Here is a 223,841-nt window from a genome sequence, read left to right as displayed (position 1 = left end):
TCCTTATTTTTCCCTCAAAAATTTGGGCAAAAAAGGTGTGCATTATACAGGGCAAAATACGGTATATTTGGATGCCTGTTAGATTTCTAAGTGGAGACATCATGTTGATAATGGCTCCGGAAGTCTGGAGATCAGGGGTATTCCCATTACCTTTTGCCGCATAATAAACTACCCCAAAACTTAAGAGGCTTGAAACAGCGATGATGCGTTCTTTCTTACAATTCCGTGGCAATTCTGCTCAGCTTGGCAGTTCGGCTCTATGTGGCATCCCACTGGGGTCTCACCTGGCCGCACTCAGCTGATGGCTGGGCTGAGAAGGAAGGTGCAAGGTAGCTTCACTCACATGTCTGACATGGTGTTCCACATATGGCCACTCCGTGTGGTTAGCTTGGGCTTCCTCGCAGCAGGGGGTCATGGGGAGTCAGCTCCCCGTTGGCACACAGTTGCAGGGGCAAGAACCAACGGTATGCAGTGCGCTGTGCTGCCCAGCGAGTTTTGGATAACGTGGTCCGAGCGTAGCTGAGGTAAGCTAGGCTAGGGCATGATATCTGGCAGCTTAGCTGTATTAAATGCGTTTTCCCTGAAGAGTTTTCAATTTAACGATGGATTTATTGGGAGGTAACCCCACTGTAGGTGAAGGAGCATCTGTATACATACACTTCCCTTTACACAACTGGAGAGAAAGACACCCTTTTGGTAGTGTTCTCAGATGTGTGAGAACATACCTTTTCCAGAAACCCAGCAATCCTCTCCTGGAGTTTCACTTGGGTTGAATTTGGGTAACAAGTGCAATGCCGAACCAATTCCTGTGGTCCATGAAGTACCATAGGCTGACTGGCTGTGGCAAAAGGGAATAAATCCCGATCGGTCGGGACCATGTAAGGCTCTCCTGCTGCTGGGCAGTCATCTGCCCCTGAAGCACATCGCAGGTACTGGGGAAGGCGGGAAGGGGAAAGGAAGGAATTAATGCTGAGTAGATTACTAAGAATATCCACTTCTTACTGAGCTGTCATGAAGATCAAATGGGAACTGCGAGGATGCACTGCCTTTTCTTTTTAAAAAGTTTCTTGGAGGTAGAGATAGAGAAGAAAGCTGGGGAGAGAACGGTTGATAAGGGAGGGATATGAAGAAAGAGAGATTTGGAGGAAGAGTACCAGAGTTAAATGACGAAACAGCAGAGGAGGTTGGGACTGGAGTTGATGTATGCATGTAAACAGAACATACCTGCCTGAATTCTCAACAAGAATTAAGAGTAATCTTATTCTGCCCTGTCTGGTGTAGCTGAGAGGATTGAGTGTGGGCCTGCGAACCAAAAGGTCACTAGTTCGATTCTTGTTCAGGGCACATGCCTGAATTGCGGGCCAGGTCCCCAGTGTGGGGCATGTGAGAGGCAACCACATATTAATGGTTCTGTCTGTCTCTTCTTCCCTTCTCTGTAAAAATAAACTCTCTTTTAAAAAATAGAGAAAACACCTCCCCCTCCCCCAAAAGTCTTATTCTGGTGCCTTATAAGCTCCCCTTCCCCAAGAGCTGATGAGGACCTGACGGGTTCATCTCTCTACCTGCCTACACTCAAAAATGTTCAATAGCTCCCAGCTGAGTGCCTGGCTACAGCTATCTGCCTCACCCTGGAATTCACGACTCTTCAGAGCATGAGTTCAGCTTGCCTTTGGCTGCATTTCTAATGACTGTCCCACATAAATCTATCCGAATCTATCCCTACACGTCCAGCCAAATGGGACTTTCAGGCGCTGCACACTGGCCCCCACACCTACTCTCCTCCCTGCCATTGTGCAGGCTTTTCCTTTGCTTTGAACGTTGCTCTTTCCTGGCCGACCTCTTCTCATCTTGAAGGCCAAGTTCAAATGCTTGTTCTCTTTCACTGGTCCTTGCGGCTCAAGTACTCATCTTGTCCTAAGTTGCACCCAGCGTTAGTTATGTGCTTGTGTAGATAGTCAGATTCTTGCGGACAGTGAAGGTCTCCTCCTCTATCCATGTTCATTCTTTATTTGCTCATTAAAAAGATTCCCAGCATCTACTGTACACTAGTGCACACAGAAGTGTGTAAGAAAAGCACTCAGTAAATACTGGCTGAGCTTAATGCTGTTGAAACGGGACTTGTGCTAGCTGACGGGATTCGGCAGTGGGGGTGACCTGTCCTAATGAACTGACATTCTCTGTTGTTGTTCTGTTCTGTGTAACCATATTTCCAAAATCCTATCTCAGTAGGCCTTGAACTCATATAAAGGCTGAGTTCCAATTGCCAAAGCAAAGACTTGAGATAACTTAATGAGACAGCTTACATATTGTTCAGGAAAAAAATATCTGCTCTTGAAATTGTGTCATTTCAGTGTTTATTCCAGAATCATACAAAGCACTATCACCTGTATTATTTAGCAGTGGCTTTCAAAACTTTATTACCATGACTCACAGGGAAAAAACGCCTTTATATCACCACCCAGGTTATAGATACTCATTCCTTCCTTCCTTCAACAAGTAGGTGCTGACCATCTACTGAAACAGTAATAACCAAAAAGGAAGGAAGAGAGGGAGGGGAGGGAGCGAGAGAGGGAGGGAAACAAAAATCCCTGCCTTCAGAGATCGTACACAATATGCACACTGGTGGAAGACACAATAAACAAATAAGTAAAACACACAAACACACAAACAGATTCATGGAACGACACCTCCCATTACCACATGCTGTCTCTCCGATGAAGTAGGAGTGTTCTGTTCTTGTATTACAGATGGGATGGAGTGACACATAGAGAGCTTAACCAAGCGAGTGGGGCAAATTCACCCACAATCTGAGGGAAGCAATAATGAAACTTCATCTCAGGACTTCTGACTGAGCCCACTGCTGCCCTTTCTGGCATCCTCTGTAGTCCGCTCCAGTGTCTCAGTGCCTACTTCTCTTTGATTATGAAATCCTGAGCTCTGCCTGGAGGAGCTCTTCCCTCCCGTGCCAGGTGAAGCCACGCCGATACTTCTGGCCTGTCTAGACTGCCGCGTGCTCCAGAATGCCTCTCGCACACCCCCACTGCGTTCTGGCTTCCTTGGCCATTACTGCTGCACCACAGTTGGCTGCTCTCCACTGTGACCTCCTTAGGGAGCAGGTGTCACTTACCATTTCCCCCCAAAGCATAGTGTTTTACAGAGCAGCTGTTAACCAATACATACGAAACGGAAGTGAATTTGAAAGTGACTTGGGTGGGAGGGAGTGTGTACTAGCCAGAACTGCAGATTTAGGCAGCATCTATTGAAAAGGCTAAGACACTAGAAAAGATATCACTGGAAAAAAGATCTCTTTAACCTAAGTTGTGAAAGTCACACATTAGTTAGAGGCTTTGATAGTATAAAAACCACAACCCAAATTTTCTATCTCCCTAGCATCAGGTAGATAGATTTAGAACCACGGATTTAGGTCGTGTATCACAAAGAACAGAAACTTAGTCAAATTAATTCAAGAAAATGAGGCCCACTATAAGGAAGCTGGAGAGACCTGAGGCAGGACAGGAGCCAGAGCCCCTGGGGAGCTCCTCAGCGGCAGGAGTAAGGGCACCTTTGCTGCAGTGGTGACCATGACAATGGGGACAGCTGCCACCTCACCAAATGAAGAAAATCAGTTCAAATCCTCAAGAGAAAGAATCTAAATGGCACAGCCAAGTCTAGAATTGTCTGCTCCTGCCATAGTTTGGGTAAGATGGGGCTATGTGGTTGGTGCAAATGTCTAGGGAAGGAGGGAGAAGAAACTTATTGGAAAGGGAGATGAACTCTGAGTAAATATTAACCCAGACTGGAATTTTAAGTTTTATCCTACCACTACAGAGGATGGGGACTCAAGGCCAAGGTGAGGTCAGTTATAAGCAGTTATATAAAATTCTGTATCTGTGATATAGTATAAAATATAATTTGAATCCTATTAAAAGTAAAATAAAGGAGATTTTAGCTAAATGACCTCTAAGTTTCAGGGACCTGCACATTATGAATTTATAAACATACAGGACCCAGCAGAAGTAACACCTGAGTGTGGTTGGCGGGATAATAATATGGGTGTAATAATTTATAGTTTTAATTTGAACATTGCACCTAAAATGTCATATGGTAAGTGATATTGTTACGTTACAGAATCACATGCTTATGATTTTGTAATAAAAGAGTTTGTAATAAAAAAGGGGGCGCTATTTGCACCAGACCCTGTATATCATGAAAACTGAATCCTCTAACCCATGGGTTGCAGACTTTATTTTGAATCAAGAGATTCTGGCTCTGTAGGACGAGGGAAGGCCGCGGGGATATTCAAATAAGCACTCCAGATTCTGTTTAAGATGCATCACGTTGAGAAACTGCTTAACCCAACTCCTTCCCCTTACAGTAATTAAAAAGGGGCTCAACTGCCATGTGTTTTTTAAGTAGAATAAAAGTGGACAGGAAAACCACGCAGGCACACCATTCATGTAGTAACACAAAATAAGAGCATGCATAAAATTTAAAACCACCACATTTCATGTAGCTGTTTTTAATAGCATTTAGTCACCTAATTTATAGTGGCATATTGGTTTATAAACGATGTGTCAGACTGACTAGTACCTTAGTCTTGGGTTTTCTTTTTAAGTTGAGAACAAGGACACTAGTTATGAGTTAAAGAGTATTATTTCAGGATGATATGTTGACTACAACTCAAAAGGTACACTGATATCAATTCTATAAACAGCAGATATGAATGTAACTTATTTAAGCCTTTTGGTTCACATTTTTTAAAAGCACCCTCATTTCTTTAAAGCTAAGTACTATAAATGGTTCTTAAAAGTCTATTGTGGACATGATATACTCGGTCCAACTATTTGGGAGCTTGGAGGAGTGAGTTTATGTGACCACCTAATTCGGAGTCTGATTTAGCCCTAAAATCAAACTGCATTACAAATAAGTTACAGCCACGGGTAGCATAACCAGTCTTCAAATACAGCTTCCAAAGCTCTCATCATCCTGCTTACCTCTTTTTTCCTTTCATCTGCACATACCTTTCTTTTAAAGGAGCAAAATGTATACGTTCACCGAAATTCTGAAAGTCACAGCTTGTATAGCACTGAACAATAGTAGCTTTGGCATTTGATGTTACAAAGTCAGTTTCTTTACAAATAATTTCCTCATTCTGGGTCCAGGCGAGGTAAAACAGGAAGAATAAGGTTCCCAAATGCGGAGTCTTGAGTTATGAAGTATCCAGACGAATGTGCATGTGCATGCTGGGAAAGTTTAAAAAAAAACAGCAATTAAGCTATTAAGACTCATAATTCTTCAACGAAGGCATTAAAATCACTTATCCTTTCTGAGTACTTGAGACCAAATTTACTTTTAAATGAGTTCTTGTGCTAATTTTGTTTAAATACACAGGAGATGGACAATAATAAAGAATTCATATTAACAAGTGCACAGGTACTCCTGGTGCACTTTCTCCCCAGTGATTCTTTCCATCAAAACCACAAATTACGTACTTTGATCCTTGAAGTGGGGGGAACTAGCAAGAATGGTCCCAAAGTACTCTGCTTTTGATCAACAGATCAGGAGCTTGAGAAAGAAGGGCAGCAGTTGGAAGGAGAAGAAGAAAACGGCAGCTGGATGTTGGGATGTAAATAACAGAACACCACCAGCGACTTCCTCTGTCACTAAAGAAAGGGGGACTGTTTTTAAGGTTGTCTAAAATGAGATTATCTTTAGATATCTCTTCTAATTCTGAGATCCTCAGGTTTAAAAGCATAGATAACAAAGTCTCTGGGAATCTTAAATTATCCATGATCAGTGGAATACCAGAACTGTTTATTATCATGAAGAAAATGTTTTTTAAACTGATAGATTATCACATTCCTATGGAAAAAGTTAGTCTTCAAACATTTTCTGCACAACACCGTGCAGACCATTAAAGAACCCACACAGCAGTAAACCGGCAAGACTATTAAAGGATACAATGGCACGACAAATTTGAAAATACCTGAGTAAACAGACACACTCACACTGTTAAACCAGCCAGTTCAGCATTTAAGATCACGCTGTCCATCCAAATATGCTAAACTCCTAAGCACAAGCGATCCCTTGCCAGGTACAGCACAGAATCAATCATGATCGTGTCAACACCATAACGGATATTTTCATTACTGCTGTATTGGTCCTTCAAGTCCTCTGGGCACAACTGAACATCAGCAACCACTGCAATTATGTGTGGAACACTTTTATTGATATTGCTCCACTGAAATAAATATAAAATGGGAATTGTGCTGGCTTCCAATGAGAAGGGAATCTCCAGTGAGACAAGGATGTCAGTTACACTTTGCTCACCTGCAAAGCTGCCTTCTGCTGGGCTGCAATGTGCTGCTGCTCGGCGTGATCCCGGAAGTCCTTATTAAGGGCAGGCCTTGAAAGGGCAATGCTGAAATGGGAATCTTTAGTTACTTGGCTGTTGGGGGTACACACTTCCTTAATTCTGAATCACATTTGTCATTATATAATACATAGGGGTAAAAAAAGACCTTCCAGAATACATTTTGCCTTCTCCCACTGTCTACATTAATGTAGAAATGAAGAAAGCCTGTGTTATTTACTGGGGCTTCAAATTATCTCCTTTTTATTGATGATTTGTGGTCCCCCACTTTCAAACAGACTTGAGGTACTCCGGTCTATCGTAAAGCTACATTTATGATGAAAACTGAAGAGCTGAATGTTTCAAGCAAGCAAAAAGACCCAGGGCAGAGGAACCTGGTGTGTCTGAAGAACTTAGAGTTCGGTAGGACTAGAGGTCAGGGCTGGAGGGGTGGGGGGGAAGTGGGTTGGCAAAATATGAGGCTGGGGAGGAAGGCAGGTGCCAGGATATGAAGTAAGTTAAGAAATGCAGACCTATCCTAGCAGGAGAGGAAGGCTCTGAGGAAGGTTACAAGCAGAGGAGTGACAGACCAGAAGCATCACATGACGGCTCGGAAAGACCACAGCCATGGCAGGCAGTACCGGTCCACTCCTCAACAACTGTGTATCTCTCTTCTTCCTTGCTAATGGAAAACCCAAACTTAGTTCAGTCCTCAGCGGTCCCACGCTTCAGGGCAGGCCCGGCTCCTCCCTCGGGGGGAGGGGGGGCGGTGACCTTCGGTGTAAGAAATGCCATAATCCTTGCTGGTTTCTGGCTTAGGCAAGAAAAAGGTACCTGATTCTAAGCAACTAGGTTTGATGGGTAGTCTGTTGGAAGGCGTCCGAGAATAGTTTCCTCACTTTTAAAAAAGGAACGTAGGCTAGGAACCTGCCGGCTTTTGCCTCTGTGGGTGGTCAGTGTGGAGGGGAGGCCGAGGACATGCGGTCGTATTGTGACCATTAGGGAGCTGCTGACCCGTGCAGAAGGCAGAAAGGGAAGATGGAGGACGCTGGTCACTGCTGACAGGCTGTGCCACTGCATCGGGCTGCTCTGAACCACCCTATCTTCACCGTCCCGCTTAACGTGTGTCCTAACCTTTACGGCAGCCCTGTCGGTTTTCTGAGAGAGTACAGGGAAGTTCCGCGAGGAAGGAGGTGTGGTGACTGAGGGCAGAAATGCCAGGACCAGGGCAATGAAGGGAAACAGACGGATCTGAGACGTTTCAAAGTGTAAACATAAGAGAAGGGTTAAGTGCTTGGAGATGAAGTGAAAGCGAATGATAAACAATTTAAGTTCACATTTCTGACTTTGATAACTAGTAGATCTGTACCACTTGCTGAGACAAGAAGCCAAAGAATATTAAGTAACTAGTTAAAGAGAGAGGGAAGGGAAGATGAGTTCAGTTTGGGGAATACAGGGTTTGAAATGCTTGTAGCCCACCCAAGTGGGTGTGTCCAGGAGGCAGCCTGGTGCTGGGGAGACAGGAGTATGTTAAAGGGGCAAATGTGTAAAAGTTTTGTACACGTAACTAACAGGCTGTGAAAGTGGATGCGACTCTCCAGGGAAAAGATGTAAAACAGAACTCTGGGGAACGTCAACATTCAAGAGATGGACAGTGGAGAAATGTTTGCTAAAGAAGGCAAGGTAGCAGAGTAACAGTGAGTGGAAGCCAAGGAAAGAGCACGTTAAGGAGAGAGTGATCAGTGCTGACAAATGACAGTAAGGTCTCTAACCAGAAAAGGACTTTGGTCTACTAGTTTTAGCCACAAGGAGGTTGCAAGTGGACTAGGCTCAAGCCTATTCTAGATGGAGGGAGGGGGACACCTGGTTCTCAGACTGTAGTAGGCTAGGAGTAAGTATGTGAGAAAGTAGAGGTAGTATAAGGTGGTGGGTGGATGGGATAATGAATCTGAGGGAAGAGGTTTAAGATGATAGAAACTGAATACTATACAATAAAGATCATTAAGCTATGTAAATTTACCTACTTTGCAGAATGCTTAAAAATGGGACAGTGGAGTAATTTCAGTAATAAATCAAAGTCATACAAAACCCTTTTTATAAAAGTACGTTGTAGGGAAAGTAAAATATTCTAATTAGAATTAAACTGTATAAAATTTAATCAATTAAATTGCCTAACTTTTTTCAAATCTAACCAGGAAACAAAACAACATGAATTTCAATGATAAAGAAACAAACCATTGCCAACCAACTTCAATTATTTTGCCCAAGATATTTTTTATATCGCTGAACATAAAAACCACATTATTCTTTAGTACCTAGCTCCAGGATGATTTGTTGAAGATTGGTTCTGCATTAGTAGTTTTCTTTTCTCTTTGTCCAGTTCGGCCAAGATTGCAACTCTATTTTTGTTTTGAAAACCTAAAAAAGAAAGGAGGGTTGGGAGAGGAGAGAGAGAAATAAAAAACATTTCAGAGCTATTTTATAAACCTAGGCCATCTAGAACCCGGAGAGCAAAACCCTCTTAGCATGATCGTGAACTCGCTGGTAAGCAGTTTCTTCGGATGGTTACTGTATCCTGCGGCCTGCTGCCCTCAATTTTAACAGCGTAACACATGGTATGTGCAAAGTGTAACAAAGACTCAGTTCCAAATAATGTTAACCACCAAGGGATGGGTGACAGCATTTGTTTTTTTAACACAATCTCTGAGGTCCCAAATGCTGCAGGGACCAACCTGCCCTGCTCAGTCAATCTCTGGCAGTAGAGATTTTCTTAGCTCTCAGATTTAGACCCCTCTGTGAAGGCCTCTTTCAAGGAAGGAAAAAGCATTAGATATACTCAGATCAAAATGATATTTCTTTTTCTCAACTGCTTTCATTCAAAATGACGCAATCTCTCGAGGAACAAGTGAAAGAATTGCAACTGACTGAAAAGCAATTCTGAGACAGAAATGGAGCGTAACTGACAGGGTACAAGAGGATGTGTGCTTTACCAACACTTAATACTGGGCTTGGTTCTGAGCTCCAAACTTACTGAAGATCTAGAGAAGAAGCTGCAAAGTCTTGGCCTAGAAGTAGTATTCGAAATGATTGAAAAATCGGAATTAAATGCCAATGTGTAAATACTGAGAAACTACATACAAAACATATACCCTGAGGTTTGCAGCATTTTCAGCTAAGTCTCGTGCCATCCCACTCCATCCCGCCCAGGACGCGAATCATTCCTTTGTCCAGGGCTCATGCTGTACATGCAGTAAGATACTTTGACAGAGAGAACACATCCACACAACTTTTATTACAGTGTATTGTTATAGCTGTTCTATTATCAGTTATCATGTTAATTTCTTACTGTGCCTAATTTATAGGTTAAACTTTATCACGGGTAGTACGTATAGGAAAAACATGTCATATACATAGGACTCAGTACTATCTGAGATTTCAGGCACCCAGGGGGTCTTGGAACATGTCCCCCACAAGTAAGGGGGGACTACTGTATTTTACAACCCACAGCTTTAGGCCTTTACATCAACTAATACTGAAGCAACTGATAATTCCCTTCATTTCATCAAGGCAATCTGTCAGAGGGGTTTAAAAATCAGATGCTATACAAATAAAGGCAATAAAAAAATAGTTCCAATGATGAAATAATTTCTTACAAATCTAGACCTCTAATAAGGGGGACCATCACAAACCATAAATATCAACTCATCTTTATACAATTAGGAATATTATATAAACATAATAACCAGTGTCAGAGAACTTTTATGTATTAAAGTTAAATTTATTAAATTGCCTATATCTGACCATTTTCTGCCTACAAAAACAACAGTTGCATGTAATTCACCAACTTTTGTAAAATTTAAATCACATGCCCCTCTGGGCTTGGTTAAGAAGGAATGCTCCTTAAAAAACCCACTCACGCCCAACAATCAGAGCACAGGCAGCTACAGTCAGCTCCCTACCACCGTGAAAATTAAGTGTGAAAAGAAGTGACGATGGGCTCTAAATTAACATATGATTTCTAAATTAATACAGTTGCTTTGACTGCCAATGCTCTTAGTCCACTAAGGAAGGCTATGTTACTGTCAAGTTACTTACTACCCAGTGGTTGGCCTGTTATCCCAATAAACAAATAAACTACTATAAATGATCCGATAATATATTAGGTGGGAAATTTAGAATATGGGTATTACTGATTTTATACCCTAGAAGGTTCCCTAAAAGAGAAGTAATACAAATTAAGGAAAGATTCTTACAGAAGGATAGGTATGTACCGGAATGTATTATTTAAAGGAATCCAACAGTGAACTCTTTGTGAAGTAGAGAATGCTTTGCAAGGGAAGCTGGTACTCTCCCCTCTGTATATATGATGTTGCAAATATTTAAGGCAAATCACACCACTAGCTGCATTTTCAACTATAGGACAAGACTTTTTTTCCTTTTTTCAGAAGAGACTTATGCATTTTTAGAAGAGAATTATGTAATTACATCTTTTTAGAGATTTAGAGATACTATAAATATAAAATAGAAAATTCTTGAAAAGCAAATTAAAATATCTGAAAAAGTCTAAATTATATGAGCAAAAAAATCACCACATCGGAAAGGAATGAATTGCTGTTTACAGAAATATAAATTCCCTCAAGATTAATTTGTTCACAAGAAAATACTTTAGTCCTGGCCAGTATGGCTCACTTGTTTGGAGTGCCATCTGTAAACCAAAGGGTCACGGGTTCGATTCCAGGTCAGGGCACATACCTAGGATGGGGATTTGGTCCCCAGTTGGGGCCCCGTGCAAGAGGCAACTGATCAATGTTTCCCTCTCACATCCATGTTTCTTTCCCTCTCTCTCTCCCTCCCTTCCCCTCTCTCTGAAATCAATAAGCATGTCCTCAGGTGAGGATAAAAAAAAAAAAGAAAGAAAAGAAAATGTTTTATACTATCCTCCATTAAAAGGAGCCAGGGTTCTCAGAAAGTACTAGTTCCATGTCTTAGAGCAAAAACATAATCAAGATGGGCCTGGAATATCTTATCAGAAAGCAAGACTTTTTTTAAAGGCTCAGGATAGCACTCAAAGATCAAAGAAGCCAGTTTGAGATTAGCCAGGCTGTCACAAATAGAACATTAAAGAGAATAATAATTATAGCTAAATGGAACAGATTGAATCTATGATAAGCTATAAATTCATAGACACAAAAAGGAAAGTTAAAGTACATAAAAAGACAGTTGTAAAAAGGAGTGAAAATAATAGTTACTATGTTAATAATGAAGTAAACATTTAGGTGTCTTGTTTCCCCTAATAAGTATATGTCCATTTATAAAGTATAGCTGTGACCTTTCTTGTTTAGATGCAGGAGGAACGGGTAGATACAAGGAACTGTAGCTAAGCTAAAAAGTTCCAGAAAAGCAAGTTAGGCATCACTGCGACAGTCTTAATTCAGAGGCAGCATACCTTAGTACAAGCCTGAGGGGTAAATCTGCTTTCCTTCTGGACCACAGGTGGTTAAGGTAAGACTTCTGCTTGGGTCTGAGGTCAAACAAGACAAGCTCCCAGGAGCTCTGCCACCCACTTCCTATACAGCACCCTGAAACCACAACTAAGAGCACCCAGAGTGGCCCCAGATCCACGTTCCCACCACTTGATCTGCAGGGTTTATAGTTTTTCTACAAGCATTTTGAGATAATTATAAAATAATCAGAGAAGAATTTACTTGCTTTACTCAGAATTTTACCGGGTTTCTCTGTGTATCTGAAATCGGGTTAGACCAACCCAGCTGCCACCACGTGACCACAGGACTTCGATGTCATCAAGAATGAGAGACTCAACATAGTAATAGTACTTGGGACAAATTCCAGTTTGACAATCTACCTTTACATGTTACTTACTGAAAATGTTACTTCAGGCAAATAATGTTTCTATACTACGATGGACACTAAGAATATGAGACTTCAGTAACTTGTCTGCCAAGAGCTTATGCAACCCGGCAGGCCTGATTACTACTCCGCTGTAACAGAAGACTAGATCCAAAAGTGGGCTTAGAGAACACAATGGGATCCTGTCCTCTGCACCATAGACAGTAATATAATGCAGGGATCAAGATTTTTTCTGTCACTGTTCTTTCAGTTATCACTGTAAGACAGTTATGGCACCTGACATTCAATCTCCAAAATAAGTAGTCCCTGTATGCATAAACAGTACGGAGATAATTTGATGTAGAGAGTAAAATGCCAGACATACAAATAAAAATTCACAATTTTCATTGTGAGTATGGGAGTCTCTAGAATGTGATACTGACTCCCTCTGCTGGTGGCTAACTGCAGCAGCTCCCTGGCACCAACAAATTGACAAAAGAGTAATATAACAAAAGCCAAAGTGGCTTTGACTGTGTTTCCCAGTGGATCTGACTAGGGTTGAAAGGCAACACTGAAAATGACTGCATTTTATTGCAACTGCTAAAAAAGGAGTAACTAGCAAATCGTAAACTTCGTTTCTGTTAGAATGAAGAGATAATTTAAAATTTTATTTTCATTTGGTCTGCATTGTGATTTCTAGCAGCATATTTTCAAAATAGACTTCTCTTAGTTTTCATTTTTGTTTAAATTATTTTTGATCTGAGTCCTTACAACTTGGAAAAAAAAGAGGTCAAAGACCATAGGGGAATGTTAACCTGTGATTTAGAGAACAGAACACGGAGCCCAGCAATGAACAGCAGCCGGAAGCTGACATGAACGGGCAGATTCAGCTGCTGCCCGACACAAGGGAGGCAAGAGTCTGAGCTGAGTTGAGCCAAACCGACTGCTAGAAGAGCAATCACATTTCAGGGGAAAACAACAACATCCAGAGTCACTACGATGTGTTAGAATATCCAGTATCCAACAACAAATCACTGAGCATGGTAAGAAAAAGGCAAAGGTGATCCATACTAAAAAAAAAAAAAAAAATGCAGTCAACAGAAACCAGCTCCGAGATGAAGCAGATAATGCAATTACCAATGACAAAGAACCTGTATCTGGACTCTAAAAAGCCTTTAAAATAAACAGCCCAGTTTTTCAAAAATAAGTAAAAGATGTGAACAAACACTTCACAGCACAAGAGATTTACCATGACCAATGAGTACATCAAAAAGTTGCTCAACATCTGGCATCAGGGAAGTGTAAGTTTAATACTACAATGAGATGTCACTTCGCACCCCTGAGAATGGCTCCGAAAGACAGCCTGTGCTGTGTGTGGAGCAGCCAGAATTCCCACAGTTTGCTGGAGGGAATGGAGACGGTGCAACCACTTTGGGAAAAGGTTTGCCAGTTACTACACAGTGAGCTGCCCCATCCCTAGGCATTTATCCAAATGGCTACAAAAAGGGCGTACAGCAAATATTCAAAGCAGCTTTATTCGCAATGGCCCAAACTGCAACAACCCCAAAGCCTCCCCACAGGAGAATGAATAAATGAGTTGGGGTGAAGTCATACCACAGAACCCCCAACTCGAAAGAAAGGTACGACTGGTGCGCGTGGCACAACATGGGGGAGTGTCACAGACAGTGGAGGGAGTGCGAGAGGCCGGACACGACCGAGTGCACACTTCATGGTTCCACGGACATGGAGTTTAAGTTAAGGCAAAGCTGAGACTGTTTTAAAAATCAGAAAAGATCAGAACAGAGATGAGTAATAAAAAAAATATGGTGAGTTAAATAGGAGTTTGCTTCAAGTTTTCAGGTAGGAAACTACTTACAAAGTAGAATTTAATACTTTATAGATATAGACATTAGATTTTACCTTTTAAAACTTACTTTTTAGTAAAAACGTCTTTAGGATGTGTCTAACTTGATTTGTTTTAGAGAGCTAGCGCAACACAGGTGAAATGTGTATGAAAGTTTTCAGAGCAAATGAAGATAAGGTGTGCATGTAGCTTAGTGACATTATAACTTCTTTAAAAGTGTTCTGAAATCAAGTAAAAGAGCAAGTGAAAACAGATTTTAGAGGAGGACCTAAGGTTTATGATGAGAATAATCTTAACATATTAAAATACAGGATTAACAGCTCTTAAAGATGTTATATATCTGATACAGTGTCGGACCTGCTTCAAATATGGGGTTTTACTTTGCTGTCTGCTTTTTATTCTAGCTACAGTAACTGCCTAATGCCAAATTTTCTATTGAAATACATTTACGACATGAGGAAAAAGTTCCTACGAATGCAATCAGTCCCAGCATGCCATTACCTTGTCCTGAAGAGTTTGCTGCCATCTTCCCACCTCTGTCTTAACCGTTCGGTGGCAACTGCACGGCACTTTACAATCACCTGTAACAATGTGTACATCCATGAAAAAATGCACCATACTTGAATAACAATTTAAACGTTGTCAGGAACAGCTAGCCGTCCTACTAGGAAACGTTTGCACTTTCTTCATCTCTTCAGAAACATACTTCTGAAAAGAACACAGACCTAAATCACAAACAAACTCTGCAAGCTCCTCAAGTATTTAATTAGAGCACGAGGGGTAAATGTTTATTCTTGCTGATGTTGATGCAACATTTAGCATTACTGTCTTTAATACGACATTAGGCTGTTCAGCAAATACTACCACATGTATCAGCCGACAACATCAATACGATCACAGAGTTAGGAAGAAAAATCATTCATCTACGGTGCCTTTCGATTCACTTGGAAAATGTACCCAGTATATAAAGAACTCATCCGACTCAACACCAGGAAGACAAACAATCCAATTAAAAAATGGGCCAAGCGCCTGAACAGACACTTCTCCAAGGAAGACATACAGAGGGCCCAGAGACATATGAAAAGATGCTCAGCATCACTAGCCATCAGAGAAATGCAAATTAAAACCACAATGAGGTACCATCTCACACCAGTCAGAGTGGCCAACATAAACAAATCCACAAATGTTGGAGAGGATGCGGAGAAAAGGGAACCCTAGTGCACTGTTGGTGGGATTGCAGACTGGTGTAGCTACTGTGGAAAACAGTATGGAATTTCCTCCAGAAAACTAAAAATGGAATTGCCCTTTGACCCAGGAATTCTGCTGCTGGGATTATACCCTAAGAGCCCTGAAACACCAATCCAAAAGAACTTATTCACCCCAATGTTCATAGCAGCACAATTTACAATAGCCAAGTGCTAGAAGCAACATAAGTGCCCACGAGTAAATGAGTGTATCAAAAAAGCTGTGGTACATTTACAAATAGAATTCTATGCAGCAGAAAGAAAGAAGGAAGTCCTACCCTTCCTGACAGCGTGGATGGATCTCCAGAGCATTAGGCTAAGTGAAATAAGGCAGTTGTTGAAAGAGACCATGTGGTCTCACCTACAAGAGGAATCTAATGAACAAAATAGAACCACAAGCGCGGAAACATGGAACAGACTGACAGCGACCAGAGGGGAGGGGGGAGGGGGATAAAGGTGGAAAGAACAGGAAGGGACTAGACGAAGAGCATGTGTGAGTGACCCACAGGCACGGACAACAGTGTGGGGGTTGGCTGTGGGAGTGAGGGGTGAGCTGGGCAGAGGAGGGCAAAAGGGAAAAAACTGGGACAACTGAAATAAAATAACAATAAAAGTTTTTTAAAAATGGAAAAAGAAACGTACCCAGCAAAAACTGTGCACACTGAAAGCTAAAAAGGAAACGAAGGGAGATCCCAAATAAGTAACACCCTAGTCCTGCCCCCTGGGGACATATAATAGGAGGGAAAACACAGTCTCATTCAAGCAACCACACTAAAAAAGTTTAACAAACGCGCTCTTTAACAGGCGGAAACACAGCTCTGGAAGCACAGAGGAGCTGGTTCCTGACGTGATGAGGGAGGCCTTCGGGGGAGCCCGGGAAAGCTCGGGCACTCGCAAACTGACGTCGGTTTTGAGCAAACTATGGTCAGGCATCTCCTGCAGCTGAAGCAAGGGGCTAGCGAAGCCGGGTTGTGAGGGCGCATCGGGTGAAGGTCAACGTCAGTCAGGGACGTGAAAGGGCTGGACCTGCACCCCAGAAGGGTCCTCGCAGGTAGGCGTGGATGGCAGACGGGGCGGGGGCTGCGGCCGAGAGGAAAGGAGCGGTGAGAAACTTTGGGAAGCGAGGACAGCGGAGAGGCCAGTGCCCAGTGGCAACAGGGACAACGGCAGCAGGTCAGCCCTGGAGCCACACACCTCCGCCCCCCGGCGCCGCCAGGCGGCCCTACTTACCGGGTGTACGCGTGCGCGCCCGCGAGAGCCTCGCCGCCCGATCGCGCTCTCCAAGGGGGCGCGACCACTTAAAGACCGGCAAACCTCGCCCAACGTGCGGCTCTACAACCTTCCCGCCCCCGCGGCACTTCCGCCTTCTGATGACGTATCCGAGGCAGCGGAAGTCCCGCCTCCCACCCGAATCAAACAGCCGCAGCCCGAAACGATTCGTATTTTACTGCCGCCTCAGTGCCCAGGCCAGTTTCCTTCCGAAGAGTGACAGCCAAAGAGGCTCATGGGAGATGCAGGCTGCACTTGGGGGGCGGTGCCTGAGTGGGCGGGGCGCAATGACGTATCCTGCCGGCTCAGCAAGTTAGGGGCGGGGAAGAGACCGACTGGGTCCCTAGCACCTTCTGGTGACCCTTTCCCCGAGGTCACTGCCTGGAGAGAAGCCACCCCCAGGCTGGTTCAGCGACGGCCTGGATACTCTGACCGGCACTAAGTCGCAGCTGCTGCCGGAGCTCAGGGGGCGCGTCTCCACCGGGTGGGCTCCCTTTCAAACTATAACACCTCCCTCAGGTTGCAGGTCCACACGCACAAATCCCCGGAATATTTTTCTTTTCTATAGTTTGCATAATTATACACATAAGAAAAGCGCTAAACATGGAGAAGTTTTTAGTACTGTTTAATAACCTGGATTTAAGAAATGGATGTGCTATGAACCCTAAGCCTCTCCTAGAGGGGCCTCACCTGATACCTGATTCCAGCACACTTCATCTGTACATTTACACCAAAAGCTAACCTTATGTTGATGTGTGTCGCGTGTTCTGTGGTCGTTAATCTGTTACGCATCTTTTCTAGACTATGTTCCTAATAATCGATATTTCCTCAACAGCAGATGTTTAGGATGTGCTGTGTTCCAGGTTCCCTGACTAAAGCGGTGACACTCCCCGCATTCATGGAGCGCCTTCTGCGCTGCTAGGTGCTCCCCGTGTGTCACCTCCGGGCTCGTCGTCCCTGATTTGTGTGGGGCTAAGAAGTGTTGAGTTACTCACTGTATGACAAGTAGCCAACAGCGGTTCAAAGGACTGAAGGTCTGCCATGGACTAAGGCCCAGGTTCTTAAATCTCACGTGTCACCTCTGCTCCGAAGGAAGGAATTCCTCCGAGACCAGCTCTTGCTGACTAATCCTGATATAAAGCGTAACTCGTGTGTTTTGGTAGTTGTCGTGGATCCCTGTTCGGTTGAAGGTGTTTTGATTCCTAGAGTGACCAGAAAGATGACCAGATGTGTATGTCACTGATAGAACCTTAGAGATCATTTGGTGTTAGATTGCCTGACTAGACAATACAGAAACTAGGGCATTGAGAAAGCTCCAAACTAAGTGCCTAATGGCCATTCTGAACAAAGTTTATTTAAGGAGAAAGGGGGGAAAAAAGAGTTCTACCCTCCAGGACAACATTTGCAATTTCCTGGCAAGTTCAGTCGCCCAGGGTTGGGGGAACATTATCAAGAGAAAGACAAATTGCTGCTAATCATTTTGCCCTTTACTTGGTAGGAGTTAGCCCTTGACCCCCTCTATCTTCTTCTTGAGAGATTTTGGAACTTCTGCCTCACAAGAATTTCAACATATTGGTTAATAGTCAGTTTACTTGAGTTCAAATCCCAGCTCTCGACACTTAATGATTGTGAGCCCTTGTTTAACTTTTGGGTGCTTCAGTTCTGTCATCTATAAAAGGAAAATAAAGATAAATGACTTACTACCTTACACCCGTTAGATAGCTACTATTTTTTTAAAAACAGAAAGTAAAGTAAGTGTTGGTGAGGATGTGGAGAAAATGGAACTCTTGTGCACTCTTGGTAGGAATGTAAAATGGTATCGGTGCTGTGGAAAACAGTATGGTGGTCACTCCAAAAATTAAAAATAGAATTATCATATGATCCAGCAGTTCCTCTTCTGGGTATATATGTAACAGTGGAAAATTGTAACAGGGACTTGTAACCCATCCCGCCATTCATTCTGTTGCCGCTGTGTCTGTAAGTGCTGACTGACTACTATGTAGCTTGTAGATGAACAGCATGTTTGTATAAGAATCCTAGGAACTAACTTCAGAAGGCACAGACTCTGAACTTTAAGCATCCCAGCTCTGGGAGATTTGCTGACCTTCATAAATGGAGCCGGGATGACGTGAAGCCGGGATGACTAACCCGGGATGACACCCTCCGGACCTTCACTCGCCTCATCCTCCGAACGGACTGCGCTCTGTCTGCTCTGCGTGTAGAGCCCTTTTCAACCCCCAGCTTTGATCTCTGTTCTGTTCCCCTCCGTCCTTATAAACACCTCTGCCTCCACTGAGAGGTGGAGATGGGCTTGGAGAAGTGAGTGCCCTGTCTTCCCAGGAGACGGGCTTTGTGACATGAGTCCCCCATCTTCCGGGTGGCCGGCACCTGAAAATAAACATCAGCACCTGCCTCTCAAGTATTGGCTTTCATAGCAGCAAGCAGCCAGACCTGTGTTCAGTTACATATACTCAAAAGAACTGAAAGCAGGGCCTTGAAGAGATACGTATTTGTACACCCATGTTCATAGCAGCACTATTCACAGTGCCCAGGAAGTGGAAGCAAACAGTGTTTGTTGACAGAGGAATGGATAAACAAAATATGGCATATATATATGTATATATGTATATATATAATTAAATATTATTCAGCCTTAAAAAAAAGGACATTCTGATATATACTATAGCATGCATGAACCTTGAGGACATTATGCTAAGTGACATAAGCTAACCACAAAAAGACAAATACTGTGTGTGATACACTGCCTTATAAGAAACATGCATTTTTCATTTATATTGGTCTTCACCACAATTCTTGGCTCACAGCTCAGGAAATCCTTGGGATTTCCCAAGGCTTGAGAGTGATAAAGGTGTCTTTTGTTTTGTGAATGAGGTGGCTTTTGGAAAGCACCAAAGGATGAGGAGTGGTGGCCAGTGGAGCCAGCCAAGTGATTATAGGGTGGGAACATTCAGTCCCACCCCTGACCCCCTGGGATGGGAAGGAGATGGAGATTGAATTCAGTCACCAACAGCCAATGATTTAATCAGATGTGCTCTTGCAATGAAGCCTCCATAAGGACCCAAGAGGATGTTGGGAGAGCTTCCAAGTTGGGGAGCCAGAAGGCTTCCATGTGCTGCAGTGACGGGCCCCAAGCTCCAGCAGGACAGAAGCTCCTTTGTTCAGGACCTCGCCCTATGCGTCTCTCCATCTGGCTCCTTATTTGTATCCTTCAATATTCTTTGTAGTAAATCAGTAATCTAGTGAATAAACAGATTTTTCTTGAGTCCTGAGCCATTCTAGCAAATTATTTGAACCCAAGTAAGGGTCATTGGAACCTCCAATCTGTAGCCACTCGGTCAGAAGCACCGATAACCTGGGCTGTGTCTCGCACCTGAAGTGTGTGTGTTCCTTAATATGTGGAATCTGATGCTGTCTCTGCGTAAATAGTGGCAGAATTGAGTTGAATTCTTTGTTACCCTGCTAGTGTGTGAGAATAGCTTATCGGTATGTGGAACCCACCCCCACATCGGAATTGGGTCCAGGAACTCTATTTACTGTGTGCTTCCATTCATACAAAGTACTTAGAGTAGTCAAAATAATAGAGAAGGGGAGCAGATTGATGGTTGCCAGGGGCTGGAGACAGGGGAGGATGGAGAATTATTCAGTGGGTGTAGACTTTCAGTTTTACCAAATGAAGAGAGTTCTGGGGATAGATGGTGGTGACGGCAGCAGCTCTGAAAGGTCTGTGTTGTGCCGGGTATCTTGGTACTTGGTCAGTAGGTCATAGCTCCCACATATCCACTAGGGTAAAGTCCGGGATCAAAGAAATGCATATTATAGTCCTGTGGCTCTATTAAATGATAAGGAAGCTCAAGGTAGTAGTGCGTGAATTACTTCATCCTGAAGCCATATGACTATCATAGACCTTCAATATCAAAGTAGAGTTGAGAATAGTCCTTGTTTTCCAACTGAAGCCACCCTAATCCTCTTTTGCCATTCTGCAATAAAATTATTTATGGGAAATGCATTAGGCTAGACAGCCTTTAAAATCAAGGGTGTAGAAATTTGAGACAATTATGGATCAGCTACCTATTGCTTGTAACAAATTATCCCAAAACTTATTGGCTTAAAATAACGACTATGTATTCTCTTACAGTTTATGAGGGGCTGCAATCTAGGCAGCGTAGATGGCTTAGGGTCTTTTGCGAGGTTGCAGTCAAGATGCCTCCTGGGGCTGTATGGTCATGGGACTCTCAGCTAGGTGGAAGGATCCGCTTGCAAAACTCACTCAGGACGGCTAATGGCAGGAGGCTTCAGTCTCTCACCACCCAGGCCTTTCCACAGGGTTGCTCATGACGTGGCAACTCATAGCCAGAGCACGTGACACATGAATGAAAGAGAGTGAAGTCACAGCAGAAGTCACAGTGTCTTTTATAGCCTGAGCTTGGAAGTGACATCTCCATCGCCTCTGCCGTATACTGTTGATCCCACGGACCAACCTTGGTATTGTGTGGAAGGGGACTGCTATAACAGAATACCATAGACTGGGGGGCTTATATACAACGGAATTTTATTTCTTACAATTCCAGAGGCTAGGAAGTCCATCATCATCCTGGGATGATCAGACTCTGATGGGCCTGAAAGTTGGGTGGGGTGGAGCCTCTAGGAATCATGAGGGAGAGGCACACAGTGTGAGCCAGGCTGGTGGAGTCTCAGATGCAGTGCCTGCCTGCTGGTTCTGTTGGGAGTGGGCTAAGAAAAAGAAAAATGGCCTCTGCCAGCACTTCTGTCTGGGAGAAAGCTGCCTCCCAGCTCTCGCCCTGATGCCAGACACTTTAGTTTCTCCCTGTATGCCTCGGTGCCTTTAGAGATAAAGCTAAATTTTCCTCTAAATTTAAAGATCAAGTTGGCTTTATTCAATGATTCTTGAATCAGGCGGCATTCCATCTAGGGAACAGAAAGGAGCACCAAAGAGCTACACAAAACGAAAGGCTTTTAAAGACAGAGAGGTGGGAAGTCCTGAAGAAAAACATGGATTATTTCTAGCAAGGTCACCTCCCTTTGGGGGACAAAAAGGGTCTATTAGGTGGATCACTTCACTGGTGCTGACCAAGAAATTTCAGACTGACTGGTTAAGATTACTCTCCGAGGGAAGGTTGAAACTGCAGATAAGTTAGATGTTAAGTTTCGGTTTGATGATATGGGCTTAGCACAAGCGACTCCATCTGGGCCCTGTGGTTTCTAACACATGAGTGAAGATCATTTGCTGTAGGACTCTAGATACTGCTTTAAGGGATGGTGAAAATTGCATCATAAGTGATAATTTAGAATAAAATTAAAATGTAAACTAATATTCTGTGATAATGATTTATCCTATGTATCCCCATTTCAATGTCTTAATATGATATATAAAATGTGTGATTCATTTTTGAATCTAAGTGTTACTTTAATAATTTAACTGGCTATTTGAGTTGTTTCCGTACTAGAGGACATGTTTTACCCAAATTGAAATTAATAAAAAACTATCTAAGAACTATAATTACTTAAGAAAGTTTGTCCAATTGGACATGACTGTTGCTAAATTAATTACACCAGGAGGCCGTTCGACCGGGGTGGTTCTCCGCTGCCGCAGCCCGCGTCAGAGAAACAAAGTCTAAGCCTGTAAAAACCTCAAAGTTTACGAAACGGAAACCTAAGGACAACCAATCACAAACAGCCAACTAGGTGTTAAGCTGTAACCAATCAATAATTTCCTTCCTTTACTCCTGCCTTTTCTCTACGAAGTCTCCCCCGAGCTGCTGTCGGAGGAGCTCTCCTAACCACTTCGGTTCGGTGCTGCCCAATTGGAACTGATTTTTGCTCAGATAAACACGTAAAAATTTTAATATGTCTCAGTTTACCTTTTAACACTGTCATTGGAACACAATTTATGTGATACATCTTATAATCTTTCAATAATATAAATATTACTTTGCTGTTAGAAAGGCAAGGAAAAAATTTTATAAACCGTTTATGCATTGATTTTGTTACTCATATCAAATATCAACAGACCGCCTAGACATGAAAAATAATAGAGTCAGTTGTCTTTGATATTTAGCCAACATTCAGTCATTTCAAAGCCATAGCTTTACACGTATTTGTTAGCTGGTTTTATAACTCCCAACCATTTGGACGTATGGAATGTGAGCCTGCATCTGTGATCTTGCCCCAGGCCCCACAGATGCTCAGGTGGGCCCAGCCAGGCCTGACTAGGTGGACATTTACCTGTGTTATGCCTGCTGCATAAGAAAAGTTAAAGTCAAAAATTTTCTTCTTTTTGACCTGGAGAACATTATGCTAAGTGAAATAAGCCAGTCAGAGAAAGACAAATACCATATGATTCCACAAATTCCATCTGTGGAATCTAATGAACAAACTGAACTAATAAGCAAAACAGAGACAGATTCGTAAATGGAGAACAGATGACAGCTAGTGGGGGGCCGTCAGGGTGGAGGGATTGAGCAAAAAGGAAAAAGGACTCGTGAACATGGACAGCAGTGTGGCGGTTGCTGGGGACAGGAGAGTCTAAGGGGACTAAATAGTAATGGAAAAAATATAATACAATTTTTTTTTAAATTAGCGTTGAAATGTTTGATAGTGTTTTGATCTTCAATGTATATATGGGAATTGACATCTGTTTCATTAGTTGATGGAAGAGTGGTCATCCAGATGATTCAGCATATGCTGTGTTATATTTTATATTCAGAATGTACTCAGAATATTAAGAAAACTTTAAAGATCATCATCAAAATAAAGATTCTGAGAACATACCAGCTTCAGTTAAAAATACACATTATAGTCCTGGCTGGTGTGGCTCAGTGGATTGAGCACTGGCCTGTGAACCAAGAAGTTGCCAGTTCGATTCCCAGTCTGGGCACATTCCTGGGTTGCGGGCCAGGTCCCCAGTGGGGGGCACGTGAGAGGCAACCACATGTTAATGTGTCTCTCCCTTTCTTTCTCCCTCCCTTCCCCTCTCTCTAAAAGTAAACAAATAAAATCTTTTAAAAAATACACATTATATATAAAGTTAACAGCAAAAGACATAATTCTAAAGCATAAAAAATTCTAATAAGTAAAATTGAAATTTTTTCCTAAAATGTAAATACTTATGTACTGCACCTCAAATTCTGTGACACAAATTCAACCTTGCTTGTTAACACATGCCTCACATCTGATAAAAGTGAGGTGGGACACAGAGGAGTGTGTCCGTGAGGTGGAAGAGGGAGGCGACACAGCTGTAAGGCGGGGGAGTCCAGGACTGTGCCCGAGATGTCTGCTTGCTGATACTGAGTGGCATATAAATTTAATTAGAAACAAAGTGATGCCTGTTATAAGAGTTTTTTTTAATGCTATGCACTGTCCTTTGGGGTGTAAAGGGAATTTCTTAATGTTCTTTTTATAATTACATCAATTTAGGAGTGGAGAAAGGCAAGCAAGAGCTTGGCGGACACAGATAATAATGCTTAGCCCTTATTATTTGTGTCAGAAGTAGGAAAAGAAGTAGGGGGTATTGTAAATGTTTAACTCAGACATTTCATATGTTTTGATTTAAATTTTTTATTAGAAATTTTAAATTACAAAAGAAGGAAATGCTCAGTGTAATGTGTGAAAGTAAACAATATAAAGTTGTGGAAAGAAAATGTTAATTTGATCTGTCCCTACCTGCCCTGCTGTCCCCTCACCCCAGGTCAAACCCCTTAACAGTCGGGTCCGTATCCTAGCTTGTGGTTTCCTATTCTTGTGTAAACATATACACGTATACATCCATTCATTCGTATACAGTGATCCCACTGTCCATATTACTTCATTACTTGACGTTTTAATTAACTTATCATAGACCCCCGCAATGCATAAAGCTCTAATTCATTTTTTATTGCTGCATAAAATAGTGTGTATGTACTGTATTTGTTCAACCTTTTCCCTAGTGATGCATGTGTAGGTTGTTTCCACTCTCTTTGCCTCTACAAACAATACTGCAACAAACATCTCTGCACCTATACCCTTTGGCACCAGTGATTTTATTTTGAAAGCACCACAACTTTGTGCTGACACTTTGAAAGCACCCTGTTCCCTGTACCCTCACTAGCGGTGATGTGGAGGCAGATTTCATGTGAAGCCGATGAAGCTTATATTTCAACGACCTTTACCTGAACATCTATTCCTACCCTCCCAATCCCCCAGCCCCGCTCCCAAGGCCTGGAGAGAAGTCTTAGCAATGTAATCACAAGGGTCATTATTTTTGCAATATTTGAAAAAGTAAGTTTATCTTATCTGCAACCGGTTAAGACAACTGTGCCCTTCCACTCTGAATTGCCTGCTGTTCACACTTCCCCTTGGGTCGGACGGCCTTGGAGTGGTCGCAGGCATTTTTGAAAGTTGAGTTGGGATGTATCCATTTCACTTTAGTGGGATGTATGCAGCAGGTTCACTGTGGCTTCTATGCCTAGTGGGGTTATTGCTAGACATCCTAATGTAGAAATAGCTTCCATGTATACTCAGACACAGGAACAGAGGTCACGTCGTGAAGGGAACTTGTCTTACGACACCGGCCACCAGTTGTGTAGGGATCTAGAGGAGAAACAAAGTTTGAAATGTGTGAAGCCAGAAGCTTGTCTGTAGACAGTTCTTCCCATCATCAGAGTTACTGAATTATAAGCTAGTGACTCCATTCTCACTGATTAGTAGCCAAAACCAAAAGTTCTCTCCTATTAAGACTATCCTGGATAAAGCAGTACATACAATTATAAACTCCCCCAAAATGGTTTTTTTCTTTTTGGTGGAACTTAACTCAAAACAGAATAAGAATTTCTGGGTTTATAGGCTAAAAATCTGTAGCATTTGGACAGACAGCAGATATGTTTTGTGGCAGGCCGCATATTTTATGCCTCCCAACATGCCAGATTGGACTTGAAGCTGAAAGAAACTTTTCTAAACTATCAATAATAAAAAAAATTCAATCAACCATGGTAGAAGAAAGACTTCATTATCTTCCTATTCTCTCTATAGAAAATAGTATTATGAAACTGTTGTCTAATGAAGAGGTTCTTAAAGACTATGCTTCCAAAAACTATGAGAAATAGTATCACATAGGTGTGTCGGGCAGTTAGAAAGTTTTGTGATATTTGTGATGTTTATCAGTTTCATAAAAGGTATAATTGTGGTGATTTATTTTCTCATTCTAAATAAGTGTTCACCTTTGGACCAACTTTTATATTTAAAATGTTGGATTCTGCTTCTTGAAAATGGCTCCTAAATTGTTTAACTTTGAGGCCTCTTAAAGTGTGAATCCTCACCTGATTCTAATTTATTGGTCTCTCAAAGTTTGCCAGCAGGATAAACAAAAATTGTATCTGTCTGCTTTTGTTGACATTTCATGGATCAAACATTTTTTTTCACATATACAGGGTCTAACACAGACAAAAGAAATCCCGTGCCCTTTAGCTATCATCCTCAATTCCCCATCACAATTTGTCCTTTGATATGTGGTATTTTTAATAGCAAATTTCCTTAATTCTCCCATGGTCAAGTATCTCTATATTTCCCTTTTCAGCTTCTAGGTTTCCAGTTTCCAGTGTGGTTAAGGTCTCCTCTCTCTCTAAGATTATGTAAATATTCTGCCAATATTTTATTTTTACATTTACATGTTCAAATCATCTGTAATGTATTCTCAATTTTTTCCTAGCCTTTAGTCAAAGGCCCTCCCACTTCTTAACCAGATCTCAAGAGGAAATTATTATACTTAATGAGGGGGAAGTTTCTCTTTCCACAGAGTTGGGATCCGGGGTAGGGGTGGTAAACCCTGAGGGCCAGGTCCAAAGTGCAGGAGCAAGGACGAGGAGCGCCCCCAAAGGCAGAGTCCTGCTCAGCCCCGTGTGTGGTCTGCCGTTGCTGCAGGGCAAGCAGTGTGCGCTCACGTGATGCTTGAGACCTACCTCGACCACGTAACTTTTTTTTCAAATAGCGTTGAAAATGGGGTCCTAACAGCAATGGTCAGAAAGGAGCCAAACTGGGCTTAGCATTGTGCTTCCAGAGACTACAGTATGGGAAATGGGGCTGGTGGGGGGGGGAGCAGTAACTACAGTGAGGAAACCTGGCAAACACCACCTGGACCATGTAAGCGAGGCTACCAGCGTGATGGCTGATCATGCTGATAGTATGTGCGGTTGATACGATGGGATGAGAATGGCCCTTCACCTCTGTGGTCCAACCCTGAGAAGAGCACCAGACACACCCAGACTGAGGGGCGGCTGTGAATCGCCTGATCAAGCCTTCTCAAAATGGTCAAGGTCATCCTAAATGAGGAAAGTCTGAGAGAGGGCCACACACCAGAGGAGAAGAGGCATGCCTGCAAAACGTAATGAGGTGCCCTGGATGAGATTCTGGGACAGAGAAAGAACATCAGGGGAAAACTAGTGAAAGCCAATGAAGTGTATACAGTTTAATTCATAGTAATGTACCAGCGCTGGCTCCTTAGTTGTGACGAATGTATCATGATGATCTAGGATGTTAACAACAGGAGACGCTGGGGAGGAGTATGTGAGGACTCTGTCCTATCTGCACCATTTTTCTGTAAATCTAAAAGTAGTCGAAAATGAAAAGATCAAATTAAGAGGAAGGGGAAGATACTTTTGCTGGCCACGTTCTTCCTGGGGGAGCATAATGTAGGCCAAGAAAGCCACCTGCCTTCTGACAATAAGAGTTGGTGTCTCTACAACCTGGTGCTTAATTTGAACAAATCATGTGCATGGGTCAGAAAGGAATCTGGGGAAGGCATTTCCCCTGTCCAAATTCCCCCCACTAGCTCAGAGAAGCCTTCCAGGTCAGCTGGCTCTGGCTGTCCTGGCCACGCTATGCATCCCAGCCCGGAAACACAATGATTCACGGTGGAACCCCCCACCCCCTCCTACCGTAAGGTACTGCTCAGGATCGCCAGGAGGCTCCTTTTCTGGCCCTGGTGTTCTGGTTCTTGGACCCTGGCTCTGTTCTTTACCGTGGACACTTGCTTTGACCAGCCTCCCCTGGCTTTAGTGACCAATTCAGAGCCTTTTCCCTGTTTTTTTTTTGTTCTTTTTTTTTTTTTATCGTGGCTCCTCACTCAACTCTGCACAATCTCTTCACCTGAAGCTGCAGGTGAGAGAGATTCTTCCCACTGTCTCTCACTGCCCGACTGGCCCAAGGCCCCCTGGGTGTCATTTGGAAGGAGTGGACAGTGTGTAGCTTCTTTTATCCAAGTGATGGGACACCTTCAGCAGCAATATCTCTAGTCTAGGAAAAATACAGGAACGATCCAGATGAGAGCGGCTTTTAAAAAATACTATTCTCTTCTATTAGTAATTACACTAATATATCAAATCATGATTTTGTAGCCTATGTTCCACTTTGTAAAGGGAGCAGTGACATGATCTAGTTTCTGGTGTCCTCTCCCTTTTCCTGATCCCCAGGTGGCATTGGCCGTGTACCTACGTAGCAACACTCCAGGGGGTCCCGGGTAGTGCTGGGGCGGATGGATGGACCCAAGTTGGCAGAGGAGACCTTAATCTGAGGCTGTCCAGCAATCCCATGGTCAAGGTGGACCTAGAACTCTGCTCTCATTTCAGTGTGGAAAAAATTACTTGTATCATCAATAATCTCCTAAGATCCCACGCAGAGGAGCTGGGTGTGTGGCTTTTCCTTGGAAGAATTCAGGTCTGCCTTGCAATGACGACAAAAAGCAGCTGAATGAGACTGACGACCTCACAAGGGTGCTGATCTGGAGGAGCTGAGAAACACCATCGGCACTAGAAATCTGGAGCTGAACACACCTTCATTCTAGTGTAGGATGGCCAGGTTTAAGAAGTCTCATCAAGACAGGGTTTGATTTTATAGAAAATGAACATTCCAACAGATAAAACTTCTGGAAGTTTCTGTCTCTTGGCCTAAGCTCAAGGGCTAGTACTCTAGCAAGCAGAGAGAATCAGATTAATAGGTGCGTAGCGAGTGCGGCTTCCTGAATTTCCCGTTTTCTTCACGAGTGGTGGTGATGGTTGTGCTGCCTGCCATATTGTAGGAGGCTCCAGTGTGGAAAACCAAGTCCCCAGCTCTGCCAATCAGAGACTCCCGAGGTTTCAGCATAATTCATTACCTCATATAACCGGGGTTTGGGGGTGGGGTGGGGAAAGCCATGCCTTCAGCAAGTCATCTCGCCTGGATCTATAATCTGGGCACTGAGTCTAATTTTCTTGCTGTGGCCCTGGCACCCTTTGGCTACACTGCCCACAGGTTACACAGAAGGACAAGGCGGGGGCTGCAGCCTCACTGCTTCTGTGAGATGGGATGAGTCTGTGGGCCCACGCCGTCGTTTGTCACCGGGGTTACAACCCACAGGAGGGGCTGGGCAGAGCAGGCTTGGCTGGAGCCACACAGTGGCAGTGGCGGAAGCTGGGACAAGGATCTGGGAAGAGCTGGTGGCATTCAGGGCCTCTGGGAAGGCAGGAACTCTCTTCCTCTTCTGTCCTAGAGCTTTTCTTGCATCTTTAGAGAGCAGTTTCTCAACTTTTTTTTTTCTTATCACTGTTTCTATTGGGAAAAAGTTGATTAGCTTTAAGTTTTCCCTAATGAGAAACATTAAAAAATAAGACATAAGATTTTGTCGGGTAGCTTTGGAGGGCCGCAGGCCACTGTAGTATCTAAGACTTTCTTGCCCCATTCCATGAATCAGTTTCCTCTTTGGAGAATACACGTGACAGAGGAATGGTTCTGCTGCTGAGAAACCTTGCTACCCAGACAGGGAATCTCTCTTCTTAGATTCTCTTCTGCCCACTTGCTTTATCTCTTGTTTTCTAAATTTCTAAGGATGAGTTCAGCTGCATGTTTCAGGGATACTGATTAGATTGCCTGAGGCCAAATGGGTGTTTCTTGTTTACTGAAGAAGTCTGGAGTTAGGTGCAGGGGCTCAGTGATGCCATCAAAACACAGGTTCTCACCCCCTCAGCCATCCTCGGGTATCTTGTGGCCAAGATGCCTCCACTCTTGGCCACAAGGTGGCTGTAGCAGCTCCAGGCATCCGGGCCTCACGAATCTGCACTAGTAGGGAGGTGAGGGAGGAGAGAAGAAAACAGTGAAAAAGGACAAATGACTGGCAAGCAAACAATAGTTGCTCATCGATCAATCAATCTCTCTCCCCCCACTCCTTTACTTAACTAGTATTCCCCAAGCCCACGTGGGAGCCACTATACATCCAAATGGAAGGATACCCTAGCTATAGCACTAGCTGGTCAGCCCTGAGCAAATTACTGAACATCTCTGGGCCTCAGCTTCCTCGTTTATGAAGTTAGGGTCACACACCAGATGCCTTTTTATGTAACCTTAGGTAAAGAGTGCTGATGAGGAGATTCTTGAATCCATCTTTTGATGAATATACACATGCATTTCTGTTGTGGTCTGGGAGCGAAACTGCTGGGTCACATGATGTCCAAATGTTCCTCTTCTAGATAGACCGGAACACTGCCACGGAGCACACAGTCCGTAAATAGGTTTTTCCATCCCATCCAAACTCCTCTGTTAATAGACTTAGTGCCAGGGCTCCCAGTACCTGTCAGCTCAGTGTCTTCTCCAGCCCCACGTCTGTAATGGGCAGCCACCACGAAGAACACATACACACCTACCCACTCCAGAGGTGCCTGTGAAGAGAGCCAGGTAGCAGGTGTCCCTTGTGATGGCGGTGAATTGCACTTCTATGGCCAGATGAGGTCCCGTCCCTAGGAACCTGCATGACCAGCCTAAAGAAGGTCTGGAGCTCTGAGAAATATTCATTGTGAGGCACTTCACAGCCAGCACCACCGATGAATCTGTCAACAGATGATCGAGGCCATGTGAGCCCTTCCACACTTGCAGCACCTGGTAGATCCTCATAACAGTAACCGTAAAAGCCTATGGGTAAAGGACCCTGCAATAGCATTTTGTACGAGAAATTGGTGTTTTGAGCACTTTTCAGCAAACAGGAAATTTCTCCAAAGCAAGCACTTAAAATACTATTTACAAAAGGAGGTTTGGAATGTCAGTTTCTGGTTTAGAGAAAAGGGTGGAGCTCTCAAGGCAGTGTGTGTCAAAGTATGAGCGTCAGGTGGGAGGTCGTTAAAACACTTAGATTCCAGTCCCCACCCCAGAATCAGCATCTCTTAGAAATCTGCGTTTGAACTCACTCCCAGGTGGTACTTGGGCACCTGTCCACCACCTGCGCTGCATTGCCCGCTGCAGAGGGTCTCCATGCTTTGGGGGCCCGGCACTCTGATACGGAAAGGGAAAGGGTCCTATCATTTACCCACAAGCATCTCTGCTGGTTCTGGGGCAAGGTCCAATTTCCTGTTTGCAAAACTCTTCAGGTCCTGGCCTCAAGTGGACCTGCTGGCGTTTGCTTTTTCCTGGGACATTGTTGGCTAAATTAAATTGTCCACACAATTTTGCCTCTGTTGGCGATGGTGCCTTCTCAGTTGCCCCTCTTGCTTGAGACAGCCCTCTGTGGCTTTCTCCATGTCACTCTGGATGCTCTTTGAAAACCTCCTTTGTCCTCCTCAGCCAGCCACTTTAGAAGGGCTGGTGTTATTCTGAGGCAGGGTTTGCGACGCCATATAGAATAAAGCTATGATTGTATTCAAAACCAGAAGAGGGTGAGCAGCTAACACAAACATGAATGCAGCCTAAGCACATGCTGTACCAGGGGAGACAAAGAGAGAAGGCTCCGCTGTGACTGCTTTGTTCCTGAGGTCTGGGTGCTCATGTGAAGTCCTCACAGACTTGCTAGTGAGGCTTACAGGACTCTAGCAAACGTGGAATTCTGGGGCCCAGGGCCCCATCTTCTGGAAGGCGCCAGCGTGAAGGCCTAAGATTCCCTGTGGATGGGGAAGGCCCGGTGTTCTGTTCTTGGGTTGTGTGGTCTGTCCCCCAGGCCCCCATGCACATGTTATCTAGGGTGTTCTTCCTCAGAGCTCAGCCCAGGAAATCCACACTTCCCTCCACAAATTCCAGCAAACGCTAGAAACTTCTGTCCTGATATAAAAACTTCACGTTTCCACCTTATCACCATGTTGCTTTGAAAACTTTTAGTAAAAGCACAGTCACATACTCTGGGACACTTAAAGAGTTATTTCAGTGACAGTTTTCACCACAAGGAACGCTGAAATACAACAGGAAATGGTGAGTATGAATAGGCAGTCCTGGGCTAAAATTGAATGGTGGAAACTTTGTAGCAAAATGTTTTCCACAGAAGTTCACTTTCTTTAGTTTTGATGACTACCCTCTGGGTCATTGTGGCCACATGCCACTGACCAACCAGTGGAAATTGGAAAATAAATAAATAAACTGTTTCATATGGCCTTTCAGGAACTCTGGGTATTTTTTTCTTTTTGTTTTGTTTTTGGGGTTTTGGTGGGAGCATAGAAATAGGGTACTCTGACCCACGCTGAAAAAATTGGAGTGTAGCTTGTTTCACTGAGAAAACTGTACGATGCTCATTTAATAAGAATGGTAGAGCCCTGGCTGGTGTGGCTCAGTGGATTGAGCACCAGCCTGCAAACCGAGGGGTCACCAGTTTGATTCCCAGTCAGTGCACATGCCTGGGTTGCAGGCCGGGTCCCCGATGGGGGGCGCGCAAGAGGCGACCCACACATTGATGTTTCTCTCCCTCTCTTTCTCCCTCCCTTCCCCTCTCTCTAAAAATAAATTTTAAAAAAGAAAAGAAAAAAATAGTAGAGAAAACCTGTGAGGGAGGGAGAGGAAGGGGATTGACATTTAGGGGCATCTACTCCATGCCAGCATTTTTCTAGGAATGTTAGAGAATATGCTACTTCATCCTCACAACCACCGCCTTCGGTAAGTACTTTCACCTGCCCCCTGTGCTCCTTCCTTTTAGGTTAGAAAACAGGTTCATTAAGGTTAGGCAACTTGCTCGTGGTCACCCACTTGTGGTGACTGAGGAGGAACTCAAAGGTGGCTCACTTTTCACTCTTCCCTGGTGTCCCGAAGGGAAAGCTGTGCCGAGCCTTAATAAGATCTGTCAAGTTCAGGGAGCCTGGTTGTTAAAATACATAATGCCGTTCGATAAGAAACACCTATGCTATACATCTGTAGAAAACCCATTTCTAGTTATATTCATGCTCTTTATTTTAAAGCCAATCAGAAGAATGGTGAATAGGGTCTCAGTAGTTGTTAAACAGCTGTTGAATATAGATGTTAATTTTACCCACCTCCAAGAGAACCAGACACGGGCATTTCTGTGAGGGAGATTCGACATTTAAAATTGTTCCCTGTGTCCTCTGAGTCCTAGTCTCCCCACAAGGCAGACCTATGTGGGGGAGGTAAAAGGTGATTGAGGACTGAGGCCCGATGAATTACACCAGGGAAAATAAGGAAGATCTCCAAAGTTTGCCGAGCCTCTGAGCCTCTGACTCAGATTTTGGGTCAGCCTCAACTCTGTATTCTCCTCCTGCTGAAGCATCCCTTGTTTCTAGAGGAAAGTGGGCTGTAGACCACAGTGAATCCCAACTTCAGGATTTGTCTGGTGAAACGGGGCGATCCGATAGAGCTTGGGAACAGATAGGGAAAACGTGCTCCCTCACAATAAGCCACCCCACCTGTTACTTTGTTCGTATCAATCTGTTCTTGCCTGGATTGATAACCTCTACTGACAGGGCCCTAAGAACAAAAGTTGCAGAGACAAGTAAGGTGGGATAAGGAAGTGAACTTCCACCCCCAAAGAGCTGAAGCAATTAATGCCTTAACTATCTCCACTCTGCCAGCAAATAATGCCGAGAATCCAGCTAGGCCAAAGGCCCGGGAAGGAAGCACAAAAGCATGAAAAAAGAGCTTAAACCTTACGGTTCTTTCAAAAGGCAGTTCAGTCAAGGCGTGAGTTTGAAAGTCACGTATCGTTTGCAGCACTCCCTCCCTCTATTTACTGCCGCCCACCCACTCTCCTGCGGTGTCACCGAACAGAAACCGGCGTCGCTGCAGAAGCCAAGATGGCACGGGGATCTCAGCGCGCAGTGGAAGAAATCGCACGCAGTCTCCCTGCCTTGTTGTTCTCTATTTCCTTTGAACCTCGTAATAGCATTTTATGCCATTCTTACAACATGCCTCAAATCCCTCTATTTCGGGTTATTTTAAAGGCCGGACGATCTCAACCACCACATGCGTGTTCCAAAGCCCCCAGACCCAAGCGTGGCCGCCCGTGGGCGCCTCCGTAAACGCGGGCGGAATGGAACAACAGGATCCTCCAACGTCTCTTTCCACCGCTGGGTTCCGTTAAACACTCGCTCGGCGGACAGCGCGCAGTCTCCGCGGGCTGGTCTCTGCGCGGCGGGGTTGGACACTCGGAGGACGGCCGCCGAGGGCTCAGGGCGCACTTCCTGCGGGGCGGCGGGCGGGGACACAGCCGCCCGCCTCCCCGGCCCCCCTCCCGCCCCCCATCTCCCGCGTCTCCCTCCGCCTCCCCGGGCGGCCCAGGCGCCGCGGGGGCGGGGCCGCGCGAGGCCGGGCGGGGTGGCGGTGCTGGCTGGCCGCCCGCGGCCAAGGTGCGAGCGGACCGCGGCGGGCTCGGGCGCGGAGCGGGGGCGCGCGGCGCAGAGCGGCCCGGCCCAGCCCAGCCCGGCCCGGCGCGGGCAGACACTAGCCCGCGGGCGGCGGCGGCGGCTCCCAGCCCGGCGGGTGCAGGGCCTCCCACAGAGCTGCAGCGGAGCGGGGCCTCGGCCGGGGCGCTGGGGAGCCCGCCGCGGCGGGCAGCGGTAGGAAGCGGCGGCGGCGCGTCCCGGGCGGTGCACGCCATGTCGGGCGGGCTCCCCAAGGCCCTGCCGTCCACGGGGCCCCACTCCCTGCGCGACATGCCGCACCCGCTGGCCGGCTCCAGCAGCGAGGAGGCCGTGGGCGGCGACAGCACGCCCAGCCCGGACCTGCTCACGGCCCGCAGCTTCGCCGACAAGGTGGGGCGCGCTCGGCTGGGGACTGGGAGGTTCATTCCTCTCCCCAAAGAGATAATGGATCCCGAGCTCCCTTGGGCACCGGGCCGCGCCCACCCTGGCGCCCCTTCCCGGGGGCGGGCGCGCCCTCGCCCCCAGAGACTTTGGAAGAGGCGTTTCCTCTCTGTCGCCCCCGTGGGGTCGCGGCCGCAGGGGTAGCGGCCAAAAGGGACGGGCTTGCGGGGCTTGGGTCTCCAGCGCCGGTGACAGCTGGCGGGGAGGGGTCCTGCCTGCGGGCTGGGGCCGGAGGCATGAGTGCAGCGCGCGGCGCCTGTGTCCTGGGAGGTGGTCCCAAGTTCCTCCAGGTGCATCCCTGAAGGCTGGGCTGCAGAGTAACTTGTAGCTCCTCCAGTTTGCTGGGGCTGCCAAGAAGGAAGAGTTAATGGTTTTCTGAAGTCGGGCTGGGCAGCCTCGGTCTTACTGCCAGTCGTCTTCCTCCCCCGTCGGTCATGTGGAGAGGGACCTTTGTCTAGGTTTGTTTTGTTGTGTGCCCCGAAAAGTCACCTGACCCAGACCCCAGCCGGTGGCGGGAGGAGGCTCGGCTGCGGTTTTCTGTCTGGGACTTCCTTCACCTCTGACGGCCTCCCACACTGTTCAGGTTTGGCAGCCGCTGGTTTTGTGGTTGATGGAAAGAAACTCGCCCTTTGACCTTCTTTGTGCAGAGCGAGGCTCCTGATTTTCTTAGAGCAGCACAAGCCTCCTGCTGCTTTGAGAGACAGCAGAGTCCAGTGAGGGGGAAGCGGCCGTGTCCCCCTCCCTCGTCGCCATTTCAGCTGTGACCAGGACTTGAGCTGTGATTGTATTAGCGCTGCTGTTGACGCTTGTCACTAACTGCAGAAATCAGAATTGTTCTCAACACTTGTGATCGGTATTTTCTCCTCCCAGTGGAATATGAATTCCTTCTTGTCCTAACACTAAGTGAAATTAGGGGACCTAACTTTCTTCCCCCCTTAGATGGGAGGGTATGTAGTACAATAAAAATGACTGTGCCTGTAGTCAAAATAGCTAGGAAGGGGTTCTTGATGTGCCTTCTTGAGAGGGTTTGTAAAAGCAAAGTGGGGAATAGGGGTTCAAGCATTAGGAGCAAGAAGACTTAAAAAGCTAATAAACCAGTGGTTTGAGCGGCTTGAGGTGTGTGTGTGTTGGGGGGGCTCTTTGTGATTGTGTTTCTTTATTTTATAGATTATATACTATACGAAGGCTTATGTCTCTTGCAAATACCTTACCCATATTGGACACTCAATAAGTCATTGTTGAAATATCCGAAAATAATTTGTTGCTCTTTTATGGAAAGAGAAATTATCCCGCATGTATGTTGATTAGGAACTGAGGTTAAATCTTTTGATGTCCATCTCAGGTCTGTGTGGGATAGTGAATGAATGATCTATTGCTGTGTAACAAATTACCCCAAAATTTAGCATCTGAAAACAGCACCTGAGGGTCAAAAATCTGGGAGCTGTTTAGCTGGGGAGCTGTGACTCGGGTCTCTCACGAAGTGGCTGTTGACTAGGGTTGACGACGGTTTCCACCATCTGCAGTCTGGACTGGAGGAGGTGGGCCTCCAGGCTCACTCACTTGGCAATTGGCAGGTCATAGTTCCTCTCCATCAGGCTCCTTGCCATGGTAACTGGTTTCCTCCAGAGCAAGTGATCCCAGAAAGCGAGAGATCCCAAGATGCAAGCCACAGTCTTTTGTAATCTACCACTTGGAAGTGATAGGCCTCTACCATATTCTGTGGTCACAGAGACTAATGCCAGTGCAATGTGGGAAGAAGGTATGAGTTTATCAACAAGTCCTCAAATAACATCATTTTGTTATAACATCGATGAGATACTGTGGGAGCTTAATTCTTGTTTATGTAGTTAACATGATTTTATTATGTGTAGTGTCACTTAACGTCACAGGACTGATCTACAACACTGTTAGAGATCCCCAGGGCCGTCTTGGGGGCTGCCTACTACAGGTGGCTATTCTAAATGTTTGCTTAATGAGCCACTCTTCATAAGGATGCATACTTCTGAGTCAGGACGACACCTGACTCAGAAGTGTGGGCATTTTACTTGTAAGAACTGGGAGTTCAAATGCCCTGGACCACCAGCATCTTGTTGATGGGCAGGAAGTGAGACCCAACTCTAGTTCCTGCTGCCTGCCTTTACAGAGACACTTCTGTGAGAGAGACAGTCTTGAAGACCTCGTTATTAATTATTGAATATTTAATAAGTCTCCTATAGCTGTAAGGAACATCAAAATGACATCACTCCCAAGGGCCTGATTTATGGTAAGCCACTTTTCCTTAGAGGCTAAACAATATAATTTCTTTCTCTGACTAGGAGTAACATTTTCCTTGAATCTTGGCATGCACATATGTTTCATAACTGGAGAAATTTCTGTAGAGAGAAGGCAACAGAGGTGAATCAGCACCAGTGGAAGGAAGGCTTCCCTTTGCCCTGCTGTTCCTTGCCTCGGCAGTGCGGAGGGCAGGTAGGAACAGTGAGTGCTCTGGTCTGTCTTTAAAAAGAAGCCTGTTCTGTTGCTGTTTTGGATATTAGGGTTGTGATCCTGGGTGCCTGCTTCAGAGTCAGTTCTGGGCGTGGAGAGTGAAGATTTGATAGGTTGTTTAGAGAGCAGGGTTGTTATATTATGTGAGGGGAATTGCCTTCTGTGGGCCTGGGTCCGGCAGACACTTCTGAATGACCTCTGGGTGCTGGGAAGGAGGGAAAGACCTCCTGTGGGTGATGGCCTTTCCACCCAGAAAATCTAAAATCATTCAAACCATGGAGTGATGGAGGAATCCTTTCTATCTACCAATGGTTGCTAGGACTAATTCTTTTGACACTAGCTAAATTCACCAGGCCCATCACTACATCCTTCATCTCCACCTAAAATAGAAGCAAGCTACCCTGGTTGATGTGGCTCAGTGCATTGAGCACCAGCCTGCAAACTGAAAGCCCACGGGTTTGACTCCCATTCTTGGTCGATGTTATGTTTCTTTCCCTCTCTTTCTCCTTCCCTTCCCCCCTCTCTCAAAATAAATAACTAAAATATTTAAAATGTAAGTAAACCACTGGCCCATCTCTCTTTTTCACTTTTCGTCTGCAAACTTCTCTGGGCTGCTTCTCCCCTGACTCAGCTTCCAACTCCTGTGTGCCTCCCAAAACTTAACATCCAGCCCTCTCACTGAGGTTAACACCCTACCCACATCCTCAACCTCTTTACTGAACTCTTCCACCTACTTCCTGCCCCCTAGGCCACTGCCTCGCCTGAAGTCTTTGAAAAGGAGGTGTCTTTTCCTCCTGTTCACCACTCTTGTCAGGCTCAGGAGGTAGGGGTCAGTGTCCTCTCCCTCCACTGCTTCTCAGAACCAAGTTCTGTTCCTGGGAGGCTAGTGTCATTTTATTGTTCACTCAGCAAATACTTGAGGGCCTGCTAAGAGTCATGCACTGTTCTAGGAACTTGAGATGAATCAACCAGTTAAAGACCCCTGCCCTCATTGGGTACATTTAGTGAGAACATGCTGTATTATGTAATAAATTCTAAGGAAGGAAGAAGCAGAAGGGCAGGGAGGTGTTTGGGATCACCGGCCGTGGGGATGGGGGCTTGGCTAGGCCTTATTGAGAACTTGAAATTGGAGCAGAGACTTGCAGGAGATGAGGGGGTTTGCAGGTAGCTGTCTGGAGGAGAGGCCAGGTGGAGGGAATAGCCACAGCAGAGGCCCGAAGGCACATTGTGGCGGGGGAGGGGGGAGGAGGGGGGGGCAGGGAATAGCTGAGAGGCCATTGTGGCTAGGGTGAGTGAGCAATGGGAAAGTCACAGTTGGAGGGCGTGGTGGCGGGGGCCTGGTAGGTCACCCTGAGAACATCAGCCTTTGCTTGGCAAGCCATGGCAGGGTCTTGAGCAGGAGGAGGGCATGCTTTGGTTTGTGTGTGGAAAAGGATCGCACGGGCTGTTGCAGTGAGAATCCTTCATGTGACTGGTCCACTGAATTAGGCTTCTTTTTAGTTCAAAGGATATTAACGAAAAGCCCCAGGTATTTGGCTTCTGGGGTAGCCGGAACTAAGGATTCAAATGATGTCAGGAATCTGTCCCTTTCCTCTTGGCCCTGCTTTCTTCTGTGTTAGCTTTCTTCTCAGGCTAGCGAAGGGGTAGGTGTACAAACAAGCTTCACAATGCTAGCAGAAAGAGAGCACCTCTTCCCTGATAGTTCCAGCCAAAGCTCGGGCTGGCGTCTCATGGGCCTAAACTGGGTCAGGCACCGAAACCAGTCTCTGTAATTCTGATTGCCCAGACCTGACACGGGTCCCTGTGTTTAGAGCATGGGGAGGGGAAGTTTCTCTATGTGTGTTGTTTGTTTTAACTGTGAAGTATATATACAAAGTATATAAAATAGATCTATATGATCTAAGGAATAAAATGTATCTATATGGTTGAGTAAATTGAACAAATAATAACATGAACACTCATGTTCCTATCCCCCAGATTAAACTATAGAATATTACTAATAATTTTGGAAGTCCCCTCAGTGCCTGGGGAGGCAAGAGGTGGCTTCCAAGGCAAAATCAACATGCTGTGATTGGAAGAAGTAGGAACCAATGACTTTTGGACAAGCAGAAATAACAAACGCCCGTTACAGGCCTTCCTCTACCTTCTTCTTCCCCGTCATTTCCTCACTTCCCTTCTCCTCACCCCTACTCATCAAAATCTTTAGGCTCCCCTCCCCCCACCTCACTGTCTTCTCACATCATGCCCTCATCTCATGGGACTCTGTCCAAATCTGCAGAACTCTCAGTCTTTTGCCCCTATTTCCAGTCCCCTTCACCTCGTTTTTCAGAATTCAGCTCCCCCAAGGCCACACCTTTGTATTGTAACACCTAGAACTATTCCTGCCCAGAGGTGGTGCCAGAGATACCGCCTTGCCTTGCTGCCTTACTGCCTTACTACACCGGTGCTGTGACTTCCTGCGTACACCTGCCTCCGTTAGATTCCATGGCTCATCTTGTTCATTGCTGTCCTCCGTGTACGCCCAAGCTGGATCATCCCATTTTTTCGTGTCTTTTGCCTAGACCTAGAGTGTCTGAAGGCACCTTGAGAACTCCTGCCATCATGAATAACCACAGATTCCAACCCCAGTTGGGGCCTCAGTGGTGCTGGGCACCCCTGCTTTGCACAGTAGGGCCCCATTCTGCACTGTGGCTAATCTACAGCTTTTCTCTGCTCCTCACACCCTCCACTCTTCTACTCCACCCTTCCTTCTGCCAACGGCCTCATTTTCTAGCTTAGGGAAGACAGTAGTCACAGTAAAAGAACTTCTTTTCACCAATCTATAAACTGATCTGAACCTGTAGCTGTCCTTGCTTTCTTACCCGCTGTTGCAGCAGAAGAGATTCTAAGTGGATCGGGGACTTAGAATTTCTCCCTGGTTAGATTGTGATCGTTGTTTCCTTCCAGGAAGGGGGAAGTCAGGTCAGGGGGAAGTGGAAGCCTGCTTTGAATGCTGTGATGTGGAGTGGCTTGTATTCTTCAGGCAATAGCCAGCCCTAGAGGGATTTGGAGCAGGGGAGTGTGTGATCAGTGCTTGGGATGATGAGAGCCTGGCAGTGAATGAGGGAGGTTAGGGAGGTGTTAGTCTGGTTTAGGTTGGAGTTGTTGCCTGGAAGACGAAAGGTTAGCACAAGTAAAGAGGGCTAGTTCTGGTAAGGGGAGGATGACTGGTTTTCTAGACTAGGAGGCCGATGCTCCCTGGTGCAGGAGGGAGAGACTGGGAAGCAAGCGTGAGCCAGAGGTATAAAGATGACGCTGCCATCTGAAGTCAGGAGTTTTGGACAGAGGGCATCTGAACCCTGCTGTTGAAAGCCCACCCAAACTTGAGGGCTCAGCACCAGTGGTGCCTCTGGCAAGCCTTCTTTATTGTATAGAGGTGGACCTCCAGTGGATCTAAATAGAGATGGGAGCAGAAGATGCAGAGGTTGAGGTCAGAATTCAGACCAAGTAGATACTGAGAGTCACATGGAGGGCAGGAGGTCACAGCAGTTTGGTATAAGAAGGGTGGTCGCTTAGGGGCAAACAACAAGGGTGAGGAAGGCCTTCAGGATGAGGGAGAATTGAGCGTTAGTAGAGGTTATGGGGAAGAAGACATGTTCCATGATAAATGAGGGTCTCTCGAATTAAAATAAGTACGTAAGTGACAGCTTGACAAAAATGCTGTGATTCATGTATGAGCAGTGGAGTTTGTTTACTTGATATTAAGGGGTCATAACGCTGGCTCACATCTGCCTTGCCTCAGATGTGAGAATTCCTCATTTTGACGGCAGGGATCGGGAATTCTTGCCTCATGTTGGGGGTGGGGGGTGGGTAGAGAGTAGACAAGGGCAAGAGGGATGCCCAGAAAAGGTGTTTCAGGGCTGCTGTATGAGAAAAGGCACAGAGGAAGGAAAAGCACACGGCATGTTTGGGTAGCAGAGTGCAGGCACTTTTCAAAATCCCTATCTCTTGAGCATCTGCTGTGTGCCTGGCTGCGTGCTAGGTGAAAGATTAAATAAAGGTCTCTCCCTTGAGAGGGTTGCGGCCCGATGAAGACGAAAGACACGCACACAGATGGTTGCAATAGACCATCAAAGACGCTGAATGTATTCACCAGCTCTGCCGACGTGGGCGAGTTTCTTAACCTCGGACAGCAGTCCTCCCTCCTTATCCGAGGGTTTTCTTTTCGTGGTTCCAGTTACCCACGGCCACCGCAGTCTGAAAACATCAGATTTCCCCAACCATCAACATCTGGTACTCCTCACATCTAGCTATTGACATTGTCGTGGCTCCCTGATCGAGGGTCACCCCGAGCAGCTGGTGCTCCTCCTGCCATTCGGTCAGAAGGCCAGCAGTGGCCTGATGCTGTCTCCCAATGCCTGCATCGCTCACCTCACTGTGTCTCGTCACGTAGGCATTTTGTCTTGGCATCCCAAGAAGGATACTGAGATACTTCGAGAGAGAGAAAGATTATATTCTTACAATTTTTATTACCATATATTACTGTCATTGTTCTGTCTTATTAGTTACTGCTGCTCTCTTACTGTGTCTGATTTATGAATTAAACTTCATTGTGAGTAAGTATAGGAAGCAACATAGTATATGTAGGGCTTGGTGCTAATTGTGGTTTCAGGCATCCCCTGGGGATCTTACAAAGTATCTCCTGCGGATGAGGGCGGGGCTACTATAACGCCTCAGTATCCTCCTATCTAAATTTTGCATCCTTTTACAGGGGTGCTCTGAAGATTAAATAAGTGTTTAGAAGAGTGTCTGGCACACACTAAATCCTATAGAAATACTGGGTGTTATTACCGTAGAACCAGGCCTGGGAAAGGTTTAACTGCCAGTAGTGTGAGAGATGGAGGAGTCAGACAGGGAAGGGGAGGCAACCAGTAAAAGGCGTGTTCCAGAGCTGGATCTCACCGAGCACAGCTGGAGCTTTACTGTCCCGGGGAGCCCTGGGAGCCTGTATAGAACATGCACCTCGGTTATCCCTACTGCAGGCCAGGGAACTGGGGTCCTCAAACAGCAGCCCTGCCCGTCATTGGTTAAGCATGGCTTGGGTGGGGGTGTTGGGCATGAATCCCTAAGCATTTTCCAGCCTGCCCGTGGCTGAGAAAAGCAGGGTCCACAGCCAGTGGACGCAGTCAGGCTGAGAAACGTGGGTGCTGGCAGCTGCAGGTCAGGGCTGTGGGTGCTGAGCTGGGCCTGCTGAGGGGATGTGGGCAGGCACTGACATCATCTACTGCGTTGGGAGAATAATACACAGGGAAAGAGGTAAGGAGCGACCATTCTTAGGAGGACGGTGGCTTTTCCAAAGGAGACGATGTCTGACGGGTTGAAGGAGATTGACGGGTTGCTGTCTTACAAGTGGACAAAGGAAGAAAGGGTAACTTGACCAGACAAACCAGCATGTGCCAAGCCCGGCAGTGTCAGGTTGCATGAACGTGCATGAGGGTTGGTGAGCGATGCGGCTGGGAAGGCAGGTAGTGGACACACTGCGGTCTGTAAGGAGGGCTTTATCCTGAGTGACGGGGAGGCCAATTGTGTTTTAAGCAGGCGTGGTGCAGCCCCATATTTGTGGTTAGACAGGTCGGTGTGACTGAGCCCCTGGCCGGGATTGGCTGGGTGGGACCAACAGGCCGCGAATCCAGGGAGAAGGCTGTTTGTTGCCGCAGACGGTTGGGGGAGGCAGCTCCACTGGGCTTTGCCTTACTGGACTCAGGGAGTGTAGTGGTCAGGAGTTTGGTTTGCAAATGATAGAAATCCAGAGGGCACTGCAGTGTCCTCAAAGCTCATCCACGTTGTGGCATGTGACAAAATTTTCTTCTTTTTAAAGACTGAATAGTACTCCATTACATGTACGTACATTTTCTTTACCCATTCATCCGTGGGTTGGCCACAGTGAGTAACACTGCAGCGAACATGAGTGAGCACCCCTGCAAGGTGCTCTTTTCAGTTCTTCCGGCCGTACACCCAGAAGGGGGATTGCTGGATCGTGCGGTAATTCTATTTTTAATTTTTTTAGGAACTTACTTCCTGTTTTTCATCATGGCTGCACCATTTTACAATCCCACCAACTGTGCACCACGGTTCCCCTTGTCTCTGTATCCTCACCCACACGTGCTCTTTTCTGTTCTTCTGATAGTTGCATTTTAATGGGTGTGATGCTACGTCTTGTTGTGGTTGCGATTTGCATTTGTCTGATGATTAGTGATGCATCTAATTAGGATAAGCATCTTTCCATATGCTTGTATCTCATCTTTGGAGAAATGTCTGTTCAAGTTCTTTTCTCATTTTTAAAACCAAGTTATTTGACTTTTGTTGTGGTGGTGGTTGAATTGTAGTTCTTTTTGTTGTAGATATTAACCCCTTACCAGATATATGATTTGCAAATATCTTCTTCCATTCTGTAGGTTACCTTTTAATTCTGTTATGTCCTTTGCAAAAAACTTCAACGTTTGATGTAGTCCCATTTCTCTCTTTTTGCTTCTGTTTCCTGTGTTTTGGGTGTCATATCCAAGAAATCATTGCCAACTCCAATGTCATGAAGCTTTTTTCCTGTTTCCTTCCAGGAGCTTTATAGTTTTGGGTTATAGGTTTAGGTCTTAATCCATTTTGAGTTAGTTTTTGTACATAATGTAAGATGAAGGTCCAAATTCATTCTTTTCTATGCAGATATCCAGTTTTCCCATTTCCACTTGCTGAAAAGACTGTCCTTTCCCCTTTGAGGGTGTATATACTTCTAAAACTCATTTCTCGCCAATATTAATAAACCATACTATGTCCGCACTTGAAGTGCTAAGGTGCATTCATGCTGTAAGTGTATAAGGAGCTTCTCTGTACTGTGCACTGTGGGAGGCATCACTAATGTTCCTTGGGAGTTAAGACGTCCGAATTCCGGAATTGACATCAGCCTGGCACAGGTCAGGTCTTAGACGTCCGATGAATGATATCTTACTGTCATTAGAAGTAAAATGGTTATGGGATCGTTGTTTTACTGAAAACATGGAAGCCAAGCCTGCACTTAGGACGATTTAATTAGGGCAGAGGGATGTTCTAAGGAACTGGGCTTGTCATCCTGCTGGCATCAGCACCTACGCTGCAGAAATGCGGCACAGCAGCCATTCTCCTCCCTGTCCGGGCAAGAAAAGCTTGTTTACTTCATGACTTACATCAGCAGCTGTGAAGGACGCTTGGACTGTTTGTTCGTTGCTCCAAGATTCACGGGGGCCTATCGTGTACCATGCCTGAAGGATGCATTGATGAACAAGACGACCTGACCTTCTAGGCACCCGTGGTCCAGGAAGGGAGACAGAGCAGGCACAAATTAGGAATTGCAATTTAACACGATAAGGGTATATTGTACAGAATTCTATGATGGTAACCAGAGTGATTTCTTTGCATTAAAGAAATTCTCAAGTGCAGCATATTTGGAGGAGAACTTGAGTTCTCTATTGCAGGTAGTAATTACATTTTGTCTTTTAAATTAATGGTCAGTGTTGGAATTTCAGTGAGAATTTGGACAATTGTTTTCTGGCCTGATGAAACTGGGAAATTCTTTACTATTCAGCCCTTAGATTTTATTATGGATATGTTAATCTAATGAATATTCCTTTCCAGTGTATCCAAAATTGGCTACACCATTTGTAGGACCCATTGCAAAATTAAAATGCTTGTCCCGTTGTTAAAAAATTATTAAGAATTTTGCCCTGACCAATGTGGCTCAGTTGCCTGGATGGTGTCCCACAAAGCAAAAGGTTGTAGATTCGATTCCCAGTCAGGGCACGTGCCTGGGTTGTGGGTTCAGCCCCTGGTCGGGGCATGTGCAAGAGGCAACCCATCGATGTTTCTCTCCCTCTCTTACTCCGTTCCCCTCTCTTTAAAAGTAAATAAATAAAATCTTTTTAAAAATATTAAGAATTTCAAGATGATGACAGTAGCCCATGTGATCATACAAACTGACACCCATGAAGCTGGCCCCGAGAGTACCCTTTGGAGGTGCTGGTTTTCAGGCCCTAGTAAAGTCACCCCTTATCCGTCTCTCGGGGTTCTGTTTCAGGACTGTTGTCATTCTCTGGGTGGGCTTGTGATCAACTGGGGGCCCCAGGGGTTGTGTCTCCAGTCTGGATGACTGTGGAGTTTGCCTAGAATACCCATCCTTGGTCAACACTCTAGCATTCCCTGTTTCTAGAAAAACCTGCTGTGTGGTCTCCTCTATGCCCAGGTTGTCATGTTTAACATAGGCTTGGGACTGCTTTTCATTTTCCTAATTGTTGCTTCTTCTCTTTTCCTTTGTTCTGGTCTCTTCCACTTTAAGGGCGCTCAGCACACACTCCCTGAGTTATCCCCACCTTCACCCAAGAGATGACAGTAACGTGTGTTTGTAATCATCGCTAACATTTACAGAACATGTATCACCTCAGGGCACTCCTTTGATGCAGGTCCTGTCTCATTCCCCTTTGACAGCTGAGGAAAAGAAGGCTTGGAGAGGTGAAGTAACTTGTGCTAGTTCTCAGAGCTAGAGGAGAGTGAGGCTGGGATTTGAACTTGGGTCTTTCCAACTTCAAAGCCCACTCTCTTAAGCACCACCACTACAGAACTGTTATTCTTTCCTGGACCTCTACCTCCTTTTTTTTTTTTTTTTTTTTTGAGCACTTAAATGCATTAGGCACTGTATGTTGTGTTTCTTATGCAAAGCACAATCTTCAGCAGGCATGGAACCCGCCTCTACTGTGTCTTACCCCGTGTCTCTTCCCTTACCTCAGTTACTAGCTTTTTCAGCTGCTTCTCATTGTACCGGTCTCCCTCGTTAGAGAAGTTTCCTAACGCTCACTGCCTTCTGCCCGCTCACTCTTCCCATCACTGCCAGGCTTCTCGGGTGAGAGGTCTTTCTGCGCTGCTTCCATCTGCCTCGCCATCTGCCACCTCTTGCCTGTGCATCAGGCAAGCCCCCCCCCCCCCACCCCCCGGTCCAGGTTCTGCCCCTACTGCTCATTGCTCACAGGTCCTCAGTGGCCGTTTTTCTGCTGTAGAATTCCAGGCCCTTAGAGCTGCAGAGGCCTCGAAATGCCTTCCAACCATCTATGGAAATGATCCTCTGTTTTTTTCTGCACTAACCTTTTAATATAATTAATTGATTTCTTAATATTGAACCATGCTTATATACTTAGGATAAGTCCTACTTTGTCTTGGTTCACTTTGCTAATGTTTGACATGGAATTTTAGACTTATTCTATATTTTCTGTTTATTATGCTTCTTTTCTCCCTTTTCTCCCTTCCCTGACTTTGGCTGCACTGATGAGGTGAGTTTTGTTCGGTTTTATTTTCCTCCAAGTTCTGTTTCCTGTTTCTATTTGACTAATGTTTATAATTATATTTTTCTACATAGGCAGGATTTAATTAGTGTTTAAATACAAGAACAAGAAGAGACGTTGGGCTTGCATTTACTTCCCCTTCTTTCAAATCATCTAGGATTTGAGTTCCTGATTGTGATCGGTCTTTTTTTTTTTTTTTTAATTAATGCCCCTTCTGTTACATAAATTCTTTTCTTAATAGTTGCATCAAACTTCACAGTGACGTCAGCTCTCCACTAAACTAATGTCTTCTTGAGCAGAGCTTTATTCTGATTTATTTTTCCATGTGCTGCCTTCTGTCTGTGAATAACATAAGGGAAATAAAAATAAAAGCTCTGGATGGTGTACATTATATAACAACGTTGAGTGGTGTGCATTACTCTTTTACATCCAAATGGTAATTCAGCTGAGATTTTGCCCTTAAGACGTGTATAGAGACTACTTCGTTGTCTTCTTTTTTACTTTGAAAATATTAAAGAAGGATAGAGCATTTTTGAAACTCAACTTTTCGGGGTATAATTTATATAAAATAACTGTTTCAAATAACTGGTTCAATGACTTTTGGCGGTTGCATACACCTGGGAAACCACCATCACCATCAAGGCCCAGCACATCACCTGCAGGGCTTCCTCATGCCTCTTTGCAGCCCGTGCCTTCCTCCGCCCTTGGCCCTAGGCACCCACTGACCTACTTGCTCTCACTGTATTCCTTTGTTTTTCTAAAATTTTGTGTATTTGGAATCATAAAATATCTATGCTTTTGTGTCTGATGTCTTTCACTCAACATAACGACCTTTACCCCTATTGTTGCTATAGCTGTAGTTCTTTTTTTTTTTTTTATTACGGAAGGGTGTTCTATCAAATGGATATGCCACCATTTATCCATTCACTCATTAAGGAACAAGGCAGTTATTTCCAGTTTGGCACTGAATTAAGCCACTATGCTGAAAAAAAGAAGAGCGAATTAAACCTAAGGCAAGCAGAAGGAAGGAAATAAAGATAAGAGTGGAAATGAATGGGCTAGAGCAGCAATTTTCTACCTTTTCATCTCATGGCTCACATAAACTAGTTACTAAAATCTGTGACACACCCCAAAATATCTATTTTTGCCAATCTGACAAACACTAAGTATAATTTTGATTCATTCACAGCAGACGGCTATTGTTGTGTTGGCTGTTGTCATTTTTTATTTGGCAATCCAAGGGAAAAGAGGGCAGTGCCCCTGACTACATAAACAGTCAGGTATGGCATGTTTTAAAAATTCTTGTGGCACATGGGTTGAAAATCACTGGACTAGAGAATAGAACAAAACAATAGAGAAAATTAATGAAATCAACATTTCATTCTTTGAAAGAAAAATCAACAAAATGGACAGATATATAGCTGGATTGACCAAGAAAAAGAGAAGAATGAAGTTACTAAAGTCAGAAATGAAAGAGTGGGCATTAGTACTGACCTAGCAGGAATAAAAAGGATTACAAAGGAATACTGTGAACAATTCTATGCCCATAAATCCTATAACGTAGACGGAATGGGCAGATTCTCAGACAGGCGCAAATAAGGCTGCCGTAAACACTTGTGTACAAGTCTTTGGCTGACACGTTTTCACTGCTTTTGGGCAGCTGCCCGGTGGTGGAGCTGCAGTGTCTGAGAGTGCCAGCAGCTCCGCCCCTTCGCCAGGACTTGGCATTGTCAGCCCTCTCAGCGTTAGTTTGACCGATTCTAGTGGATGTGTATCAGTATCTCCTTGTGGTTTTAATTCGCATTTACCTGACTACTAGTGATGCCGGGCCTCTTTCACATGCTTATTGGCCATTTGTATATCTAGCCTGTTTTTGTTACACTGTTTTTCTTAATTGAGTTTTTTCTGTCTATATATTGGATTATTTACATATTATTTATATACGCTTTACAAATCACTTTATTGAAGTATGACTGATATACAACAAGTTGTACGTGTTTAATTTATACAACTTGATAAGTCTGGAGATAAGTGTACACCTGGGAAACCACCACCGCAACTCATGCCAGGGGTGTCACACTCATTTTCACTGGGGGCCACATCAGCCTGATAGTTGCCTTCAAAGGGCCGAGTGTAATTTTAGGACTGTATAAATGCAACTACTCCTTCACAGTTAAGCGAGAGCTCAGTGCTGCTGCTGGGTAGAAACAAGGTGCCGGGCCAGATAAAACCAGGTGGAGGGCCGGATTCAGCCTGCGGGCCTTGTGTTTGCCACCTGTGATTTATGCCATAAACATATCTGTAACCTACAAAAGCTTCTTCCCTCCCTCTTCTTTGTTATCATTATCGATAAGAACACTGAACATAAGATCTGCCCTCTTAGCAGACTTTTAAGCGCACGATACTGTTGCTAGCTGTAGGTACTGTGCTGTACATTAGGTCTTTAGGACTTACTCATCTTGCAGAACTGAAACTTTGTACCCTTTCACTAACACCTCCCCATTCTGCCGTCCTCCAGCCCCTGTCAACCACCATGCCCCTCTCTGCTTCTGTGACAGTGACTAGCTCAGATTCCTTGTGTAAGCAGTGCCATGTCACATTTGTCCTTCTGTGCCTGGCTTATGTCCTTCGGTGTAATGTCCTCCGGGTTCATTCGTGTTGCTGCAAGTGGCAGGATTTCCTTTTTGAGGCTGAATAATATTGTATGTATACAACACACGTACTTTATTTTTTGAAAGAAGTGGGATGAAAATGTTTTAACTGTGAAACACATTGGTAAGTTGAGTGATTTACACATTGTAGTACTATATGGATACACATGGCCATTATCAAATTAAGAACTTCCCTAGCATCCCACTAACCCTCAGTCACGAGTTCTTAAAAATATGTAAAATTAACATGAGATACCGTGATCACACAGAGGTAGAAGGGGGAGACTCAACGGCTAGAAGTATTTGTAGTTACGTAAACCTTTGGGTAAAGAAAATAGGACGTTAGTAAAAATGTGCATATGGCATGTAAATCTCAGTGGTTTTAAAATATTGCAATGTAATACATTGTTGCTAATAAAGGAAATGCTCTGACATTTAAATCAAGCTGAAAACCAAAAAGAAAAAAAGGGAGATAACAGTAAGAATCAATTTAACAAATTTACAGCTAAAAATTAATGTGAAGTCGAAATAGTGATAGGCAACTATATTACTTTAAATAATCCATCATAGTGCTTTATTATTTTAACTTATAAATAGAATGAGGACTTTGTTAAGTAAAAGCTATCAAAAGGTATCAGTGAAATGACGTGGGTTTCATGCACAGTGTTGAATGGCTGGGACGAAATGCTGCCAGAGCAGCGCAGGCCGACCAGGCAGGGACAGCTCGCGAGCTTGTCTTAGGCAGGGGGACCACAGACAGTTCCGTTGCCCAGTGTATCGTCTAACCGGTTTCTTTCTGGTACCACAGCATCAACACGTACTGGTGTCTTTAACTGTTGCAGACTGAAGAATTGGGCACAGGGTGTGTGCAGCAGCTGGTTAGAATTGCGGTGGAAAAGTCTACACACATTACAAGGACCCACGGAGCGACATTCCTTCCAAATCTTGAGCAGTGTCTTGATCATTGAGTGGTATTGTTTTCTTCTGATTCTTTCATAGTCTTTGTTTGATTGGATACAGTATCTACAGCTTCAGATGGCACACCATCATCTACCCCTCCATAGTTTCTACGTTTGTGAACTTCGTTACAATTCTTCTCTTACAGCTTCAGTTACTCTTGCAGGGCCTCTGCATGTGCGCTGCTGGCCTGCTGGCCCCGCAGCCCATCCAGCCGCTGCCCGCTGGCCGGCCGGGGAAGCTGTGTGGGAGCTGGTGGCTGGCTGCCTGCCAGGGGCCGCAGGCGGGGGGCGAGTTTGGGAGTTCCAGGCACAGCCTGCCCCCTCTGATTGGGTGCAGGCCAAGGGTGGAAACGGCCCACGTACACACGGTATATTCTTACTAAGAATTCTTGATATATTCTGGGTACAAGGCCTTGTCAGATAGATGCATTTTCTCCCATTCTGTCTTGTAGTTTTTTGGTTACATTTGTGTGTGTGAGAGGGAGGGAGGGAGAGATATTGAGGGGGTTTTTTGTTTGATTTTTGTTTTTTGGTGTAGGCAGTGAATTCACATGGCACAAAATTCAGAAGGTCCAAAAACTCATCTGCTGCCCTGGCCAGCTAGCTCAGTGGGTTAGAGTGTCATCCCAACGTGATGATGTTGCAGGAATCCACCAATGAATGCATAAATGACAGGAACAAACTGATGTCTCTGTCTCTGTCTGTCTGTCTGTCTCTCCCTCCCTCCCTTCCTCTCTCTCTAAAATCAATAAATTAAAAAAAAATTTTTTTAAACCTCATCTGGTGAAGTCTCCTTTTTACTCAGGGCTTATCATCCCCCTTCCTCTAGCAGCAGGTCCCTCCCACGAGGCAACCAAGGCTACCAGTTTCTGGAGACATGTTCTAGAGAGACATGTTATACATAAATATGAAAAATGCACAAATGTTATCTCTAAAACAATGGAAATGGTCCCTTACACAGTGTTCAGTATCTCGCTCTACACAGCCCTACTAGCGCTTGGAATTACTGCGTGCTGGTCCCGAGAGAGCCTCCCCCTCCCTCCCCCCCTTCCTTTGTACTGATTGCATAGTATTTCCCTGTTTCAGTTACTTCAGCACTTACAGTCCCAGATGAGAAGTCTGTATGGTGATTTTTTTCTTCATGTACTCTTCCACATATCCCTTGATTCTTCTTCTTAAATTTAGAAATTTCACCAACCTGCTAGTATTTAGATGTATGTTTTTCTTAGGTGTTTTCACTTGAAACCCTTTCCATTTTACTGCTTTGTCTCCATCCTTTTCATTCTGCATTCCCTTTTTCTGGAGAACGGACTTACGGATATTTGGGTTTTAGTCTCTCCTTTTCTTGGCTTCAGTTCTTTCTGGGCTCATTTTATTGCATCATATTTTCACTCTGCATATAGGGAGAATTCCTTGATTTGATCTTCTGAATGGTGGATTTATTTTTCATTTCATCCCATTCCAGTATTTCTACTTTTCTATTTAACTGAAATTTAACGTCACCCATGATTGTTTTCCCGGTCATGTTTTTGGACCAGCTCTCAGGATGTGATGTCCAAGACGATGACCTTGACTTAGGGCAGGAATAGACCACCTGCCCTAGTGACCACCGGGACAGGAGAGGACCGCGTTTCTGGTCTGCACATGTGGCCTCCTCTACCTTCTGGGGAGGCACATGCTCTTGCTCCAAGCAGTGAGACTTGTTCCTGTGTTTATGTGGCCGTGTATGCATAAACATGTACAAATGTGTGCTCTAAGACTGTGGTCAGTTGACCTTTGTCCTCACTGTAGTTTGGACTGAGTTGGGCTGGGGGCAAGCCCAATCATAGTCCCAAACCCCTTTGGTTAAAAAAAAGAAGATTGTGCCCTGGCTGGTGTGGCTCTGTTGGTTGGAGCAGCTCAGTTGGTTGGAGCATCATCCTGTAGACCGAGAGGCTGCAAGTTCAATGCTTGGTCAAGGTACTTACCCAGGCTGCAGTTTGATCCCTGGTCAGGACACTTAGGAGAAGGCAACCAATCGCTGTTTCTCTCACATCAATGTTTCTTTCTCTCTCCAGCCCCCTACCCCCCGCCCCAATCTTCCTTTCTCTTTAAAAGTAATGAGAAAATGTCCTCAGGGGGAGATTAAAAAAAAATGGTTGTGAAAGGAGTTCCAGAGATGGGTCACACTCAGTGTGAATGCACCTAACACTCCTGCATTGTACACTGGTTAAGATGGTAAATTTCATGTGTATTTTACCACAGTTTCAAAAAAAGAGAAAGTTGTAAACCCTGCTTGGCGCAGCCTAAGGAAATCATTCTCCAGTCCTGAAGAAACTCCAAGTGTAGGTTTCCAGGGGGCAGCCGGCAGTGAGTCCCCCAGGCCGTGGGGTGAGGACAGGAGGAGGTGGGGAGGGTCGGAGGCTAGATCCTTGGGATGGCGCTTGGGCAGGGCCTGTGGCTGGATGGGCTCTTCTCAGCTGAGGAAGTGGGAAGAGTTTTCTCTGCAGATGGGCAGTTTTACAGCTGATCCAAAATTACTCTTCCTCTTTTCTTTACTCACGTTGCAGACAAAACTCAGTGTTTGCTTCTGTTCTCAGTCACTGTTACTCCTGAATTTGGGATTTTCCCAGACCCTTCCCATATTCAGCATTTCCCTCTGTTCCTTAACTCTGGCTAAACTTGATCTTTCTGTAAATTTGATCCTGTCTGCTGTATCTCTTTCAGAAACTCTTCAAATTTTATTTTAATGATAGCATACATTGTGTTTTCTGCCTTTTTTCTGGATTATTCTTTATTTTTTAAAAAATATTTAATTATTTAATTTATTTATTTTAGAGAGGGGAAAGGAGGGAGAAAGAGGGGAAGAGAAACATCTATGTGTGGTTGCCTCTTGTGTGCTCCCTACTGGGGGCCTGGCCCACAACCCAGGCATGTGCCCTAGACTGGGAATCGAACCAGCGACCCTTTGGTTCACAGGCTGCTGCTCAGCCCACTGAGGCACACCAGCCAGGGCATTTCTGGATTATTCTTAGGTTGATATTTCTTTTGTCATTTCCTTGGCATTTGGAGTGACATGAGAATCAAACGCAGGGCTCAGCTCATCCGCCTGTGGACTTGGAGTCCCTCCTACTTTTCACTGGCAGGACCATGACAGCCTCTTCAGCCAATCTCTCTCCACATTTGTTCCCCTTCCACATCATTTCAGTAATAGCAGCAGCTGTTAAATTGAGTGTTTGCTATGTGTCATATGTCATGTCAGAGCCGAACGAGCCGCTCTCTCGTTTTGTACCCGCTGTGTGCCGGGCAGACATTGCTGTGTTTATGCATTGCTGCTTAGCCAGCCACCCCCAAACGAAGTAGGTTAAAACACCAATTTACCCGTATCTCTTGTGGCTCCACGAGTTGCCTCAGCTTTGTGCTTCTTGTGCAGAGTCTTCGTATAATCAGAAGAAGGCTCAACCCAACTGGATGCCCAAGATGACTCACTTGTGGCTGGCAGTTGACTTGAGTGGCATCTCCATGTGGCTTGGGTTGCCCAAAGCATGGAGGATGGGTTCCTAGAGGGCATGTCCCAAGAACGGGCATTCCAAGAGATAAGAAGTGAGAGCTGCTGGGCCACTTGAGGGCTATGCCCAGAATTGACACAGCATCACTTCTGCCTTATTCTTGTAGTCAAAGCATCCATAGGGCCTGCCCAGATTCACCTGGGTGGATTCATGGACTCCGTCTCTTGATGGGCAGCAGCCAGGCCATACTGATGGCGTGTCCAATAGGAGATACTGTGAATGCTGTCCTTTAAAAGTTACAGGCTGATGCAGACACTGTGGTGGAGATAGGAAGATAACCAATACCAGATCCCTAAGGCCTCACACCTTAAGTTTCAGTGGCAGAGGCAGGTAGATAAACATCAGTGATAGTACGAATGATAAGCATTAGGAAAGTGCTAGGCACTCAGCCTGATAAGAGCACTGTGGGGAACAAGTGCTAGGGGCTGGGGAGGGAGAGGTCTGTTGCAAAGGAAGGCACCTTATTGGGGATATTTGGAGCTGAGTCTGGAAGCGCACATGGCCATTAGCTTGGTGAACAAGAAGGAAGAAGGCCTCCCAGGGAGAGGAAACATCCCATACAGAGACATGTTGGGGGGTGTGAGAGTTCGTGGTCCTTTGGGGGAATTTCTGGGAGACCGAGGATTGGTGAGTAATTAGGTGCTGCTGGCACATGAGACAAGAGGTGGAATCTGGCAAAGGTATGGTCCACTTTGACTCTATGATTCCCTGGCCAGGCCTGTGAGGGCCCTCCACTGTTTCTGCATTGAGTGTGTTCGTGGGGAGCTCCAGCGTCTCCTTAGGAGTGATGATGGGCTGCTTGAGGGGATGGTAGCAAGGTGAGCCTCATCAACTCCATTTCTGGGATCCTTTCCTGGATCCTGTGTGTTCTCCATCATTCATTTTCCCTTCTGCTTTACTTTTCCTAGTCTTCATTTCTCCATTTGTGGCACAGTCGAGCTTGTAGAAAAGGATTGTGCTCAGGGTTGAGGGATAAGAACAAACAAGGGAAGCGAGGGAAAGGAATGAAAGTTGCAGAACCTACTCTTTGGGAGGGCGTAACTGATCATTTCACAGATTTTCTGTCATTTACTACTCACTGAGGCAGGCAGTTAATAAAATATTACCCTTATTTTACAGATGAGGAAATGGAAGCCCTGAGAGGGCACCTGGACTCTCTCAGCTAGCTAGGAGCAGACCTGGGGCGGGGTCATTTGTCACCGTGTGTGTGCATCCCCCATGCCTTCAGACACATGCTTGTCTCCAGGATGCATATCCAAGGTGACAGTCTGGGTTTAGGACAGGAACTAAATCAGTCCAGAGTCCCAGAAAAACTCAATGTGTGGTTTTGCTGATGGAAGCTGGAAGGAGATCTCTAAGCTTTTTTTTTTTTTTGAATCCTCACCCAAGGATATATTCATTGATTTTTAGAGAGAGATTGAGAGAGAGAAAAAGGGGGGCATCAATCAGTTGCCTCCCATACATGCAACCTTTTGGTGTACGGGGATGACGCTCCAACCAACTGAGCCACCCTGCCGGGGCATCTCTAAGCTTTTTTACTCGCACTTTTGGAAGCTGTTATCTCGCACCAAAACCCAAGAAGAATGGGTTTCCTGCCTTTTCTGTGTGGACTCCTCCCTTGTTGTGGTAATACCATTGTACACAGAATTAAAAGTGTTTCTGACACCAAGTTTTGGCACAGCGTTTGGCTGTCCGCCATCTGTGACCTTAGCTTCCTCGGATGAGTTTGAGGACTGTCTGCTTTCCTTGGGCTTGAATTTCAGAGTAAGATGAAATTCACCCGGTATAAATATCGCCATCTGCCACAGTCACAACTGGCAGAGAGGAAAAGCGCTTGGGTCACTGAAGGCGAACGGTAACATCTCCCGCATTTTGTCCTCGGTGTAGGCGTGAACGACACTTAGGCATGGCTGGAGAGTGAAGGAGGGACACCCACTCCACTGGTGCCCTTTTCTCCCTAGCCACAGTTGTTCAACCAGGTGCAGTGTCACTGTGCTGCCCACAGTCTCCCTCGTTTGCAGGGTCCCTCCTTGTTCTTTTGACGCCGCGCAGAGCTTTGAAAAAGCCATTTTATTTTTTTGTTTTCCTAACTACTTTTTGGATGGCACAGTAGCAACAGAGTGGCTTTTTAGAACCGGGGTAATCTTTTTAATCTTTGCCAATTTCATGGGAGAAGTGACATTTTGTTTTCATTTTCACTTGTTGGTTACTGTTGCTGTTGAGCAGTTACTGTTCATTGGCCATATTGACACCATCTGTCCATTTGGGCGTCAGGCCTTTTTTTTTTATGTTGATTTTCGAAACCTTTGCTATAGTAAAGCAAAGAACCTGTAGTCATACGTGTTCAAATCCTTTTCCCAGTTTGCCCTTGTCTTTTTGTTTAAAAATTGTTAAATCTGGCAGTCTTTTCCTATATGGATTGTGAATTCTGTTTAGGGTTCAGAAAGCTGCTCCCAAACGCAGGATTTTATAGACTATTCATGTAAATCCCGGAATCATCAAGCAAAGGTCAAGAGGTTAAATTTAGCCAGCCACTAGGTTTGTACAGTCTGCGAATTAATAATTTTTTTAAAATGTTCATTTTGAAGTAATTATAGATTCATAGGAAGTTACCAAAAATGCGGATAAGGAGGTCCCACGGGTCCATCAGCCTTTTCCTCCAATGGCAATACTTTGTATAACAATACCAGGAAGGCGGTACTGGTACAGCCCACGGAACCCATTCAGACTGTGTTTGGGGGCATGAGTGGGCTCAGTCTGTTGCAGTTCTCTCATGTGTGTGGGTGTCTGTACCCCGCCGTCACGGCGCAGACTGTCCCCACTCACAGCGCTCCCCGTGCCTGCCCTTTGTAGCCACGCTCCTTCTGTCCCTGAGCCCTGACACCAGCAGTCTTCAGAGTGCTTTTCCTATTTTTAAATGGCTGGAAAAAACATTTATATTTTGTGATAGGTGGAAATTGGTGTAATTCACATTTCAGTGTCCACAGGTAAAGTTTTATTGGGACGTAGCCACACTCCTTTGTCTGCCTATTGTCTGTGCTTCTTTGGCACCATTACAGTCCACTTGGGACCTTGCAACAAAGAGACGTAGGGCCCACAGAGCTGCATATATTGGCTCTCTGGTCCTTACAAGAAAATGTTTGCTAACCCCTGATATAAATCATCATCTAATATTCTTTTTACATCTTGCATTTAATCCTTTTCATGATCTGCTCTTTATTTTTGTATTTGGAGTTAGAGAAGGATATAACTTAATTGTTTTCTAGATGGTTAACCAAATTCCCCATCAGCATTTATTGAATATTTTTCCCACACTATTTGAAGCTCCATAGTTACCATATATTGAAACATCAGATCTGCTCCATAAATTACGGAATCACAGGGCGAATCATCGAGCTATTTGGGCAGGATGTACGTTACCCACAGGTTCTTTGGGGATGAGAAGCCCTTACCCCCTGCGTTATCACTGGCTGTTCACGCCAGATGTGCCCGTGCAGAGTGGTATCTGACCTCTCAGCTTTAGTGCAGACACTGTGGTGGGGGTCCATGGGGGGTTGCTGACAGCCAGATGGAGCTGTTCGTTAATGGTTTCTGCTCCTTTATGTGGATTTTCCCTGGAGCTGGCTGGCTCTTAAAATCCCGCGAGAGAAGTGGCTTGATTCATTTCTCTGACACTGGCGCGTCAGGAATTGTTTGAAGGGACACATTAAGGGTTGCTCATGACCAGGTGCTGGTGCAGATGCAGAGATGAATGTGGTGGTGGGGGGTGTTGTCCGTCCAGTAGGGGCCGGTTGAATGGAATCTCCCGTGACAAGGAGGCAGGTGGTGGAGGGCCACTGGCCTCTGCTCTGGACTCTTGGGGTGAGCCTCTGCTTGCTACTGGCTGAGTGACCTTGGGCCCACGCTCTAACCTCCCTAGGCCTGTTCTCTTATAGGAAAACAGGGATATAAAGGTTACTACCCTCTCTGTCCCCTACCCTCGAGTTATTTTAAGGATTAAATGAGACATAATGTGTAAAGACAGGGGTTGGAGACTGGGTGGGTGTCCAACCTTCTGGCATCTCTGCACCACACTGGAAGAAGAGGAGTTGTCTTGGGCTACACATTAAATACATTGCAAAATCATGGAAAAAAAATCTCATAATGTTTTAAGTAAATTTATGATTTTGTGTTGGGCCGCATTCACAGCCACCCTGGGCTGCATGCAGCCTGCGGGCTTCAGGTTGGACACCTCTGGCTGGTCAAGCCTTGCCCAGTACCTGGCATAGAGTGTGAGCTTAAAACCATTTCTTTTATCTTCCTGGACTTCCAGGTATATTTGTAGATTTCTGTGAAAAGTATGCATTTTGTCTACAAGTCCTTTAGTATTTCTTAGCCCCAAGATTTGCTTTCTCTGTTGGGGCTGCACTGTGGTTTTGAGTCAACTCACAGTCCAGGCTCCTGGAGCGCTCAGCTGGCCACCTTTGGCTCTCTGCTCTTTGGGTCATTTGTTCAGATGACCCAAGGAGCACCCCCTGACCATGTCAGACTCAGGCAGCGATGACAGCCTGTGGGCTGTTTGGTTGTCTGGCCTCCTTCAACGGACTGCAGTGCAAAATTCCCCACGCAAGTTCCCACAGAGAGGGCTGCTGGCTCCTGGCGGTGGAAGAATGACCTGAATCAGGTATCACTGAAGCAGATGACTGAATCCACTCTGGGAGGCAGTTCTCACCTGGGTAAGCGTATCACGTAGGCTTTACAGGGCTTCCCTCTTGCCCTAGGGATGGGCCCTTCGGATTTAAGGACAAACACATACGGCTGTCGAACTTGGGTTGACTTGATTTTGCTAGAACGGTAGCATTTCTAATCCTCCGTAATTTACCTGTGTTTGAAACAGGATTCCTTGGTATAACAGACTGTTTTTTCTATGTAGGAAACATTCCTCCAGGTATCTCAAGCCATCTGACCTTACTGTTGATGACACTTCTCATCTGTCCTTTCCTCCTCATGGTACCTACCAGGCAGTTCAGGTCCCATGCAGGGAGGGGAGAGGGTGCCTGGACCGTCACAGTAGCTCCCTAACTGATCCCTTTCTCTCTCTCTCTCTTTTTTTCTCTGTGTGCTTTTGCTAAACCCTTTTATTAAGTTTATGTATAATTGCCACTTTCTTGCTTAAAAGCTGAGCCATTGCCTATGGGGTGCACCTCAAATTTTTAAGATCCCTCAGAGTCTGGAGCCGGTCACCTTATTTCCTGTTGCATCCCCTGGGTGGCTCACGTTCTGTCGGTGATGACATTCTCCAGCTGCGGCTGCTGCACTCCACCCGGCGACAACTTTGCTGATGCAGCATGCGTGCCAGGAACGCCTTTCTCTCCCATGTGGTGTTCATGGCTGTTTTGTGGGCTTCACTCACACGCTCCCGAGGCTCCATGCAGCCTACCTACCCCCTGGTGCTCTCGCCATTTGTCAGCATACGCTGGTGACGTTAGGTGGTTTTCTTATGGCTGCATAGCCAGTAGGAGCGCTGGAATTGAGACCCAGGTCTCTGCCATCCTACAAAGCTGGCAGACTGCTCTCTCTGAAGCCCTCCTCCCAGGCAGAGTTGCTCTGGTTTTCTCCAGGCTCTGGCACAGCTGGTTTCTCCTTATGCAGGTATTCAGCACTTCATGTCATGTTGCTCTTTGTGCTGGGTTTATGCCACGCTCCTGATATCACCTTGCATCCCCTGCATCTAGAACAGTGCCTGGCCCTCAGTGGGAACTCGGTAAGTGTTTGGATGAATATGTGAGTGAATAGATTTTTTCCATATCCTCCAGTTCATGGCCTGGGGAGCAGAGCATCCTGGTAATTAGGTTACGTAAATCTCCCAAGTGCTGGAAAACATCTCTTTTGGTCTGTAGAATAAATAGAAAGTGGAGATTATTTTATCCCGTTCCCTCTGCCGTCACATGGAGACATAATCAAGTTTTTCATTACTTGGAAAAAGGTGCTTAAAACATTTAATTATATCTATTATAGACATGTATCTAGAAGATTCCCGTATATTTCTGAAATGAATGTGTGTTAGTCCCTTAGCTAAATTGTGTCAGACAGCAGCCATACCTAGCAGTGGCTTTGAGGGGTGTTAGCTCTCTCTCTTCATCTACCAACAGCTCCTCCCACTGCAACAGCCTTAACTGAAAAATAATAATATCCTTCACTCTGGACACTTGACGTTTTCCTCTCCTATGCGAAGTGTAAATGAAAGCATCTTGAGAAGTACTTGCTGTTTTCTGTTCTCTCATGTACTGGCTTCAAAACCAGCCTCCACGCCTCCCCATGCAGATGGGCCCCCAGAGCCGCTGCAGTGCGGCCGACAGGTGGGAGCTGCCTCCTTTCTGACTTTGTTTTAACCTCACTCACTTCCTTCATCTGTTTCTGCCCCTCTGCTGTCATACCTGGTCTGAAATCCTTCCACTCGCCCTGTTCGCAGGGCTCCTTTCTGCCTCGGAGCTCACGTGAGAGGGCCAGACTGACCAGTGCTAAGTTTAAGGCCTTTTTCTCCCCTGTCCTTGCTGCCTCTTTTTTCTACTTTCCTTATCTGGTTACTTAGTTGTGAAACCCTTTTGAGCAGTTCTACTGTAGAATGCACTGTTCCTGCTTTTTCTTTTACCCTTTAGTGTTTAGACTGTGATCAGATTCTTGCTTATTGATTGCCTACGCCCCCCACCACCCCACAATGAATCCGTTTACCATGGAAATAGCAAGGAATCCCCAACATCCAGTCCGAGTCATGTCAGTAGGAATGTGGGAGCAGCCAGGTAGCCAGGGGGGTCTTGAACCTGGAAGTCCATCTGCCCTTCTGGGTGGCAGTCAGGGACAAGTCAGACTTCTAAAAAGGATGCCATGGGGGAGAGAGTGCCTCAGGCTGTGCGGAGTTCCATAGACAAACATCTTTGTGGAAAGGTGCAGATTCCCGAATCAATACAACAATGTTTCATGTCGCAAAACTAGTATTGGGAGAACCCTGTGCATCCTGTAAAAGCAAAAAATGAAGTGAAAAAAAATTTCAAGGAAGTGTGACCTGTTGGAATATAGGCATATATTTCCTTCTAATTTAACAAATTCTCAGCTCAGGTTAGTTTTAGGTTTGGGTTGAGGGTTTAAGGGCATCCCCACCCCCAGAGGTAGGGTATGTGTGTCAGAAGTCGTTGAGTGTGAGCGTATTCTAGAGGGCAGTTTGAATTTGGGTAGCTCGTGGAAGTTGAAATGCACTTGTTTCCTCTTTTTACTTTAGAGAGACCGTTGAGAATCTGCAGCGCCTAACTTTCCCCCCACGGGTGTTTTTAGGGCTCTGAAAACGACCGGTTCTCTCTGAAGGGAGATCCAGACTTGCCTGTGCACATGCAGAATTTGCACGTAATTTCGGCGTGAGCTGCCCCTGGCTTCCAGCGAGAGGGTCGCCGTGGTGAAGGACGCTTTTAGTCTTGCTACATGTGCAGGGCTTTTTTAGAGCACAGCTGTGGGCTGTGAGGGTGGAATTAACAGTAAGCACTTGGCAGTTGCTGCTGGTGGTTGAGTGCCGCCCCGGTCTGTCCCTCGCTTGAGTGGTTTCTGCTTTTGAAAACACTTGGTCTGGGGCGATGATTCACCAACAGGCATTTGAGCGCCGAGTGCATATGCATTCAGCTCTGGTTTGTTTTTGTCGAGGCCTCAGTTCCGAGCACCAGAAATGCTCCTCCTTTCATGTTTCATGGGCATCTTGTCTCATCAGACACTGAGTGTGTTCCAGATATTGAAGACCGTGTCGGGCGGCCGCACAAAAACATGTAAACCAGGACGAGGTTTTGTAAGATGAACAAATAGCACCGTGAAGAGGTGTGGGAGGCTTGATTGTGTGTTGGTAGACACACAATACAATATACAGATGATGGATTATAGAAGTGTACACCTGAAACCTGTATAATTTTATTAACCTCTGTCACCCCAATAAAGTCAATAAATCAATAAGTAAGTAAGTAAGTAAATAAATATTAAAAAGAGGTATTGGTGAAGAGTGGGAAAGGACTAGCATGTATTAAGGGATTATACAAGGCACATTGCTTTTTCTTCAGCCCTTATACCCTCCATGTCATAGAAACGGGGGAGAAATGGGGGCTCAGAGAGCTTCACTGCCTTACCCCAGGGCTGGTGAGGAGCAGAGCCAGAATTCGAGCCCAGTCATTTGGATACTGAGCCCAGATGTTCCTTCCTTGTCTCTTCTGTGAAAGATTAGAGTGGGAGGAGAGGGATATGGTAGGAAGCGCAAAGGAGGAGGACCTCAGACAGAGTCCCCCTGGAGGTTCATGTCATAGTCCTTATGCAGCATCACTTACCCTCCGTCGATTACCGTGCACGATGAAAACTTTCTCAGAGCGCGCGGGCTGTGGTGTGCCACAGCCGCAGATGTGGGACCAAAGACCTGGGCTCCTCGCGTGCTCCGTGAGTGGCCTCACACATGCCACTTCGCAGCCTCTTCTTACGTGAAACACAATGACCTGGATGATCTCTGAGGGGCCCTGTGCCCCAAACCCGTGTGGGATTTGGTGCAGAAAGGTCACCAGAGTTCTGGGTTTTCAGTTGCAGGATCCTGACAACACATCGAAGTGGGCAGAAAAGAGAGCAGGTTTTTAGGGAGAATCACATTCTCTTTGGATATGTGCTTTTGGGGAGGTTTCATCCATCTTTTTAGGAGGCTGTCTGCTCCGCTTGGGCTTTTGAGTCCTCCAGGTGGCACGCATGCACTTGACCAGCAGAAGAGGCAAGCCCTCCGGTGGTGGGTCTTAGTTATCACTGAGTTAGGGACAGACCTTGGGAAATTCCTGTCTTCTTTCAGCGGCAGTGAGTGCTCAGCCTGGAATGTCCGTGCCGTGCTCTCCACCTTGTTTTTCCATGTGGCAAATTTACTCCTTCTCGAGGTGCCCCAGCATCCTTTGCTCGCCTCCTGAATTTTGCATGGAGCTCTGTTATAACCCATATTGTGTTGCATCGTAGTTAGAGGTTTTTGTGTTCATATGCCCAGCTAGACTGAGTTATTTAAACACAGATGCCACATGCTACTTCGTTTGGTAGTCCTGAGTCGGCACTTTGGCTGATATGTGTTAGATGTTCAATATGTGCTTGCAATGGAGGATCCTCTGTAGAAGGAATGGGAAGGGATCATGTTCAAATTCAGCTGAGAGCCCTGGCCAGGTATCTCAGTTGGTTAGAGCATCAGCCCAATATGCCAAGGTTGTGGGTTCCATCCCCAGTCAGGGCACATACAAGAATCAACCAATGAGTGCATGAATAAGTGGAACACAAATTGATATTTCTCTCTCTCTCCCCCTCTCTCTTTAAAATCAATAAATTTTAAAAAAACAATAAATTCAGCTGAGAGTGTGGAAAATCTTTGCTCCCTGGAATCACAAGAATGTCTGGAGAAGTGATGGCTAGTCCAGGATGCTTAGGAAAAGCCAGGAACAGACACCGGACACGTCGTCAGGGAACGTGAACTTGTGCTCTTTCGCTGTGACTGCATTTGTGGTCTCGCTGGAGGTGTTGTTTTACATCAGGCCAATGGGTAGGTTTTACTTGAATGGCAGGTTTACTAATAGAAAAGCTAGGAAAACATTTTCAGTCCCAAACGACTTTATTAACCTACAAATAAAGCTTTAAAATAGGTGGTTTCTTAACCCATGCCTGAAGAAGAATAGTCTTTACCTCATAAGCAATGGTCCAGAATCCAAGTGGGAAAATAGAACTTCTCAGGGAAGGTGCTAGAAACCACAGACCGGTGGGCCTTGGGAACTTAGAGATACTTGTGCAAGTGCCCTTGGGGGTTTTGGAGGGTATTTGAGATGGGGATTCCAGGAGGGGGTGGGAGGGAAGGAGGACTGAACTTTCTACTAATAAGCAAGTAGGGTCCCAGCACTTAGGGGTATATAGTTAAGGTGAGTTTGAATAATTCTACAGAAAACAAACAAACCCTCCCCCAAAATATAAATCCCCACATCTCAAAATCCGATAGTGTTTATATCAACTCTTTTCTATCTAGACTTTAAAAAATATGTAGGTATTTTAATAATATGTATTAGTTAGCCTTACTGTGATAATAAACAACTCCGAAAATTCAAAGGTTTTCAGCAATCATTAATTAAAAAAAATTTATTGATTGGGAGGCATGGAGAGAGAAACATCAATTTGTTATTCCACTTATTTATGCATTCATTGGGTGACTCTGTATGTGCCCTGACTGCGGATCGAACCCACAACCTTGGCCCATCAGGATGCCCCTCCAACCAACTGAGTACCCGGCCAGGACCAATCATTAATTTCTAAGTCACCCTGTGTGCCAGTGGCTGCGAGGCCGTTGCTGTGGCGTCTTTCATTCTGAAGGAGCAGCCCCGTTTGGGTCGTGCTAGCTGCAAGGCAGAGGAGAGGGAACCAGAAGGCTGGTGGAGTCACGCGATGGCCCTTACAGTGTCTGCTCCCATCTGCTGTGTGTGTCACATTCACTTATGTCTGATTGGCCAGGGGAAGGCACAACGCCCAGCTGAAGGTCCGTGGAGTGGGGTGTGTCCTGTGGGGAGTCACCTGGAGATGGTAAGACTCTGATCCTCTAAAGAAAGGGAGTTAATAACGGCCAACATTGATACGCTCTATCATCAGTCTGTGTCCTGTCCTTTCGTCACCGAGTTATTTAGGGAATGCTTTGCGTCCGTTCAGATTTATTATTTTAAAGTGTTTTGAATCATTTTCTTCATATTACGTGTATTTAAATTTTAGACTCATTTGGGGGGAACTGCCCTGTTGCCAGGTGAGTGGTGAGGTGGATCACCCCGTGCTTTCAGGTAGCCGGTGCGGGGCGCTAACGCACATCGTTGCATCACCTGGAGTCTCCAGAGTGGCTGGGATAATGGGGTCACATTAGCTATCGTAGTCTTGTTTGAGAATTTCGTAGACGTGTCTCCAGTGTTTTATATTGTTGGCTGCTTTTTAAAAATTAGTATTGTGGGTGGGGGGAAAAGTCAGAGAACTGTACTTGAACAACAATAAAATTAAAAAAAATTATTGTTATCTTATTCACATACCCTAAAATTCACTATTTTAAAGTACATGATGGAGTGGTTTTTAGTACGTTCATGGCATCTTGCATCCATCATTACTTACTAATTCCACAATATTTCTGTCACCCTAAAAAGAAACTCCAAACCCAGCAAGCATTTGCTCCCATTCCCCATTCCCTCCCACGCCCAGCAACCCCGCATCTGCTTTCTGTCTCTCTGGATTTGCCTGTTCTGGACATTTCATGTATGTGGAATCATACATGTGGTCTTTCGTGTCTCACTTCTTTCACTTAGAATAATGTTTTCAAGGTTCGTTGCTGATGTTCTCTGATGTACACTCTTTATTGATAATATATTTAGGAACTTTTATTGCTTAATTTTGCTTAGAGATTTTAATGGAATGGCTGGTGTTTACTAACGAATGCTATCAATAATTAACACATTGGTAGTTGTGGGCACAGTTATATTCAACAGTGACTGTATGATCAGTTAATGTAATAAATCACATTACTAAACTTCCCAGTGTTGAATTATTCTTGATTTCCTGAAATAAGTTTGACTCAATCTTGACATATTTTTCTTAAAAAAATTTTTTTTAATATACCATTTGCTGTTACTTTGTTGACGATGTTTACACTTATGTCTAATTTTCTTTTTTGGCCTAGTATTTTGATATCAAATGTAGGTAACCCTCATAAAATGATTTGAAAGGTTTCTCCACTTAAAAAAATGTGTGTTTTAGAGTTTTTGAATGAAATAGGACTTGCTCCTTGAGGCTCATTAGAACTCAATTGTGAAACCTTTGGGGCTTATCTTACCTGTTAGTAAAAGTTCTCTGACAACAGTTATGTGGTTGCTTAATTGTTCAGGTTTTCTATCTCAATTTAGTTTCACTTTGGCCATATATTTCCTTACAAAACCACCTACTCATATAGACTTCCAAGTTTGTTGACATAGTTATTCATATCACATTTTTATAATTTACAGTCATATTTAGAGGTAAGACTTAAATAGTTACTTCTGGCTCTCCCCTACCCTTTCTCTGTATTGATCAGGCTTTCTAAGTTTTTGTTTATCTAATTCATCTTTTAGAAGAAAAAAATTTCGATTTTGTTTATAGCTTTTACTGTTTTCCGTTTTCAGTTTGTACTTTCATTTTGTTTATTCTCCCACTTTCTTTTAATTTTTAAATTCTCTTTCATTTATTTTAAATGGAAGCACAACGTAGAGGTAGCCTAAAATATTCTATTTCATGGGATAAAACTTTTTCAAATGTATACATTTGCTCTTGAGCATTGTGCTCCTTTCTTCACATTTTGGTTTCCTTGTGTCTGAGTGATGAGATAATGCAGCTGGGTATATTGTTCCATTTACTTGTGTCTGGGGAGGGTAATGCAGGCCTGCTATTTGCCTCCCATTGGAACAAGTGAATTAATTACGGGATTCCCTTTGTTTCTTTCTACTTGATGTTAGAATTTTCTACTAGGATCCTAGGTTGAGTTGAGTCATTGGTTGACAGATCAGTAGAGTGACCTGTCAGTGGGGAAAGGAGTCGGAAGAAAGAGAGCCAGGGTCCTGGACAGTGGGTCAGGGACACTGGGCCTGGTTCCTCTCTGTGTCTGGCCCCCGTGTTGCTTGGCTTCCTTCTTGTTTCAGGTGCCCTCCCCATCTGGGTAGAGAGCGCCCCTTCGGAATTTTCAGTCTTGCCTGCTTTGTGCGTTGGGAGCCTGCCCAGGGCAGCTGACCCAGTTGCCTTCCTGCCGCTCTGACCTTTCTGTGGCATCTCTACCTGGTGTGGTGAGATGAAGCCACGTGGGCAGGGTGCCCTCTGCTGGTGGCCTTCGCATGGCGTATCTGCCTGAACTTGACATCCATCCCCTTGTTGACACAGTGAGACAATCTGGTGGTCCTGCCCTGTCCTGCCCCACTGTCGGCCCTGCCACTCTCCCGGCTCCCTAGACAGTCACATTTCAAATTAGAGTGGATGTGAGGAGTCAGGACATTTGCCACTTCGTAGGGAACCTTGGCAACGGAAATGACCTCAGTGCATGTGCTAAATCCCAGGAGAAAGTCTCTGAAAGTTTTGGATGCCACCCTTTCCTAGTTTCCAGCGTGGCACAATTCCAGTCACTGTTTGTCTTTTTCTATCCCCCTCCCCCACACACACTGCTCTTTCTCTCCCATTCTCTAGCTTGTTAAGTTAGGAACCAGAGAGTGGAAAGAGGGAGAAAGCAAAGGATTATACTCAATTCACAGAGTCTATCTAGAAGTGTAGATTTGTAATTTTTTTAAATCCTCACCTAAGGATATGTTTACTGAATTTAGAGAGAGAGAGAGAGAGAGAGAGAGAGAGACATCGATTGGCCACCTCCCTTACATGCTCCAACCAGGGATTGAACTCACAACGTAGGTATGTGCCCTGAAAAGGAGGTCAAACCCGTAACTTTTTGGTGCGCGGGACCATGCTCCAACCGAGATACCCAGCCAGGTCCAGATTTGTAATTTTACAATGAGTGTATAACATTCTTGTTGGTAAACACAATCACTTCCTGGTTACCGAGCCTTTGGGGTTTTTCCAGAGTTCACTCCATGTTCTTTGCTCTTAGGAACATCTTTGAACAGAACATTTTTTGGATTTTTCCTTTGAATTTATTGCCCAAAGTGGGCTTAAATATAACTTCGCAACAAAGTCAGCCATCAACAATGTTCTGTTTGTCAGGACACATCCGTTCTTCAGGCATCTCCTGTGAGCCAGCAGGAGGGGGCGGGGAGGAGGCGGAAAGCAGGTTGGGCGCAGCCTGGGCACACAGAGAGCCCCCATTCTCCCCCGAGCCGTGGGGATGCTTCTGGAGGCTTTGTCATGCTCTCCTGAAGTTCTTTTTTCTTGTGATGAGAACTTGTAAGATTTACTCCCTTAATGGCTTCCAAATATGCAATAATTAATTGTATTGAATAATGATTAACCTTTTCCAAGGACCCCGTGGCTGCAGTAGGAGGACTGACTACAGGGCGACAAAAATAAAACAGGAGGCTTTTGTGTTGAGCCAGGGGCATCTCCCACTTCTCAAATGCTGTGCTTCGCGTTGGTCCTAAAGGTGCTGCTGACCCACAGTACCTGCTCCAGGCCCAGGCCTCCCAGCGGGGCAGACCTGCTGCCCGAGGACCCGGCCAGCAGGAGCCTGGCTGTTCTGCCGCCTGACCCTCGGCCCTGTCCCCCGAAGGTTTTCATAGTTTCTCTCCACGCTTGTTTCTCGCGGGACTGTCTCTTGAGGGGAGGCATTTGGGAAATAACAGTAGGGAAAATGTTGGCTTTCCTTGAATGGCTTTTTAAAAACAGAAGCTTCACGTTTACCCCAAAGGATTTATGCTAGAGAGTGGAGATGAGGGACAGTGTTGGGTTGGAAAAGCCACACAAAAGGGGTTCAGTTTGATTAGAACCTTGAACTCAGAACCAGAAACCTGGCTCGACTCTTACTATAGCGATGACTAGCATGGACACATCTGAACATGTTACTAAACTTTTGGGATCCACTTCCTCATCAGTAGAGACCACGTCTGTCCTGCTGACTTTACGAGGCTGATATGGGGTGCAATGAAGTAAGGATGTGGAAGCACTGTGTCCAGAGGTGCTGTGGAAACCCGAGCCAAAAGCACCCCTTCTTAGGAACTGACAAATACTTGTAGCCTGTTGACTTCCTGTGCACTCAAATAATTTTCTGTGAAACACCCGTAGGAGAGTGTGAGTGTCTTCCCTGGTCACGTAGTTCTAAGGGAAAGAACGTGCACACAGATCCAGCTGGCTGACTCTGCCTCCCCCACCCCTGGAACTGATCCGAGAAATAGTTAAGGTCCTACTGTCTGGCCAAGACATTCCAGGCTTTATGTGGGCTGTTCCTAGACGGTCAAAGGCTGAAGTCCCCATAGCAAAGGTTGGGGAGGTTGGCTGGGAGTCACAGGAGACCTGCAAAACGGCAGACAGTTACACACAAGCGTAAACCAGGCACAGTTACGGTTGTTGCGGACTCACAGTGTGTGGATGTTACGTATGTAAATAATGATTAAAACTGACAATTGCTTCAGTGGGAGTATCTTCAGAGTTTTGAGAAGGGAGTGACTAGTTCTGCCAAGGAGTGGATCAAGGAAGGGTTCAAGAGGGAGGGGATTTGAGCGGGTTCCTGTGAGATACTTGGAGACTTGTCTATGAAACAGTGGGGTGGGGGGGTGGGGGCGCGGTTTGTAATAAAGATCAGGGATCCGGGAACTGGTCCCGTGAGAAATGCAGCTGCTAAGGTTGTGGAAAGCTGCCGTGTAAGCTGCTGTTGGCTTATCTGACTAAAGATTTTACTTTTTTTTTCTTTTTTTGGTGCCATGTTTAGCCCTCTGCAGAGCCATTCTGGGGCCCAGTGTGCTCATGCTAGTGTTGGCAGTGCCAAGCGTGGTGGTGCCTGTTTAAATATTTGCTGAAATAATGAAGACACGATGGTTGTCTCGGAGCTTCAGAGGTATCTCTCTCAGACCCCTGGGGCGTGGACCCTGCGTGCTCTTCCATGTCAGTGTGCCGGGAGACCGTTGGAACCAGGCAGTTGCTGCTGTAGCGAGGCTTGTAGTCACATCCACACCGAGAGCAGCTGGTGAGAAGTGGAGGTGGGGTCCATTCTCACAAGTACCTTCTGCCAAAATGGTACCCTTTTGGTAGTTACAAAATTTTTTTTTAGTATTTTATTTATTATTTTTAGACAGAGGGGAGAGGAGGGAGAAAAAGAGGGAAAGAAACGTCAGTGAGAGAGAAACATCCATTGGTTGCATAACCAAGTATGCGATTAAATTATCTGAGTTGGTGACATTGCCCTTGACCCCAGGCCTTGCTTCCCTCTGCCTTGTCCCAGCCCTCTTCCCAGGTGTCCTGTGGATGTGACTGCTAGGTTGACCTCCAATTCCCGGTACGTTCTCTCACCTGGGGGCTCAGTCACACCTAGCCTGCAGACAGGAGCAGAGAATTCCGGGGAAGGCACCACCCACCCCCACCCTGGGCCCTGGTGACCTACAGGCCAGGAATGTTTTCCAAGTTCCGCATCGAGGCACTTTCCACGGTGTCACATCACTTTTGTGCCTTAGTGTCTGCCTCCTAATGGTTCCAAAGGCACATTCAGAGGTTTTCACATCCAGACAGGGCTTTGTCCTCTTATCAAACCTTAAAACCAGTGAAAAAAGGTAGCTGTAAGATTGCACCTTTTTTTTGATATTAGGGCCATAATTTATTCAAATGACTTCTTACTAAGGCCTAAAGAGGAAGAAGTCCCTACCAGTAATTTAAAAAAGTATTTCTTCCTTTCCCCCCTCTGGCATTTGGCCCCCCCCATTTTTTTAATTGTGGAGAATTTTAATCATATACAAAAGAGGAGAAAATTCTATAACAAAACTGCAGTTACCACCTTCAACATCCTTAATTATTTTGAAGCAAACACCAGCCATCCTATTATTTCATCCATCAATATTTTAATATACATTTCTACAAGATGAAAACTTTGTAAAACCTTAATGCTTGTATTATCACACCTAATCATTTCTTAATGTCCTCAAATAACTGACCCATACTTAAATTTTCCTGAATATCTCAAAATCTTTTATTTTAATCAGGTTCCATTGCAATTGTTACAGGTCTCTTAAGTTTCGTTACGTCTCTAGGTCTCCTGTCTTTATCTGTTTTCTTCCCTTGCAGTTTATTTACTGAAAAGCTGGGTCTTCAGTTCCCTAAAGTTTCAGGCAGCGTGGATTTTGCTGACTGCACCCTCAGAGCTCTGTTTAACATCTTCCTCATTCCTCGGTGTTTCCTGTAAACCAGTGTTGCATAATACAGATTGTTCAGGGCTCAGGTTCAATGTTTTTTGGCAAGTATGCTCCCTAGGTGGTTTTGTGAATGAACTTCTTTCAGGAGGCACGTAATGTTTAGCTGTTTCTTTGCGTTGGTTGATTGAGTTCTTAAAGGTGGTGAATATTTTGGAGGGTTCGGGGCTGTCAGTGTTTCCCTGGGCCCAGGCGGTGGTCCCAAGAAAGCGGGACGTACAGGCGGCACGTGCGTTGCGTTTGTTCTCTGCTGAGACCGGTGAGGGTGGGTGCCGTTGAGTTCTGTCCCCGAACTGCGTGCTTCTGTGGGTTCCTGCAGTCCCGGCTGGAAGATGAATCATGTGAATTCGGTTTGTTTCTCTTGGTCATGAAAGGCCTGTTGGCTCAAGAAATGTGATGTAAGGAGAATCTTGGATTCTTTGAAAGTTGTTTTGTATTGAGAGGTGTTTCTTGGCTTGGCTAAACTAGCTTCTTCTGCTGATACTCTCCAGGTGTGTGGTTCCATTTCATTTGTAAGGTGATTCTTCTCTTCTTTCAGGATCTCATTTTGCCCAACGGTGGTACTCCAGCAGGTACTTCGAGTCCAGCTTCTTCATCTTCCCTTCTCAACAGACTCCAGCTTGACGATGACATCGACGGTGAGACCAGAGATCTCTTTGTCACAGTGGATGATCCCAAGAAGCACGTCTGTACAATGGAGACCTATATCACGTACAGGATCACCACCAAAGTAGGTCCCTTTGTTGTCCTACGCCCGTGTCGGGCAGTCTTAGAGGATGAGTCCCACCTCTGCAGTCCCTGCCCTTGCTCTCTCTCCTTCTGTGCAACCCTGCTCCCCTTCCACTGTGGGTGTGGCTTTCTGAGAGAGTGCCTGCATTCAGATTACAAGAATTATATAATGCGTGAGTTGTTTTAATTTTACAATGAAGGATAAATTGTGACTGCAGCTTTCAAAGGAAACACTTAATCCTTACACAGTGGACCCTTGAACGACGTGAGTTTGAACTGTGTGTCCACTTGTATGTGAATTTTCTCAATAGAGACTGTATTAGTATTTTCTCTTATGATTTTGTAATAACATCTTTTCTTGAACTTACTTTATCATAAGAATACAGTACATGATACATATAACATGCAAAATATGTGTTAATTGACTGTTCATGTTGGTTAGTGGTCAGCTATTAGTGGTTAAGTTTGGGGGGAGCTTAAATTTATATGCCTGTGGAGGGGTCAGCTCCCTTCACCCCCACGGTGGTCAAGGGTCAGCTCTACCTTCCCTTATTTAACATATTAATATCACATTACACTTGAAATACGAATCACTGATTTACCCGAAATCTCTGCAGTGAGGCCTTGACTATCACTTGGTGTAATTAGACTTGTTGGTGGGGGAGGAGTAAAGAAGGGTGGACACGGACACTGACTGACTTTCTGCTCTGGGCCACTGTGATGTTGCCACCGCGTCCTCCTCTCACCTGGTTCACATTCAGAAATTTGTCCCGGGCGCATGCACTCACACAGTCTTCCTTGTTACCGTGGCCACTGGGTACCTCCCGTTTCCCAGGCGCTGGGCTGGCTGCTTAGATGTGTATTATCTCCTCAGAGGTCCTAGGTTGATATACGTATTCCCATGAATTATTTCCAGTTACTTCTTGTTTTTCCCCTTAGGGCCAACTTATCTTTTTACCCCACAGTCAGTGAAATGCAAAACCTGTTTTTCTTGAATTTGTGCTCTAAACAGCTGAATAGCAAGGTGACTGCTTGCTGGCACAGCAGTGCTCGCCACCCGTGGCGTTTTCCCACCCCTCCTTTGTTCCCCTGCCCTGCAGTTGACCCCCCAAGTGCTGATCCCACAGGACCTTTGGTCCACTGATTCACAGGCTGCGGCACCTGCCACAGCTCGCCACTCTTTTCTGTGCCTCCTCTCTTTCTCCCCCTTTCTCTTTTCTTGTCTCTGTCTCTTTTCACGGGGCTATTTGTTTCCTATAAGTCACATAATGTCATGGGATGGCTGTTCCCAAGTTCCAATCCCACCTTTGCCCTTTGCTGTGATGCTAACACCTCCAGGTGAACTTGTTGCAAAATTAAGTTTTACTTATTGCTGTCAATTCCACTTCTCAAACCGGAGACCTGTTCTTTTCCTGTTTCAAACAGTGACACCAAGTTTCCTATCTGGGTGATGCATTTGGGGCCCTCTCTCTGAATGCCGTGTTACAGGATATGTAGGGAAGTGTGGAGGCGAGAGACAAGGACACGCAGGAAGACAGGGTCCCAAACACCTGATCTTGTTCCGGGTCACCCCCCAACTTCTGCTGAGATTCTCAAGCGAAGTTAATGGTAAAGGACAAGGTCATATGTATACTTACTTTCTTACTTTAAGCTTTGACTCCCAGTCCTAATTCAGATTCCTGACGACCAAAGCTGGACAAGGTCTGTGCAGAGCTGCCTTTGCCCGAGCTAAAGTGAGCCTAGGGCTGAGAGCCAGTGTCGGCAAAGCGAGTCTAAGTGGTGGGTTTCTTCTCTCCAGTGGTGGAGAGAGGTCTTTTCAGGGCAGGCCGAATTAGCAATTTTCTCTTCAGGCTCCTAGAAAGTAACATCATCATAATAACTAATTTTTGAGCACTTACCATGTGCTAGACTTGTTTGCAATAGAAACCCTTTAAATTGTATTTTGTATAAGTAATGTGTGCTCACAGTAGAGAAATTGGGAAACTCAAGCTAAAACAGTGAAATGAAAGATCTCTAAGCTCTCTAGCTAGAAATAATCACCTAGAACTTTATGGACTGTTTGTCTCTATCTGCTCACAAAAGTGCATAGTTGCATGTTGTCAGTTCACCTAGGACGTCGCAAGTGTCTTTCTGCATTAATGAATGCCCGTGCACCCACTTTTGTGCTGTCGTTTCTAAGGCCGCCGTCGTGCTCCGCAGAGTGGATGAGCTGCCATTAATTTTGCGCTAAGTGCTTTAAATACACCATCCGTTAGGCCTTACACTCAATGAAACGGGTACTGGTGCTCTTTTTATTTTGCACCTGAGGAACCTGAGACGCAGACACATGAAGAAAATTGCTCAGAGACATGCAGCGAATACGTGGTGAAGCTAGAACCTGGATCCAGGACATGACATGAGTTTCAAAGGAGGGATGCCCCCTGCCCTCCCCTCCATCCCCAGCACCGTGGCCTCTGCCTCCCCCAGCATGGGGTTTACTACCGCAGCCTGGCTGTGGAAGCTGGTGATGATGTGGAAGCAGACTGGAGGTTGGGAAAGAGACAGGAGCCTTCAGCTCCCTTTAGGAGCTGTTCCCCCACATCTTTTACCCCATCACCAGAGTAGTCGTTATGGAGACGTATGCCCCAACAAGTTTTCCTTTTCAAATGCCTCAGTGGTCCACAGGCAGAATGCTGCTCAGAGGTCAAGTTGCAGGTAAGGGTTACAAAGAGAACATCAGATGTGCTGACAAGGTTACCGATGACCGTGGGAGAGCAGTTCATTGGTGTGGCGGGGCAGAAGCCAGGTTGCAGTGGGTAAGGGTGAGTGAGACATGAGAAAGAAAAACGTTGTGAGTGTTGTGGTTTGGCAACACTCACAAAGCACGTGTAGAGAAAGCACAGTGACGGAGGGGGATGTGGGTGTGAGCAGGAGGGGCTTTGTGTGTATGTTTTAAGGATGGGAGAGGCTTGGTTAAGTGCCAGGAGCGCACTGTGGGTAGAGAAGGACACAGTAGGTTGAAGATCGGAGAGTAGAAAGCCCCCCGGGAGGTGGGAGGACATACTATCCGGAGCAGAAATGGAGGGAGGGGGCGGCCTTTGATGAGGGAGGGGAATCTTTTTGCATTGTTTCTGGAGAAAGGAGGGGATTTTTGTGGCAGAAATTTGGGGGTTCTTTACTTACATAGGTGCATTTTCCTCTACGGGTAGGAAATGAGGTCCTCTACTGAAAGGGCTAGGCAAGTTTTTAAGTGGGGCTTAGAATTTTCAAAATTTGCATGGCTTTTTACTAACTGATAGGGAAAATGAGGGAGAGAGTTGATTAGGGACATATAGAAAGATTGCTGGCCAGTGTCCAGGGTGCAGTTGTGGAATGTATGGCATTGATCAGTGTGCTTTGCTGGGTTGGCTTTGCCTTCAGGAGTGTGCTCACACATCCAGGTCTACTAGAACAAGAGGTGGATGGTTGCATTTTTGCTAGACTTGTGTGATGGACGGTGGGGGTGGGGCGTGGTGGCAGGGCGTGGTGGCAAGTCAGCAGTTGAAGTGATGGCTCAGGGAATTGACTCTGATTAAGGAAGGAAGTAAAGACAGGGATAGACAGAATGTCAAGGAACTGTAGGCCCCAAGAGACTGAAAACCCAGGGGTGTTGGGAAGAGGCAGTCTGGAATATAGGAGATGCGGTTAGAGAGGGAGACGTCTGCACTTCTGCGTGATGACAGTGTGGGGAGAGGCCGTGGGAAGGAGACATGGTTGGCTTAGTGGTGGGTGTCATATGTGTGGGCAGACTGGCTCTTGAGGGAAGCCAGGCCATGGCAGGGCTCTGGAAAGGAAACCTAAGAGCTGGGCGCTGCCAGGGAATCAGGAGAAATGACAGGGCTGTCAATAGGTGATGGCGTGAGGAGGGAGAGAGATGGTACAGCCTGATGACAGGAGCCTCAAGGGGCTCTCACGGGGCAGGAAGGGGTGGCGGTAAGGAGCAGTGTAAACGAGCAGGATGGCAGTGACAACTCCTGGTCTTGGAAGTGAGGTTTGTGAAATGCGAGAAAATGAGCAGCTTTCCACTTGAGGGGACAGCGGGGAGGCTGTGTTCTCAGCTTGCAGGATTGGGACAGGTTGAAGAACTGCCGGGCTTTAGTATTAACGATGCAGTGGCTGTTCCAGAGAGCTTGGTGGAGATGTCTAAGAAAAAGAAGGTGAGAGGCAGCTCGCAAAGGAAGCCCAGAGGAGAAGGAGGAGGGGACGCCAGAAGCCTCTCCCGGCACCCTTCGAAGCTGGTCTCCTAGGGCTCTGGGGGTTTTTGATGTGGAACGGGCTTGGCTGGCTAATATTTGATGAGGGAAGAGGTCCATTTTGGGAAAGGAGGTTCACTCAGACTTCTCAAGATTTAGCCATGGCCAAGAGAGATGGCATTTCTGACAAAGACCAAGCCTCTCTAGGGTGAGTTGGTTGTCAATTTTGGATTGAGTGGAAATTCTTTGGAAGGACTCTGGGCTACCATCATTTTGGAAGGACTCCTGGCCACTGTCCTTGGACACACTGACTTGGGGAACAAGAGGAGCCCTTCCATGGGAGTATGAGGCTCGGAGGACAAGGTACCGCCTGGGTGACTGATTAGTCTTAATTCCCCTCTTCGGGATTCAAGTGTATTTCTTTCACAGATGTTCCTTTCCCTGGCTCCATGCTAGGTCTACAAAAGTGTTAAAACAATTGGCAGGGATGCCTAGAGATCACCGTGAAGATGTTCATAAGGAGCGATGGTGAAAATGAACTGTCTTCATTACCACTCGTGTGCGTGGTTACCTATTTGTTCATCTGACTTTAGGTGTGAACCCATGACCTTGGGATCTTTGGGGGGCATCCTAGCTGCTGGAACACCGTGTGGAGATACACGGGGCAGAACGGTGTAGTGTCTGTCTCTGAGTATGACTTGCGGCTGTGCACTCGCCTTTCCTTTTTATTGTTTTGTTTACCACAGACAACAGAAAACAGGGGTAAACACTTACTACCTTATTTTCGTAAGTTAGACCCTGAATTTCACAAAGGAAAACTTTACTGAAAACTCACAGTTGGAGTTTTATTGGCTTGCATATTTTATGAGTGCTGTGGCTGTGGGTTACTCTCCAGAAATTCAGTATTGCCTGTGGCCCAGTTTTAGTCAGTGCGCAGAATTCCAAGGTGAGTGTGTTTTGCTGGCCTCGCTCCTCGCTCTGCTTCTCTCTCTCTGTCTGTTTTTCCTTTAGCTTTCTCACCTGTTCTCATTCGTGTCATTTGAACGAATCTCACGTATCGCTTTATCTTTTCTAGAATGAGTTGTGGTAAAAACGAGTAAAATAAATATTGGGACAGAGAGTGTGAATATCCTTCTGTATTAGGATGGTTATTTTTTACCCTATCACTTCCCAAAGCATCAAACAAGCTTTACTGTGTTGTTAAATCCCTTTGTCCTTAAAGGACCTGTTTAAAAAATGAGCAACTTGTGTGTGTGTGACTGTTCAGGTATTGTGTGAGAAGAGGTGACAATTTGGAAATAAGGACGAGTGTAAAGAGGACAATTGTCGTTATCAGTTCTAGATATTTCCTCTAACCATTCATATCCAACTTTTTAATGCCAGGGGTATCATAATTTATGTACCATTGAATCTGGTTGCAGTGCTGGGGTTACTGGTGGCAAATTAATGTGGAAAAATCGTGTTTTCCTGTAAATTAACTTAATTGCATTTAACATTGGTTTTCATTATCAAAGTGCTACAATTACATTTCAGGTAACTGAAATCAGGAAGGGGGATGAGATAAATATTTTTCTTTAGTCCAGTGACATTGTGATATTATTTCCTTGTAGATTTTTTTTCCTGTCATCTAAAGTGCAGTATAATTTTAAGGTTATGGTTCTGGCCAGAATATGGCAGATGAGGCAAAATCTTTTCTATTCTCATCGAATCTATCTTCTAAGAGAGCAGGTGGTCTGTTCTTTCTTTTTTATTTTTCATTTTATTTCATTTCATTTCATTTTCTGATTGTAGAGAGAGAGGAAGCAGGAGAGAAACATCAGTCTGTTGCTCCACTTATTTTGCATTCATTGATTGATTCTTGCATGTGTCCTGACCGGGGAGGGGGGTGTTGAACCTGCAAACGTGGGATATCGGGACAACGCTCCAACCAACTGAGCTAAATTTGGATTCAGTAGCAATATCCTCAGTGGAATGACTCTGCTAAAATAAATTCTCAAAGTTAAGTTTGGAGGAAATGAATCGAATGTTTCCAAATACAATTCTGAGGGATAGTTGAGTTCCATTTCCTGAGGGTAGAAATTTAAAAAAAAAAAAAAAAAGTGGACATTTTCAGTCTAGATCCTTGAATTTTTAACTGGGCCCTGTGGCCCAGACTCATCATTTTGTGTTGGTGAGCCCTGCCTTTTGGCTAGTGTGTTGGTGGAAGGAAAGTGTGTTCTTGCCCAGGCTAGTTGTTCACAGAGAGCTTTTTCCCTCCCCTTCTGCCAGACTAGGCTCCTATTCCCTTATGCTCATTTTCTTCCATTCTTCTTATTTGCAGAGTACTCGGGTGGAGTTCGACCTGCCTGAGTATTCGGTCCGGCGAAGATACCAGGACTTTGACTGGTTGAGGAACAAACTGGAAGAATCACAGCCCACTCATCTCATTCCCGTAGGTACTAAGTCATCACAGCTTGTTACTCACTTTTCCTGCATTATCTGTCCTGAGACTGTTCACTCAACTCTCACCCACTAAATCACGGGCAAATTCTGCTTTACATTCTGAGACCAGATCCACCCATCACATGTTTATGGATACTGTATAATATATTTTACCTTTTGGGCTTTGGTTTCTGATTTGTTATACAGCATGCTGGTTTCTTGAGTGGAAGGGGGTAGGTTTTCACTTTCATTATGATGATTTTTTGAAGTATGGAGAGTTCCACTTCTCTTTTGCTGCCTTGTTAAAGGCTATTTCCACCTTCCTAGAGACTGTTCTAGAGGTCTGGGTAGCTGCCCCCGGGTGAGGAATGATGTGTCCGATCCCGGCCGGCTGGGCTTTCTGTAGACAGAGGTAACCGGGGAGCGGGAGTCTGGCACACAGTCCACTCAGCCAGTTTTCCATGTAAAAACAACCCCAAAGCCACTTTACCTCCATGTATGTAAGCAGCACAATATGTATCTACTTCTTCCATCTGCACATTTTTAAACAGAATCAGAACAAATAAAATTGAAATGACTACTTAAAACCAGCAGACACATTGAGTACTTTTCTGATTCCTTTTTATTTTTTTGGTAGAAATAATAACTACACTCCAGATGTTTCTTGGGGCTTTGGTGGCTTTAGGGCAATTTAGGCCATAAATCTCTTCAGTGGGGCTTTATCTTTCAGTAATAACCTTGGTTGAATAACTTCTTAGCACTACGAATTTTCCTGTTACCATTGCATCTTTTTTTAAAAAATAAACATCCTTTTATTGTTCAAGTACAGTTTTCTGCCATTTCCCCCCACCCCTCGCCACTACCCCAGCCCTCCCCACCTCCTTCCCCTGTTTTCACCTCCCCCTTGTTATTGTCCATGTGTCCTTTATAATTGTTCCTGCAAACTCTTCACCCTTTTGCCCTATAATCCCTTCCCCTCTCCCCTCTGGTCACTGTCAGCCTGTTCTCAATTTCAGTGTCTTTGGTTATATTTTGCTTGCTTGTTCACTTTGTTTATTAGGTTCCTGTTAAAGGTGAGATCATATGGTATTAGTCTTTTACCTCCTGGCTTATTTCACTTAGCATAATGCTCTCCAGTTCCATCCATGCTGTTGCAAAGGGTAGGAGCTCCTTCTTTCTTTCTGCTGCGTAGTATTCCATTGTGTAAATGTATCATAGTGTTTTGATCCATTCATTTACTGATGGGCACTTAGGCTGCTTCCAGTACTTGGCTGTTGTAAATTGTGCTGCTATGAACATTGAGGTGCATAGGTTCTCTTGGATTGGTGTTTCAGGGTTCTTAGGGTATAATCCCAGCAGTGGAATTGCTGGGTCAAAAGGCAGTTCCATTTTCAGTTTTTTGAGGAAATTCCAAACCGTTTTCCATAGTGGTTGGGGCTGAATATGCAGGACACTCTGGTGGTTTGCTTGGTTTTTGAGGTGAAAGCAGCTGAGTTGCGGTGCTGTGAGGGGAATGAAGGACTTGGTGGGGACTCCGTTCTTTCTCGCCCCACCCCCGTATCCCCACTGCTCTCCAGTCCTCAAGTTTTGCTTTTCTGTCTTATAATCACTTAAAAACATGCCTGAAGAAGAGACTATCACTTTGAAACTGTTGGAAGTATTCCTTAAAATAGAATCTTTAAAAAAAAATCTGAATTTGGCAAAGTTGGCAGCTAGTGAGTTATTTTTTTAAATAGACTTTTTATTTTAGAACAGTTTTAGAATTATTGGGAAGACAGTACAGTGAGTTCTCTTATACCCCACGCTCAGTTTTGCTTATGAACACTTCAGTGGGGCACCTCTGCATGGTGACCGGACCCGCAATGGTACCTTATTGTTACCGCCTAAAAGTCTTTCACAGGTTTCCCCCGTTTTCACCCGATGGCCCTCTTCTGCCCCAGGATTGCATCCAGGATACGACATTACAGAGTCATCGGGTCTACTTAGGCCCTGCTTGGCTGTGACAGTTCCGCAGGCTTTCCTTGTTTTTCATGACCACGAGAGTTCTGAGGGTACTGGGCAGTCATTTTGTAAAATGTCCCCCATTTGAGATTTAGCTGATATTCCCCTCATAAGTAGACTGGGGCGATGCATTTTTGGGGGAGGGGAAAGCACAGAGATAAAGTGCTGTTCTCTTTGCATCTCGTCGAGGGTATTTTCTGTCAACTGTATTGATCACTGTTGACATTACCCTTGATCACGTGACTGGCGGTTGTGTCTGGCAGGTGTCTCCACTGTGCACTCACCCTTCCTTTCTCCCCCCTTTCCAGACTGTACTCTCCAGGAGGAAGTTGCTTTTTATGCGTAGCCCATGCTATGCGCTTAAGGGGAGCTGTGTCCCATCTCCTGGCCGACAGTGTATTTCAGGTTTGGTACTTAACTATCAAAGGTCAGGCAGCAACGCCTGCTGGTGAAATGTGGTAGCACCCCAGTCACTGAAGGCTGAATGAGAGAGAATGAAAGACAGTCTCCAGATGCCCAGGAGTGATCCGAAGTATGGTTTCCTAGGGTCTGGGGGAAGTAGTTGAGTAGGAAGGTATTTTAGAAGCAAGAGGAGACTTAAATTTCTTCATAAATTCTTAGTGCCTGTGTGGGCAGGAGAGAGATTTGATGTAGGAGAGCATCTCTGACCTAAACAGGAAAGTCAAACTGGAAACAACAGGAAAATATTTTCCCCTGTAGAAATCGATTTTATAGTAACTTTGCTAGGAAGTGTCTACCTTTATTAAGCATTGTCTTTATGTTAGCCTTTTTACAAGGCCTAATAGGTACCCTTGGGAAGGTGAGGGGTTAAAGACAGAGAGGGACCCCTACCCTGGAGAGTTTATTGTCTGACGGAGACCCACATAACAAGCAATGTAATTATTGTTTAAATTTTAATTTTTTAAAAAAATAGCATTGTTGAGATACAATTCATATACCATACAATTTACCCATTTAAAATGTATGTCACATGTGTTTAGTGTATTCACAAGTTGTGCAGCTATCTGCAGGACTCATTTTGGAACCTCTTTATCACGCCCAAGAGAAACCTCTCCCCATTCCTTTCCTTTCGCTTCCAGACCCTCTGTCTCCCCTAGTGCCTGGCATCCACAAACCCACTTTCTGTCTCTGTAGAATTGCCCGTTCTGGACATTTCATACAAGTGCAGTTACCCACTGTGTAGTCTTTTGTGACTGGGTTTTGTCACTTAGCGGAATGTTTTCAAGGTGCGTCCGTGGAGTGGCATGTGCCAGTGCCGCGTCCCCTGTTATTGGTGAATAATATGTCATTGTGTGGGTATTTATCACAGTCGTCTGCCTGCTCACTTTTGATGGCCGTTGGAGATGTTCCCACTTTTTCGCTGTTATGAGTAGTGCGGCTGTGAACATTTGTGTGAAAGCTTTTGTTTTCTCGGGTGGATACCTGAGACCATCGTTGGTAAATCACGTAACTCTGTATTTAACTGTGTGGGACTGTTTTCCAAAGGGCAGCATCATTTTACATTCCCACCAGCACTGTATGAGGATTCCAGTTTCTCCACATCTTCCTCAGCCTTGCTTATTACTGGTTTTGATGATAGCCATCCTAGCTGGTGGGAAGTGGTATCACTGTGGTTTTGATTTGCGTTTCTCTGACATTAATGAGGTTGAACATTTTTTTTATGTGCTTGTTGGCCATTTTTTATCTGCCTTGGAGAAATATCTATTCTGATCCTTTGCCCATTAAAATTTATTTTATTATTCAGTTTGTAATAGTTCTTTTTTTAAGTATATTTTATTGATTATGCTATTACAGTTGTCCCAATGTTTTTTCTTCCCTTTATCCCCCTCCTCCCTGCACCAATCCCTCACCCTCCAGCATTCCCTACCCCCACAGTTCGTGTCCATGGGTTGTACATATAAGTTCTTTGGCTTCTTCATTTCCTATACTATTCTTACCCTCCCCCTGTCTATTTTTTGCCTAGCTATTATGTTTCTTATTCCCTGTGCCATTTCCCCCATTATCCTCTTCCCCCTCCCCACTGATAAACCTCCACGTGATCTCCATTTCTCTGATTCCCTTCCTCTTTCAGTTGTTTGCTTAGTTCTTGTTTTTTTTAGGTTCAGTTGTAATATTTCTTTGTATAATCTAGATACAAGTCCCTTACCAGATACATGATTTGCAAATTTTTTCCCCCCATTCATTGGGTTGTCTTTTCACTTTCCTGATGCTGTACTTTGAAGTACAAAGGTTTTAAATTTCATTGTAGTCCAATTGATCTGTTTTTTCCTTTGGCTGCTTATGGTTTTGGTATCACATCTTAGAAATCATTAACTAATCCTAGTTCACAAAGATTTACACCTATGCTGTCTTCTAAGATTTATATAGTTCTAGCTCTTACATTGGGGTCTTACACATTTTGAGTTCATCTTTGTGCAGCTAGTTTGTTTCTTTGAACTAGTGATGCTGAATATCTTTCCATGGCTTTTTTTTTTTTGACATTGACATTTTTTTTATGAATGCCTCTTCATTTTTCTATTTTTTTATTGGTTGTAAAAAAACCCATATCTATTATACAAAGGAAATGAACTCAGTTGAAATGCCTACTTTTTCTTTCGTTGTCATCTCCCTTACACTTGATTCCATTAAAAAAAAAAAATTCCCTTCCCTCCCAGCCAAGTTAATCTTTCCTTTACAGTTTCTGGCTGTGAAGCCTTTTTGCAACCTAGGATGTTAAAAATATATATTTACATTTTCTTCTATTACTTTTATCTTTATTTGTAATATGTAAATGCAGATTTTATTCTCATGTCAGATGGGAGGACCTTACTTCTTTCACATGAGAGTTGGCCCGGAATCACTTACATACCTAATCACCTTTATCATGATTTGTGTGTTACACCACATCACTCATTAGACTCGTGTGTTCTTGGGCTGTTTCTGAACCTTTTTGTTCATCCGTCTGTCTAGTCCGGTCCTCCTCTTACACTGTCCAAAGTAGTGGAACTTTACAGAACACTTCAACATCTGGTTGACAGGTCCCCATCAGTGTCCCACCTACCAAAAGACTTTGTTTTCATAGCTTTTCTAGCTATATGCACATTTTATTTTTCAAGATGAACTTTAGAATCTTTTTTGCATATATTTTTATTTTAATTTTTTAAATTTGTATTTTATAGATTATGCTATTACAGTTGTCCCAGTTTTCCCCCTTATCCTCCCTCCACCAACACCCCTCACTCCCTCCGGTGATCCCCCCTCCTTAGTTCATGTCCATGGGTCATGTGTATAAGTTCTTTGGCTACTCCATTTACTATACCATACCTTATGGTATAATAATAGCTAATCTGTAACTACCTATTTGACCTTCTTAATCCCCTCACCTCTTCACCCATTCCCCCACACACCCCATCCCATCTGGCAACCATCAAAACGCTCCCTGTATCTATAATTCTGACCCTGTTCTTGTTTTCTTACTTTGTTTTTTAGATTCAATTGTTGATAGATATGTTTTTATTGCCATTTTATGGTTCATAGTTTTGATCTTTTTCTTAAATAAGTCCTTTTAATATTTCATATAATAATGGTTTGGTGATGATGAACTCTTTTAGTTTTTTCTTATCTGGAAAGTCCTTCGATTCTAAATGATAGCTTTGCTAGAAAGAACAATGTTGGATGTAGGTCCTTGCTTTTCATGACTTTGAATATTTCTTGCTAATCCCTTCTAGCCTGCAAAGTTTCTTTTGAGAAATCAGCTAACAGTCTTATGGAAACTCTCCTATAGGGGACTCACTGCTTTTCTATTGCTGCTTTTAAGATTTTCTCTTTATCTTTAACCTTTGGCATTTTAATAATGATGTGTCTTGGAGTGGGCCTCTGTGTACCCATCTTGTTTGGGACTCTCTGTGCTTCCTGGACTTTCAAGTCTATTTCCATCACCAATTAGGGAAGTTTTCTTTCATTATTTTTTCAAATAGATTTCCAATTTCTTGCTCTATCTCTTCTTCTCTGGCACCCCCATGATGCAAATGTTGGAATGCTTGAAGTTGTACCAGAAGCTGCTTAAACCATCCTCTTTTTTTGGATTCTTATTTCTTCTTGTTGTTCTGATTGGTTGTTTTTTGCTTCCTTATGTTACAAATTGTTGATTTGATTCTCAGCTTCATCCACTGTACTGTTGTTTCACTGTAAGTTTTTCTTTATTTCAATCACGTATCTTTCATTTCTAAGAAGATATTTTTTATGCTGTTGAGTTCCTCACTAAGTTCCTTGAGCATCTTTATAACCAGTATTTTGAACCCTGAATCTGATAGATTCCATTTCATTTAGCTCTTTTTCTGGAGCTTTGATCTGTTCTTTCATTTGGGCCATGTTTCTTTGTCTCCTCATTTTTGCAGCCTCCCTGTGTTTGTTTCTATGTGTTAGGTAGAGCTGCTATGACTCCCTGTCTTGGTGGTATGGCCTAATGTGGTAGGTGCCCTATAGGATCCTGTGGCACAGCCTCCCCTATCACCCAGGCTGGGTACTCAGAGTGTGCCCTTTGTGTGGGTTGAGTACATCCTCCTCTTATAGTTGAGCCTTGATTACTGTTGGCAGATCAATGGGAGGGATTTACCCAGGCCAGTCAGCTGCAAGGACTGGTTGTGACCACTGACCACCAATCTCTGCCCTCCATGAAGGATCAGCTGTGCAGGGGCAGGGTGGTGGTACTCTAATGTGGTCTGTAGCTGTCTACTGGGTGCACAGGCTCTGGGTTTTACTGGGTGGTACAGGCCAAGGTGTAAGCCCCCACCTGTGTTCTGTCAGAGGTCACACTGCCTGAGCTGTAAAGCAATCTGAGATGGCTGCTGCTTGTGCTGGGCTTGGAGATTCCAAGGCAAAGACAAGCTGTGAATCTAGGCTGCTTGATGCTAGTGCTTAGCCTGGGGCCACTTAGCTAGAGGTACAGGGACTGGGGGCTCACAAAGGCCAGCTGTTGCTTGTTTGAGAGGATTTAGGAAGTTGTGAAGCATGAGCCAAGACCAGCCATTGATATGGAAAAGTCACAGTTAACAGTTTGGGTGGTCCCGTAAGTTGGGTGGGACAGAGTCTCAGGGGATCTCCAAGTCAAGACAGTGTTAGCCAGGTTGATAGAGTGTCAGATATGGCATCCTCATTCCGGTTCAGTGGCTGTGTTAGGGGATGGCTCAGAAAAGGGACAAAGGCCTCTGTTCACCTTTCTGTCTAGAAGAAAGCTGCCTCCAAGCTCTCACCTTGATGCCAGACACTTCAGTTACTCCCTGTATGCCACTCATGCATTTTAGCTGCTACCCCAGTGCTGAAGCTCAAAGGAAGTGAGTCTGAGTAAGTCCATTTGTGGGTTCTTTAAAAGGAACTGCTTGGAACTCCAGAAGTTTCTTCCATCAACTCAATCCTTGCTGTTTTTTGCAGCCAGAAGTTATGGGGACTTATCTTCCTGGCACTGGAACCCTGGGCCTGTGGGCCTGGTATGGGGCTGGGACTCCTCACTCCTGAGATATCCCTCCCAAATTTTTATCTACCATACATGGATGTAGGACCAGCCCATTCTGTGTCTCTGCCCCTCCCAACCAGTCTGAGTAGATGTGGTTTCTTTAATTCTGTAGTTGTCAGACTTCTAATCAACTCGATTTCTGGTAGTTCTGCATGATGGTGGTTCTATATTTTAGTTGTAATTTTGCTGTGGTTGTGCAAGGAGGCGAGCTGTGTTTACCTATGCTGCCATCTTGACCAGAGGTCCTCAAATCTTTTGAAACAGTTGGACAATTTGGGGGAATGGTGGTGAGTTTCCTTCTTTCTTGCCTTTTTTTTTTTTTTTTTTTTGCCAGCTTAAGTCAATTATGATTAAAAATGTGTGAGAATTCCTGAGCTTTCAGATTCTACTGCTATGTTAGGAGCATACAGATAAAGTTCCCACTTTACATGGGCTTCAGTGAGGTCATGAGAAGTTGTAGGTGAGCAGTGAGCCAGACTGTTCTTCTGGGAGGCACCCAAGTTCTTTCATTTGCCTTTCCCTATTAGCTGTCCTGAGGTCTACCCTTGTTTCTAGCCTCTATGGCACTGAACTGGGCAGCTTCTAGGGCTCCCCTGGAGAAAACCGATCCCTTACTTCCTAAGCCTCCCTTTCCTTTGCCTGAGTAGAATCACAAGATGGTTGATAGCGATTGACTTCTCTCTCAACCCAATCTTTTCTGCTTTGTGTCTTTAACAAATTCTGTCCTGTTAACAGTGTATTTTCTGTTAATGCAACACATTTTTCTCTTTTTATATTGCATTGTGACTCTGGAATTTTAAAAGCAGAAACATATGTTCTTAATGTGCCATCTGAAATCTAGAAGTGTGCTGGATGTGCATGTTTGTTATCTCAACTGCACTTCACTTTGTACATCTTTATTGCCTGATAGTAGGAGGCACCAGAGAGTCTGCACTGTGACATGTTTTTGTTTTTTATTTACTTTATTTATTTACTTTTATTTACTTTATTTATTTTTGGCTTAGAAGTTGGTTTTACGCCGCTGCATTTGCTAGGGCACAACTAGTCCCACTGCAGATAAATGTCATGATTTTGTGGGCACAGATAGATTTTGGAGATGAAGCAAATAGATTTATTAAACTCTGTAGTGTTTAATTGTACTTGGAAATGTAATGCTTGCTTCATTTTTATGAAGGGAGCTTTGCTGGAAGGCTGCATTTATACTTATTAGCGCTCAACTTTGTTTTGGGTTGTGGTAAACTCATAGGAATTAATTAGAAGAAATTTAACAGCTCTCTTTCTTACTATGAAATAATCAGTAAAAACTCTAACTTCCTCTTTCAGTTGGTTCCTCCTTTTTTGTATTGTTAAATATACATGTCTTTAGCCTTGTAGGTGAGTTAATAAGTAGTGAAACATTGGTTGAACTTTGAAGTACTTTGAATTAAAGCAGGCTTGGTGATTGTTCTTTTTGAGGACAAAGATTGTCAATTTGATGCTTTTTTATTTATTTGTTATTTTTGCTGAGGAGCAATATTTTCTGTTAGTTTGATAAGACTAGGAAACATAGTTTTCTGTCATATAGAGGTGTGCACTAAATATTTGTTGAATTTCATAGAAGTAATTTAAACGCTGACAAGAGGAAGTTGGACATTTCAAGACTGAGCAAATGAAATCTTTATCCAGATCTCCCACCCAGAAGTAGCAGTTTTTCAGTGACATTGTACAGAAAATATGCTTTTGTTTCACAGATTGTAAAGTACTTTCTTATAAATTAGTATGAAGTACATGTGAAAGTGTTTCACCAAAGTATCAAGAACTATAAAAATGTAAGTATTTTAAGAATAAAACTTGAAATGTTTACCCTGGCTGGTGTGGCTCATTGGATTGAGTACTGGCCTGTGAACCAAAGGGTCTCCAGTTCAATTCCCAGTCAGGGCACAAACCTGGGTTGTGGGCCAGGTCCCCAGTAGGGGGTGCTCAAGAGGCAACCACACATTGATGTTTCTCTCCCTCTCTTTCTCCCTCCCTCACCTCTCTTTAAAAATAAAGAAAGAAAATCTTTAAAAAATAAATAAGACCTGAAATGTTTAATGGGTTATTATAATGCTATGCAAATAAAATTTTTGGTAGGTCCCAATATATACAAATGTAGGCAAAAATAGGTTTACAGTTGTGAGTATGCAAAACAGAGTTTATTCTTGTATGTATTATTATTTATTATATATTATTAGTGTTATAACTGTATACCTACTTTTTCCCACCCTTGTATGTGCATTTGTAGTTTAACAAAAAACAGTTTTATTATGGAAAATGTCAAATATACTAAAGGAGAGTGATTCAGTGCAATGAACCCGCATGTATTCATCAGCCAGGTTCAGCATCTATCAACTTGGGCCAGTTTTGTTTCATCTCTATCCTACCCACTCCCTCACTCCCATGCCAGGTGACTTGTTTTTAAAAAGCAACTTAAGCAACAGAAATTTATTACCTTCTAGTTCTGAAATCAGAAGTCCAAAAGCGGCCTCAGCAGGTCCATGCCACGGTGCAGCCAGGGCTGTGTGTCTTCTGGAGGCTCCAGGACAGGATTTGTTCTTTGGCTTTTCCAGCGTCCAAGCCGCCTGCATTCCTTAGTCAGGCGCCCTTTCATCTTCAAGCTGGCAGCATCGCAGCTTCCCTCCTCTCTGACATCTTCTGTGGCTTTGAATACATTCATTATAGATAGATAGATAGATAGATAGATAGATAGATAGATAGATAGAGATAGAGATAAATATATTTTTTGGGGGGATGGAGTAGGGAGGAAGAGGAAGGGGCAGGAAGAGACGCCAACCGGATGGTCTCTACAGTGTTTTGTGATGGCCACTACTGTCTCATTCCAGAACATTTCCATCATCCCCCAAAGAAACGCCGTACCTGTCAAGCAATCACTTCGCATTCCCCTTCCCCAGCTGAACTATTATAAATAATGCTGCTTGAACATTCATTGTACAAGTTTTTGTTTGAACACTTGCTTTCACTTATCCTGACTGTACACCAAGGAATGGAATTGTTGGATCATATGTTTAATTTTTTGAGGATTCACCAAACTTTTCCACAGTGGCTGAACCATTTTACAGTCTCACCAGCCAGGTGTGAGGATTGCAGTTGCTCCAACACTTGTTATTCTCCTTTTATTTTCTTAGAGCCATCCTAGTGGTGTGGATGGCAAAAGATATAGCTGGCATCCACTTGATGTCCTCCATGTGCTGGGAGCTGTGTTAAGCTCTTCATTTACATTCATTGGTCTCACTGAGTATAGATGCCCTTGATTTCACTAGCAACCCAGATTCCTTTGCCTAAACAACTAAGAAGGTAATTGTAAAGGTGAGGCTGAGAGTAGGTGTGTCCCTTTAAGGAAGCTTGAAATAGGAAAAACAAATTTCTGAAGTCATGTACATTGGGAATAATACTGCTTATTACAGAAGGAACTTCTGTTTGCAGAAGAATTCACCCCAGGGTTCCTTTAAATAGCAAGCTTCCCCGATTCATTAAACATTAAGTTCAATGCATTAAATCTGAAGACTGGGTAACTATTTCAGGAGGTTATCTATTATGTTAAATGAGGCATACCTAACCACTTATTTGCTCATTAGGCCTCTTCCCTCCCATCCCCAGTCCTGTTTAGCATATGCAAATGAGAGTATGCTCAACAGGGCTGATGAGGTAAGAACAGAGAGCTATCCACTGGATTTGGTATTAGAAAGTTACTGCTCATCTTTAAAAGGACAGTTTCTGCATTTGGGTAGGGAAGTGGCAGAGACATGCAGCATTGAAGGCAGTACCAAAGACAAGTTTGTTTTGGGGTGGAGGAAAGGTGCAGGCCAAGAAGTCAATGGAAAAAGTGGAAGTGAAGATAAAAGATTTTTTTTAAAAGGTTGAATGAAACAGGAAGGGGAGTGGAGAGGATGTAAGACAAGGGATAGCTGGGTTTACTTTCAGGTGGAAAGGGAGAACTAGCCCTGGCCGATGTGGCTCCATCGGTTGGAGTACCCTCCGGTAACGGAGAGGTTGCAGGGTTTATTCCCCATCAGGGTACGTACCCAGGTTGTGGGTTTGATCCCAGGTCTGGTCGTGTGCAATCCCTAGTCTGGGTGCATGTGGAAAGCAGCCAATTGATGTTTCTCTCTCACATCAATGTTCCTCTCTCTCTTCCTCTGTCTTGAAAAGCAGTGAAAAAATGTCCTCAGGTGAGGGTTAAAAAAAGAGAATTAGCTATATTTTTGTAGACTCGGGGATTAGAACCGGATGAGGAGGCGATGTTGAAGATACTGAGGAGAAGGTATAATTAATTTATGATGACAGCCGCATCCCAGTGAACTAATGGGTCTAGCACTCAGATGGCATAGTTAGCTTTGGGGAGGAGTATGTGGTCCAAAGGGACCTGAGGAATGGAGGTGAGGGCGGCGCCCAGTAGATGGGTTTCTGTGGAGGAAGCCAAATGGTTAGGTAATTTCCAAGTAATACCCTTGTACCTGGTTCCTCCTTCAGAGAGATGGTAATCTGCTTAGCATGAAAGGTTGAGTGTAGGGTTTGGGGAGGGTGGCTGTCCAAGGGAATGAAAGAATAGATCAGAATAAAGGAATTATCCTATAGGACAACCCTTTCCTATGAAGGCGGCTTCTCTGCTGCTGAAACTCTGGGCTGGGGGTGCCTCTGCCTCTGACCCAGCCATGCGTTTGTAATGTTCTACGCAAGCGTGGGCATCTGACTTGGACATGTTATCCCCATGTGGCTCTGTCATTATATTCCTGACTCCACTCCCCTCTCTTCCTTTACTACTAAACCTGCCCACTGTGCACTCCAGAACTCCATCTCTGTGAAAAAGAAGTCTCTTAATTCTTAGCCTATTCTCCGAGCACTCCCACCAGCTCAAGTTTTAACTAAAGCCTGGCTGCCCCTGAAGATCAGTGGTCCCCTGACGTGGCTGCCACTCCTACACCCCAAAACACGCCGACTTCTGCCACGTGACCACTCAGTGGCAGGAATTGTTGGAAGCACAGCCACCCTCATAGCTCATGGGATCCTCCTGAGGTTGGTACTGTTACCTATTTTTTACAGATGAAAAAACTGAGGTAGCAAGAGAGTACAGAACTTGACCAAAGTCAAACCATTTGGCAGAGGGCGGAGATGGTCCCAGGAGGCATGGCAGCAGAGTCTTTACTCTCGAGAACTAAAACACACTGACTTTGCAAAGCTCTTTCAAGCTGAGGCCGTCGGATTCCCACACAGCCCAAGTCCTTCATTTCTGGGGTGGGGGTAGGGGGCTGGTGCTGCCCATTCCTAAGTCTTTCAAAGGTTTCATGTTATCAGTCTGGGTCGCTTCTCGACTTTCCCGCTCTAAGTGCCTTAGTATTCCACTCTTTGGGGTTGGCTAAGTCCTTGTTGCTGTATCTGATTTCTGTTGGTGTTTTCTGTGGGGTTTTTTGTTGTTGTTCTTGTAACTTAAAAGAAAAATATCTCTATATTATGGAGTTTGAAGAGGTTGTGAACTTAAATGCTGGTTCCAATGTTTTCACATCCTCACAAACACTTGTTTTTTTTCTTTCCTTCTTTCTTTTTTAAGTTACGGTCATCCTGCTGGTGTGAAGGAGTATCTTACTGTGGTTTTGATTTGTTTTTCCCCGAGCTAATGATGGTGATCATCTTCTCATGTGCTTATTAGGCCATTTGTTTATCTTGTTTGGAGAAACACTGACCCAATCATTTGCCTGTTTTTTAATGTAAATGCTCTTTTAATGTTTCATAACTTGTACATTTCAAATTGTAGATTGGCAAATGCTCTCTTTCCCTGTGGTGGCAGTAATGAGGAAGGCCTTTAATCAAGCATTTGATCATGTTACTACAGAAATAGGGTAAAGCTCAGAGATCCTATAGTAGCCAGGTCGTTTGAAATTACCCGTAATATGGCTCAAAGAAAATATGAGAGAAATTTGTTTGTGTAAGAGAAGTAATGAAAGTTACATTCTTAAGAACTTGTGAGTATAAACCTAAGCAAACAAGAAAAGCAGAGGAAAGGTATTTTTTAGGTAACATGGGTTTGCCTCATATACTTATTTCTCCATCACCAAGTTTTTTCACCCCTTGAACTGGGAGCAGAGTCTTGTTATATTTAAAACACATTTTTGTGTGGTCGATGTTGTCTGCCTTCTTCCCGTACACTATTTTATCTTGTCCGAACTTTTTCATTACGTCATCTGTGCACCAAGCAATGTAAAGATAACTAACTATTGTGTTCACTGGATGAACATTGACTGGCTGTTTCCTGTATTCCAGGAGCTACGCTCTAGTGTTTTCTTTCTTGCCTTAGAAAATTGACAGCATCGTCTTGGTTTATTCCATTCATTTATTTTTCAAAAGGGTTTCCACGGATGACTAGCGACATAAAGATTGGACTGGTTGAGAAATGCCGTTCCTGGGCAGATGGGTCAGAGGAATGATTTGCTAGCCTGCTGGTTTTTCTTTGCACCATTCTATGAATTGCTCTGCATAATTTTTCTTCCTGTCTTCACAGCCGCTGCCTGAGAAGTTTGTGGTGAAAGGTGTTGTGGACCGTTTTTCGGAAGAGTTCGTGGAGACCAGGAGAAAAGCTTTGGATAAATTCCTGAAAAGGATTACGGATCATCCTGTGCTTTCTTTCAATGAGCACTTTAATGTTTTCCTTACTGCTAAGGTGAGGGCAGGTTTTTCCTATTCCCTCCCTCAAACCAGCATTCTCCGGGCGCTTCGCTCAGTGTTGTCTCCATCTCTCACAAGCCACCTCCGTGAATGGCCGCTGTGGTGGCCGTCATATAGTGGCTGCTGTGTTTTCGGTGCCCTTTGGCTTTAGCATAGTTACCGCGTTCGAGTTCAGGAGCAAACACAGCCTTGCAGCAGCAGAGGAAGTTTGGATATTTTCACTTTCCAGACGCAGGGGTGTTTCTTTAAACACTTGTTGGTGTATCACTGAGTGAGGCCGTCCTGACCCACGGTGGGCACGCAAGGGTAAGAACATCTATTTGGTGAGGATGTTCCTCACAAGAGCCCTGAGCAGAGGAGGAAACTGACGTTCAGGGAGTTTGCACCTGTTCAGGTGGCATCACTAGGATTTGAAGTTGGGTCTGTGTGGCCCCCGAGGCCATGCCTGGTGTCTGGAACAGACTGCCTGACCATGAGTGGTTCAGTATTACTGGGCCATGGCCAAGTTTCTGATCAGATGGGCATTTTCCGAGCCTCTGCCAGAGAAATATCTGGGTTCTGCCCAGTTGCCAGGTTCTGTTTATTCACACTCCCCTCGGTGGCTCACCAGCGTCTCTCTGCACTTCCCTGTTGGAAGACCTGGCCAGGAAACCCGCGGCACTTGTCCTCTAATTGTCTGCAGAAGTGGGATCCCATGCCAGCTGCCTTCCAGCCCCTCCTGTGTAGCTTCAGGTGTCATGTTCCCACATTCAGGATGTAGGTAGTTTTCCCCACCTCGGCAAGGGCACTGAGGCCCGGGTGCTTTCCAGTCTTCTTTTCTGAAAAGGCAAAAAATGAGAGTTATTTACAGATAGCCTCAGTTGACACTGAAGCCTTCCGAGAGGTCGCCATTCTCCCGGCAGTGGAAACCACATGGCAAAGTCCTTTAGTGTTCGGGTGATTTTTGTCTAAAACCTCCATTTGCATTTAGCCTCATCGATGACATTCACCTTCCCTTTATCCGGGAGGCCTTTCCCCCACAGGCAAACTCGCGTTATTTTTTAAATAAGTATTTCCTGGTGAGCTGATCCTTGATACAGTTCTTTCAGCTTATACGCAAAGTGAACTCCACGTCTGCTGTCCCAAAAGTGCAACTCACTGATTCTCCCAAGTTATAGGTCCCCTGGCCAGGTAGGGCCTCAAGCTTAGTCATTTTAATTACACAGAGACAAAAGGGGGAGGGGGGTGGAGTTGGACCCCTGGTGATTGGGCCTCTGTGTGAAGAATAAATAGGAAGATTTTGTGTGTGTGTGTGTAATTTACCTGTGGGCCAAGCAGTATGGAATGATTAAAAATAGTCCTTCAGTGTCTTCATGAAAATCCAAAATCATGTGAGAGAGTGGAGTTGGCTTGTTTACACAGAACAAAGTCTAGCCCCAATTCAGTGTTACTTGCTGAACTAAATGCACCCATCTTCTCTCTCTTTTTAAAAAAGTTATAGTAAAATACACATAACGTAAAATTTACTAGCTTAACCTTCTCAGAACACACAGTTTATTAGGGTTAGGTGTATTCGCCCTGTCGCACGGCTGACCTCCAGAACTTCCGCATCTTGCCAGACTGAAACTGAAGTGTGGACCCTTCCATCTCCCATCTCTTCCTTCCCCCAGACCTTCCCCCCAAAGCTTTTCTTTCAACACCATGAACGACTTGGTCTTGTTCTTGAATTGCCCGCTTACATGTCCTGCCACAGCGAGTGCAGAAGCATTCTTCTCCCTGTGATGACTGATCTTATCACAAACCAGAAGTGCCTTGGAGCAGCAGCCAGGAATGCTGGGAGAGGCAGGGGACACTCAGCACCCACTGCGTTCCAATCAGCGTGTTCACCTGCGGCGGAAAGGGCGCAGCAGGCAGATAGGCGCTGCAGCCAATGTGTTAATTAACTTGGACGATGGGGGCTACCCTTTCAAAGGTCTACTCTAAACAGAGCTCATGCAGTCCAACAGGCCCTTCTGGATCTAGCCCCGCTCCAAAAAATACTATCTGTGGAATCAGTCCTGAGAATTGCAAAGCTTCATTATGCTCTTGTGCAAGCCTGGTGCCTATGAGGATATTCTGTGTCTAAAACATATGTGGTTAGAAGGGGAAATGGAATCTTTAGAACATTCTCTCCAGCATCCTGACTTTGAAAAGAAGGAGAGAGGTGGAGGAGGGGGGCTGGAGGTGACTCCTGCTGTTGTTAAGACAGGCGAGCCTTGGCTGGAGTTTACATGCTGAAGGATTCAAGGTTGAAGATACAGACGGCAGGGCAGGGTTGATAGGGAAAGGGCCTGGGTTGCGGTGGGCCAGATGGGAAAGGGTGCAGTCAGGATCAAAGGTGAAGGCCCTGCCTGCCTGGAGAAGGAAGGAAGTGAAATCAGGAGGAGTCGACACTTCAGACACCGTGGAGATCTGAGCCTCCCTTTGTGTGTCAGAGGCAGGGAGGCTGTTGGACAGCTGTGTTAACCATGATTCCCTGCCCTGTTCCTGCGTCAGGCTGGGTCCGCAGAAAGCAATGCCCTGGTGTCACACCCCTTATCTCCCCACAGACGTGCCCTTCTGTTTGTGTTGCAGGTGAATATGAGGAACAGGCCCCTGCATCTTCTGTAAAACCGTTTGGGAAGGCACCGTTCAAGTTAGGGATGTAGAACAACCTGAAGACACTACCACTTCCTCTTTGGCTTTAGTGATAGGAAGCAGCTCCTTCCACCTGCAGACTGCCCTGCTTTTTAAACTTAGATCCAGTGCGTTAGGTGGCTCCGCCTACTTCCCCGTCTGTGCCTTGGCCGAGAACCCCCGGACGCAACCTTTGGTTATTTACAGCCCCTGCCCCTAAGCTGAGTCCCAAGCACTGGTGTCTCCGTCCCTGTTGCCGGCTTCCCACCCTGTACTCTCTCCTCCTCTTACTTGGCTTTGGTTGAGATACGAATAAGTGAATGGAGTGAATTTCAGCTCCCAAATTTTGGTTCTAAAGACAACTTAGCATATTTTGCAAAGGGGGAGGGGACTTTTGGGTTTTGGTCAAATGTGTTGAAAAATGATGTTGGAGACGCAGTGCTGTTTAGAGGAGAGCACGCTCAGGCCAGTGACCCTCAGTGGAAAGGGGGCCATGAGCCCGGGGGCTGTGATGGCTGGGCCCTCCAACCTGGCTCCTTGTGTTCTGAGCCCTCTGTTTCCAAAAGGCAGTTGCTTGAGGCAGTTGGTTACTGAGTTCTGGCTGTGTGAGTGACTGAGCCCTCTGGGGTTGTTTGTTCCTGTGTTGCCCTTAGGACCTGAATGCCCACAAGAAGCAAGGGATGGCGCTGCTGACCAGGGTGGGCGAGTCGGTCAAGCATGTCACCGGCGGCTACAAGCTGAGGAGTCGGCCTCTTGAGTTTGCAGCCATAGGCGAATACCTGGACACATTTGCACTCAAACTGGGGACCATAGATCGGATAGCTCAGCGGATCATCAAAGAAGAAATAGGTGAGCTCTCCGCTGAGATTTTGGGCGTGTGTGGGGACCTCATCTGCAGAATGGTGTTCGTGTGCGCTGAGGAGGGTCAAACTGCAAAAATGGCGGAGGGTCAGAACAAGGCCACATTTTGCTTATGAAGCTAACAGACACACACCAGGAGGGGAGGAGGTGGCAGTGAGGGGAGAGGACTCCAGGGCCACACCCTCTGCCCTGCATTTCCCCAGGGCAGACCACCGTGCTTCAGCACGTAGGCTTTCCGGTCTTTTTCTCTTAACTTCAGCTTCAGAAGTGGAGACCCTGACTCAACTTCCCTTCATTCACAGAAATGGTAATTCAAAAAAAAAACAAAAAAAACTTGGCTATCTTTTCTGGCAGAAAGGTGATTGAAAGGGACAGCATGGTGACCTGTGTTTGCCAAAATTATGATCCTAAGGAGCCTTCTGACTTGAAATGGACTCGCCTGCCCCACCCGGGTTGCATTTCAAACCCGCTCTTCCTGACCCGAAAGTTATAAGGCCTGCTGTCTGTGTTCTTCCTCATTGTTGCCACTGCTTCCTCGTCACCCCTCATGGCCACTCGCTTTCCTGTATCCCAGAATGTTGGGGCCTTTTGCGAGACAGACCGACCCGAACATGTTAGTGGTCATGCTGCGCATGTGATGTGAAACACATTGAATAGGACTCTCCGATAGTCGCCGCCCATCGACTGCTAAAGAAGGGGCAGCAGCATTTCAGTGTCGTGGCCAGAGTCCCGGTGAAATACGGTGGCCCAGAGTTTCTTTGTGAGGGGAAATCACATTTCTTCTTGTTTCCTGTGCTTTAATTCTCCTTTTCCCACTGATGGTATCATGGGGGGCCCACAAGTTTTGGAGAGCGCTTTAGGTACCATCCACACCTACGGACCAGGCGTTTGGGTGACCCCTGTGTGAGGGAGTGATTCTGCCTATGCCAGACCACATATCCTGTATCAAACATTTCTTAAAATTCCATTGTTCTTCCATTGTGACTGATTTTTTGGTTAGAGCAGCATCCCAATAACACCAAGATGGCAAGTTCGATCTCCAGTCGGGGCACATACAGGAATCAACCAATGACTGCATAAATAAGTGGAACAACAAACTGGTGTTTCTCTCTGTGTAAAATCGATAAGTTTTTTTTATAAAAACATTCCCCTAAACCTATAGGAAACTCTGCCACCGTTGTTAAAATACTGCTTCGCTGTGCGGGCAGGAGAGGTTTATTTATGAAGGCACTTGGTGGGTACAGCTGCTGCCACTTTCCCCTGGAAGGTGTTGTGGTCCCCATGATCCAGAGGCTTGGCATTCTCATTATGGGGTGCGGTTGACTGATGTTTCGATGTTAACTGTAACATTAGCTTTTAGAGAGTTTTAAAAGTTGTTATGCCCTGGCCGGGTGGCTCAGTTGGTTGGAGCATTGCTCCATCCACCAGAGAGGTTGCAGGCCCCACCCCCAGCCAGGGCACTACCTAGGTTACAGGTTCAATCCCCAAATCAGGGCGTGTATGGGAGGCAACCGATCAATGTTTCTCGTTCACATCAATGTTGCTTTCTATCTCTCTCCCTTCTTCTCTGTCTAAAAAACAAATTTAAAAAATTGTTACAAGCAGTGCTGTGTTTAATGGAGAGCATGCTCAGGGGAGGGAATGGCCGGGGAAACACAGCTTACTGTCAAGAGCTCCTGGCTGCAGCGGTTACTGAGTCAGTAATACCAGTGATTGCCGCCCAGCTGGAGCTTACTGACTGGTGTCTCTCCCCACCCTTAGAGTACCTCGTGGAGCTGAGGGAATACGGACCTGTGTACTCCACGTGGAGCGCCTTAGAGGGGGAGCTGGCCGAGCCGCTGGAGGGGGTGTCGGCTTGCATCGGCAACTGCTCCACCGCCTTGGAAGAGCTGACAGACGACATGACCCAAGACTTCCTGCCGGTGCTCAGGGAATACGTCTTATACTCCGACTCCATGAAGGTGAGCAGGCTCCCTGCCTGGGGACTTAGGTACTTTCGTTATGGTAGTTATCACCCCAAAAGTAATTGATTATTGCCCATTTGCATGTGGTACAGGTTTCCGTTGCCCTGGGTGGGTAGGATCAGACATGTGGGCTGACATTGTGGACATATCAATACAACACATGGCAAACAGGGTATGTGAACCAAGTAAAAAAAAAATAGTTTGGAGGGAATTCTTATTCGTGTTCACTGAGAATTCAAGGGGGTATAAAGGTTACTAAACAAGCACAGGACAGACACTGTGGGAAAGGAAAGATTGGATAATTAGAGCTCTTGGAAGTTAACATGATTGCTGAAATAAAATTGAGCAGGAAAGTCGGAAGATGAGGATGAAGAAATCTTGGAAAGTAAAACGCACAAAAACAGGTGTTGGAAAGTAGAGCAAAAAATGCAAAAACACTGAAAAGGAGAGAGAAGGGTAGGAGACGCAGAGGACTGGTGCCAGAGGTTCAGCATGTCCGACTGACGAGTTTCTGGTTGCAAGAACAGCACAAGCTGAGGGAAGGAAATTATGAAAGAAATAATAGAAGGAACTCTCCCAAGGCCGAAGGGCAGGAGCCTTCAGATTAAAAGGACATTTTAATTGCCCAGCAAGAGGAATGAACAGAGAACCAACCTGAAGCCTATGCGTGGAGTATTTTAGAATGAGGGTGATAAGGATCAAATGATAAGGATCAAACGCAGGATCAAATGCTTCAGTGCCCACGCTAGAAACTGCCCCAGCACGTAAGCAGGCTGGTTGGAGAGTGCAGCTGCGGGGGAGCCTGTGCCAGTCAGAGGGAAGGTCGGTTCTCCTGACCCACAGAGCGGGGTGCGTGGCTCAGGACTGAATGTCCCGTCTTCAAGCAGCCCCCTTTCTGCTTTCCAGAGGAGACCTCGGTGGGTCAGGATTGACGAATCTCTAGAGAGATACCTGTCAGCCAACTTGAGTTCTGTGAAAGAGTAAAAAAAAAAAAAAAAATCAACTGGCTATAAAAACTTTCTTATGGAAAATCGCAAGCATGTACAGAAGCAGGAAAGAGTAGTATGACGAGCTCTTGTATCCCCCTCACCCTTGTTCCATCAGAGAAGTTCCTTAAAATTATGAAGTTTTAAGGCTCTTGATGCATATTCAAGTGTGAACAATGGAAAGCCTGTGGCCGGCGGGGTGAATCACGGTCTCACGTGTATTCTATAGAGCTGCCAATAAAACACTTTCAAAGAGAGGATCAGGTCCGCATCTCACAATGATCAGGGGAAATGGCATAAGGCTCCCTGCCTGTGAAGTGGAAATACTGGTAGTGATGATAATAAGGGTGAAACTCACACACGAGATCATTAACCTGAGGCAGCTTTGTTGCTAATTATGGGAACTGAGGCTGAAAACCGAGGCGTCTGACTCCAGGTTTGTATCTCAGTCTCCTCTATTACACTGCATTTTTTAAATTGAGATCTACACATTGCATGTTTAATTCTATGGCTGATACAAGTATAGAGAGGCATTCTGGGGTAGGGTGCGAGCAAATGGGTGATGGGCATCAGAAGGTGCAAACTTCTGATTACAAAATAAATAAGTCACGGGATCTAACGTACAGTGTGGTGACTACAGTTATTACTGTGTTGTGTGCTTGAAAGTTGCTACTAAGAGTAGATCTTAAAAGTTGCGATTACACAAAAAATTTAACTGCTGTATGTGTGGTGATGGATGTTAACAACTCTCATTTCACAATGTATACAAATCATCAAATCATCATGTATACCTGAAACTAACATTATGTTTTGTGTGACCTGTATATCAATAAAAAGGCCTCCTGACTTATTTAAAATGGACCAGAATATTTTGCTGTACTTGTAAAGTTAATAGGTTAATGGTATCTGCTTTGTAAACAGACATAAATTTTTACAATCCCTGGGGTGTCCCTAAACTTGTCTCTTTTATAGATACACCCTTCATAAAAATTGCTTCCTAGAAAATAAAGAAGAAAATGCTCCCTTACCCTTGCCAGACTGAATATCTGATGCATACATGGTCCTGGGATATTAACAGTACATATTATTGGGTTGGCTAAAAAGTTCATTTGGTTTTTTCCGTAAGATGGCTCTAGTAGCACTCAGTTGTCTTTAACTTCATTTGAAACAATTGTGTTAGATTGTATTGTGACAGCTGTCCTATCAGTGCCCATTAAAAAAAAACAAACATCAAAACTGGTGGATTTTTGTACAGCCATTTTAATATTGAAGATGGAAGAGTATATGCAACATTTTTGGCATATTATGCTTTACTGTTTCAAGAAAGGTAAAAACGCAACTGAAATGCAAAAAAAAGATTTGCATAGTGCATGGAGAAGGTGCTGCGATGGATCAAACGTGTCAAAAGTGGTTTGCGAAGCTTCCTGCTGGAGATTCCTTACTGGACGATGCTCCGAGGTCGGTTGACCAGTTGAAGTTGGCAGCAGTCAAATCGAGACTTAATTGAGAACAATCAATGATCTACCACACAGGAGATAGCCAACATACTCCAGATATCCAAGTCAATGAAGTTGTTGGTAAAAACGAAGAATGTATGTGTTATGTCAAAAACTAAACAAGATTTTTTGGCCAACCCGATATATACACGTCAAAGAGCATGGTTATGTCAGAGGTGTTGGTGAACAACCAGGGTGAGACGAGAGAAGGGAGAAAGGCCACGTAGAGGAAATGGCTTCAGTCGGAGACGCGAATGACATAGAGGAGTGAGCATTTTAGGTGGAAGGAGTAGCCAGTTCTAAAGCAGAGACGAACGTGGTGTCTCTGCAGGTCAGGAAGTCCAGTGTGAGTGGAGCCCAGTGAGCAAGGGAGGAGGTGGAGGAGGCGAGGTCAAAGAGGCAGGTGGGCCAGGACATACAGTGGTATCCTGAAGGCCTTGGTTGCAGAGAGCCTGGATTCTATTCTTAGGAATAAAAGGGAAGCCGTCTTGTCTGGTTTATGCAGGGGAATGGCAGGGGACACTTCTTTCTGAAGATGACAACTAGTGCTGCAGTGTGGAGAGTGGGCTGTAGAAAGTGGGAGCGGAGGCGGGGAGACCAGGTAAGGAGACCATCACAGGTGGCCAAATGGCAGATCCCCAAGGTGCTGGAGCTTGACTAAGCGGAGGTGGAGAAGTGGGTGGGTCTGGGGTATGTTTTGCACGAGGGGCCAAGGAGACTTGCCACCGAATTAATGTGAAGTAAGAAAGGCAGGGATTGAGAATGATTCCTGGGTTTTGGCTCCAGCAACTGGGGTGGACAGGGTGCTGTTTATGCAGTGGGGAAGTCTGAGAGGAAGGGTTTGGACAGGTGGGAATCGAGTTGTTTTGGCCATGTTGAGTTCAACAAATGCCAGTTAGTCATTGAAACAGTGATGTCAAAGCAGCCACTGCTGAGTTTGGTTCAGAGTGGGAACAGAAGTTTGGGAGTTGTTTGTATATAGGTGGCGTTTCAATCTGTGACAGCTGGGGAGACTATCTCATCTAGTGATGAGGCTGAGGTTAACAGTCTAGACCTGCGCCTTGAGGCGTGACAATGTTTAGTGGGCTAGCACCCATAGGAGGAGGAGCAAGTAGAAAAGGAGCCTGAGAAGGAATGGTGTAGTGTAGTAGGAGGAAAAAAAGATGACCTCGGTGTAGCTGAGAGAAATGTTCTTAGAAGAAGGAATGTGATAAACAGCGACCATTGGACTTAATAATATGGAAGCCATTGGTAATTGTGATTAGAGGTCTCATATGTGGATGCATAAATTTGTGTTTAAAGACAGAATTGGTCTTTGCATTACAGATACTCAAATGCCAATTTTTTAATTGTGATACGGTTTCTTCAGCCTGCCCACCTTTGCCCTCAGGGGCCACACGGTGGTGCTAATGAGTCAAGTAACTGGTTTATGCTTTAGGTCAGAGATTTTCAACCAGGGTGTCACAAGAACTTTTAAAACATGCAATACCTGACTGTTTAGTCAGGGGTACTGACCTCTTTTTCCCTTAGATTTTCAAATAAAAAAAATGACAACAGCCAAAGCAACAATAGCCATCTGGTGTGAGTGAATCAAATTATATCTATTTTTTTTGTCAGATCACAGAATTATAGTAATTAGTTTATATGTGCCATGAGATGAAAAAGGTTGAAAATTGCTACTTTAGGTTGACTAGTTCTGGTGCCTTTCAAAAACTAAAAAGGGGATTTCCTGGAAGATTGAGTCAGAGAAGAAAAAACTTCCTTTCTAATAAACAAAAGCGATTATAGATTGAGGCCCTGCCCCAATTTCTGGAAAATATAAAGAAGTGGGATGTAGACATGTACATGATCTCAAATGTTTTTTTAAAAATCAGAAAGTGTAATAATTAAAACTCTAAGATGCCCAGGGCTGGCAGACTGAATACGTTTTTTAACTTCCAGTTCTTCATGAAATTGCGCCAAAATGCTGCCAGAACGATTTTTTTAAAGCACGTATCTTGCAGGAACAAAGAGTGATAGAAGGGGAAACAATGACAGTACAATTGGGAACTAGAAAGCAAGTTTAGTGGTGATAGGGGACTAGGTGACCCCAAAAGCTGCCTTAGGAGCTCACTGTGGGGTCAGACTAAGGAGCCACCTGTTTACACTGTGGAACTTTTCAGAATTGGGAGCACGAGTACCTCTGGGACTCGAGGAGAGAAGGAGCTGAAGAGAAAAATTAGTTAGGAGCCCAAGAAGCAGTTCCAGCTTCTGGTTCTCTTCTCCTGCCCCCATAGAAGCTGCCATCTCTTCCCCATGCTGGCAGGCCCGGAGGCACATTCTCTGGAGGGGGTAGAAATAGAGGGTCTCTGGACCCCAGGCCCCGCTGAGGGCCGGGGCACAAATCCTAAAATCAGGATGTGAAGTAAAAGAGTGTTGAGACTCTTAGCTATCTTTCTCCCTTTGGCTCTTGGCCTTATGTCTTCCCTGCAAGATTAGAAGCACCTTTTCTAGAAAATCTGAAGAGGCCAGGGGAAGAGACGGGGAGATACTGATTCTGGAGGGGCGGGGTAAGCCCCCAACCAAATGCCCCAGCAGAGCCCCTAGAGAGAACCGTCAACCAGCCCTCGAAGTGCAGACAGCTTTTGGTCAGAGTTTTAGGGTCTCCCTCTAGGATTTTAGTGGACAGACAAGATTCTATATGACTATGAAGTAAAAACAAAGAAGAAAAGAAGCATATTGAGTGAAACATCATTGAAAGAGAAAAGAATTTCCAGGAAAAGAAATCATCAGTATCTCAAAAAAAAAAAAAGATATTATAGCCATAAGACAAGATTTTTTTTTAATCCAGCAAACAAAGAGTTCATGGAAATTAAGACCATGATAGAAATTTTCTGAAAAATCTATTGAAGAGTTAGAAGAAAAGATTAAGGAAATCACGTATAAAGTGAGACAAAAAGACAGATGGAGGGCTAGAGGAAAAATAATGAAAATGAGAGGACTAGACCGTAATGTTCGACCTCTGAATAATAAGTGCCAGGAGGAGAAAACAGGAAATTGGGGAGCATCGAAGAAGTCATTCAGGAGAAGAGACTACAACCGAAGACAGAGTGTGTTACTGGTTGCGCCCACGTGAGTTACCTCTGTGGCATTAACCAGCGGCCTGGCCTCAGCCTAGTCCCTCCTTTGTGTTCTGGTATCCAAGATGGGGACGACACGCTTTCACTTGCTCAGGGTGGTCACAAGTTTTTCCTGCTGCCCAGTGATGTGGGGGTGTTAGCACAAACTCTCCCATCAGCCTGCCCGAGAAGGCAGTGTCCTGGTCATCCCAAAAGAGGCGAGGGTGACAGCAGCTGAGGAGATGGAGGGGAGGCCCCAGCTGACTGGGGGAGGGAGTGTGGCTGAACCTTGGGGCCCCGGCCTGCTGTGGGGGCAGGGACAGGAGACACACAGGGTTGTTTCAACTGTGCGGAGCTGCCCGTCCTGGCCACACTGACAGAGAAGGTGCTACTGGGACAACTCAGCCATGTCCCCGACCCCCCTCTGGACATGTGTGCTGTTCCCCACAAGACGTGAAGCATCCATGAAGGCCACATGTGGCAATGATAAGCGTGCCAGCGGCCCCTCCCTGCTGTCTCATTGCCATCCCCACCCCCCACCCAGGAACTACATTTGTGTCTCCAAGGGCAGCCCCGAATGTGTATGTCTCTCGGTTGGAGATTATGGTTTTTGCTCCTGCTGGTACTAGACCAGTAGACTTAGAATATTTTCTGGGCTCTGTGAAGTCGAAAAAGGACCCCTAATTTTTTGGTCGGTTGGTTTTCCTCTCTGGATTCGTGCTGTCCAATATGGCAGCCACTAGCCGTAAGTGACTTCGTAAGTTTAAATTCAAATTAGGTACAATTAAATAAACCTTGACACCGAGTTCCTCAATCACATGCATCTTGTGTCAAGAGCTCAGTCAGCCCATGGGCTGCTGGCTGCTGTGTTAGACGACAGAACCTTCCATCCAGCAGAAAGGTCCATCGAACTGGAAACCTCACTGCTCGGAGGTCAGTGGCTATGGGGAGGGGACTTCCAAGTGCACAGAAAGGTGAGTGGCAAACAATGAAAAACAAGCTATTGCAGGTCTTATCTCATGTTCTTCCTGTGGTAAAACAGTTCTTGAAGTAAATTCTTACTTCAGGGGAAGATGTCAGGTTCCCTGGGTTGGCACCCACATTCCATTAGAAGATTGTCCCTAGAGCGGTCTCAACGATTCAGTCACTCGTCACCTTTCAGCACGTTGTCAGGGGCACGAGATGCCTTAGCCAAGAAATGGCTTCTTCCCACCTGACACCGTGCTCTGCTGGGAGGTCCCAATAGGAAAAGTGTGGGATTAGAAACTTTTATAGCAATGTGTGACTTCTGAGTTCATGGGAAAGAAAATTCCCACCGCTGTTGGCTTGCCATTTGTCATTGAAGAAAAGAAGAAAAAAGCAACCCCTGGGTGAAGCGGATGTTTTTCTGGAATGTCTGCTGCATGCTCTTCTGTTCTGCCTGGTGGCATCTCAGCGGCGGAGCCAGCACTGGGAGACTGAGGGAGGCACTCTCACTTGGGTGCCGTGGACCTCCTGTTTGCACAGGCCCGTGGGTGTCTCCTGAAATTTTGCATCCTGGGCCCCTGGTTTGTCACTTTAGCTCCGGGCTGCTCTCTTTGGGCCCATTTACAGCTCACTCCGGCAGGCTCGCTGCATGGGTACAGGGTTCCCGAACCTGCATGCAGCTCCCCTCGCCAGAACCCCTAGGTTGGGGTTGTATCCCTTTGCTCTTTGTAAACCTGGGCGAGAGCAGAGGACAGATAAGCGGCTGAAGGGTCAATGTGCAAATCAGTCTGCCTGGGATCAGCTCTCTTGACTCGGAGTCTTAGATGTTGCTGTGAATAGTTCAGAGGACATCCTGCATGGTCACCTGCCAAGTCCCACACTTCTGCACAGCAAAGTTTCTCTGCGCCGGGGGAAGCCCAGAGTCCTCTCATCACCATGGCGACAGGTGGGCGCCATTTCCCCCACTTCCCTTCCTTGGAATTCTGTCACTTTCAGAGTCCGGCCGAGTTACCACACTAGGACGCTCGCTCTGAGCATGGTTCTCCCTCCTTAAAGTGGGAAATCAGTTTGAAAATTATGGATAAGACTGTATTTTGTTCAAATGTGGTAAAAATGTTTCTGTATATTGTTATTGTTTCCTCCTGGAATTAGTTTGGGGGTAAGTCTTAAGTATCTCTCTCTCCCCAGCTCATGTCTTAGAAGGCCTTTTGTACTGGCTTTGCCCTCTTTCTTCCCAAGTTGGAGAATGTTTGCATTAGTAAACAAGTTCACCCTTGCCCACAACAGCAGCAAAATCTCTGCCTCCTCCAGAGTCCATGTCACAGGTCACGCCAAGCCAGACTTCCCAGGAGCAGATGGCTGGGCCTGGGTGCCCTGATCCAGGGAGGAATGGGGTAAACAAGCAGGCACCTGGGGCTTGGAGGCCCCTGCATGAACTCTCTTACATGCTTCCCTTCCTGCCTCCCACAGAACGTGCTGAAGAAGAGGGACCAAGTGCAAGGAGAGTATGAGGCCAAGCTGGAAGCCGTGGCTCTGAGGAAGGAAGACCGCCCCAAGGTGAGGGAAGGCCCCTGGGGAGGGTGGGCGCTGGGGGCTGCATGCTGTAATCACCTTGCGGGAGCCCCGTGGATCTTGTCCCGAGACACACGTAGGACCGAGGTGCTCCATGCCAGCCGGGCCGTGTTGACGCTATATCCTCCTTTTGTTCCCTTTAAGTTGTATTTCTGGGAGTTCCTGATGTGCACTGGGGGTTGAGTTTTCTGCTGTTTCCTGGGATTGATTCTTTTTCCAGTCTCCCAGCTGTAACTCACAGGCAGTTCCTCTCGCTGTGACGTGGGATTACGGAGAAAGCGGAAGGACAGTCCAGATCAGGGCTCTCAGGCGTGTGGTCTGTGGGCCACCCTAGGGCGGGAGAGGCACCGGAGCTGAGAGGAGGCCCCTTGGCATGTGTTCAGCTCCCAGGCCGAGTGTGTCCAGCTAGCGTGGAGAGTTGCACGTGGCAAGCTGCACGCCGGTGGTGCACAGTAGGACTGCAGCTGGGTCGGATTGGGGGAAAAGCCAACAAAAGCGGCCCTTTGCTGCCCAGTTTGAGCACTGACCTAGCCCAGGACGCCCTCCCGCTCCAGCGCCCATGGTACACGTGGAGGACCGCAGCTGGAGAAAGGCATCTGTTGTCCGCGTCACTCCCACGTGTTGCCTGGCTCCGTCCCCAGCCTGCCAGGACTGCAAAAGAGAATAAGGACAGCCAGCATGCACTCACCGACAGCCCGCTCAGCGCTTTACACTTGTGTTATCTCATTTATTCCGCAGAGTACCCCCCCACCCCCTGTGTCGCAGCTGCGCTCTGTATTCCCAGTGGGCGCTCGAGCCCAGGCCACAGGCTGCGGTCTGGCTTCAGGACCTTGCCGGCTCTCCTGCGGTTCCTCCGCTCCTTTTTGTTTGTAATTGGAAAGTATTTGTTCTCGAAAAGGGGGTGCGGTGGGGAATGTTATTACAAAGATTAATGCAGGGCCCACACTTCAGGGAAATAGTTTACATAAGAACTGTTTGTTTGCTTTTCCGCCTGTGCCTTGCTTCTCACGGCTGCTGCCAAGCTGAGATACACCTAGAAAGGAACTCGCTTTGGGAATTTGAAACCCAAACCTTGCAAATGGCACACCCTGACTCCATGTAGGACTTTCATGTATTGATTGCTTCACCCCATCACCGCTCAGCGCAGCAGTCCCCCGAGGCCCAGAGGGAGGGTGCTGTGCTTTTTCCCCACATCACGGGTGAGGACATGGGCACAAAGCAGCTCAATAAATTGCCTGTTTTTGTTGATGCCAAAGGTCTTTGTCCAGCGTGCTTGACCCAGCAGGCACACGACAGTTGCACTTGTCGCCTCATGTCCTGTGACACCTGTAGTGTCCACGCAAGGGAGTGAAGGCTGCATGCGTCTCACAGAGTCCGATGATAAGGACGGGGGCTCTTGTCGCTGACCCAGGGTTTGCAGCTGGAACTTGGCCAGGGAGCTAGGCACCCCTTCCATCCTGCGCGCCCCGAGGGAGGAGATGACAGAAACACAGCTGTGTGCATGGCCGCCCTCTGTATCCCAGCTGCCTGTCCCGTTGGCCAGGCTGGCTGTCCCTGTGGCCGCCTGGAACATGGTGCCGTCTCTGTGTGCTGAGCCCAGGTCTCAGTCTCATTTGAACGGATGGCATAGAATGCCGTGTGTCTATGTTTCGTATTATCATTCTCACAAATACAGATGTCACTTTTCCTGGGAGGGAGGGGAGGAGAGATGACGTGTTCTGCCGCTGGCCCAGTTCGGAAGCAGAGGGTCCTGTATTTAAAAGGTGTCACTTCAGTAGCTCTGTCAGCACTCGTACCTGCTCAGCTCTGAGCACCAGCTTTCTCAGAGGCGATATAGTCATTTAACATATGTTCAGCCCTGTCTGGGACCGTTGGCTTGCAATGGCAGGAGCTAAAGGGCATGAATAATATGCCGGATTAAATCTTGACTCTGCCCTGGCTGCTGGCTGCCTGAAGTTCATACCCGCCTTGGGGCAGACGGAGCAGAGGGAGCACCAGTTGCCGGCTCCCTGCTGCAGGGGGCTCCTGCCTCCTGCTCTCCGCTCCTCGCTGGCCTGGGTGACTTCTCTTCTCCTCCCCGTAGGCGTTCACATCTTCCCGCTGCTGTAGTCCTCACTTCTCTGAAGCATCACTCATTCTCTTGGCCACAGGAGTTCTTACAAGAAAAGCAGGTTTCTTTCCTGCCCATGAGACGAACCAGTAGGTTCCAGGCACAGCTGCATTCCCTTAGCACGCTGCTGTGGGTGGGTGGGTCTGGTGGGATACTGAGCCTTGCCAAAGTTCATTTTGCCACCTATGTAGCAATTGTGATATTCACCAACAAAGCAGGGACTGTCATCATGGAGGTTGTAACAGTGGAGGCAGCAGAAACTGTACCCCCAGTTTAGGATCTGGGGCAGCAGCTCCTTTGGTGGACAGAGGAAGGCTCCATTGTCCAAGTTGACTGTGGTTTGATAGAAAGAGCACAGGATTTAGAATCAGATGGTCTGGGCTTCAAATCCCAGCTCTGCCCCCACCCCCGTCCCCACCTGCACAGGCTTGGACTGGTTTGCTCCTTAGCCTTTGCGGGTTCATATGTGGACTGCTGTGAGGATGTAAAGATGGGCATAGTGTTGGATGCAGTCACAGCTGCGCCAATGGTGGAGCCTCTGCTTCCCATTTGAGTCCCAGTCGTCACTAGTAGGAATGCTGAATGCGTTTTCTGAGTTGGTTGGCACTTATGATTTACACTTTTTTGTCTGAACATACTATTTTAGACATTATTTCTTTGTGTCCTAAAGCATCTGCTTCCATACACCTTCCGACCGCCTCTCCTCCCTGACCACCCTCCTTAGTAGACAGACAGCTAGGAAATGAATAGCTTGCGCTTTTCCTGTGCTTTCTTTCATGTGGTTTTGAGCTCCCCTTTCCAGAGCCGATGTTGGTGCAATGAAAGCCCAGGTTGATTTACCCCGAGGAGGACTCGATGAGTTCTGCTCTTGGTAACTTTTCGTGGGAGCAACACTGTTTCCAGGTGTAGCACCAGGATGAGGGAAGGAGAGGGAAGGTGGGCAGTTTTCACAGGGATGGTCTGGGTCTGGGCATGTTAACAGAAGATCTGAGAGGGGCTGGGGCCTTCCCTTGTTTTGAGGTGGAATCTGGGAAAGTTGATATTTGTGAAACGACAGAGTAATAGCAAAATCTGACCACTTCTCCATAACCCGGAACAAGGAAGCTGGAGGTGAGCATCCTGCGACTCTGGTTCGGAATGACAGAGCTGCCACTCACACAGCGGCGGGTGGAAAACCCAGCCTGCCTTTCACCCTGCAGCCAGCTTGTGGCCCAGAGACTCCTGCCTTGCATTGCTTCTGTCATTGGTCCTGGCACCTGTCCCACTGCAGCCGTGAACCCCTCACCCACAGGTTCGGGGATCCCGCCTGCCCTATACAATCTTTGGGACTTTTTAAACCTACTGTCAGCATGGGGGCAGATGATGGGACATCTCCAGCCTGGTTCCAAGAAGGAAACTTGGGTAGAGGTTTCGTAGGGCCTGGAAATGCCCAGTACGTGGAAAGAGCTAAGTAACACATTTTTAAATGAACATTGAGTGAATTTTTGTTGTCACCCTGCTTCCCAACACACAAAAGTGCTTAATTTAACCTCCTAGGGCCCCTCTCCCATCACTTCAACAACCCACACTCTGCAGTGGATGTTCTCATGAGAGATAGGGGAACCGATGAGAAAAATGCAGGCTTTTGTTCTCTGCTTCGGAGTTGCTGTCTTTTGAGTCTAAACTGGTGATACATTTTGCTTCTTGGTGGCTGGTGATAAGCAACACCCAGCCACTGGCGTTGGATGTCGCCATTTCAACACCATTCAGATACAAAGTAGCACGATTGTAACAATACCTCAGTCACAAAATTAAAACATGGAGGTAAAAAGGAACGCTAGAGGTCTCCGCTTCATGAACTGATTGTCACAGAAACACCATCCAGAAAGAAACAAACACAGGAGGAATGTGATTCTGAGCCTCTGATGCCAGCAGCCCTCCTTTTCATAAAATTGGGGAACTTCAGTAGCTGGTCATTTCAGACAGCTCACCCCAATTCCTCTTATTCTGTCCTTTTTAAACCCTCCCCCCTTTTCTGGCCCTTACTGTCCCCATGTTTCTGTGGCTCTGCTGTCTCTGACTCACTCACTTCTGCTTCTGGGCCCATCTTTCTTAGTGGCCTTTGCTGACTCCTGTATTAACCCTGCACATGTAGGCTTCCCCATGAGTTCTATCCATCACTCCTCCCTTCCTCAGCCCCCTCTTTTCTTCCCCCATACATTAAGCAAATTGTAATTGTGGCAAAATACACACACACATAAAACTTACCATCTGAACCACTTTCAAGAGTACGTACAGTTCGGTCGTGTTTAGTAAATTCACAGCGTTGGGCAACCAGTCTCTGGAAGTCTTCACTTGCAGAACTGAAACTCTGCATTGCCCCTCCCTCTGGCCCCCGGCAGCCACCCTTCTACTTTCTGTCTCTATGAATTTGACGACTCTAGGTAGGTACCTCATATCAATGGAACTATACAGGATTTGTCTTTTTGTGACTGGCTTATTTCACTTAGCACAAGGTCCTTAAGGTGCATCCGTGGTGGAGCAAGTGTCAAAGCTTCCTTCCTTCCTTGAGGCTGAATAATATTCTGTTGTGTGCCAACGCCACATTTTGCTTATCCACTCATCTGTGGATGGACACTTGAGTTGCTCCCGCCTTTTGGCTGCTGTGAATAGCGCTGCAGTGAACACGGTGTGCAAATGTGTCTTCCAGACCCTGCTTTCAGTCCTCTGGGTATATGCCTGTACGAGGAATTGTTGGATCATATCGTAATTATATATTTTTTATTTTTTGAGGAAGTATCATAGTGTTTTCTGCAATGGTTGTACCATTTTACATTCCCACTAACAGTGCACGAGGGTTTCACTTTCTCTACATCTTGGCCAATACTTCTTATTTTCTGTTTTGTTTTGTTTTTTAATAACCATCCTAGCAGGTATGAAGTGGTTATCTTGTTGTGCTTTTGCCTTGCGTTTCCATAATGGTTCATGGTGTGGAGCCTTATTTCATGTGCTTGTTAGCCATTTGTGTGTCTTTGAAGAAATGTCTAGTCACGCCCTTTGCTCATTTTAAAATCAGGTTGTTTGATCGTTGTCGAGTTGTTTCAGGCCCCTCTTGTGGAGGGAAGGTCTCACCCTTTCCCATGGCTGCAGCTACTGTACCTCCTTTATCTGGTCTGTGGACCTGTCCTTTATCCCGTGGCTACTCTCGTCAGCCAGACTAGAAACCGCAGGCTCTCCTCTGACTTCCTGCATCTTCTACCTCACGTGCAGCTGTGCCTGAGTCTGTCAGTTCTGTCTCCACCAGGTTGGTCTGATCTCTCCTCTCCCTCCTGCTGTTACAGCCACCATCCTGGCCCCAGGACGTCAAGGGCAACCTCAGGACAGTAGAATTTGGTGTTGACTCATCTCTGATCTCTGGTGAAATCTTGGGTGGGGTCACAAGGGTGAGGAGCAGCATTCGGTTTGAAAGAATATATTTTGATTATAATAGTTTATATTCAGAACACAAAAGAGTAGCCTCTTTTTACAAGATGTGGAATGAAGCTCCATAAAATATCCTCACCTGAGGAGCTCTGCAAATGATAGATTATCTTTTATGAACTTTGATTTGTTTATAATATTGGTACTGACCAGAACAACAAATATCTGTTGAGTGTTTAACGTACACTAGGCACCAAGTGCTTTATGCATTCTATCTCATTTAACCTCATAACGACCTTGTACGGTGGATAGTACTATCCAGAAAAAGAAGCTGAGCCACAGGGAGGCCCAAAGCCACCCATCCAGTAAGCGGGAAGTGTGGTACTCAAACTCTGAAACTCTGGCCCCACGACTGTCTGTATCAGAGATTCTCAACCCGTGTGCCGCAAAAAATTTAAAACATGCGATACCTGACTATTTATTTAGTCAAGGGGCACTGACCTCTTTTCCCGTAGATTGTCAAATAAACAAATGACAAGAGCCAACACAACAATAGCTGTCTGGTGTGAATGAATCAAAATTATACCTACTTTTTCGGTCATATGGGCAAAAAATATAACAATCTTTGGTATGCCGCAGAACTTTAGTAGTTAGTGTAAGTGTGCCACGAGACAAAAACGGTTGAAAAATCGCTGGTCTGTGTACTTGGAGGAAGCACGAGGCATTTCTCTCTTCCGGAAAGGGGCTGCGAGAGGTGAATGGGCCTCGGAAAAGCTGACCCTCAGGCAGGGCCCCAGGCTTCTCACCTTCTGTGCGCACCCCTCCCCGCCCCCAGGTCTCGCCCCCTGGAGTTCTCTCTGCCTTTGTGAGCACCACCACGGCCTGTGAGCTCTTCCTGCTGTGGCCCAGGTGCTGTGTCACTTCTGTCACTCGAGTGTACCATCGCTCTAGAGTGCCCTGTCCCCGTGTCACCCGTGCCACTGCCATCATCTCTGAAGAGTCGCCTCAGTGGTGTTTCTTCCAGGAAGCCAGGTCCCTTATCCCGCCTGGCTGGACGCGGTCTCGGTTCCTCCTCACAGTGCGCCCGCCGCAGGGCTCAGAGCGGAGCCGAAGCATCCCACCAGTGACTGCCCAGGCAGGTTCATTTTCTTCCCAAAGAGACCGTTGGCCACTCGGGACAAGTTTGCCTCCAGAGACCTGAGCACTTTCGTGCCCCTCAGTGCCAGGCGTGGGGTGTGCTGTGAAAATGATGAGTGAAAAACATTTCCCCAAGCCCGGCTCAGGCGATCCTAAAATCCAGAGCTGTAGTTCTGACTCGTAACTTTTGTGGGTCAACAAAAAAAGAGCGTCCATCCCCTTAAGAAAGCTCCCCCTTCCCACACAAGAACTCCCCCTAATCAGAGAGCCTCGCCTCCCTCTTCTCCCTGTGTCCCGCCTGCCCCCCAGGCTCCCTTTTCAGAGCTCTGCTCTTCCTCTCCGCGGAAGCAGTGCTGTGAAGCAAACAGGAAGCTGCTCCCAGGTGCTCACTCCCTGATGCTAAAATGAGCAGTGGCCCAGGAGAGGAGTCAGGGAGCTTAGACTTGCCTGCAGGGACATGAGGCCTGGCTGGAGCCCCTGGCTCACTGTGTGTCCCTTGAGGCCAGTTCACTGGACATTTGTGGAGGGGTGGGGGGGTGGCTCGGGAGCAGACAGGCCAGGGCACTCTTGTTTTATTTCACTTTTCCCCGAGGTGGCCAATAGCAGTGGGTGAATCAGCAGGGAGAGGCCAGAGAGGCCTCAGTCATGGCATCAAAAGTAAAAGTCAAGTATTTTTTTAAAGATGATATTTATTTATTTGTAGAGAGAGAGGAAGGGAAGAAGAAAGGAGGACAGAAACATCGATTAGTTTCCTCTCGCACACCCCAACAGGGGACCTGGCCCACAACCCAGGCATGTGCCCCAACTGGGAATTGAACCTGTGACTTTTCAGTTTGTGGGATGACGCCCAACCCACTGAGCTACACCAGTCAGGACTCAAGGATTTTGCTTTGTTTTGTTTTGTTTTCATTCCAGAAGCTTCAGTGCTTTGTAGAGGGCTCCTTTTCCCCCCTTAGAAGAAAAGTTCTTCCCTTTCAGGCTGCCTGGGATGCCTCACCATCTTCCTTGTCTCACAAGGTCAAGTTCCTCTGCCAGGCATGTCTGAATCCCTTCCTCTCGGCTGCTTCCTTTTCCTCACTCCTGTATACCACAGCCACCTCCGAATGGTCTAGGTGGCCGAGCAGATGGCCAGTGCCCTCGGCTTTAGAAGCCCGGAAGGTGTCCAGCTCCCTCAGGCTTGACCTTACTATTACTCGTGTTCCTGGGTTGGCTCCTTGCCCATCAGGCCTGGGTGTAAAACCTCCCTGGCTGGTAGAGATGGACCTGGAAGGGGCCCACAGCTTGGAGACATTAGGGCTCACAGGACCCGGCACACAGAACGTACAAGGCCTGATTTGTTGTTTGGAAGCATCTGGCATGTGGGCGTTGGCCCAGCTTTGGGCACATTGGCCCCTAGCAACCATCAGGGCTCAAGGGGGAGCCCTTGACTCAGCAGGGAAGCGAGCTTTGTGCTTCGGCAACCAGGGTTATAATTTCCCGTCTCCTTTTCATAACATTGGATGTTCTCTGTCTGGATGTGTAAGATGGATGAAACCCACCAAAGCAAAATGAAAGTTGTGAATCCAGGTGGCGCTGTTCCATTTTGAGAAAGTCTCCTTTAAGAAAAAGCTGAAAAAGCTGCTACATTTTTATCTTTTTTTTTTTTTTGGACGTACATAAATAATTTTTCTCTTATTTCCCCAGAATTGCCTAACTTTCACTTTTCATTGTTGACAATCTGCTATCTTGGGGAGCACGGACAAGTCTCCAGATTATCTGTAATGTGGGGTTCAGGGGAGGGAGCGGCCCGTAGTCCTATTATTGCAATCAGTTCTCTGATTAATGAGGGAAGACATTACCAAACATCAGAAGTAATGGAGTAGTTCACATGATAACAGGAAACCCTTTTCCAGCTTCAGTAGTGGACACAGGAGGCCAGCAGGCCAATGTCAAATACTGCTGAATATTTGCAAAATCTACATAGATTGTTATGTTTTAAAAAAGGAACCAAAGATGCATGACTCTGAATGCAAAGTTTCTTCTTCCTGCTTGCAAATGGAGAGGGGGGTGTTTCCCCCACGAGTCTCTGTTTGTGCTTGGGTAGGTTTGAAGGTTTGGGTCAGGGTGGTCTTCAGAATTCCTTCTTAGACCTGAAAACAGTGGGCTCTGCCTTCAAATGAAGGCCTCCAGAGGAGAGCGCGTGTCTGTGGCATTGTAATGTAGCAACCCGGCCCTCATGAACGTGCGAGCAGATTGGTTCCAGGCATGCGAAGGCAGACACACGTACAGAGCACCCACTTCTGCGTCCCCCTTCCAGGTGCCCGCGGACGTGGAGAAGTGCCAGGACCGGATGGAGTGTTTCAATGCTGATCTGAAAGCCGACATGGAGAGGTGGCAGAACAACAAGAGGCAGGACTTCCGGCAGCTGCTCATGGGCATGGCCGACAAGAACATCCAGTACTATGAGAAGGTAATGAGCACACTGGCCAGACCGCGGCCCCCTTGTTAAGGAAGCGGCTCCCACAGTCAGAGCCTTTCGGAAGGGCCTGGCAGAAATCCAGAAGCAGGGGTCCTGCCAGTCCCGACCCCCTCCCTTATTGTATGTTTATTCCTAGCAACCTCTGCCTGTCTTTGCCCAGCTGTGCTTGATGTGGTGCTGATTTGGGGAGCAGCACTCCCACCCCAGGGGCCCACTGGGTTCCGTCACTGGTAATGGAAGCAGAAGTTTTATCTTCCGTGCCCTTTGGTCCTGGCCTCTAGCTGCTTCCCAGAATCAATCAGGCCTTCGGTACAGGGATACTCCCAGTTGATGGAGGTGTTTGGGCTACATTAATGCAATTGGGGGTTACTTTAATGGAGGCTTTGGGCTTATAGCTTAAATGACCCCCTGTTGTAGTTCTGCATACCACGGCTCCTCACTTTCATTGTGCTGTGGGTCCCTTTGATCATCTGGTAGAGATTATAGACCCCCTATTAAAATACTGTTTTTTAAAAATAGACTTTAAAATACTGCTTTTAAATGCCTAAAATAAAGGCACCTAGGATTATAAAGGAAAACTATTAAAAGGTTTTTTTCATGAATTCCCAAATTCCATAAACAGGGTCCCTGTCTTGGAACCTCATCTTGGCTCCTTCATACGTTTAACAAAGCTTTCTGAGTGCTTGCCGTGTGCCATGGATGGTACACGTTAACGAACAAGACAGCAGGACTCCCACTGCGAAGGAGCCCTCAGTCTAGTGGAGGATGCTCACTGATACAATAATTCCACTTCTGCAGCGTGAGGTGAAGAACAGGAAACTGGGAGAAAGCACTAGGGGGCATACTTCAGAGCAGAGGAGGGAGGGAGGGGGCAAGTGGAGTGGGCAGGAAAGGCCAAACAGAGGAAACTGCATTTAGTCTGAGTCTTCGAAACAAAGGCTTGGGGACTAAGTATTCCAGGCAGAGGGAGCAACCTATGCCAGGGTCCCAAGGTGGGAAAAAGCTTGAGCATTTGAGGATCAAAAGGAAAGCTGGTGTGGCCTTGGTTCCCCATCGCTAACACAGAAGGACCCTTCCATGTCTGAGATGGTGGCCGAGGGAGAGAGCAGGACCCAGAATGCCTTGGCCCCCGCCCTGAGTGGCGGAAAGCCAGCCCCTTGAATCTCTCCAGGCTCCCTTATGCGGGGCAGGGTCTCAGTCCAGCTTCTTCTCCAACCTCCAAGTCACTGGGAAGGAGAAACGGAGCAGTTTCACCACTCCTCTCCCTGCTTGACCTGTGGATGCCTCTCCTCCCACCTCCTCGTTCCCAGTGACTCACCCCAAAGTCCTGCTTCACCCCTGGGGCTGCTCCTAAGAAAGGCTCGTGTGATTCCCCTGTCCTTCCCTCTTTGCAAAAGACTTCTCAAAGGGAGACTTGTTTCTGCTCAGCAGGGCGCTCTAAGAGGAGAGCGCCAGAGTCCTCTACGTTCTTGGCCGTTCACAGGGATCTGGGATGGCAGGGGATTGGTAGAGTGGAGAGAACACTCGTTTGGGAATCATGAGCCTTTTTCGTTACAAAATCATAAGCATGTACTTCTGTAACACAACAATATCACACTCAAGCACACTGTATGGCATTTTAGGTAAAACGTTCAAATTAAAACTATGGATTATTACACCCATATTACTCCCCTACCAACCACACTCAGCAGGCCTTACTCCTGCCGGCCCCTGTACATAACAGTGTTTGGACATAATGAAACAATAAACACAGAGGTCCCTCCCATCATCTTCCCTTTGGGGAGACCCAGGAGGAGCCCACACAAGCAAAGGTGAGGTTGGTGAGGAGAAGCAGGTTTCCACTCCCTCGGAGTCAGGTGGCTGACTCATTCCAATAAGACTTAGAGCCTTACGCAAGCAGCACCCACACCTGGAGCCGTGTCTCCGTCCTGGCCGAGAACCTAGGGCCTCGTCAAGGGTTTGCAGCCTGGTCTCCTCTCAGCTCCTCGAAGGGAAAGCATTTCTTTCGGTAACCCCGTCTCCCCTCAGCAGATATGAGCATTCAGTATGGACGGTGCACGTAGACCTTGTACAGATGCTGTGAACTTTCGTACAAGTGGGGTGATGTATTCAAAACCAACACCTGTTGCTTCCCCTGTTTCTAGTAGTTAGGGATCAGGTGTGTGGGTGTCATCAGACAAAGGTGACCCAGCAGGAGTGACAGGACCAGAGCAGAGTTAAGACGCTGACCCCGAAATCTGAAACTCGCTGCTGATACTGGCTGCGTGTGTTGTTGTTTCAGTGCCTCATGGCGTGGGAGTCGGTCATTCCACTGCTGCAGGAGAAACAGGAGGCCAAGTGAGTTCCTCCTCCGGACGGAGACTGCTCGACCTACACGGGGCGCAGCGCCCCATCCCAGAAGTCCCTGCTGTGCCAGCGCGGCAGCACTGAGAAAACCACCGCAGGAACATCTCTCCTCATGTATTTCTTTCCCATCCCCACCTGCCTTTGTCTGACAGTTGTTTTCAATTAGTATTTATTCCCCGGCCGAGTCCGGAGGGCTGTGGTCATCTCAGCCTAAGCAGTGTGCCCCCATGCTGTGAAGGGACCTGTGACGTGGGACACCGCAAAGATTTGACAGTAAGGGACAAGGTGTCCGCAGCCAACATTCTGACACTTTGTTACAGTTTCCTATTTTGGGACAGCGGAGTTAGTTGCCTGTTGAGGAAGAGAACCGGGGTCCTGCTTTCCAGGGACACGAGGAAGGCATGATCAGAAGGCCACTCTTGCTTTGCAAGGGTGCACAGCAGCTCTGGGCCTGACGTCTCTGAGCATCCACACGTCAGGAGCCTAGCAGGAGGTGTTGGCACCTCCGTGGAAGGTCCTTCATGTACAGCGGCCTGTAGCCGTGAGTGTGGCCAGCTGCCTGCTGGTGATGGGTGATGCCTCTTTTACGGTTTCTGGTGCAGACAGGACCACTGAAACCAGTGTCTGCGTGCATCCGCGCCAGAGCGAGCCGCCAGCATCCTGGTCCTCATGCGGTGCCCGGGGAAGCTGCAGGGACCGCGCTCCCCAACTGTGGTTCTGACAATAGAATGCAGTAGATTGGAAACTCCTTCTGTGTAAAGTGAAAAAAGGGTGCGTTTTTTTCTGTGACATTCTTCCATGTTTTTCTTTCGCTTGTTAAACGTCAGCGGCCTAGAGAGCAGGCCTGTCAGGGAGTAGCTGATGTCCTGAAGGCAGGTCGCTCCCCGGCGGTTGAGATCACTGGGCAGATGCCAGGCCCCGCCACCCACGTCTCCTTTGCGCAATGGCTGTTACCTCACCAAAAATTCCTAGTTTAATGTTTCCTATTATGTCCACTCAGTGTTTGGGCAACCTTGTGGTGAGAAGCTGGCATGTTGTTGCGACACAGCCAAGATTTTGTAAACTCAGTGCGAATGGCCTACATGAGGTGCTTTAACCCGCACTGGGGTCTGATCAGGGAGAAAAGTCAGCGTCTGGTCGGGCCTCCGAGGTGACGTGAGCAGCAGCGAACCCCCCTCCCAGTTAAGCAGGACCCGATGTGCAGCCGGGTTCCTGGGGACTGACGGCTGCACCTGGACTCTTGGTTTCAAATTGTTACCAGGTTTGCTTTTCAAATCGACAGAAACACAAGCGGACAAAAAAGGAACTTTTTTTTTCTTCTCCTGAAATGAAGCTCTATATGTCATGTTTGTGTTCTTTCATCTGTGGCTCTTCCCTATGAAATTATAAATCTCAAGCAAGTGATAGTATTTTTTTAAACGGAACAGCTGTGCTGAGACCCTGCTGCACGTGGAAGTTAATCAGCGAATGGCAGCCAGCGTGTGGTGTGTTGAAGTTGCTTCGTTCCACTCCCAATGGCAGATATGACCTCCTGTCGGCCACGGCTGTGCTGCTGTTGGGGAAATCGGACAGCACAGCGCAGCTCGGTTCTGTTTCCTTGTGTCTGAAACAGTTTAAGTCTGTCGCAGTTTAAGTCGTGATTTTTATATTGGTGGGTACTCGACTACACTGTTAGAGCCCTTCTGTGCCGTCCCAAACCCTTGGATGTGAATTCTCAGTTTGGTACGATTAGAAATGATTCCTGAAGTAGACACATAAGAACAGTCCGTCCACCCCAAGGGGCGATTCAGTGTTTCGTTCTACCTCTAAGCCATCACGGTGGTGTGGGTGGGAATGCCCGGGTCCAGCCCGACCGCTTGCTGGAAGAGTCAGGGCAGGTTGACGGCCCTCTGTTGATATTTGGTAGAAGACACTAGACAGACCCAGTAGCAAATGCTCACCTTCGGGAATGTGTGAAGACTTGCCTTATGGAATACATGCTTTAAAACTGTCGCTCGGTGTAATGAATACTTGGAACTGTGGCAGGGGTTACAAGAAGACTAGGCTCTAGTCTGCTGCTAGTTGCCAAAGCCAAGGGACATTCCCGTGTAAGGGTTAGTTGAGAAAGAAGGCAGCCCTTCAAAAAGACATCAAGTTCATCACCAGGACATTTGGGGAAGGGAGCAGGGTTCGCAGTCACCCCCCCCACATAACCGGAGGCAGAAGGCTAGCTCTGAAAGGACTTGGGCATCTCGGGATTGTGTCTTTCTCTGGTCCCCACGTTGGTTTAAGACACCAGAGAGAGCTGGAACAAGGCGAATTGCCCTCCCGCATGCCATTGACCACAGAGCTTGGGAAGCCAGTTTATGCGATAGACTTCCTTGGAGAGAGAGCCTAGGCTGTGGCACCGGACAGGGGAAGGCTGGACCAGAAGGAAAGGGACAGCAGGCAGTGAATGAAGGAGGTCCCCCAGTCCTTCCCACGGCTCCCTCGGGCCCCTGAGGGTCAGCAGCCCCAAGCATTCACCTCTTCATTTCAGTCAGCACAAAAGTGATTGATTCCTTGTGGGAAGTGGAACCCGGAGACTTCTGTGCCAAAGACTGCCTCATAGAGGCTTCGTTACCCCATCCCTCTTTGCTCCCAAAGCCGTGGTGCTGAGATCACCAACTCCTGTCTTGTATTTACTCTCTGGGAGACTTTTGGTTGCAGACACACCTTACCTCAGGCAGACAGACTCAGGCAGGTGCTAAGGCTCTGGCACCTGGCAATAGAAAGGCCTCCCTGTCCACCGCCCCTGGGTCTGGAGAGCGAAAGGTTTCATTACCCAGGTTGGAAACCCAGGCTCAGGCAGAAGAGAGAAGTCCTAGAAACTGAGCAGATTTTAGAGTGAATGATGTTGAAGAGAGCGGTTGTGACTGGTCCAGATATGGACCCTGCTCTTTTTTATCATATGGTGGGTCAGCAAGAAGATCCTAGGCTACCCTGCAAGGAACCACTACCCCTAATGGAGGAGGAACATCCTACTCTGCCAGGTCTGGGGTCAGGATTTCCCCTTTAGGCAGACAATGATGATCCCTGGTGAGCCCAGATAAGTGTGGTTCTAGAGATGACTGGCCCCTGTTTCACTGCGCTGCCCCTTGAACTCAACCAGATACCTTTCTTTAGCTGAAATAACGAAGCCCAGCACCACTGAGGATCGCAGTGAATGTAGTGTAAGTTTGCCTTCATGCCACATTTCAGCCACAGCCAGACTGTGTCGTCCATGTTGAATGTGTCTTCTCCGTGACCGTCCATGTGAGAAACTAAGCGCACACTTACTGCTCATTTCTTGCGAAGCTGCCTTCTATTTGGGATGGAACGGTGGGAAGTCCAGCCCTTGGTGGGTCGGGGGGGGGGGGGTGGCACATGATGGCCCCATGGCAGTCTGAAGGTGGAGTTTCTCTCGGGACGGTGTCAGTTCAAGCGACACCCAGGGTTTGTGTGCCTTGGCCCTGCTGTTGACAGCACTGAAGTCATGGGCACGGGCTCTGTTTTGACACCATTCACTGGTCATTGTCTGCACTCTCTCCTGACTGGTGCGAGGCGGGGACAGCGAGGCGCAGAGCGGCCTCTAGGTCTGTGTTGGCCTCATCTGCTCGGGTCTTGAGATGGGCTGGAGCCAGGCTCTGCTCTGGCTGCCCCAGAAGGTGCTTCCACTCAGAAAATGGGCTGCCCGTGGCCAGGGCGTGGGCGCACCATCCGCGACCCTGCCTTCCTAGCCGCCGACTTTAAAGGCCTACGGGAACTGGGTGACAGAATTCTAAGGCTGGGGGGACACTGCTGTGGTCATTCCCATTTACAAAATTACGTTAGGAATGGGGGTTTGCCTCTCACTTTCAAAAGTCCTCAAGATGGCAACCGATTGGACTTACCCTCGCCTTACGTTTTCTCTATTCAGATGGCAGGTGGCATTTATCAGTAAAGTTGAGGAAGATGTCATCCCCTGGGCCAGCCACATGGAGCTGGGTATGTTGGAGTTGTTCTCTTCCCTGTGATTTTTAAAATTCAGTGAATAATCCAGAAACCCCATTTTGGATCAGCCCACCCCATGGGGGGGAGCTTTTTGTCTGAAGGATGTCTGGTCTCCCCATAGCTGCACAGACCAGAGTACCGCAGGGCTGACTGCATTAGAAAAGGTGAGCAGGGACCTTACAGGGGGTTGGCTGTTCTTTCTTAATCACGTGTGTTTGAAGTGCTTCCTGGGTATCCACTCTGTTCTGTGGGGCAGAAAAAATATATTATCCAGGTAGTTTTTACTACTGTAGACAGCCTATAAATAAGTACTTTGAGAAAATAACTTAAACCAGTAAGATTATTTGCCCCATACATAAATATTCTGTGTACTTAGCACTAGAAAATCAACAAATCCAGACTTTTAAAAATGCCCTAAACTGTTAAGTTTAATTCTACTTTTCGAGGATTTGTCAACACCTATTAAAATGCCTTATTCTTCAACTAGTGTTTTTTAGATTCTGGATAAAAGAGTTTTTAAAAGTGTAATCAGTTGTTCCGCTTCAATACTAAAGGTCTAACGTAGCCAGTCGTCAGTCCTCTTAAAGAAACAAGCAAGAAAGTGAGGTTCCCCACTGGGGCTCCCCTGTGCAGCGGGGAAGCTAAGCAGTGCTATTGCCAAATGCTGTTTTTGATGATGTAAGGAAACACAGGGACCACAAACCCCTTTTTTGTCCTAAAGTGTAAAAGATTAATTTAGCGCCTCTTGGCACACTTTTGATCGTAGAGGGTACCTAGTGTCAGCCCGGACAAATCACAGAGATGCAGAGAACTCTCTGGATTCTGACAACATTAAAGGTTTACCCTGGTTCTGCAGAGAAGCTTCTTCAGAGATGCTGTGGGGGCCTCAGAGCAGTATGTTTCAGAGAGAAATTCTCCACAGGTTGAAATGCCAAAAACATAAGACGTATTGTGTTGACTCACATGATTTAGTCCATTGTAACAGAGCTGTTCTATGAAAACCAGTAATTGAGTATTGCACACGCTCCCTTCTCCCCATGTGATTCCAGCTCCCCGTGGGCCAGGTGAGAGCAGGCAACACCTGTCGGCATCCCCATTTCACAGGCTGGTTCACAGATGCAGACCAACCCTCGGGTCCCCTGCTGGAAAGAAGAAAGGGGGGCTGCTTTCACCTTGGTGCAGAAATGGAGCAATGAAAATAGGTTGCAGACAAAATTGTGAATCAGGGTGTTGAAATGATGCCTGTGACAGCCGGGCCTTCATGGAACAGCAGCCAGCACCAGCCACCCAGACACCTCTGAGGCTGGGGCCCGCCCAGCAAACGCCCTGTCTGATGTGCTTCTGCGCACCTGCTTCCCGAGGTCCCTGAGATGGGGGTGCGTTGAGGAACAGTGGGCACCCGCTATGTTCCCATGAAATAAACTGCCAGCAGACTTTCTAACTTGTATTTTAACTGTTGAAAAAGATTTTTAAGAAATCTTTTGCTTAGGTCATGTCCAAATTATGGACTGTATTTCTTATGTTTAGAAATCATTCTTTACATTTAAAATTTTAAGAGGAAAAAAACCCTTCTGAGGTATTGATAAAGCCCTTCGCATAAATGTGTTCCCTCCATGCTGCCATTAAGCCAAACCAAAAGCTGTGAAAATAAAAACAAATGTGTTCAAGAATGTGTGCAGGCGAGAAAGCGTTTTTATTTACAGATCAAAGTCTTTGTCTCACAAAGCTACCAAGTTTTAAAAAGAATGTCACCTTTTCTTCCTTGTTGTGCAACCCAGAGATTGTAAAAAGGGGGAAAAAAAAGAGCTTCTGTTGCATTTTTGATGCTGGCACGAGGTTTTTGTCCACTTTTTGTTCATGTATCTGTGTATAAGAAATTCTGTCCGTTGTTTACTATGGGATTAGTATTACATTTTGAGGTAAACAAAAGAATTTGTATTGCTTGATAAACTGTTAGCGTGTAAATTTCCAAGCTTTCTTTACCTCAATTAACTTAAAGTAATGGACCAATAAACCTATAAAAGATGCTTTCTTTACCCGGAGTCAGGTTCTCATTTGTACCCCTGTATAAGAGCGAGAACGTGCATGCCTCTTCCTTTTCTCTTCTCCCAAGTTTGCCTGCAAGTGGGGACATACAGCACAACAGAAACAACATATCGCTGAATAATTTCTACTCTTCACTTTTTTGTAGACTTCTCCTCAACCTGCCATCTCCTACCAGTTGGCACCAGTGAGGGGAGGAGAGGAAACTTCCAGGTGTCCTTAGCCATACATGACACCACGATGGGCGAGTAGGCTGGCAGCCCAGCCAGCCGCCCAGGAAATTCCACAAAGGATTTCTTCCGCCTCTGTCCCATAGCAAAGCACTGCACCATATTCTGGGACAGAGCCAGTCATTTCCTGACTTCTCTTTGACTGCTGAGATGTAATTTAGACATCTGTAAGGAAAGAAGAAACGTCTCTGGTTCTTTAGAGGTTACAGTGTGTTGCAAATCAGGGACCAGCATGCTCGGTTAAGTTCTCCCAAGGACGACAATGGACTGGAAAGGAACTTACACTGGTGTTAAACTTGGCTTACTGATAGTCGACATCACTAATATAAGGCAGCCCTACAAGATGAGGCAGCAAGGTGGGATAAGAGAGACATCAAATTTCAGCTTTTCCACTTACTGTGTGGTGTCAGGCAAGTCACATCTCTCTGAACTTCAGTGTTGTGACTTTTGAATGGAGACATGCCCTCCCTGAAGGGTCGCCGATTGGACTAGCTGTGAGGTATGCAAAGCCCCTAAGTGTCTGCTCAGCACTCATTATATGACAATCCTTATGGGAAGACTCCTCCTATAGTTTAATGTGGTCCACTTCAACATTAAGCATCTTCTAATAATAATCATTCCTGGATGCTTTGTCATTGAAAATTAAAAAGCAGGCCCTGGCCAGTGTGGCTCAGTGGATTGAGCCCCAATCTGAGAACTTAAAGGTCACTGGTTGGATTCCTAGTCAGGGCACATGCCTAAGTTGCAGGCCAGGTTCCCAGTTGGGGACATGTGAGAGGCAACTAATTGATGTTTCACACATTGCTATTTCTCTCCCGCTTGTTCTCCCTTCTTTCCCCTCTCTCTAAAAATAAATAAAAATAAAATCTTTTTTAAAAAAGAAAGAAAATTAAAAAGTGGGATATACCTTTTTTAACTGGTTTCTTTTAAGGAAGATGATGGAGGTAGTATGCTGGAGGGTTCCATGGGAATAGATTGGCACAAAGTGATAGAAAGGGAGCTGGAGATTTAAGAGATTTCTGTGATGAGTGGGGAGAGGCAGAGATGACTTGGAGACCTCCAGCCCGGGAGAACTATGAAATCAATCAGGAGGAAAACAGAAAAGATGGAGTGAGTTTAGATGATGGGCTAGAGGAGAAAAATTTGGACTGGATTTCTGTTGGTGGAAGTCAAGGTGGAGGTGTCGACTGGATTGCTGGAAGGGGAGTTCTGGAAGCTGCAGGAGTAAACTAGATCATTTGGGAAGACAACCAAGGACATGCTTTGGGGGCCTCAAGAATTCACAATGCAGGGAGAGGAGGAAGGGACTGGGGACAGATTTTAGGGAGGGAAATCAGGACCACAGAGTAGAACAGTGGCTCTGAAGCCTGAGGGCTTGTGAAAACACCAGTTATTGGGCACCACCCACAGAATATGATTCTGGAGGGCCCGAGAATTTGCATATCTACCAGGTTCCCAGGGGTTGCTGCTAGAACATCTCTTAGAGGAAATGGTGACCTGGGGAGAGTGGAAAAGGTTTGAAACCGCTACTTTAGTGACAGGTGGGGTGGAACAGGAGCCACTGCTGAGGCTTTGAGAGCCCAGACCAGGTTAAACCCACAGTGAAAGGCAGGGTCAATGTGAGCAAATAATGATTTTTTAGGTGTTCAGAGCAAGCTTTTTAGGAGCAGGAATGAAGAAGCCAGTGATTAGATTCATTCAGGTTGGGGGAAATTTCAGGGGCTGGGGTGGGAGAAAAGGGATGAGCATATTGGTGAGAGTTTAAATAGGAGCAAGGCCTTGAACTCATCTTCCCCATTCCACCTGCTGGGTATATGTGGCTTGTCTCAGTGAGGGGCTCTACCTGAGCGGTTCCTAGTTGCCTGAAACCCAAGTCTGAGTCGTTCTTGTCTCCATCAGCTTTACCCTCTCCAGTCCACTCACCACCACCTCCTGTTGAACTCTAGCACCCAAATATTTCTGCAAGCCCACCTGCTGTTCTCCATCCTCAAAGCTTCTTACCCCATGTCAGTCAGCCATTCTCCTTCACCTGGCTTACTGCAAGGGTCTCTCTGCTTCTCTCCTTTCTGCAAATCTTGCTCTCTCCTTCCTCCACCAGTCCACCCTCAGTGCTGCCAGACTGCTCTAAGATACAAAGGTAAGCATTCTGTGCTCCCGCTTAAAACCTTTCACCAGTGAGCCCCATTCCTCTAGAGAGAAACATTTTTTAAAGGCTAGATTTGATGTTGTTCCTCCTCACCACCCCAGTATCATCTCTCGATTCCATCTTGTTACCTCTCCCTCCCCCCCTCTTTGCTGCATTCACATTGTGTTACTTTATCTTGCGACGGGTTCACCTTCTGGCCTTCCAGAACGTTGTTCCATCTGCCTGGAGTGTCTCCCAACTTCTGGCCTTTCTAATTCCTTATTCTCCCAGTCTTATCCTGTGGCACCTCTGAGAACCCTAATCCGGACTATGTGCTCCCTTATGCTGGCGCTGACTATAGGGTGCCTCATTGCCTGCTCTTCTGTTTGTCCCAGCCGCTCGACGGTACGCTCTGCTAAGGCAGCAGCGGCCACGTTCTCGCTCTTTCTCCGCACCTAGCACAGTGCTGGGACCTTAGGAGATGTACCAAGAAGTGATGTTCCTTCCCTGCAAGGGGTCAGAGAGATCAAAGCCTCTGAGCCCAAATGCTCTGAGATTTAAGAACTCCGTGTCTGTAGTGACAGAGGACATCTCATCCGGGAAAGAATGAGTCCCATCCACACTATGAATGTTGACTTTATGAGGAGGTGAGTCTGCTTTTACATATGTAAGTAAACGAGGCAATAAAGTTGCCTCAACATAAAATGGCTCCTTGTGTATTTCCTCTCTCCTCTCCCTTCACACCACTCACTTTGCAAAATATGGTTGACCAAAAGTATTCAATTTAATATTTCATTAAATAAAAAGTCTTGATATTTTCTTTTTTTAAAAAAAGCAACAGTGACAATGACAACAAAACTACCCCCAAGCCAAGAAAGAGCCTGAGCTCCGAATCTCTCGCGCGTTCACAGCTCCCAAGGCCTCAGGAAGAAAGCTACCTTTTCTCCAAAGTTTTATTTTAGTTTAAAAAATATTGACTGATGTTCGCCATCAGCAGTTCCTATGAAAGACCCTTCCACATTCCCCCAGGCTGTTGAAAATGCGTGCCTTTGTTCTCCCAGGGGACACCCAGCACCATGCCCAGGTGACTAGTCAGCCCTACTGTGGAGCCCGGGAGGCAATTTCTGGAAGGAATAAAAGGCTGCTGTCTGAAGCTCCTCGAAGCGTCTGGTATGGCCGTGCATGCAGCTCGCACATAACCATGAAGGTTCACACCGAGCTGCCACAGAACCTGACCTCGGCCTATCAGGGCGTCCGAAAGCTGAGAAAGTTCTTCCATCCCCAGGAAAATGCTTTTCCCACCCACCAGGGACCCCTGCACCAGAGCAGGCCATTCGGAGGCTGACTCTGGCTGGGACTCAGGTTTCTTGGCAGTGAGTTGCTCTGGTCACCAGTCCCTGGTCCCTTCCTTTGGTGTTTTCAGCTCCTGCAGGCAGCACCTTCATCTCTCTGTGACGTCTGCCTGTTTTGCCCACGAGGCTTGTTTGTAGGCCACGATGCTGTAAGAATCGACAAGAGAGAATTACAAGAGAACAGCAGAACTGGGGCAAAGGTGTGCTTTGTCCTCCACACCAATGGCAGGGAGGCTTCTAGCCACCTCTTTGTCACTGATAGATGAGAGACCCTATCCATGACAGCATCAGAATGCTGGACCGAGTGGGGAGAGATGGCCCGAGGGAACTTCTCTCCTTCCAAGCTCGTCCCAGTCACGTGACATCTGCAACTCTTTGCCTCTCCATTTCTCTGGAATCTCTTTCCATCTCTCTCCTACCTGAGGATGAACTCCCTCAGGATCTGGGGTCACTAATCCCAAGTAGAATTAGCTGCCTCATCGCCTGCCTTTCCACAGCCCCTTTACCTCTTCCATAATCATTACATTGATTAAAGATATCCACAGATAAATGCATGTGTAGGAATGTGTAGGTCTAAGTTGAAATCTTGGATCTGTGTGACCTGGGGGTCCTTGGTTTTCTCGTCTGTTTGAGCTCTAAGTACCTCAGGTTCTAAGCTCTTCCTGATGATACAGAACACTTGGAGCTGCTGGATTGGGTATGAGCTTAAATCCAAACCTGTAAAGGAAAGCTCTGCGGAAACTTCCAATCACTGTGATTCCCCACCTTCCATGCACCCCAGGACTCTACAGAGAGGGGCCCTTACTGGACTTAAAACTTATATTACAAAACTGGCAAGAGGAGAGCCAAGACTTGGAGGCAGCTAACCCAGGACCACATGAACTCCAGGGTGCATCCCTGACCCTGCAGCTGAGCCCGGTCATGGACCACTACAGCACAGCCACAGGGTGATGGGCAGCCCCAGACTTCAAGGTCAGCTGACAGGAGGCCCTGGGACGTGATGGGCAGCAGTGCTGGTAGTAGGTGGCATACCCTTTGACGGATCATTCAGTCATTAAACAAATGCACTTGAGTACTTCTTGGATGTCAGGCTCGCTACTGGACACAGAGGGCACATGGTGAGCCAGCCTCCACGGTCCCTACAGGGAGCCAGCAGGCTGTGGGCGAGCACTTAGACCAGATACTCATTACATAATCACCACTGGTCATGCGATGAAGGAAAAGGAGAGGAGGCTTGGGAAGCAAATAAGAGAAGGATCTAGTTCAGATCAAGAAGCGGATTTTCTCAAATCCTCTTTGAAAAAATGGTGTTTAAGACCACAGCTGGGTGGGTTAAGAAAAAGGTGTGGGTGGGAAGGGGGGGCAGCATGAGGGGAGGCCAGGGGGACCGAAGCATAGCATTGGCAGGGTGGTGAGTGGCAGGAACAGGAGCCTAGAGAGGTTGGTGAGGCCAAGTATTGCAAGACCTCGTGGTCCATGGTGTAATGTTTGGGTTTCATCTTAAGACCATTGAAAGTCAAGTGTGGCGTTTTGAGCAAGAAATGACATGGTCTGATTTACCCTTCTGGGAAGTGGCTCCAGCCACCTGGTGGAGAGAAGATGGGAGGTGAACGAGGGTGGGTGTGGGAAGCGTGACTCAGAGGCTAATTCAGTCAGTCATCCAAGTGCTTTGGACTAGGGGTGGCAGCAGAAAGAAGGAAAGATAAGGATGAATTTGAGGCACATTTGGAGGTAGACTCAGTGGGGCCTGATGGACTGGCGGGGGGGCGGGTGGAGAAAGGAGAGGGAGGACACAGTGACTCTGAGTGGTGGTGCCATTTGAGACAGTAAAGACTGGAGAGAGAACAGACTTGGGAGAGTGTCAAAGCCGAATTTTGGAAATTTAAATGATAATGTGAAGTTTTGAAAGTACCTGAAGTGACTTAGAACAGCAGTTTCCAACCTTTTTGGCACCAGGGACCAGGTTCGCGGAAGACGATTTTTCCACAGATAGGGGGGTGGGGCTGGTGTCGGGATGATTCAAGCACATTGCGTTCGAGCTCACCTCTTGCTGTGCAGCCCAGGTCCTAGTAGGCTGGGACTGGTGCCGGTCCCCAGCCCAGAGGTTGGGGACCCCTGACTTAGAGAATATAATGTGAGACGACAACTCAGAGCAGAGCCCCAAAGAAGTCTTCCATTTGTAGGTTTGTGGAGAAGCGATTGTAGAGGTAGGAGAACAACCAGGAGACGGAGGTGTTGAGAAAGATGAGTGACAGTGACAAGTGCCACCCAAGGGAAGAGTGATCAACAGTGTTGGGGGCCTCCAAGAAATTGTGGGGTGAGGAGTGCAGAGTCCACAGGGTTCAGCTTTGAAGAAGTCCTATCTTAGCGAGAGCAGCTCGGGGCAGTTGAGCTGGGGACATCAGTCTGTAGAGGGTTTCAAAGGATATGAGAGGGGAATCCATGAGACAGCACGAGCAGACCAGCCTTCTCAGAACTTGGCTGTAAAGAGAAGGAGGAGGAGGAGACAGTAGAGAGGGTGGTGGATCGCGCATCAGTCCTGGCAGGGCGAATTCAGGACAGAGAGCAACTAACTAGTGCAGTGAGCTCTTGGAGGAAATGGGAGAGGGGACACCCAGACACCTGGTGACTTCTCGTTTTTAAAATTTATTTGTTTTTAGAGAGAGGGGAAGGGAAGGAGAAAGAGAGGGAGAGAAACATTGATGTGGGACAGATGCACCCCAACTGGGGACCTGGCCTGCAACCCAGGCATATGCCCTGACTGGGAATTGAACTGGTGACCTTTCAGTCTGCAGGCCAGTGCTCAGTCCACTGAGCTACACCAGCCAGGACACCTGGTGACTTTTCTAAGAAGCAATGTCACTGAGTGGATAAGGGAGACTGCCTGGGCTCAAGTCTGGTCTCTGCCACTTACAGCTATGTAACCTTTGGCAAGTCGCATAATACTTTAGACTCAGGGGTGTCCAATCTGTGGCCCATGGGCCGCATGCAGCTCAGGGTGGATATGAAAGGGGCCCAACACAAAATCGTAAATTTACTTAAAACATTATGAGAATTTTTTTGTGATTACATGTTGCAGCATATTTAATGTGTGGCCCAAGACAACTCTTCTTCCAGGGTGGCCCAGAGACACCAAAAGGTTGGACACCTGCTAGATTCAGTTTCCTCATCTCAAAATGGGGGTAATAACAGTAATTACATAAGAGGACTATATATCAAATGTGTAAAGCTGTGCCTGTCAGATAATAAGGGCACATAAGTATATGTAATTAATATCATTAAAAAGGGTGGAGGGCCCTGGCTGGTGTGGCTCAGTGGATGGAACACCGGCCTGCAAACCAAAGGGTCTCCGGTTCAATTCCCAGTCAGGGCACATGTCTCGGTTGCAGGCCAGGTCCCCGGTGAGGGGTACATGACAGGCAAACACACAATGATGTTTCTCTTCCTCTCTCTCTCCCCCTTCCCCTCTGTCTAAAAACAAGTAAATAAAAATCTTTAAAGAACTTTTTAAAAAACCTTTAAAAAAAAAAAAAGGACAGGGGAGGAGAAGAATAGGATGGGTATAAATGAACATAGGTTTGTAGATTTACTTTGGGGAAGATGGGGCCATTCTCCTCTGATGGCTTCTGTTCTCTCTATGAAGCACGAGGCAGTGGCTAAGCATGAGTGCGTTGGGTGGGGAGTGGGCTGCAGATGGGCAGAGTCAGATGCTCAGCATCTCCCTATTGCACATGAAGAAGAGCATGCAGGAGAGGGCAGGTAATGTGAAATCGGCTCACTTTGGTACCAGGAATGGCCAGAACCAAAGTCCCTTCTCACAAGTAGGATGTTGGCAGCTGAAGCCCAGGGACCTCTCCTCCCAACCTCCTCCCTCCACGGGCTCCTCTGCTCCCTGCTCTGACGTGCCTCCCTGGGTTCTTACATCCTTGGGATGCAGCTTTTCTTTCTGTTGTTAGAGAGATCTACTGGTCTTACCTGTGGATCTCACTTAATAATTAATGGTACAGCCTTGGCCTCTTCTAGCTATAAGAACTTTCCCCTTTGTGGAAGGGAAAGGTAATGAAAACACTCCCTTTACACTAGAGATTCTCAATCTTGTTGGTACATTTGTATAACCCATAGAGCTTTTAAAAGTTCCTGTTACCAGGCTGCACCCCAGATCAACTGAGTCAGAACCGCTGGGGGTGGGATCCAGACTTGGGTAATTTTCACATTTCTCTGTACAGTGATTCCATTGTACAGCGGGCCAAGGAGGCTTTGTTCGCACAGGGCTCCCTCTACTGCTAAATGTCTACAAAAGGGGGAAACAATTAGCAACAGCCGAAGCACCTCCTTCACATAAGCACTCAGTCACCTACTTGACTGATTCAAGACTCTGTCCCTGCTCCTGTGATGTAAGGTTGCAAAGACCACTCATGGCCTATTCAAGTTTCCAGGCATGGAACGCATGACTGTGTCCAAGTGCGTGTTACAAGTGCATTGGGGTGGGCCGTCAAGGGCAGCACACCTACTTCATGTGCCCTAAAAGTCTCTTAAGGAAGTCAAAGCATCCGACTTAGCACACACGTGAAGCAATGAAACCAGGACGGAACCAGTTACTGTGTTTTCTTATTGCTTTCATTGGTCTATACCTGTCTTTAACTATGACACCCATTGACTAGTCGGACTTGTTTTCTTTTGTTGTTTCATGGTTTTTGTTTATTTAGGTGAAAGGAAATATTTCAACCTATTGCTGATCAAATAGAACTGGATAACTGCCAAAGGCACTGCTATCAATCCATTACGGACTTGGACAAAGAGCTGGGGCTGCTGAGAAGCTCGCATCGCAGGCTGGGTCCCGGACTATTCGGCCAAGGCTCCCAGGAAGCAGGTGCACAGGAAAAGAGCTAAGGCCTGGGCAATATGAGGACAGGTCTGGCTCAGCTCTACACCTCGAGAAAGTGAGAACTGGGCCAGGAGGGCACTAGTGCCTCTGTTGGCACCGATTTCCTCAGCTGTTTGAGCTTCACATCTTATTATTCTTTTTTTTTAAGATTTTATTTATTTACTTTTAGAGGGGAATGGAAGGAGAGAGGGAGAGAAACATCAATGTGTGGTCGCCTCTCACACACCCTCTACTGGGAACCTGGCCTGCAACCCAGGCATGTGCCCTGACTGGGAGTCAAACCGTGACACTTTGGTTCGCAGGCCGGCACTCAATCCACTGAGTTACACCAGCCAGGACCATATTTTATTATTGTTAACTATGAAATTAAGTAAAAAGACTCTTGCTGGCTGGTGTGGCTCTGTTGGTTAAAGCTTCATCCCCAAAACCAAAAGGTTGTGGGTTTGATTCCCAGCCAGGGCACATACCTAGGTTGCGGGTTTTGTCCGCGGTTGGGGTGCATACAGGAGGCTACCAAGTGGTATTTCTCTCTCACATCAATGTTTCTCCTTCACTCTTTCTCCCTCCCTTGCCCTCTCTGAAATCAATGAGCATGTCCTTGGGTGGGGATTTAAAAAAAAAGAATTCACTTTAAAAAAAGTTTTAAAAAGCCTTAACAATTGATGGCCCCTGTCCCAAAGGCCTGACTCTCTGTGCAGGCAGGGACATGCACTGTGATGTAATGTGATGTGAGAGTTCAAAAGGGGGCCTCACCACCACCCACTTCCCACTTCTCCCACCTGCCTCTCCTTATTTTCTCCTCCGCTGCCTATAACACCACCATTACTGGTAAGTATAGTTCTCTTGCGCTCCTAGGCAGGTCCCTTTAAAACGCAAGTCTGCATCAAATACCTTGCACCTGATTGTGGATGCATTTACTGCATTCCTTTCCCCTCTGGTGGGATTGAGTCAAGCCTGAGACAACTGTACTTTAGGAGGAGGCGGGAAGGTCCCAAGCTGGGCTGTGCTGCCTGATATGTAGCCACTAGTCACACTGGCTACCGAACAATTGAAGTGTGACTAGTCCACATTGAGACATGCCGTCAGCATAAAATCCATACTAGATTTCAAAAACTCAGTGAAAAAAAAAAGAAAAGAAAAAGAAAGAAAGAAAAAGAAAACCTCATTAATTTTGTAAATTGATTACATGTGAAGATAATAGTTTGGCTATAGTTAGCTTAAGTCAAATATGTTATTAAAGTTGATTTCACCTGTTACTGTCATCATTTTAAAATGTGGCTACTAGAGCCCCTACTGGTGTGGCTCAGTGGATTGAGTGCCGGCCTGCAAACCAGAAGGTCCTCGGTTGATTCCCAGTCAGAGCGCATACATGGTTGCAGGCCAGGTCCCCAGTAGGGGGCTCATGAGGCAACCACACATTGATGTTTCTCTCCCCCTCTCCCTCCCTTCCCCTCTGTCTAAAAATAAATAAATTCTTTTAACAACAACAAAAAGAAATAAAATGTGGCTACTAGAAAGTTTAAAACCACAGACACGGCCTGCCCTGGTGGCTCATGCTGTGCTTTCATTGGACGGGGCTGCTGGAAGGCCGGCCCTTTCTCTGTGGCCCAGCTGGGTGGTGGCCTAGGCTGGTGCTCGGCTAAGTCACTAGAGGGCCGCTCCTTGCTTTGCAGCTTTTCTCCTGCCTGTTATCTCCCAGGCTTTGAATGCTCTTGTTTTACAAATGAGACAATGCACCCCAAAGGTGTCAAGGGAACTGCCCAAGTCTTTCAGGGACCTCACACAGTCCCTGGGATGTGAGAGGTCAGGGGTACTGAGCACCCAGGTACCAAGTCCTTGGAGGGCATGGGGAAGAATGAGTGGTTGGGAGTGAGGAGGGATGACTCCTTGCTTCCTAAAGGAGCTAAACCAAAGAGGTCTGAGAAGTTCCAGAGGTTTCTACTCCCACCCTCTGAGTACAAGGAAGTGTGTGAGGCTCCTATAAATAAATTGTATTACAAAACCGCCAGGAAGTGAGCCAACTGGTTGGGGCCTTCTGTTCATTACTTATGACTGTGGGGAATTCCCAAATAATTAATTTGGGGGAACAGCAGGAATTTTTCTTTGTGAGAGAACCTACTGAGAACCCACTGAAAATAAATAATGCTTTGTGACAATGGGCTGGATGTGGCCCGCCCGTCCTTGACCTAAGACCCGGGGCCCTGACCCCAGCAGCAGATGCTGCTCCAGTCTTACCCAATCGGGACGATGGCCAGGAAGGAGAGAAAGGAGGAGAGAGCAAAGCAGGTGCCGACAAACTTTTCCATGGTGAGCTGATAGAGTTCATTATACATTGTGGATGTCACCACCCAGGTGAGGGTCAGGGACAGCTGCAGGATGACAAACACCTTTCCTGTGGAAGGAACAGAGGTTACCAGGAAGATATGCTGCTCTCCCTGCCTGTTCCCAGCTAGCTGAGTCTCCGGGGAGCTCTCAGAGAACCTTCCCCCAACTCCCTCCCAGGACTCCTTCTTGGTCTCCAGGCCTCATTTCACCAGGGCTCCTGCCTCTGCGTGGTGGATCTACCTGTGGCCTGTAGGTGGTAGTGTCTTCCTTTGACTGTGGCTTTCCAGCTGCTGACTCAAGGAGTCTGCCCCACTCTCCCATTTTCACTCCCTCTGCCATGGATGGACACCTGTGTGTCCCTAGAGTATTTGAGATTGCTTCTGGAACTCTCTTCGTGTGCCTTCTGCACGTCCAAACCCTGCGCCTCAAGCCAAGCAGCTCTGTAACAGCCCAGGTAGAGAATCTTGGAGAGATGCATTTTACTCACCATATGAGGAGTCTTTTATGAGCTTGGACATTGCTGATCGAATGGTTGTGATGGGGATGAGAGCAAAGAGCATGACGCCTCGAGCTGGAGAGAAATCACACAGGAGCACTCCTTACTGTAGCCCAGTCTTGGTCAAGGAGTGAATCAGCGTAAAGCTAAAGCCTCACTTAGAATTCCCTCTCCCCATAACTGCTATGTGGCTTGCTCTGCAAGACTCATCCCTCCCAGGTAACCTGTCTTTAAGTTGTGTCAGCTAAAGCATAGATGTTTATTGGTAGTACAAATCACATAAAATTAAACGAATTCTCGTCAATATGGATATACATAGCCACCGGGTGGCTCCTTCTAATATGTTAGCCACTAGTCATGTGTGGCTATTTAACTAAAATGGAATTTTAAATTCTGTTCTTTATTTGCACTACCACATTTCAATTGCTCAACAGCCACATGTGGCTTGTGGCTTCTCTACTGGACAAAACAGATATAGGTCATTTTTGTCATTGTAGAGAGTTCCCCTGGAGCACTGGTCTGGAGCTCTCTGCTCTCGGTTGTCCGAACTGAGCCCTCACGTCGAAACTCCATTCCGTTGCCTTGAGGGAATTTGCTACATTGGTTGTAGAAAGCATTTTTTTATGGAGAATTTTTTAAACCCATTTTTAGAAAGCCCTTGCTTGGCCCAAACTGATTTTAATTAAGGAATCTCTTCAGTTGAATTATTTAATGTTTTATCCCTTTAAATTGGGGAGAAGAAACCCAACCCCATCGAAGGCCATCCCGAAGCCTCTTCTTCCGACCCCAGGCCGCCCCTCCCGTGACCTCCCAGAGCTGTGGACGCCACTCTGGTAACATTTCCACGGGCAGTACAGTTGGCGCGATGCACAATACAACACAAATCTACCCAAGTGTGCACGATCCTGTCTCCCTGGCACCTCGAGGTAGCAGGTCTAGTCCCTGGTGCTGAGCGGGGACCCCGAGACCGCAGCACTCCTGGCGTCAGCCCCCTGACTCGGGGGGCTGGCAGCATCTCTGTGCTGCCTCCCCAGCAATGCCGGACTCACCGATGTAGAACATGTACGTGTATTTCACAAACGTCAGCAGGAAGGCTCCCGCCCCGAAGGAGACCATCCCGATCATGATCATGGTGGTGTCCCGGAAGCAGCGGGAGAAGAGTAGGACGCCCAGGAAGCTGGTGATGAAGATCATGTACCCTGCAGCCATGCCGTAGCCCACCTGCACTTGGTTCCAATGGAGAGGCGCCCTCAGCACAAACAGGGACATCACGTCCACTGTGCCCACCACAGCTGTGTCGTAGAGGATGGCACCCAGAAAGAGCAGGGCAATGATGGTTTTTTGGGGCTTGGCTTTCCTAGGAGACAGGGAGTGCTCCACTGTACTCTGCCTCTCTGGCTCTTCAGGGTCCAAGGTGCGGTATGTGCCAATGGTGCCCGACACCGTATCCACGGTGGGGGGTGCCTTTCTGGGCTTGGCCACTGCCTGAGGGACTTTCAGGACCAAAAGGCTGTACAAAAAGGCAAAAGAGGCACAGCTCACGCTGCAGGCCATCAGCACCAGGCCCTTCCAGGGTTGCCCAAAAGACTGCTGGAAGAGATGCCCTGACACCATGCTCCCACAGAATCCCGCCAAGCCCAGGATCATGTCGATGAAGATGAGGCGGACTGAGCGGTGGCCCTCGGAGGAGCCCAGGGAGCCCAGGGCCATAACCCCCGACCAGTACGCAGAGAGGCCACCGCAGAGCCCGGTCAGCCCCATGGCCCAGTACATCACCTCCACGGGCCAATCCCACAGCACCTTGAAGAGCAGCCCGAGCCGGCAGAGCAGGAGGCCCAGCAGGGCCACACAAAGGGAGATCTTGCGGTGGTAGCGGTCGCTGAGCCAGCCCAGCCCGAAGGCAGGCAGCAGGGGCGTCAGGCCTGTCACGAGGTTGTAGATGATGTAGAAATTGGAAATAGCCTTCTGCTGTTGGTCCTCTAGAGCATCCCGGGGCGACGGGCTGGCGCTGTGGTTGGAGGAGGCTCCCGCCGCAAAGGACTCCTTCAGCACTAGGAGCAGCCCTGCATCGTAGAGGGAGCTGGCCACCTGAGTGGATGCCACCACAGGCTCAATCCAGGTCCGCACCTGGAGGCGAGTCAGGTAGCTGCTGCAAGGGCAGGTGGCCTCGGGGCCCATGTGGTCTCTCTGATGAGGGATGGAGGGGCTTGCTGGCGGCTGCTCCAAAGTGCGTGAGCCGCGCGTCAGTCCGGGTGAGCGCAGGAGAGTGGAGCGGGGCACGGCGGGGCTCGTGTGACTTGTCAGCCCAGCGGCCAAGTAGCTCCTCGGCCGCGGCCACTCCTCCGGAGCCAGAAAAGGCCGTGCTCCGCCCTCGCCTCCTCCTCCGCGGGCCGGCAGAGCGGGGCTGGCGGTCGCCCAGGGCAGCCAGGCGCAGGGGAGCGCACAAAGAGTCTTGGCCCCTGGCGTCCCCACCCATGGCCTTCGCGTCACACTGCACCAGCGAGCGCGGCCGCCTGACCAGGCGTGGATATCCTCACAGCCAGGCGTGCCCCGACCTCCCACTGGTTGCTGCAAATTTCCCCCTGGGGCTTGTCACTGCAGGGGCTGAGAAACCCCAGGCTTCCTTGCTTCCTTCTTTAAGTATGCACTTCTGCAAAGAGGACTGGGGTGATGGGCGGTGCAGGGACAAAAAAGGTCCTGTCTCAGGATGGAGTCAAAACACACAACTTCTCTCCCTCAACCCCGGACCCGGCTGTGCACACCAGGGAAACTCCAGTCTGCAGAGAGAGTTTACAATGCCAAACAGATAATGTACTCTGGGTGTAGGGATAAACTCGGAACAATCTTCTGTAGAAATGTGTCCTTTAGGTAGTTTTTAGGTGAGCTGTAATCTTCTCTACCCCTCCCTGTCCCTGGCCGGCCCCTGGGTCCAGGCCCAGACAACTCTGACTTCTGCAAAGGGAAAGACCTGCTTCGATCCCCCCTTCAAGACGTGCTCCACAGAGCTGGCCTGGCAGTCCCCTCAAAGCTTCCTTCCTCGCCTCTTCCTCCCCCTCACCCAGGCCCACCTTGGGAGGAATCGGTTTCGTCCAAGCCATGCCTGGCTCTCCCTTCCATTCCTGATCCCGTGTGACCAGAGGCTGCAGCAAAGCCATCCAACCAGCCTGTCCCTGAGGGGCAGAGGCTCCAGGGGACCAGTAGGTGATGGGGAAGATGGTACTCAGCAGTTAGATATGGCCCCGAGAACAGCAGCCTGAACCAGAGAGCCCACTATGGCCACTTAATCAAGGAGTCTGGCTATGCCTGGGGCTGCAGACACTCCAGGGCAGGCTTTCTGTTCTGGAAGGGTCCCTGGTATCTGTCTCAGTTGTTACCATCCTCTGGTGAATCCACAGAAATTTGAGAGGACTCCTAGAGGTTCACATGAGATGCAGAACCAGTCTAGTGGGAGCTGGTCGTCATCGTTCTGGCAAGTCCTGGGGCCCTTCAGGCTTGGGACCCGAATCCTCTGATTTGGAAATGAACCAGACCCAGGGAAGTCGGTGGCTCTGCCGGTTTAGGCTACTCTGGTTGGGATTGGATTTTCATCACGTCCCTATTATCCCTTTCATCTCTGAATGTACGCCCCACCCGAGTTAGTGGCTAGCCATCCTGTGCAGCTTAGGGCACGGACAGGGTATAGCCCGTGAGCCAAGTTGAACGCTGACCCTGCTGCTTTAGTCTCTAGTTCAAGGCTGGCTTTATTAAAGTGCAAAGGTTAAACTCTCTCGTCCTGTGCATTGATAAAGTCACATATCTGAGGAGAAAGAAACTAAAAAGGATTTTAAAGGAAGCGGCTAACATTTACTGAGTCTTTACTATGTACTAAGCACTTTACAGGAATAAATTAATTTAGTCCTTCCGAGAAGTCTTTAAGCTAGTCTATCCTCTCATTTTATGGATGCAGAAACTGAGGCCAGTGAGGTTAAGTAATTTGTACAAGATTATATAGGTAGTAAGTTGGTAGTAAGCCAGTACTGGCGCCGGTCTGTAAAAGCCTATAGCTATGGGAAATTTTATTTGCAGGTGTCCTCTCAAGTAACACAGGAATGTGGAGAGGAGCAGCAACACCTTAGTTGTTTTGAAATTAGTACTTATTAGCAGTGTATTGCGCAAACGAGGCAAGAGGAGTGGGTGGAAGTTTGTTTATCGAATGTACCTCCCAGCACTTTACAATCAAGTAGGGAATAGTTTTATTTTCTCAACACACGGCTCCAAAATTCAATTTAGAAAGGAACAGTCTATGTTTGGAAAATACCTTTGGTCAGCTAGAAGGTGAAATCCCCTGGCCCGGATCTGAGCTGTGGAGGAGGCTGAGGAGAGGGGGTGGAACCTCAGTTTCTGAGTCAAAGACAGGAAGCTGTCCATTGTGCTGGAGAGGGAGGTGTGGGAGAGATGGCAGGGGAGGGAGAGGGCTGGGAGAGTGATGTGGAAAGGAAGCCTCTTGGTGGGAAGGGCCAGGACAGGAGTCCCTGGTATCAGGGTGGTCAGAGGGGCCCTAGAGGAAGAGGAGCGTCTCCTATGGGCTTTAAATAGCTTTCCAGTCCCTGTGTGTGAACCCTTCCTGAGACTTCTTCCTGCCTCCTCGGTTCTTCAGAAAAGTCTGCCCGTGACTGCTTTGTGAGAGTGGGACTTTGTGTTTTTCAGTTCGGTGGGCGTGAGTGAAACAGCCGCACTTCCTATCTGGGTTGACATACGCTGAGTAGAGACCACCAGGAAACAAGTGGAGGCGGAGACCACACTAGCACTCGGATTTGCTGAAATCTGAGCCATCTGACCCAGGGCGTGAAGGCCCTAGAGACCCCACCTCTGACGTGCAGGCTGCACAGACGAAGAAGGAAGAAGGTGTTAGTTTTTTAAATTGTTATTATTGTACTTTAGGGGTTGGGGTGAGTCTCTCACCAAGACATTGCAAGCAAGGAAAATAAGATGCCTCCTGAAGCATAAACACATACTGGAACAAAGCAAAGATTTGCAAACTCATCCTTGGGGACAGGGACAGACCTTGTCAGGAACCACTGCTTCTGACCGTGTCCCAATGCTGGTCACAACAATTTTCTAGTTAGGACTTTACTCCCCAAGTATAGGCGCACACAGGGAGAAAATGTCATAGTTACCTGGATGCTCCAAATAATTTCTCAAGGTAAATTAACCAGTGGGCATTCCGATTTATCTAGCTGCCTGTCTGGTTTGGTTAATGTGAGCCTCTGACTGGGAGACTGCTCCCCGTCCACGTGCTGATGAAATGAAGTCTTTAAAATTCTATCAGGCTGAGAGCTAGGCCCTGTCTGTAATAAGTTTATCAAAGTAATGAATGTTACTGGTGGATACTCTTGGGAGACTGTTTCATTGGCCTTCCCCTCCTTGAGGTGGCACCCTAACATTGCCCAATTTTATAGATGAGGAAACCAAGGCTCAGGGCAGCTAAATAATTTGCATGAGGCTCACACAGAGCCAAGGTTCAATCTAGGTTTGTACGACTTCTGAGGGTCTGCTGTCTTCACAGTGCTCCATTTTGACGTAACTGAACAGAAGAAATACATTTTTCAAAAGCATTTGCTGAACACTTTCCATCAAGTACTGTGAGCCTATTCCTATGATATATTCAAATACAGTGTGGTTCATTTGTTCATCCTCTATCATTTACTATCCATTTATCCATTCATCCATCCATCCATCGATCCATCCACAGGAATATTTTGAGTATCAGATCCATTGGTAGGTACCAGGGATACAAACTCCTTTGCTCTCAAAGATCTTTCAGTCTGAAGAGTTATCAACAGGCACTGTACTCATACTCCAAGTTCTGCTTTACATATGAAGTCGCTGACGCCAGGCCAGGCCTCCTCTTGCATCAAAGACTGGCTTTGTGGCATTCCTCTCCACCCTAAGTCTGCTACCAACTTGAATAACCTCACGAACAACCTGCTCAGCCCTGCAGAAAAAGAAAGACATCTGTTGTTTTTGCTTGCCAGCATACATGGGTCTTCTGTAACAGTACCCCATTTTTCTTTTGATGAACCATCCTCCAAGTGGATATGAGACTCAGGTCTGGCCAATCCCAGCAGTGAGTGCCTGTGATCACAGTGATTGGTTCAGAGATGAGAATGTGACCCAAATTTGGACCAATCAGAATAAGGCCCAGGACTCAGGCTTAGTTAGGCTTAATCTTTTCTGCTCTTCTTGGACTGGTGGCGATGAAATCCTGGAGTTGCTGGCAGCTGCTTCGCTACCACTGCAGAGGAGCTTACCTGAGATCGGAGCCCATACAGAGAACAGCAAAGCTGAAAGGTGGAGAGAATCCAGATCCTGAGGACATCATGAGAGCTGTGCCTGAAGCTAAACTATCCTTCTATTTTTTAATAACAAAAGCTTCTGCATTCCCTTTTCAAGTTTGATCTGGGTTTTCTGTCAATGGCAAATGAAAGACATTTGAGGGAGTTGAACCCAGGGCCTTTTATCTTTGGTGACTCTCCCCACCCCCCTTGTCAGCCACATCTCCCTAGGATCCAGTAGCCGATCAGCTGTACTGTGCCCCCTCCAAAGTCACTAATGCAAACATCCCACTCTCTGCCTACAGCCTCCTCTCCTTCCATGTTGCTTGTTAACTACTTCCGCTTCAGTGATTCTTTGATCGTATGAGGACCCATGTACCCCTTCACTAATGCATGATTTTCCAAACCAGTAGCTTTTTGTTGCTTCTCTTCCTCTATTGTCTCAATTAGATTTTATGGCACATGATTTTAATAACATCCTTTTCAATAGATCAAACTCTCTGGTTCTTCTATCTTTTCAATGCATATCAACCTTGGATGAACCCAATTATTGGCTGAGGACTGTTGGGGAAAGTCTCCCCATAGGGCAGATTTTAACTATAAATTTACAAACTCAAATCTCAAAGGAGCCCTCGAAACTATCCAGCAGTCCTATGATGTTTCTCCAGCCAACTCTCACTCTTTAATTCTGCAAAGTTACAAGTTCAGAACTTTGCTATTCCCTTCAAACTTCCAAACTCTTTTACTAGTTCCTATTTTATTTCTAGCTCTGTCATGCCACTAAGATGGACTTTTCTGAGGTCAGCAGTCATGCCATGTCAATAAATTCAGCGGGCTTTTTCAGTCCTCATCCTACTCGACTCTGAGCAGCCTTTGAGGATTTTGACCTCTTTCCAAAACTACTGAGAGATTATTCTCCTGCTTCGGTAGCACCATGCCTCCTGGCTCATCTCCTTCCTCTCCGACCACTCCTCTCATCTTCAGAGACTCATCGAACTCTAACCAGTCCTTAAAGTCATAATTCGTGTGGCTCAGTCTCTTCTGCAAACAACTTCATCCACACATATAATTTCAACTACCATTTTTATATAGTTGAATTGTGTCTCCAATGCAGACCTTTCCCTGAGCTCCAGACCCACATGCCAACTACCTACTTCCCAACATATGTTAAGACCAGACTCAATATCCTCCTCCCTCCCAGACTACAGTGTCCCCTCTCATTGCGATAGCACTGCACACATTGAGATGTCTAAGCTAGAAAGGTATTCTTGATATCTCCCACTCTCTTCCCTTCTTCACACAATTCCCTACCAAGTCATGTTTATTTAGCCTCTTAAATATCTCTGGAATTCATTCCCCAACCCCCCTTTTTCATAGCAGCACCTTGGTTCGAAGTATCATTTTTCTCTTGCTTGGCCCACGCAATAAACTACTAATATTTTAGCTGTATACATCTTCTTTCCTCTCTAATACTGAAACCAGATTTATCTTTTCAAAATACACATCTTGTTCTAAAGCCAGCTCTTCTTACCACAGTCTTCCAGCTCAGCATAGTCTGGTCATTACCTGCCTTTCCACCTTCATCCTATACTGAGCTCTCTCTTGTACCATGCCAGCCATATTGACTATTTCTCAAAGGTTCTTTGCTCCTCCTACCACAGGCCTTTGCACATGCTATTCCTTCTATGTACAACCTGGTAAAATTCTGGTTTTGCCTAGTCAACACCTGCTTATCCTTTGAGTCTCAGCTTACATGCCACTTCCACAGAAAAACATTCCCTGATGTTTCCAGCTAAGTCATTTATTCCACTCCATCCCCACTATAGGGTTCTTTAGCACCTCCTAACTCTTCCTGTCACAGTTGCAATGTTCTTTTCTTTTTTTTCTTTTTTCATTTTATTTTATTTTTTTTATTGTTATTCAATTACAGTTGTCTGCATTTTCTCCCCACCCCTCCACCCGACCCCAGCCAAACCCACCTCCCTCCCTCACCTCTACCCTCCCCCTTGGTTTTGTCCATGTGTCCTTTATAGTAGTTCCTATAAACCCCTCTCCCCACTGTCCCCTCCCCACTCCCCTCTGGCTATTGTTAGATTGTTCTTAACTTCAATATCTCTGGTTATATTTTGTTTGCTTTTTTTCTCTTGTTGATTATGTTCCAGTTAAAGGTGAGATCATATGGTATTTGTCCCTCACCGCCTGGCTTATTTCACTTAGCATAATGCTCTCCAGTTCCATCCATGCTGTTGCAAAGGGTATAAGCTCCTTCTTTCTCTCTGCTGCGTAGAATTCCATTGTGTAAATGTACCATAGTTTTTCAATTCACTCATTTGCTGATGGGCACTTCGGTTGCTCCCAGTACCTGGCTATTGTAAATTGTGCTGCTATGAACATTGGGGTGCATAGGTTATTTTGGATTGGTGTTTCAGGGTTCTTAGGGTGTAATCCCGGCAGCGGAATTGCTGGGTCAAAAGAAAGTTCCATTTTTAGTTTTCTGAGGCAATTCCACACTGTTTTCCACAGTGGCCACACCAGTCTGCATTCCCATCAACAATGTATAAACAAATGGGACCTCATCAAAATAAAAAGCTTCTGCATGGCTAAAGAAAACAGTTGCAATTTTCACTTTTGTTTTGGTGATAAACGTGAGTGTGTCTTTGGGCAACATCAGACTGTCAAGATCACTCAGAGCTGGGACTACATTTTGGTTGACATCAAAGCCCCAGAGCCCAACACTTTGGCACTTAGAAGACATGCATCAACATTTGTTGAATAGTGAATAAAAATCTATTGCATTGCCTTGTCTGGAGGAAGCCATGAGTTTAGATTTTCAGAGACAGAAAAGTTAAATGTCAGTCATTATTTAGACCAGCTTCCTGAAAAAACCTGAGGCTCCACAGTCACAGCTGGTAAAGATGACTCTTCTAATTCTGTGATTCAGACCTGCCACAGCAACACTTTTCCTCCATGTGGCAGTGGTGATGGGTCACCCCAGGGGTCCCCCACCCCCAGGCCATGGACCAGCAAGGCACCAAGGCCTGTTAAGAACCTGGCTGCATAGCAGGGGGTGAGCGGTGGGCAAGCAAGTGAAGCTCCATCTGTGCCATCCACAGCAGAGTGCTGGCTAGCCGAAAGACGTCACCTGATCTTAACAACGTTTTGCAGGACGTGATTAAAATCATCGACCCCATTAAAGTACATGCCATTAGCTCACGTCTGTTTGCGCAGCTCGTTGAGGAGATGGAGGCAGAGCACATGCGTCCTCTCTTATACACAGAAGTGGGACGGCTTTCTAAAGGGAGATCACTGGCATAAGTTTCTGAGTTACGAGAGCTACTCCAGAGATTTCTTTTAGAAGAACAGTCACCACTGGCAGCACATTTCAGGGACACAGAATGGGTCACAAAACCTGCTTACTTATGTGTGGCATATTTAACTTGGTTAACAAACACAATTGGTCACTTCAGGGGAGAATGACAACTCTGTTCAAGTCAGAAGATAAAGTGGCTGCATCGAAGCCAAACTGGAATGATGGGGGGAACAAGTGAACATTGGGATTTTTGACAGATTTCAGAGATTTTGAAAGAGGCTGAGCCAGGGCCTTCTTTTCCCAGCTGGTGCGTGATCACCTGTCTCCACTTTCAGAGGAGTTTGAGCATAGCTTCCCAACCACAAAGACCCCTGAACTGGGAAGGAATAGATCTGCGACCCATTTGTGAACAAGCAAAGTGAATCTACTGTCCATGTTAGAAGAGGACCTGCTGCTTGAGATGGCAGATGGCAGTGGCCTTAAAGGTATGTTTGAGACAACTGCAAATCTGCATATGTTCTGGATTAAGGTCAAGATGGAACACCCTGAGGTGGCCACAAACGCACTGAAAAGCCCGCTTCCACTTCCAACATCCCACCTGTGTGAAGCAGGGTTTTCTGCAGCGACAGCAACCAAAATGAGATCATGGAGTAGACTGGACATAGGAACACACTTAGGGTGTCACTGTCTCCCTTCACCCCCAGATGGGACTGTCTAGTTGCAAGAAAACAATCCCAGGGCTCCCCCTGATTCAGCATTATGGTGAATTGTATAATTATTTCATTATATATGGCAATGAAATAATAATAGAAATAAAGTGCAGAATAAATGTAATGCACTTGAATCATCCCAAAACCATCCCCTCCCCAGTCCATGGAAAAATTGTCTTCCACAAAACCAGTCCCTGGTGCCAGAAATGTTGGGGACCGCTGGGTACACCAACTAAACCCTCTGATACCTGAGCATGGATTTGCAGCCGAGTAGCACCTGACCATGGCTCTGGGTCTAACTCACAGCTACCTTTGGGATGAGACTCTTAATCTCATTCATCTCATCAGCACTACACTTCGGACAGATACTCACCACTAATCAAATCCACAAAGGTGACTTGGTCAGAATCCTGCTATTCCTCCAAGCCCTGATTTTTTAATTTTTAATTTAAAAATATGTTTATTGATTTGAGAGAGAGAGAGAGAAACATAGATTGGTTGTCTCTCATACATACCCTGGCCAGTGATTGAACCTGCAACCTAGGTGTGTACCCTGACCTGAGATGGAACCGCAGCCCTTTGGTGTATGGGACAATGCTCTAACCAACTGAGCCACCCAGCCAGGACCAAGCCCTGATTCACTGAAAGCTTTGCAGCCACTGAGGCTGGATGTCAAGCTTGGAAGTACAGCCCATATTTCCGTATGTCCTGTCTCATCACCTTCTGGCAGCTCCTAATATAATACATATCCAAGGAAATGTTTTTGGCAGAGGAGCCCTTGGGATTATGTTAATCTCAGCTCACCAGTGCTCCTCCTTTCTCCTTGGCCAGGGTGTCACACACACACATCTGTGCTTCTCACGCTCTCCTCAGAAGCTAAGTCTGCTGTCAGGAGCTGATGGACGATGGACACTTGTTCCCCAGTTTAAGGAGCAGGGGCTCCGAGCTGCCCTCCTTACCCGACACATGATCAGCTGCCTCAAGTGAAAGTCTCCACAATATTTTTTAAAATTAAGAAGTGAAAGTAAAGGTTCTGTTCCTAAAAAAGAAGAAGAAGAAGAAGAAGAAGTTCCTGTTCCTGAGTATTTGAGTATTGTCTCCAAAAACCACACTGTAATTCAGGGGAGAAAGGAGGGGAAAAAAGGGTAATATTTCTGCTATCACCCTGACTCAGTACTTACATATGTGCACGGTTATTTCATCAGTCAAATTGTGTTTTATGAAACAGAAAAAGTAGATCTTGGAGAGATGTAGCTGGTACAGGCCGGGAAACACCTCTGTAATGAGTGAAATCAAGTTAGGCACATAATCACTTTCTGATTTCAGGGAATGAATGGGTTAGCTAAACACAACCCCTGTGGGAAAGGTTTCACCTAGCCCAGCGGGAGGATGTAAACAGTCAAGGTCATTTCCCACATATAAATATTACCAAATTTGTAGCACCACAGAGGGTCAAAGAAAAATAACAACAGCTTCCTCTTCCAGAAATCAAGTTAAGGTTTGGAAGATTCAGGTTGAGTCATCATATTATCTGGGCTAGAGTTTGCTCCATGTTACTTGCCTTTAATGAGGAAGCAGGACAGAGCCATCTCCTCTTCCAGCCGGCTTCAGGATGTCTGTTCCGTGGATTTCGACTCCAATCTGGCTCTATCTGCCGCCTAGCATTTTCCAGATGTTTCTTGTTGGTTCCAGTCCGCAGATGGCATCTATTTTATTTGTCTCTGGCTCAACAGAGTTATTCTTATTTATATTCCTTCTGCATTCAGTAATATTGTAAGAGAAAGGAGAGGTAATGTGTATATCCTCCCACTGTCTTAAGATAAAAACCATGTTTTATCCAGGTTCTTGTAGAATAGTGATACTTGTGGCTCATTTGAATAAACCTGTATGTGTGATTATAATACCTCACTCCTGAATCCAGAAATTAAATGAAAAACAGGAAATTAGTGTGGTCTATTGCACTAATACTTAGTGCATGTAAAATTGTGTTCTTTTGGCTAATCACTTAAAAAACTATGGTACAGCCAATTGGTAGGTACAAAACAGTCGTGGGGATGTAAAGTACAGCACAGGGAATTCAGTCAATAATATTGTCATAACTCTGTGGTGCCAGGTGGGGACTAGAATTATCAGGGGGACACTTTGTAAATTATGTAATTGTCTAATGACTATGCTGAACACCTGAACTGAATATAAAATAATATTGACTGTCAACTGTAATTGAAAACTAAAATAATTTTTAAAAATATGATACAAAATATAGTCTATTGGTTATGGGGCAACAGTTCTCCTCATGATTTTCTGTAAACATTGTTAGATGGACACATAAAAAATACACACAATGGCTGATATCCTTCATGACAGATTTTTTCTAATAATAAACAAATGCAAATGCCATTTCTAAGGTAGAAATGTTTTAAATAAAAGAATATTATTTTCTAGGACATCCAGTCAAGATGGAGGTGTAGGTAGACACATTTTGTCTCCTTGTACAACCATAGGAATAATCACAACCAGATCTCAAAAACAAAAAACACCCAGAACCATCAGAAAATCAAGCTGTATGGAAGCCTGACAAAAAAGATTTAGAGAAGCCACATTACCAGGTAGGTAGGAGGGGTGGAGTCGCAGAGATGGGCAGAGAGGAGGTATGGCATGGAGAGGCAGCAGTGGAACAGATGGTCCCACATTCATGTGTGGTGGATAAAAATCTGGAGGGATATTGGGTGTATGAGCAATCCCAGCCCCAGGCCAGATGGCACAGCCCAGGGTTCCAGCAATGGGAAGATAAATCCGTTACCTCTGGCTGTAAAACCTGGTGGGGGTTGGGGCGGTGGAAGAAACTGATGGATTTTTAGCACTGAAAGGGCCCACAGGGACTTAGAATGTCTGCAAACCCACCCACTCTGGGTTTCATTACCAGGGCAGCAGCTGGAAGGGTGCCAGTTGCACATGGGAAGTAGGTGAAGTGACAGGAAATGGGACAAGTGCCAGGCAAACTTCCAGAAGAAGGCAGCAGCATTGTCCCCTCTGTAAGTCCTCCCCCCACACAGGCCACAGCGGTGAAGTGGGTTGCCCAGCAATTACCTAAGGCTCTGCCCAACACAATTTATAGCGTTTCCTACATAGGCCACTCTACTAAGACAAGGAGTAAATGCAGCTGTACTTAATACATAGAAACAAACACAAAAAGGCTGCCAAATTGAGAAGACAAAGAAATATGGCCCAAATGAAAGAACAGAACAAAACCCCAGCAAAAGAATTAAATGGATATAGCCAACCTATCAGATGCAGAATTCAAAACAGTGGTGATCAGGATGCTCAGAGAACTCAGTGGCAACAACATAAAGGAAGAAATGAAGGTTACATTAAGTGAAATAAAGAAAAATCCATGGGGAACCAACAGTGAAGGGAAGGAAGCCAGGATTCAAATCAGTGGTTTGGAACATAAGGAAGAAATAAACAGTCAACCAGAACAGAATGAAGAAATGAGAACTCAAAAAAATGAGGATAAGCTTAGGAATATCTGGGACACCTCCAAACATGCCTATGTCTGAATCATAGGGATGCCAGAAGGAGAAGAGGAAGAGCAAGAAATTGAAAACTTCTTTGAAAAAATAATGAAAGAAAACTTCCCTGATTTGGTGAAGGAAATAGACATACAAGTCCAGAAAGCACAGAGAGTCCCAAACAAGTTGGACCCAAAGAGGACCACACCAAGACACAGAATAATTAAAATGCCAAAGGTAAAAGATAAAGAGAGAATCTTAAAAGCAGCAAGAGAAAAGCAGAGAGTTACCTACAACGGAGTGCCCATTAGACTACCAGCTGATTTCTCAAAAGAAACTTTGTGGCAAGAAGGGACTGGCAAGAAGTATTCAAAGTGATGAAAGGCAAGGACCTACAACCTAGATTATTCTATCCAGCAAAACTATCATTTAGAATTGAAAGGCAGATAAACTGCTTCCCAGACAAGGTAAAACTAAAGGAGTTCATCATTACCAAGCCACTATTACATGAAACGTTAAAGAGAATTATTAAAGAAAAAGAAGAAGATCAAAACTATCAACATTAAAAAGGCAACAAATTCACAACTATCAACAACTGAATCTAAAAAAACAAGCCAAGCAAACAACCAGAACAGGAACAGAATCACAGAAATGGAGGTCACTTGGAGGGTTATCAGTTGGGGAGAAGGAGAGGGGTGAATGGAGGGAAAGGTACAGGGAATAAGAAGCATAAATGGCAGATACAAAATAGACAGGGGGAGATTAAGAATAGTATAGGAAATGTGAAGCCAAAGAACTTACATGCATGACCCACGGACATGAACTAAGGTGGGGGAGGGGACTGCTGGAAGGAATGAGGGTACCAGGTGGAGGGTGGCAAAGAGGAAAAAACGGGGACAACTGTAATAGCATTATCAATAAAATATATTTTAAAAAGGAATATTATTTTCTGAGTATCAAATCATAAAAATAAATGTAAAAATACAGGTAAGTTCTGAAAAAAATACAAATATAATCCAACAGGGAGACATAACCACTAGTTAACATTCCAGCACTTTGTCTTGAAATTTAAAACTTTTTTTTCATTTACTGTAGCAAGGGCATTTTTCCATATCAAGAAACCACTATTGGAAATTCTTGATTAAATATGGGATAAAATATAAAGTGCTCAATAGCTCATGGAGCTGAGATTATAAACTCATTTCATTTAAACTGATGTATATATATATATGTGTATATACATATATATATGTATATATATATGTATATACACATATATATATATTAGTTCTTATTTGATAATATGCTGACACCTAATGAAGTTATAAAAGACACGGGTATCAGTCATGATGGGCTTGGTTATATTGTGGTGAGAAGTAATCCTTACATCTGAGTGGCTTAAAATGATCAAGGTTTATTTCCCTCTCAGGCTACATATCTTTTATGGGTTGGCAGAGTGGCTCTGCTCACTGGAATCTCTCAGGGACCCACAATGACAGGACCATCACAAACTCAAATATGTCTGGTCCCCTCTTCAAGAGAGCTCTGAAGACTGTCATACTGACTGACAGTTAAATGCTTGGCCTAGAAAGTGACATCCACCACTTCTGCTCAAAACTTATTGGCCAACTTGACTTAATCCAAATTAGAAACTTTTGTTCTGCAAAGGACACCATAAAAAAAAAAAGACAACCCACAGAATGAGAGAAAACATTTGCAAATTGTATATCTAATAAGGGACTTGTATGAACAATATATAAAGAACTCTTATAATTCAATGATAAAACATTAGATGACCCAGTTTAAAAATGGACAAAGGGTATGAATAGACATTTGTCCATAGAGCATGTACAAATGGCCAATCAGCACATGGAAACCACAATAAGATACCATTTCACATCCATTAGGATAGCTGTAGTCAAAAACAAAGGCAGACCCTGGCTGGTGTGGCTCAGTGGATTGAGCACCAGCCTGAGAAACAAAGGGTCATCAGTTTGATTCCCAACCAGGGCACATGCCTGGGTTGCAGGCCAGGTCCCCAATGGGGGGGTGCACAAAAAGCAACCACACATTGATGTTTCTCTCTCTTTCTCCCTCCCCTCCTTCTCTCTAAAAATAAATAAAATCTTAAAAAATAAAAAAAAAAAGAAAAACAGTAACAAGTGTTGACTTGTACATAGCTGGTGAAATATAAAATGGTGCAGCCACTTCAGTAAACCTCTGGCAACTCCCCAAATGTTTGAACTCCGAGTTGCCATATGACCCAGCAATTCTACTGCTGGGTATGTACCCCCCAAACTGAAAATGTATGCCCACACAAAAGCTTGAACATTAATTTTCATAGTAGTGTTATTCTTAATGCCAAAAATTGGAAACAACCCCAAAGCCCATCAGCTGGCGAATGGGTGAACCAGATGAGGTATATCCACACAATGGAATATTATTCCACCACAAAAATCAGTGAGGAGCCAATACATGCTGCAACACGGATGAACCTTGGAAACATTCCAAGTGAAAGAAAGAAGTCAGACACACAAACACCCGGTATTCTGTGATCCCATTTACAAAAAATGTCTAGATTAGGCAAATCCATAGGGACAGAAAATAGATTTGTTGCCGGGGACTGCAGGGAGGGGCAATGGGGAAAGCCTGCTGGTGGGTTATTTGGAGCCCCAGAAGAAAGAGCTGGGACCACTTTTGCTTTGATATAAGGAAGGAGTTTCTAATAGTCAGAGCTTTCCAAACCAACCTCAGTGCAAGCCACCAGCTTCTCTCCTCTGCTCTCCTGCAATCATCTCCCGATTTACTTCCCACATCTCTAAGGCCCCTTCCCTACATTAGCCACACTGCAGCCAAAGTGATTCTTCTAAAGCACAGATATGATCATGTCATTTCTTAGCTTAAAACCCTTCAATGACTTCCAGTCATTCTTGGAATAAAGATTGAGATTGGTATTATAGCCTCAAGGCTTACCAGGCCTGGCCCTCCCTGCCTCTCCAGCCTCATCTCCCTTGACACGCCCCCTCGCTCACACTGATCCAGCCACACTGGTCTTCATCATTCACCTACTCAACCATCCCACAGGTCCCAGAACATGCTTTTGTTTCTGCTTATGACATTCCATTTCCATCTTATCCAATCAACACCTACTCTTCCTTCAGATGTTAACTCAACCATCCCTCTCTCAAGTAAGCCTTCCTTGAACTTCCTGTCTTGGTCTGTTAGATGTTCTCATAGCGTTATGTACCTCTCATCTGCAGTTCTTTCCACTGTTATAATTTAATGGTATTTGTATGAATTTTTAATCAATGCCCAAAAGGTCCATGAGTGTACAGGTCGTGGTGGGTTTTTTTTTTTCCTTTCTTTTTATCCCCACCTGAATCCTCAGCATGGAGCACAGTGTCTGATATATAGTAGGGGGCTCAATAAATGCTTCTTAAATGAATGCATGAACAGCTGACTGAGCTCTTTAAGTAGAAATTATATTCCTTCCAACAGGAGATGTTTTAAGTTGTGGATATGCAAACTCAAAGCTTCTTTTAGAATCTCACTGTATAATCCCAGGACCTTTATAATGAAGGTTTGCTTAGCTAAGGAAATAGCAGTGAGTTTGCTGAATTGCCGCAGTCAATCTCTGAGCCATTGCCACGCCACATAGTTGAAAAGTGCCCGAGCGCCACCTAGTGAGCGGAAGAAATGCTTCCCCCCCCCTCCCTCTTCAGCATTGTTAACTCGTTCTATTAATCTCACGGTTTAACTCCAGGGGGCACCATTCACATACACTGTGACTCAACAGTGCCTGGTGCAGCTGTACAACACGGTGTCCCTGGCCACCAAGTGTTGTAGGAAGGATATTAGATGGAGGGAAAGAAGCTAGAATTGCAAGGGGAACACAAGGAAAAGGACCCGTGGAAAGGAATTGGCTGAAGAACTAGGATGCAGAGGGCAGTGATGAGTCAAGGTCCCACAGGAACAAGGAGGGGCTGGCCTCTCTGCCGACTGGGGAAGGTCATGGGGAAGAAGGCAAGATGGGCCACATGAAGATGAGATACTATGTGGAAAGAAGGCGTCCATTCTGACTGCTCTCCAATCTCGGATGGCCCAGAAGCTGCCCTTAGGAATGTAAGAGCAAAGGAGTGGAGGGAAAAGAAAAAACACTTCCCTGAACTCTGCAGTGGCCTTAACCCTAGGAGAAGGGAGAAGAGCTATCTTCGCAATGAACATCAAAATGTTGATTAATAAATTAAAGTGGACCTTGTCGTTTCAGAACGAAGACTATGTTTATGACTTAAAGTAACCCCTGGCATACACAGGTGTGTTTGGTAAAATGATCCCCTGTTAGCGAGGCCGCTCATTACAGACAGAAGAGGGAGAGATTCAGTTCTGGTTCTCATCCCCTTGCACAACGTTTGATCTCATCTTCCCTGGCCTGCAGCCACACTTGTCCCTCACATGCTTTTGAGATCCTGGACCATGCAGCTCCACCCGATCAACCAGGGGTGTCACCCAAGCCTTGTCTGTTTTCAACTTGAACAATGTCCCACGAGAACCCACTTTACTTGGGGGGAGTATGTACCTAAATAGAAAATACACATTTATTAACATTTAAGCCCCGCCCCCCCTTCAAGGCTATATAAAAATTTCTCTGCATTTCAATTGGTTGAGATGTTGCGTACGTAGTTAGAATGGCATAGAGTTTAGCATCTCACAATGCGTTGTGTTATACACCATGAATTCCATTACATACAAGTGCTTATTTTCTAATCAAATATTTGAAAAGAACGCCTTCTCTATTCACACTTTAATAGGCCAACTGGTATAAAAGGTTTTTTAAATTAAGAAACATGACCTGAGTATCAACAGCAAAGTTGCTCAAGTTCAGTATTTCTGTGCAAGAGTTCTGTATCTTTCTTACTTGGTCATATTTGACCCAAACCTTTAAGGATTCTGCCGTTCAGTAAATAAAGGGCAGAGACATACTAATTACTGCATAACACTACGGTATAATGAGAGTCCTCTCAGAGCAATTATTTTATAATCTGCATTGCCCACCCTAGACTGTTCCCACCAGTGCATGTCTACGTGATAAACAGGAGGGAAAAGACGGCTGTTTCTCTTTGAGAAAAACCACTGATGACTCATCTTTTTCTCACCAAGAGGGGCAGTTTGGGGAAATCTCAGAACAGACAGGCATTCCAAATCAATGATGCTAAATAATTTCTTGTTTTGTAAAATAACAGAGTTGGCCCAGGTTGGCTGTGGTCCATTGTGGGAAACGCATTTGCATACTGTGGTTGATTTAAATTACAAGCTATACTGCTACTTTTTAAAAACAAAAACAAGTTTTTGCTACATGTTATGCCAAAAGGTGGTCCGATGCTGGAGTCATGACCCTTTCTAATGTCACTTGTAAGTCAGTCCCCACGTGTAAACACCAGACTGGAAGACTATGATTAAGTTGTAGAATCATAGAATAAATAGTTACCGCAGAGGTATCTAAAGAAGACAGAAAATCCAAGTATGTCCCTGTGCTCCTGTGACCCTGAATACCTGTAAACTGGAGTTTAGGGCGAAGACTTGATGAATGTGTCACAGGTGGTGCGGTGCATATTGCCGCACCCAGGAAGGAGACGCGATCTCAGGTGGTCCCTCTATAGCTGGTGCTTAATTTAGCCGTCTGGTTAAGATGGTGACCACCAGGTGTCGCTATTGTATGCTTTTCATTCTGCAATTATAAAGTGATCCTTGCAGCCGCTTGAAAAATATTTTCATTGATAAATAGCCTGGCTTAGGGCTTTAAGAACCCCCATGTTTTAATGGGTTTTGGGCTGTTTTTGTCATCATGATGTAATTCATCTGTAAGTGACTCAAACACGTAGAAATTGAAAGGCACAGCATTATGTTAGGCACCTGACTCGCAGATGGTGACGTTTGCATGGTCAATCCATTGCAGTCGCTGCTCCTGGTGGGCTTCCTCTGCAACCCTCTATTTCTTAAGATCATTGTAGTTTGTTACCACAATTAAGAGCTGGTAAAGTGTCTGTGTGTGTGACTTTCTTAATGGAATGAGGCATGTCACGATGGAAAACATCATAAATCAGGCAATGGTTTTAGTGAGAGGGAAGTGATTAAAACATTAGGAAATTAAAATTCAGGAAAAACAACTGAAAAGGCTTAACAGACCTGTTCCCTCCAGTGACTTAAAGGAGATGGGAAAAGAAAACGCTCAAATCCTTTCTACCAGTTCCCAGAGCCTTATAAAGTGTTTCAACTTTAAGTAAAAAGAACATTCACTTGTTCACTGATGTTTGTAATAGGTGGTGCAGGGGAAAGGCCCCCGAAGACCACCAGCAGCTCTTGAGGCTGTTCACCTGCAGCATCACCAGCAGAGCAGGTTGTGAGACTTGGAATTGTTGCCAGTGTGATGGGCAAGAACAACTTGAATCTCAGTAGCACTTCAATTGGCATCTCTCCGCTGCGTGAGGTAGAGCATCTCTTCATATTTAAGGGCCATTTGCATATATTCTCCTGTGATGTTTTATCTTTCCTTTCCTATCATGTCACTGATTTTCTTCTCAAATTTTCAAAGCTCTTTATAATATTAGTGACACTGAAACTGTGGTACGTTACTAAGATTTTTTCTCAGTTGGTTACCTACCCCCTGATTTTTTTCATACGGTATGTTTTGCCATGCAAAAATTTTCTGGCTTGTATGTAGTCAACTTTATCAACACTTTTTATGGGTGTATTTGAATTATAATTAGGAAAGTTTCCCTCACTGCCTGAAAGCAAAGGAAGTCACTCAGATTTCCCTCCAGTTCTATTTTTTCCTTTACCTGTAGCTCTCTGAGCTGTTTGCAGTTTATTCTAGCATTACTTTTTATCCACGGGCCTAATTACTTATGCTTACCCTACCTATTAAAAGTCTGTCTGTTCCGCACTGCCTGGCTATGCTGCCTCACTTTATGTGAAATTTCCATGTGCACTTGGTTGTATATCTGGATTTTCTGTTTTTCATATTCCCGTTTTGGGGCGGGTCCACCTGGACTCCAAGACAACAAGCACTATTCAGGAACACAGCTGTCCTGCCCCCAGGGGCACCTCAGCTCTGCAGTGGCTGCTGGGCTGCTGGAAATCAAGTAAGCAAGCCTTGCTTAGGTACAGAACTGCTCGCCCCCTTCTCATGCCCGGACCTCTCTCTTCCCCTCTGCCTGCACACCAACCACTTTAAGGAAAAAGCCAAGTACGCTAGGGAACCTTAGGCAGGGGCAGGACAAAGGGGTCTGTCGGATATAGGCACCCAAGTCACCATCCTACTTGGTCTTGTGCAGAAAAGGGTGCCTGGGTGGGGTTCAAGATTGTAGTGAGAGAGAGAAACGAATGCGATCTTGTAGATGACGTCCTTTGGGCTGGCTCCATACACTGTTTTTGTTGTGTCTACACCTGACAGTATAGCAGGAATATGCTTGCATTTTCCCATCCCAGAAAGGACTAGCCCGATCAGGGAAGAGCTACATACAGAGAAAAGTCAGTGAGACAAATACCACTGCCATCTGCCACCGGTAAGTGGGTTAGGGATCAGCATGACAGCCTCCCCCTCTGATGTCCAAAGTTTTCACTACATAGATGCCTTGTTGGTGGCCACATCCAAAGCCTCAGTCTCCATCGCCCTGACTACAGTGTCCACACACTTCTGCCGACTGGTGTGGCCAATGAACCTGAAAATACTCAGGGGGCCAGATGCCAGATGGAGTCTCTTAGGTCTGCATGGATGGACTCAGGACAGTCGATCTCTCTGGCAGTCAAGGAAAACATGTCTTTGCCCCACTCCCTGCCCCCCAATAGAAGCCTCAGCACCTTGGGCACTGGAGACAGGAGAAGTCTCTGGCTGATTTTTGCCACTTGGAGCTTCTGGAGAAGGGAGAAACACTACCTGGAGGTGCCTGCAGGGTTTTGGACCTGTGGCCCCTCTGACGTGACTCCCAGGTAGACTCCTTCTGGAAAGCATCTCTTAGCTTGCTGAGCTCCTCTTGAAATGGAGTGCTTGACCCATGAAGGGCTGTGACTGTTTTCAAACTCCCATTTTGGACTTCAAGACTAACATGATATATTCAAGAACACTGCTGTCCTGGCCCCAGGGGCATTTTGGCTTTAGTGGGAAAAGTAGCTGTAATTCCTCCACGAAAACTTTCCCCCTCCCACCCACATCCCTATCCCACCTCCCAAAAAATCTGGAGCAAAGCCACTGGCCCAGTGATACCCTCCACTGGGCCTTCCTGGGCCTGGCACAACAAGGGTCTGGGGAAGAAGAGGCCTGGCAGTGTCTATTGGGCTGGTTGTAACAGCCTCGGAGTCAGCCCTGCTGGAAGCAGACGTGGGTGCCCCACTCAGTGGGCAGTGCTCAGACTCAAGGGCTGTTGCCAATGGCCTAACTGCTTGTTCTTACACTTGGAAAAGCGTAGACTGACAGATCAAAGATGGCACTCAAGCTGTTGAAACAAACCGTGCTTGTCGATCGGACTCTCTGGGCCATTCAGTTAGATGCCCGGGGCACAGGCTGGTTCTGAGACCAACCGGAATCAAGCTGCTGATTGAACTGAATGTTTTTGATGTAGAACTACAGGTTCAGGCCACACTTGTGACTCCTGCCAAAAGTTAACCCTTTCGTTTCATGGGGAGGGTGACCACCTCACAAGGGTGCTTGCCCCCTGCCCCCTAGCGGATTGACTCTGCCACCCCCTGGACCCCCTCCGAGGCTGTTGGGGCTGCCTCGAAGCTGATACTTCAGGTGACCAGCTTATGCTGATGACACTGAAAGAGGGGATTTCCCCCTAATTCTTAAGTTTCATAAAAACGCCCTTGCCTCTCACCTGTTCCTTCTGAATGAAAGGTCTTGGTATAAGTAGGGATGATTGGATAAAAGGTCAAGTTCTACTGAAATGGGACATGAGAGTTTGTGGAGGTGAAGGAAGAGCAATACAGCAGCACCTGGGTGTGCGGGAAGACGGACATTAACGACCTCTCTGTCCTGCAGAGCCGTCCTGGAGCCTTCCTGCAGAAGGAAAACCCAGAGTATGTTTCTCCCAAACTGCTGCAAAAAGTTTAACCAACTGTTGACTCAGCCGTCTTCCGCCAGAAGACTGACCCGCTCTGTGAGGCACAGGGCTGTGGCCCAGCTGGTGCTGGGGACTAAGTGGACCGACTGTCCTCAGGCAGACCCTCCAGGTGGACAGAACTGGGTACTTGAAGGCTTACCAGCAGCTGGGAGGCTGTGTCGGAGCCACTGGCAACCTGCGCTTTCTGACTGATGTCGACCCCACTTTGGAGGCCCCCAGAATTATAAGCTTTTTTCAAAGATGTTGTTCTCCTTTGGGGCTGTAGTGCTTATGGCTTACCTTTCTCCTAAAACACAGTGGCTTGCACCTTAAGAGGTGGTCATAAGAGATCTAGAAGTGCTTAAGGAAACACCACCTTGGTCTTGGGTGGTTATGGATGAAAGAATCACCCTTGACTTCCCCCTTGCAGGTCAAGGTAGGTCTGTGCCGTTGCTAATGTGTCCTGTTCCACCCAGATTAAAGCTTTGAGTTAGTACAGAAACTTAGGAGAAATCCACTTGGCTTTCCAAGGTAAATACTTATGATTTGTAGGATTTGTTCAGCTGGAGCTCTGGGGGTCATAGCCAAGGTCAATATTGTGGGTTGATCTAACTCTGCTTCTTAGAATACAAACTGAGTAGATCTGGTCTTAGCTCCTGTTGGCAATGATAGTCATAGTGGCTGACTGAAGGGCAAGTTCATAGGAAAGATTTCTAGAAGCCAAGACAATAGGGAAATGATGGGGTGGGTATTGTCTGGTGGGAGGCCATCTTCCATACCATTCTTGCCCGGCTTGTGACACGTTATGTCCTGGACTCTGTCTTCACAGATGTTTGCTTGGAAAACAGCCTGGGAGCATAGAGATGATGCCCCTGTCTGGAGAAGAGAGCATGTCCAATTCTTGACCAGGATGGCAGAGGTGATGGCTCAGCACAGTTGCTCAGAGGTCTCACAGGCCTTTCAGCCTGAACCTGTCTGTGGCTGAGCTCCTAATCTCCACTTCTAAGCCTGTAACTCCTACAGTGTTCTTTTCAAATAATGTCAACTCCACTTTTCCTCTTGCTTGGGTCAGAAACTGAAGATGTCATTCTTTCCCCTCTTCTCATGCTACATACTCCATCCATCATGAAAGCATGTTGGCTCTCTTTTCAACATATATCCAGAATCTCACCACTTCTCGCTGCCTCTCCCCCTCCCGCCCTGGTGCCAGGCTGGACCGCTTGGGCTTGCTGCAGAGGGGCGCTGACGTGCCTTTCTGACTCATCTTTGCAGAGATTCCCTTTGCCTCCCTCCCTCCTGGCTTGGCACCTCTCCTGAGTGCCCCCCTGGGGATCTGAGATCTTCTTGCCTTTCTTTCCCCTCCAGGGGCTGCACGTCCAGCTTTCTCTGATTCGCTGACTCAGCCCTTGCGGAGCCGCTGGCCAACTCCCCAGTGTGTGCCCATGCTCTTCTGCTATTACTTCCTCTTTCATTCTTTTTGTCTTGATGGATTCTGCGGACACCTCCCTCTTTTTATCCCCCAAACGTTTCCATTCATTTGAGTGGAGCTTCAGGAGGGGGCACAGGTAATCATATGCCAACACCATATTTCCTGGGAGGCCTAGCAGTGATTTCTTAAATAGAAGCAGCCTTACAGACTACATAGGTATTTCCTTAACACATTCTCCAGATACTTCAGAGATAGATATACTCATAAGTTATGCCTTCAAGAACTAAGGACATTGCTAGAACCTTAAGCTTAAAACTAATGTGAAATACCTCTGGAGGGTGGCCTGAGGAGGTTGGAGTATCCTGAAGATGGAGGCAATGTTTCTAATGCAGGGAATGTGTAAGAATCGTCTGGGTACAGAACCCTATCACTCAGTTTGTGTTTTGTTCTGTTGGTGCATGTCCTTCCCGATAACAGTGTGTGCTCTGTGCTTTTATTCTACAAATTTTAACATGTATTATGTTCTGGTGTTCGATATGACTTCCTACCCATGTGGTACACTGGAGTCACACACACACACAAATAGGATTTTTCCTCCACTCCGGAAGCTCACTGTACTGTAGTTCTGTGTGTGTAAATGTGAAATGTATCTTTTTAATGTGGTTCCTTGTATCTCAGATTCTCCAAGTTATACGAGGCGAGTGCAGTAAAGAGAGAAACCGATTTTGGTTGAGAACGGCGATAACACTAGAATTCACGACGGCTGAACCTCTAATTTAACAAGAAGGGGGAACATGCAGTCAGATCGGTCTGCAGAAGGGGCAGAGAAAGCACGATGGAAGGGGAGCCAGATAGTTCCTCTTCTTTCCAAACGGTCTGTCGGCACAGATTAACAAGTGCCACTGCGTGTCTTTATGGTGACTTAATGAAAGGCAAAGAATTAAATAGAAATAAAAACAAAACAGGTGGGGCAATGTTATTACACAAAGAGGAAGTTAAAGAAGGTTGATATTGTTAAAGTATTAATAGGACAAATGGGAGCTTAATTACTTGAAGCTTAAATAGGAAATAGAGTAGGAAAACTTGACTTGCATTTAGCCTAAGCCATTCTCTGGAACTCCTCTTAACATCCGGGTCAACCTGCAGTCCCCTGTCCCCCGCCACCAAGTACAGAGTACTGTTTGGGGAAGCTCCAGGCACTCCCTCTCCGCACTCCAGTTCTGGAGACTCTACATTACAGATAAGTGGTGAAACCAGCTCATCCCATCTTTACATGGATGTGTTTCAACTTTGGCTGCACTTTTGAAACACCTGTGGAGCTTTTAAAAATCCTGGTGCCCACAACATGGGGACCTCCCACTCCCATGTCACTGGTCACACAAGTCACAAGGCTTTCCTGTGCAGGTCAGGGAAGCCCACTGATGAAGCCAACGCACGTGGAGAGCCTCTGTCGATGGGGCTAAGCACTGTTTCAGGTGTTGGCTGTTGAGGGAACAAAATCAACTTCTTGGCTTCATTGCACTTACCTTCTGGGAAGTGGGTCCAGGTTGTAAACAAATAAACGTGAGAGGCCAGTCAAAGAAGGTGGGGAAAGAGCACCGCTTAATGTTTGGGCTTCAGAGGAGTCCTCTGTGTGAGGTTGATAGGGGAACTCAAGAGTTAAAGGTTTTACCTTAGTTGATAGGCTTAAGTGATTAATGCAGGTGGAAAGCTGTTATTCCAGGAACTGGACTGCATGACCTATGTGACTCTAGGAGGTGCACAAGCAATTCAGCCGCCCTGCCCCAGCGGGGCTGCAAGGTCAGAGATGGTATCCGAGTTGTCGAACAACAACTAAAAGATAAAGAAGCACTATGAAAATTGCAGCCAGACTGCAATTTTCTTACCCGATTTTCTTACCTGATTTTCTTACCTGATTCACCTTTTCTCCAAACCCCTTACCTGCCCTTTCTTCTCCTTATAAAAAGGTCGGCCTGAGATGAGATGTTAAGACAGATTTTGAGAGTACATAACCTGCTGTCTTCTCAGGTTGCCAGCATCTGAATAAGGCGCCCATGAAGATTCAATCGTTGTCTCTACTTATTGGTTCTGGTAGTAAAGGCAGCACAAACTCCAGCTTTTCTGGTTTCAAGGTGATACACAGGAAACAGAATGTCGTGATGGGGCGAGACACGCAGATATCTCTGGGGGCTGAGTATTTCATACAGAGAGTCCAAAAATGGCAGTGCTCACGGGTGTCTGAGGGAAACTGTACATAACGACTCAGGTGTAACAGACCCGTGGAAATCCGAAGGCGGCTGTGGGGAGCCGGGCAGCTGGGCCGTTGCTCTCGGTGCTGCTGACCAGGTCTTCTCCCGGGGCCGGGCTCTCCTCAGCTGGCTGCACACCCATCCTCTGTCTTTCTTTACCAAGGGGTCAGCCAGCAACCGTTTATTCTTCTAGGAGCCAATCAGAGCCATCATAGAGGGTTTCTGAGCAGCAGAACAATGTTTCAGAAAAGTTCAGGAAACTTGATGGGTCTGCTCCAGGAGGAGACAGTGTCAACTCAAGTGTGTCCTGGGACCAGAGACTCAGCTGGCAGAATCCCCGAAGCTGGGAAGGGAGATCTGGAGTTCTGGAGTCTCCCTTGTTGCTCTTGAAATACCAGATAACCTCAGGGTGTCCTGGTTTCACATTTACACTGGAAGTTTATTTGACATTTATCTAAGTTTCCTCTATTCAGCTTGAAGTCATTCCAGGGGAGCTATAAACAGACAATTTAAAAACTTCTCCTTAATCCCACAGTTAGAAAATTTAATGCCATTTTATGGAAGGCACTCCGAGGGGCTCAATTTGAAAATCATGTGTATTTGGGGGACGGTGCAGCGCAAATCACCAGAGCAAAGAGCGGTCAGGGGAATGGCCACGGACCAGGGAAGGGGCCAGCAAACACTATCTCTAAAGAGATGGTTGGGGAATATTTTATGTCTTTCAGCACAAGAGGCAAAATCAAAGATATCACATAGGTACTAACAAAATAATAGAGAAAATACATGTCCACATTTTCTAATGAAATTCAAAATTGAATATTGAGTATAATATTTTAGAAATACAGATCTATTAGGAAGAGGAATGGTATCTTTTTTGGAAACTTGCTTTATTGGAGATGAAAATAGTGTTCCTGATATTGCACTTATACCAAATGCCTTGGCTCACAGGCAATACAAAAATAGGCAGTGGGCTAGATTTGGCCTATGGTCCACAGTTCTATACCAACTGGTGTAGAAAACATGGTTGCAATATTTAAGTATCCCTGGAGGTTCTGGCTAAAGTTACAAGGAGAAGAAAAAAAAAAAAGAGAGAGAGAGGGCATAAGTATTGGAAGAGGTACTTAAACACTGTTTGCAATAATATGACTATATACCTATAAAACCAACAGAATCCACAAAGTATTGGAACTGATTTCATTACAATTATAAAAATTCATCAAGGGTGCTGGACATATACTTTCCAGAATCAGTAGCATTTCTCTATACCAGCAAAAACTCATGATAACAATTCATGGTTAAAAAACCAAAAAGACAGTCTTTTCCCCAGGATGGTGCCCAGAGCGTACAAGGTAGGCCCTGCCACTCCTAAATACAAAGCAAAGGGTGTGAAGGCAAAGAAAGCAGTGCTGAAAGTTGCCCAAACACACACAAAAAAACAAAGTCTGCACGTCAACCACCTTCTGAGGGCCAAAGACAGTGTGGCTCAGGAGGCAGCCTAAGTCTCCGCCCCCAGGTGACACAGGCTTCACCACACTGCCATCATCGTATCCCCCTGTCCACCAAGGGAGCCATGACGAAGACGGAAGACAATGGCACACTTGTGTCCATTGTGGGTGTCAAGGCCAACAAGCACCAGGCCAAACAGGCAGTGACGGAGCTCTATCACACTGACGTGACCAAGGGCAACACCCTGCTCAGGCCTGATGGGGAGAAGAAGGCAAATGTTCACCTGCCTTCAGAATATGATCATTTGGAAGTTGCCAACTAAATTGGGCTCCTCTAAACTGAGTCCAGCTGGCTAATGCTCAACATACAAACTTTACACTGTGAAACAAACAAACTGGGGAAAATACATAGCAATTAAGAACCAAGAATACACAAGAAAACTACCAAGGAGAGAATGTTACACGCTAAGAAAGGACACAGAAGATGATCTGAGTATGCTGACAGACACGGGGCTCGTTGGTTTTGGTCCAGGAAATCGCGTGTCAGATGTCTGACCCCCAGAACTGCAGGACAATAAACTCGGTGTTTTGGATCCTAAGTTCCTGGTGATTTGTTCCAGCACAATCCAGAAACTACTGCAGGACCCATTTCTCCCATCCAGCTGGATGCCAAGACCAGAGCTTCCTCACTGTATTTCTGGTGCACGGGCAGAGGGAACTCTCAGAAGGAACTGAGCATGTATGACCTAGTGAGAAATTCCATTCATGTTGGCCTGTGTTTGGGATTTATTCTGTGGTGCGCTTTACAACAGCTTTGTTTCTCTTTCTTTAACCAACTCAATTTATTTTCCATCCTAAGAATGTGTTGATGGACACAGAGGTGATGGTAGGGTGACACGGAACTAAAAATTAAAAAAGAAAAACTTAGCATTTAAAGGTCATGGTGGAAAATACCCATGGGGCCTAGACTGTGAGCTTGGCCCTCCATCCCTGAGCAAAGTGCACCAAGAAGCAGTGGCATCGCTCGCATTGAAGGCTGATTTCGCCATAACTTTCATTCGATTCCTGGGTTATTCGATATCCTAGAAAATCAAATTTGAGAGTGGAATGCAGTGTCTTTCTCCTTGTGTGTCTTTCCATGAAATAATCACCGACCTGGGTTGTCATGACAAGACAGTGGAATGGGAGGTGCCAGCCCTCGTGTCTCCATGGAAACACCCATTTTAACAACCACTTGTGGGCTAGAATATCTTAAGGTTATGGGAGTCCAGGAGTACAACTGAGAGGTCCCACCACCCAGGTGAAGCAAAAGAATCCAAGGCATTTATGCACTGAAGAAGGTAAGAAGGAGCCCTGGCTGCTGTGGCTCAGTGGATTGAGTGCCAGCCTGAGAACCAGAGGGTAAATGGTGTCACACCCATTCAGGGTACATGCTTGAGTTACAAGCCAGATCCCCAGTAAGGGGTGAATGAGAGGCAACCTCACATTGATGTTTCTCTCTCTCTCTTTCTCTCTCTCTTACCTTCTCTCTAAAACTGAAAAAAATCTTTTGAAAATAAAGAAGGTAAGAAGCACAGTGTCCCTTCACCCCAGTCACCCTACCCAAGGTACAGAGCACAGGCATGTCTGAGAGCCTGTTAGAAAGCAGAGTCTCACACGCCACCAAGACCTGCTCACTCAGAGCTCGCAGTTCATCAGGGTCCCCAGGTGATAAGTGTGCATGTTCTGAGAAGCCCTGCATTATCGCACAGACATGGGTCCACAAATGATATTTCCCCTTGTTCTCTGTGTTATTTACCAATTATGTGAATGGCATCATGCTGCACGTATGTGTCCTTCAGCAATTGTTTTGAGATCAAACCATGCTAATATGGATCTAGTACATTCCCTTTAACTTGTTGTGGATAATTGGCATTTACGTTGCTGATAATGATATCTGTTAGGACAGGGAGCCTCAGTGGCATGGACATAGTGTAATCTTGTACAAATGGCCCTACGGTTGTGGATAGGTAGGGGGGAGGATGTCCTTCCCAAGGGAAATGAATTACTGTTCATGGGTATAAGACCAAGTATTACATACCCAGGAGAAAACAATGTTGTTCAAGTCCTGTGGCTCCATGTCAGTGAGAACCATCAAGGTAGCCCTGCCCGGAAAGGGTACTGTTACATTGACAGGGCACCTGTACAGAATGGGAAGGGTCCTCCACCCCAATTTAAATTGAACTTTATATTCTTAATACATTTAGGGACACTAGCATCTCACAGAAGATGTGCACAGTAGACACCAGTGGTGGTGAAGGAGGTTTTCTGACACCCACTCCCTCCTAGCCTGGGGGTGTAGAGAAGCTGGGTGTAGAGGCCGGGCCCTCACACGTGGCACACTGGGTCAGCCTCAGAGCATCTATCTCTCAGTGCTGCCCCGAGAAGGAGAATTTCAGGATGGGGCACACTGGGGGGCAGCTCCTTATTGGCTTTATCGGGTCACTAAGAAACAGGCAAATCAAAGGGCAGGCAGTGGTCAGAGGGATGGAGAATGACTGTGGAAGTGTGAGAATCCTCAAACCAGGAAGATTCTGAGAAGCCAGAGGAACGTTACGGGAACAGGGCCAAGGAGCTCCTCATTGGTGTGCTGTCAGCACCAGGTCTCTCACTTGCACAAAGAAGGTCACACAACTGACTGCAAGATGTTCGATTTATTGAGCAGCTAGAAGAAAGTGTTATTCACGGTAGAGTTCTCCTGGGAATGGCATGGAGAGTTGGAAATTTGGAGAAAACCTTTGGTATTTGGAGAGTTGAGTTTCTAGACATGTAGAGAAAATCCTGAAGATTCAGAGATAATGCCTTTCTGGACGATAGTGCTGGAAATCAGGTCACAGCTCCAGTCACAAGAAGACATGGGGCCCGTGGAAGGAAGCATTCACTCGGACCTAAATAAGCAGAGGAGAGAGAGCAGGCAGAAACTCATTAAGCACTTCCTGGACAGAACTGAAGTCAAAGAGAGTTTCCATTACAGAGAACAATGGTGAAGATGCAGGTAACAGCCTGCTCTCTCACCCAGGCTACTTGCCAGAGTAGGGGAAAGAGGACACTGGGACAATGACATTTCCTTTTCTATTACTGTTCCCGGCTTACACGTCCTTGTACTGAGTCTGCAAACAACACAGAGCACTCAGTGGAGGCCCCAGTGGACGACCCCAGGCTGGTTCTACCATTTTCAGCTTAAGGGTTTTACAGAATGTTTGATAAGTCAAGAAAGAATGGCAACATCATAGGTACCATTATGAAATGCTGGCTTTATGCAAGTGCCACATGCTAAGATTTTCCTTATGTTACCTGAAAAAAGCCCCACAATATAGCTGCAGGAGGAAACACATGAGGAAATTCAGGGCCTATTTTGCAGGTGTAGCACAACGGGAAGGTCACACAGATCGATTTCCAGGTAAGAAGTGAAGGATGTGCAGAAATCGAAGGAAGACAGTATTACTGGAAATGGGAGGGGGAGACCCCTGATTCTGGCCTTGGAAGACGAGCCAATCCCAGAAGTGTGTTTGGGATTTATGCTCACACCCTGGTACTCTTGCCCTATTTCACATTTTAAGTGTTAATGACTTTAGGACATTATCAATTCCTGAGGCCTTCTCAGCAGCAGGGCATCCACTCAGTGACCCTGTGAGGTGCACATAGTTGTTTCCTCCTTTCAGTGTGAGGTCATCTGCTCTAAAGCTCATGAAGGAGTGGCTGCTGAACCACAACCCCCAACTCCAAATTTCAAGCTCACCCCACAAGCTTCCTCACCAAATGTCTGTATTATAATCTTTGGGCATGAAGTGCTGCTGGTTTTGGAGGGCAGTAACCTTGGGTCACCCCTGCCCCATCAGACATCACCCACCTGGAGTCCTGGGCACCAGGGCTCCCTCGTAACTCGGAGCATGGGTCTGCAGAGGCAGAAAAGAGCACAGTTAACAACCAGCCCATGATTTCCCAGCCAGAACCTGAATGATTTTCTGGGATAGGACAGAGGGGACCCATTGGAGGTGTTACCTTCTCTTGCTTTTCTCCAATCAGTAACACAGGGACTCAGGAAGAGCAAACCAGAGAGAGCTAAACTTACCATCCTCGCTTACATCCAGGATGTTTTCCTGTGGAATTCCACGGTTTCTGCCAAGTTCCTCAAACCTTTTCTTGAGTTCTGGACGCACATCTGGGTTTCGGGCTGTGGGAAGAGTGACAGTTATGGCTGTGACTTTGTGTTGGTCATGGAGGCTGTTGGGGCAGAGGGGACACATGATGGGGATGGATGGTACTGACTGGTGCTTAGGCGGAAGTGAGGGAGGGGCTTTAGCTGGTGTTGACTTTGACATTTTTAGGATGTCCTTCTGCATGGTGAGAGATCTCATCACCTTCCCATCACCGAGCCTGGGCGTTACGCACGGTGAGCACCTCTCTTCAGGGGAGTACAGTGGGCACAGGAGAAGAATGGGACAATCTTTGTATCTGCAGCCCACTCCAAGGTGAATATCAGCATGAGGATACTCTACCTTTAAGCCCCATCAGTTGGGTTTTTTCCTCATTATTGAAATTCAAGGCATAAAGGATAAGATATTCATTGTAGACTGCTTCAATTATGCGAAACGTATTGTATCCCTCGTCTGTAGAGGAAACAGAAACCAAGTCAGCACTTCTTAGGTCCATGGCAAGCAAGTGAAATCTTTAAATATTTCCTTTTACAAAAACTAATTCAAGTGCATATCCTGGAAAGGTGAAAGTGATATTAAAGCCTTCCATTTGCCTCTGGGGCTTCATCTGGTGACTTCTAAGAGTGGAAATGACAACCCGTGCTACCTTGATTCCTAGTGGTAGAAAATTGAGCCACAGCTGCTCCTGTCATTATAGTACTTTCCCTGAGGCCCACCACCCTCCCTCGGTCATGTCTGCCAACTGTGTGTCTCTGTCCTGTCTAGGAGCCCCACTGGTATTACATAGTGGCACCTTGTCCAGCAACATCACAGTGGGTGTTGAATCAGAAGCTCTCCAAACAATTTACTTCTTTAGTGGGCCAGTTTTCTTTTGTTGCCAGGGGTACATATGACCACATGGCCATCTTATGCTCATGGTTATATGCCAGGCCTTGGCTTTTACACACAAGGTTCCCCCAAATAGTTAGAGATTATTGGCTATTCAATGGCCTCATGTATAGTACCCAAATAGGATTAATCCAAAATTGATCTCCATCCTGAAGATATTGGGATTTAGTCAATTTCTTGCAGTTGGAAGTAGAATTTACAAAGACTTTTTAAAATGTGTACTTACAGGTAACACTATATACACCCTTCTCTTCTGTTTCATCACAAATGAAAGTAAGTTCAGCACATGCTCCATCAATCCTGGGAGACAGAATGAGCTGATTGGTGCCTGTGAGATACCAGGGGCTTGCTCCCTCCCACTCTACCTGTAAACTGAGAGTCCCATTTCAACAAACTATTAAAAACCTTTGGTATTACATTGGAACAACTTTTATTTTCCTGTTGTACTTTATTGCTACTTTAAGAATGAGTCAACTACTGGTACTACTATTCCTCTCCCACCACTTCCCACTATCACTACTGACACAGCTACCTGTCTACATACTTGGCTGAAGGCTCAGATGTGTCAGCATCTCAGACAAATGCTGTACAAACATTGCCTCACTCAAACCTCACACAAAAAAGAAAAAACCCATAGCAGACAATTATGATCATTTTCTTTTACCCAAGGGGCAATTGGAGTGGAAAGCAATAAAATTTCTAGTTCACACAACTAGTAAAAGATAGTTTCACGAGAGAGCCAGGCTCTTGATCCCCATCCTATGCTCTTCCCTAAACTACATTGTCACACTACATATGATTCGGGACCCCTCTGCCCTAACTCCTCTACTCCCAGTTAAACCTATTCTTGTCAGCAATTCTTATCTCTGAGTCTAGAAATCTTCAGGTTGATCAAGTCGAGGGTCAGTGCCTGAGAAGGGACTCTGATTTGGACATAGGCCCACAGTGGAAGTGCACACAGGAATGTGCATGATTGTGTGTGTGTGTGTGTGTGTGTGTGTAAAACTCCAAGGTGATACCCAGCTTCTTTCCAGAAGCAAAATTGCCATACTTACTTTTTATGACACTTAATTAACAGAGAAGAGTTATCCAAGGCCTGGATGTATTCCAGAAACAATCTCATGGTACCATTTTCTTCTATCATTTCCTTCACGTCCGAGGCCAAGAGAATGTTGTGCCACTCCCCTGAAATCTGCAATAAATCAGTAAAGTGATTGGGAGAGAAAAGAAGAGATGAAACACTGCATGAACCCTGTCTCCTTGAACTCTGGCTCTGGGCCAGGCCTCATAGTGGTAATGTAAAATGGATTTAGAACGCAGGTGGACTGGCACCCCATATAGGGCTCTTTCTACTGTCCCTGCAGTGAGAACGGAGGTCCCTGAGGGTTGTCATCTTTCCACATGGTACAACTGTATTTGTTCCAAGGTCAGAAACCACCCCCTTGGTCTAACATCAAAAACCCTCACTCTCCAGGAGGGCCTCTTCACTTCAGAATACCCCAAACCACTCCGAAGTCTATACTCCCTTCCCCCCCACCCGACTTTACCTGTGACATGTCCAAGTTGCATGTCACAACATCATGGCTCCCTTGGTGGTGGGCATAGACCAGGGTCAGCCCCAGACACAGATGAAGCAGCAGCTTCATCTTAGGAGGAACGACACCAACTCAGTGACAGTCACTAAGAGTGAGTCTTTCCCTGACGGTGGCTCTGTACCACATGCCTCTGCCTTTATATTCCTTCTGGACCCAGTTTTCTGTCTGGGGCGGGGGGGGGGCCCACCTTCCTCCTCACAGTCTGTAGTCTGTAAATGGACGGTCTGTATTCATTGATGGGAGGCCAAAACTGTTCCTGTGCATCTCATCTCTTCTAGATCTACTTAGTGACCTGAAATTACTCAAAGCACACTCTCAAAACAAAATGAAACACAAAGATAGTGGATGCCATGAAAGGCTGCCATTTGGAACCAGATTTAACTGTGAAATCAGAAAGCCAATTAAGTGCGGCGAGAATGCAGCACCACTGGGAAATGGGTGTGTGGACATCCCAGGTTCCACTGCTCACGTGATGGGAGGCAGTGGATGAGTCACTCCATTGTAACCGGCCTAAGAGAGAAAGAAACTGTGTGTACCAAAGGTGACAGTACCTGTCATGAAGCATTTTCATAGAGCCGATAAGATTAGGGCTGGGTAAATTAATTTCTGGAAAGTACACTGTCTGATATTGAGCACATTTTAACTCCTTTTCTTTGTTGTCTGAATCCAACCACAATGAACGAACCAATGTTTCATCACTACGTACACCTCGCCATATGCCATAGGTCTCTCAAAGAAGTGAGGAGATGGAAGATGTCATCCATACACACACTTCTTTGTACAAGCTGATGAAGGAGCCCAACTAGGTGGGACCGGTCTGGACCACTGTGGGTCAGCAGAGTGGGTGAGCCCCTTTTCTGAAGTGGATGTGGCATCACATGGAAAGTGGTTAAGATCACAGGTTTTTGATTCATATAGACATGAGTTTCATTACTATCTCTGTCCCTTGTATGCCATGAGAGCAAATTTAACTCTCAGAGCTTCAGTGTCCCCTTATGGGGAAATGGTACCTGTCTATAGATGGTTGTAGGGATGCAATGAGATGGTGTGTGTAGAATCCTCACACTAACGTCTGGCACTGCTGCGCTGGTGGGGTCAGAGAATTATTCCTGGGAAGGTGGGTGTTGGGGACAGGCTGGGGTCTTGAACAATAGGCAGTGTGTGGAGATGTGGAGAGCATGTGGGGAGTGGGTTCCTGGTGAGAAGAATGTTGTGATTGAGGCTCCTGTGCCCACAGCTGAGGCTTCTTAAAAGCTATGGCTCACTTCTGCCTTGCGCTAATGGTCCCCTTCTGCATCTCCCAGAACAGAAAGAGGCCTGTGTCACAGGAGGAGCTGGGCACAGGGTGGTGAACCTAGAAGTTGTGGCATCCTATCTATGGTCTGCTTTCAAAGTCCTCCCAGCCCCTTGTGTGATCCTGCCTAGTTCACACTCAATGGATACCCAGTGACTGGTATTTTCAGGTCTGAATATCCTTAGACACCATGGACGGGCTGGAGGTGTCTTGCATGTGGGACTGAGGAACTGAGCTTGACTAATGGTGGCAAAGGCTGTGCACTGCCTTTTGTCTTGTTGATTGTCTCTGAGAGCAGATGGTGGCTTATGAGCAACCAGGTTTGCAAGATGAACTGGGCCATGCTGCTAAGAGGAGGGCCATCTGCCACTGTTGGCTACTCCATCTCTGTCCCATCCCACCCCCTCCTGACTCTGCATCTGTATCAGAGCTCCATATTGCAAATTTCTGCTTTGTGGCACTCCTACTGTGTGTTCCAAGAGAAAATGAGAAATGGGCTGGTATGCAAGGACATGGGACCTGGGAAGGCTAGCATGACTACCTATTCAAAGTGGGGCTCATGGGTGACGTGGGTGTGGGGAAGAGCAACCTGCTGGACCGCTTCACCCACAAGGAGTTCAACCTAGAGAACAAGAGCACCATTGGCATGGAGTTTTCCTCCTGCAGTATACAGGTGGATGGCAAAACCATCAAGGCTGAGGTCTGGGACCCTGCGGGCCAGTAGGGAAACTGCACCATCACCTCCACGTACTACTGCAATGCAGTGGGTGTGCTGTTGGTATATGACATCACCAAGCACCTGACACAGGAGAATGTGGAGCGCTGGCTGAAGGAGCTGGGTGGCCATGCTGACAGCAACATCATCATCATGTTGGTGGCCAACAGGGCGACTTGTGCCATCTGCAGGCCGTGCCCACTGACGAGGCCCCTGCCTTTGCAGAGAACACGTTGTCTTTCTGCCAGACCTCTCCCTTTGACGCCACCACTGTACAGGAAGCTTTCAGGAACATTTTCACAGAGATTTAGTGCATCATGTCACAGAAGGAGATTGCAGACCACACAGCCCAGGACAAGTCCCCTGACAACGACATGGTGACATGAGCATGCTGCCTTCCACCAATGGACAAAAACCTGATCAGCTGCAGTGCTGCCACAACCTGTGAGTGCCTGGTGCCTCCCCCAAGTGTGCATGCACATCCTCGCCCTTCCCCTGCCCCTCACCTTGTACTTTCATCTGATCTGACCTTCTCTGTCTTTCTGACCAACTCCCACACTCCCACTGAGCTCTGCATGTTCAGCTGGGGCTTAGGAACAAGAGGAATTGAGCGGCACCTCCTGATCCCCTGCTTTCCCCCCCAAAAACTTGAAACCTGGTTGCTGCATCTATATTTCTTGGGTCCTGGTGGGCCTCTGGGCAGGGTGGGGATGGTGGAAGGATGGACAGGGCCAGCCAGAGGCAAGAGGATGTGTGCACTGAGCAGGCTTCCCACAGCAGAGTCCAAGAGTGATTACCTCCCTCTCTCTCTGGCCACTTGTGCTAGCTGGCCCTGGTCCCCACTTAGATCCCCACTTAGATCCCCACTAGGGGGTGAACCCTGAAGAGCAAGTGACCAGGGAGGGAGGCTCAGGAGGCTTGCATGCGTCAATTCAGCTCAGCTCCTGTCTGTACATTTATGCTGGGAGAACACCCTCCTTTCCTTCCTGCATGTAGAACATTCCTCACCCACTCCCATGCCCTTCCTGATGTCGTGTCTCCCTGTAGAGTCAGGGATCTGCCCAAGTGAAGCAATATCTCTGTGTTTTGTATACACACAAAAAAATAGAGACAGAGAGAAGGAGAAATGAAGGCATGTGCCACAGATTATTCTCCCACCCAGGTTTCCTTCTTAATGCCCAAATATTCATCGAATATTTGTGTTTCTCAATATAAGGATTTTGGCAATTGTTTGGGGAAAAACTTATGTTTACATTAAAAAAAACCTAATGCAACCTTTTTAAACATGTGTGTGAAAAACTAGAGTTACATGCCAAACACAATGGTAGGATCAGAATAATCAGCCAAAGTGATTGTGTCTCTGACATTCTAAGAAAACCATCACAGGCTTGTGGAACACAAAGCAACAAGGTTGGTGATGGGAGATGAAGAAGCAATGTAGGAAGTCTCCTGTGTGAAAACACTAGCTTACTGTTTTCATGCAGGCACTTAATGTCTTTCACTTGGATTGTAGGAAAGTGTTGGGAAGTTTGGGTTTTCTGTAACACATTATAACTTTTCTGACTTAAACTACCAAGCGTTGGTGAGAAAATGGTGACTCTGGAAGTCCCCCTCACTGCTGATGGAAACATAAAATGGTACCATCACTCTAGAAAAGTAGCTCAGCTTCCTACAAGAGTTAAACACAGACCTACTACGTGACCCAGCCATTCCACTCCTAGCTATAAGTCAAGAGAAATGTAAACATATATCCATGAAGACACTTGTACATGAGTGTTCAAAGGAATTTTTTGCAATAGCCAAAAAGTAGGACCAAGAAAAAGTCCATCAACAGAAATGAGTAAATACTTGGTGGTATGCCCATGCAAGGGAACAAGATCCAACAATGAAAAAGGAAGAGGCTATTGATAAACACAACATGAAAGCATGTCAGAATAACTATGCTGAGTGAAAATAGGCAGGACAACAACAAAGTACACACTGAAAACTGCATTTATATAATCTCTGGAAAATGCAAACTCTAGACACAGAAAGGTGACTGGTGGTTGCCTGGGGCTTTGAGTGGCACAGAGGGAGGGAGGTAGGGATCACAAAGGCACAGAGGAAACTGCAGGGAAGGATGGGTAAACTCACTGTCCTGACTGTGGTGACGGTTTCATGGTTATCTCCCTGTACACACTTATCAAATTTTATACCTTCCTTTCTTTAAAGCTTTATTTATTTATCTATCATCAGGGAGAAGGGAAGGGACTAGGAATTGAACCAGCAACCTAGGGTCCATGGAGCAACACCAAACCCACAGAGCAACACTGGTTAGGGTGTGGTATATACGTTAAATATGTGCAGTTGAATATCGATTGTACCTCAGTAAGCTACCATTAACAATGGGAAATGACTTTGCAGTTGGCATTTGCACATGGAACCTCTGATTCTTATGAACGTGATTTTTCATTTCTGACATTAATCAGGGAAATGCCTATCTTTGGTAGACAGACTTAACCACTTCCCAGCCCTGTGCTGACACAGGCCTCACAGAGGAGGCTTGGATGAGGCCCTGGGCCATTACAGGAGATGCTGCTTCCTAAGTTCCTAAAGGCAGTGGAGTTCCCTGGGTCTAAGTGAGGATTCCAAAGCATCCCCACACTGCCAGCTGCATCTACTTGACCACCACACCCTGGTCCAGATTCTACACTTTCCCACATGGGCCATGAGTTCTGATAAGCAAATGCTAGTGGTTCCAAGACACATTTCGGGGACTACCTCTAACAAACGATACACTAACTTCACGTTCTACCAATGCAGGGCCTCTACAGGCCCTAACGCTAACCTTTGCAACTCCTGCCAATGTCCAGAGACACCCACGTGCTACAAGCATCCCCTTGGGGAGGCCCACGGGAGCCTCATACTTCCCAGTTTCCTCACAGCCTCCTTGGGCTGCCTTTTCTTTCATGCTCTATGCCAAGCTCATTTCTCTCGCCAGCAGAGAGTTTGGGGAAGCCAGCACAAGTCCCAGGCTTTCTGAAAGAGGCCTCCCAATCTGTCCCATGGACTCTTAGCACCAACTCAGTCTTGGACTCTGGACACCTGGCTCTTTCTTACAGCACCTGGAAGAAGGCAGTTGCCATGCACATGTTCAGCCACCAAGAGACCACAGGCCTCCTGCAGATGTCCTCGGAGCATGAATTCAGTCTCCAGGTAATGCCCACCCCAGGTGCCTGCCCAAATACATTGAAGATAAACCTGAGCCAGGGGTGTTGGAGAGGTCACCAGTGAGGAGCCCTAAGCCATTCCCTGGAGTCTCTATGAGCACCTGGGGGAATCTGTGATCATCCACCTGCAACCACCCACCTCCAGAGCGCTGTGTGGGGCAGCTCCAGACACCCTGTCTCCACGGCTCCAGTTCTTTGACTCTCCTTTAGAGAGAAGAAGTGAAACCAATGCATCCCATCCTACATGGATGTGTTTCAACTTTGGCTGCACATTTCAACCACCCAGAGAGCTTTAAAAAATTCTAGTGCACATGACATGTGCACTTCACATGACATTGGTCACACAGGTCAGAAGGCTTTCCTGTGCAGGTCACAGAAGCCCACCGATGAAGGCAATGCACGTGGAGAGCCTCTGTGGATGGGGCAAAGCACTGTTTCAGGTGTTGGCTGTTGAGGGAACAAAATCAACACCTTGGCTTCATTGCACTTTCCTTCAGGGATGTGAGTCCTGGTTGTAAAGAAATAAACATGAGAGGTCAGTCCAGGAATGTGGGAAAGGAGCACTGCCTAATGCTTGGGGCTCAGAGGAGTCCTCTGTGTGAGGTGACACACGGGGATGGAACGTTGTTGGGGGGTGAGACTGAGTATTTCACAAGAGTCCAGAGATGGCAGTGCTCACGGGTGTCAGAGAGAAACTGTACATAACAACTCAAGTGTAACAGATCCATGGGAATCCAAAGGCTGCTGTGAGGAGCCTGGCAGCTGGGCCATCGCTCTCAGGCTGCTGACCAGGTCTTCTCCACAGGCAGTGCTCTCTCCTCAACTGGCTGGCTCACCCGTCCTCAGTCTTTCTTTACCCAGGGGTCAGCCAGCAACCATCTATTCTTCGAGGAGCCAATCAGAGCTATCATAGAGGGTTTGTGAGCAGCAGAACAATGTTTCGAAGCTATCACTTTTAGGAACAACAGCTGGTATCTTCTGGGTCGCAGAGACACATTTAACACAGCACAACATTTTAGAGGTACATGGCTGGTCCACAAAACTTGTACACTCTGACTTCTGGTTGAGATGGAGGCACAGGTGTATACACTTTGTCTGGTTGAACAACAAAAAGAATAACAACAACAAATTTAAAAACAAAAAACAACCAGAAATGAGGGAAGTCAAACAACCAAGGAGTTAACATAGAAACACTCATCCCCACCAGTAGAAGGGGTGGAGACTGTCAGCTGGGTGCAGAGGACTCAAGGCAAGGTGGCAACAGGTGGACCAGGCCAGGTGTCAGCTGGGGGAGCAGGCAGTCCCACATTTCCAAACAGATGAACCAGAGGGATGAACTGAGGAGCGAGAGAGACCACACAACCCAGGGTTTCAGTGCAGGAAAATGAAGTCTCAAAGCCTCTGACTGAAAAATCCTTTGGGAGTTGAGGTGGTGGGGGAAATCCCAGTCTCTAGGAAGTTTGTGGGAGAGACCACAGGTTCTTGGGATGTACACAAACCCACCCACCTGGGAATCAGCACCAGAAGGACACATTTTGCTTATGGGTAGTGGGGGAAATGACTGAAAGCCAGCCCAAAGCTGAGCAGTCAACATTGTTCCCTCCTGGACCACTCCCCAGAGTATGGTCACAAAAGAGAGGAAAAAGTTAAGGCTATAAAAAGTGAAATAAAGGGAACCAACAGTGAAGAGAAGGAAACAGAGACTGAAAACAACTGTTGGGACCAGAAGAAAAAAATAAACATTCAACTAGAACACAATGAAGAAACTAGAATTCAAAAAAATGAGGAGAGTCTTAGGAACATTCAGGACAACTTTAAACATTCCAACATCCAAATCATAGGGGTGTCAGAAGGAGAAGAGGAACAGCAAGGAATTGAAAACTTATTGGGAAAATGAATGGAGGAGAACTTCTCTACTCTGGTCAAGGAAATAAACTTCCAGGAAGTCCAGGAAGCTGAGAGAGTCCCAAAGATGTTGGACCCAAGGAAGCACACAAAAGAGCACCTAATAATTACATTACTGAAGATTAAAGGGAAGAAGAGAATCTTGTTTTTTTTATTGTTGTTCAATTACAGTTGTCTGCATTTTCCTCCCACCCCTCCTCCCCACCCCAGCCAAACCCACCTCCCACCCCACCTCCACCCTCCCCCTTGGTTTTATCACTGTGTCCTCTATAGTAGTTCCGGAAAACCCCTCTCCCCACTATCCTCTCCCCACTCCACTCTGGCTATTGTTCGATTGTTCTTAACTTCAATGTCTCTGGTTATATTTTGCTTGCTTTTTTCTTCTGTTGATTATGTTCCAGTTAAAGGTGAGATCATATGGTATTTGTCCCTCACCGCCTGGCATATTTCACTTAGCATAATGCTCTCCAGTTCCATCTATGCTGTTGCAAAGGGTATAATCTCCTTCTTTTTCTCTGCTGCATAGAATTCCATTGTGTAAATGTACCATCGTTTTTTGATCCATTCATTTACTGTTGGGCACTTAGGTTATTTCCAGTACTTGGCTATTGTAAATTGTGCTGCTATGAACATTGGGGTGCATAGGTTCTTTTGGATTGGTGTTTCAGGGTTCTTAGGGTATAATCCCAGCAGTGGAATTGATGGGTCAAGGGCAGTTCCATTTTTAGTTTTCTGAGGAAATTCCATACTCTTTTCCACAGTGGCCTCACCAGTCTGCATTCCCACCAACAATGTACTAGGGTTTCCTTTTCTCCGCCTCCTCTCCAACATTGGTTGTTGATTTGTTTATGTTGGTCACTCTGACCAGTGTGAGGTGGTACCTTATTGTGGTTTTAATTTGCATCTCTCTGATGGCTAGTGATGCTGAGCATCTTTTCATATGTCTCTGGGCCCTCTGTATGTCTTCCTTGGAGAAGTGTCTGTTCAAGGCCTTTGCCCATTTTTTAATTGGGTTGTTAGTCTTTCTGGAGTGGAGTCGTGTGAGTTCTTTATATATTTTGGAGAACAGCCCTTTGTCTGAGGTATCATTGGCAAATATGTTTTCCCATACTGTTGGTTCTCTTTTCATTTTAATGCTGTTTTCTTTAGCCATGCAGAAGCTTTTTATTTTGATGAGGTCCCATTTGTTTATTCTTTCCTTTATGTCCCTTGCTTTAGGGGACGTGTCTGTGAAGATGTTGCTTCCTGGAATGTCTGAGATTTTCCTGCCAATGTTTTCCTCTAGGACTTTTATGGTGTTACGACTTATATTTAAGTCTTTTATCCACCTTGAGTTTATTTTTGTGTGTGGTGTAAGTTGGTGATCGAGTTTCATTTTTTTGCATGTAGCTGTCCAGATCTCCCAAAACCATTTGTTGAAGAGGCTATTTTTTCTCCATTTTATGCTCTTGCCTCCTTTGTCAAATATTAATTGACCATAGAGACTTGGGTTTATTTCTGGGCTCTCTGCTCTGTTCCATTGGTCCATGTGCCTGTTTTTCTGCCAGTACCAGACTGTTTTGATTACAGTGGCATTGTAATACAGTTTGACATGAGGTATTGGGATCCCTCTTGCTTTGTTCTTCTTTCTCAAAATTGCTGCAGCTATTCGGGGTCGTTTGTGGTTCCATATAAATTTCTGAAATGTTTGTTGTATATCTGTGAAATATATCATGGGTACTTTAATAGGGATTGCCTTGAATCTACACCTCGCTTTGGGTAGTATGGCCATTTTGATGATGTTAATTCTTCCAATCCATGAGCATGGTACATGCTTCCATTTGTTTGTGTCTTCCTTAATTTCTTTCTTCAGTGTTGTGTAGTTTTCTGAGTACAGATCTTTTACCTCTTTGGTTAGTCTTATTCCTAGGTACCTTATTTTTCTTGTTGCTATATCAAATGGGATTTTTTTCCTGATTTCTGTTTCTGATGTTTCATTATTGGTGTACAAGAATGCCCTTGATTTCTCAGTATTGACTTTGTATACAGCTGTTTTGCCAAATTCATTTATTAGATCGAGTAATTTCATTGGTGGAGTTTATAGGATTTTCCACGTACACTATCATGTCATCTGCAAACAGTGACAGTTTCATTTCCTCCTTTCCAATTTGGATGCCTTTTATTTCTTTTTCTTGTCTGATTGTTGTGCCTAGGACTTCCAATACTATGTTGAACAGGAGTGGTGAGAGAGGGCATCCTTGTCTTGTTCCTTATCTTAGTGGGAAAGGTCTGAGTTTTTGTCCATTGAGTATGATGTTGGCCGTAGGTCTCTCATATATGGCCTTTATCATGTTCAGGAATGCTCCCTCTAGTCCCAATTTGCTGAGTGTTTTTATCATAAATGGGTGCTGTACCTTATCAAATGCTTTTTCTGCATCTGTTGATATGATCATGTGGCTTTTATCTTTGTTTTGTTTATGTGGTGTATTATGTTTATTGATTTGAGAATATTGTGCCATCCTTGCATCCCTGGGATGAATCCCACTTGATCATGGTGTATGATCTTTTTAATGTATTGCTGGATGCGGTTTGCCAATATTTTGTGGAGGATTTTAACATCTATGTTCATCAGCGAAATTGGCCTGAAGTTTTCTTTCTTTGTTATGTCCGTATCTGGTTTTGGGATTAGGATGACGTTGGCTTCATAAAACGAGTTTGGGAGTCTTCCATCTTCTTGAAGTTTTTGAAATAATCTGGGGAGGATGGGGGTTAGCTCTCCCTTAAATGCTCTGTAGAATTCTCCTGTGAAACCAACCAGGGCTTTGGTGTGTCGGGAGCTTTTTGATGACTGTTTCAATTTCATCAGGTGTTATTGGTCTGTTCAGGCCTTCTGCTTCTTCTTCATTCAGTTTTGGAAGGTTATATTTTTCTAGATTTTGTCCATTTCATCTAGGTTTTCCCATTTCTTGGCATATAGTTCTTCATAGTAATTTCTTACAATCCTTTGTATTTCTGTGCTATCAGTTGTACTATCTCCTCTTTCACTTCTGATTGTGTTTATTTGGGTCCTCTCTCTTTTTTTCTTGATGAGCTTGCTTAAGGGCTTGTCAATTTTGTTTATCTTTTCAAAGAACTGGCTCCTGGATTCATTGATCCTTAGAAGTGTGCTTTTAGTCTCTATGTCATTTAATTCTGCTCTGATCTTGGTTTTTTCCTTCCTTGTACTTGCTCTGGGTTGTCTCTGTTGTTGTTCCTCGAGTTCTTGTAGGTGTAGGGTTAGGTTGTTCATTTGAAATGTTTCTATTCTTTTTAGGTAGGCCTGTATTGCTATGAACTTCCCTCTCAGGACTGCCTTTACTGTGACCCATTGGTTTTGGATTGTTGTGAGTTCATTTTCATTTATTTCTAGAAACTTTTTGATATCTTCCCTAATCTCATTCTTTACCAATTCATTGTTTAATAGCATGCTTTCAATCGCCACGTTTTTGAGTGTTTTGGTGTTTTTTCCTTGAGATTTGTTTCTAGTTGCAGTCCCTTGTGGTCAGAGAAAATGCTTGATATGATTTCAATTTTCTTCAACTTCTTGAGGCTTGTTGTGTGCACTATCATGTGGTCTATCTTTGAAAATGCTCCATGTGCATTTGAAAAGAATGTGTATTGTGCTTCTTTGGGATGAAAGGCTCTCTATATATCAGTTAAGTCCATTTCATGTAGGATATTATTCAACTCCACAATGTCTTTGTTGATATTTTGTTTGGAAGATCTGTCCATCTTTGTCAGTGGGGTGTTAAAATCCTCTAGTATAATTGTGTTGCTGTCAATATCTTTCTTGAAGTCCTCCAAGATTTTCTTTTTGTATTTGGGTGCTCCTATGTTGGGAGCACTTATATTTACAATGTTTATGTCTTCTTGGTGGATTCTTCCTTTGAGTATTATGAAGTGACTTTCTGCGTCTCTTTTTATGGCCTTTTTTTTTGAAGTCTATTTTGTCTGATATGAGTATTGTTACCCCTGCTTTTTTCCCCTGTCCATTTGCTTGGAAAATTTGTTTCCAGACCTTCACTTTCAGTCTGTGTAGGTCTTCTGTCCTGAGGTGGGTCTCTGGTAGGCAGCATATGTGTGGGTCATGCTTTCTTATCCATTCAGCTATTCTATGTCATTTCATTGGAGCATTTAATCCATTTACATTTAAGGTTATTATTGATAGGTACTTATTCATTGCCGTTTTTTTGTACCTGTGTTCCTCTCTCTCTCTCTCTCTGTCTCTTCCTTCCTTTCCTTAAAGCAGTCCCTTTAGCATCTCTTGCCGAGCTGGTTTGGTGGAGGTATATTCTTTTAGACTTCTTTTGTCTGGGAAACTCCTTATTTGGCCTTCCATCTTGATTGAGAGCCTTGCTGGGTAAAGTAGTCTTGGTAGGAGGCCTCTGGTTCTCATTACTTGGAATATTTTCTGCCATTCTCTTGTGGCTTGGAGCACTTCCATTGAGAAGTCAGTTGCTAACCGTATCGGGGCTCCTAAAGATGTTACTTCCTGTTTCTCCCTTGCTGCCTTTAAGGTTCTTTCTTTGTCTCGGAATTTTGCTATTTTAATTATGATGTGTCTCACAGTGGGCCTCTTTGGGTTCCTCTTCATTGGGACTCTCTGTGATTCCTGAGTTTGTGTGACTTTTTCTCTCATCAAATTAGGAAAATTTCCCATGATTACTTTTTCAAACAGGTTTTCTATCCCTTGCTCTTCCTCTTCTCCTTCTTGTATCCCTATTATATGGCTATTATTACGTTTCATGTTGTCCTGCATTTCCCTTAACTACTCTTCAGTCTTTCTGAGCCTCTTTTCCCTTTTTTGCTCATTGTGGGTGTTTTTTTTCTACCTTGTGCTCCAGTTCGCTGATCCGATCCTCTGCTTCATCAAGCCTGCTTTTGATCCCTTCCACTGTGTTCTTCAGTTCAGAATTGCATTCTTCATTTCCTCTTGGTCCTTGTTGATAGATTCTATTTCCTTTTTCATGTTGATCTAGTTTGCAGTGAGTTCATTGTACTTTCCCTGTGGTTTTCGGTCATTCTGTGTGAGCTCATTAAGCTTCCTTATAACCAATTCCTTGACCTGGATATCTGATAGTTGAATTGCGTCTCTTTCATTTAGCATTGTTTCTGAGACTTCCCCCTTTCCTTTCATTTGGGGATTGTTTCTGTGTCTTCCCATTGTTTGTGAGACTCTTCCTGTTAGCCTCTGCTTCTTAAGTTGCTCTGTTCTGACCCCCTGGGTTTATGGTGTAAACTTCTGTGGTAGAATACCTGTGAGATTCAGTGGCACAGTGGTCTCGTTGATCTCCCAATATTACTGATCTTGGGCTGTGGTTTATGTTGGCTCTGTGTATGTCTTTGGTTTTTGGTTCTCGTTGGGTCTTTCTTTGGTGGGTCTTTCGCACCATCTGGTTATCTGAGGGTCAGTCTTTCCCCCACCTCTTGTTTTCTGTTTTGCAGGTGTGGGCAGGTTGTGTTGGAGCTGGTTCTTCTGTGTGTACAAGGTTTTGAGGCTTTCTCTTGCTCTTGTTCAGTTGTTTGTTCTTAGTAATTTCTTCAGTATTTAGCTGTATTTCCAGATAGGTCCTGGATTGTGTTAGTGTGACTTGCACTCCCTCAGGAAGAAGAGAATGTTAAATGCAGCAAGACAAAAGGAGACAGTTACCGACAAAGTAATTCCCATAAGATCATCACATGATTTGTCAAAGGATACCTTACAGGCAAGAAGGGGCTGGAAAGAAGTATTCAAAAGCCATGAAAGGAAGGATCTACATCCAAGATGACTCTTTCCAGCAAAGCTATCATGTAGTATGGAAGGGCAGGTAAAGTGCTTCCCATATAAGGTCAAGTTAAAGGAGTTCATTATCACTAAGCATTTATTATAGGAAATGTTAAAGAGACTTATCTCAGAAAAAAAAGGAGACAAAAAGTATGAACATTAAAATGACAACAAGCTCACAACTATCAACAACTGAAGCTAAAAAAACCCAAACTGAGCAAACAAGTAGATCAGGAACCGAATCACAGAATGGAGATCACATGGAGGGTTATCAGGGGCAAAGGGAGGAGAAAATGCGGGAAAAGGTAGAGGCAGTAAGTGGCATAAATGGTAGGTAGAAAACAGACAGGGGCATGTTAAGAATAGTAGAGGAAATGGAGAAGACAAAAAACTTATATGTACAACCCATGGGCTTGAACTAAGGGGGTGGGGAAATGCAAGGAGCAGGGCTTGTGAAGGGCGGAGTGGAAGAAATGGGGGGAAATGGGACAACTATAGTAGCATAATCCATAAAATATATTTCTTTTTGAGAAAAGGACAACAGCTGGTGTCTTGTTAATGGGTCTGCTCTAGGAGTAGACAGTTTCAACTTCAGTGTGTCCTGGGACCAGAGACTCAACTGGCAGAGTCTCTGAAGCTGGGAAAGGGAGATATGGAGTCTCCCTTGTTGCTCTTGAAATGTTAGATAGCCTTATGGTTTGACATTTACACTGGAAGTTTATTTGACATTTATCTAAGTATCCTCCATTGAACTTGAAGTCATTCAAGGGGAGCAGTAGGAAGGCAACTTAAAAGGATTTCCTGAGCCCTGATGAGTGTCTTGGCTCAATTTCTGGGCCTCATCCTGCAAAACAAAAGGTCACTGGTTTGATTCTCGGTGAGGACACGTGCCCAAGTGCAGTTTCTGTTCCCAGTCAGGATACATATGAGAGGCAACCGATCAATGTTTCTCCTCACATCCATGTTTCTCTCCCTCACCTTCTCCCTCCTTTCGGTTTTTTCAATACATAGATAAATATAGTTTTCAAAAATAATATGTCCTGAATCTCACAATTAAATACTTTAATGTTCACTTTATGGAAGGCACTCTGAGGGTCCCAACTTGACAAACTCATGTTTGGGGGACAGTGTAGCACAAATCTCCCAAGCAAAGAGCAGGCAGGAGAACAGCCACAGTAAAGAGAAGGGGCCAGCAAAGTGCTTCTCTGGAGACCTGGGGGGGAAATACCCACATTTTTCATCGTGCCGCACAAGAGGCAAATGTAAAGTATTATGTAAGCACTAACACAGTAATAGAGAAAGAACATTTCCACATTATAGGTAAAATTCAAAATAGAGGATTGAGTACAATTTTTTTTTGAAACAGAGATATATTACTAAGAGGAATGGATTGTTTTTGTGAATAAAACTTTTGTAAATTTGCTCCATTGGGGTAGAAAATACTGTTCCTAATATCGTGTTGATGGCAAATATCTCGGCTCACAGGCAATGGGAAAATCGTCAGTGGGATGGGTCTTAGTTCTATACCAATTTTTGGATACAAACTATGGTTTCAATATTTAAGTATCCCTGTTGGTTCTGGCTAAAGTTACAAAGAGAAGAGAAAAAAGATAGAGAGAAGCCGAAGTGTCAAAACAGGTACTTTTGCATTATTTGCAACAATATGACCATATACGTATAAAACCAAGAGCCCACAAAGTATTGGAACTAATTTCATTACAATTACTGAAAAATTCATCAACGTTGCTAAAGTATTCAACTTGTAAAAATCAATAGAATTTCTCCATAGGAGCAAAAAACTCATGATAAAAACTAATTATTAAAAAACAAACAGCCTTTTCATGACCATGGTGCTCACAGGGAAAAGGAAGCTACTGCTCCTTCCAAAGCCAAAGCCAAAGCAAAGGCTTTGAAGGCAAAGAAAGCAGAGTTGAAAGGCGTAAAAAGCCACACACGAAGGACATCAGCATGCCATCGACCTTTCCCTGGTCCAACACTGTGGCTCAGGAGGCAGCCTATGTCTCCGCCCCCAGGTGAAACAGGCTTCACCACTCTGCCATCATCGTGTCCCCCTGTCCACCAAGGGAGCCTTGATGAAGACAGAAGACAACGGCACACTTGTGTCCATTGTGGGTGTCAAGGCCAACAAGTACCAGGCAAACAGGCTGTGAGGGAGCTCTACAACACTGATGTGGCCAAGGCAAACAGCCTGCTCAGACCTGATGGAAAGAAGAAGGGATATGTTCACCTGCCTTCCGAATATGATCATTTGGAAGTTGCCAACAAAATTGGGTTCCTCTAAACTGAGTCCAGCTGGCTTATTCAAACATACAAATTTTACACTGTGAAACAAACAAACTGGAGAAGGTACATAGCAATTAAAAACCAAAATGCAGAAGAAAACTACCAAGGAGAAAATGTTACACTCTAAGAAAGGACACAGAAGATGATCTGAGTGTGCTGACAGACACGGGGCTCATTGGTTTTGGTCCAGGGAATCACGTGTCATACGTTGACCTCCAGATCTGAAGGACAATAAACTCGGTGTTTTGGCCTCTTAGTTCCTAGTGATTTGTTCCAGCACAGTCAGGAAACTACTTCAGGACCCATTTCTCCCGTCTAACTGGATGCCAAGACCAGAGCTTCCTCACTGTATTTCTGGTGCACAGGCAGAGGGAACTCTCAGAAGGAACTGAGCATGGATGACCTAGTGAGGAATCCCATTCATGCTGGCCAGTGTTTGGGATTTATTCTGCAGTGCTCTTACCAACAGGTTTGCTTCTCTTTCTTTAACCAACTCAATTTATTTTCCATCCTAATAATGTGTTGATGGACAGCGAGGTGATAGTAGGGCAATACAGAACTAAACAAAAAAAGAAAAAACGTAGCATTTAAATGTCATGATGGGAAATACCCCATGGGCCTAGACTGTGAGCCTGGCCCTCCATCCCTGAGAAAAGTGCACCAAGAAACAGTAGCATCGCTCCCATTGAAGGCTGATTTCACCATAACTTTCATTCGATTCCTGGTTTTATTCGATATCCCAGAAAATCAAAGTACAGGTTTGAAATTCAGTGTCTTTCTCCTTGTGTGTCTTTCCATGAAATAATCACCGACCTGGGTTGACATGAATAAGACAGTGGAATCGGAGGTGCCAGCCCTCATGTCTTCGTGGAATCACTTATTTTAACAACCACTTGTGGGCTACAATATATAAAAGTTATGGGAGTCCAGGAGTACAGCTGAGAGATTTCACCAGCCAGGTAAAGCAAAATAATCCAAGGCATTGATGCACTGAAGGAGGCAAGGAGCCCTGGCTGGTGAGGTTCAGTGGATTGAGTGCTGGCCTGAGAACAAAAGGGTCACCAGTTCTATACCCAGTCAGGGCACATGCCTGGGTTGCAAGTCAGGTCCCCAGTAAGGGGTACATGAGAGGCAACCTCACACTGATGTTTCTCTCTCTCTCTTTCTCCCTCTCTTACCTTCTCTCTAAAACTGAATAAAATCTTTTGAAAATAAAGAAGGTAAGAAGCACAGTGTCCCTTCACCCCAGTCACCCCACCCAAGGTACAGAGCACAGGCATGTCTGGGAGCCTATTAGAAAGCACAGTCTCACACGCCACCAAGACCTTCTCACCCAGAGCTCCCAGTTCATCAGGGTCCCCAGGTGATTAGTGTGCACGTTCTGAGAAGCTCTGCATTATCACATGCACAGGGGTCCACAAATGATGTTTCCCATTGTTCTCTGTGTTATTTACCAATTATGTGAATGGCATCATGCTGCCTGTATGTGTCCTTCAGCAATTGTTTTGAGTTGAAACAATTGTAATATAGATCTAGTACATTCCCTTTACTTGTTGAGGGAAATTGGCATTTATGTTGCTGATAATGAAATCTGTTAGGAAATAGAGCATCAGTGGGATGGACATAGTGCAATCTTGTACAAATGGTCTTGAGTAGGGGATGGGCTGGGGGGAGGATCTCCTTCCCAAGGGAAATGTTTTACTGTTTCTGGTCTTAAGATGAAGTGTTACATACCCAGGAGAAAACAATGTTATTCAAGTCCTGTGGCTTCCATATCAGTGAGAACCATCAAGGTAGCCCTGCCCAGCAAAGGTACTGTTACACTGACAGGGCACCTGTACAGAATGGGAAGGGTCCTCCACCCCAATTTGAATTGAACTTTATATTCTTAATACATTTAGGGACACTAGCATCTCACGGAAGATGTGCACAGTAGATACCAGTGGCAGTGAAGGAGGTTTTCTGACACCCACTCCCTCCTAGCCTGGGGGGTGTAGAGAAGCTGGGTGTAGAGGCCGGGCCCTCACACGTGGCACACTGGGTCAGCCTCAGAGCATCTATCTCTCAGTGCTGCCCTGAGAAGGAGAATTCCAGGATGGGGCACACTGTGGAGGAGCTTCTTATTGGCTTTATCGGGTCACTAAGAAGCAGGCAAATCAAAGGGCAGGCAGTGGTCAGAGGGATGGAGAATGACTGTGGAGGTGTGAGAATCCTCAAACCAGGAAGATTCTAAGAACCTAGAGGAATGTTATGGGAACAGGGCCAAGGAGCCCCTCATTGGTCTGCTGTCAGCACCAGGTCTCTCACTTGCACAAAGAAGGTCACACAACTGACTGCAAGATGTTTGATTTATTGAGCAGCTAGAAGAGTGTATTATTCACCGTAGAGTTCTCCTGGGAATGGCATGGAGAGTTGGAAATTTGGAGAAAACCTTTGATATTTGGAGAGTTGAGTTTCTAGACATGTAGAGAAAATCCTGAAGATTCAGAGATAATGCCTTCCTGAACGACGGTGCTGGAAATCAGGTCACAGCTCCAGTCACAAGAAGACATGGGGCCCGTGGAAGGAAGCATTCACTCGGACCTAAATAAGCAGAGGAGAGAGAGCAGGCAGAAACTCATTAAGCACTTCCTGGACTGAACTGAAGGCAAAGAGAGTTTCCATTACAGAGAACAATGGTGAAGATGCAGGTAACAGCCTGCTCTCTCACCCAGGCTACTTGCCAGAGTAGGGGAAAGAGGACACTGGGACAATGACATTTCCTTTTCTATTACTGTTCCCGGCTTACACGTCCTTGTACTGAGTCTGCAAACAACACAGAGCACTCAGTGGAGGCCCCAGTGGACGACCCCAGGCTGGTTCTACCATTTTCAGCTTAAGGGTTTTACAGAATGTTTGATAAGTCAAGAAAGAATGGCAACATCATAGGTACCATTATGAAATGCTGGCTTTATGCAAGTGCCACATGCTAAGATTTTCCTTATGTTACCTGAAAAAAGCCCCACAATATAGCTGCAGGAGGAAACACATGAGGAAATTCAGGGCCTATTTTGCAGGTGTAGCACAACGGGAAGGTCACACAGATCGATTTCCAGGTCAGAAGTGAAGGATGTGCAGAAATTGAAGGAAGACAGTATTACCGGAAATGGGAGGGGGAGACCCCTGATTCTGGCCTTGGAAGACGAGCCAATCCCAGAAGTGTGTTTGGGATTTATGCTCACACCCTGGTACTCTTGCCCTATTTCACATTTTAAGTGTTAATGACTTTAGGACATTATCAATTCCTGAGGCCTTCTCAGCAGCAGGGAATCCACTCAGTGACCCTGTGAGGTGCACATAGTTGTTTCCTCCTTTCAGTGTGAGGTCATCTGCTCTAAAGCTCATGAAGGAGTGGCTGCTGAACCACAACCCCCAACTCCAAATTTCAAGCTCACCCCACAAGCTTCCTCACCAAATGTCTGTATTATAATCTTTGGGCATGAAGTGCTGCTGGTTTTGGAGGGCAGTAACCTTGGGTCACCCCTGCCCCATCAGACATCACCCACCTGGAGTCCTGGGCACCAGGGCTCCCTCGTAACTCGGAACAGGGGTCTGCAGAGGCAGAAAAGAGCACAGTTAACAACCAGCCCCTTATTTCCCAGCCAGAACCTGAATCATTTTCTGGGATAGGACAGAGGGGACCCATTGGAGGTGTTACCTTCTCTTGCTTTTCTCCAATCAGTAACACAGGGGCTTAGGAAGAGCAAACCAGAGAGAGCTAAACTTACCATCCTCGCTTACATCCAGGATGTTTTCCTGTGGAATTCCACGGTTTCTGCCAAGTTCCTCAAACCTTTTCTTGAGTTCTGGACGCACATCTGGGTTTCGGGCTGTGGGAAGAGTGACAGTTATGGCTGTGACTTTGTGTTGGTCATGGAGGCTGTTGGGGCAGAGGGGACACATGATGGGGATGGATGGTACTGACTGGTGCTTAGGCGGAAGTGAGGGAGGGGCTTTAGCTGGTGTTGACTTTGACATTTTTAGGATGTCCTTCTGCATGGTGAGAGATCTCATCACCTTCCCATCACCGAGCCTGGGCGTTACGCACGGTGAGCACCTCTCTTCAGGGGAGTACAGTGGGCACAGGAGAAGAATGGGACAATCTTTGTATCTGCAGCCCACTCCAAGGTGAATATCAGCATGAGGATACTCTACCTTTAAGCCCCATCAGTTGGGTTTTTTCCTCGTTATTGAAATTCAAGGCATAAAGGATAAGATATTCATTGTAGACTGCTTCAATTATGCGAAACGTATTGTATCCCTCGTCTGTAGAGGAAACAGAAACCAAGTCAGCACTTCTTAGGTCCATGGCAAGCAAGTGAAATCTTTAAATATTTCCTTTTACAAAAACTAATTCAAGTGCATATCCTGGAAAGGTGAAAGTGATATTAAAGCCTTCCATTTGCCTCTGGGGCTTCATCTGGTGACTTCTAAGAGTGGAAATGACAACCCGTGCTACCTTGATTCCTAGTGGTAGAAAATTGAGCCACAGCTGCTCCTGTCATTATAGTACTTTCCCTGAGGCCCACCACCCTCCCTCGGTCATGTCTGCCAACTGTGTGTCTCTGTCCTGTCTAGGAGCCCCACTGGTATTACATAGTGGCACCTTGTCCAGCAACATCACAGTGGGTGTTGAATCAGAAGCTCTCCAAACAATTTACTTCTTTAGTGGGCCAGTTTTCTTTTGTTGCCAGGGGTACATATGACCACATGGCCATCTTATGCTCATGGTTATATGCCAGGCCTTGGCTTTTACACACAAGGTTCCCCCAAATAGTTAGAGATTATTGGCTATTCAATGGCCTCATGTATAGTACCCAAATAGGATTAATCCAAAATTGATCTCCATCCTGAAGATATTGGGATTTAGTCAATTTCTTGCAGTTGGAAGTAGAATTTACAAAGACTTTTTAAAATGTGTACTTACAGGTAACACTATATACACCCTTCTCTTCTGTTTCATCACAAATGAAAGTAAGTTCAGCACATGCTCCATCAATCCTGGGAGACAGAATGAGCTGATTGGTGCCTGTGAGATACCAGGGGCTTGCTCCCTCCCACTCTACCTGTAAACTGAGAGTCCCATTTCAACAAACTATTAAAAACCTTTGGTATTACATTGGAACAACTTTTATTTTCCTGTTGTACTTTATTGCTACTTTAAGAATGAGTCAACTACTGGTACTACTATTCCTCTCCCACCACTTCCCACTATCACTACTGACACAGCTACCTGTCTACATACTTGGCTGAAGGCTCAGATGTGTCAGCATCTCAGACAAATGCTGTACAAACATTGCCTCACTCAAACCTCACACAAAAAAGAAAAAACCCATAGCAGACAATTATGATCATTTTCTTTTACCCAAGGGGCAATTGGAGTGGAAAGCAATAAAATTTCTAGTTCACACAACTAGTAAAAGATAGTTTCACGAGAGAGCCAGGCTCTTGATCCCCATCCTATGCTCTTCCCTAAACTACATTGTCACACTACATATGATTCGGGACCCCTCTGCCCTAACTCCTCTACTCCCAGTTAAACCTATTCTTGTCAGCAATTCTTATCTCTGAGTCTAGAAATCTTCAGGTTGATCAAGTCGAGGGTCAGTGCCTGAGAAGGGACTCTGATTTGGACATAGGCCCACAGTGGAAGTGCACACAGGAATGTGCATGATTGTGTGTGTGTGTGTGTGTGTGTGTAAAACTCCAAGGTGATACCCAGCTTCTTTCCAGAAGCAAAATTGCCATACTTACTTTTTATGACACTTAATTAACAGAGAAGAGTTATCCAAGGCCTGGATATATTCCAGAAACAATCTCATGGTACCATTTTCTTCTATCATTTCCTTCACGTCCGAGGCCAAGAGAATGTTGTGCCACTCCCCTGAAATCTGCAATAAATCAGTAAAGTGATTGGGAGAGAAAAGAAGAGATGAAACACTGCATGAACCCTGTCTCCTTGAACTCTGGCTCTGGGCCAGGCCTCATAGTGGTAATGTAAAATGGATTTAGAACGCAGGTGGACTGGCACCCCATATAGGTCTCTTTCTACTGTCCCTGCAGTGAGAACGGAGGTCCCTGAGGGTTGTCATCTTTCCACATGGTACAACTGTATTTGTTCCAAGGTCAGAAACCACCCCCTTGGTCTAACATCAAAAACCCTCACTCTCCAGGAGGGCCTCTTCACTTCAGAATACCCCAAACCACTCCGAAGTCTATAGTCCCTTCCCCCCCACCCGACTTTACCTGTGACATGTCCAAGTTGCATGTCACAACATCATGGCTCCCTTGGTGGTGGGCATAGACCAGGGTCAGCCCCAGACACAGCAGCAGCAGCTTCATCTTAGGAGGAACGACACCAACTCAGTGACAGTCACTAAGAGTGAGTCTTTCCCTGACGGTGGCTCTGTACCACATGCCTCTGCCTTTATATTCCTTCTGGACCCAGTTTTCTGTCTGGGGCGGGGGGGGGGCCCACCTTCCTCCTCACAGTCTGTAGTCTGTAAATGGACGGTCTGTATTCATTGATGGGAGGCCAAAACTGTTCCTGTGCATCTCATCTCTTCTAGATCTACTTAGTGACCTGAAATTACTCAAAGCACACTCTCAAAACAAAATGAAACACAAAGATAGTGGATGCCATGAAAGGCTGCCATTTGGAACCAGATTTAACTGTGAAATCAGAAAGCCAATTAAGTGCGGCGAGAATGCAGCACCACTGGGAAATGGGTGTGTGGACATCCCAGGTTCCACTGCTCACGTGATGGGAGGCAGTGGATGAGTCACTCCATTGTAACCGGCCTAAGAGAGAAAGAAACTGTGTGTACCAAAGGTGACAGTACCTGTCATGAAGCATTTTCATAGAGCCGATAAGATTAGGGCTGGGTAAATTAATTTCTGGAAAGTACACTGTCTGATATTGAGCACATTTTAACTCCTTTTCTTTGTTGTCTGAATCCAACCACAATGAACGAACCAATGTTTCATCACTACGTACACCTCGCCATATGCCATAGGTCTCTCAAAGAAGTGAGGAGATGGAAGATGTCATCCATACACACACTTCTTTGTACAAGCTGATGAAGGAGCCCAACTAGGTGGGACCGGTCTGGACCACTGTGGGTCAGCAGAGTGGGTGAGCCCCTTTTCTGAAGTGGATGTGGCATCACATGGAAAGTGGTTAAGATCACAGGTTTTTGATTCATATAGACATGAGTTTCATTACTATCTCTGTCCCTTGTATGCCATGAGAGCAAATTTAACTCTCAGAGCTTCAGTGTCCCCTTATGGGGAAATGGTACCTGTCTATAGATGGTTGTAGGGATGCAATGAGATGGTGTGTGTAGAATCCTCACACTAACGTCTGGCACTGCTGCGCTGGTGGGGTCAGAGAATTATTCCTGGGAAGGTGGGTGTTGGGGACAGGCTGGGGTCTTGAACAATAGGCAGTGTGTGGAGATGTGGAGAGCATGTGGGGAGTGGGTTCCTGGTGAGAAGAATGTTGTGATTGAGGCTCCTGTGCCCACAGCTGAGGCTTCTTAAAAGCTATGGCTCACTTCTGCCTTGCGCTAATGGTCCCCTTCTGCATCTCCCAGAACAGAAAGAGGCCTGTGTCACAGGAGGAGCTGGGCACAGGGTGGTGAACCTAGAAGTTGTGGCATCCTATCTATGGTCTGCTTTCAAAGTCCTCCCAGCCCCTTGTGTGATCCTGCCTAGTTCACACTCAATGGATACCCAGTGACTGGTATTTTCAGGTCTGAATATCCTTAGACACCATGGACGGGCTGGAGGTGTCTTGCATGTGGGACTGAGGAACTGAGCTTGACTAATGGTGGCAAAGGCTGTGCACTGCCTTTTGTCTTGTTGATTGTCTCTGAGAGCAGATGGTGGCTTATGAGCAACCAGGTTTGCAAGATGAACTGGGCCATGCTGCTAAGAGGAGGGCCATCTGCCACTGTTGGCTACTCCATCTCTGTCCCATCCCACCCCCTCCTGACTCTGCATCTGTATCAGAGCTCCATATTGCAAATTTCTGCTTTGTGGCACTCCTACTGTGTGTTCCAAGAGAAAATGAGAAATGGGCTGGTATGCAAGGACATGGGACCTGGGAAGGCTAGCATGACTACCTATTCAAAGTGGGGCTCATGGGTGACGTGGGTGTGGGGAAGAGCAACCTGCTGGACCGCTTCACCCACAAGGAGTTCAACCTAGAGAACAAGAGCACCATTGGCATGGAGTTTTCCTCCTGCAGTATACAGGTGGATGGCAAAACCATCAAGGCTGAGGTCTGGGACCCTGCGGGCCAGTAGGGAAACTGCACCATCACCTCCACGTACTACTGCAATGCAGTGGGTGTGCTGTTGGTATATGACATCACCAAGCACCTGACACAGGAGAATGTGGAGCGCTGGCTGAAGGAGCTGGGTGGCCATGCTGACAGCAACATCATCATCATGTTGGTGGCCAACAGGGCGACTTGTGCCATCTGCAGGCCGTGCCCACTGACGAGGCCCCTGCCTTTGCAGAGAACACGTTGTCTTTCTGCCAGACCTCTCCCTTTGACGCCACCACTGTACAGGAAGCTTTCAGGAACATTTTCACAGAGATTTAGTGCATCATGTCACAGAAGGAGATTGCAGACCACACAGCCCAGGACAAGTCCCCTGACAACGACATGGTGACATGAGCATGCTGCCTTCCACCAATGGACAAAAACCTGATCAGCTGCAGTGCTGCCACAACCTGTGAGTGCCTGGTGCCTCCCCCAAGTGTGCATGCACATCCTCGCCCTTCCCCTGCCCCTCACCTTGTACTTTCATCTGATCTGACCTTCTCTGTCTTTCTGACCAACTCCCACACTCCCACTGAGCTCTGCATGTTCAGCTGGGGCTTAGGAACAAGAGGAATTGAGCGGCACCTCCTGATCCCCTGCTTTCCCCCCCAAAAACTTGAAACCTGGTTGCTGCATCTATATTTCTTGGGTCCTGGTGGGCCTCTGGGCAGGGTGGGGATGGTGGAAGGATGGACAGGGCCAGCCAGAGGCAAGAGGATGTGTGCACTGAGCAGGCTTCCCACAGCAGAGTCCAAGAGTGATTACCTCCCTCTCTCTCTGGCCACTTGTGCTAGCTGGCCCTGGTCCCCACTTAGATCCCCACTTAGATCCCCACTAGGGGGTGAACCCTGAAGAGCAAGTGACCAGGGAGGGAGGCTCAGGAGGCTTGCATGCGTCAATTCAGCTCAGCTCCTGTCTGTACATTTATGCTGGGAGAACACCCTCCTTTCCTTCCTGCATGTAGAACATTCCTCACCCACTCCCATGCCCTTCCTGATGTCGTGTCTCCCTGTAGAGTCAGGGATCTGCCCAAGTGAAGCAATATCTCTGTGTTTTGTATACACACAAAAAAATAGAGACAGAGAGAAGGAGAAATGAAGGCATGTGCCACAGATTATTCTCCCACCCAGGTTTCCTTCTTAATGCCCAAATATTCATCGAATATTTGTGTTTCTCAATATAAGGATTTTGGCAATTGTTTGGGGAAAAACTTATGTTTACATTAAAAAAAACCTAATGCAACCTTTTTAAACATGTGTGTGAAAAACTAGAGTTACATGCCAAACACAATGGTAGGATCAGAATAATCAGCCAAAGTGATTGTGTCTCTGACATTCTAAGAAAACCATCACAGGCTTGTGGAACACAAAGCAACAAGGTTGGTGATGGGAGATGAAGAAGCAATGTAGGAAGTCTCCTGTGTGAAAACACTAGCTTACTGTTTTCATGCAGGCACTTAATGTCTTTCACTTGGATTGTAGGAAAGTGTTGGGAAGTTTGGGTTTTCTGTAACACATTATAACTTTTCTGACTTAAACTACCAAGCGTTGGTGAGAAAATGGTGACTCTGGAAGTCCCCCTCACTGCTGATGGAAACATAAAATGGTACCATCACTCTAGAAAAGTAGCTCAGCTTCCTACAAGAGTTAAACACAGACCTACTACGTGACCCAGCCATTCCACTCCTAGCTATAAGTCAAGAGAAATGTAAACATATATCCATGAAGACACTTGTACATGAGTGTTCAAAGGAATTTTTTGCAATAGCCAAAAAGTAGGACCAAGAAAAAGTCCATCAACAGAAATGAGTAAATACTTGGTGGTATGCCCATGCAAGGGAACAAGATCCAACAATGAAAAAGGAAGAGGCTATTGATAAACACAACATGAAAGCATGTCAGAATAACTATGCTGAGTGAAAATAGGCAGGACAACAACAAAGTACACACTGAAAACTGCATTTATATAATCTCTGGAAAATGCAAACTCTAGACACAGAAAGGTGACTGGTGGTTGCCTGGGGCTTTGAGTGGCACAGAGGGAGGGAGGTAGGGATCACAAAGGCACAGAGGAAACTGCAGGGAAGGATGGGTAAACTCACTGTCCTGACTGTGGTGACGGTTTCATGGTTATCTCCCTGTACACACTTATCAAATTTTATACCTTCCTTTCTTTAAAGCTTTATTTATTTATCTATCATCAGGGAGAAGGGAAGGGACTAGGAATTGAACCAGCAACCTAGGGTCCATGGAGCAACACCAAACCCACAGAGCAACACTGGTTAGGGTGTGGTATATACGTTAAATATGTGCAGTTGAATATCGATTGTACCTCAGTAAGCTACCATTAACAATGGGAAATGACTTTGCAGTTGGCATTTGCACATGGAACCTCTGATTCTTATGAACGTGATTTTTCATTTCTGACATTAATCAGGGAAATGCCTATCTTTGGTAGACAGACTTAACCACTTCCCAGCCCTGTGCTGACACAGGCCTCACAGAGGAGGCTTGGATGAGGCCCTGGGCCATTACAGGAGATGCTGCTTCCTAAGTTCCTAAAGGCAGTGGAGTTCCCTGGGTCTAAGTGAGGATTCCAAAGCATCCCCACACTGCCAGCTGCATCTACTTGACCACCACACCCTGGTCCAGATTCTACACTTTCCCACATGGGCCATGAGTTCTGATAAGCAAATGCTAGTGGTTCCAAGACACATTTCGGGGACTACCTCTAACAAACGATACACTAACTTCACGTTCTACCAATGCAGGGCCTCTACAGGCCCTAACGCTAACCTTTGCAACTCCTGCCAATGTCCAGAGACACCCACGTGCTACAAGCATCCCCTTGGGGAGGCCCACGGGAGCCTCATACTTCCCAGTTTCCTCACAGCCTCCTTGGGCTGCCTTTTCTTTCATGCTCTATGCCAAGCTCATTTCTCTCGCCAGCAGAGAGTTTGGGGAAGCCAGCACAAGTCCCAGGCTTTCTGAAAGAGGCCTCCCAATCTGTCCCATGGACTCTTAGCACCAACTCAGTCTTGGACTCTGGACACCTGGCTCTTTCTTACAGCACCTGGAAGAAGGCAGTTGCCATGCACATGTTCAGCCACCAAGAGACCACAGGCCTCCTGCAGATGTCCTCGGAGCATGAATTCAGTCTCCAGGTAATGCCCACCCCAGGTGCCTGCCCAAATACATTGAAGATAAACCTGAGCCAGGGGTGTTGGAGAGGTCACCAGTGAGGAGCCCTAAGCCATTCCCTGGAGTCTCTATGAGCACCTGGGGGAATCTGTGATCATCCACCTGCAACCACCCACCTCCAGAGCGCTGTGTGGGGCAGCTCCAGACACCCTGTCTCCACGGCTCCAGTTCTTTGACTCTCCTTTAGAGAGAAGAAGTGAAACCAATGCATCCCATCCTACATGGATGTGTTTCAACTTTGGCTGCACATTTCAACCACCCAGAGAGCTTTAAAAAATTCTAGTGCACATGACATGTGCACTTCACATGACATTGGTCACACAGGTCAGAAGGCTTTCCTGTGCAGGTCACAGAAGCCCACCGATGAAGGCAATGCACGTGGAGAGCCTCTGTGGATGGGGCAAAGCACTGTTTCAGGTGTTGGCTGTTGAGGGAACAAAATCAACACCTTGGCTTCATTGCACTTTCCTTCAGGGATGTGAGTCCTGGTTGTAAAGAAATAAACATGAGAGGTCAGTCCAGGAATGTGGGAAAGGAGCACTGCCTAATGCTTGGGGCTCAGAGGAGTCCTCTGTGTGAGGTGACACACGGGGATGGAACGTTGTTGGGGGGTGAGACTGAGTATTTCACAAGAGTCCAGAGATGGCAGTGCTCACGGGTGTCAGAGAGAAACTGTACATAACAACTCAAGTGTAACAGATCCATGGGAATCCAAAGGCTGCTGTGAGGAGCCTGGCAGCTGGGCCATCGCTCTCAGGCTGCTGACCAGGTCTTCTCCACAGGCAGTGCTCTCTCCTCAACTGGCTGGCTCACCCGTCCTCAGTCTTTCTTTACCCAGGGGTCAGCCAGCAACCATCTATTCTTCGAGGAGCCAATCAGAGCTATCATAGAGGGTTTGTGAGCAGCAGAACAATGTTTCGAAGCTATCACTTTTAGGAACAACAGCTGGTATCTTCTGGGTCGCAGAGACACATTTAACACAGCACAACATTTTAGAGGTACATGGCTGGTCCACAAAACTTGTACACTCTGACTTCTGGTTGAGATGGAGGCACAGGTGTATACACTTTGTCTGGTTGAACAACAAAAAGAATAACAACAACAAATTTAAAAACAAAAAACAACCAGAAATGAGGGAAGTCAAACAACCAAGGAGTTAACATAGAAACACTCATCCCCACCAGTAGAAGGGGTGGAGACTGTCAGCTGGGTGCAGAGGACTCAAGGCAAGGTGGCAACAGGTGGACCAGGCCAGGTGTCAGCTGGGGGAGCAGGCAGTCCCACATTTCCAAACAGATGAACCAGAGGGATGAACTGAGGAGCGAGAGAGACCACACAACCCAGGGTTTCAGTGCAGGAAAATGAAGTCTCAAAGCCTCTGACTGAAAAATCCTTTGGGAGTTGAGGTGGTGGGGGAAATCCCAGTCTCTAGGAAGTTTGTGGGAGAGACCACAGGTTCTTGGGATGTACACAAACCCACCCACCTGGGAATCAGCACCAGAAGGACACATTTTGCTTATGGGTAGTGGGGGAAATGACTGAAAGCCAGCCCAAAGCTGAGCAGTCAACATTGTTCCCTCCTGGACCACTCCCCAGAGTATGGTCACAAAAGAGAGGAAAAAGTTAAGGCTATAAAAAGTGAAATAAAGGGAACCAACAGTGAAGAGAAGGAAACAGAGACTGAAAACAACTGTTGGGACCAGAAGAAAAAAATAAACATTCAACTAGAACACAATGAAGAAACTAGAATTCAAAAAAATGAGGAGAGTCTTAGGAACATTCAGGACAACTTTAAACATTCCAACATCCAAATCATAGGGGTGTCAGAAGGAGAAGAGGAACAGCAAGGAATTGAAAACTTATTGGGAAAATGAATGGAGGAGAACTTCTCTACTCTGGTCAAGGAAATAAACTTCCAGGAAGTCCAGGAAGCTGAGAGAGTCCCAAAGATGTTGGACCCAAGGAAGCACACAAAAGAGCACCTAATAATTACATTACTGAAGATTAAAGGGAAGAAGAGAATCTTGTTTTTTTTATTGTTGTTCAATTACAGTTGTCTGCATTTTCCTCCCACCCCTCCTCCCCACCCCAGCCAAACCCACCTCCCACCCCACCTCCACCCTCCCCCTTGGTTTTATCACTGTGTCCTCTATAGTAGTTCCGGAAAACCCCTCTCCCCACTATCCTCTCCCCACTCCACTCTGGCTATTGTTCGATTGTTCTTAACTTCAATGTCTCTGGTTATATTTTGCTTGCTTTTTTCTTCTGTTGATTATGTTCCAGTTAAAGGTGAGATCATATGGTATTTGTCCCTCACCGCCTGGCATATTTCACTTAGCATAATGCTCTCCAGTTCCATCTATGCTGTTGCAAAGGGTATAATCTCCTTCTTTTTCTCTGCTGCATAGAATTCCATTGTGTAAATGTACCATCGTTTTTTGATCCATTCATTTACTGTTGGGCACTTAGGTTATTTCCAGTACTTGGCTATTGTAAATTGTGCTGCTATGAACATTGGGGTGCATAGGTTCTTTTGGATTGGTGTTTCAGGGTTCTTAGGGTATAATCCCAGCAGTGGAATTGATGGGTCAAGGGCAGTTCCATTTTTAGTTTTCTGAGGAAATTCCATACTCTTTTCCACAGTGGCCTCACCAGTCTGCATTCCCACCAACAATGTACTAGGGTTTCCTTTTCTCCGCCTCCTCTCCAACATTGGTTGTTGATTTGTTTATGTTGGTCACTCTGACCAGTGTGAGGTGGTACCTTATTGTGGTTTTAATTTGCATCTCTCTGATGGCTAGTGATGCTGAGCATCTTTTCATATGTCTCTGGGCCCTCTGTATGTCTTCCTTGGAGAAGTGTCTGTTCAAGGCCTTTGCCCATTTTTTAATTGGGTTGTTAGTCTTTCTGGAGTGGAGTCGTGTGAGTTCTTTATATATTTTGGAGAACAGCCCTTTGTCTGAGGTATCATTGGCAAATATGTTTTCCCATACTGTTGGTTCTCTTTTCATTTTAATGCTGTTTTCTTTAGCCATGCAGAAGCTTTTTATTTTGATGAGGTCCCATTTGTTTATTCTTTCCTTTATGTCCCTTGCTTTAGGGGACGTGTCTGTGAAGATGTTGCTTCCTGGAATGTCTGAGATTTTCCTGCCAATGTTTTCCTCTAGGACTTTTATGGTGTTACGACTTATATTTAAGTCTTTTATCCACCTTGAGTTTATTTTTGTGTGTGGTGTAAGTTGGTGATCGAGTTTCATTTTTTTGCATGTAGCTGTCCAGATCTCCCAAAACCATTTGTTGAAGAGGCTATTTTTTCTCCATTTTATGCTCTTGCCTCCTTTGTCAAATATTAATTGACCATAGAGACTTGGGTTTATTTCTGGGCTCTCTGCTCTGTTCCATTGGTCCATGTGCCTGTTTTTCTGCCAGTACCAGACTGTTTTGATTACAGTGGCATTGTAATACAGTTTGACATGAGGTATTGGGATCCCTCTTGCTTTGTTCTTCTTTCTCAAAATTGCTGCAGCTATTCGGGGTCGTTTGTGGTTCCATATAAATTTCTGAAATGTTTGTTGTATATCTGTGAAATATATCATGGGTACTTTAATAGGGATTGCCTTGAATCTACACCTCGCTTTGGGTAGTATGGCCATTTTGATGATGTTAATTCTTCCAATCCATGAGCATGGTACATGCTTCCATTTGTTTGTGTCTTCCTTAATTTCTTTCTTCAGTGTTGTGTAGTTTTCTGAGTACAGATCTTTTACCTCTTTGGTTAGTCTTATTCCTAGGTACCTTATTTTTCTTGTTGCTATATCAAATGGGATTTTTTTCCTGATTTCTGTTTCTGATGTTTCATTATTGGTGTACAAGAATGCCCTTGATTTCTCAGTATTGACTTTGTATACAGCTGTTTTGCCAAATTCATTTATTAGATCGAGTAATTTCATTGGTGGAGTTTATAGGATTTTCCACGTACACTATCATGTCATCTGCAAACAGTGACAGTTTCATTTCCTCCTTTCCAATTTGGATGCCTTTTATTTCTTTTTCTTGTCTGATTGTTGTGCCTAGGACTTCCAATACTATGTTGAACAGGAGTGGTGAGAGAGGGCATCCTTGTCTTGTTCCTTATCTTAGTGGGAAAGGTCTGAGTTTTTGTCCATTGAGTATGATGTTGGCCGTAGGTCTCTCATATATGGCCTTTATCATGTTCAGGAATGCTCCCTCTAGTCCCAATTTGCTGAGTGTTTTTATCATAAATGGGTGCTGTACCTTATCAAATGCTTTTTCTGCATCTGTTGATATGATCATGTGGCTTTTATCTTTGTTTTGTTTATGTGGTGTATTATGTTTATTGATTTGAGAATATTGTGCCATCCTTGCATCCCTGGGATGAATCCCACTTGATCATGGTGTATGATCTTTTTAATGTATTGCTGGATGCGGTTTGCCAATATTTTGTGGAGGATTTTAACATCTATGTTCATCAGCGAAATTGGCCTGAAGTTTTCTTTCTTTGTTATGTCCGTATCTGGTTTTGGGATTAGGATGACGTTGGCTTCATAAAACGAGTTTGGGAGTCTTCCATCTTCTTGAAGTTTTTGAAATAATCTGGGGAGGATGGGGGTTAGCTCTCCCTTAAATGCTCTGTAGAATTCTCCTGTGAAACCAACCAGGGCTTTGGTGTGTCGGGAGCTTTTTGATGACTGTTTCAATTTCATCAGGTGTTATTGGTCTGTTCAGGCCTTCTGCTTCTTCTTCATTCAGTTTTGGAAGGTTATATTTTTCTAGATTTTGTCCATTTCATCTAGGTTTTCCCATTTCTTGGCATATAGTTCTTCATAGTAATTTCTTACAATCCTTTGTATTTCTGTGCTATCAGTTGTACTATCTCCTCTTTCACTTCTGATTGTGTTTATTTGGGTCCTCTCTCTTTTTTTCTTGATGAGCTTGCTTAAGGGCTTGTCAATTTTGTTTATCTTTTCAAAGAACTGGCTCCTGGATTCATTGATCCTTAGAAGTGTGCTTTTAGTCTCTATGTCATTTAATTCTGCTCTGATCTTGGTTTTTTCCTTCCTTGTACTTGCTCTGGGTTGTCTCTGTTGTTGTTCCTCGAGTTCTTGTAGGTGTAGGGTTAGGTTGTTCATTTGAAATGTTTCTATTCTTTTTAGGTAGGCCTGTATTGCTATGAACTTCCCTCTCAGGACTGCCTTTACTGTGACCCATTGGTTTTGGATTGTTGTGAGTTCATTTTCATTTATTTCTAGAAACTTTTTGATATCTTCCCTAATCTCATTCTTTACCAATTCATTGTTTAATAGCATGCTTTCAATCGCCACGTTTTTGAGTGTTTTGGTGTTTTTTCCTTGAGATTTGTTTCTAGTTGCAGTCCCTTGTGGTCAGAGAAAATGCTTGATATGATTTCAATTTTCTTCAACTTCTTGAGGCTTGTTGTGTGCACTATCATGTGGTCTATCTTTGAAAATGCTCCATGTGCATTTGAAAAGAATGTGTATTGTGCTTCTTTGGGATGAAAGGCTCTCTATATATCAGTTAAGTCCATTTCATGTAGGATATTATTCAACTCCACAATGTCTTTGTTGATATTTTGTTTGGAAGATCTGTCCATCTTTGTCAGTGGGGTGTTAAAATCCTCTAGTATAATTGTGTTGCTGTCAATATCTTTCTTGAAGTCCTCCAAGATTTTCTTTTTGTATTTGGGTGCTCCTATGTTGGGAGCACTTATATTTACAATGTTTATGTCTTCTTGGTGGATTCTTCCTTTGAGTATTATGAAGTGACTTTCTGCGTCTCTTTTTATGGCCTTTTTTTTTGAAGTCTATTTTGTCTGATATGAGTATTGTTACCCCTGCTTTTTTCCCCTGTCCATTTGCTTGGAAAATTTGTTTCCAGACCTTCACTTTCAGTCTGTGTAGGTCTTCTGTCCTGAGGTGGGTCTCTGGTAGGCAGCATATGTGTGGGTCATGCTTTCTTATCCATTCAGCTATTCTATGTCATTTCATTGGAGCATTTAATCCATTTACATTTAAGGTTATTATTGATAGGTACTTATTCATTGCCGTTTTTTTGTACCTGTGTTCCTCTCTCTCTCTCTCTCTCTGTCTCTTCCTTCCTTTCCTTAAAGCAGTCCCTTTAGCATCTCTTGCCGAGCTGGTTTGGTGGAGGTATATTCTTTTAGACTTCTTTTGTCTGGGAAACTCCTTATTTGGCCTTCCATCTTGATTGAGAGCCTTGCTGGGTAAAGTAGTCTTGGTAGGAGGCCTCTGGTTCTCATTACTTGGAATATTTTCTGCCATTCTCTTGTGGCTTGGAGCACTTCCATTGAGAAGTCAGTTGCTAACCGTATCGGGGCTCCTAAAGATGTTACTTCCTGTTTCTCCCTTGCTGCCTTTAAGGTTCTTTCTTTGTCTCGGAATTTTGCTATTTTAATTATGATGTGTCTCACAGTGGGCCTCTTTGGGTTCCTCTTCATTGGGACTCTCTGTGATTCCTGAGTTTGTGTGACTTTTTCTCTCATCAAATTAGGAAAATTTCCCATGATTACTTTTTCAAACAGGTTTTCTATCCCTTGCTCTTCCTCTTCTCCTTCTTGTATCCCTATTATATGGCTATTATTACGTTTCATGTTGTCCTGCATTTCCCTTAACTACTCTTCAGTCTTTCTGAGCCTCTTTTCCCTTTTTTGCTCATTGTGGGTGTTTTTTTTCTACCTTGTGCTCCAGTTCGCTGATCCGATCCTCTGCTTCATCAAGCCTGCTTTTGATCCCTTCCACTGTGTTCTTCAGTTCAGAATTGCATTCTTCATTTCCTCTTGGTCCTTGTTGATAGATTCTATTTCCTTTTTCATGTTGATCTAGTTTGCAGTGAGTTCATTGTACTTTCCCTGTGGTTTTCGGTCATTCTGTGTGAGCTCATTAAGCTTCCTTATAACCAATTCCTTGACCTGGATATCTGATAGTTGAATTGCGTCTCTTTCATTTAGCATTGTTTCTGAGACTTCCCCCTTTCCTTTCATTTGGGGATTGTTTCTGTGTCTTCCCATTGTTTGTGAGACTCTTCCTGTTAGCCTCTGCTTCTTAAGTTGCTCTGTTCTGACCCCCTGGGTTTATGGTGTAAACTTCTGTGGTAGAATACCTGTGAGATTCAGTGGCACAGTGGTCTCGTTGATCTCCCAATATTACTGATCTTGGGCTGTGGTTTATGTTGGCTCTGTGTATGTCTTTGGTTTTTGGTTCTCGTTGGGTCTTTCTTTGGTGGGTCTTTCGCACCATCTGGTTATCTGAGGGTCAGTCTTTCCCCCACCTCTTGTTTTCTGTTTTGCAGGTGTGGGCAGGTTGTGTTGGAGCTGGTTCTTCTGTGTGTACAAGGTTTTGAGGCTTTCTCTTGCTCTTGTTCAGTTGTTTGTTCTTAGTAATTTCTTCAGTATTTAGCTGTATTTCCAGATAGGTCCTGGATTGTGTTAGTGTGACTTGCACTCCCTCAGGAAGAAGAGAATGTTAAATGCAGCAAGACAAAAGGAGACAGTTACCGACAAAGTAATTCCCATAAGATCATCACATGATTTGTCAAAGGATACCTTACAGGCAAGAAGGGGCTGGAAAGAAGTATTCAAAAGCCATGAAAGGAAGGATCTACATCCAAGATGACTCTTTCCAGCAAAGCTATCATGTAGTATGGAAGGGCAGGTAAAGTGCTTCCCATATAAGGTCAAGTTAAAGGAGTTCATTATCACTAAGCATTTATTATAGGAAATGTTAAAGAGACTTATCTCAGAAAAAAAAGGAGACAAAAAGTATGAACATTAAAATGACAACAAGCTCACAACTATCAACAACTGAAGCTAAAAAAACCCAAACTGAGCAAACAAGTAGATCAGGAACCGAATCACAGAATGGAGATCACATGGAGGGTTATCAGGGGCAAAGGGAGGAGAAAATGCGGGAAAAGGTAGAGGCAGTAAGTGGCATAAATGGTAGGTAGAAAACAGACAGGGGCATGTTAAGAATAGTAGAGGAAATGGAGAAGACAAAAAACTTATATGTACAACCCATGGGCTTGAACTAAGGGGGTGGGGAAATGCAAGGAGCAGGGCTTGTGAAGGGCGGAGTGGAAGAAATGGGGGGAAATGGGACAACTATAGTAGCATAATCCATAAAATATATTTCTTTTTGAGAAAAGGACAACAGCTGGTGTCTTGTTAATGGGTCTGCTCTAGGAGTAGACAGTTTCAACTTCAGTGTGTCCTGGGACCAGAGACTCAACTGGCAGAGTCTCTGAAGCTGGGAAAGGGAGATATGGAGTCTCCCTTGTTGCTCTTGAAATGTTAGATAGCCTTATGGTTTGACATTTACACTGGAAGTTTATTTGACATTTATCTAAGTATCCTCCATTGAACTTGAAGTCATTCAAGGGGAGCAGTAGGAAGGCAACTTAAAAGGATTTCCTGAGCCCTGATGAGTGTCTTGGCTCAATTTCTGGGCCTCATCCTGCAAAACAAAAGGTCACTGGTTTGATTCTCGGTGAGGACACGTGCCCAAGTGCAGTTTCTGTTCCCAGTCAGGATACATATGAGAGGCAACCGATCAATGTTTCTCCTCACATCCATGTTTCTCTCCCTCACCTTCTCCCTCCTTTCGGTTTTTTCAATACATAGATAAATATAGTTTTCAAAAATAATATGTCCTGAATCTCACAATTAAATACTTTAATGTTCACTTTATGGAAGGCACTCTGAGGGTCCCAACTTGACAAACTCATGTTTGGGGGACAGTGTAGCACAAATCTCCCAAGCAAAGAGCAGGCAGGAGAACAGCCACAGTAAAGAGAAGGGGCCAGCAAAGTGCTTCTCTGGAGACCTGGGGGGGAAATACCCACATTTTTCATCGTGCCGCACAAGAGGCAAATGTAAAGTATTATGTAAGTACTAACACAGTAATAGAGAAAGAACATTTCCACATTATAGGTAAAATTCAAAATAGAGGATTGAGTACAATTTTTTTTTGAAACAGAGATATATTACTAAGAGGAATGGATTGTTTTTGTGAATAAAACTTTTGTAAATTTGCTCCATTGGGGTAGAAAATACTGTTCCTAATATCGTGTTGATGGCAAATATCTCGGCTCACAGGCAATGGGAAAATCGTCAGTGGGATGGGTCTTAGTTCTATACCAATTTTTGGATACAAACTATGGTTTCAATATTTAAGTATCCCTGTTGGTTCTGGCTAAAGTTACAAAGAGAAGAGAAAAAAGATAGAGAGAAGCCGAAGTGTCAAAACAGGTACTTTTGCATTATTTGCAACAATATGACCATATACGTATAAAACCAAGAGCCCACAAAGTATTGGAACTAATTTCATTACAATTACTGAAAAATTCATCAACGTTGCTAAAGTATTCAACTTGTAAAAATCAATAGAATTTCTCCATAGGAGCAAAAAACTCATGATAAAAACTAATTATTAAAAAACAAACAGCCTTTTCATGACCATGGTGCTCACAGGGAAAAGGAAGCTACTGCTCCTTCCAAAGCCAAAGCCAAAGCAAAGGCTTTGAAGGCAAAGAAAGCAGAGTTGAAAGGCGTAAAAAGCCACACACGAAGGACATCAGCATGCCATCGACCTTTCCCTGGTCCAACACTGTGGCTCAGGAGGCAGCCTATGTCTCCGCCCCCAGGTGAAACAGGCTTCACCACTCTGCCATCATCGTGTCCCCCTGTCCACCAAGGGAGCCTTGATGAAGACAGAAGACAACGGCACACTTGTGTCCATTGTGGGTGTCAAGGCCAACAAGTACCAGGCAAACAGGCTGTGAGGGAGCTCTACAACACTGATGTGGCCAAGGCAAACAGCCTGCTCAGACCTGATGGAAAGAAGAAGGGATATGTTCACCTGCCTTCCGAATATGATCATTTGGAAGTTGCCAACAAAATTGGGTTCCTCTAAACTGAGTCCAGCTGGCTTATTCAAACATACAAATTTTACACTGTGAAACAAACAAACTGGAGAAGGTACATAGCAATTAAAAACCAAAATGCAGAAGAAAACTACCAAGGAGAAAATGTTACACTCTAAGAAAGGACACAGAAGATGATCTGAGTGTGCTGACAGACACGGGGCTCATTGGTTTTGGTCCAGGGAATCACGTGTCATACGTTGACCTCCAGATCTGAAGGACAATAAACTCGGTGTTTTGGCCTCTTAGTTCCTAGTGATTTGTTCCAGCACAGTCAGGAAACTACTTCAGGACCCATTTCTCCCGTCTAACTGGATGCCAAGACCAGAGCTTCCTCACTGTATTTCTGGTGCACAGGCAGAGGGAACTCTCAGAAGGAACTGAGCATGGATGACCTAGTGAGGAATCCCATTCATGCTGGCCAGTGTTTGGGATTTATTCTGCAGTGCTCTTACCAACAGGTTTGCTTCTCTTTCTTTAACCAACTCAATTTATTTTCCATCCTAATAATGTGTTGATGGACAGCGAGGTGATAGTAGGGCAATACAGAACTAAACAAAAAAAGAAAAAACGTAGCATTTAAATGTCATGATGGGAAATACCCCATGGGCCTAGACTGTGAGCCTGGCCCTCCATCCCTGAGAAAAGTGCACCAAGAAACAGTAGCATCGCTCCCATTGAAGGCTGATTTCACCATAACTTTCATTCGATTCCTGGTTTTATTCGATATCCCAGAAAATCAAAGTACAGGTTTGAAATTCAGTGTCTTTCTCCTTGTGTGTCTTTCCATGAAATAATCACCGACCTGGGTTGACATGAATAAGACAGTGGAATCGGAGGTGCCAGCCCTCATGTCTTCGTGGAATCACTTATTTTAACAACCACTTGTGGGCTACAATATATAAAAGTTATGGGAGTCCAGGAGTACAGCTGAGAGATTTCACCAGCCAGGTAAAGCAAAATAATCCAAGGCATTGATGCACTGAAGGAGGCAAGGAGCCCTGGCTGGTGAGGTTCAGTGGATTGAGTGCTGGCCTGAGAACAAAAGGGTCACCAGTTCTATACCCAGTCAGGGCACATGCCTGGGTTGCAAGTCAGGTCCCCAGTAAGGGGTACATGAGAGGCAACCTCACACTGATGTTTCTCTCTCTCTCTTTCTCCCTCTCTTACCTTCTCTCTAAAACTGAATAAAATCTTTTGAAAATAAAGAAGGTAAGAAGCACAGTGTCCCTTCACCCCAGTCACCCCACCCAAGGTACAGAGCACAGGCATGTCTGGGAGCCTATTAGAAAGCACAGTCTCACACGCCACCAAGACCTTCTCACCCAGAGCTCCCAGTTCATCAGGGTCCCCAGGTGATTAGTGTGCACGTTCTGAGAAGCTCTGCATTATCACATGCACAGGGGTCCACAAATGATGTTTCCCATTGTTCTCTGTGTTATTTACCAATTATGTGAATGGCATCATGCTGCCTGTATGTGTCCTTCAGCAATTGTTTTGAGTTGAAACAATTGTAATATAGATCTAGTACATTCCCTTTACTTGTTGAGGGAAATTGGCATTTATGTTGCTGATAATGAAATCTGTTAGGAAATAGAGCATCAGTGGGATGGACATAGTGCAATCTTGTACAAATGGTCTTGAGTAGGGGATGGGCCGAGGGGAGGATCTCCTTCCCAAGGGAAATGTTTTACTGTTTCTGGTCTTAAGATGAAGTGTTACATACCCAGGAGAAAACAATGTTATTCAAGTCCTGTGGCTTCCATATCAGTGAGAACCATCAAGGTAGCCCTGCCCAGCAAAGGTACTGTTACACTGACAGGGCACCTGTACAGAATGGGAAGGGTCCTCCACCCCAATTTGAATTGAACTTTATATTCTTAATACATTTAGGGACACTAGCATCTCACGGAAGATGTGCACAGTAGATACCAGTGGCAGTGAAGGAGGTTTTCTGACACCCACTCCCTCCTAGCCTGGGGGGTGTAGAGAAGCTGGGTGTAGAGGCCGGGCCCTCACACGTGGCACACTGGGTCAGCCTCAGAGCATCTATCTCTCAGTGCTGCCCTGAGAAGGAGAATTCCAGGATGGGGCACACTGTGGAGGAGCTTCTTATTGGCTTTATCGGGTCACTAAGAAACAGGCAAATCAAAGGGCAGGCAGTGGTCAGAGGGATGGAGAATGACTGTGGAGGTGTGAGAATCCTCAAACCAGGAAGATTCTAAGAACCTAGAGGAATGTTATGGGAACAGGGCCAAGGAGCCCCTCATTGGTCTGCTGTCAGCACCAGGTCTCTCACTTGCACAAAGAAGGTCACACAACTGACTGCAAGATGTTTGATTTATTGAGCAGCTAGAAGAGTGTATTATTCACGGTAGAGTTCTCCTGGGAATGGCATGGAGAGTTGGAAATTTGGAGAAAACCTTTGATATTTGGAGAGTTGAGTTTCTAGACATGTAGAGAAAATCCTGAAGATTCAGAGATAATGCCTTCCTGAACGACGGTGCTGGAAATCAGGTCACAGCTCCAGTCACAAGAAGACATGGGGCCCGTGGAAGGAAGCATTCACTCGGACCTAAATAAGCAGAGGAGAGAGAGCAGGCAGAAACTCATTAAGCACTTCCTGGACTGAACTGAAGGCAAAGAGAGTTTCCATTACAGAGAACAATGGTGAAGATGCAGGTAACAGCCTGCTCTCTCACCCAGGCTACTTGCCAGAGTAGGGGAAAGAGGACACTGGGACAATGACATTTCCTTTTCTATTACTGTTCCCGGCTTACACGTCCTTGTACTGAGTCTGCAAACAACACAGAGCACTCAGTGGAGGCCCCAGTGGACGACCCCAGGCTGGTTCTACCATTTTCAGCTTAAGGGTTTTACAGAATGTTTGATAAGTCAAGAAAGAATGGCAACATCATAGGTACCATTATGAAATGCTGGCTTTATGCAAGTGCCACATGCTAAGATTTTCCTTATGTTACCTGAAAAAAGCCCCACAATATAGCTGCAGGAGGAAACACATGAGGAAATTCAGGGCCTATTTTGTAGGTGTAGCACAACGGGAAGGTCACACAGATCGATTTCCAGGTCAGAAGTGAAGGATGTGCAGAAATCGAAGGAAGACAGTATTACTGGAAATGGGAGGGGGAGACCCCTGATTCTGGCCTTGGAAGACGAGCCAATCCCAGAAGTGTGTTTGGGATTTATGCTCACACCCTGGTACTCTTGCCCTATTTCACATTTTAAGTGTTAATGACTTTAGGACATTATCAATTCCTGAGGCCTTCTCAGCAGCAGGGCATCCACTCAGTGACCCTGTGAGGTGCACATAGTTGTTTCTTCCTTTCAGTTGTGAGGTCATCTGCTCTAAAGCTCATGAAGGAGTGGCTGCTGAACCACAACCCCCAACTCCAAATTTCAAGCTCACCCCACAAGCTTCCTCACCAAATGTCTGTATTATAATCTCTGGGCATGAAGCGCTGCTGGTTTTGGAGGACAGTAACCTTGGGTCACCCCTGCCCCATCAGACATCACCCACCTGGACGCCTAGGCACCGGGGCTCCCTCGTAACTCGGAGCACGGGTCTGCAGAGGCAGAAAAGAGCACAGTTAACAACCAGCCCATGATTTCCCAGCCAGAACCTGAATGATTTTCTACAGTTGGACACAGGGAACCCATTGGAGGTGTTACCTTCTCTTGCTTTTCTCCAATCAGTAACACAGGGACTCAGGAAGAGCAAACCAGAGAGAGCTAAACTTACTAGCATTGCTTACATCCAGTATGTTTTCCTGTGGAATTCCACGTTTTATGCCAAGTTCCTCAAACCTTTTCTTGAGTTCTGGACGCACATCTGGTTTTCGGGCTGTGGGAAGAGTGACGGTCATGGCTGTGACTTTGTGTTGGTCATGGAGGCTGTTGGGGCAGGGGGCACAGGTGATGGTGATGGATGGCACTGATTGGTGCTTAGGCAAAAGTGAGGGAGGGGCTTTAGCTGGTGTTGACTTTGACATTTTTAGCATGTCCTTCTGCATGGTGAGAGATTTCATCACCTTCCCATCACCGAGCCTGGTGGTTACCCACAGTGAGCAACTCTCTAGGGGAGAGTACAGAGGGCACAGTAGAAGATTGGGGCAATCTTTGTATCTGCAGCCCACTCCAAGGTGAATATCAGCATGAGAATACTTTACCCACGAGCCCCATCAGTTCGGTTCTTTCCTCATTTTTGATATTCAAGGCATAAATGATAAGATAGTCATTGTAGACTCCTTCAACTATGCGAAACGTATTGTATCCATCATCTGTGGAAGAAACGGAACACAGGTCAGAACTTCTTAGGTCCATGGGAAGCAAGTGAAACTCTTTACCTATTTTCTTTTAAAAACAAATTGAAGTGCACATCCTGGAAGATGTTAAGGTGATATTCAAGCCTTCCACTTGCCTCCGAGGCTTCATCTGTTGACTTCTAAGGGTGGAAATGAGATCCCGTGGTACCTTAATTCCTAGTGGTAGGAAATTCAGCCACAGCTGCTCCTGTCCTTCTATTACTTTGCTTGACCCTCACCAACCTCTCTCGGTCATGTCTGCCAACTGTGTGTCTCTGTCCTGTCTAGGGGTCCTGGTGGTATCACATACTGGCACCTGATCTGGAGAAGGTGCTGTGGCAATAGCCTCCAGAAGCCATCATAGTGGGTGTAGAATCAGAAGCTCTCCAAACAATTTACTTCTTTAGTGGGCCAGTTTTCTTTAGTTGCCAGAGGTACATATGACCACACGGCCATCTCATTCTCAATGTTATATCCCAGGACTTGGCTTTTACAAGCAAGGTCCCCCAAACAGTTAGAGAATATTAACCATTCAATGGCCTCATGCATAGTACCTAAATAGGATTCGTCAGAAATGGATCTCCATCCTAAAGATATTGGGATTTAGTAAATTTCTTGCAGTTTGAAGTGGAATTTTCAAAGACTTTTAAAAATATGTACTTACATGGAACACTATACACACATCTCTCCTCTGTTGCATCAGTCATGAGGGAAAGTTCAATACACACTCCCAGGATACTGTGAAACAGAATGAGCTGATTGGTGCCAGTGAGATACTGAGGGGCTGTCTCCCTCCCACTCCACCTGTAATCTGAGTGTCCTATTTCCACAAACTATTCAAAAACTTTCGTAAAACATTAAAAGAACTTTTATTTTCCTGTTTTACTTTATTGCTACTTTAAGAATAAGTCAACTACTAATACCACTATTCCTCCACCACCACTTCCCAGTATCACTACTGGCACAGCTACCCATCTACATACTTGCCTGAGGGCGCAAATGTGCCAGAGTCTCAGATGAATGTTGTACAAACATTGCCTCATGCAGCCCTCACACAAAAAGGAAAAAACCCTTAGGAGACAATTATGATCATTTTCTTTTACCCAGGGGGTAATTGGGGTGGAAAGCGACAAAATTTCTAGGTCTCACTAGTAAAAGGTAGTTCCATGAGAGAGCCAGGCTGTTGATCCTCATCCTATGCTCTTCCCTAAACTACATTGTCACACTACATATGATTCGGATCCCCTCTGCCCTACCTACTGTACTCCCAGTGAAACCTATTCTTGTCAGCAATTCTTATCTCTGAGTCTAGAAATCTTTAGGTTGGTCAAGTCCAGGGCCAGTGCCTGATAAGAAACTCTGATTTGGACACAGGCCACAGTGTAAATGGGTACAGGAATGTGCATGATTGTGTGTGTGTGTGTGTAAAGCTCCAAGATGAAAATCAACTTCTGTTCCCAAGTAAAAATACCATACTTACTTTATATGACAACTCAATAACAGGGAGGAGTTTTCGAAGGTCTCAACATATTTTATAAACAATCTCATGCTACCATTTTCTTCTATCAGTTCCCTCTTGTCTGAGGCCAAGAGAATGGTATGCCACTCCCCTGAAATCTGCAATAAATCAGTAAAGTGATTGGGAGAGAAAAGAATAGACAGGACACTCCATGAGCCCTGTCGCCTTGAACTCTGGCACTGGGCCAGGCCTCATAGTGATGATGAGAAGATGGAATTAGAACTCAGATGGACTGGCCCACACATGTAGGGCTCTTCCCAGTGTCCCTGCAGTGAGAACAGAGGTCCCCGAGCTTTGTCATCTTTCCACATGGTACAACTGCTCTTGGTCCAAGGTCAGATACCACCCCTGTGATCTAACATCAAAAACCCTTGTTCTCCAGGAGGGTCACCTCGCTTCAGAATCCCCCAAACCACACCCAACGTCTAAAGTCCTACACTCCCTCAACTCTACCTTTGTCAGATCCAACTTGCATGTCACGACATCCTGGCCCTCTTGGGGTTGGGCACAGACCAGGGTCAGCCCCAGACACAGCAGCAGCAGCTTCATCTTGGGAGGGATGACACTGCCTCAGTGACAGTCAACGAGAGTGAGTTTTTCCCTGACGGTGGTTCTTTGCCCCATGCCTCTGCCTTTATATTCCTCCTGGGCCCAGTGTTCTGTCCAGGGGTGGGGCCCATCTTTCCCCTCCTGTTAATGGACCATCTGTATACATTGATGGGAGGCCAAGACTGTTCCTCTGCATCTCATCTCTTCCAGAGCTACTTAGTGACCTGAAATTACTCAAAACACACACTTCAAAATAGGATAATGGATGCTATGAAAGGGTGCCATTTGGAACCAGATTTAACCATGAAATCAGAGAGCCAATGATATGACGTAAATGGAGCACCACTGAGAAATGGGGTGTGTGGACATCCCAGGTTACAAGCTCACGTGCTGGGAGGCAATGCGTGAGTCACTCCATTGTAACAAGCCTCAGAAACAAAGAAACTGTGTGTACCAAAGGTGACAGTACCCATCAAGAATCATTGTAATAGTGCCAATTAGAATAGGGCTTGGTAAATTAATGTATGGAAAGTACTTTGTCTGGTATGGAGGACATTTTAACTCCTTTTCTTTGTTGTCTGAATTCAACCACAATGAATGAATGAATGTTTCATCACTACGTACACCTCGCCATATGCCATATGTCTCTGGGAGAAGGGGAGAGATGGGAGATGTTGTCCATACACACACTTCTTTCTACAAGCTGATGAAAGAACCCAACTGAGTGGGACCAAATCTGGACCACTTTGGGTCATAAAAGAGGGTCCTGCCTGGGAGGTGGCATCACAGAGAAAGTACTTAAAAACACAGGCTGTGGATTCACGTAGACCTGGGCTTAATTTCTATCTGGGTCCTTGGAAGCCATGAGGAAAAACTGAACCTCTCAGAACAATGGGATCCTGTGAATGGGGACAATCATACCTGTCTATGGATAGCTGTAGCAACTCAATTGGACTGTGTATGTAGAACCCTCAGACTAATGTCAGGCCCTGCTGGGCTGGTGGGGTCAGACAATTAATCCTGGGAAGGTGTGTCTTGGGCACATGCGGGGGTCTTCAAAAGTACAGTGTGGAGATGTGGAGAATATGTGGGGAGTAGGTTCCTGGTGAGAAGAATGTTGTGATTGAGGCTCCTGTGCCCACAGCTGAGGCTTCTTAAAAGCAATGGCTCACCTCTGCCTTGTGCCAATGGTCCCCTTCTGCAACTCCTGTTAGCGAAAAAGGTCTGTGTCACAGGAGGAGTTGGACACAAGGTGGTGAAACTAAAAGTTGTGGCATCCTATCTGTGGCCTGCTTTCAAAGTCCTTCCAGCCCCTTGTGTGATCCTGCCTACTTCACGCTCAATGGATACCCAGTCACTGGTAATTTGAGGTCTGAATATCCTTAGACATCAAGATGGACTGGAGGTGTCCTGCTTCTGAGATAGAGGAACTGAGCTTGACAAATGGTGGCCAAGGCTGTGCACTGCATTTTTTCTTGTTGACTGTCTCCAAGAGCAGATGGTGGCCTATGAGCAACCAGGTTTGCAAGATGAACTAGGACATGATGCTAAGAGAGGGTCATCTTCCACTGTTGCCTATTCCATCTCTGTCCCATCCCACCCAATCCTGACTCTGCATCTGTATTAGAGCGCCACATTGTAACTTTCTGCATCCAGGAGGAACTCTCACTGTGTGCTCAAAGAAAAAATGAGAAGTGTGCTGGAATGCCAGGACAATGGGACCCGGGAAGGCTAGCATGACTACCTATTCAAAGTGGGGCTCATTGTAGATGCAGGTGTGGAGAAGAGCAACCTACTGGACTGCTTCGCCCACAAGGAGTTCAAGCTAGAGAGCAAGAGCACCATTGGCATGGAGTTTGCCACCTGCAGGGTCCAGGCTAACGGCAAGACCATCAAGTCTCCGATCTGGGACACTGCTTGCCACAAGGGCAACCGCACCATCAGCTCCAAGTACTACTGTGGTGGAGTGGGTGCGCTGCTGGTGTATGACATCGCCAAGCACCTGACATAGGAGAATGTGGAGCACTGGCTGAAGGAGCTGCATGACTACACTGAGAGCAACATCAACATCATGCTGGTGGGCAAGACGGGTGACCTCCACCATCTGCAGGCCGTGCCCACTGATGAAGAAGTGCCTTTGCAGAGAAAAACTTGTCCTTCTTCCAGACCTCTGCCTTGGACTCCACCAGTGTACAGGAAGCTTTCAGGAACATTCTCACAGAGATCTAGTGCATCATGTCACAGAAGGAGACTGCAGACCACACAGTCCAGGACGAGTCCCCTGGCAACATGTGGTGACATGAGAGTGCCACCCTCTACCAATGGACAGAAACCTGACCAGTTGCAGTGCTGCCTCAACCTGTGAGCGCCCTGTGCCTCCTCATAGCGTTCATGCACATCCTCGCCCTTCATCCACCCCTCACCTTGTAGTTTCACCTGATCTGACCCTCTCTGTCCCTCTGACCCACTCCCAAACTCCAACTGAGCCCTGCACGGTCAGCAGGGGCTTAGGAACAAGAGGAGTTGAGCAGCAGCTCTTGTCCCCTCCTCCTCCCCCTCAGGAGCACCTGAAGCCCAGCTGCTGCATGTTTTTTGGGTGGTCCAAGTCCACCTGTGGGCAGGGCTAGGAGATTAGTAGGATGGAGAGGGCCAGACAGAGGCAAAGGATGTGTGCACCAAGCAGGCTTCTTCAGCTTCCCACAGTATACTCCAAAGAGTGATTATCTCCCACCCTCTATGGCCACTTGTCCTAGCTTGTCCTGGTCCCCACAAAGAACCCCACCCTGGGCTGGGGCAAGTGACTGGGGTGGGGAGATACAGACTCCCAGCACCCCGCTTCCCACATACAGTCAGCACCAGCACGTGCACTTGGCCTCACCTTCTGTCCTACATGGGTGAAGTCAGCTCAGCTCCTACCTGTAGATTTATGTTGGGAGAAGACCCGCCCCCCCATTCATTTCTGAGCACAGCGCATACCCCACCCATCCTGAAGCCCTTCTGTGTCTTGTCTCCCTGTCTGATCACGAACCTGTTTGCAAGTGAAGCAATATCTCAGTGTTTTGTATATACAAAAAGAGTAAGCAAGAGAGAGAAAGAACGAGAAATGAAGGCATGTGCCACAGAATTTTCTCACAACCCGGTTTCCTGCTTAAAGCCCCAAAATTCATCGAATATTTGTATCTCTCAATATAAGGTTTTTGGCAATCTTTGGGGAAACAACTGAAGTTTACATTCAAAAAAAGTAATGCAACATTTTTAAATATCTGTGTGGCAAACTTGAGTTATATGCCAAACACAAACGTGGAACTTCACAATCATCAGCCAAAGTGATTGTGTCTCCGACATTCTAAGAAAACCATCACAGGCTTGTGGAACACAAAGCAACACGGTTGGTGATTGGTGATGAAGAAGCAGTGTGGGAAGCTTTCTGTGTGAGAACATTAGCTTACTGTTTTCATGCAGGCACTTAACGTGTTTTACTTGGATTGTAGGAAAGTGTTGGGAAGTTTGGGTTTTGTATAACACACTGTAACTTTTCTGACTTAAACTACCAAGCGTTGGTGAGGAAATGGAGCCTCTGGAAGTCTCCCTCAATGCTGATGGAAACATAAAATGGTACCATCACTCTAGAAAAGCTGCTCAGCTTATTTCAAGAATTAAACATGGACCTACCATTTGACCCAGCCATCCCACTCCTAGCTATAACCCAAGAGAAATGTAAACATATATCCATGAAGACACTTGAACATGAGTGTTTAAAGAAGCTTTATTTGCAATTACCGAAAACTGGGACCAAGAAAATGTCCATCAACAGAAATGGGTAAGTACTTGGTGGTATGCCCATACAAGAGAACAAGATCCAACAATGACAAAGGAAGAGGCTATTGACAAACACAACATGAAAGCATGTCAGAATAACTATGCTGAGTGAAAATAGGCAGGACAACAACAAAGTACACACTGAAAACTGCATTTGCATAATCTCTGGAAAATGCAAACTCTAGACACAGAAAATGGACTGGTGGTTGCCTGGGGCTTTGGGTGGCACACAGGGAATGAGGCAGCGATCACAAGGGCACAGAGGAAACTGCAGGGAAGGAAGGGTAAACTCACTGTCCTGACTGTGGTGATGATTTCATGGTTATCTCCTGTACACACTTATCAAATTTTATACCTTCCTTTCTTCAAAGCTTTATTTATTTATCTGTCTTCGGGGAAAGGGGAAGGGACTAGGAATTGAACCAGCAACCTAGGGTCCGTGGAGCAACACCAAACCCACTGAGCCACACTGGTCAGGGTGAGGTTTATACTTTAAATATGTGCAGTTGAATGTCGATAGTACCTCAGTAAGCTACTGTTAACAATAGGAAATGACTTTGCAGTTAGCATTTGCACATGGAACCTCCAATTCTTATGAACGTGATTTTTCATTTCTGACATTAATCAGGGAAATGCCTATTTTTGGTAGACAGACCTAACCACTTCCCAGCCCTGTGCTGACAAGGGCCTCACAGAGGAGGCTTGGATGAGGCCCTGGGCCATTACGGAAAGTGCTGCCTCCTAAGTTCCTAAAGGTGTTAAGATTGCTGGGTCAATGTGAGGACTCCAAAGCTTCCACACAACTCCAGCTGCATCCTATTTGACCCCCCACACCCTGGTCCAGATTCTAGACTTACTCAGATCGGCCCTAAGTTGTGATAAGCAAATGCTAGTGGTTCCAAGACACATTTGGGGGACTACCTCTAACAAACCACACATTAGCTGCAGGTTCTGCCAACTCAGGGCCCCTACAGGTCCTAACGCTAACCTTTGCAACTCCTGCCAATGTCTAGAGATACCCACGTGCTACAAGCATCCCCTTGGGGAGGCCCGCGGGAGCCTCATACTTCCCAGTTTCCTCACAGCCTCCTTGGGCTGCCTTTTCCTTCATGCTCCATGCTGAGCTCGTTTCTCTTGCCAGCAGAGTTTGGGGAATTCAGCACAAGTCCCAGACTTTCTGAAAAAGGCCTCCCCAAGTGTCCCATGGACTCTTAGCACCAACTCAGTCTCGACCTCAGGACACTTGGCTCTTTCTTACAGCACCTGGAAGAAGGCAGTTGCCATGCACATGTTCAGCCACCAAGAAAACACAGGCCTCCTGCAGATGTCCTCGGAGCATGAATTCAGTCTCCAGGTAATGCCCACCCCAGGTGCCTGCCCAAATACATTGAAGATAAACCTGAGCCAGGAGTGTTGGAGAGGTCACCTGTGAAGGGCAGTAAGCCATTTCCTGGAGTCTCTCTGAGTACCTGGGCCAATCTGTGATCATCTACCTGCAAACACCCAGCCATTTCCTGGAGTCTCTCTGAGTACCTGGGCCAATCTGTGATCATCTACCTGCAAACACCCACCTCCAGAGTGCTGTGTGGGGCAGCTCCAGGCACCCTGTCACCATGGCTCCAGTTCTCTGATTCTCCTTCAGAGAGAAGAAGCGAAACCAGTGCATCCCATCCTTACATGGATGTGTTTCAACTTTGGCTGCACTTTTGATTCACCTAGAGAGCTTTAAACAATCCTAGTGCACGTGACATGTGCACCTTCTCATGCCACTGGTCACACAAGTCACAAAGCTTTCTTGTGTAGGTCAGGGAGGCCCACTGATGAAGCCAAAGAAAGTGGAGAGCTTTTGTGGATGGGGCAAAGCACTGTTTCAGGTGTTGGCTGTTGAGGGAATGAAATCAACACCTTGGCTTCATTGCACTTACCTTCAGGGACATGGGTCCTGGCTATAAATAAATCAACATGAGAGGTCAGTCCAGGAACATGGGAAAAGAGAACTACCTAATGCTTGGGGGTCAGAGGAGTCCTCTGTGTGAGGTGACACACAGGAACAGAATGTTGTGAGGGGGTGGAATGTGCAGGTACCTGGGGACTGAGTATTTCGCAAGAATCTTGAGACGGCAGTGCTCATGGGTGTCTGAGGGAAACTGTACATAACCGCTCAGGTGTAATGGACTCGTGGGAATCCGAAGGTGGCTGTGGGGAGCCTGGCTTCTGGGCCGTCGCTGTCGGTGCTGCTGACCAGGTCTTCTCCTTGGGAAGCAGTCTCCTCAGCTGGCTGTCACTCCCGTCCTGTGTCTTTCTTTATCAAGGCGTTAGCCAGCAACGGTCTATTCTTCAAGGAGCCAATCAGAGCCATCATAGACGGTTTGTGAGCAGCAGAACAATGCTTCAAAAGAGCTAACTTTTAAGAATAACAGCTGGTATCTTCTGGGTGGAAGACCCATTTAACATAGCACAACATTATAGAGGCACATGGCTGGTCCATAAAACTTGTACACTCTGACTTCTGGCTGAGATGGAGGCAGAGGTGTATACACTTTGTCTGGCTGAACAAGGTAAGAATAACTACAACAAATTTAAAGACAAAAAACAACCAGAAATGTGAGAAGTCCAACAACCAAGGAGTAACAAAGAAATATTAATCCCAACCAGTAGAATGGGTGGAGACTCTCAGCCGGGTGGAGAGGACTCAAGGCAAGGTAGCAACGGGTGGACCAGGCCAGGTGTCAGCTGGGGGAGCAGGCGGACCCACATTTCCAAACAGATGAATCAGAGGGATGAACTGAGGAGTGGGAACTACAGTACAACCTAGGGCTCAGTGCAGGGACATGAAGTCTCAAAGCCTCTGACTGAAAAAGCCTGTGGGAGTTGAGGTAGTGCGGGGAAATCCCAATCTCTAGGAGGGTTTGTTGGATAGATCACAGGGTCCTGGGATGTACACAAACTCACCCACCTGGGAATCAGAGCCAGAAGGACCCAATTTCCTTATGGGTAGTGGGGGAAATGCCTGAAAACCAGCCCAGAGCTGTGCAGTCCATATTGATTGCTCCTGGACCACTCCCCAGAGTATGTCTGCAAAATAGAGGAAAAAGTGAAGGCTATAAAAAGTGAAATAAAGGGAAACAACAGTGAAGAGAAGGAAACCTAGACTTCAATCAACTGTTGGGACCAGAAGAAGAAAATACACATTCGACCAGAACAGAATGAATAAACAAGAATTCAAAAAAATGAGGAGAGGCTTCGGATCCTTTAGGACAACTTTAACCATTTCAACATCCAAATCATAGGTGTGTCAAAAGGAGAAGAGGAACAACAGGGAATTGAAAACTTATTTGAAAAAAGAATGAAGGAGAACTTCCCTACTCTGGCCAAGGAAATAAACTTCCAGGAAGTCCAGGAAGCTGAGAGAGTCCCAAAGATGTTGGACACAAGGAAGCACACACAAAGATACCTCATAATTACATTACCAAAGATTAAAGGGAAGAAGAGACCTTTTTTTTAATTGTTGTTCAATTACAATAGTACTCCTTTTCTCTCCACCCCTCCACCCCATTCCAGCCAAACCCACCTCCCTCCCCCATCTCCACCCTCCGCCTTGGTTTTATCACTGTGTCCTTTATAGTAGTTCTGGAAAACCCCTCTCCCCACTATACTCTCCCCACTCCCTTCTGGCTATTGTTAGATTGTTCTTAACTTCAATGTCTCTGGTTAAATTTTCTTTGCTTTTTTCTTTTGTTGATTATGTTCCAGTTAAAGGTGAGATCATATAGTATTTGGCCCTCACTGCCTGGCCTATTTCACTTAGCATAATGCTCTCCAGTTTCACACATGCTGTTCCAAAGGATATAAGCTCCTTCTTTCTCTGTGCTGCATAGAATTCCATTGTGTAAATGTACCATCGTTTTTTGATCCATTCATTTACTGTTGGGCACTTAGCTTGCTTCCAGTACTTGGGTATTGTAAATTGTGCTGCTATGACCATTGGGGTGCATAGGTCCTTTGGATTGGTGTTTCAGGGTTCTTAGGGAATTATCCCAGCAGCAGAATTGCTGGGTCAAAGGGCAGTTCCACTTTTAGTTTTCTGAGGAAATTCAATACTCTTTTCCACAGTGGCCTCACCAGTCTGCATTCCCACCAACAATGTACTAGGGTTCCCTTTCTCCGCCTCCTCTCCAACATTGGTTGTTGATTTGTTTATGTTGGCCACTCTGACCAGTGTGAGGTGGTACCTTATTGTGGTTTAATTTGCATCTCTCTGATGGCTAGTGATGCTGAGCATCTTTTCATATGTCTCTGGGCCCTCTGTATGTCTTCCTTGGAGAAGTGTCTGTTCAAGGCCTTTGCCCATTTTTTAATTGGGTTGTTAGTCTTTCTGGAGTGGAGTCGTGTGAGTTCTTTATATATTTTGGAGAACAGCCCTTTGTCTGAGGTATCATTGGCAAATATGTTTTCCCATACTGTTGGTTCTCTTTTCATTTTAATGCTGTTTTCTTTAGCCATGCAGAAGCTTTTTATTTTGATGAGGTCCCATTTGTTTATTCTTTCCTTTATGTCCCTTGCTTTAGGGGACGTGTCTGTGAAGATGTTGCTTCCTGGAATGTCTGAGATTTTCCTGCCAATGTTTTCCTCTAGGACTTTTATGGTGTTACGACTTATATTTAAGTCTTTTATTCACCTTGAGTTTATTTTTGTGTGTGGTGTAAGTTGGTGATCGAGTTTCATTTTTTTGCATGTAGCTGTCCAGATCTCCCAACACCATTTTGTTGAAGAGGCTATTTTTGCTCCATTTTATGCTCTTGCCTCCTTTGTCAAATATTAATTGACCATAGAGACTTGGGTTTATTTCTGGGCTCTCTGCTCTGTTCCATTGGTCCATGTGCCTGTTTTTCTGCCAGTACCAGACTGTTTTGATTACAGTGGCCTTGTAATGCAGTTTGACATGAGGTATTGGGATCCTTCTTGCTTTGTTCTTCTTTCTCAAAATTGCTGCAGCTATTTGGGGTCGTTTATGGTTCCATATAAATTTCTGAAATGTTTGTTGTATATCTGTGAAATGTCATGGGTACTTTAATAGGGATTGCCTTGAATCTACATCTCGCTTTGAGTAGTATGGCCATTTTGATGATGTTAATTCTTCCAATCCATGAGCATGGTACATGCTTCCATTGTTTGTGTCTTCCTTAATCTTTCTTCAGTGTTGTATAGTTTTCTGAGTACAGGTCTTTTACCTCCTTGGTGAGCTTTATTCCTAGGTACTTTATTTTTCTTGTTGCTATATCAAATGGGATTTTTTTCCTCATTTCTGTTTCTGATGTTTCATTGTTGAAGTACAAGAATGCCTTTGATTTCTCAGTATTGACTTTGTATCCAGCTGTTTTGCCAAATTCATTTATTAGATCGAGTAATTTCATTGGTGGAGTTTATAGGATTTTCCACGTACACTATCATGTCATCTGCAAACAGTGACAGTTTCATTTCCTTCTTTCCAATTTGGATGCCTTTTATTTCTTTTTCTTGTCTGATTGCTGTGACTAGGACTTCCAATACTCTGTTGAATAGGAGTGGTGAGAGAGGACATCCTTGTCTTGTTCCTGATCTTAGTGGGAAAAATTGTGGGGAATTATTCCATGCATGGGAAATGTGGCTCAGCCCCCACTTGGAAAAGCCAGTGGGGAGCAAGTTTGGCAGGCAGGACCAACGTCCAGGGATAGGTTCTCCAGTGAGAAATCAGGCCTGCATTGTACCTTGACTGCTGTGAGACTTGCTCTTGCTAAAACTCCCTCACCCTGAGGCAGCAAATGTTTACTGATTATCTGTCTTCCTAAAATCTGTGCTAGACCCTCTAGGTATGGACCATAACTCAGTTTCGACCATTTCTTCCTTTACATTGCAAATATCCTTCTTTGATGTATTCAGTGACATCCTCTCCTTTGTCTGTAAAAGATAACCACCCAAACCAAACCTATGCATAGTAAATGAGGACCACCTTTGATGTAAGGGGCCTAGAAGAGCAATAAAAGCCTGTCAAGGCAAGGGTCGGTGTGCTCTCCTCTTGACAGAGTGGCCAAGGTGCTCTCCTCTTGAGAGAGTGGCCATGCCGTCCCTTTTTCTCCACAGGACTTCTGTAGTCTATGTTTATTTTTATATTGCAGCCACAACACCGGATCCTGTGGGCCGGGATCTGCATCAGAAAGGTCTGAGTTTTTGTCCATTGAGTATGATGTTGGCCGTAGGTCTCTCATATATGGCCTTTATCATGATCAGGAATGCTCCCTCTAGTCCCAATTTGCTGAGTGTTTTTATCATAAATGGGTGCTGTACCTTATCAAATGCTTTTTCTGCATCTGTTGATATGATCATGTGGCTTTTATCTTTGTTTTGTTTATGTGGTGTATTATGTTTATTGATTTGAGAATATTGTGCCATCCTTGCATCCCTGGGATGAATCCCACTTGATCATGGTGTATGATCTTTTTAATGTATTGCTGGATGCGGTTTGCCAATATTTTGTGGAGGATTTTAACATCTATGTTCATCAGCGAAATTGGCCTGAAGTTTTCTTTCTTTGTTATGTCCGTATCTGGTTTTGGGATTAGGATGACGTTGGCTTCATAAAACGAGTTTGGGAGTCTTCCATCTTCTTGAAGTTTTTGAAATAATCTGGGGAGGATGGGGGTTAGCTCTCCCTTAAATGCTCTGTAGAATTCTCCTGTGAAACCAACCAGGGCTTTGGTGTGTCGGGAGCTTTTTGATGACTGTTTCAATTTCATCAGGTGTTATTGGTCTGTTCAGGCCTTCTGCTTCTTCTTCATTCAGTTTTGGAAGGTTATATTTTTCTAGATTTTGTCCATTTCATCTAGGTTTTCCCATTTCTTGGCATATAGTTCTTCATAGTAATTTCTTACAATCCTTTGTATTTCTGTGCTATCAGTTGTACTATCTCCTCTTTCACTTCTGATTGTGTTTATTTGGGTCCTCTCTCTTTTTTTCTTGATGAGCTTGCTTAAGGGCTTGTCAATTTTGTTTATCTTTTCAAAGAACTGGCTCCTGGATTCATTGATCCTTAGAAGTGTGCTTTTAGTCTCTATGTCATTTAATTCTGCTCTGATCTTGGTTTTTTCCTTCCTTGTACTTGCTCTGGGTTGTCTCTGTTGTTGTTCCTCGAGTTCTTGTAGGTGTAGGGTTAGGTTGTTCATTTGAAATGTTTCTATTCTTTTTAGGTAGGCCTGTATTGCTATGAACTTCCCTCTCAGGACTGCCTTTACTGTGACCCATTGGTTTTGGATTGTTGTGAGTTCATTTTCATTTATTTCTAGAAACTTTTTGATATCTTCCCTAATCTCATTCTTTACCAATTCATTGTTTAATAGCATGCTTTCAATCGCCACGTTTTTGAGTGTTTTGGTGTTTTTTCCTTGAGATTTGTTTCTAGTTGCAGTCCCTTGTGGTCAGAGAAAATGCTTGATATGATTTCAATTTTCTTCAACTTCTTGAGGCTTGTTGTGTGCACTATCATGTGGTCTATCTTTGAAAATGCTCCATGTGCATTTGAAAAGAATGTGTATTGTGCTTCTTTGGGATGAAAGGCTCTCTATATATCAGTTA

At 45.7% G+C, this 223,841-nt stretch overlaps 6 protein-coding genes, 1 long non-coding RNA gene and 3 pseudogenes across 11 annotated transcripts; 4 read left to right on the top strand and 6 right to left on the bottom strand.

Moving 5' to 3' along the window:
* Nucleotides 1-2,047: 2,047 nt before the first annotated feature.
* Nucleotides 2,048-16,694, bottom strand: INIP (INTS3 and NABP interacting protein). The gene is made up of 5 exons (XM_024562260.3): nucleotides 16,538-16,694; nucleotides 14,565-14,644; nucleotides 8,668-8,770; nucleotides 6,331-6,421; nucleotides 2,048-5,243 (listed from the first exon to the last, which is right to left on the bottom strand). The coding sequence occupies exons 2-5, from the start codon at nucleotides 14,587-14,589 to the stop codon at nucleotides 5,148-5,150; spliced, it is 315 nt and encodes a 104-aa protein (XP_024418028.1). The 5' UTR covers nucleotides 14,590-14,644; nucleotides 16,538-16,694; the 3' UTR covers nucleotides 2,048-5,147.
* A 17,406-nt stretch (nucleotides 16,695-34,100) lies between these two features.
* SNX30 (sorting nexin family member 30) lies at nucleotides 34,101-123,106 on the top strand. Its single transcript, XM_024562015.3, has 9 exons — nucleotides 34,101-34,566; nucleotides 71,022-71,213; nucleotides 77,744-77,854; nucleotides 91,890-92,048; nucleotides 95,341-95,536; nucleotides 97,310-97,509; nucleotides 105,529-105,615; nucleotides 114,573-114,725; nucleotides 117,016-123,106. Exons 1-9 carry the CDS (start codon nucleotides 34,411-34,413, stop codon nucleotides 117,073-117,075), a joined length of 1,314 nt encoding a protein of 437 aa, XP_024417783.3. The 5' UTR covers nucleotides 34,101-34,410; the 3' UTR covers nucleotides 117,076-123,106.
* A 3,124-nt stretch (nucleotides 123,107-126,230) lies between these two features.
* On the bottom strand, nucleotides 126,231-161,524 carry SLC46A2 (solute carrier family 46 member 2). 5 transcript variants are annotated; one of them, XM_071221219.1, is made up of 8 exons: nucleotides 160,835-161,524; nucleotides 160,420-160,726; nucleotides 146,422-146,616; nucleotides 145,665-146,137; nucleotides 135,576-140,500; nucleotides 134,518-134,601; nucleotides 133,941-134,097; nucleotides 126,231-126,967 (listed from the first exon to the last, which is right to left on the bottom strand). In XM_071221219.1, exons 5-8 carry the CDS (start codon nucleotides 136,702-136,704, stop codon nucleotides 126,910-126,912), a joined length of 1,428 nt encoding a protein of 475 aa, XP_071077320.1. In that variant the 5' UTR covers nucleotides 136,705-140,500; nucleotides 145,665-146,137; nucleotides 146,422-146,616; nucleotides 160,420-160,726; nucleotides 160,835-161,524; the 3' UTR covers nucleotides 126,231-126,909. The 5 variants fall into 5 exon arrangements, with proteins under 5 accessions (XP_071077320.1, XP_071077323.1, XP_071077321.1 ...); XM_071221222.1 differs by having other exon boundaries at nucleotides 145,820-146,137; XM_071221220.1 differs by having other exon boundaries at nucleotides 135,576-145,899; nucleotides 146,042-146,137.
* Nucleotides 161,525-165,261: 3,737 nt separating this feature from the next.
* LOC128779704 (uncharacterized) lies at nucleotides 165,262-166,526 on the bottom strand. Its single transcript, XR_008425792.2, has 2 exons — nucleotides 166,477-166,526; nucleotides 165,262-165,514 (listed from the first exon to the last, which is right to left on the bottom strand). It is a non-coding gene; the product is annotated as an uncharacterized lncRNA (long non-coding RNA).
* Nucleotides 166,527-166,648: 122 nt separating this feature from the next.
* LOC128780607 (major allergen Equ c 1) lies at nucleotides 166,649-169,388 on the bottom strand. Its single transcript, XM_053921861.2, has 5 exons — nucleotides 169,219-169,388; nucleotides 168,727-168,863; nucleotides 167,898-167,971; nucleotides 167,126-167,236; nucleotides 166,649-166,800 (listed from the first exon to the last, which is right to left on the bottom strand). Exons 1-5 carry the CDS (start codon nucleotides 169,315-169,317, stop codon nucleotides 166,649-166,651), a joined length of 573 nt encoding a protein of 190 aa, XP_053777836.1. The 5' UTR covers nucleotides 169,318-169,388.
* Nucleotides 169,389-170,750: 1,362 nt separating this feature from the next.
* LOC128780603 (ras-related protein Rab-11B pseudogene) lies at nucleotides 170,751-171,723 on the top strand (annotated as a pseudogene).
* A 15,082-nt stretch (nucleotides 171,724-186,805) lies between these two features.
* LOC123479893 (major allergen Equ c 1) lies at nucleotides 186,806-190,932 on the bottom strand. Its single transcript, XM_045196669.3, has 7 exons — nucleotides 190,761-190,932; nucleotides 190,269-190,405; nucleotides 189,442-189,515; nucleotides 188,670-188,780; nucleotides 188,243-188,344; nucleotides 188,021-188,066; nucleotides 186,806-187,058 (listed from the first exon to the last, which is right to left on the bottom strand). The coding sequence occupies exons 1-7, from the start codon at nucleotides 190,854-190,856 to the stop codon at nucleotides 187,049-187,051; spliced, it is 576 nt and encodes a 191-aa protein (XP_045052604.2). The 5' UTR covers nucleotides 190,857-190,932; the 3' UTR covers nucleotides 186,806-187,048.
* Nucleotides 190,933-192,289: 1,357 nt separating this feature from the next.
* On the top strand, nucleotides 192,290-193,262 carry LOC112306494 (ras-related protein Rab-11B pseudogene; annotated as a pseudogene).
* A 15,084-nt stretch (nucleotides 193,263-208,346) lies between these two features.
* LOC112306495 (major allergen Equ c 1) lies at nucleotides 208,347-212,463 on the bottom strand. Its single transcript, XM_024562473.3, has 7 exons — nucleotides 212,319-212,463; nucleotides 211,827-211,963; nucleotides 211,011-211,084; nucleotides 210,212-210,322; nucleotides 209,785-209,886; nucleotides 209,563-209,608; nucleotides 208,347-208,599 (listed from the first exon to the last, which is right to left on the bottom strand). The coding sequence occupies exons 1-6, from the start codon at nucleotides 212,412-212,414 to the stop codon at nucleotides 209,571-209,573; spliced, it is 558 nt and encodes a 185-aa protein (XP_024418241.3). The 5' UTR covers nucleotides 212,415-212,463; the 3' UTR covers nucleotides 208,347-208,599; nucleotides 209,563-209,570.
* A 1,638-nt stretch (nucleotides 212,464-214,101) lies between these two features.
* Nucleotides 214,102-214,779, top strand: LOC112306496 (ras-related protein Rab-11B pseudogene; annotated as a pseudogene).
* Nucleotides 214,780-223,841: the final 9,062 nt, after the last annotated feature.

This window comes from Desmodus rotundus, chromosome 1 (genome assembly GCF_022682495.2).
Source record: "Desmodus rotundus isolate HL8 chromosome 1, HLdesRot8A.1, whole genome shotgun sequence".
Taxonomy (NCBI): Eukaryota; Metazoa; Chordata; class Mammalia; order Chiroptera; family Phyllostomidae; genus Desmodus; species Desmodus rotundus.
This window is presented reverse-complemented; position numbering and strand designations above follow the sequence as displayed.

Coding starts and splice junctions, on each gene's coding strand:
- SLC46A2 (XM_071221219.1), bottom strand. CDS start 136,704: ATGGGCCCCGAGGCCACCTGCCCTTGCAGCAGCTACCTGACTCGCCTC. Junction 134,602..135,575: donor CACGTACATGTTCTACATCG/GTGAGTCCGGCA, acceptor ATTTCTCTCCAG/CTCGAGGCGTCATGCTCTTT. Junction 126,968..133,940: donor CTGGCCATCGTCCCGATTGG/GTAAGACTGGAG, acceptor CGATTCTTACAG/CATCGTGGCCTACAAACAAG.
- LOC128780607 (XM_053921861.2), bottom strand. CDS start 169,317: ATGAAGCTGCTGCTTCATCTGTGTCTGGGGCTGACCCTGGTCTATGCC. Junction 167,972..168,726: donor TTAATTAAGTGTCATAAAAA/GTAAGTATGGCA, acceptor TCTGTCTCCCAG/GATTGATGGAGCATGTGCTG. Junction 166,801..167,125: donor CCAACTGATGGGGCTTAAAG/GTAGAGTATCCT, acceptor CTCTTCCCACAG/CCCGAAACCCAGATGTGCGT.
- INIP (XM_024562260.3), bottom strand. CDS start 14,589: ATGGCAGCAAACTCTTCAGGACAAG. Junction 8,771..14,564: donor AGCAAACTCTTCAGGACAAG/GTAATGGCATGC, acceptor TTTCTTTTTTAG/GTTTTCAAAACAAAAATAGA. Junction 6,422..8,667: donor ACAAATCATCCTGGAGCTAG/GTACTAAAGAAT, acceptor TTCCCATTTCAG/CATTGCCCTTTCAAGGCCTG.
- LOC123479893 (XM_045196669.3), bottom strand. CDS start 190,856: ATGAAGCTGCTGCTGCTGTGTCTGGGGCTGACCCTGGTCTATGCCCAC. Junction 189,516..190,268: donor TTAATTAAGTGTCATAAAAA/GTAAGTATGGCA, acceptor TCTGTCTCCCAG/GATTGATGGAGCATGTGCTG. Junction 188,345..188,669: donor CCAACTGATGGGGCTTAAAG/GTAGAGTATCCT, acceptor CTCTTCCCACAG/CCCGAAACCCAGATGTGCGT.
- LOC112306495 (XM_024562473.3), bottom strand. CDS start 212,414: ATGAAGCTGCTGCTGCTGTGTCTGGGGCTGACCCTGGTCTGTGCCCAA. Junction 211,964..212,318: donor GCAAGTTGGATCTGACAAAG/GTAGAGTTGAGG, acceptor GATTTATTGCAG/ATTTCAGGGGAGTGGCATAC. Junction 209,609..209,784: donor ACTGGATGTAAGCAATGCTA/GTAAGTTTAGCT, acceptor CTGCCTCTGCAG/ACCCGTGCTCCGAGTTACGA.
- SNX30 (XM_024562015.3), top strand. CDS start 34,411: ATGTCGGGCGGGCTCCCCAAGGCCCTGCCGTCCACGGGGCCCCACTCC. Junction 34,567..71,021: donor CCCGCAGCTTCGCCGACAAG/GTGGGGCGCGCT, acceptor CTCTTCTTTCAG/GATCTCATTTTGCCCAACGG. Junction 71,214..77,743: donor CGTACAGGATCACCACCAAA/GTAGGTCCCTTT, acceptor TCTTATTTGCAG/AGTACTCGGGTGGAGTTCGA.